The 254673-nt window shown below is 40.6% G+C and overlaps 7 protein-coding genes across 14 annotated transcripts; 1 reads left to right on the forward strand and 6 right to left on the reverse strand.

Annotated features, from left to right (window-relative positions):
* Positions 1-30319: 30319 nt before the first annotated feature.
* Positions 30320-71617, reverse strand: uacab (uveal autoantigen with coiled-coil domains and ankyrin repeats b). Its single transcript, XM_047580447.1, is given in 20 exon segments — positions 30320-32518; positions 32521-32554; positions 33259-33324; positions 33562-33714; positions 34333-37032; positions 37674-37723; positions 37816-37846; positions 37957-38049; positions 38450-38482; positions 38952-39059; positions 39170-39226; positions 39572-39609; positions 40440-40621; positions 41253-41359; positions 41655-41725; positions 42554-42611; positions 44876-44940; positions 46430-46518; positions 50596-50726; positions 71420-71617. Coding segments are annotated over 20 exon segments (4290 nt in total). The 5' UTR covers positions 71468-71617; the 3' UTR covers positions 30320-32342.
* A 3098-nt stretch (positions 71618-74715) lies between these two features.
* On the reverse strand, positions 74716-88849 carry LOC125005725 (mortality factor 4-like protein 1). Its single transcript, XM_047581266.1, has 12 exons — positions 88666-88849; positions 88189-88235; positions 88023-88090; positions 87395-87481; positions 87193-87273; positions 86296-86321; positions 84910-84998; positions 84190-84291; positions 82365-82453; positions 81384-81556; positions 77306-77390; positions 74716-75263 (listed from the first exon to the last, which is right to left on the reverse strand). Exons 1-12 carry the CDS (start codon positions 88703-88705, stop codon positions 75179-75181), a joined length of 972 nt encoding a protein of 323 aa, XP_047437222.1. The 5' UTR covers positions 88706-88849; the 3' UTR covers positions 74716-75178.
* A 715-nt stretch (positions 88850-89564) lies between these two features.
* On the forward strand, positions 89565-90614 carry LOC125005726 (high choriolytic enzyme 1-like). Its single transcript, XM_047581267.1, has one exon. It carries the CDS (start codon positions 89640-89642, stop codon positions 90423-90425), a length of 786 nt encoding a protein of 261 aa, XP_047437223.1. The 5' UTR covers positions 89565-89639; the 3' UTR covers positions 90426-90614.
* Positions 90615-99347: 8733 nt separating this feature from the next.
* Positions 99348-101127, reverse strand: rxfp3.3a1 (relaxin family peptide receptor 3.3a1). The gene has a single exon (XM_047580925.1). The coding sequence runs from the start codon at positions 101012-101014 to the stop codon at positions 100028-100030; it is 987 nt and encodes a 328-aa protein (XP_047436881.1). The 5' UTR covers positions 101015-101127; the 3' UTR covers positions 99348-100027.
* A 522-nt stretch (positions 101128-101649) lies between these two features.
* LOC125005264 (E3 SUMO-protein ligase PIAS1-like) lies at positions 101650-158480 on the reverse strand. 2 transcript variants are annotated; one of them, XM_047580460.1, is made up of 14 exons: positions 158460-158478; positions 135220-135300; positions 129599-130094; positions 114668-114752; positions 114420-114558; positions 114175-114309; positions 112488-112593; positions 111415-111488; positions 110924-111084; positions 110351-110487; positions 109803-110031; positions 109062-109201; positions 108680-108720; positions 101650-107387 (listed from the first exon to the last, which is right to left on the reverse strand). In XM_047580460.1, the coding sequence occupies exons 3-14, from the start codon at positions 130089-130091 to the stop codon at positions 107037-107039; spliced, it is 2091 nt and encodes a 696-aa protein (XP_047436416.1). In that variant the 5' UTR covers positions 130092-130094; positions 135220-135300; positions 158460-158478; the 3' UTR covers positions 101650-107036. The 2 variants fall into 2 exon arrangements, with proteins under 2 accessions (XP_047436416.1, XP_047436417.1); XM_047580461.1 differs by lacking the exon at positions 135220-135300 and having other exon boundaries at positions 158460-158480.
* A 7973-nt stretch (positions 158481-166453) lies between these two features.
* On the reverse strand, positions 166454-174479 carry LOC125004940 (SKI family transcriptional corepressor 1 homolog-B-like). Of its 6 annotated transcripts, XM_047579790.1 has the most exons (10): positions 174170-174479; positions 171383-173156; positions 170710-170800; positions 170566-170637; positions 170381-170443; positions 169477-169551; positions 169249-169323; positions 168555-168620; positions 167504-167600; positions 166454-166951 (listed from the first exon to the last, which is right to left on the reverse strand). In XM_047579790.1, coding segments are annotated over exons 2-10 (2304 nt in total). In that variant the 5' UTR covers positions 173147-173156; positions 174170-174479; the 3' UTR covers positions 166454-166950. The 6 variants fall into 6 exon arrangements, with proteins under 6 accessions (XP_047435746.1, XP_047435750.1, XP_047435747.1 ...); XM_047579794.1 differs by lacking the exon at positions 168555-168620 and having other exon boundaries at positions 167504-167597; XM_047579791.1 differs by having other exon boundaries at positions 166454-167597.
* Positions 174480-186385: 11906 nt separating this feature from the next.
* On the reverse strand, positions 186386-237329 carry map2k5 (mitogen-activated protein kinase kinase 5). 2 transcript variants are annotated; one of them, XM_047581280.1, is made up of 22 exons: positions 236940-237329; positions 236265-236313; positions 234742-234809; positions 230266-230335; positions 229397-229437; positions 227965-228032; positions 227829-227877; positions 225433-225497; positions 219503-219542; positions 219287-219355; positions 218957-219038; positions 218166-218227; positions 216370-216418; positions 216185-216258; positions 214746-214796; positions 214575-214646; positions 213342-213371; positions 206723-206749; positions 206340-206372; positions 200900-200961; positions 199924-199969; positions 186386-189151 (listed from the first exon to the last, which is right to left on the reverse strand). In XM_047581280.1, exons 1-22 carry the CDS (start codon positions 237069-237071, stop codon positions 189041-189043), a joined length of 1350 nt encoding a protein of 449 aa, XP_047437236.1. In that variant the 5' UTR covers positions 237072-237329; the 3' UTR covers positions 186386-189040. The 2 variants fall into 2 exon arrangements, with proteins under 2 accessions (XP_047437236.1, XP_047437237.1); XM_047581281.1 differs by lacking the exon at positions 206723-206749.
* Positions 237330-254673: the final 17344 nt, after the last annotated feature.

The following is a 254673-nucleotide window of genomic DNA, read 5'->3' on the forward strand; positions in this document are numbered from 1 at the left end:
GTCCACTGCTCCTCTCATCGCGTCCAATAAACGTGAAGCAGCAGAAGCTTTGGGATGAGCCTCATTTCTCTGCCTTTCTTCTTTTAACCTCGAGCTAGTCGGCGCGAGTTAGTGTCTTCTCACCCCGATGTGTTCATAATTCAAACGGCAGCGCTGCCTGTCGTCGCGATGCGCCATGTATTATTCAGCACGATACTTTCCCGCCTGCAAACAGGCAAACACAGCACTGTCATGGCGGCACTAAGGCAAACAGCAAACAATCAAAATGGAAGACATTAATTGCTTAATTAGGAGACAGAACAAACGGAAAGCTGACGATGAGGGAGCAGTGACTTTATATCGGCAGCTGTTTAAATTTGTCATCTTACAGGTGTAGTAGATCCACGTCAAAGTTGATGAATCTGCTTTATAGAGATTTTATTTCTTTAAAATAGTATCCATTAATACTTAACCAAATATCTATCTATCTATCTATCTATTGCAATATGTATGACAAAATATCAAGTTTTAGCTATGGAATATTAAGAAGGACCAAATAATTTCAGTATTGTGATCAAATGGGTTCTTAACTCAACACACTGATTAAAGCTGCCTTGTTGTTTAGACTTCTAGCTAAAATCAAACACGTAAAAAGCTTGTGTTTGATAACCTGGGTCAATACTGATGAGACAATCGCGGGCAGGGGGTTTGAGTTGAGCAAGCAGGACATGGCTTCTGCTCCCCGTTGATTAAAGGCCTTCTGTAATCCCAGGCAGACTTCAAGAGTCTCAGTGGACAAACACAAGAGAGTCATCACCAATTTTATCAGGAGCCCACTTCTCTCCACTGTGATCAATGAAACAACGATCAAAGAGAGCAGCAGGAGACGCTGTGCAGGAAGCTCCCAATGTTTTCCAGCAGAATTATAATGCAATTTCCCCACATTACCTTCAGTCTCACACAGCATAAACAAAAGACAGAAGAGCTGGTAACCCGCCGGTTCATACCCAGTCGTACGTGTGTGTCAGTCAAAGGGAGGGGATGTTCCACCTGACGCGGCTTCTCCGCCCACCTGACAAAGCGTTAATTCGGGGAGTGGTTGTTCCTTTGTTTCTGAGAGGAACTGAGCCACCAGGTGGCCACCGAACCCGTCTGCTAATATCTCGTCACGCAAGACACAACACAGCGCCGACGCATTGGAGCACACACACACACACACACACACACACACCCTAATGCTTTCACGTTGTTGCATATTCGGGCGAGCGACCAAAACACACACACACACACACACATGTGCCACACATGCAGTGACAAAAGCAAAAAGGAGGAGACGCTTGTTCTAGAAAGACACTGATTTATATTCCAAAGTGCTCATGTCAGATCCTGCCATGTAAAAAGGGTTTTATTACTAATAAATGACCGTACGATAAAAAAGAAAAGATTCCCTTCAAATCTGCCTGTGTTACGTGAATCTTTTATGCAGATGGAATTTCAAATGAGGTGGAGCTATCTTCAGAGACCTTGACTGTTTTTCCACAGCCCTCTATTAAAATTTATGCCACTGCTGATTTATAAATTTTATTAATAGCCTGCTGCTGAGGAAAGAGAAGCAAAAGTGATGAAACAGCTTCACTTCTGTCTTTCGTCTCCACAGCCCCTCTTCTTTCCCATCGCTGGTCCAGCAGGTCCCTCGTCACCCTCTCTCACTCTTTCATGCTCCCTCCCTCTGTTTCTCACACTCTCTCCTTCTCTTACTCCTCGGTGGCATCTCATAGTGATTTTATAATTGGGCTCTGCTCATTGTTATTCGAAACCCTGTAGAACCAATTAGTGGCAGACCTCCCGACCTTCAGTTGCTATGTAATGGTGGTAACTAAAGACTGTAAGTGAGGCAGCTGAGAGCAAAGGTCTGAATTTTCTCTAGTTCCAGATTAATAATTCTGTCAACACTATCACATGCAGACATTAAACAGAATTGCTAGTTTGAAGCTCCGTACTTTTTTTTTTTTTTTTAGAGCCTTCTCTTTTTTCTTCATCTTCTTCTTTTTTATTAATCTTTAAAGATGGCCTGGATACTCCCTCCCTGCTCTCTTGTCAGATAAATGTTAAGATAAAAGGATAATGAGACTTTGCAGGGAACCTGGCGTAGTCTGGGAGAGGTGGAAAGTGACCTCTGCCTACAAGTGTCTGGTCAGAAACTGAGTTGATTTCCAAAGAGAAAGCCGGGGATATAAGGAGGGGAGGTTTTTAATATTGTTAAGAAATCTTATTTATGTATCAAGGATACTGAGTTTTATTAAAACCAATAAAATCATCTGTCAGTGACAGGTTCTTTGGCTTTCAATGCCAGAGAGCTGCATGATGGTTTTTTAATTTACAGATTACACACAGACCAGAGTTATTATGAGATGTCTTAAGCTATGTGACTTCTCATTGCCATACAATGTCAACACAATGGCAGCACAACACTTTCTTAAAGCCCAATGTTAGTGCTCTTGATTTTTTAGACCATTGAGACAATTCAAAACCCAGAGGAGGTTATTTCAGATGTGACGTGAACTAGCTAGAAAAGTTAGATTGTAAATCAACAGTTTACTATCATTTATTTGTTATTTGTGTAAATTACTATAGTGATTACAGTACTTAAGGATGGACCAATACAAAACCCATGCTCTTATTTTATGTGCAGACATTTCATATACTGTGTACATTGTAATTAGGGGCTTTTTATTAAGGAAGTAACCTAAGGAAGCTGAGGTGAAGACTGCAGCAAATCATGGGACACTCAAGTGCAAGTGCAAAATGCAATGGGCCTGTGTTGACATGTACAACAACCAGAATAGTTTTACACCCATTTCAAAGTCATTAACATTTTTCATCCGAAATTCTCACAACTTCTTATGTTTTATAACTTGCTGAATAGTATTTTAGTTTGTTTGTTCCCCGATTCTTTTCCACAAAGAAGTTTTCTTGAATCAGTAATAATGAGGAGAAAATAAAAGCAGGGCCTTGAAGAGGAGAAAATGAGAAAGGCCGAGAGGTACAGCATGAAAATTCAACTTCACCTGAAGTTGTCCTTTGACATACAAAAGGAAATGTCGGCATCAGACAAAGACAACCTGCCACGGCCTATACTTGTCTGCCTGGGCTCCGGTCATGCTCCCAAGGAACACGAGATGAACTTCCTGTGGCCTTGTCAAAACTGAGTCACAGTCAGGATGAGAAAAGAAAGCTTTGTTGACCTACAACAGTAAATACTGACAAATGACATCAGACAGTCCACAGTCACAACAGATAACTCAGATAAAACAGTAGGCCGGGCCAGATGTCACCCAGTAACACTTACGGAGCACCTGACAGCACTCAGCATCAGAAAGAAATATCCAACATGCAGAAAGAAAGCCTCAGGAAACCCCTATAAATATATCAGCAAAGCAGCCGACTAACACTAGAGATGTAATGTTGACTTATTGATGGACACGTAGACAGATAGAAACCGACAGACTGAGAGGCAATACACAGAAAGAAGATGTACACCAGCCATTTAATTTTCTGTTTCTCTAAATGAATTGAACCTATAGTCTTGACTTTATTTTTGCTGGGAGTAAAGGTGTAAAATATTGACTGTAGCACAGATCTGTAGCACTTAAAACTGAATAGCTGCAGATCAATTAAAACAACAAAACACTTTGAGAACAAAGAAGACAGAGACAATTCATCCTGTATTGCCAACCTGTGTCTGTTGCTCAAATTAAAAGCTTCACAAGAGAACTATCCAGTTGATATAGGACTCATGGCCAGAACTTAGTCATTATCTAATATGCCCCCAGCTAGTAGCTACACTGCACAGACAGAGGTTTCAGAGGTGCTCTGATGCACACATTTTCCATCCATAGCCCTAGAGAAAGGATGTGATGAAAGTAAACACATTTGAAAGAAGCCGTTTCTCATTTTACATCTTTATCCAGGTATGGAAGTTTATCTGAAATAGTCTGACAAAGACAAGATCATCTAGAAAGAATAAACCATAAACCAACTGATCAGCAGGATTCAGGAGAGGCCAGCTCCGTATGTAGCTCTCCTTAGCCTTCTAGCTAATAGCTCTTCAAGCTCTTCCTTAAAGGAGACATTTTGGTTTATGCAGATGCATGAATATTGGAGCCTCCTGGCTGGTGGATGTAGTCTTTGCGGAGTGTTCATGTGCAACTTTGTGATCAATAAACTTGAATTTGTGGTTTAAGGTGATTTTTTTTTTAAATAAACAGATATGTCCATTTAACTTCCACCGTCTCCAATCCCACTGTGCTCTCGTAGTTCACAGTGGGCTCTGCCATCTTGTTCCCAGTCAAGTCACAGCCTCATCGTTAGTTCAGAACTAGTTGGGTTTTGTGATATCAGCCTTTGAAAAAATGATTCATTGCAAAATTTGTTTAAACTAAAAGCAGCACCACATCTCGAACAGACATATGGAGTCGAGTGGTATAAATGCTGTCCACAAGATGACACACACAACCTCAACAGTAAACAAATGCATGCTAAAGAAAAGCCAGGGTTCAATCTGAGATGTGAATTCTTATGAGAGGATTGCTAGAGAGCCTGAGGAGGTTTTGTTTTACTCCACGACATCGGATCCCGCATTAAAAAATATAAATAAATATTGAAATTATGAATTGAGTTTGGTGTGAAAATGGATAAGAGAGCTATGTTTTGGCCATATTGTCCAGCCCCTGCTTGAAGTCCAATGATACCAGAGGTTGCAGAATCCAGATAAACCTGTGTCCACATCTTGTTCACTGCCCGATTCATTTCCAAAACTTATGCCCATAAACCTGTTAAAATATAAGATATTAGAAAACGGACAATTATCTGATTCTTTTATGCAAGACAAAATATTTTTTTCTAAGTGTCCACATGTGTCCCTGTCTAACTTCTAAGTCCTAATTGACATTTCATGTTAAATTCAGCGCAACTTGTTGCTGACCAGACTGGTTCAAGAACCTGAATTTCACCGCCGTGTACGCAACACACTGCAGGAGAAACTGCACCTCGAGCCAGGTGGAAATGAAATGCTTTTATCGCCACCGGCGTAACACGTAATGATTGACATCAGAAAGCAAGGACTGCCATTTTCATACATCTCATTTTTAATAAGAATTGGTGAGGGCGGTTTGCCTGATTTTTCCCCCTCTATGATTGTGAATGTGCATGTTTCAGATATGAAGGGTGTGTGGGTGCAGATTTGTATACGTGAATGATTGAGTGGGTGCAGAACAGACAGACAGACGGCAAAACAACATCAAATATCTTATTTTCACTCGTGGGCTGCCAGACTGAAAACATAATGAAAAGCAGACAAACCCTGTTTTCAGTGCCTCTGTGTACAGACATCATGGGCTTGTGTAAGAGGAACTAATGACACAGATGAGAAAGCAGCCCTCTAGTTAGTCCCATTAGTTTTACTAATGATAAACTTTGAGACCTTTCACACAGTGGTCTACAATCCCTTTAGCTCATGTTGCTAAGGGCCATTTTTCTGTGCATAATGCTAACCCATTAAGGCTCTACTGCGCCCCTTAATCAGTAGTGGTTCCCTCTCTCGTGTAATAAACACTGGATTATTTAAGACTGATGCTCCCTCCTGCCAAATTGGCAGTTAACAAGCCAATTCAACCACAAATTCAAGTGGATTACTTGATTCATTGCATGAACGCATGCATGCATGAGCACAAACACAAATAAACATGCTCCCACGCATGTGCAGACTTCCCTTATTATCAAGACTGACTAATGAGTGCCAGATCATCACCACAGACCGAGCCGTGAAAGAGAAACCACTGCTCTTTACACGCAGCTTCAGGATGAATAGGCAAATGAATAATTGGCAATTAATAATATTGTGTTAACAGATCTAACAGCAGTTCAGGCACCATCTCGATCTAGAAACCAAAATATATTCCAAAGCATCTACAACCAAGACATCTTCCTAAATAGTTCACTTATGCGTTTACTGATATCAATCGTTACCACCCCATTGCCTTTGGCCTCGCTTTTATTGTAGTCCCATCTGTGACAGCGGTAGACATCAACAATTCCCTTTATATATATTGCAAAAAATACTGCTAGATTCCTCACATGGCAGTCTTGTTTACTCTCTTGTAACATCAGCCTGTTTCAGTGTCTTCTTTCATTTAAATCGCAGTGCTTGTGGAGATAGGGGAGGATGGATGAGCAATTTGTTGGCAGGATAGGAAATGAAGCTTCCTGCGTTTTATTGGGTTGCTGGTGGGATCACATGACACTGCAGGGGATGTGTGGCTTGTGGAAAGACAGAGTAAACGGTTCTGATTACTTCAGCTGGCTCTGCCTCAGACTCAGATGTTTACTGTATGTGAACAAGAGGGCTTTCAGTTTTCCAATGAGTGAAGTAAACTTAAAGTAACATGTAATCCGTTTATATGAATGTTGAGGTTGTGTGATCAGTTAACCCTTTAACATTAGGTTGGATCATATATGGGAAAGCAGTAGCTTTTTGAACCAATCAGAGCTCTGAACATGAAACGCGTTTAAGTAAATGCTGCATGAGATGTGTAATTTTCTTCTGATTTCATTGATAAAAGTCATTATAGGATTCACAGAGGATAAAAATAGATTTTTCAAAACAAAAAAACTATTCATCTTATTTTTTTGACTGTGTGCCACCTTTGATTACTCAAGAACAATACCACTTAGAGTGATTCTGACTTCTGTGATGGAAACTTTGAGTATGTCCTTAATAGGCTTTTTGGCTGTTTAGATGCAAATATCTCATTTTCAACTGACCCAGATTCAGGACTTTGTACTGGGGGTAGGGATACTTCCAGCTCTAAACTAGTTTTGCTTTTCTAGCCTTGCGCTTTGCTCGTAACTACATTTTGGTCCAGACAAACCAACAAACAGCGATGAGAGAAAATGAGAGAGAGCGGCACGGTCAAAGTTCTGCAAACAAGGCCTTTTATTTTTCCTTCAAGAACCAGCAGACTAGCACACTGCCCGATGACAGCGACAGCAAAACAATGCCGATACATTCTGGCTGTTAAACGGTACTCTGTGCACAGACAGCAGGGTTGGTTAAATGTAGCTAGTCTTTAGCGGTGGTATCTCTCACACATTTTCCAACAACTACACAGTTGCTTGTGAAGGGCTTGGCTAGTAATGCAGCGTAAAGTACTTCCACACAGCAGACGTGCTCAAGTTTATGGTAACATCACTCTTATTGCGCATTAAAAAAACAACAAGGCAAAGTATCACTCTCTTCAACCTCAAAAAGTTTTCCTGAAAGCCTTTGAAACTGTCAAAACATTGAGGAAGACGTTTTGGAGAGCGTGACATTGTTGTGACCTTAACTTTGACATTGCTGTTATCTTACTGTGATGCAGAGACACCAATGACACACAGATTTTGACGGGAAATCGCACTGTTGCAATGAAGGCTGGTGGAGGGATGTAGTGAAATGACGCGGCAGAGGGAAGTGGGGAAAAAAGAAAAAGGGGGAAGCAGATATACTTCTGATAACTAAAAGGTCAGGAAAGAAGGAAGGGGGTTAGAGAGATGATGGGACTTACCGCTGCTGCCGAGAGGGAAAAGTTGACGGAGGCAAAAAGAGAAATGAGAAAAGGGAAGTAGGGAGATGAGAAAAAAGTATGTGTGAAACGCAAGATGAAGTAGTCATTATGTTGGGTATTGGTTGAGGCATCATGTGGTTGTGGTGAATACACATGGGCATGTGTCCAGCCGAGTGGAAAGCAGGTTGTGAAAGACAAATATGCTGACCCAAACCCATGATGTTCCGCAAAACTTCAGAGCGGTTTCATGTTTTACAGAAAGAAAAACATAAAAAAGTAAGGGCAGAAAACTCAAGCTGACTAAGCTGGGCATGAACCGTTCCCCTTTTTGTTTTAGAAAAAAAAAAAAGTAAATGTGAACACGCTGTAACATGCTTTGAGTGTGTGTATTTGTGTCAAAAAGTACACAGCTAAAAAAGATTAGCTTTTAAATGCTGGAGTCAGTGTTGATCTTGGTGTTGCACAGTTTAAAGTGAGCATATGTTAAATTACGATGCTCAAATGCATCAATATAACATTGACTGGATAGACATGACAACTCATTGTCTTAGGGTTTTCCACCAAACCCCTTAAACCACTAAGCAGATGGCGATCCACAAAATTATTTCCCTCGCAAGAGAGAAAGCAGTGAAATTGGCCTCCGCCATCATGCGACAGGAATATTAAACCCTCCAAACGGCACCAACTTAATTACTTTCACATTGTGGGGTGTGATGTTTGCGTCGGTAAATCTTAACTCTTATTTCCGTTTCTTTACGCAGCACCTGCCCTCTGAGGAGTCTGGAGTGCAACCCCTCCTTCAAGTCTGAAACATGGTTCATAAGCCCCCCCCCCCCCTCCATGACCACTTCTGCAGACCACCATAAATCCTTAACGACAAACTCTATAAACTTCTCTGGGCCTGAATATTTATGGATGCCTGTGGTTCCCCAGAGTGCCATTTCCTGTCTGAGGCTCAACACACAGAAACTTCTCTGAAGCAGCTCTGGGCTGTTACAACTCTCAGGCGCGGTGGTCTGCACGGCTTGGGCTATAAACAAAATGGCCCCCTGCAGTAAAAGAGAAGTAACATATCAGAGTTTATACAAATCCCTAACACGAGCATGAACCAGCCTCACTAGCTGCCTGCGGCCCAGACGCCTGTTGCTCAGGCCATGCAGGCTTCCTGATTTTAATCAAACTTAAGTCTTTTAATCAAACAAAGAGCTGACAGGTAGTAAAAATAACTTCCAGCTGTGTTTTCTCATCATCACTTCTCACTTGGGAGTTGAACTTCCTATATGGTTAAGTGGCAATGCAGCCATTTATACAGAATTTCTAAGTAGGAACCTCCCAATTATCTCTACAGTTCAAACAGTAAATTACCCTTAATGCGCCTCTAGCCTTTTAAATGTGAACCTCTCGGTAGTATGTGACCTTAAAGTTTACAACATGATGAACACTCGCATGGGGAAAAGATTAGTTGCACATACTGTTGCCAATGCTTAATGCAAACTTTGTAATTGTTGCTGTAACTTTAGTCATGATGAAATACTAACGCCGCAATAATCAGCACGCTTGCTGTGATGTTCATAAGTCACTGGGTTTATTTCTTCTCACAAAACTAGGCCGCAGAAGTTTTGCAAGTAATATGCACAACACCTATTGCTTTTAGATTTTAGCCTAAAACTTTCCTATGGAGCCAAAATAAAATACATATATCTATTGGAATATTACAAAAAGGAAAATAGTTGCTGCCTCAACAACCTATTTAACTGCAATAAATTACTATTTATTGGCTAGAGTTCTTTCAATGGACACACCAATATCAGTATCAGGTATTGAGCCTGGACTGGACTAATGGAATAAACACAAGGACTCAGCCATAAATAGACTATATTCCTTTCTTTATTGTGGTTAGAATTGGATGTGTAACCTTAGGATGACCTTGTGTTGCATTGACTTGCACTGGACAAGTTCTCGAGTCTATACTGTATGACCATTTCAAGTGTGTATGACTATTTGATTGTGTGATTTTTAAACAAAGACAAATAAATGAATGAATGCATGTTTATATATTTAACAACAAGACAGCGACATCCTGCAGCTCCAGGAAGAGAACTGAACAATGCCACTGAGCAGCTGGAGGAGGAGTTTCAAAAGAGGAAGACAAGAAAATGACAAGAAAAAACTAAGGAAAAGAGAGAACTCTTTTCAAAGAGTGGGACAGGAAGAGCAAAGAAGAACAAACAAATAGTGGAAAGGAACAAACTTGAACGGAAGAATAAAAAAGGTAAGAGCTAGAGCAAGGGAGTACTGCAGGAGGTGTGGACAGAAGTGACAGAGTTGATCAGAAAACTAAAGGAGGAGAAGAAAGAACCGAAGAGGGAGAAGACTAAACTCCATGAATTAAAAAAAAAACTCCAGAAGAGAATTAAAATAGGATGACAAGACAGAGACAGAAAACCTAGAGGATACATATAAAGAACTGGAAAACAATGAATTGGAGGGAGAGAAGAAAGAAGAATCGGTTGGAAGCTGGACGCACAAGAAGAACAAGTCTAACAACAGCGAAGTGGAAGATGCAGCTACATGTTGGACATCATTCCTAAATGTCCCTCCATTCACTCTACTCTTCTGCATTTCCTCTATATCTCACAGCCTGTTTTCCTCCATCATCTCTCCAGCCCATTACCCTACAACCACCCAACCTTTCCTTACACCCACTCAAAAAAATCATTAAGTCATATTTCATATATTTTCTCTAGGATAATTCATAATTACCATCAGACGACATTAATGGTGCCTAAGAACGGCTCAGCCTGTTAGTGTGTAATCGCTTTACAAGGATTATCATGACTATTTCCTCCTGCAATCAAGATACGGGAGATAAATGTGTAAAGGAGGATAAATTAGAATAGATTTATTTAACCCAGTACAAAAGTGTCGTGACAATATGGGTAATTTAAGTTAGCATATGCGCCAAATGATGTGAAGCTTTTGTCCTGAACATACTTTTTAAACAACAAGTAGTTTTAATCAGCCCTATTTGTAGAAGACTTTTATCCATATTTTTGTTTAGATGAGAATACAAGTGAGTCTGGAACGCCTCTGTAGCTGTGTTTCCATTACAGTTTTACACAAAATGAAAGCAATATTTCTAAAATTTCAATAAAGTATACGTGTTTCCATTGAAAAGTGTTTTGCAAATGAGCTGCAACTTTATTAATGTTTAATCTTGCGACATTCCATAATTCTCTTAAATTCTAGTCTCGCGAGACTAGCATTTCATTTGATTGTTCATTTGATGTCAAGATGAACATCTCACCAGCTCTGGTGACAGGGAATTGCAAAAGAAAAAGTGTTTCCATTGCACTTTTGTGATAAACTTTTATGTCGATACATCTGAAAAACCACCTCATGAGAACGTAAAAATGTTTTAGTGATATCTGAGAAGTTTTTTTTGAAGCGTAGGCATTTCTGTTGCCAGATTTTTTATTACGATATTTGGGTTATGCTCATTTCTAGGGGTAATGGAAACGCAGCATCTGTCACTTCATTTTGGAGATGGTAAAGGTATACAATCCTTTTATGTTTCAAACCAGAAATGGAGCAGTTTATCCAGACTGCAGAATTACCCCATAATGTGGTTTTAATAAAAAAAACAAAAATGAAAAAAATAAATAATTATTTGATTTTTGGTGGGGAGAATTATTTGCTGGTTATATCACTCAGCCTTAACCAGTGCCCGTGTACTTTTCAAGAATTACCTCTTCTTTGCAGCATTATGATACTAACTGCTTGTAATAATGTGCTCCAGGGCCTCAGAGACCTTCAGTGCCTTTGGATAATTTTCAGCGCAGGAAGCAGAAACCTTGCCACACCTCATGAAACTTTGACACGAGGCAGAACCTCCACTGAATTTTTATTGCGTTTCGTCATGTGTTTGTGAAGGTGTTAACATAAGGGAGTGTAGTGGAGTGGCTCATGCTACTGTCCAACTTCTACTATAAAACAGAAAAACCTGACCTTGGTGAAAAAGCTGAATAGTTTATAAGTCTCCAAGCACCCCACCGCAGCAGTTATGTTCCACTTTTGCTTTTTCTAATAACTTTCTAATAACAGCGATTCCCCCCTTTTCCCTCGGATTCATAAGTAATGCATCTTTAAAGAGAAAGCACTATTCATGGAGGTCTGCCAGCACCAAGCTGAAGGAAAAACCTGCCAGTAATTTCCCCCTGGAGTTGGTGGAAGTATTAAGCCAATCTGATGGGGCTGAAAATGAATGGTAGAGTTTGAGAGGAGGGTGGAAGATGCAGGTGGCTGGGGCGCATGTGTACGGGAGAGGAGTGTTAATGTGTTGACATGATTACAATAACAATCAACCAGATGCTGACAATACATTTGTTGAGTGAACCTTTTTTTTTTTTCTCATTTAAAATCTTGTGGTGAGCAGCCAAGAGTTCATCAACGGGCTGTGTGTCAGTGGGCAATTAGGAAGGCCCACTTCACTGAGCACGTGGTTTCCACTCATGAATCCATCCACAGCAGTAAAATGCTATTTTTGAGCTCTGGCCCACTGTAACATTAACCTTGTAACACTAACATCAAAGTTCACAGAGTGTGAAAGGTTTGATTGTCCATTACAAGCTCCCGTGGCTGTATTCATTGCGTTTGGACTGACAGCGCTGACAGGCACAGAAGGAAATGATTTCAAGAGGGAGTAGTATAATGTTATCACACACTTAGAAAAACATCTCAGTGAAATATATACCGTGCATTTCAGTCGGCCAAGTCACGTGGACAAGCTTATGTGAATGCTGAATATTTAGGGATCACTTGGAGCAGAGATTTGGAGAGCGACAGCTATAACTTCCCCTGGAAATCTGCATTAAATGTAGAGCTCAATTGCATCTTTCATGGCATTGAGATGGGGAAAAATGCTTCTTTAATGGAATTAATATTATGCCACATTTTGAAACTGTAAAATAAATGTTTGGAAAGGTTGGAATATAAAAAAAAACAATTGGTGTGCAAATATGTAAATCCTTCAAAGTTTTACAATAGTGTTTCGTCTTTTACCAAAACTCATTTCAACGTTTTTATGAACAGATCCACAACAGTTTTCAGATCACCACTTACAAGATCTAACACCTGGAAATATCCAAAAGGCGTATTAAAAAAGACAAATGGACTTGTGGAGTTATGAAAAGACGTTTCACCACCGAGAACCTTCACAGACAAAACCTGGAAAACTAATACACCATGAGAACAGTGGCAGATGTAAAAGTCTGACTATATAACCTGCAGTTATGGAGAAGGAAGATATGTTACAGTTTCAAAACATCATGTATGCTGTCAATACTTAAATCTCGCAGAACCTTTTTTTTTTCCTGGATTTCAAACTTTTCAAATATTCTTTTGCACTTTTCAAACAAGCCATGATCAAACTGTGACACACCATGCCAAAGGCCTGAAATTTTCTCATGCTGGGCCACTGGTGAAGGCCCCAGTAATTGTCAGTGTGTGTCCTGATGCCAGTCGGCCAAGCAAGTCTGATTGGTTGTTTAGAAAATTGGTGGACAAGAAGAAAAACAAAAAAGCTGAATGAAACAACTGCACAAGTATCACATATCCTCTTCTTGACATAACATTAAGTTTATCAACTCCCTAAAACTACTCACTAATTTCACATCCCTTTACAAAGTCAATGAACCTTCTTATTAAACATAGCATGCAGAAAGAAAAAAAAACAGCCATGTTCAGTAACTACAATAAAAAAAAAAAAAAAAAAAAGAGTAAGCAGAGAAACTGACTTTTTGTTTATGCCAACTCCTACCTGAAGATGAAGACGTTCATGTTGTCATGGCCTCCACAGATAAGTCTTCTAAATTGTGAGCTGACTTCCGCTAACTGCTGCTAACTAGTTTGCTACTAACTGTCGCTAACTCTATGACTTGTTGCTAACGGCCGCTAACTCCCGCTAGCTGCTGCCAACTGCCGCTAGCTGCTGCTAACTCCCGCTAGCTTGTTGCCGACTGCCGCTAGCTGCTGCTAACTACCGCCGACTCCCGCTAGCTTACTGCTAACTGCGGCTTAACCTGGGCTTAACTGAATCCATGATGCGACTGCTTACCCTTAACTTTTTTTCGACTTTACCACTGTCGTACTACACGGACATAGCAACTAGCAAATATATTTATGTTTTTAATAAGAAACTAGCTCGTAGCCTTTCTTTCAGTGGAACAAAATTATTTATTTCTACCGTTGGAGTAATACCTCATTTCACCACACGAACTGAGAGGGAGCCATCGTTACAATCCTAGAGGGCGCTGTTTCTCTTTACGTTGCTGTGATATATTAAAATAATAATAAACCAATTCACAATTAATAGATAGAGATCAGAGAAAAATATTATTTATTATAATGGACAGAGGCAAATGGATTAGCAGGTGCAAAAAGAAGAGGGTTAAAGTAAACAAACAGGACCAATGATGCAGTGCACTGATAAATGAGCCCACATTTAATGACTGCCTGTTATTATATCAACCTTGTATCATCTAAGTGTAAAGAAGTTTCTGTCACTTTTACTTTTAAAACAAACAAACAAACAATTACTGAGATGCCACCTATTAGTAACATAATACACAAATGTAGCTGAACATATTAAAGTGAATAAGTATTGTAAACCACATTTCCCCCTTTGAAAATCCAACATTATGATACCAGAACAGACGCAGGAGACAACATAGTTTCAGTGGATAATATTTCCTCCTCCCACTCTTTTTTTTAAATATTCCATAATTAGTTTAGCATTAAACAGTTTCTATTTTGCAAACTATAATTACTAAAAATTAACTATTCAGAAATGTGTACATGTTATCAAACCGATAGCCTACGCCTGCGGTAAAAAGCTATTTTCTGATTTGGTTTTTTGATATTTTATTTTATAAACTTTTCTCACAGAGCAACTAAACCAGTTGCCCATTACATCAATAAACAGGCATCAAATGAAGGAGCTCATTTAAAATACAGTTCAGTCACAATCAACTATTTTCAGAACAAAGCGCAGAAGAGATCAAACATCGCAGGAGTTTATTAGCATCCAGAGTATCTCTGCTAACAACCAGAGGATAAATAATTTATAGCTTTTACCCGACTGCTGCCTGGCTATGAACACGAATGCAAAACAACTTGGCTGATCTGGAGCAGAGAGCTGTTTACAAACTATGGGAGAAAGAAAACAAATTTGTAAGAGCACAGAGACAATTTTAGGCATCCCATAATCTGCCATGGCGAGAGAAAGACTGCACATCATTAACACAATTTCTAAAATCTTGTGCTGAGAAGACTGCATCATGGCCATCTCCAAGGGCTCCATCATCACACACTGTTTACTTCCATCTTTGTCGACATATGGAGGGCTCTAGTCCTCGAGGCCCCGCACTGAGTATTTTTCACATCCATCTGAGCAGATGTTGTGGGACAGGAAGCTGAGGAATTGTGAGATGATTTCAGGAACATTATTCCCCCTCTTTGCCAAGACTGAAGCAATTCTGTTGTTGGTGAATCATCTGTGACACTAAATTCTGTAAATATTATTCTCAACAATGTGGACCTGTCATTCAGCCGGCTTACACTAAAGACGCTAAGAATCAGCACTGTGGTCAATAAACATAACAGGTGGTTCTATATGTCTGCTCTCGAGACAAAGACCATCTTTAGTGTGTGTGTGTGTGTGTGTGTGGTCTTGAACTTTGACCCCCACCTCCGTCCGGTGGCCTGTGTTGGAGTGATGTATTACAGACAGCTGATTTCAGTGTTTTTATTTTTTCCCCACCCCCGGTCTCCTGTCCAGACTCGCTGCTTTCACAAAATGAGGAATTGATTAGACGAGAGATCGGTCACGTGATGTTTTCATCGATCTGCACACGTCGCACGTCTGCAAAACAGCCGTTCTGATTAAAAGTAGTGGTGCATGTAAACATCAGATCGGACTGGATCACCTCACGTGTAAACAGTTGACCTGAGGCCTTCGATCAAAATGAGAAAAAAAAAGTCTCGGCTTATGTTTAGACCAATATCTAGTCTAGAATATGCCTTAAAATGGAAATCTTGAGTCTGTGGAGGTCATCAGAAGAACGCTGCAAGGCAAGTGTTGATGTCAAGAAGCCACGAAGGCAACAGTGAAGGTCTGATTAAAGGATGAGATGTTATTATAAATTCACAAAGAAGCATCTAATCAACTAAATTTACACTTTCTTAAAACGTCGACCGCAGCGTTATCAAAATATTTCCCTGGATCTCTGGAGAACGCAAAGGTGGCGTGACCCGTTGAGCCGCAGCGGCCGCATTAATGGGAAGTGCATCTCGACGAAATTAACAGGAACGGTTGTTTACATTTAGATTTTTGGCGGCAACTGTGGCTTTTATCAGAAAACAGGTTGAGAGCAGTGAAACTGAACCAGAATAGTGAAGTTGAACCAAAACAATGAGGCGAAAGATGCTGAGATGTGCAATGGTGCAGAGAGGAACTCTCTGTGGGTTTGCAGTTACCAGCGACTTCCACATTTGTACAGTCATGTGATCCCTCGCTAACATGAAAATATTGATTGTAGCTCCTTTAATAAGAGAAGTAGAGTTGTAATCAAATAAAGGCGTTTAAAAATAGACCAAGTAACTGTGGCAGCAATTATCTGCAGAAGACTTGAAACACGGGGCTGTAACTTCAGCAGTTAAGATTAAAACACAAACGGAGGATTAAAGAGGCTGAGGAACAATGGAGGTGAAAACAAAGCGCTAATCTAATTAAGATCTCAATCACTCAATTAGATTGGAACAGGAGAAACAAATGGCGAGTAAATTCTTTCATCATAACAACTGGTTTAATTGCTCCAAGACGGAGCACTGACATCTGGCATGTCCCCTCCAGACTGCAGAGGGTGTGCGTAAGAAGAGCGCGCACACACACACACACACACACACACACACACACACACACACACACACACACACACACACACACACACACACACACACACACACACACACACACACACACACACACACACACAGAGAGAGCAAGAGGGAGTGTTTGGTGCAACAACATGAAGGGACTGGAAGGGCGGGAGTTCAACGATGAGTATGCTTCCACTGAGCCTTGACTGTGTTTATGAGCGTGAAGCTGCCCGAGTGTAATGGAGCAGCAGCCTGGTTTATGCATCCACACTTCACCCACATGGTCCGAGGAGAGAGGGGCTGAGTCAACGGGATCGCGGGGCCGCTTTAGTCACGAGAGCACGGCGCTCAGACAGAGAACGAGGTCACTTGCTCTTCGAGAAAGACAAGACGAGGTTTAAGGCGGCACACAAACATGCGGCCCGGGTTGTCGATTGGCCGCCCTGAGAGAGCGCATGCGAGGCTGCAGGAACCGCAGCGGTGGCCTGAGGTGCCGTGCAAAAAAACAAAGAAACTCAAAGGGAACAGCCACGGTTTCTCAGTACTCGGCTGCACTATGTCTTGTTGTGAGCCTGTCTAACCACTTCCTCATGCTGCAGGCAGAGAGGTCAGGGTTCAGTCAGGTCCTCCGACAGCCACAGAAGGCTGCAAGAACAGGAGCTCTAAAAACGAGTTTCATTTCATTTTCCCTCTTCAGCTACTACCCGTTTTTTTTTTTTTTTTTTTTTTTAAGAATCTACCCACAAAGCGTTTCCTTCCTGTATCCAGAAATCTTATTTTTCACAGATTTTTTCTATGGAGGAGCCTCAATGCATGTGACTATCATCCTCACACACTGATCTCGAAAAATTATTTGGAATAAATTTGAAACGACCCAAATCAGTCACGGGATTTTGAAACGGAGTTAACGCAAGAAGCAAGATATGCAACGATGATGCAAACAAGGGTTTTTGTGGTACTGATCTTCATGCACACATAAAAGACAGCACCTTCTCCGAGGGGAGTGGCACCGGTTACCAAGTCAGTCCACATTTCACCTAAGTCAGGACGGAACAGATGGAGATATGCTGCCCTCTGCCGGTTAAAGATGATACTGCAGCTGTAACACAACAAAAAAAAAAAATCACCATCAAAACCTGACATTTGCTCATACATTCACCTAAAATACAACATATGTTCAGCAAAACTATATGCATGGATTCATTTTAACGCTAAATACCATTTCCAATTACAAACAAAACAAAACTGATCTTCATTTCAACCATCAACAGCAGTTCTCTTCTTATAACGTCACCAATGATACATATTATACTAATATATTATAAGTCAGTCATGTTTGATTCCAACGTTTGAGCCTGGACACACATTTTGTATTGTTCGTATCCTTCAGAACATTTTATAAATAAATGTAATGTAAAATGTTTCACACTGCGTGGGCTGTTTTCTTGGGGCCTGTACTGCACGAAGGGTCACACTGTACTGTTCCTTTGACCTTCTACGTTGAATTCATGAGCGTATCCAGAGAGGATTAAGTATTTATTTCTGCATTTTAATATTGTTGCACTGAATGCGTGCGATCAGTATTTAAACAGGTCAAAGTTCACATAAAGTACAGTTCCTGACAATTCCTCCCACAAGTGTTCAGCAAATACACTTCGAGACGGTAAATGGTGTAATAAATTCACAACGTGCTGCACGTGTGTCGATCTTAAACAATAATTAATTGTTATTCTGGACAAGCATTTTGTTTAGCAAAAGGTATAAGACATTTTCTCCCGGTGGTTCATTCTGTTTTCTCTCTGTTTTGACCACAGGTGTCAAACATATGGTCCTCGGGCCATATGCGGGCCGCCAGAGGGTCTGCTCTGGGCCGCGGGATGAATTTGCAAAGTGAAAAAATTACATTGAAGACATTAACTGCAAATTTTTCAATAAAAGTAACTACTTTTCCTACGTTTCACACAATTTTAGTAAGAGCTGTGGACACAACACAACGTTGAGACATACAGAAATTGCACTTGTTTTTCTTAAGAAACATGTGGTTGTTCGTAAAAGATTTTGTAATAGTGCAGTTCATAAAATGTAAACGCTTTCATAATGTACTTCTTTGTGTTAAAACGAAGGGAAACATTTGAAGTTGTCATTATTTGAAGTTCTGGCCCCCTTGAGATCATATTGTTCTGTACGTGGCCCCTGAACTAACATGAGTTTGAGCTTTAAACAGTCATTAGATACACCAGGGAAAAAAATAATACCTCGTAATATGACAGTCCTGCACTAAATAGTATTTACTTTATGTTGAAACAGTGTGAGAATGGTGCCAATTCGACTGTATGATCATTATGGAGGATGAAGTTTGTTAAACTTAAACTAGCTCACCGACTTAAATAGGTGCCGATATTACAGAAACATGTCTCAGCACAACACAACCCAACGGCACGACAAAACTCAGCCTCCAAATTGAAAACTGTTGAATCAACAGCTCTCGGTTATTTTAAACAAATTCTGAATACCATAACCGGCGTGGCGTATTCATCATCATACGTGCCAAGCAAACAACTGCCGTCATGATCATGTTTAAAAACACCAAAGCTAAAAGGGAACGGTCTAATTCCACGGACGTCTAATCACGAAGTAACCCCTGTCAATCCATTTGACTAATACTCCCCACTAAATCTAATACATGCGTGTTTATAAACAAGCAAACCCAACAGAAAGTATTGTTTCAGCTGACAAAACACGACGGCTTTCAGGGAATTCGAAGTAATTACCGACATGCTGAAGTCATTAAATCTTAAGCTGATGGTGACGATCAAATCAAACGGCTCTGACAGCAACAACCAAAACAACACGAAGCAGATGCAGCGCGGTGGAGAAAAGGCTGCGGAGGGTGGATGCTGGAAGTTGTTCCGTCGCTGAAGCGCCAGATGTTTACATTTGATCTTCTAGCGAGCAGCGGTTCACAAACCCGGAGGGAACATGTCGGTATTAATAGGTCAGAACGGGGTGTGTGATATATACAACTCAGCTAAGTGGGTCGGGGATGTGGTTGCGGGGATGCGCTGGTGGGTCAGCGGGCAGGCCCGGAGGTGTATTTGCACATTTCTGGCAAGGGAGTCCGCCGGACGGCTTTGCCCTCGAAGGTCGGCTTCAATATTTGTTGTGCGGATGATTTATAAATATTTCCCTTTGGTCTCACCAAGGGCGAGATATCTTGCCAAGGGAAAGCGCTCCGCGATACGAGAGCCATGAAAGTCAGATCTGTGAGATGCCTGCATGCTAAAACACACAATCTACGGCAGAAACTCTTCCGTCACACCTCTCTGTGAGAATAAACACCCAGATCAGGTAAAACGGGAGAAAAATCCCGCTGGGTGTCGAACTCAAACACTCACTGTGAATATGCATCAAAGACGCGGGAAAAAGAGCAAACGCTTTAATGTCCTGTGATGAAAGCGGGCACTGTACGGCAAATTGTGGACGCTATATTTCAACTCACCTTGTCCTAAGTGAGTTTAAAAAAAAAAGAAAGAAAAAAGGGCAGCAGTTAAATGAGGACACTTCAGAGGGACGGCTCGTTACACGTTAGAGTCGGTGATTAAAGGAAAATGCCATGAGACATCACATCAGCCAATTAGGATTTCATCATTTATTTATTTTTTGTTGCAGAAAGGCAACAAGAGGAAAGAGCAGATAAAACTCCAAACTGTAAGTGGAACTTTCACGAATTGTGATGTTTTCATAAGAGATACAGGAGGCTGTAACTTAATATATTGTTATTTGTTGTTCTATATGTATGTGTATATATATGTGTGTGTGTGTATGTGTATACATGCATATACACACACAGACATGAATCAAACATATTTTTGTGAAGGGATAAATGATAAACTCCCCTGGTAAGAGGCAGTTGCACAGCCACCCTACTATAAAAAACAAAACAAACCAGAACATTTGAATCTGTGTATTATTTGAAGCTTAATATTGAAAAATTATGATAATAATGTATATTTATAAATAACACTAACACTAAGACCTCTGAGTTTCATAGCAGTGTTGTTCTCATGACTTCGCTCACAGGCCAAGCATTTTGTGCGAACTACGAGCTCACAACAAGCTCCCTTTGAAGGCATCAAAACACACACTGGTTCTACATGTTTTATGATACTTTAACCCTTTAACCTGGAAGATGATTTGCGTAGCCTGGAGATAGAACCTCTACTCACCTCAGCTGGAGCTGCTCACACAGGTGTTTGAGCTGAAAAGACAAAGGAAAAGAAAAAAAAAACACAGGTGTCTGAACTCCTTTTAAAGATACTGGGAGATACCAAGTGTTTAATTGAAGAGGGGGGTATCATGTATTCAAATACCAAATGGGACATAATACATGATGAATATTATCTATCTATCTATCTATCTATCTATCTATCTATCTATCTATCTATCTATCTATCTATCTATCTATCTATCTATCTATCTATCTATCTATCTATCTATGTCAGTTCTTGTGTGTGAACCTGAACTCCCACCCCAGTCATTCGAAACTGAACTGAACACACTTGGATGAAGAGATGACATGGCTTCAAGGAAACTTTAACAAATCCAGATTTGTTTTTCTATATACAATGACCTGGGTGACTGAGAATCAGCTTTAATTAAATACGAGGTGGAAAAAGTACTCCAATCTTTTTACCAAAGTACTTAAAATATCAAGTAAAGCACTAACACTACACATGGCTTCTCACAAAAGCAATTAAACACAAATCACGTGCATTTTTAACCTCTTATCTGCTGTAAAAGTACAATTAATGGTGGTATGTTTCCAAAATCTAACTTGATAAAGTTATTATGTTAGTTGTTTATTTCTTATGAAGAATTTGTTTATACATAATTTACATGTAGTATTTGGTTGGATCAGTTTGTCTTTGTTTAAATATGTCACCTGGAAGTTCTTCTTCTTCTTCTTTTTTTTTAATGTAAATCCAAATTTATTCAGGAACAAGTAGCGTGGCATAAAGTATTTTACTGCGTGTACTTTCCAGGCTGAAAATCATCACAGAACTTTTACTACCGTGGATAAAGTCTGCACCGACGCAGACTTATTATTAACACATTTGGATTTTTAACCCGACTCCAGTCAGCGCTAACAATAAAAACATAAATCCTTCATTTTCAACCTTTCCAGCAGATGCTCCAAACATTTCTTTGGCAAAGGTCTACCCTGAAGAGTTTTTAATTCAGAGCACGCTAAAGATTACCAAATGTGTGGGGGAAAGGAAAGAAATGAATGCAGATGTCTCTGTTTTATAGCCTGTTTACATCTTGTGAACTCCTGGCCAAAGAAAAGAGTCGCCTTTTATGTGTCTAATTAGATGGTGTGACAATATTGCCTTGTGTAACTCGTTGGGCTCTTAACCGCCAGCCCTGCGCTGTAAAGCTGATCTGAAGTCAGGCCGAGTTAATATCTACGATCCGGCATGACAATAACTCAGCAACCGAAAACCGCAAAGACGTTTTTTGAGTGTTTGACCCTTTGACCCGCTCGCTACTGAATCCCCGCTCTGTTGAGGAAATGAACCCCCTGAACCACTATATCATCATCAACCCACTACAAAGCAGCAGCACTAAAAGTTAATTCATGTCGGGCAAGAGGCAGCAAATTAGGCAAAGAGCTGGATGCTCTGAATTAGTCTCAGTCTGGTCAGTAGTGAAAGGAAAACAATTCGTTTCTGTTGCTCAGTCAGTTTCGAGAACAGGGGGTGGACTTTCATTTAGCTCTGTTCATCAAGCTGTAGTCTTTATGCTAACCTGTAGTGTCATTTTATTTATTTATTTTTTGAATGCCTGGTTTCTCTGTCCTATCCAGTGCACCCCTGGCTCTAATATGCATTAATTCACCGAACAATCATTGTATCATCAATTATATTTAAACAGGAGGCGCCATCCAACAAGAGCAACACTTTAGCGACAGTGTAGCTAGCAACGCTCAGCCGCTTTGTAACTTCTGTCGCTCATAGTGTGAATAACTCTCCACGAGAAAACCAAAAGTCTGATTCCCAAGATGAAGAATTTATTTTAAAATAAAAACAAACTAATACTTATAACTGTCTATTGTTTAGTATATAACTGGCTCAAAGCAAAAATTAGCTTAATTTAGTTGAGCATACATAATAATTTATAATAAAAGCAAAGAGAAGCTTAGTGATTAAATATGTATCTACTAGTACATCTAACGCATCTAATTAACATCTTATTTAGCAGTGTCCTTATCAAATATCTACATTGCACGGTTTACAAGCTGCTGTCGGACCGACTTCATTTTCCAGAGTAAAGTATCTTCACAAAATCGATCTGTTTAGTGACATGGGGGTTTGTTTCTACTTCTTCTGGCATTTTTTTTTAACAGCTTTGACACTAGCCACCTGCCACTACAACAGAAGAAGAACAAGGTTTTGGTTTATATCAGACCTAAAACAAATACAAAAGATGACACATGAAAAAATCCGGATTGGATCAAATCGCAGCAAAAAGTTGTTGAAGGCGTTTAATTTTTTATTTATGTTTCATTTTATTTATTTAAAAAGACACTGCACATTAATTATTAGCAAATGTGCCAATCTGCAGTACTTTTAATAAGATGTTTTAAGAATCATTATCATAAAAAAAGTGAAATTTATCATTCACCACTAAAAAACTAGACATTAGCCATTAGGCTGATTCAAAGTTGAAACAAATACTGCAATGACATAAACATTAGTGATGTACAGATCGATAATGAAATATCGATACTTCCGATACCAGGTCTTTATGCCCTAAAATCGATTCTCAAATCAAAACCAATAAATCTATACTTTCCATACTTCAGTCATTCGAGGTAACGTGGGAACACAGTGGAAAGTAACTTAACTACCGAGTTGTGGCAACACAACAACACAACAAACCTTTAGGCCATAACGTGAACCAGTTTTCGTTTCATCTCGTTCTCAGGACACATTTTCTCAGTTCATTTTATAGCCTACATGTGAAACACCTCAGGTTAAACCACAACAAAACACAATACACATTTACCCGCAGTATCGGTATCGGATTGGTATCACTGATACCAACCGGAATTTTACTCAGTATTGTATCGAACATCACTAATAAACAGAGCAATAAACAACAACACGCAGACTGTAAGGCAGATACAGCTAGTGACGTTCACATATTTGGTTATTCTGAAGCCAGTCCTTCAGGTGGAGATTTAATGTAGTGTAAGAGGTTCCGTTTCTTGTATGAATATCAATGTCAGTATTGGGTTCCATGTAGAAGACATAACCCAAACTCATTCCAATTTTCTATCAATATGCCTCAAACTTGAGTAACGTGACGGTTGCGCCATTTAGGTGTAACAGGCCTTCGTGTCAGTGGTCTGTTTCTGGCTAAGCCGGGTTCCCAATCTGAACGCCAACCCTAGATACCACAACTGAAAACAGAGCAGCGTCCCCAACGCCAACATCAAATCAGCGTCAGTCCTCCAGACTCGCAGCTTTTCATCCCGTCCTCATCACGGAATCAAACGCAGCCTTTTCCGACCGCACTAACAAGCTCAAGCTAACACCCCCAGGCCTTAGCCAGTGTCTTTATGACGACCGAAAGCAGCCGGAGGTGGCCCCAGCCATGTTTCCGAGCACCGCGCAACCCCAAAAGCCTGATCCCATTAAGCCACATACACTGTCTCGTGTGTTGCACCGCGAGCAGACATGCAAAACTGGGCCGATTTTCCGTTTGAGAGCGAGAGATTATTGTAAAAGAAGCGGTGGGAAGGATGACAGTCAGAAGGGAGAGGCGGTCTGGGCCCCCATCTGTTTCTTGCTAAGTCAATGAAGGGAGGAAGAAAAGCTGAGCAGATACACTGAGCATTAGTGGTTAACCAACTACTAATGAGGGAAAAAGAAAAACATTGAACTCAGATGAAACCGTTTAGCATGCAGGGGTGTATGGTATCCTTCCTGGGTTTCAGGGAAACATGGCCAACACTCACGTAAGCCTCATGTGTAATAAGCAAAGGGATAAAAAGAAGAGGAGGCAGGGCTTGTTTCTAATCCATCCGCGTGTGTGTTTTAACTCATGTAGCCCATACATGTGTTAAAACACACCTTTGATACAAAAAAAAAAGAAAAAAACTCCAAGGCTCTTGGCTTTGGTGCAGCTTTGGCGTGTAAAGTGTGATCCTTTTGCCAGAGTTTGGGTTTTGCTGGTTTTCATTCCTCTGATCGCCTCTCTCTTCCCTGATCTACCCCCCCCTCTCCACCCTCCCTCCCCCCTCCCCCCTCAAAGCCCTGGAATAAATCCTGGGAAATGAGAGGGCCTCCTGCCCCCTCGCTGCTACTCATTCCCAGGTGTGCAAATCCCAGGTCAACCCAGGATCAGACCGTTACACCGCCAACGCGTTCGTAGGAAGAACAATAAACGACGGTGGATCACGAGTGCGCTGGGACGTGATGTGAGCAGCGAGAGAGAGAGAGAGAGGTGAGAAAGAAAAATAAATAAATAAATAAATAAGATGAAATAAAAGAAAGGGATGGAGCACAGGCGGAGGGACGAGCGGGGCTGGGTTTTTTTTGGGGGGGAATGTGAGCCATGCTGAAACCATTCGGCTCAAATCAGCACCATGTGTCCTCCAGAGCCTTATTATCCCATAAATGAACTTTATTGAGGCAACAAAGTGCTTTGGAGCTCTGCAAAAACATTAAAGGGGCCTCGCCTGTCTCGGCCTGGAGCCAGGAGGAGTCCAGTTCCTCAGGGGACTAATGAAAAAAGTGGGCCTCCCCCCTCGGCCTCGCGTTCGCTGCCCTCGGTGCAGCCTCGACAAGCACCGTCTGGTCGGTACTGTCTGAGTAATGGCCTATTAGTGACAGAGAAATAGTTAGCAATTACACCAGGGAGACAAATACGACACAGACCCCTCGACTGACCTGACCTGTGGAATTAACCGGGAAGGAAGGATGAGAGACAAAAGGCGAAACAGCAGGAAGGAAGGGAGGAAGGAAGGAAGGGAGGAAGGAAGGAGAAGGAGGAGGAGGAAAGGTAAGGAGATGATAGGACAGACGGAGCCCCGGGGGAACTTCAGGAGCCCAACGAGCTTCGGTTTCATTCGGTGTGTCTAATTTGATTGCTTGCAGATTCTGGAGGGGAATTCACACCACTGAAGAGTTTCCACTCGTAGAAGTAGTTTTTGCTCTTTTCCGCCATATTGGATGATATGCTCCACTTCTCTTTCTTTCTTTTTCTTCTTTTTTTTAAGTTAGCATTATTTTAGATTCAGGCTTTGTAAATGCTGACTTTTTCCCACATAGAGTGTTTTTTTTAAGGTGACTGCAAAGATCCCTCAGATCCTTGAGGTCAGTCAACACAGATTTCAGCAAGACTACTCATTTAAGATTAAAAATAAATAAATAAATGATTGTCTCCTCCAACTACTGTCATAAATTTGTTCATAATGCTAGTACTGTACATATTTTGATTACACTGTTTTCTATTTTATGTTAGTAGAAAACACTTTACAAAAAACTGTATTTTAATCTAATCTTATTGGTTTTAATCCTCCTATTGTTTAATGTCTCTAAATATATGATTAACTTTATTTTATTTTATTTTTTTGCTTTACTTAATGACTTTTCCTAATTTAATGATGCCCCCGACATAAAATATGTTATTATACTATTATACAGTGATAAGAGGTAATAGTTTTTCATTTCAAATATTATAGATAATAAGAATATTTACTTAAAAAGGATATAAAGCAACTTAAACATATTTCTTTCCGATTTAAGGTCAAAAAGTGATATTTTATGGTGATCTGTGTGGAGTATTTAATTTAAAGACATATCTAGGTAGTCGACATGTGTCTGACACATAAACTTAAAAGCGGATATATATTTTTGTTTATTGTAAGGTTTAAATTGCTGGGGTTAAATTAACTCCAAAAATAAAAAAGTGGTACTAAATTTGAAGGTAATAGGAGACTTAAAGAGTGTTTTTATGTGCAACTAAGCTGCTGTGACCAAGTAATTTCCCTCATGCGTCATTAAAGTCTATCTATGTCTAAGTCTATCAATCACAGCTGTCACCATCACGATGTCACAAAGCCTCAAACAACTAAAACAAAACTCACCGGGAATATGGACACGTGATCATACACTATGTCAGCCTCACATTAACTACACAAAATGACAGAAACCATTGTTGGAAGAATTGTGTTTAAGTTTGTTGTTTTAGTTTTAGGCCCATCCACTAACATGGAGGGGGGCGGAGCTTATAAATTATACTGCATCCAGTCACCAGGGGGAGCTCTACGTGGTTTATCTTCCCTTTAGAGGAGCTCGTCCACTTTTCTACAGTTTATGGTATAAACTGCCTGCACAGTCAGTGAGGTGGGGGCTGCCTGACACATTTCAGCATGTGCACATGAGCCCAACTACGCTGAGATCTGCTTAACCCGCCGAGCAGCTGCCCACGTTGTCTCTTCGTCCAGGCTTTAGATATATTTATTATTTCTTTAAACCGTGCCCTCATCAGGCATTTTGAGAAAAGTTGTGCAGCATAAATTAACAGGAAACTAAATGATTTTACACAGGGTGACCAGACGTCCTCTTTTTCCCAAACTTGCCTGGTTCTATTAGAGCCTCAAACATGTTTACATCAAATTTGCATTGTGTTTCTGTGTGTGTGTGTGTGTGTGTGTGTGTGTGTGTGTGTGTGTGTGTCCTGCCTGAAGGGTCCTCTCATTCCTCTCATCTGGTGGTCACCCTGTTTTACAGAAACTCTGAGTCAGGTGGTTTAAGAGTTCTTGTTTACTCTGCGCTTAAAGCAGAACCCCTTAATTCATTCATCAAAGTCTAGTGAAGACACTTAAGTTTGTTAATGAAAACAATCTGAAGGTTTTTTTGGTTATAAAGAACCAAACCTCAGAGTTCCCGCTCCTCATCCACCCGCTCCGAGGCCAACGGCTTCTGGCGTAACAAAAAACAAAACAAAAAAACAAACCAACCTGTGGGTAAATGGTGCAGAGCTCAAACTGAAAATGACCGCACAGGTGCTGAAAGCGTGTAACGCGAGCAGGAGTCACAACAGAAAAGTTATCGCGCTTCCTGCCAGACTCAAGATGCGTCCTCTTAAAAGTTTCTGCAGGGCTCACGAGGAACAACAGCTCCTCCGGGGAGGAGAAAACGAGCGGCCGCTGAGGTGCAAGAAAGGGGGGCTGCTGTGCGAGATAACAAAAACGTTCGTGACAGCTCGAAAAAGGGACCGCGAGCGGAGGACGTGGGCGTGTATTTGATGTGTATATAACCACCCGCCCGGCTCCTCAGCCAGCTCACCGCTGATGAGGCGTGCAGTGGACGGCCGGGGCTCCTTCCAACATAAATAATGCCTCTGATCCTGCCTCGGGATGACGAATTTTTATAAAGAGGGGAGTCTTTGCGGTGGGGAAAAAGGGTTACAACGGTTAACCGAGCGGGCCACAAGTGGATGTATGGGACTGATTAGGACCCTGGAAATGAGATTAAAGAGGAGATCTAGCAGCAGATTGAATTGTATTTGCCATAATTGCTGAGAACAGCTTATTCAGTGCAGACCGCAAGAAAGGAGACTCGTAAAAAACCGAGGAAGAGGAGGAGGAGGAGCGGAGAGGACGCGGGGCTGCCACTTGAAACCGGAGAGCTGTTTTTCAAAGAAATCAAACCCAGGATAGGCCTTGTATCAATTAGAGGTGTGTGTGTGAACAGAGGATGGGATAACAGATGGATTAGGCCTCGCTCATAAACAGCGCTCGAAGGTGGTGTCAGTCTTTTTCCACTCAACATGAGTAATCTTGATTATTTTTCAAAAGGCCAATTCAATCACACCGTGTTTTATAAAAGAAAAGAAAAGAAAAAAGAAATTCCAGTGTTCCCAGTGTGTGTGCGCGCCACAAATTTATCTGGAGTGAGATAACTGATCCAGCCCTGACCTCGGCTGAAAAGAGCTTTAATGAAAAATAAATCTCGTGAAGACAGAGAGAGAGAGAGAGAGAAAAAAAAGACAACAGACAAATCAAGAAAGGCGCAGGCTTAAAGATAAAAGTGAGAGCCGTGCGCCAAAGAGCTACTCGCTCTCATTCCTGGGTTGATTGTACTTAAAGTGAAACCACATGAGCTGAGCTGCTTCCACGAGGGAAGTAAAGACAGTTTGGAGATAAAAGCACATACACACACATATTTTTACACACACACACACACACACACATATGTATAAGCTACTTCAGCACTTAAAGCTGCTAAAATGTGGCGTTTCAGCTGTAGTTCAGCTGCTCCATCAGACGACGCATGGCTCGTTTGATCGGACCTGATTGACAGGAACCCACGGTGCCACGTTTCTGCAGCGTTTCCAGCGACCACATCTAACGAGCTTAAAGGCAAAGAAAACACAAACCTCTCATGTAAAATAACCACAGCTGTTTCTGACTCCTGGGTTTATGTAGAGCCCCATTACTCGTATTAAAAACAGGTTTTCAGGACCTTTAATCTGCCAAGAGGCTAAAGTCGTGCTAAATGCTAATTAGCGGCCGTTAGCATGTGAAGAAGCGATAAATCGTCGAACGGTGTCACCTTCGTCGTGGCTGTGAGAAGAGACCAAATGCCCCCCTCTTGTGGTATTCGCAAAATATCATAATAGTTGTTTTGTTATAATATTGTCTTAAGTGTCTTAGTCACTTTATTCACTTTATATTTAGGAAAATAAAATATTCTTGAGGGCTTCACCCATTTATTATGTCTTTACATGACTTACATTCATTTACCCAGTTCTTAGCCTCAGCTCCCTCTAGTAGATGGAAAGTTGAAAAGCAGCGACACTTGAAACCAAATAGTAATTAGCAAATGTTAAATTGTTGTTGTTGCCTTATAATTAGTTTTAGTTTTCATGAAAATAAGACCAAAGGTTCATTCTTGAGGCGTAAACAGCCTCCCAGGCCAAGTTCATGAGACATGTTTGCTGATGGTTTCAGAAAAAGTTAAAAGTTTATTGGAACTTTTTATTATTTTTTTTTTATTTTATTTTGAGCAATTACCAACACAAATGACCTGCCTATTGTAGCATCTGATAATGCAGTTACTTTCAACAGAAGACATGCAGGTTCAGTATTTAAATTCATTCACTTATGGTAGAAAAAAGGTTAATATAATTTAGTTTTCTTCATATAATATATATAAATCCATTTCTAATACTGCATATCTGAGGGAAATGTTGGTATTCCCAAAAGCCTCATCCATCCATTGTGACTTTGCAAGGAACCAAGTGGACTGTATATTTGTTTTACACAGTATAATATATATATATGATTATGTAACTTAAATATCCTTTATGTCTGTTTCTATGTGGTGAAGCTACTGGATACAGAATTTCCCTCGGCATAAATAAAGTACTTAAATATCCATCTTCCTAAATTACTTTATTCGTCGACCATGCAATTTTTGTCCTCCAGGGTGAAAAATTACCGGGTCTGTTTTATTATTTATAAAGCTTAAAACTAAACGTATCCACTAATTTTGTGTTTAATATTTTTATCCAACTTCTCCTCAACTAATTACTATACACTGTACACTCGTTTTCCGAACCCACAGGCAGTGGATCACATTTATATCAAATTATGTGATTCAGCACTTTAGCAACAGTTTATAATTAGCACAAAACAAAGTAAACCTGAAGATAAATAAATAAAAATTATTAAAAATATTAAATTAAAAATAAAAGAAAAAACACACACACTGCAAAGAATGTAGTTTTCTATGTTAGGCACTTTTATTGATTTTGTATGACTGATTAACAAACACCAATATTGTTGTCAAAGAAAACATCCAGTTCAAACAGACCAGTTTTTAACAGTAGAGATTTAACCGATTTATTTCAGTTTATAGTCTTTTAATACACGGTAAAGAGAAATATCTCCCCAAAATAATTAGTGTTATAATACGTGACAAATCTGTCTGTTGGTGTAAATAGAGTTTTTGGCCAAAGTATAAAAACAGAAAGTGAAAGTTTTATTTTTTTAGTGTGTTAGTTGAGAGACAGTAACGATAGTTGCGCTACAAGCAGGGCTGGTTTGTCCTCATAAATAAAGAGATCCGTTTCCATTCTTACTCTAATGGCATCCTACAGTAAACTACACGTTACCCTGAAAACGTTTTGTGCCGTTCTACTTCCAGACCTGCTGAATATAAGTCACACTGTAGTACAGTAATTAAAGTAGTACAAAGCTATGAAAAATATATCAGTGTAAAGGCACGAGAGACTCGCTCAACAATCACAACACCACTACACTACACCGTCAGGGGTCACAAACAGCCGGCTCAGGGGTACGCAGCCCTTGCTCTGAGAAAGCTGCAAACGTCACCGCCGCACTCGATTAGGTTCGCATCTTAAAAGCGGGTTTGGTTTGGATGTAGCAACGCAAAGCGACGCACATTAGAGGATACAGCTCAGACGAATCGGTTTTACGTTTCATATTCTCTGTGAGCGTCTGAGTGCAAGTGCGCAGGCTATTGCAGCTTCCGAAAACAAGAAATGCCTACCCCTGGGCCACAAACATTATTACAATTTCTATCAACTTGGCCTGCCAAGTCTCACCACTAGAGGACACTCTGGTATCAACAAAAAAAGAGGATGTGCCACTGCACACTGTGGGACACAGCAAGAGAGATCCACTCCACAAACCCCCACCACTCAAATCCAGGATGATCAAGAACATTAAGGAAACCAGACGGCGTGAGACACACACATAACTCTCCCGAATCAACCCCCAAACTTTTTTTTGCCACCTAGAAACACGGTGGGTAGTTTTCAGATTTGGATCTTTGGTTTCTGACTAGTTTGGACCTCCAGAAGATGACTTTCAAAGGAAGCAGCTGAAGGGTCACACCTGACATGAACGAGGTTGAAGGACAAGTTCACTTCTTCTTTTTTAAACTACGAAGAACACACGTGTACTGGCTGTCGAGTTACCGGTCGCTGTAATCTTTGCTTCTGTTCATGCTGGATGTGAAGAGATCTCTATCTAAAGATCTTCCACTGTACGAGCTGTGTGTTTGGGTAAAATTCACTGTCTTTCCTGAAGTTCGACAAGAAAACAATAGAAGAAAACTTTTACCGTCAAATAAAAATAAATGATTGTTATTCATGATGAAGCTCATCAGAAAAGTGTTTTAACTCTTATTGATTGTGTGACAGAGATAGTGTAGGATTATCACGTCTTCTCTGACTACTTTAAGCTCACGTTGACAGGTTTTAGATTCACTGCCCGTCTGATAATAAAAAAAAATAAAAGTTTAGCTTTTTTTTGGAGAAACCTTTGCCTCATCATCCAGCTACAAACTGGGCCCTATCTTTAATACATGAGCATTTATAATATTCATCAATTCACATTAGTTACTTTCAGATTATTTTAAAATTAAGAGACGACAATGTGTACTGTGTTTTTTTGTCACACTGACGACGACGCATGAGCAGAAGGAAGAATTATAGCGTCCGATAACTGCTTTAATGTACACCTGAGTTTAAGCACCGTGAACTCGTCCTCTGAAACAAACATTGCTGTTAAATGTGAAAACATTCATGCATGAACGCCGACTGTCAACGGTGGGAATGTGAAAAGTGGTCTTTATGTTCATGTCAGGTGTGTAATCCCACGTTTCAAATAACTCCCACATCGCTGAATACAAACGGGTTTAAAAGCTTCACAGCACACACGCGTCTCCCGATTCATAAAAAACTGTTAGCGGATTAGTCGTTTTTCACTGGTTATATTCACGTAGGCCTGAACGCTGCTGCGTCGACGCTTTGACGAACGCGCCCGCGGGGGCCTCGGCAGGAGCGCACTCTGCAGCAGGGGGGCGTGAGAAACGGTGAATCAAGAGTCAGCAGGTAGCGTCGCGTTCGAAAAGGCTTTAACACACAAACTCCTGCCTCATCCGGATGATCTGTAGTAAGGCGGCTTGAACGTCCTCATCCATGTGGCCCTGGGAGAGAAACAGCCAGACAGTCAGAAAACGGGCTTCAGGTATTTTTTATTTTCTCCTTCTCATTAGAGATATTTTAGCTCCTGACGGTGGTTCTAACTTTTACTCATCAGCTGCACCGTTTATTCACGCTCCCTGTGGCGCTTACTGAATTTTGCATTTCCGCTCTCAGTTCACGAGCAGAAGCTGACCCAATCAGTTGTCTTTAAAAGCCACTGAAGAGCGATTACATGAATTATATTCTGTAAAGGTGGCCAAGCTGCTCCAGGTGCCAGTTCAACAGGCATGATTTCATGATCACACGTCGTTTATCGTTGCCACGGACCGTATGAAACTACCACTTGGAAACATGCATGAAGTCAGGTTTTTTAGTGAACTCTGGGGACGGCCGAGGATTGATGCACTCGGTTTGGATTTTTATCAGCTTTAATCAAATTAACTGCAGTCTAGCTTTTATTCAGTCTAGTGCGCTTTAATGAAATCATCTCAGTTCCAACATTCACATTTAGGAACATTTTTATCTGTTCAATTATTCTTCCTGAATCTCTGCTTTTCAGATACAATCACTGGATCCCCGAGGGTCCAACCTCCGCCTGAACAATAAAACCTCGATGATTTTAATTAGGACCATTTGTGCCGTGATTTGCGGCGGACGACGTGCAGAGTTTGAGGGAGAAAATCAGAGATTAATGAGAGGAAGTTACCTGTGCTGCACTGAGGAGATGAGTCCGATAAATTGAAACCACCTCTCTGTGTTGCCTCTCAGCATCCTTAAAGAGCAGAAGAGACGCGACAATTAAGAGTTTTCATACATTAAGCTTTAATTATAGGTATTAACATAAATGTACCATTCAGCCCTAAATGTCGCCGCTAAATTTGAAGACAGGTTTTTGGCTCCTACAGTTTGTTTTCAAAGACGGAAAGGCTTTTACAAAACCTGAAGCACCCATGCATTTACATAATCTCCTGTGATACATATTTTCAGTATGTGATGTACGTCCACTCACAGCCAGCTGTTGCTGTAGACTCTTGATCTGAGCTTGGAGTGTGTCGATGTGCTGCGTCTGCCTCTTATTGGGGGCGTTGCTTGTGTACGCCAGCTGGGACAGACCATTCAGGGCCTGCTTCAATCGCTCAACGTCCGTCAGCAACTCTGTGATCTAACGCACACACACACATAGGTACATGCATGTTAATGTTCATTTTCATTATTTTATCAACAACTATTTTATACATTTTTTCTAAAGATCAATTTTTATTATATATATATATATATATATATAAAAAAAAATGCTTTCTTTTAATTGATTTATTTGTAACACACAAGAGACGCTTCATACACATCTGGAACCTTGGCCACGTCCTTAATTTGTCATAATTGCAGCGTAAATAATTCTGCTAACGCAGAGACCTGAGATGAAAACTAATCCAGTGTGAATCAGCATCTCTCTGATTTCTTGTCACTTAAGAATTGTGAAGGATGTGCTATAAACCGCTGAACTATTTACCTGTTTAGACCACGGATAAAATCATTACATCAACTATTTTTTTTGGGACACAAAAAGTTTGTACATGAGGCCCCTGTTCATTTGAAGTCCACCTTCCTTAAAAAAATCATGGGATATCGCGACACTAGACTTAACAAGGCTTAAAGCTGATTTGCAAAAAACACATTTCAATGGAAACACATACAAAGCGCAATATAAAAAAAAATCATAAATATCACATTTATTTTGCGTGTGTGGAAATGCAGCTACTGACTGTGTAAATGTTTCTACCTTCTTGTCTTTGGCCTCAGTCTGCTGAGCCGACGTCTGAATCCTCCTCTGGAGGTCACCGATGGTGCTGAGGGACTCGTCGTACCTCTCTTTCAGCTCTCTGATTTCTCCTTCTATGGCCCGTCCCTTGTCCTGGACGGCTTCCATCTCGGCCCTGGCCCGGCTCTCGCCCTCCTTCGCCTGCGCTGCCTCCTGATGGGCCTCCTCGCACTCCTCCGCTAAGCTCAGTAGCTTGTTGCTCAGGTTGGCGGCCTCCTCCTCCAGCTGCTGCTTCTCCTTCTTCAGCTGGTTCATTTGGTCTTCCTTGGAGCGGATCTCCTCCAGAGCCTGAGTGGCTTGAAGGAGCTCAGACTGCAGAGCGCACACATCTTCAGCCCTCTGGGCATTGTTCTCCTCCTCTTCGCGGAGAGCCATTTGAAGCTTAGTGACTTCAGCCTCCAGGGCCTCCTTGGCTACGACGTGTTGCTGCAGCAGAGAAGACCGATCCCCGCGGAGCTCCTGAAGTTCTTTCTGTAAGGCACCGACCCTCTTGGCTTCCTCCTGCTGAGCCTCCCTGGCTTTCTTGCAATCAGTCTGGGCTTGCTGCGTGGCATCATGGAGGGCCTTCAGCTCTGCGTCGTACGTCGCTATCCGGGTCAACTCCGATTTCAGACGCTCCTGGAGGTGCTGGATTTGAGAGTTGCAGAGGACATTCTGTTCTTGAAGTTCATCTTTCTGAAGCGTTACCTCTTTGTACTGCTGCTCTAAACTGACCAAGGCCTGGGCCAGTTCCTCGTATTTAGCCTTGAACTCTTCCTCCTCGTCTTTGTGCTTCTCGCTGGTAACCATGGCAGTGTCGAGTCTCTGCTGAACAGACTCCATCTCAACTTTTAGTTTCTCTTCCTCCTGTCTCTGGCTCTCTCTAGCAGACCTTTCTTCGTTATACTTTTCTTCCATTTCTGATAGTTTCAGGGTCAGTTCTTTCACCTGGACACTGTAGGAAGTTTCTTTCTCCTCGGCCGCTGTCAGCGGGACAAACTTAGACTGAATAGCCTCCTGTATGGTGTCAAGTTCTTTCTTCTGGGCCTCCAGCTCCTGGGTAAGTTTTACAGCTTCCTCCTGAGCCAGCACATGCATTGCTGACGCTTCGTTTGCTCTATTCTCTGCCTCGACCACTGCAGCGTTCAACTTGTCTGTGATCGCTCTGTGATCTTTCACACTTATGTACTCGTTTCTCATCTCCAACAGAACTTGTTCCATTTTCTCTTTCAACTTCTCGTTTCCTTCTTTCACTTTCTTCAATTCTTCCCCACTTTCCTTTTCCCTGGTCTCCAACTTCGACATCTCGGCTTTAACACTTTCTAAGGTGGAACTCAACTCCATCCTCACTTGCTCATGCTGCTGTCTGGGAACATACTGTCCCTCCAAGCTCTGCTTCAGAGTCTGGCTCTGTGCCGTCAGCTGTACACACTCCTCATCTATGTCTTCACATTTCTTCTGTAAAACTTCAACTTGCTTCATCAGGTCCTCGTTCTGAGCCCTCAGAGCGTCCACTTCGCTCTGCTGGCTTTCCCTGGCGCTGTGGAGGCTGCCGATATTCTCCTGCAGCGCGGCTCTCTCGGTTTGAAGCTGCTGGACTTGAGCCTCTGCTTTTCCGTGATGTTCACTGGCTTCCACCAGTTTGTCCTCGAGCTCCTCCAGAGCGGCCGCCATGTCCCTCCGTAATTCCTCGTGGTCCTTTATGAGCATGAAGTCGCTCTCGATCCTGCTGCTGAGCTCATTCAGCTGGTCTCGTAGTATATCTCTTTCCTCCTCAGTCTCCTCGACCTCACGAATCAGAGCCTGGCTTTTGGCCGTCACATCCACCAGCCTCCTCTTCAGTGAAGCGTTCTGTTCTTCGACTTCCCGAATCCTCTGCTGCTCCTCAGCAGATCCTCCCTGGGACGACGGACTATCCAGCCTCCGATGGAGCTCGGCCACCTCCTCCAGGACGCGGTCGTAGTCTTCCCTCAGCTCCGCGAGCTGCCGTTCCTTCTCATCGACGGCGTTGGACAGCAGGTTTTTCATGTTGTCAAACTTCTCAGCCGGCACCGTGTTGCCATGTTTCGTCTGGGCCTCTTTCAGCTGGGTTTCCATTTCAACAAGCGTTTCTGCGAGTTCGTCTCGTTCTGCAGTGCGAAGTCCCAGCTCTTGGCTCAGCCGTTCGGTCTCCGTCGCTAGCTGACTCTCGCTGCTCTTATACTCCTCCAAGGCTTTCTCGCTCAGTTTGAGGTGGTTACGAACACGACCCACTTCAGCTGAAGCGCCTTCATACTTGGCCTTGACATCCAGGAGCTGGGCACGCAGATCTTCTGCCGCCTGGCCTCCCAAGTGTTCCTTGACAGCAACGACATGCGCTTGCAGCTGTTTGACCTTACACTCAGAATCCAGCATCCTCTTCTGGACGTCGCCCAAGGCGTCTTCGAGTTCCTGAATCTGCTGGTCGGCCTGTTTCTGGATGGCGTCTCGGCTCTGAACCAGGTCTTGGCACTCTCGATTTTTGCGGTTCAGGGCAGTTTGAAGCCGCGTCGTCTCCTCCTCCGCCGCCTGCTGTCTTCTCTTCACTGCCTCGAGCTCACGTCGAAGTGCATCCACTTCACCGGAGACGTCCCAGGCGACTGAGGGCTGACTCGTCTCTAGTGGTTTGGACAGTGAGCGGGACATGGCAGGATTCTGCAGCATCTGTAGAGAAGGATTGTTATAATTAGTCATATTCAAAGAAAACCAGACACCTTATTTGAGAATGCGGAATATTTGTAAATTGTGTTTCAATCACAACATCGTTTTATGAGGTGCAACTACTACTACCGATGGATGTTAACCCTTTAAAGCCAGTATTTGAATTACTGTAACTCACGGTGGTTTGATCTATTGACAAAATTTAAAGTGTGGCTGAACACTGGGAAGTTGTGCTTTTGTCTAGAAGACCTTGGTGACATCTCAAGGGTATAACTAACTTTGTTTTTACCAACAAATTCTACAAACAACTCTCTCGTTCGGGGGCTCCCTGGTCTTACGTCGCTCACCAACCTGCAGCCAACAGCAGTGGTGCATCATAATTACTATAATGGCAGCTGTTTTTTTTATTTCTCTTCACAGTGTTCAGCCACACTTTGAATTTTGTCCATTGGTGGGTTACGGTAATTCAAATACCACAAGCTTTTTTAATGCTGAGGTGGATGTTCAGGACTTAAAGGCTTAAAGGTCATAGTAAAGTTTAATCTGCAGTCCTCTTAGATACAAAGTACAATTTTTTTTTTGCCATTTTTGACATTTGCCAACCGTCTGGAACTACTCCAAAGAAGAAGAAAGAACAAACTGACCTGTTCAGAATCCAGGCTGTGAGCTTGTTTTACCAAAACATTTTCTTTACCTGCAAGAAACAAGTCCACACACATTACACTCACACAAACTCATAATCCTAATGGTGAAACTTTATTATTTTTCAAACTATAGGAGGATTACCTTTGATAACAGACTGCCCAGAGTACTCGCCCTGTAAATACACAGATTCATTACAAATGACTGCCTTTATACACTTAAAATATAATGTTATGTTTCTGTGAGGCTTTCAGCTTCAAAACAGAAATGCATTCAGTCACTAACCATAGTACTCCTGAGCTGAACCTTGACAGTCTCGGGGCCTCGGGCTCCTTCCTCTTTTTCTTTGGCACTGAGCAACACCTTCAGCTGCTCCTTCTGATTCATTAAAGAGCAAATCAAAGGCAGGAGTGTTTCAGACATTTTCACATAATTGAGAGGCTGATTAAACGATGGCACACAAAATATTTGGTTTACAAACTTGGACATAAGGTGCTTTCTTATTCATTCAGTGCAAGGTTTTGTGTTTTTATCAAACAAGTTTCAATTAAGAGTATAAAAGGTGCCTAGTGAGAAGCAAAAGTCTCCTACAGAGTGCTGCAAATACTCCTCCAGGCTCTAGCCAATGTTTTGTGACATCTACAGTCTCAATGGGAGAGTAGTTCAAAAAAACATCTCACTTATTTGTACATTTATGAGATTTCTTCATAAATAATTTAAGGATTAAAGCTTGTGGTAAAACTGTGAATCAGTTGCACCATGTGCGAGTTTCACCTACCTCTTTCTGAGTGTCTTCCTTGGCCATCTTCTCCTGCAGACAAAAACAGCATCGCATATTGAGTCAATTGATGGATTAATAATTGACAATATGATGCTAAAATTCATTTAGATTGAATTTCCTCGCTCTCTGGGGAATGAACATTGTCGTGGCAGCTAATAGTGAGGAATCTGTTATGCTCGCTGTATGTAGCATTTCGTAGTCATCAATCTGTTACATAAGCAATCAGTATTAAAAGCCTGCTCTGCCTCCTCTGAAAGGAACACCTGTGGTTGGGAATTTATTATACATTTCCTAAATCCCATATTGCCTTTTATTATCAGAGCATAAGCCCACACTAAGATATTAAACCATAACACCGTGACTCGGCTTAGCGTCTATTATTATATTTCATGCTGTGGACAAAAAAAAACAAAAAACAAAAAAAAAAAAACAAGCCACATACTTGGAGGGCTTCACCGTTTTCTAGCTCTTGCTGTGGCATGTTTTAACCTGGGCTTACCTGTGAGAGCTGCTGCTGCAGCATGTTGACCTTATCTACTAGGGCTCTCTGCTCCTGGTGGTATTTCCTGAGACCTTCCTGAAGCGTCTCGTTCTGCCTTTCCAGATCCTAGAACACACATAAAAACAAACACTAATCAAACGGTGTTTGCTTTTAAGGACTTGAGGGTGAATGTATGTTTGTGTGAGAACGTGAGGCCAAAGTTGTACAGCACTCACATGTATGATCTGATCTCTTCTGTTTACTTCAGCTGCCTCTGATCTCTCCATTGAATGCTGAGGATAAGACAGCATGATTTTTTTTTCTTTTTGTTTGTTTTTTACAGCCATCTATTTAACATAAACATCTGAGAGGAAATCATGGGAAACAATTCTCCTTTCTAATCACTAGGTGGCAGTCGTGTACAACTGAGCAGCAGCATCTAGACTGAAATATGAAAAGCATGTGCTAAACAACACTAGAGATAATAACCTGGACCTTGAGTGGAAACAAAATGTCTACAAAAAAATGTAATTAAACTACAATAGATGGTCTCAAACATGTTTATTAGTGCAGAGATTAACACATATTATATTGTGATATTCATTACAGGAGAGCTAAACTGACAGATGTGGGATTACCTGTCGCTTCCACTGTTCAATCTTCGCAGCCTCTTTTTCTGTAACAAAATGACGGCAGAAAGTTGAGATTACATTCTGACTTTTTATCAAAAAAACTGACAAGAGCTGAAAAGGACTGTTTCTCACATTTTCACTGATAATATAATTCAACGTTCTAGAGCAAATGTTGGAAATGGAAAGCAAACAACACAGATAATTAAAATACCAACATTTTCTTGTAGATTGTTTCCATCTTTCATCTTTCATCTTTCAAGGTGACGATCAAGATTTGGATTTTTAACCTCCTGAGACCCAAGCAGTTGTTTGGAATGCATTTTAATGTCTTAATAAGATTAAGGTATATGGGATTAGTAGGACCTAAGAAGTTTAAAAAAAAAAAGCATTATCTTTGAACTGGAAGTAGGTGGGGGAAAAATGATGTGGACACAGGGATTATTTCACTGTATGTTACAATAAAGTCACCAATGTGTAGCAAAATATAAAACTGTTTATTTTAATGCAAAAGCAGAAATAAAACGATGAAATCCCAACGTCCTCATACGAGTACTTGTGAATTTGTTAAATTTGCATGTCATATCAAGCTAGAAAAGTTAATAAGCACAAGTCAACAAGTGTACTGACCCTTCGACTAAAGTGTCTCCTTATGAGGACAACAGGTCTAAATGAAGCAGAATAAGAAGCTGCCACAAACCTAAAAAGTAATGTCCCCATATGAGGACGCCAGGTCTCAGGAGGTTAAATACAGGTTTTCAAGTCAATTCCCAGAGTGTCACATCAGTTTGAGTTTTAAATCTGCTTACACTTCTTTATAGGGTTAGGACTAATATTTAAGCAGTGATAATAGACTCATAAGTTTTTTTCCTCTGACCTCTTGTGGCTTTGTCGATGTAGCTTTTGACCATCGCAACGAGCCCCTGATTCTTGCTGAGGCGAGCGTAGTAATACGCGTCGTGACCCGAGCTGTCCACTGCCTTCACATCAGCGCCATTCTTCAGCAACACGTCCACCGCGTCCTTACAGCCGTACTCGCAGCCCAGGATCACAGCTGTCCTGAGGGAGCCAACGGAGACGGTCAATGAGCAAGAACATGTACAAGAGCTGTGTCAGTGAATATAAACGAAACATGGGGAAATACATTAAACCTGGCCTTTGTTTCACTACTGATGAATAATTCACTGCTCTGTGGTAGATGAACTACAGTTGTTTGCTACCACATCTATCGGTTTGTTACTTTTTAACAAATTGTTTGGTCAGTCAGGCAAAACTGAAACGAACCCCAAAATAATAATAAAAAACATTAGACCATGACACTCCCACTTTTAAAGGTTTAAAACATATGCAGTCAATCAACAAATGATCCAGTTTTTCCACAGACCAGAAGATTTTATATTTGAAAATAAACAAAATATTTTCTGCCATTTTCTCATTTTTCTCGTCTGTCTAACTCTGCTTTTGTTCAAAGGTCTGAACAGTTCCCCATTTCAAGGCAAGTAGGGTAACAGAGCTTTCAGGAAGAGATTTCAAATAAATAAATACTGTTCTTGACCCTTTCTCAAAGTCGGCCAATCCTAAGAGATGCTACTTGTTGCAGATGTGTGTTCAAAGCAGCTTGTTTGTCCAATTATTGAGTTTATTATTATGTATGACTGTCGATCCTTTTTTAAGAAAAACAGTCTCTTACTTGTTTTGTTTGTCTCGGACGGTTATATCGGCCCCTCGCTCCAGCAGAAGCTGACAGATGTTTGGGTGACACATCTGCGTTGCTAGCACCAGAGGTGTCCTGCCGTCCTGAGGAACAAAAACGAGAACACACACAAAAATACTCAGATTGTTTCACAAAGTCACACAAAATATAAACAGTCTAAATAACAATGTGTCCATAGTAACCCCCAAGGTTTCTAGATGTACACCTCTCATTGTAGTGGACTAGCTCGATGTTTAGTGGTCAAACCGACCTTACATGCACATAATGACAACTAGTGACAAGGTAATAACATTTAAAGAGCAAGCAGGCGTGGGGGGAAAATGGCTCAGCAATTTTCAGCGAAATTTGTGTGAAATGAAGTGCATTATCAGTCCTCACAAAGTCACTGGCATTCACAGAGGCTCCGCTGTCACAGAGAAGTTTTACGCTGGAGGCGCAGCCCGCCATTACTGGAAAGAGAAAACGCAAGAGACATCTTCAATCATTTCGTCCCATTTACCACAGACACAAACCCGTCTGCACTCAGTCTGAGTTTAAATGTTGAGACAGGTGTGGTTCGCCGAACATCTTTACAAAGACAACAGTCGGGATCACACTGAAACCTCTGTACGTATGCAACATTAACATTTATGTGAGCATGTGGACAGAAGTAAGAATGAAGAATTAGAGTAAGAATGAGGACATAGATGACTATCAAGTGGGTACTAGAGAAATGATCTAGAGTAGAGATAGTAACAGAGTACGGTCACCAGCTACAGTAGAGTAGAATACAGCCAGTTCTGAAAGAGGGCAGACAGTCCTAGCAGATCAGTAGAGTAGAATAACTGAGTAGAGTAACTGAGTAAAGTACAATAACTGAGTAGAGTAGATTACAGTAGAATAACTGAGAAGAGTAACTGAGCAGAGGAGAGCAGAGTAGAGTAGAGTAACTGAGTGGAGCATAGTAGAGTAACTCAGTAGCGTAGAATAACTGAGCAGAGTAGAGTAACTGAGTAGAGTAATTGAGTAGAGTAGTAGAGTAAGAGTTCAGTAACAAAGTAGAGTACAGTTGGGTAATTGAGTAAAGTAACTGGGTAGCGTAAATGAGTACAGGAACTAAGAAGAGTAACAGAGTGGAGTAACTTAGTCGAGTAGAGTAACTTAGTAGAGTAAATTAGTAGAGTAACTTAGTAGAGTAAATTAGTAGAGTAACTTAGTAGAGTAAATTAGGAGAGTAGAGTGGAGTAACTTAGTAGAGTAAATTAGTAGAGTAGAGTAACTTAGTAAAGTAGTCTTACCTGCATCATGTAGAGCGGTTCTTCCTTGTAGGTCCATGTTTCCAACTGGACAGTTGTGCTATAAATTCACAAAGACACGATTAAACGGTGAATAAATCTGCGTATTCAAAAAAAAACTGAAAAAATATGAAACAATCAATGGAAATCAGTAATTTTATAACCACATCAACGTCACTTAGAACATAATTAACAGATATCATGTCAAGTACTGGATGTTGATTGAATGAGTTTGTGCCAATACAACAACATGACACATATGACCAGGAGCCTGGACGTGATGAGAGTAGCTAGAAAAACTATAATCAACTAGATGCGCCGTAATAAAGTGGAGATTATATTCAAGTATTCCAACGAGAAAGATTGAAGCTCAGATTCTCCTACGTCTCTAAAAAGAAAAAAGTCCCCATAAATATTATTTATTTCCATTCCACAGCCTGACAGTGCGACCTGAGATGCAGCAGCAGGCAGGTTCATTTTAGGCTAAGCGGCGCGGTGCTGATCTAACTATGACATCTGTACAACTGGTCGGACTCCGGGCGACTGCACCACTGCAGGGACGGGGTTCTGTTATGAAAGGGGTGAGGGACTCGGTGCTAACAGGGGCACGATGTTGCCGGGTAGACTTGCAAGCGAGCTCTGCCTCCCCACTATAAAAACCCATCTCTCTCTAGCAACAAGGGCCAAAAATTGGTAGCATGCTCAAATGACACGGAGAGGAGGGGAGGGGTTAGGGGCAGCAATGGAGGCCGACGGCAGAGCGTGGACGGGGGATATCCTACACCTTGAAGGTTCGGGCTGACGGAGGGAGATAGTGGAGGCGGTGGGTGTTGGCGTCCGGCTGCTATGTCCGATGTGATGACGGCACTAAGAATGGACGGCAGGTTTGCCGGAGGATAGCCTTGTCAACACCGCTGACAACCCCCTGCCAACAGCCACGACCTCCATTAGATCATTGCCATGCGAGAGATGGGGGCGGGTAGGGGAGGGGCTACAACACTACGAGAGCACAATATTGCAGCGATAGCCCCCTTCATTGTAAACACATAAATCCTCCAGTGGGGCACAGTGACTCAACAGGGCCTACTGTTGACCGATATGGAGAGGGCTCAGAGGCAGTAATTATTTAAGGGGGCTGCAAGGGAAACTGCTCCGAGTGTCAGACTGGCCAGCAACAAGGAAACAAGTAGCTCTATGGAGCAGACATACAAAAACAGATGTGCACACCGACATAAAAGTAGTTTTACCTGGGAGTCTCGAGAAACTTGTTATAACTCTGTTTGGAAATAGTTAATATCACACTGCAACCACCCATATTATGCGTTTTGTTTTATTCGCTGCCTCCTCACAGCTAAGAATCACAGAGGCTGTGTTATGAATCAAAGTCTGGACGGCTGTTAGGGCGCAAAGTCAAGAGGCAGATCCGCCCGCTGAAAAACAGCAAGCTCAGCCCAACCAATCGGAAGAATTTGATGCGCTGGATTTTGTGGGGCTAATTCACAAGGCGGTTTGTAAATTCTCTGCCGGGATTAATGGTGCGTTCCATTCACCTCGGAGGGCGGACTTTGGCTCTGGGAATGACGTCACACCTGAGTTATTGGCATTCCAGCTACAGAAGTCAGATAACTAGTTGGCCGTGTCCATGATTGCGCTCGCCTTATCTCAATATAACTCGGTGGAAACTTTGCGTGTTCAATTTTCAAATTTTTGGAGTGTAGAGTGAAATTAAAGTTTTTTTAAAAGATTCTTTATATTAACCGATATTATTGCTACAATGTTAAACTAAGTTTAAGCTTCCACAACTTGTAAATGGAACAGATAACTTGAACCAACTCATGGTTTTTTTCTAGAATTAATTACAGTGATAAAATCTAGGCAGACAATTTTTAATTGTTTCATTTAGATGTAGAAGAAAATACACTATTAATCACAGTTTGCCACAATGGTTTTACCAGGGTATAGTTTGAAGCCACTGTTACCGCGACATGGGCTTGTAGTTCCCATATAACACATGAAAAACTTAAATTAAACAGAATCTCAACTTACGTATGTGGAAAAATATTGTCTGTACGACCGAATTAGTGCCACAAAAACTAAACAGAAGTGCTAATAAATGGAATATTACATGAGCTTCTAATTACTGTTTACACACGGGGCGGCCATCTTTGTTACTCAACTCACGGACCACACTACACTCTCATTACGTCATGTTTGATTTTTAAAAATACATATTTTTATAGTGAATAGTTAGTTTGAATCACATGACATCCCCACATAATACTAACCACAGTCAAATAGTGTCAGAGGAAAACAACTGTGCTTTACCTGTAGGAGTTTCTGAACACACAGAGAATGTCCATGTCTTGAAGCCAGATGAAGAGCACTTTTTCCTGAAGGAAACACACGCCACAATTAGAAAACGTAAATTACATTCACAATCTATGATTTGTGTGCACTATTAGAGCCACGGACAATAACATGCAATTATTTATGCTGCACCTTTAGTTTAAGCTGCATTGGGTGTGTGCTGGATTTTGACTCTAATGAGTCAATTATTCGCTCAAAGCTGCAGCAAATGAATCTGAATCACCTGAATGGATGGTCTGTGCAATACGCAAATCCATTACAATATAGAACTGAACAAAACAAGAATAACCTTTTCCACACTTGGATGTATGTCTCCCTCAATTACTCTACATGCAGGAATCGACCCAGGCTCATATAATGTGAATGCAATTAAGACCTGGAAGTTTTATGTATTGAATTTATGTAGCTATTTTAGGCAAACTGTCAATTTAATTGATTCGTCTGGATTTAACTCATAAAATGATCATGTGGAATTTGGTTGAAATGGTTGCAGACTTTATAGGCATTCTCAGTCTAAAAAAAAAAAACACTTACTAAAATCTTTACAAGGATTTTATTATGCTATGCTTTAAAAAAAAAAAAACATTATATCAATGTAGTTGATATATTCAGAGTGAGTGAAATAAGTGTAACATAAGTAACTATTATAAAATGTGTAACAGAATCAAGTTGGGGCATGTAGTTCAGACAAAGAGGCATTATATCTCTTATAAATATGAAAACACAACCAAGCCTATATATTATATTAAAAAAAGGGGGAAATAGAGGGAGAAATAATAGATGCAACAGATGGACAACAATATGCACATATCAGTGAAAATGTAGCAGCTCACAGAGCTGGAGGGAGTTCGTTTGGCCACATTACCAAACATTTCACTATGACAGGAACTCCCTGACTTGCTGGAGAAATTATGTGAATACAAATGCAAATGATTATCGTGTTTCTTGGGACTTTCGTGTTATTAAAACTTATTGGAAGGGAATACACAATACAATACAAGACCTGCCTCTGGAAAGTAAAATATTGTTTTTTGGACTCGTGCCCGAAGGACGTCCAGAGAGAGACGGATACTTGTTTGGTTTTTTGTTAGTGGTGAGCATAAAGGCCCTCACGAACAAAAAAAATGGCTTTCACAGGAGAGTCTGACTTTGAATCAGACAAGGTCTGACTTGAGTCTGAATGTGGTGGACATCACAATGGACATTCACTGGAGTATGAAAGGTGAGGTGGACTACAAGAGAGACTTGTTTATTTCACGTTGGAGAAAATGGATGAAATACATAATACGCACGCAGGCCAGACTTTAAGTCCTTTGTAAACTTTAGATAATACAGAGTGTGAGTATGACAACATCTTATCCCTATATGTAAATGTTCTTGATGTTTTTTTTCTTTATTAAATGAAATAGACTGATAACTGAAATAGATGTTAAATGGGTTAAAAAGTAAATTTAAAATAAATAAATAATAACTATTTTGTTTCTGCTTTGATCCAGACTAAACTAAACTCACCAGTGGCGTCGCTTGCGGTGACATCAGCATTGTGTCCCAGGAGGAGACTGAGACAGTCGACGCGTCCCCGCGTTGCAGCCAAATGAAACCTGGGAAACAAGAGACACGTAGAAATGTTAAGAGACGTCGAGGCAGGAAAAGAGCACACAGCGTGAGACAGGAGGACATGGCAAGAGCAGGCTGCGCAGAGTTGAGAAGGGCAAGTGAAAAAGTGATAGGGTGTAAAGAGAAGGGGGGAGAGGGTGAAACTTAAGGACAAGAGACCGGGACTGCAAACGGACGCCTGGCTCCTCGCTATCAGCAAGATCAGCATTCCTGAAGCAAATAACAAGAAACCTCAGGGTTTGTGAGGACTCCATGGCAACCACGAGCTACACAGCAATCCTCCTGTATCGGCTGCGGGCACAAATGATCGAAAACCACAGATAACCGGCAGAAAATAGCTCTACCGTCGGCCATATTAAAGCCGTGGGAAGATTATGTTGATCTTATTAATAAATAAGTAAAGTGGCCACATTATTCACCAGGATATCTGTTAACACAGCTCATTCCTAAACTTTGAAACAGCAGCGGAAATTCTGAAACTCAACTTTTAAGCTGATGTAGAGGAATTACACAAAACATGACGCTCTCTCTCTCTCTTAATTGCCACAAGTATTTCCCTGTTAATTGCCTCTCTAGTTAAGAAGTTTCCGCCGAGTATTTGCCAGCCAATTTTTAAATCATCACTTTTGACTGGAAACATTCCTGATTTAACCCGCGGCAGCACCGCCGCTACTAACCATGAACATCTGTGAGGCGCTTGCGTGTAAACTAATCTCGGTCTGCCACCCATCGAGTCACATGAACCTGTTTATACACTAACCCCGAGGTATCTGCCAAGGAGACAGCTAGGCTGTCACCTCAACGCTGGCGCGGGTATTAAAAGCCGTGTTGATGGCCAGGAGATGGTGGCTCTGGGGGAGAAGCGGAGGGTCCTGACCTCTTCGGGGGGCAAACGGCAGGCACGGGGCAAAGGAGAGCTATCCGCGGTGGAGGGATATGAGTCACGTGACTCGCCAAGTTCATGAGGCACAGCACGTCTCCATGAGGTGACTCGAGAAACGCTTCTGCATTCTGCATCCGAGTCAAACTGCATCAAACTGCAACTTGAGCCACAGCAATCCTTTCCCTCTTGGCAGTGATGGAAAATTAATGACAAACAAATACCAACAGACCCGTGAATCTGTTGGAGATGTAAGTTCGCAAAAGTAGTCCCTCATCAAAGAGTTATCAGAGATGAAAAAAACAGCAAAAATGTTGTCAATGCCTCCATTAAGGCGTCCGCAGCTTAGTCTTACGGAGAGCTCGGTAAAATGGTTAGAGATGAATGTTGGGGGGACTAATGGGTCCGGCTGTAAGAGAGCACATTCAGCTATGTCATTTCATCTTTACACCTGCTCCCTAGGCAGCTTTCAGGTTTACGGTCTACAGGATATGGCTTGCTATTTTTAAAGGAGTGAAAAGGGAAGAGTAAACCGGAGTGTACGCTGGTATATGAACCGCATGATATATAGTGTCTCTGAGGACACAACAGTCAAAACACAGTAGCTGCAGATCTTAAAATACCTCTTTGTTCTAACACAGATTAGTATTTATGCTGCGTGACAGCTCGACACAAGTGTGCACCATGTCGACCACCCTCACATTTTACACTTAAACTGGCTTCTATTTACAACTAGAAAAGCGCTTGAATAGTTTTCCTTAATTACTTCTGTAAAGCTGCAGTCCCTGTTGTTATTTGTTTTATTTGCTTAGAATTCAGTTCTGCAGTTTCTTTATTCATATAATAAGCTCAAATGTCTTCAACAATAAACTAATTTGTTGTTCAACTGTACTTTTTTCGTGTCTTGAATCTCTTCTACACCAAAGAGGTAAAAAATAGCTTTGCTCCTTGAATTCCTGCCTACCACCAGCCCATGAATGCACCTGTAGACCACCACTTTGAGACTAGTTTTAGCATAATGTTGACTGGGGTAGACTATCTATCTGTGGTTGTTGATTTTTGTGCAGTTGCAGTATGGATGACCACTGTTAAAGAACTGCGGCTAGAGGAAGACTGAAGGAGTTCTTCTTTTTGTTTTTATGCATGCAGTCCACTTAACTAAAAGCCTAATTGAGCTTTTAATTTAAGCCACAGCCTCTTCTCCGTCTGTCATAAGATTAGACTCAACATGACACGGGTTCGACTGTGAAACTCTCAGCGTGGTATTGTTATTCTTAAAGGACACTCAGGCACAAAAACTCATTGCTGCTAATCATAATAAACAGTGTGCGCACAGCCAAAAGGCTCACTGCTTCTCCAGTAATGCGCCGTCATATGGACATCGCTTCCTGCAATCTCTTCCTTGTCATCCAGCTATCATGAGTGCGCAGACTGAGCAGGACTGATGGGTGGCCCATCCCCGCTCACTGTGATCAAGCTAATACCGCGGCAGAGATGTAATCTGTTTACTCAGCTGGAAGCGGCGATAGCACAGTCAGAGCTGAGTTCATGAGCTGAATACAGCGGAGCTAATCCAGGGCACGCCAAATGATATATTGGGGGTAACACTTTGTAATTAGTTACCCAACAGGGCTCCATGATTACACGGATTCACCATTCGGCATTCCTCTGTCCTCAGACTCTGGCAAAGTCTAGAGTGCCATAGACACATGTTGTTCATGTGTGGCCCACTGAACTATAAGCAGACTTGCTGAGTCGCATGTGGTCCACTTTTGTTTTGGATATACTTGGCAGAAAGCATGACCTCTTTTACCTAAATATTCAGCGAGGTTGATTTTATACTTTACATACTCGGGTCTGCCTGTACTGCAGAGGAAAACCAGTTCAGATGAGCCCGACTGTGTTTGGATACGACAATCACGCAAAATTTAATTCAAATTCTGTCATCTTATTACGAGACCAGATATTTATCAGGTTGTGTGTATAGTTCTATTTATTCACATGCATGCATATACACAATCACTGCTTTACGCGTCGGTGCCGCAAGGGAATCTCACACACCGCTGAAAATACTCTGCATCTTCACTTCTGGGATCTGGCACTCCACAGTTATATGGTTTAACAAGGCCTTTGTCATCATAATAAGCGTGAAGCACAGGCCAGAGACCAGCGACTTCTTCATATAACTGGGACTAAACTGAGAGCGGCGGGCTTCCCAAAATGCTGGTGTTAGAATCCGGATAAATTTAGGAAGAAAACAAAGTACCTGACTGCTTCTGTTAACGGCTCACTGTGTTATTTTCCAAGGTCTGCCCATTAAGATCACTGATAGGAACAAAGTAAAGAAATATCTGCAGTATTGGATGGTCAAAATGCAACATCAGAGACTTTCATGTACATATTTCATGACTGACCTACTTTCCTCACCTTCCACTTCTTCCCATTCAAACTCGTCTTTAAATAAAACCAAGTGAAGGGTGCAAATCCAGCTGTTTGCAAAGCAAAACCCCAGAAACCCTCAGGTTCCCACTCAGAAATCCTACCGCATAAAAACATGGCGCTCCGGGACGTGACTTGATCCTGATAATGACCTGCAGCTGGGCTTAAATTTATTATTGGTGTTTCGAGCACCACTGTGTATCTGATCTGAATTTGCTGGGAGCCATTTCCTGTGAGGACTACATAAACAACCTCTGGCCAATGTGGTCAAGTCTTCAGCGGCCACAAACATTCTTTAAACCAACTCCCACACTGACCTCCAGTCAGATGGACATTTAAAGGGATTTAAAGGGAGAATAAAAATGGAGATATGTGCAAATACTACGACTTTCATTTGACCGGAAAGCTTTTGGTTCATGCGAGGATAGCTGGCACTGGGAGGTGAAATTATTTTTGTGTAGGAGTGGCATAACTGTAAAGGAATTCCAATCTACGGGCGTTTTATTTGGGAGATGGAGCGAGGAATGTGATGTGGTGGAGAGACAGCTCCAATGTTTGGAGTCTGTGATACTGGATGGTCACGATAAAGAATCTCTTTCAGGTCTGACAAATATACAGTCTGTACATGTTGGATTAAGTATACATCTTCCTTCTCTTATCTACAAAACGCGCTGCAGAACATGTCAACATACTGGGCATAATGTGTCTGTAAATGTAGGTGCTTTTGTCCGTGTTCACTTACGCCGAGCGTCCTTCCACGTCGAGCTTAGTGGGGATGATGCCCTTCTTGCCGAGCACAGCAGCCACCTTGTCCACCTCGCCACGCTCCACCGCCTTCATCAGCCGGTCGTCATACTTGTTCCAGTCTGTGTTCTGTTGATGACATTAATATAAGACAAATACTTTAAAGTGATAAGTGATAACTACATTTTGGCTCCCAGCTCTTGTATAGGGCTAATGAATTAAACTGTGGCAACCGGATATGAAGAAGAATGCTCATCTCTGACACAAAAACAATAATAAACATAATGGCAGTGACCGTCAATAATAATAGACCAGAATACAAGTTCATGCAGAATGTGCCAAGAATGTGCTGTACTGCAGTTGCACCATGAGTGATGGCTACAAAGCATGGGAGCAGACTATTCTTGAGGCTTCTGAGAGGCTTGTTTAACTCTATGTGCTCAACACTGGAGAACAAAATGAAACGAACACAGTGAAGCATAACTGATCACAAAGCATGCAATTTGAATGCACGTGACAACAACAAACTGTAATATTAAATGCTTGCAATTAATAACACACTTCATTTTTTACAACACGTACATAATGATGTAGCTGTGAAGCAGTTAATGAGACACCAACTGGATCCATCAATATTAATTCCCCCAACACCTCGGGGACAATTCCTCCACCGCATTGTGAAACCATAGGTACAAGAGAAAGGAACAGAACAGCAAAAGCAACTTTTGATGACAAAATTAAGGAATACCTACAAAGTGCATAGAGGTGCATTTCAGCCAGCGGCTCATCTTGGGTGAGTGGAGCTGGTCCTTGCACCGTGCTACTGAAAACGTTGCCAGTGTTCCGGTTTACAGAGGCAAAAAAAAAAAGGAGAAAAACACGACGTATAAAAAAAAACCCTCTCAGTATCCCAGTGCACTCAACCAGTGAGTGCAACAAAAAAAATGGGTGAGAGGACAAAAGGAAGAGAGTCTGTAATGCAATGGAGGTCCTGTTATGGAAGGCTCAGCCCCGGGAGTCTTCCTCTTTTGAGGCAGAGAAGTTCATTTGGCAGGATTTTCTAAGCATGCCTTTGTTGCTCGAGAACTCTGCCTGCAAGTTCATCACTGCACAGCAGTTTGGTTGAGGGGGATAAGGAGGAGTAGGAGAGGAGAAAGGAATGGAGGTGGAGAAGCAGTAGGGCCAGCCCTGCCAGCCCTGGGACCTGCCCTGGCCGGCAACTGCAACTCCTCCTCTGGAGGAAAGTCAGCTCAGCCTGGCTTCCTTTTTGCCTCCCCCGAGTGCCGCTCCCTCTATTCCTTTAGCCTTAAAAACCTTCTCCTCCACTCAGGCTTCTTTCGCTTTGATAATCTTCTTATTTTCAGGGCCGTCTTCCGTATGTTAAAAGCTGAAAGCTACTTGCTTATCTACTACTAACTAAAGACCTTCTCTGTTTGCTGCTTCGTCTCTGTCAGTGGTCTCCAGCTTCTTCACCCCACCAAATGGCAAGGTCAGTCAGGCTCAGTGGGGTAAATATGTGAGCTCTCCCGGGTTTAAAATATCACCCCCTCCCTGGTAAACAGCAGCGGTGCAGACAGCACTGTAGACTGGTTACCTCTTTATTTTTTGACCCTCCAACCTTTCTGTAGTGACTGATAGGAAGACAGGGGCTAAGAATACATTCTGGACATGCCTGCACCATGAGTAATGGCTTTGGTGTCTATCAGCACTGCCAGCATGAAACAAGGCCAGCCAGAAAGACTTTGCTTACATTGCCACCCCCCCCACACTCCCCACTATGCTCCCTGCTTGCCTCCATCTGAGAATATTAATGTCAGAAGGGGATTATGGTTTGCACATTTGAAGTGGTCTTGGCACTGACCCTCAAAGGACACCACGGGGCCAAAATTTGCTGTTAACCGATCCGTCTAAAAAGCACGGTGTGGCTCCAAAGCCCCCTGATCCATGCTGCACGGCAGCAAGGTTAGACATCAGACTTTTGCAGACCCACCAAAAAACTATAACTATACTGCAACTTCTTTTACGCCCAAAAGGTAACACTCGAAAAACACGCATTTCTTTTATCGGGTAAAACAGCATAAGAAACATATGTGGTGAGCAACCTAAGGAGAGGATAAAGAGGTACAAGGGGACCCGTTTAATTTACACACAGCATCAGCTTCTCATGGGCTAGTGTTACAGCCCGCTGCCAGACTGGCGTTAACAGAGCAACACCGATATCCACAAACATGCAGAAAGACCTCCTCCACATGACATGTCATGTCATCTGAAGAAGTAGGTGTCAACTTACGAAAGCTGCTCACCCCAGCATGGAGACAAAGACGCCAAAATGGCACCTAGCCATGACATACATCAGCCACGTAAATATCTCACATGGGCGTGTTGGTGTGCTGCTGCGTGTATTTGTTTGGGAATCTGTTTATGTACTAGTTAATAATAGGGCTGTTAGCGAGCAAGAGTTGCTACTGCAGTAGCAAGGCGAATGGTTGATGCAGACACGATCCAGTATCACGCTAAGTTTTTAAAATATAACTTCATGATCCTTTATGTCATGACACCAGAAAGGTTATAAACTCTGTGAGGGCGATACGGTTGCAGAGAAAGGATCAAGATATGATTCACACTCAAATGAGCTAAACTTAAATTACCTCATTGCACGTCACCCTTTAAGACCTTGAAAGATGACGATAACAACACATGACAATATCTAGTTGCATGCGAAGACGTCAACATCATGTGAACGTATGGAGACAACGATGACAGAATAAGGAAATTTATTATAAATAACTGAGCTTAGTAGATTTCAATCTGACGTGCGCGTAAGAAAAGAAAATCAGCTTCATAATTTAGCTGCAAAATGCATATACTTTGTTTTTACATTGAAATTTTCACCAAATATCAACACTTTGATTTATCTTTGCAGGTTTAATGGTATACAAGAAAATTAACACAACAAAGTTTGGAGCAATTACGTGAGTTTGTGAGGAACATACGTGCTATTGCAGGTACATTACCTAAAGCTTCTATTTTAAGACGAGAGACCATAACATCACCTGACTGTGGAGAAGACAAGTTAGGTCAAGTTATTCTAGGGGCCTGGTAATACTTCATCTGGAAACTCAGAGCACACTTCAGGTGTTCCATCACTTTCTGTAACTCTTTTATAACACCTCTGCTTCCTGCCTCCCTCAGTCCCCAGTCAGACTAATGCGTCTCTAATGTCCGCACAGATGAAATCACCAGCAGGAAATATCTAACTGGTCATCTGATAACAGTGTGAAGCTGGGACCAAATCATAAAGCCATAAGCCAACGTGTGAAGTGATAGTAGTGTCCCAACTCCAGACTACAGTTATTGATGTGGTTTCATATGATAATGACTTTGGGCTCTTTGCATCTGCAAAGAGCCAGACGTTACGTCATGAAATCTAAACCTATGGCACGTTACGAGCCAAATGTATGGGCACTTGGAAGTGCAGACCTCTCAAAGTTCTTTTTAGTGCTTTAATCTAGGGAGGTTCAGATTTTCTTGTTTCAGGAGTGAACTGAGTGAACTCACTGAATCTATTCACAGAATAATTTGGAGATCAAAGATCCATCGCTAGAAAAACAAAAATCGCAAGTTCTTGTTACACACTGAGTATTCCCAAGTAGCCAATACGAAGCTTCAGGAAATCAGATGTTGCTTTCCCGTACTTGGTTTCCATGTTGACATTTCAAGTTATTTGAACGAGTGTAGAAATGTCAAGAAAAACCACACGAGCCCCGCTGCCTTTGTTTTATCTTTGTTTTAGATGTACTCTGCCTATACGCATAGGATCTTTGGCTACAATATCTATCCCCATTAGCCGGAGAGGAAGAGTTTACCTACTCCCATCAGACCTTTAGGGGAAGCTCAACCTTTAGGCGCTAAAGATCTCCAGCAAATCCAGAACAGCCTGTATTCCATGTTTGCAGCATTTGGCATAATGATGGAATAGTTTCTCATTGAGAAGTAGCAAAATCTGGGAGTACTCGGGTCCTAACACCACCTGACACTATCACTGCTCACCAAGAAACATTTAGATAAAAAATAAACATCTGTTTTAAATCAATTTGTTTTAATAAGTTAATTTAGTCAGTTTGTGTCCTGCTGAGCTAGTCATACAAAGGAAACTGATTGAATACTATTCTGCTTAGCATTTTGTAAGGATTATGGTTTGTCCACCTACACATTTATATAAATAATCCTGTTTAGTTTAACTGTACCATCAACTTCTTTTGACAATCACTAAATAGACTCAACTGACTTCAATTTAAAGGTACTTCAGAGATGATGACCAACCCTACTTTCAATACCAAGCACGAAACCATTGCTTCTCGTTTAAGTACAAGCCCACACATGACACCGACCATCTCTTTCTATCTTTATCTTTTATCCCCGGAGATACCTGTTTGAAACATTAAGATGCAGCTGCACGCTGTGTGGATACCTCAGTGACAATTTGATTTATTGGTGGAATATGCCACGGCAGTTACAAGCCAAAACTCCAGCTGCATCAGCGTTAGGAAGAGCCTTAAGAGCAAGCTCAGACACCAGCAACTGTGCCACAGAGTTTCCCAGAAATTTTGTGAGTCACAGCTGATACCAAAGAAAGTAAACAATTCAAAGAAATGCACGATGCTAAGTATCTAACAGGCACAATGTTATAACTCACTGGGTAACGGATAGCAACCATTAAAGTGTTTTTTTGTTTGTCTTTTTTTTAAACATGAATGGCCTCTGTTGCGGATAGATACTCTCTCTCTCCTTCCATCACCTCCTCACAATCAACAGCTTTTGTGGGGCTGCTGTTTGCAGTAGCAGTTTTTTTTTAAACACATCCCATTAATGTGACCGCAGACCTGTGCATGAAGTGATGAACAGTGCAACTGTCTGGGCATGTAGACAGAAACTGAAACCCCGCAGGGACAGAAAGGGTTGAGGAGAGAAATACAGGGAATGTTTGAGATAGCAAAACAGACGGTGTGGAAAGGTGTGACAAGGTGGGGTGTGATTGTGACAAGATATAGCATGCTTACTGTCAATCTGTCACTATGGAACAGGTAAGTTGATGCTAGAGAGTGAAAGTCCCCGCTGGATTTGGTCGAGGACCCACTGATATTTCAGGCCAGGTGTCTGGAGGAAAGAGGAGGTCTGTTTTTGGTATGTACATGAAGCACTTTCATATCTGGGTGGCAACTAAAGAGAGGATCGCTCTTCTTGAATGGGAGGCGTAACAAAAGACAAACACACCCCCTGGTGGTGAACTGAAAAAATAACAGCTGCAAACGACCATGTTCGTACGCAGGAACACACACAAGGGAGAGTTTGAACAATAATCACATTCAATGTTGATTCTGCCCACAGCACAAACCCATTTCTCTTTGCATTATCAGTATTCGAGCAAACTGTAGTAGATGATCTCTGAGCAAACACAACTACAGTATAATGCAAATGCACAATATTGGTTAGGGTGTCATGTGCAGTGCTTTAAATGGAAATGAATGCTAATGAAACCCTTATTCACCTGCTGATGTGCACAACGGGTGATCGGCATCTGCAAATAATTACAGATCATACTGTGCATTGCTACAGTGAGTGACACACAGTAAATGTATATATACACAAACTAAGAACCTATGCATCACAACGCTCAATGTGCAGTCTTCCTCAAGGCTGTATGAACAATTCCAACCTATTTAAACTGGCTTTGGTGAGTGATGCAGTGGATGCATCAAGTCTGCAATGGAGGACTCGACACGTAGCAGCTCATGATGTTACACTTTTGAGAGAACAAAAAAGTGAACACTGTGTAAGTAAAGACAGAGAGAGGCGAGTGACATGCAGTGCCCTCCTGGGTAGTGTAGTCTAAGTACCATTATTAATCCACAGGAGAGGGTACAATCCACTTGTGGGAAGCCCAGTGTGAAGGGAAAAGTCCAGGTACATCAGACATTGCATTACACAATACTGTGTACCAGACCAGACCAGACTGGCCCGGTTAAAGCACTGACAATAGCACAATATCTATGGGAAAAGTTGACTTGACGACAATGCAGCATTAAATTCCAAATTAATATTGATCACTTGATTAGTGCCTATAATCCTACCAGCACAATACTTTTCATTTGGTAATATTCCACAATTAACGTGGAAAGCATCAGACTATAAATTAACCACTGATTTAAACTGAGTTATAGAGTGCAAATTTACCATGTACTAACTAATTAAATATTATATAAATACTAATTAAATATAATTATTCAATTCAATTTTAGTCTTTCAGTCGCTTTGTAAGATTTATAATGTGTTTAGTTGCAACTATCAGAGAAGAAGACTTCAAGTTACGGAAAGCTCACAGTACAATCAGTTCTAAGAAAACTACAGATAAACTATACAATGATTAAAACTGTCTTGGTCACTCTGCCTTTAAAACTGATAACTGATAACAAAGGTCTGTTTTATGAGCCTGAGCAAAACACAATAAAACCACATGGTACAGCGGGTTCATAACGATCCTCTAAAGATATCTGCACTTGTGTCGCCCATAGACCCAAAATGGAGACCAGTCCATCCAGCTGTTAGGTCACAGCCTTTTTAGACGACTTATGACCCAGAGGGCAAAGCTTTTCCTTGCTAGTTTCCTGTACTTCCGACAACCTGCTGCCAGGGCAGGAGATCGGCTTTCCAGTTGCCAAATCCGCATGAACCTTGCCCTGCCAACTTCCCCAGTTAAGATGGTCTCCACAGGATCTCAAAAGAAAAGGAAGGACCTGACATACTTTTGTAAGACTGTCCTACAATGTGCAAAAGGTGAAAATTATTTTCTAGGAACTGTAGATTTATAATGTACCGCTAATGCAAGAATGCGTCTTGCAGACCTTTCTCACCAATACTCACTCAATATTTCTGCGTGAAGCAAACAGAACATAAAGATACTGCAAAGACAATATGCGTCAGCTGTGAGAATTCACCCACATCATTGTAATATGTGGGTTGTAATATATTCAGCTCTTCTTGCTGTCACCGGTCTCTATTGGAAAATAAAATATCCCTGATGATGTCTCAAAGGCAACATAGTAATGTTGGCAACATTGACAGGCATTCAACCTGCTAAACATCAACAAGCTGATATTGTCACATTAAGAACTGTTTCATGGAGCCACTATTTTGACTGTAAGCTCTCAGTCTATTTATGCAACTTCAACATTTTCTTTCTAAACGTTTTGTCTAAATATAGTAGTACAAATCACTGGATATTTTTTTGAATATCCTTTGGCAATTATAAAACAAATGAAAATACCCTGAATTTATTCTTATTACTGTTAAGTAATCAGCAATACAGCTTTTGAATTAGGTTAAAATGCCAGTTTGCTGTAAAATGTCAGCACTGAGCAGTGTAGGACTTTTTAATTGCCATCATCGAACTAACCGTTCCCCGGAGCAGTGGAATTAAAAACATTCAGGTTTATGGGATTTAGCTTGTAGATGGCTGCTTGGTAAGCTTGATATTGTTCCAGCTGGTCTGATGAATACAGGGCTGACTCCCAGCCGTGAGGCTACGAATTTCCCATCAGTTCTGAAATGAAACACTTAAGGTCACTAATGCAGAAACACTGCGGTAAATTAGTGAGGTAGTTTTTAAAGATTATAAAAAGACACAAATAAAACGTACATTCTCAGGCCCTCCAGGGTGCGCACACAAAACAGAAAAACTGTTATGCCTACCATTGATGTTCTTACAATGTGACAATGCCACTTTTGTGTTATTTGGCTGAAGGGAGCATTGTGAAGAATGAAGGCTGTTGTTTGGATCTTTTGCAGGAAGAAGCAGCGGAGTGTTTTGCCTATATTTGCGTACGTGTGGAACATTTAGGGCATGTTGGTACCTGGGCACAAATACTGGTGCTGTCGATGCATGTTTGGCCACGTTCACTTCACAAGTCAACACACACAGAAGAGGAATGTGAGTGAAAGAACTGTCGAATGGACTAGGCTTAGTAAAACACACTGAAACTATGCAATAATACAGCAACAGTTTGCTATGTGGTCACAAATCACTTAAAGGCTAAAAAGGGTTATAAAATTACCACAGACACTATAATATGCAACGAGCTAACCACACCGAAGGATGAGTAAACATATTCTACACAATCATATATGCACTGTCTCGTATGTAGATCTCTGAGGGGCACGAAAACACTGTTTTGTATCTGAAATCCTAAATGTATGTTAAAGAAATAAACATCTTCTGCTGTTAAGAAAACATTTTAAACAGACGGTTGAAGATAACAATCAGGTAGCTAAAGAACCGGTTTGGACTTGTTGCTGCCTAATGCTCCAGTTATTCTTAACTATGAGCTACTACTATGAGCAGGTCTTCCAGGAAAAGTCACCTTCAACATCCCAAATACATGGCATGCTAGTGATTCTCGTCAAAACTCCCTAAAGACAGCTAAAGGTGGCCACCATCACCAGATAACGGTTATGATAATAAAGAAAGACTAATAGCTGTGCTAACCCATGGAATAATTTGGTTTTTCTTCTCACAAAATGTAAAAGCAATCTGATTTGTTTAAGACCAAAACGGGTCTAACGCTCTAAACTTTTACCAAAAGTAAGAAAACACAGCAGTATAATGACGATGGGCAATTTGTGTTCTTCCTTTTTGCGAGCAGCAGGTGATAGTAAAATTAAGCCGCTAATTTTAATAGATAAAGCTCAATTATTCATAACTTGACGAGACACAGCTTGCAATTTTGCAAGCAGTGGTTAACTAAATTTTGTAAGGATTATAAAGACAGAGAGGTTTATTAAATGTTATTTAAATGTCCAGTGAAAAAATTTAGTTCATAGGCTGCACTGAAGCAGTAACTTCCTATACCAAGACACAATATGGCTCCATTACCTTTCTCACACTGTGTTTAAGTTTGATAACAAATGGTGGCATTGTAAATTTTGCAAAAAAAGAAAAAGAAAATGTTTAAAAGCAGCCCGAATGTGTGTCTAACTTCACATTTTTGACAAAGCCGAGACACTAATCTGCAGAGAGAACAGCTTGATGAGGCTTAGTCTGAGCCATTGCACAGCAGTTTGCCCCTCATCAGCAAAATCTTTACACTGCTGTTGCTCAGCATGACTGACTGTATGTGCATGTATGTATGTCTGTGTGTGTATCTTTGTGTGTATGGGCTGCTGTCAGCTGAAGCCCACCCAAAGTCTGTTAATAAACTCTGCCTCCTCCCCCCACAATGGTAATCTCTCTATCACTGCCCCAACACACACTAACAGTTCATACTGAACATACGGTACCCCAAAGTCAGACCTGATAAAAAAACAAAGATACATATGCACCTAACCACCACAAACACCTAAACAGTGTCACAGAACAAGCTCTCTGGTCTGTGCAGCCTGGAAACACTGACGGGTAACACTGCCCCACGGCTGCTCCCATGGAGCCAGGCGGTAATCCTAAAAACACAGACTGAGGCCGTCCTATCTACCGCAAAATTGTCATAACATCCAACCTATAATAAACTGATCCCGTCTGACCTCCTATGGTCAACGCACCGATCTGCCACAACATTATGATGGGTGGAGTAAATCATATTGGCCATCTTGTGACAGTACAATATTTTTGCTTGGAAACTTTTGGACCTGACATTTGTGTGGATGTTACTTAGACATGTACCACCCACCTAGACCAGAACTAGGCACCCTCGCCCCATAGCAATGACACTCTTTCATGGCAACAGTAATCCCCAGCAGGATGAAGCCTGACACACAACAACCGTTTAGGAACAACTCAAAAAACATGAAATGACAAGGTGTTGACCTGACCACCAAATTCACTACATCCCAAAATAAGAGGTTAAGGTTAAAAGAGTTTGGGATCTACAAGAGCCTCATCCACAAAGGCCCCTCCCCTCAACCTGTGGGATCCGAAGGCCTCCTCTGGGTCAGTCCAGACCGAGATCCAATATGCACTAAGACGCACTAAGATCGCATATGAGAGAACCACATTCGGAGGTGGTCTGGGTCGCATGTGTCCAATCCTTTGGTATTGTGAACGCATTGCGTCCTGAATCGCATTAAGAACCACCTATACTCAACAGAGGTCCTCCTGCGTCAGTGTAGTTTCATTCTCATTCATTCAGAAATAAAAACACACACAACCGCCATTATGAATGATCTCCTGAAAGGGAAAAAGCACTGTAAGTGTAATGAGAGCCTTTTCAAAACATACTGCCCTTGAAACTCATAACTAACTAAATAATAAATGAATCTAAGTAAGTATTTACAAATGAAAGAATTTAATATGAGTCCATGGCTGTGATACTGTGTTAATTATTGATGTGGTCATGATGGTAGCTTAGAAGCCGCGCGTGGTTAAGTCACATATTTTCTCATTTACTGGCATCTCTGTTTACGTTTACTGCTGGAGATTACAGTGTGTACAGATACTACCAGGGCTGGAGTTAGAATCTGAGTTTTGTCCATCTAAGTTTATTTGCAGTAGTTTGGTTTCCATTTACCTGAAGTGTTTTTAATAGTGTAATTGTAACTGTAGTGGCTTCTTCAAGTACTGTCATGCAGTTTAAAAGCAATGCAGTTATTAAACTTCTGTTGTTACACAAATACAGAGCGACTGCTCTCGAAAGGCATCTCATCTGAAAAACAACATAAAGTAAGAGAACACTGCAGTTTTCCAGCTCTACAGTTCACTGTTATGGATGAATGGGAAAATGCTATTGAATTACAAAATTGGGCGCTGTGAGATGTTTTGTATTCATGTGTGACAGCAGTCTTTGCCCCATTGTATAGCATGAACATCTCTCTGACAGAGCAGCAGGCAGACCAGTAATTTAGTCTGACAGCTGCTTGTCAGAAGGTTTGAACAGGCCCCGTAGCCCGACCAAGGATTAACTCACATGAAACATTCAGCCATACCAACTCAACCCCCAGGAGCAAACAAAATGCACACTTTGAAAATGAGGGAATGAGGGAGGGAGGGAGGGAGGGAGGGAGGGAGGGAGGAAAAGAGGATTTTACCAAATCTCACCCCTACCAGCAGAGGAGTAAGAACGCCTGCTGGGTGTCTCCAAGTTGGAGCCACAACTTGCTCAAGGAGCTCCTACTTGATAAGTAGGTGCTCAGGGCCTTAAAGGCTGCGTGAGAACGATTCCTCCAAGGTTTAGGGGCTTGCAAAACAAGTTTCCGGGGAGGCGTAATGTTTATAATTAGAAATAAACAAACTTCCCAATCTTTCTCCAACATTACAGTTTTAAAAAATGGCTTCGGCAGATATTTCACTCACATTTCTCTGATCACTCAAAAGAAGCCTTAGAGCACAGGCAAAACAGACCAACAGTCTAATAACTATCGTCAACAACGGCTGACGAGGAGGTCACGTCACGTCGCCTGAGTCAGGGCTGAACACAGCACAAAGAGTACAACGTAAATTCTCCGCAAGGGTGAAATTAAATAACTCTTACAGAAGGAAGGTTTAACTAGAGCCAACGGTGCATGCCACACTGGACCACTGACACTTACTGACAACCTGACACTGCGTTTCCATTACCCCTAGAAATGTGCTAAATCCAAATACTTTAATAAAATATCACTAATCATGTGACCAGGTCATTTGAAGTCCATTTCCTCAAAGTGTAGTAGAATTATGGGATATTGCGAGACGAGACTTTACAAGAGTTACAGCTCATTTGCAAAACACCTTTCAATGAAAACGTGTACGTGATTGTACCTTATGAAAATTTAGCGAAAAACAGTAATGGAAACGCAGCTAGTGACAGATCATTAACTTGGTGTGTCTCAGACCTTAAATGTAGTACAAATCTGTCAATACTATAATTGTAATTGTGGCAGACAAGTTACAATGTCCATAATTGTTTCTGCATCACAGTTCCTTGTGCAACCATTTTATCCACTTGCAGGTAGAGGGTATTTGACAATCTTTGCAGCTGTACTTCGGAAAAAAGAAAGCCATTCACACTTCTAAAGTTGAAATTACAGCAGGAGACCATTACCAAACTCTCCAAAGAGCTGCAGTGACCACAGGTCTAAGCCTCAGCATGTGGTAGCAGGCAGGTGGGAGATGGAACATAGGTCTTCAGATGGTTTCAATTCTGCTGACACAAGAGAACCAAGAGAGACATGCGCAAGTAGTGGTCCGATTTTATAAATTAAGATTTACCAATTTTAGTTCTCTTGGGATTCAATTAAAACAACAAAATAATATTTATTCTGGTAGATCCTGGCAGACAAATAAGAATATGCAAATTGTGCACCATTATGACTAACCACTCGATTCTTCGCTGCTGGATGTACTTATCATCTTAGACACACTCCATTTCTCCCATTGTGATTTTAAATGAATATTCTAGGCGCTATATTTGGATTTTTTTTTTTTTTAATTATTTCTTATTAATCAAAGGATGCATTCAAAAAAGCCATATAGCTCACTGCCTTGTTACAGCCCCTTACATGGTTTATGAAGTTGATTATAGGTTTGCTAACAGTTGTTATAGCAGTAGGACTATGAAAGTGTGCGACAGTTAAATGGAATCACCATTCCTTGTAAAGCTATCAAAACCCAACTTCTTAAACTTCAGCAGAACTTTTCCAGATTTCTTTCAGTATAATAAAACCAAGTTGCAGTCTAAAAAAAATAACAATACATAAAAATATGTCTGTCATTGTTGTGAATACGTATTGTTAAGCCCATGGAAGCCACCAGTCTGAACTTGACTTCATAAAGAATTGGTCAGTGCCTGATGTGGAAAAAAGTTAAACTTCCAGCTCATCTCAGGACTTTCACCAGTATCAAACTTTTAACCACAGAGTCATCACTAAAAAAAAGCAGATAGTGATCACTGTGATTCGCCTCGAGCCATCATGACTCTCCACTCCCACCACCGCCCTCCTTTCATTCAAACTATTTTGAAATCAGGGTTGTTTCAGATTCCCAGCAACACATTCCAGCTACATCCTGCGCCTCCATCCTACAATACTATGCCATCATCAATACCTTCCAGCCCTGCTCTATGTTTTGTGAAATAACAGTGCATAAGGGTGAAGTCGACTCTTATATTTCACCCTTTAAATGTAAATCCCCGGGGAGAGGAGACAGAAGTAAACTGGGTGTGGTCAACAACACAAAGAAGCAAAATAATAAGCAGACAAGCAGCAAACTTCACTTAAAAATGAAAGGGAGTCCAAAATCCTGAAAATATAGATAAAATAATGGCCAATATCAAGGCAGAAATAATGAAACATCACATGCAAATGAGGACTAAGCACCAAAAAGACTAGCCTTAATTTGTCATGCAGATAACCTTGCTCCCGTTAAAGCTGTGAATCCCACATGGTTCTTAAAGTCTTAATATAATAATAGTTCAAGAACCAGGCTGGCTGTACGAGCAAGATGCCAAGTACCAGAATAAATGCTTCCTCCTTCATTTTACCCCTTTCATTTTACAGTGCTACTGTGTGTTTGCCTGAAGGAAGCTTCTCATTAGGTGAGTGCTCACCCCATGAGGAGCGTGATGAAGGCCTTCCAAGAAAACAGCTTTGATGATCAGCCATCAAAACTGGCAAGCGTGAGCCTCACTTTATATCTCGGAGAAATATTCTACGCACATGCCTGTTCAAAGTGAGGCATCAGACCAAAACAACAATAACCATAAGCTTTTGAAATAAGTACAGCTCAGCACTGTAAAATTAACTGCCGACAAAACCACAATGAGTGTTAATTTACCAAAGCCAGCAATGACGTGGACACACAGTTAAAGGCGGGAGAATGCGAGGTTAATCACGTGACTTACAAAACACACTTCCCTGCCCCTGTGATTAACATTTATTTTCTTCAGTCAGTCAAACACTCATCAGCCATAACATTAAACATACTCCCAGGTGAAGTGAATAACACTGACTGGACAACTGGGTAACAGCATGGAAGCAAGGAAGAAAAAGTGGTGAACCAGCAACAAGCTCATCACGGGATTCAATGACTCAGAATGCCAACCCAACAAACGTTGTTCAAATTGCTGGAAAAGTTGCTGGAAAAGTGCAACACAGTTTGTTTTGTACAGGGCTGAGTAGTCAAAGACGTGTCAGGGTGACCAAAAAGACTCCTGTCCACTATTGAAAGCACTTTGGTCCACGGAGCTATGGAAGAGGGTGATCTGGTATTCATATTTTGCTTATTTGAGTAACATATGGCACCAGGATGCAGTTTTGCTTTGTCTGCAACAATGTTCAGGTGGTGGTACCTATCAAAGTTCCATAAACATAAATGCTACGACCAAGGTTTTCCAGATGAGTCTCATTCACTTGACCGGTTGGTGTTTTCAATATTGTGGCTGATCGGTTTATGATTGTGAAAATCAGGAAACCTTCCTCTACTGAGAAAAGTTGGAACGAGAAATCTTCTTAACAATTTACCTAAATATTAATGAAACATAATTGTGATAATAGATAATTCAGTCAACCACATATATTCTATGCAACAGTCTGGCAAGTGGGACTTTTAGGCTTTCCTGTTTTGACACTAATTTGAGTTCTATTGTTCCATCATTTTTAAGAGACAATTATGATGACATCTAGAATGGCCAGTTTGGCCACTTTAATGACTACTACAATTCAAGTGGACGTCTTTTCATGAGCTGATGAATGACTGAATGTCATAAAAAACACATTTTGTATTGTGTCCATTTATGCACTGAAAAGCAGCCTGAATCAAGACAGAATCTAAAACCAGGGCCGTTGAGGCGTTGTCTCACCTTCTGCAACTTCTCTAAGCAAAATTTCTTTTGTCACTAGTTACATGAGAGCTCCTGTAAAGGACACTGCCCCTGACTTGGACAATGGTTTAAAGGACACACCCTGTTCAGATGCCCTTTAGCAAGACATTAAACTCAATTACTCAGCAATGATGCTGGTCAGCAGCGTAGATCTCCAATAACACCAATTCTTTTTTGGGTGTTCCACCTCCTGGGGGGATGTAACAGACATGACTAACAAACTGCGTGTTGGTGCAAGTCAAACGTGAGGTGCAAACCCCATCTACGCAGGAGAAAAACTACAAGCACTAACACAAAAAAAGGCCTTACTCTGTAAGGAGTTCACTGCTATGAACTCCAAAACATCTTCGATGATTAAGCCACATGCCAATGGTTCAAACAGGGTGTGGCACTGAATGAATTTAATTTAAGCCTACTCCAACTTCTACTACACACAAACATGTTACTCACAAGTGTAGTGACTCTCCAAACTTTGACCGTAAGTATCTGTAGCACATTCGCAAAACTTCTGACACAAAATAATCAATCACCAACAGTAATGTTGCAGTGAATCTATTAAAGGTCTGACATTATGGGAAGATCATCGTTTGTGGCTTGGGTAATGAACTGGACACAAAATCCTAAGTCATGGTCTAAGTAATATTTCAATCAATCAAGTTTTTTTTACCCACAAACTGTTTAGACAAACTGTTGGGTCTTCTAATTTCTCGTCTGGTGTAGCCAAACTGATTCCTACCTTGTGATGGTTATCAAGAACCAGTTCAATTGATTGCTATCATTAGCCTTCATGATGCAATTCCCTTTCTCGATTCTTTTCGTGCCGAATCTTAATGTCGAAGCACGTCATTAACATCACGTGACCCTCACGTGACGACAAGGAAGATACAATGGTGGAAAGACTGAAATGGTCGAAAATGTAGCTTCACTTCACCAGAAAGGCCTATAACAGCGCAACATGCAGGTTATGCAGCACTACAAGTTCAAGCAAGGGCGGCAACACTACAAACATGCTGAAGCATTTGTCATCGACGCACGGCACTAAATACAGAGAGTGCCATGTGCTCAACAATCTCCAGTCAACAAGTGCAGCTGCTGCTAGCAGAGCATCAGTAGTGAGTATCCGATGACCAATTTCCTGTTTGTTTGCTTAGACAAGCTCTTATCTGTTTAGAAACTCAATAAAATTTCTATTGCTTACACCAACACCTACTTTTCCTAAACCAAAAATTTACAGGAGGAACTCGATAACGTGAGCTCACAATGGCATCCGTATTAATAAAATCTTATCAATGCCCATCCCTATCCCTACCAGAATATCAGTCTGGTACAATGCTATTTGGGCCATGTGTCTACCGATACCGATAATAAAAACACCTCTTTTTGTAATGGAGTACTCCTCCATTTAGTTGTAAACAAATTCAATTCCATGGTGCTCAGATAATGTGGATGGCTGCAGTGCTGTTACTCTTCTCTTCATTGCAACATAAGGCCCTGCCAAATGATTTGATTATCAAAATTATTTGACACAGGCAGATTTTGCATTGTGGTTTTTTCTCCGTTACCTTTTGTGGCCAGAACAGTCTAGCAAAACAACAAACACCATCCATCACATAATGTACTTACTGCAGCAAAATCTACAGTTTAAAATAGTGTTTGTCTGTCTTCTCGTAGATGACAGTTCAATTACTTGGCCCCAGCTGTAACATGGCAGCCAGATCCAATCACAGTCAATCTAACGAAACTGCCAGCGTCAAACTGTAGTCACTGGCAGCTCTGTTCTTTTTCCCTTTCACTCAAATTAAAACCAGGTCACTTTCTAAACCTTCAATAGAATTGATCTGGATGCACATCACAAATGACACAATCGTAGCAAATCAAAAATCCACAGGGAATTGATATGCAGCATTTAGGGATGTTCAGTTCCAACGAGAGCAGCGCTTTTGGAAGCTGGAACTTGAGCATGAGAAAAATATTGTGACACAGGTCCTAGCAAAGCCGCAGACCACGGTTTTAATTCTCTAATTATGATCTGGCATGAGAAACACTTCATTTCATAGATGCTTCACAATTGATGATTGACAGGTCTTCTTCACTGAGGCAATAATATGAACCAGTTCATTTGCGCAACAGAAACGTTTTAGTGAATTTCCCTTACTGACAGTACAGTTTGTTTGCAGTGACAACAAGCATTGGCTATGTTGACAGCATAGAGTAATTTAAAAATGAACCAGTGTGTCCAGTTCTTCTACTTATTTTCTTTCCTTGTTACTGTCAATTCAACCATAGTTTTCTGCTCCAATCTCTGGCGAGGGTAAAATATTTTCAACATATTTGCATTCAAAACTTGGGATGGCAGCCAACTAAGGCATTTCAGGAATCGTGTTCCAACCAGTTTCAGATGTTTGGAACCTAATCTTGCTGAGGACATTCTTATCTTGACATTTTCTTTTGTTTCATTTTATATATTATAATATTGGTTTTTGTGTTGGCAAAGGATTGTGTGCAAATTTTATTCTCCCCACAAAGCCAACATGCCTGGCACAGTTAATGCCAAACTAAGAATAGTTAAAATTCAATTTTAACTTCATCCAGCAGCTCACTACGACTGCTCGATGAAGAGCTGCAGGTGACAAGAAAAACCTCTGATTTCTCAGGGAGGTAACGAACACCTGAACAAATCATAACCAATAAAACAAATCACGGTCGCTCACAGAATAATGGAAAAAGCTAAATATTTGACCGGTGTCCTGATTACAATGACAATCATTTGTTTTCTTGTGACTGTAAAATTCATTAGTAATTAACAAATGAATGAAAACAAACATCAGCTCTAGACAGACTTTTAGTCTCTCAAATGTGAAAAAACAAAACAAAAACAAAACAAAAAAAAAACACGCCAATGTTCATCATGAGGAATCTTGGAATGAATCACTCTTAAGCGAAGAACAGACTTCCACACAAAAGAAAACAGAAACCGGAGTCCTGCCTGGTTCAAACTTGAGCCAAAACAACAGACTTCATCCTGCCTTTAATCCACAGCTGGTATGAAGGGAATGCCTTGGCATTTTGAATCACGGGCACTATGTTTTCAAGCTGACTTAAACAGTTTGGTAGCATAGTTAGCATTCCCTAAATGAACTAAGTTCTAGCCTATAAGCACCTCAAATAAGAGAAAGTACTGCTTGAAAACCACGTCTGAAGGTCTGAAGGTCTAAAGAGGACACTTGGTTCTTGACTCCCTGAAATCTAACGAGAGCAGATAGAAGTGTTAATAAACTGACACTATGTTAGGAGTAAAACATGGTAGAGAGTCCTCGACTGATGTGTTTTCTTTGGCCAAAGTACTGCCACAGTTGTCCGCATACTAAAAGCAAGTTTCCTTTGAATTCCCTCTTGCCTCTCCCACTCGAAAAATGCTGATGTATTTCTTAATTACACCACACCTCACCAGGAAAAGGTTTTGTCAGTTTGAAAACAGTGCGTACTATCGTGTGTGAAGCCTGCATCTAGTATAATACGTCTCAAAGCTGTTCACCTGACGCCTTTTTGAGTTGAGAGAGTGGCTGATTTATGTTTCACATCAAAGGTTTCAAGATGAAACTGGAACAGGCAGCGTTGATATAATATGGAGTGAATGATACCTTTCCTTTATCTTTGGCAGCACATATGTATCAACTTAGGTACATGTCTTTATTATTTTTTATGTAAATGAGTTTAAACCATCAGTGGTGTCAGTGTACTACCATCTTTCTGGGGTTTTTTTTTCTTTTTTTTTTTCCCGTGTTTGTATTCACAGAGGAATGCAATGAGAACGTTACCAATCCATCAAGCGGACCTGAACAAATGTCACGTCTGTTTCCTCAACACAGGATACATCAAGCTTTTCCTGGGCTTGCTTTTAAACCCACAGTACAGTAAATGCTGCAGAGAAATGAGCAGGCTTTTCTGCTTGATCCGTAAAGGGGTGTCTCTGCTTCGACAATTCAGATACAATACCGTGACAATCCTGAAAGGTTTCTTTTCTCTCTAAAAAAAAACCACCAACAAAACAAAATAAAAAGGCCAGAGAGTTTACCACACACGGCTCCTCTGGCTTAGTGCCTTTCTCATGGTAATTGCTGAGAACAGAAAACAGAGGTCAGTGCCAAACACTCGCTGCATGGTGAACTGTGCACCATTGCAATAACTGTCTATTAAGCAAAGTTCACAGACCGTGGATGGATTGTGAAGAATCATTTCTACCTTATTACCCTCTGATAATGTTACTCAATTAGAGGAGAAGACCTGATGGATATTCTAAGACTAATTTTACACTGATTCTCATTAGTACCCCTGGCATGTGGAGTGTAACATTCCTGAAGTTGTATCCTTGGTGCTATGGAGCCCTGATGTCTAACTGCGACAAACTATACTATGAAAACAGGAGGTTTGCATAACATAATTTAATGTAAACCTTATGTATTCAGTGTCGGATTGCATTTAGGTTAGAATATACACCAAGATCTAGGAGATACCATGACATTAAATATGTCGTTCCTTAAGATTTCAATGTCTAGTTTTTGATTAAGGAAAAGACTTGTTGATCATATTTTGTCATCATGTCTGAAGCTGTAATTTGTGCTGAATTGATTAGCTGGACTCAATGAGTGGCAGGTTGTTTTAGTAATCTTTCAACCTAAAAAAAAAAGCAAGAAATGTTGTAGTTTCTGCTCCTTGAGTGGCAGCTGCTACTTTTCAATTGTGAATATAAAAATGACGCATATGTTCATGTTTTGAAATGACGGTAATAAAACACAAACAAGTAATCTGAAGAAATCTTGGCTTTTGGGGAAATTTGAACTGATATTTTTCATTTCAGCTTGTTTTAGACAAAAGAAGGTATAAAAAAAATAGCAGATTCATCCTGAATTAAAAGCTAATTAGTGTTGGTCTTTGTTTGATAGCTGGTTCTATTACTGAACGTACCCTTACTGATCTGAACAGAGGGGACAAACAACACTTTTCGGTAAAGACAATGTTGCAGTTGCAAAACACCCACTTGCCAAAACATTAGGTACAACGCATTGTTCACAAGGTCCTCCTTTATGACTGTTACAATGTTCAGTTTATGTCAAAACAGCAGCAGAAAGGCGGTGGATAAACGTGTATGGTCATTTTGGAGGATGTAGTTTGTGGTGCTGTTAAACTGGACTGAACTAAAGGCAAATGTGTCTATCTGTTATTTAAAACTGCGTTGTAAAAAATAACAAAAGCATGTGTAAGTACATCACAATATAATTAAACAGCACTTTTTATGTTTTGCTTATTGATTTATTGAATCAATTTATCTATAGGATTTATTTGTTTATTTATTTATTGGACTTTTTACTACGGATTTTATTGATCTTAGTGAGCACAGATTTTGTAATCGATTATTATCTGAATCCGAAACATAATAAACTGGTGAGTGTGTCCATATTTCTCATATTTCACAGTTGCTGTTGTCACATTTTGAGGGCTCATTCATTCCCAGTGTCCTGAGAAGACACAAAGGCAACACGAAGCTTTCGTAAGGCCAGAGAAAGAGCCCAGCACGATAACAACCAGGAAAAGCGTTCACTTTAGTGCATTGATTTTTTGGTGGTTTCATCTCGACCACAGGCTGCTGCTGCTGCTGTAGATTTAGGCCAGGCTACAAAAAAACGTGACTGTGATTAAACAGTGTCAGGCCACATCCTCCACTTGCGCGGAGGTGCAGGTGTCTGAACTGGCTGGTGGTGTGTTTTTTTTTTTCTCCCCCAACCAGCCCCACATCCACCGTGGGAACAGGACCGCGGTTAACGTGGTCACTGAGAGGGGGGAGGTCAGAGTCTAAAAAACAATTACCACCGCTAATAAAAAAAAACAGGAGTTAGCATCCACCTCCAACAACAGGGCTAGCTGGTGTAGCGGTAAGAAACGAGAATATTAGCAAAACTATGAAAACAAGTCAAATCCACTTACTGTGATGGTAACTTCGTGCTTTTTCAATCGATACTTGAGGCTCTTCATCTTGAAACTCGTATGCTCCTCGTGTTAAAAGTTGTCTGGATAAGTTCATAAGAAGTGCAAACACTTTCCAGAAAGTTAAGTCAGTTTGTGTTTGCTCCCTTTTTCCTCCCACAGCGAGTTTCACCTGACGCCTAACCGCAAAGTATCAGCCGTTTGATTGACACTGCCGGGAGCCAATCAGATTGGACTCTGCTCGGGCTGGTTGCTGTGTGAACCAATCAGCGCTCAGATGGGGGGCGGGACTTCCGTGTTTAGGACCTTTGGGAGAAGTTGGAGGAGTCCTAGGACAAGACAGGAAAACCCGGCATGAAGTTAGGCTTACCTGGAGGCCAAATAAATGTGAACATATACATTTAATATATTAAAAAAAAAAACACCTGTTACCTGTTATTTACAAGAAATATCCTAATTTGAAATACCAAAGCTTGTATTATTGTGAAGTCTATCTTAATTAATGCCAATTTGTTATAACAAACATCATGCAAATTGAGTTATTGTAACTTTTTTACTCTTTCTTTTTTTTTATTATTGTAGTCAAGCATTATGACAAAAACATGTAGACTTACTTCATTTATAAATATATTTTAGCCTGACACTTCAGGCACCTGTTGTAGTTGCATAAAATTATTAGTATCCATAGGACAATTAAAAAATAAAAATAAAAAACAGTTGAAGTGACAAAAAGGTTAGAAAAGAAAAAAAAGGTTATGTTGTGGCACAATGGAACATGTTTAAAATTTCAGAACATTTACATTTTCTGTTTTTACTATAAGTTTTATCTCAGTGAAGCAACAGAGGGATGTTGAATTTCCACAGACGGGTAAAAATTAATCAGTCTGCTACCTCCGATAGTATAATTATTGTTTAATTTACAAAATGTGAGCAAACAAAAGACAAATCTAAGTCACGTGAATAATTGGTATTACTACTAGGTAAATATAAACATAAATTAATCAAACTGATCTGCAAATTCCTGGGTAAGTATGACTAACATGACAGTTCATTAGGAGCACTAGCGAAAATGAACGATCCAGCATTAAATCTTATCTTCATGAAGGTTATGGTATTCAGCATTTGTTTAAAATAACTGAAAGAACTGTTGATTCAACTGTGCTTTCACTTTAGACGCTGAGCTCTGTAGTACTAATTGAACTGTATTGTGTATACCGACAATTATTTCAATTAATTGGACAAACCCATTTTAATCAGTGAGCTAGGCCGAATACCAGAAACCCATTTGTGTTTAATTCAATAGTTTAATAGCATCACAAACTGCATCCTCCTAAAGGACTGTACAGTTAAATTAACGCATTTCTTACGTGCAGGATTGTTGTATTTCAGTGTTTCACTTTATTTTCGCTCATGCACCTAATAAACACTCCAGTGTGTATGCATTAAAACAACAGGTGGCATTTTGGGAGAATCCATCAGCAGGAGGAGAAAATGCTGCCCTCGTGTGACCAGTCTTTGATTATGTGGCTCTGCCAACACCATAGTACTAAAGAAATCAGTTGATCAGAGAATGAAAACACAGGTAAATACTCTAAAAATACAGTGACATGGCGTCAAGTTCACCACTACCGCCTGTTATCAGTCGTAATATGTAAAAACTTAACACCTGAATCAATAAAACATGAATATAATACACAATGTTTGGCCTCCTGTTGCCTTTACTGTCTCCCTTCTCCTACTTTGAAGAACTGTTTAACTAACAGTTTCCTGGCCGCCCGTCTTTGTCTCCAATGGCAACACTGTTGCCACGGAGACATGTTGCTACTCCATCCGTCTGGCTAAAGACGCAGCACCCCGGCGGTTCATGTGGGGCTGCAAATGGCATGCTCTGCAGACCAATGATCATTCATTATCATTTTCTTATCACACCACAGCGCGCTTGTTCACATTTTAAGAGATTCAGCATGTAAATAGATCAAATTTAGCTCGAGATTTATGTTGCAGAAGCATGTTCCCTGTCCACAACATACACCTGCATTCGTACGCCTAGGGATAGGTGTTATTTTTATGAAAATATATATAAAATACTAATGTTAAAGTGGAACAGATGGTACATTTCATTATCATCCAGCTAGTATGAGATTAAATTTTAAGTCAATATTAGGAGGGACTGAAAGTCCAAAACCTAGTCCAGGGACAAAGGAAATCTAGTAAAAAAAACAGTCATACAAAACCATAATTTATATATTTAATTATAATTTATTTAAAAAAAATAAGAGAAATGTGCTTTTGTTTTTTAAAATTTCTGCCTGGGACACAAATTCCATACTTTATATATTATTAATCAACAGCATAGCTGGACATGGGAGTAAAACCTACAGAGCCACCAACACTTTTATTTCTTAGTTTGTGCAGCTGCTTTCCTGGAACACTTGCAGGCTCCAGATAGATGTGCCTTCACAGTACATAATCACTGTTTAAGTGTTGCACAGTCTGAAACAATTGCACTTTTCATTTTCTGTTCACTGCATATCAGAGAGAAGCCATGTGATTTGTAATCCATTTACTTATAGTGAGGGGTTGCTGTTCAGACCATTACTACACATATATATGTGTGTGTTTGTGTGTAGAATGTCATTTAGTGTGATTTATTTATCAAAAGGATCTAAAATCAGATGGAAACCATTTAAAAGCTTAAATCATGGCAGTAAGTCGGCCTCTATCTTTATAACATTATACATAGTGACCTTCCAAATAATGACTAACATGGCTCTAAAGGAATCTAAACCATACATGCTAAGATTTCTACTGCCGACTATAATTTATTTATTTTTTAAATAATTCATTCATAATCATTTATTCATATTTATCTTGGGGTATGCTCCTTGACGTGTTGTCATGTGGCGTTAAAGCTCACCACCAGCGGCGCCTGTCTCGGTCTTTGGAGTGAAAGTCTTAAAAAGGTTAAAGTTTTATGGTTGTGGCCGTTCTGGGCGTTTCACATTGGGAGCATTAATATTGAATCTTAAATTGATAACTTCACGTGGCGCTTTCATATTTGCTTGAACTCAACACATGTCTATGAAAGATGGATGTCTTTCCTCCCTGTCTTGTCAGATGAATATAATATCGTATTCACCGGTCTTTGATGTCTAATGTGCTCAAGGACAGTGGGGAGTAGCTGTGAGCCTGCTCCTCCGTCATTTCACATTCGACGTCCTGCGAAATGCATCTTGATAGAAAAGTTATGAAACCAAATAAGCAAATGGAATATAAACAGGAAAACACAGTGCAGCGATTGTGTAGAAAACTTTTTTTTTCTTTTTTTTTTCTTTACAAACTGATACAAATACACAAGATACAGATACAAAAAAAACCTTTAACAGAGTGCTGACCTTGTGGTCCTAATAAATACAGACATGCATCAGTAACAGATCTACCTGCTGGAATGCACAAAAACACCAAAGAGCTGCTTGTGAAAAATGGAACAACAGATATTTTTTTTCTTGTGTCTTTAAAAAAACAAACAATGGGTATAAAAATGGAAAGGGAGAGGAAAAAATGAATGATGAAAAATGAAAATACAGCAAAAGGGTTTGTTTTTTTTCTTCCCAAAAGTGACAAGCTCCTGAGACCTTTGTGGAGAAAAGTGTATCAATTCAAGTGAAAAATCTTCCAAGTCTGCACTCAAGAGGTTAGTAATGGTTATTTTACTGGTGGTCTGATGTGCCTCACTAGAGCACTATGTACGGAGAGCTCTCACACAGCTTTGCGGTGGTACTCAGGGGGTGCAACCTCGTAGTCACTGGCACTGAAGAGGGTGGACGAATTCTTTACCAGATACCTGCAGGAAAGATACAACCCAATGTCATTACGGAGGAAAACAGAAAACAAATTTCTCCCTCTGGAGCCGTCAAGGTCAGCCTATCTATTTCAAATATCTAAAAGACATTCACTCGCCAGCTCATTGGGCAAACTTTTGATAAAAGACAAAAAAAAAAGTGTTTTAATATAACAGTGTTGCACTAATGTTTATCTTTATGAGTGTTCGGTCTTTGTTGAAACAGTGTTGTTAAACTGTGTTATTTAGCCTAGTTCTAAATCACAGGTCTTCAACAGGGCGTCCGTGGAGCTACTGCATGAAGGGGTCACAAAATCTTTGGTTGATTGGCCATTCTTTATATATTTTTTTATATTTATTTTGCCCACATACATTTATATTTCTTTAAATACACATTAACATGAATCCAATATATTTTAGTAAAGGATAAATGGAGGCAGAAGATGTTATCGTTCAGTCACCACCCTACTGTTTTTCTTGTTTGAAATAATATATATATATCTGTGTGTGTGTGTTTGAACCTGCGTATATTTGAATAACTTAAAATTGAAAGCAAAATTATATTCATAAATAGCACAAGGCCGAGTTTAATATAGCACACATATAGTAGGTAGGGGATCCCTACTTGCCGGCTGAATCCATCAGTTCAGGGGAAAAACACTGAAAGCCCTAAATGGATACAATCCAATAGTCGTACAAACCACAGCCGACAAAAGTAACACACAGTTGCATCAACAGCTCTCTCAGTAGTTTTAAATAAATGCTGAATGCCATTAGCTTCTTGAAGCCACAGTTTAGTTCAGAACCGTTATATAATGGTGCATTTGTGTTCGCCTGTGCACCTAATCAACAAGAAAGTGAGCGTATACAAAACGACATGCTACCAGAAACTGTCGGCCTCCGTCTTGTCAAATTAAACTCCCGACTTATCCATGTGGACATGAAATAAGACATGTCTCGGGAAAAAAAAAAAAAAAAGCAGAAGCTCTTCATGGGAAATTCTGAATCCATTTGCAGGACTGACACAAAGTAACTCACCGAGGACCGGGCAGCTCGTTTTTTTAAAATTTTTTTTTAGTTTAAACCAAAATAAACCTTTGGAAGATGATAGAAGGTACTATACTATGTCAGCCTGTCCTCAGTGTTTTCTTTAGTAATTGTACAAGTTTTCTAAGGAATGACCCAAAGAAAATGTTTTCAGCTTGCTTTTACAGTGCCTGCACAAGTGCATTGACTATTGTTGTGCATCCGGTTCACTGGCAATACAAAGGTGGAAAAACGCTGCCAACGCGTAGCGAGCAAAAAGTGTTCAAAAATCATTTTAACAGCCTGGTGCTCTAGCTGAAAAGACATCAGTTCTGTACGAAAAAAACAAAAAAAAACACTCCTTTTACTTTGCTCAAAATGACTGTATTTTCTTTTTCAATGTGTTTCTGACATTGCCTTAACTAGGTCTGTTCTCTCTCTGGGAACAAAACATATACTTTTACAGAATTCAATGTCACTATTCAACCACCTGGAAAACCCCCTCTTTCAGCAGAGAAGGTGGACTGAGACGCCACTCATCACGCACTTATAACACAGACGTAACATCTCTCCCCAGGATATTTCAACCCATTAACACGTTAAGTCCTGGGAGTTTCCATTAATGGATTGTTAGAGAATCAGTTATCGTTAAAAAGGTAACACATCCTTCACATGTGAGTTCAGTAAATGTGTTTTTCGGATAGTGACGGCTTCACGACTTCATGATCCCTCATAATTCATCAAACATGCCACACATGAATTATCTGTGAAACCATTTTAAAAATGCATCCTAACCAAAGCTCGCTCTATCCGTCATGATATGCGTCACCGCGTTCGCGGAGTTTCAGCAACAATATCTTCCAGAGCAGAAAATCGATTTCATGGCTTATGTTTTGAGGATTTGCAACAAGCCTGGCTGCACTAATCTGAATGTGGATGTAACATGACATTTGAGAATTGGGCAAAAGTGACATAGAGTCTCTGGTGATGCGGTGGGAGGGGGGCGGGGTGGAACTTACTTGAGGAAATCTTGGAGGTAACTGAGCAGCAAAGCCAGGCTCTTCTCATCGAGTGGAGTGTAGGCCAGCATGGCTCCAATACGAACTGTTGGAGGACGACAACACATGTGAGGAGAAATGCGGAGGGAGGCTGCAGGCTGAAGGAGATTAAGTGTGGTTTATATCAATTCTGCGTCAATGTGAAGATGAGCCGTGAGAGGATGAGATAAAAATAAAAAATAAAAATTGATAGGCTGATGATTTTTAACCATAAATTACTGCAGGATTTCATACCATGTTATTGAAGCCCAGTGGTGCACTGAGGACGATACTTGTTCACCACAAGGACAAAACATTACAGAAAAAAAGCAATTATGGGGGTTATGGGGTTGAGCTCTGTGAGCGAAGCACAGACTTCAGACAATGGGCTCAACAAAGCAGAGCCAGGTCTTGAGATCCAGACCCTGAAGGACGTGCAAACTTTAGTCAGAGAAAACAGATGATATGAAAGAGGAAGTCATCAGTGTAAAATTTGAGCAGGGGAGGTGGAATCAGACACCAAAAATTATCTGGCCATTATTGGGTCATTAGAGACACACTATACTACTACTCAGGTGAGTATCTGGTTGTCAACAGACCTTAGTTACGGGAGTTTCAGGTGTGCCCCGCCCAGTGACAGATGTTACTAATAAAAACCTAAACTCCTCATTTAAAACTGAAGAAGCCGCTTGGCTCAGGCAGCCGCCATTGATTTGGCTTTGTTTTTAGTTATAATATCCAAGTTCATAACACTTTAGAAAGAGTCACATTGCAGATGTTAGAAGAGGCAATACATATAATGTTGCCAGTAATGAGCTGCACTGTAGACAGGGCAGCAGATGAAACCTGAGTGATGTTGGTTTACGAGGCAAATTAGCCATTAACAGGTTGTTTTTGCTATGGATGTATGAAAAAGTCTAAAATTCCTTCTGATTCTCTAAATAGTTAATCACACATTATCTCACACAAATCATCTTTGCCAGAAATGTTCATCTTTTTCTAAAGCAAAGCGCTTCCTTGGCTAATTAGGCAATTGGAAAACCTGCCAAATCAAGGCAGGTAACAACAACAACAACAACACATAAATCTTGTTTATTTTGGCAATAAGTAGAAAGAGATAACGTCCTCAGTAAAAAAAAAAAGTCGAATGACAAGTCTCAGCATAATTTTATAACGTCTGCAACTTTAATGGCTTTTGTCACTGGATAAACTGATGACACAAAGATTAATGATTACTACTGAGCCTATTTGGAAGCAGTTGCATCTAAAAGAAAGTACTCACTGATGCTCTGCACTTGTTCCTTAAGCCTCAAGTCACCACGGCGAGTCAGTGTTTTAAAATCCAGGGTGATAATTACAGAGCAGGGGAGTTCAGCTCATCTGACCGCATCAACACACACACACGCATACTGTTCGAATGATTCATTTTCTTAATTATTCATGGAATAGAAAAAAAAAATTAATTGCATTTTAATAGAGAACTGTCTGGGACGTTCAGCTCAAATGACCGTTATTTATCCTCTGGCTGTGTTCGGATGTTCAGACCTTCATGTACTTTAGAAGACAGGTGGCACTTCAATTACCACTGAAAACCCAGGTGAGTCATGTTAGTATCTAAATAAAAGTGACGCCAATTCATGACTTCACCGGAACAATAACATCAAAAGAAATGAAGACACTGACCTGGTGATAATTGCGGGGTTTTATGTACGCATGCATTATTTATGCTGCTTAAAATATGGTGTCGCACATTGCTAAAGGATGGGAGATTGCAGGATACTGTGCAGAGCCTTTGTAGTATGAAAGCTCATATGAACAAGGTTTGTAGCCAACAGACTCTTTAAATAGTAGCTGAGTGAAGACTAAATGTAAAGAGCTGCATCATAAAATCAGCAGAAAAATAAATAAAAACTGGTCTAATATACACACAACCTAACTAGGGAAGTCCTGATTGGGAAATTGATTCATGCATTATTTAAATAATCAGGTTGGATCAGTATCGGGCTTCAGCCAAGGCCGATCTTCTGTAGTTATTCATTGTAGGTGTTTGAGGTCTGCAAAACCTCCTCTTCTTCTTCTGTTTTAAGGCCGTTAGCTAGCGCCTACTCCCACAAGATGAAGAGGAACCAAAATCACAGAACTAAACATGCCTGCTGCGTGGAAGTACTTTGAAAAATTAGGCCACGCAGTCAGAAGGAAATTTGTAAATTATGTAATGTGAATGTTTAGTGAGGTGGTAGTAGGAGAAAAGTATACCAACTTTATTCGCCACAAAAACAACAGAACGGGGAAAACAAACTACCTTCTCCTAGTTACACTAGCTTTGACAGCCCTATTTATAAGAAGCGTCTTTATGTAGCTCCAGGGGATGAAATTTAGTTTATTTAAGATCGGAAAGGGATACTGAATATTAAAAGATCGTTATCGATAGGGACATCGCTGAATATATCTGATACGTCTAGACTTAAGTTATGAACACAACAAACTGACTTCAAGGAACTAGTTTTAACGATGGGCAACTTAGATATTACCAGCGTCTGGGCCAAAAAAAAAAGTTTCACTTGACCACAAAGACTACGACTAATGGCCACCAGGCACATACGCTCCACAAATGCATGAAAGGAAATAACTCTACCGGCAAATTGGAACAGCTACTTTTATCTGGGAGCCTAGGAAGATTTATTAAAAGCAAAATCACTTTCTATTTGTCGTTTTGATTACTTCCATTTGTCTTCTTGTCCTGTGGTTGCAGTAGAACAGCCAATCCAAGTGATCCATCTCTGGCCGACTCATTCTGCCACAGATTCAACTTTTTAAAATTGTGCAGGACGCTACACTTCACTGACTGCATTTTCAAGTGAGACGAGTTGAAGAATTAACTCACAGACATTATATATTGCACCTTCACTCACCGGCCACTTCATTAGGTACACCTTTACGCCTTTTTGTCTTCAGAACTGCCTTAATTCTTCGTGGCATAATTTCAACAAGGTGTTGGAAACATTCCTCAGAGACTTTGGTCCATATTGACATGATCGCATCACACAGTTGCTGCAGACTTGTCGGCGATCATCTTGAACCAGTCTGCCCATTCTCCTCTGACCTCTCAGATCAACAAGGTCTTTAAGTCCACACAGCTGCCACTCACTGGATATTTTCTCTTTACCTGGTTGTGCGTGACAGTTGTGCATGAAAATCCCAGTAGATCAGTAGTTTCTGAAATACTCAGACAAGCACCAACAAAGCCACTTAAATGCCATTTCTTCCCTCATTCTGATGCTCGGTTTGAACTTCAGTAAGGTGTCTTGATCGCCTCTACATGCCTAAATGCACTGATTTGCAGCCATGTGATTGGCTGGTGAGCTATTTGTGTTAACAAGCAATTGACCAGGTGTACCTAATAAAATGGCAAGTGAGTATATATTTACCGACATAAAAATCTGGGCCTATATGTTCGGTCAAACAGCGTTCTGAGTTAAATAAAACCAATACTGCCAACTTTGAATTTAAGATTTGCTTAAGCCACACTGCGCCGTGATTAGCACATTCTTATTACAATACAGTGATTCATTGGGTAAATGCGCTTAATGGTAGAAGGTAATTTCACGCAAGATCTCATCCCTGGTAAGACGGTGGATGGTTGGTGATGTTTTCCATCTATAAAATTGTGATGTTTTAAATTAAATTAAAATTGTGGTTACATAAAAAGAAGTTTTCTGCCTCTGCTGTGGGACTCACCTCGGACACAAAGCTAAATCTGAAGTTCTACTAGGACATGCAACAAGGAAAACAAGATGATTATTTCAGTGGGTTTCTGGGAACAGTGATGCATCTGTTTGGTCTCACAGCAGTCAGCCTTCTGCATAACATTTCTCTCAAAAAGACACAGAAGAACTGAGAAAATTGCAAAACTTTCCAAGTGTATAAAATGAAACAGAAAGACTTTTTGAACAGACGGGTTTTTTGGGGGGTTTCTATGCACGTTTCTATGACAGCTATGCATTGAAAACGATGGTTCAGCGGTCACTGTGGGAGGTGTGTTTGTTTCAAAGGTCCTTACCGAACAGACGCAGCAAATGAGGCGCTCCGTACACCTGGGACATCGGCACGTCTGGGTGTTCAGCCAGGATCTCCGCATACTGCGGCCTCTCAAACTTGTAAAGCAGCTGAGTGCCCAGCATAACGTTGAAGTACTCTCGAATGCCCGCTACCACTTCGTTCACTGCATACTCCCTAAGTGAACAGAAAAAGCAAAAGAAAGAAAAATACTTTTTTTTTTCTGCGATGCGGTACAATCAATTAACTCTGTGGCACTGACGCTAAGAAGCAGTATGGAAGTAATCACATGGTGATAAAAGAGTCTGGCCCAGATTTTTCAGATGTAAAAAATGTAAAAGTAAAATATTTATCTGATTATCTTAGAAAGTGCATAAATGTATCAGCTTTACCACGGAACTAAGACCATTACTGGGTTTAATAAAACCAACGTGTAGTCTAAAGGTCAAGCGAAATACTTCTAAAGAATACTTATTCTTCTTATTCTTAGGAAAACGATGTGCGGTGTATGATTTGCTACAAAAAGATTTCTGCGGCGCTTGTAATAAATGGAGCAACCTTATTTTAAAGTGGTCCAGAAGTGGTCTTGACCTTTCTGCTATTTCTTTTACTTCTCCATACACCTCGGGAGCAGGTGAAGTCGAGCCAGAAGTACAGATTTTTCTTCAAATATCGTATTCAAAGAAAATACTAAATAGACTAAAACACAGACAAATGGTCAGTTATGGCCATTTAATTCCAACATAGGTCGACTATGTGAGTAATTATAATTGGAACTGTATTAAATGTAAGTGCATCATGTGAGAAAATACTCCCCTTTCTGTGTAAACTGCACAAAGTTTGCTGCATTTTCCCAGAAGAAGGTTAGATAATAAAGGGGGAAACAGAGCCAGAAAATGAGACACATGCAGCGATGCAGAACGTCGTTATCACATGGCACAGGGGCATCTCTACTTTTACACCATTTAAACACGTTTGTTCTTACTTATTGTCCGAGTTTCCTTTTGATTTCTTGTAGTTTGCATAGTCCTCCAAGACGGTCTCTATATTTTTCTTAGCAGGCAGATGAAATAACTGGAAACACAGAAGAAAAATTGTTGAATTTATCCAAGATGTTCAGTCAATGACACGTTTTCAAACATAGCTCTCATTTCATTTTTGATTGGGTGTCGACTTCTGCCATAACTGCCAACAAACTACTACAATCAGCCACAGCATTATGACCACCTGGTCATAGTCCCTGGTTGTCATCATGGTATCTGTTAGTCGGTGGCATAAATCAGGCAGGAAGTGGAAATGTTGCTCTCAAAGAAGGAAAAACGTACAAGTGGAACAATCTGAGTGATTTGGACCGGGGCCATTTTCTGACGGCTTGATGACTGGGAGAGAGCGCCTGGGTCACGGGTGAGTACCCATCCTAAGTGGCCCAAAAGAAGGGAAAGTGGTGAAGCGGCCACAGGGCCATGAGCATCCAAGACTGTGATTGTTCTCAAATGGTTGCTGCATAAAAATGGCCAGGTTAATTTCTGGGTTGTGCGGTGGCAGCATGGAGGGGGGTGACTCCAGGACGCTGGAACTCACTGTAAAGCCTTCTAGAGGTGTTTTCAGGCCAAACTTAATGAAACAACAGCGCCCACTTGAGAACCCCAATGATGTGCCGCATACTGCCGTTGACTAGGCCAGGTATCTGGTGTCTTCTAGATGGTTGGTAGCTGTTAGCTGACTGCTAACCTGCTAAACATCTGATCCTGTGTATTAATGAACGCTTTAAGAGGTCATGTTATGTTGTTAATTTCTCTGGCTGGTGGGTTTAATGTAGGAATGGGCGATAATTTATTGTACACAATTTACGGCCGAAAACTATCCCCACGATGAGAATTCGCCACCTCGCGATAAATGTGATAAACGCAAGATTGGTGATGAAGACATGCACAACCGTAGCCCACCTACGAGGCTAAACGAGGCTCCTCATCAATAATATGGAACTGGTTTAAGGATAGCACAAGGTGAATGTGGAACAAACTTGTCCCATGTGCAAGGTTAGCAAAAAAAGATCATAGCTAAGGATAGCAACACAACAATTAGTAAATGAGGACGACAAGATGTCCCAGACAGTCCCTGTTCTGGATGACCTATCCCCTGGCTAAAGCTGTCCCCAAAAATGTCCCTGTTTTATGAATGAGGAAAAAAAAAAAGTATTGCACACAGTCTACAAATATTATGGTAGCCAGTTGTGCTGCTATTGACATCACAGACAGTCAGCAGTTTAAATATGAATAAATAAGTCAAAATTAATGAAACCACAATTGTCTGTCATTTTATTTTATCCTGCCTCACCTTTCAACCTTTATTAACCTTTCATTCTTTTTTTTTTTTTTTCCGAGCTGTAAATGTTCCCGGAAACTTGTCACCTTACAGTAAAAAAAGCCATTTCATATGAGAAGCAAAGCAAACAATAGACAAACAGATCCGAAGGGATTTGGCCTGTTGCTGTTTTCACATTTCAGACTTGCTTGATTAATTCACTACAGTTTTCTCCACAACTTCATACTTAAACCTATAGTTAAGCAGCAAAGAACATGGACTGGAATTATATATATTTTTTTAAATCATGATTTTTATGGTTATAACCAGAATGGCAAAATATATCGTGATATAATTTTTAGCTCATATTGCTCATCCCTAGATAAAGGAGTTATTCATGTATGTCATTCCTGCATCATATTGATTTTTAAAAACACCAGAAAGTTCATAAACCATTTTTATGAAGCCAAATGTGTGAACTCGGCTGAGGTGTTGTGTTTCCCCACCTGTTTCTGTCTGGTGATTAGGTCCCAGTCATCCACCAGCCAGGGCTTTAGCTCCTCTGGGATCTTCACCTTCACCTCTACACGGTTGGTGAACATTTCCTCCTGAGCACAAACAAAAACACACATATTTTTTTATAGGTTTCACCAGCACAGACCGTTTCAAATTACTGTGTCTTTCACAGACAGAAGCAAAAACAGGAAAACTTTTACACCAAGGCTTATACTGCAGAGACTTAGAGATGTGAATTGGATTAGAGCACTAACAGTACAGATAGCTGGCCACAATCAAAGTCTACCTGAAAACATCTTTTGTGTGAAGGTCATAATTAGCTCTACTTTTAGTGACATGGTGCCTGCATTTCCTACAGTTTCTTTCTGTCTGGAAATGACACCGTTCTATTCACCTGGCCGACACTTTGGACACACTGTACAAACACCCTGTGGTGAAAGAGCTCCAGCAGTCAGCTTCTGTCACCCACGGGGGGACAATGGTCACATGCATAGAACAATAACAGTGTCCTCAATCAGTGCTTCATTTTCTATTCTACTCACGACTCAGGAAGTAAGCTCATTTGGCAGTGTAATCATTTGTTGATTCACAACAACATCCTGGCTTATTAAATCTTTCCACAGCTTTCCACAAAAAAAACAAAAAACAAAATGCTGCTGTTCGTTTTCACCTGAAGCTCCACAGCTACACCTATAAGTGATGATACCTACACTCTCCACTGTGGGATCAACCCGAGCCCTCTTCTTCCGTGGTCCCTGGGGCGTTTCTCCGCTGCTGGTGCCTTCACCCGGCCCTGGGGCTAAACGAGACACCGAACAGAGCGTGTAAATGGTGCAGGAATGAAGGTTGTGATAATAATAATAATATAAAAAAAAAAGTCAATTTGAGAGATGTGTAACAGCCTCCCTAAATGGGACAGTGCTTTTAGACATAATGAATCAGTAGGTAAACGACTTGTTATGTATCTAATTTTTATTTTTTTTTTAGGTGCCAAAAAGGAGTTCAGCCTGTGGTACCGAGTGTTAACAGTATTTAAGCTGGTAAATGTTCACACATACATACGAAGGCTAAGATGCACTAGCTTTACTATTGTGTGCAGAGGACCACAAGAAAAAACTAAAAATGCAGCACCTATTAATGTATGTTTAACTTACTGATTATATTAGATCTGTTACTGTTTACTGACTGTACCAACTAATCTAATGTAACCAGAATACTGGGATTATTTATAGTATGTCTATTATATGTCTGTTTATGTGTCGTTGTATGTTAAGGACATCTGGCCAATATCTTCTGTCTGTTATTTGTGGGAAACTGGGCCCCCTATGACAATGACAAGAGTGTTTATCATGTAAAAGGCGATGTGAAATAAACTAAACTATACAACGTGTATGCAATAATATCCATAGCATGGAACACATTTCACATTGTGTACAGTCTCAAATATTACATTTTTAAATACATTTCTGAAGTGAACTAAACGTTGTCACAAAAAAACCCAACTAAACTTGAAATGCATGGCCACAATGCTCAAAATAACGTATTCAGTACTAAATAATAACGCAAACAAGTGTGAGGCACTATGGCCAAAAAACAATATATAGATAAACTGTGTTTGCCACGATTCTGGATTTAATCATTTAAAAACAAAACCCTTCCCACCCAAACAAATTCATTATGTTTCAAAAATAATTTTGTTTATTAAAACTATAGTATAAGGGATACGTAATATCCAGTAATAACAAACAGGAAGAACAAAAAGACAGCACTGACAAGGGTGTCAGTGTTCAGCCCTTGTTAAAATATCCACAAATATCACAAAGCTGCCATAGCAGTGAAGTAACATGACTTCTCTCTTTCAGTATTATTTCATCATCTTCAGCTTGTTGTTTACAAGCAAAACTCAGATGCGACGGGACCGACAGTCCACACATTACTAGAAGAAGAACTGGCTTGAACTGGTCTAATTATTCTGACATATCACTGAACCTTAATGCAGATATGATGGGACATCTAAATTAGACCAAGCACATTTTAATATTGGGGTCTTATTAAATGTAGGTATGTATTAACATAAGTGCAAATATCTCACTTACTCTTCTGCTTTGCCTTTTTCACTTTCCTATAACATATAAACACAGACACACAAAAAAAGAAACATTATGAGTGAAATGATCATAATAAACTTGTCACTAGATATAAAACAGACAGTTAAAGCTGCAACCAGCTGTCAACGCAATGTTCACACTTGGAGACTTAATAAAACTGACACAGCTAATTCTAATGAAACTATGTATGAGCATCTCAACAGAGAAGACCTGCCAGCCTCAAAATTACAAGACAGCTGCACCAATAAAGTGAGTTTTATCTGATTGTGGGATCGCGGTCAGTGCATGGGAGTTGTCATTACGTCCTCATCTGTTGTATCTCTGACAAGAACTCAATAAAGGCTGTATGAAGCCAGTGCTAATGACAGTGACACTGTCCAGTTTATGTGCAAGTTGTAAGCACATTGTTTCTACTCATATAGACCTTTAACATTAACTATGAACAAGAATCGTTTAATAAGTGTAAGAAACCATGCAGATAAATAATACAGGCAAAGAAAATCAACATAAGTCACTGAAATGAATCACACTCAACACAATGTGTTATAATTAATGGCAGAAAATAGGATACAGCATCTTAATTAGGACACAAATATTAACTTTTGTGATAATTACTATCATTACGTAAACACTTGAAACGGCTTCTTCTTTCAGAGATGTCATTTTAAAATATGTCATTATGAGAAAACCTTTGAATAAAAGTTTCAAAAGACTACTCAATATATTATTAAGGAACAATTAATCAATTATAGGCTGCAGAACTAGTTGTTAGCTGAAGAATTACATTTAGCACTTGCTCGCATTTGCTAATTCATTTAACTTCTTGTCAGATCAGTATTATGTCAAGTGGATTTCTAGAGTTGGAAAAACATGCCGCATACTTACAAATCAACATTTTTCTGCTGCACAGCAGCAATCTTCTTGCTTGGTGCTAAACCCCTCATCTTTCCCTCAACATAATGGTCCCTGTGAAAGGATTAAAAAAAAAAAAGTGAGGATCATATGTCGCCACGTTTCAATTCATAAAAACGGCAAAAGAAGAAAGGGCAGTCCTTCATTATCGCTGTGCACTCAGAGGGAAACTTACTGATTGGCCTTCTGAAGCTCTTTTTGTTTCGCAAGGTTGCTGTCCACATATTTGAGAACTCTGCTTTCAGGAACCCATTCATCCCAGCTGCAAGAGGAAGAAAAATATTTCAGACCTTGAAACTCGATCACATATTGGTCACAGAGAGAAAACACTTCTGTGGCAGAGAAACTTGAGAAAACATGTGCAAGTTGACAAAACTAGAGCAAGCAAATTAAGAAAAGAGACAAATGCAACACAGTGGTTGCATGCGATCAAAAAGTGTTTCCAGAGGAGCACAAGGACTGGTGAACCAGGCTGGGATGAGCTAATCGCTGACATTTGGTACTCATCAGTGATGCTGGAAATGAGCTGTAACATGAGGTTTGTATGTTATTCTTTTTTAAAATCTTGAATGCATCACTCCTTAAAAGCCTTTTGCTCATCGCCGACTAATTAAAACATCACATAACTGCATTAATAATGTTGTAATGTTGGTTCTGACTGACTTTTTTCACTTTTTGTATTTGGAGCACATGTGTTGTCAATCTGATCAAGATTTTTTCATAATTTGCATGTGTTTTGTCTAAGTAGCATGCTTTTTCTTAAACTCCTTTACATCAGACAGTATCCAAACCATGCTACTCACTTTTTGTTCCATCCGCTGTAATGAATGAAGTATTTAATCTGCTTATCCTTTATGTTGATCTTGACACACTGGAAAACAAATAAAAAAAAAAGGTCCTGCATCAGCTGAATTTTTGTTTTGCAGCTACTTAAAACTAATAACACAAACACACAGTACTGAGACCAACCTTTGCCTCATAGAGCAATGGCCCATGAAAGCACAGGACTCTTTCACCTGCAAGGAGGGAAAACCAACGTGAGAAAAACACGCCAAAATACACAGAATAAATACAACAGGTTCTCGTGTAATACCTCGACAGACTACCACAAAGCTCAGAAGATAGATTTTAAACAGATACATATTGAACAGAGAGCACAGTTAGTCATTTTGTGCCAGTTTAGCACATGCTAACACAGAGCATAAACAACAAGCGAGCTAACGTTAGCATAGCAGTCACGTTAGCTATGCACCTTAAACTCGCTTTTTAACTTTAACATAAAACCACCTTTAGTTTCAGCATGTTTTATTTAAGTATGCAACATATATAGGTAGTAATAAAAGCGCTGGTACCTCCCTAGAGACCACTAATGTCGAGCTACAACAATAACAACAACAACAAACCCGCCCCCTTCCATCTGCGACCGCGTTATTCTTCGGTACATACCTTCTTGAAATTTAGGTTTAGGGTCCTGTTTTGGCGCCATTCACAGACTCAGCTGGACGGATCTCTGAATGATCAAATTCGTGCATTGCCAGAGTCCATTTCTTCCAGACACAAACACCTCCGACATTGGAGCCAAAGCTGAGAGGAAGCCGAGAAATGGCCTGAGTGCTGCGGGTCACATGACCACCACGGTGCGTTCAAGTGCTCCTCCCGAAACTCGGGGAAAAAAACAACATTTCGCAAATCTGCGCTACACTTAATATGGCCAAAAGTATTCGCTCTCCTGCCTTTATGCGCATATGGACTTCTTTATCCATAGGGTTAAATATGATATTGGTCCACCCTTTGCGGCTATAACAGTTTTCCACAAGGTTTAGGAGTGTGTTTATGGGAACTGTTGACCATTTTTGTGAGGTCAGACACTTTCTATCTATCAGTTAGATAGATAGATAGATAGATAGATAGATAGATAGATAGATAGATAGATAGATAGATAGATAGATAGATAGATAGATAGATAGATAGATAGATAGATAGATAAGTCCGGTATTGAATACAATAAATTACAATTACTGAGGTAATAAAATACAATAGAATAAGACGGGATGTACAGTACAAAGCTGGAATTCTTAAAAATAGAACGATACACATTATTATGCTGCTTATATGAAGGTTCCTTTGGCCATATAATGTGTAAAGTTTAAAAAGTCTTGATCAGTGAAGCTCTAATCATCCATTTAAAGACCAGAGACAACACGCCATGTTGAAACAGTGGGTTTGTCCATGGAGTCCTCCCTTCAGTGGTGTATTTAGGCTTAGCAGTGTGGACCCCAGCCCATAATCCTCCTGTAGACACACCTGCAGAGGAGAGTATAAAGACTCTGGCCTGAACTGAGTCAGACATCAAGCTTCAAGGAGTCTCTCCACAGAAAGCTGTTCACAGAAGCTCCACAGCCTCCACACTGACCCTGAAGATGACTCCCTCTACCAGCCTGCTACTGCTGCTCCTGCTCGGCCTCTCTCAGGCACAGCCTCTCCAGGAGGAAGGAGACCAAGAAGAAGTCCCAAACACTGTGGACATCACCACTGGGATTCTGACCTCCAACAATAACACAGATGAGATCCTCCTGGAAGGAGACCTGCTGGCTCCCAGAACCAGAAACGCCATGACGTGTTGGGCCCAAAGCTGCCTGTGGAAGAAAGGCTCCAATGGCTTGGTGACGATCCCCTACACTGTGAGCCGTGAGTTCAGCGGCTCTGAGAGGCAGACGATCGAATATGCCTTGAGGTCCTTCCACAGCAGCACCTGCATCCGCTTCGTCCCCTATCAGAACCAGTACGACTTCATCAGCATTGAGAACAAAGGAGGATGCTTCTCAGCTCTGGGCAAACAGGGGGGCAGACAGGTGCTCTCTCTCAACAGGCAGGGCTGCCTCCTCCACGGCATCATCCAGCACGAGACCAACCACGCTCTGGGCTTCCAGCACGAGCAGACCAGGAGTGACCGCGACTACTATGTCAGGATCAACTGGCAGAACATCAACCCGCAGATGGCCTACAACTTCCACAAACAGGCCACCAACAACCTCAACACTCCCTACGACTACTCCTCCATCATGCACTATGGAAGAACAGCCTTCTCCATCCAGTACGGAAGGGACTCCATCACCCCCATCCCCAACCCCAACGTCCAGATTGGACAGAGGCAGGGGATGTCCTACTGGGACATCCAGAGGGTCAACCTGCTCTATCGTTGCTAAATATAGTGTTGATGAAATTCAAATCAATCACACTTTTTCAGATTTTAATCAGATCCTACAAAAAAAAGTGGATATGATAATGTAGATCATAGATAATTCTTCTTCTTCACTTGGTTCAGATGTTCAGATCACACAACAATTAGAACTCCATATCTAAAACATATTTAATAAATCTAATGCAACAGATGATATCTGTCTGTTTGTGTTTCTTTCACTGTGTACCCGTGAACATTTTACTTTTACACACCTTGGAACAAACATGAAATCACTGAACAAGGTGACTCAAAATAAACATGAGATGACACTACAACCATTATCTTATATGACACATAACTAGGGGTGTATACCGAGTACCGGTATTGTTTGGTACCAGTCAAACGATACTGTTACCGGTACTTTTTGAACACCAGGACGAGAGGGTTGTTTGGAAGAATTTGTTGGTAAAAACAAAGTTAGTTACACCCTTGAGATGTCCCAGTCTTCACTCTAATTCATCCCAAATGTGTTCTTTTAGGTTGAAGTCGGTACTCTGTGCAGGCCAGTCAAGTTCTTCCTCACCAAATTCCCTCATCCATGTTTTTATGGACCTTTCCATCAAACTTTACACTTGGCACTGTGCAGTCAGACAAGTACCGTCCTCCTGGTAACCACAAAACCCAGACTGGTCCATCAAATTGCCAGATGGAGAAGTGTGATTCGTCACTCCAGAGAACATCTCCACTGTTCTAGTGTCCGGTCGCAGAATACTTTACACCACTGCATCCGACGCTTTGCATTACACTTGGGGATATATGGCTGCTTATCCATGGAAACCCATTTCATGAAGCTCTATGTGCACTGTTCTTAAGCTAATCTGAAGATCATATGAAGTTTGGAGGTCTGTAGCGACTGTCTCTGCAGAAAGTTGGCGACCTTTGCACACTATGAGCCTCAGCATCCGCTGTCATTTTACGTGGCCTGACACTTCATGCTCAAGTTGCTGTCATTCCCAGTTGTTCCACTTTGTTATAATACCACTGACCGTTGACTGTGGAATATTTAGTAGCAAGGACATTTCACGACTTGACTTGTTACACATGTGGCATCCTATCACAGTACCATGCTGGAATTCACTGAGCTCCTGACAGTGACTTATTCTTTAATAAATGTTTGTAGAAGCAGTCTGCCATGCTTAGGTGATTTTATTCATCTGCAAGATCACGGAAGTGATTGGAGCATCTGAATCCAGTTATTTGGATGGGTAAGGCAATGCTTTTGGCAATATAGTGTTTTTTTTATCCCTATTTCAATTTAACACAAAATAACACAAACAAATAAATGTCTATTCAACATTTTTATTTCATCAATAGTATTTTTATTGAGGTACATGAAAGGTAACAAAACTAAATACTGAGGTCAGTTGTGGCACAATAGAAAACAATAGGATAAATAATAAATCTTACAGGATCAATAAACTAAGGAATCTCAAATAAACTCACACAATCATAAGAAAGAATAAGAACAGCAGTGCAGTGGGTATTAATAAATATATGTGTACAATTATTGCACATGATGAAAAGATGTTGCAGATAAGAAGGCTATTGCACATGAAACAGAGTTCTTGCACGTTGAACAACCCAGACACAGTCACACACACACAAACACCGCCGTAGTTATTGTACGGCGGTGTTTGTGTGTGTGTGACTGTGTCTGGGAAGACGTTGTTTCTGAGTCTGTCAGTTCTTGACCTGAAGCCGCTCGGCCTTTGTTTTCCTGAGGGGAGGGTGCGTAAGCTGTCCGTGAGCGAGGTGGGAAGAGTCTTTAATGATGCCAGCTGCCCTTTTCCTGCATCTGCTATCTTAGATATCGTCCTCCACTGCAGGAAAGCTGCAGCCGATGTGCAGACTACACTACACGTTGCAAAGGCTCTCTGTCTGCAACCAGTCAGTTTCCGTACTTTGAACACAGTGACACATGATGTGATGTCTACCACACATCTGTAGAAATATACAAGGACTGCAGTAGCCAGAATAACCAGACCAGCCTTCTCCATCACCTGGACATCAACATCATCTGGTACTACTGAGCCAAGCTTAAATCCTAAACATAAACATTTTCCCTGAATAGTAAATAGTTTTGTGGAAAGTACTTTTTCCAAATATTGAAAAAAAAAAACATACGTCATTGATTGTGTAACTTGTGGAGAAGAAACAAACTCTCTTCTCTTCAGTGTCTCCCATCAATCCCCTATCTCCACTTGGTTATTCATGGGGGGTTCCTCAGAGGTCTCTATCAGCCACCTGCTACCTTAATATGCTGCTCTACCACCAGAGTCTAGACTTCGTCGGGGTTTCCTGTCCATATCTTCTTTGATAGTCGAGGGCTAAGCTCCACGGTGCCGTCCCTCATTGGAGTCTTGTGATTTCACTTTACTGATCTGAATCTCTCAAAGCTTCAAACATCCTTTAATCTGCATTTTAACACCTTAGGCTAAACTGGCTCGACAGGCAGCTTCGTCTCAATTTATCTAATTCCTAATTAGCTCCTATTAGCCACTAACCAGCAGGTGCTCCTGCATTGATTATGTCTTCGTACTGATTCACATGATGTCTTTAACACGAAGCTGTGCATGTAAGATCACCCACTTCCAGTCACTTTAAACTCTCAGTGATGGTGACTAAAGACGGATCCTATTATTTGTGGATTCACTACGTCTGTGTTTCTCGACCTTTTACGGACAGCAATGCAAGATCTTTTAGGTCACAAATTTCTCACGAGCCCTGAGCTCAGTAATTTGCTACATTCTCATGTGAATGGGACCGCAACATACTTTAGTGTCATATTTTTAATAGCACTGACAGACGGAAATGCATCCAGTGGTCATTTATCAATATATCGGTTTCAAACACATCAAACAAAGATTTGTGACTCTCAGTCCTACATGAGACCCAAGTACTATTCAGCCGTAGGATTATGACCACTAAACCTCCTAAACAGGGAGTATATGTTAGAAATAGGAATTTTGTGTGGCAGAACAAATTAAACTTCTATTGTATAGGAATATATGTTGGTGGGATATATTAGGCAGCAAGTGGACATTTTTTGACTAAATGGACAAGTGGAAGGATTTGAGCGACTTTGACAGGGGCCAAATGGTGATAGCTAGACAACTGGGTAAGAGCATCTCCTGCAGCTCTTGTGGGATGTTTCTCGTCTGAGTGTTTATCAAAAGTGGCCCAAGGAAAGAAAAGTGCTACACAAGTGACCAAGTCAGAGCTTTTTTTATGCAAAACAGAAGCAAAGGGTGGCCTGTGGAGTCCAATTTAACAGACTAGAACCACTGCAGCTCAAATTGCTAAAGAAGTTCATGCTGGTTGTGATGGAAAAGTGTACGAAAAGTGTACCTTTTCCAGTAACTGCTTGTGTATGATTATAGAAATAGCTAGAAAGTAGTTGAATATATAATATGAAGTAGCTCCATGGTAAATATACAGTATCTGTGAACAATCTCACTTATCCAGGCCACGGTTGCATAAACTGCTCCAAATAGATAAATAAATAATAAAAAATAAAAAAAATAAAATCACACGAGGGTCCTTAGAGAACCACTAATCTGAGAGAGAGAGAAAAAACAAACAGAGCCACATCAGATTAATCTTCTAATTGCAGTTTAGTATCTGGCTGTCATATAAAAAAAAACTCCCCACCAGTCATTTATAATCGGTTTCTGTCTAAGTTTGTGGCTTAGGAGGAGTTCTCTTCCCCTTATTGCTGTTTATAATCACAAGATAGCATTGAATTTAAGCATTTAAACATTTATTTAACATGCAGTATTTTTTCATTTATGGGTCATCTTGCAAGCTCCTTGTTCAACTCTGGGTTCATCAGGATTTATCTGTATACTTCCAGGCTGTGTTATTAACATGCATCCTTGGTTATACAATCACATATGCCTATCTGCAAGTATGTGCGTTCACACCTGGATTAAGATGCACCCCAGGCCTTCACAGGAGATCCAATCTCAGTCTGTTTTTCAGATAACTTATTTTCTACGTGACTGCAGAAGTGTCTTCCTCCTGGGCATGGAGCACAGCTGAATATTAAAATCTATTCAAAGGGTTTGTTTAAGGCCAATATTTAGGCACTTGCACTTAACCCGCTCGTAAATGAAGTTTTAAAGGCAAGTCTAGATCCCAAATATCCCATGTATACCAAATAAGTTGGGCTGAATGTTGATGAAATTTACATAAAATGAAACTCAAGTCTCAAGACGTGATTCAGAAAAAGACTTCGGGAACAAACAGGGTGTTTTCTTGATTGGAGAAAGTGAGTGCGAAAGAATTTAAATCACTTATCAAAGAAGAAAATTGTGTGTTGGAGTATTTCTTCCTCTGTAAACATTGATTTAAAGAGAGAGAGAGAGAAGGGGATCGGGCTGCTACTGTGAAAAGGAAATGATGATTTTAAAAGCTTTAGGGTCATTTTTAGGGGATATTGTACTTTTCACACCATTATCTAAGAGCTACAGTAGCTTTTCAGTTAAAGATTAGACATCAAAAAGAGCAGGGTTTGTCTGGCAGCTAGATAGTGAGGCTTTAAAATGCAGTGTTCATCATCCTTTAAATCCATCCGTAAAGGATTCTGGTGTCAAAGATATCAAAGAATGCAAACAAGATGCTTATTTACTGTCAGCAATTAATAAAATAATTATAAAGATCCTGGTCTGGGGCGCAGCACAAACTGAAGAGAAATACAAATAAGAAGCTCTAACAGTGTGAGACCAGATATACGTCTGTAACTTCAGCGAATATTACCAATCTGTTTCTTACATTAATTGTGTTCAATTTACTTCCTCTTATTTTATTTACTCCATCTGAGCTGACCTGATTAGTTCTTAGAAATCAGTTTGTTTGTTTGTTTGTTTTTTCCACCCCAAAATGTCAACGCTATGTCAAGTTCTCCACGTGGCGTTGACCTTTACAAGACCTGCAGGACTTCAGCCTGATTAAAGCAAAGGATGAAAATACTACAGTAGAAAATTGAACGAGCAGACACACAGCCTCCCCTGCCTTGTCTTTTTAGTTTAGATAGATAATTTTTCTGACAATACATCGGCCTTCGAACACTCCATTAAGAGCCCAAGATCATGCATTAATTCAACGGTTAAACACACGAGGCACAGCATGACCAAATATTAAAATAAAAGTAGTCCTCTATTAAATTAAATTAAATTAAATTAAATTAAATTAAATTAAATTAAATTAAATTAAATTAAATTAAATTAAATTAAATTTTATCATGTTTCAAGGCACTTTTCAAAATCTGTCCTGAAACCTCCAGAGCAGCAGGAAGGCATGTGTGACAAGAAAAAACTCCCTTTTAAAAGGAAGAAACCTTGAGCAGAACTCATATGAAGGGACCCATCTGCACAGGACCGAACAGGAAGAGAAAAAAAAATGCTTTCTGTGTCTGATATAATATTATTATTTGGAGAGTTTTAGTCCAGTGGTTCCCAAACTGGTGTCAGATCTGACTATGAAATATTAGAAGATATGTCTGCAGATATGGGATGTTGGATAAATTGTGGAGTACACAGTATACAGTAAGACTAAAGAGACTAAAAGAAACCGAATAAATGGATGATACACCCTGCTAATTCCATTCGTATAGTAATTTATCTTTGTAATATGCTGGGTTAATCACCACTCTCTTGCAGCAAAGAGCCAAGTGAAAACAAATGATGACAGTAAATTTTACACGATGCACCCAATCCAGCCAGTTGACTTTGTTACTTCAGTTGCATTCAGTTCGGACACTATACTCACCAACAGGGAGATAAATCTAAGATCTGACAACCACACTGAAACAATTAATTCACCCTTCACTCACCCTGACATTCAGTCTCTAAATAAATAAATAAATAAAGGGTCAAAAGCTCCAGAACAAGCTCCCATTGATGTTACAACGAAGAGGCATAGGTGTATCTAGCCCATCCCCAAACTTTGTTCCAGCACTACTAAAAATAAGATATCATTTTAATATAATAATAATATATATATTTTTAATATAGTGCAGGGTCACAATCAGCCACTGCCCAAAGTTTATATTGGAGCTGTTTTTAAGCTTTTGGTAGGCATATTTGTTGATGTTAAAGCCAACGTTAGGGTGACCAGGCATCCTCTTTTTCATGGACATGTCCTCTTTTCCACCTAAAAATGTGTCAAACTCGAGCTTTGAAACTATTTTGTTTGTTTACTTGGCTAAGAAGGACCGTGGGCCAAAGAAAGTCAAGCAGCACCTATAGCTATGACGTCCATTGAGAAGGAGGTGATTGAGAAAGTCAAGCAGCAAGTGACAGTGTGTTCAGTCCAAAAGCAGAGGCAAAGGATACAATGGCACTTTGGAGGGGCGCTCCTAAAGCCACTAAAATCGGCCCCGGCAAGAGGTTTACAAAAAAATCAACGGTTTGTCATTTAAAAAAAATAAATAAATAAATAAGAAGAAGAAGAAGAAGAAGAAGAAGAAGAAGAAGAAGAAGAAGAAGCATTTAACTATATCTTTCACAGGTGTGTAGAATCAAAATAATCGAGCCAGAGACATCTGTGTGGCAATTAGTAGAACAGTAGAAGTTTAATTTGTTCTGGCGCACAAAATTATTATATAATTACACATGCTGTGGTTAAAGAAGCAGATTTAGAAGATTTTGAAATTGCTCCCAGATTAGATTTGATTTTTAATAAAAAAAAAACACAAACAACTCTTTCAAAATCAGTAACTTAGATGAGCTTTGTGTTTATTCTTGTGTTAAATTCCATTAAGTGAATCCACATCAGTGTAATAGTACAACGTTATAATTCTGTGCTTTTTCAATTGAAGTGCTATTAAAGCAGAGCCGATGCTGTGTTATGAAAGTAAGATATAAAAGTAAATTTACGATGAGGAAACAAACCATTGATGGCGACACTCTGATATTATTGGCTCAGGGGAAGGAAAGAATCTGTCAAATTTACCAGCTGTCATTGTTGCTGCTGACTCTATTATTTCTCCCCACTGCCACTCTCTGGAGACCAGATTAGGTAAATCGCATGCGAATGTCCGGGTCGCTCAGAGGTCCGTACTTCATGCGTGTGAAATGTGGCCCTTGTGCACCTGTGGGCCGGCCCAGCTCTCAGCTCAGAGATGACACAAACACAAAGCGGTGCATCCGTCAGAGGAGACGCCGCCACTGATCTACTTTTACTTCCTGGGGACTCACATCAACCTCACTCACACTCGCCTAAACCTGACCTTAAACTGTTAAACACATTTATACACACACACACACACACACACACACACACACACAGACATACAATGACTAATACTTAAATTCACACTTAATGCTCTGAATTTGACTGGTGTGAGAAGGTGAATTATTCATCTGAGGAAAGTGTCAAAGCCAGCGGCTGATTAAATGTCTTGAATAATGATAAAAGCTCAGAAAACACACACACAAAGCCAATTTACATAACGGTGTCTTCCACAAAAGCATAGAAGGGGGGAAAACAGTGTGTAATTTCAAGGTTTCACACCTTCCTCTCCTCATTTTGTGCGACTTGGAATTAATTTATTCAAAAAATGGAAAAAGAAGACTAACACCCTATCGAAGCATTATTCGTCATTATTGGGTAACAAAGCATGTGCAATATTATTGCATGAAATACAGAATTATCCAGTGGGATAAGTGCATTGAAGAATGAATGAATGAATGAAGAAAGGCAGCAGTGATTCATGTGATGACTTCAGATGGAAGCTGGTGAGTTTTTATTTCTTCTTAGCAGAGATTTGTTGAATTCGAGCTTTATTTGAGGGAATATTGACTGCAGAAAAACATCAGTCAGTTATTAGATTTGTGTGAGAAGACTTTTGGGAAAGTAAGCTCAGTGAAGAGTAGAAAATGTTAGAAACTGGTCCCCCTGCGTTCTGCTCAGTTTAACATCTTAACATTTTCTATTCCGTTCAGCTCTATCCACGGGGCATCACTCGTCGTATAAAAGCAGAGCCTTGTTTGTGATACGGACGCTTAGCCTGGGTTCACATGAGACTTGGGTGCACGTGCACTTCTGCTTCACCTTTCATTCAGCAAGGCCGACACGCATGTGTACGGGCTGTGCATGCAGCCACTGTGCCCTGGTGGGTTACACTGGGAAGATTTCAGTGCCGAGCACCAAAATCCATTATGAAGTCTGTTTGTCACGCGTCACTGAAAGTTTAATCCATCAGCTTCAGTCTGCACGTCATTCAACAGTTAGACTCCTCGGAGGCAGACGCATCTCTGCTTTTATTATTCACTCACTTGCCAGTTCATTAGGTACACGAGTGGGAAAAAAAGGTGCTCTCTCATATAACAGTCCTGTACTAAAGTATAGTTAAATGAAGGTTATGGTGCAAAAATTAAGTGAATGAGCTGTTTATTCGACTATGTTTTCATGTTGGAGACTGTGGTTGGTTGGGACACAGGTTCTTACAGTTTTAGAAATCCCATTTAATTCAGTTCAACAGTACATAAACTGCAACCTCCAAAAAGATCATACAGTTAAATTAACACTGAACATTGGGTCTGTGGTAATGTTAAACTGGAATTACTTAAATACAAAAATGTTCCTGTTATTAAGCCTAGCCCACTGACTAAATAAAATAAACATATGTCAGTACAACACAATACAGTCACAATAGCACAACAAACCACAGCCTCCTAAACCAAAAACAAATAACCTTCTTAAAGATACCATGATGTGCGGGACTTTAGAATAACTTCGTTTTCACTGATGTACCCAATGAACTGGCAGGTGAGTGTTGTATTAACTCTTATTCAGTTCAGCCAATCACAACCTGTTAACACCTGCAAATCTGAGCTTTTTTGGGACGAACCGTTTTTATTCATGAAGACAACAGACTCATGTGGCAACTTCAATTTATTTTATTTTTTTATTGTTACGCGACGTAGATACAGCTCTTTATTTTTACAGCAATAGCATTCGATTCATTATGGTGTCTTTGTTTTTTTCTTACGTCCTAATAACTGACTTTGACACTCCGGAGACAATAACCTGTTTTCGAAACATGATTTCCAACATTCCTCGCTTCAGAAAATGATGATATGAATTCCTATGATTACACGTATCGTACACTGGTTATTTTATTTCGTATGAAAGTCACAGACTGATGTAGAAAGCGTTTAGCCACGGTTCACCAGTTCAGTAATAACGCGAGCACACCAACGGTCAATGTCGTGCGCAATTACGCACGGGCTGTGGAACAGAAATGCCTCACATAAAACATGCCTCACATAAGCTGTGCCACGTTCATCTCATGTGTAACACGTTTACATTAAGTTTCTACTTGTGTGCGCCCTAAACAGTCGATGGTTGTAGCATAAGGGAAATTAGCGACGTTACACCGATGAAAGTGAGACATTTTTTTTTACGTGCAGAATCTAGTGACCATGTTGCTTGTCTGTCTTTCTGAAAGATCTCCTCTCTGGATGGTTTTATGTCGTTTCGTGCGTCTTGGTTGTTTTTTTTTTTTTTTTTTTGTCCATGTATTTCGCGCTCTGACACAAAATTGTCCAAGTTCTACAAACACTATCCTCTGTGTATCAGACCTCTCAGTTTGTCCCTGAACTCTTTCCTCATGAGGCAGTAAATGATTGGGTTCAGGCAGCTGTTAGTGTGCGCCAGACACACGGTCAGCGGGAACACGTATGTGTGGACAATGTAATAAGCTCTGTCCCAGTTCGCAGCGTTCAGTTTGACCAACACGCTCCAAAAGGTGATGGCGTGGTTTGGCATCCAGCAAAGGAAGAATGACAATACGACGATGGTGACAGATTTTGTGACTTGGGATCTCCGTTTGGGGTTGCTGGTTTTCATACTCCGGTTGTGGATGAAACGCAACAGCATTATGTAGCTGAAGGACACGATGGACATTGGCAGGACGAACCCCACAGTTATTTTCTGTATGTGATAAACTGCTAACCAATACTGGCCACCGGGAAACCTCAGCAAACAGAGCTTTTCTCCGGTTACGTTGGTGACAGTTGAGAAAATCGACGTCGGCGCAGTCGCTAGAGTTGCCAGTGTCCAAATGATTGCGCAGATCCATTTGGCGGAACATGACTTCTGGACAGTTCTGTTCTTCAGAGCAGAGGCGACTGACCAGTAGCGGGTCACGCTCATGGCAGTGAGGAAAAACACGCTGGCGTACATGTTCATGACTGTGACAGAAAGGATGATTTTGCACATGGCGTCTCCAAACGGCCAGCTGAAGTCAAGCGCCGTGTCCACGGCCCAGAAGGGCAGAGTAAGGACAAACTGCAGGTCCGTCACGGCCAAGTTGAGCACAAAGAAGTTCACCCTGGACTTCCTCCTCTCTTGTTTGACCCTAATGAAGAAGAGGACAAGTAGGTTTCCAATCAGACCCGCAGCGCAGACAACAGAATAAACGAGACAAATGAGAAATCTCAGTATCGGGCTCCCATCGGCTGTCACGTCGATGTCTTCCAGGTTGCTGAAGAAGTCCTGCTCCATCAGTGACCTGTTCACACAAACGCTCTCGTTTTCTTCATTCATGGTGTCAGCAGCTCGCAGACTCTTCACAATAACCCGGGTGCCAGCGTACTCTTTATATTGGAGCAAGATAAAAAATCCTTCATGTCCAAACGCAGCAGGGTCTCACCGCGCAATCCCATCCCAACTCTTCTGTGTGTCAACACCCCTCCCTCCTGTCACCTCCCCTCCTCTCTTCACCAGTACGCAAAAATGATCTGGCATCATTGCGCTGAAGAAAGAAAAAACGCTTTACCCTCCGCCCCTCATTCATTTACGCCCTGGGTAGGGTTGAGGTGTTGATTGGCGCAAATCATGTCTGATGCTCACATCAGTCTTGCGCGCAACGGAAGCTCGTCGGGTCGCGCGTCTTCCCCTACCACTTTTGATCCAAAAATAAACATGTAATCAATAATTTCGCAATTACTCCATAATTAACACGTTTCGTATCAAGCCTCGCCTGTGTCGCACACTGGAACACAGTAGCCGGCGTCAACAAAGAGAGCGTGGATGACTTTGTGTCACAGCAAAGGAAAAAGTTGTTCAAAGCGACTCTCTGCTGCCCCCCAGTGATCAGTTAAAAGTCTAACAGGATGAAACTGCATCGTCTTGCTGAGACGCGGCACTTCTTTTAAAACAAGAGGAAACACACAGGGAAGTAGCAGAATGCATTTTATTACATCTAAACTTTTCTACATAAACAGGTAACATTCAATCAGTAAACAATTTCTTCCAATGCAGGTAATAAATATTTTCTCACTTGGTATATTTGTACAAACTGACATGGGTCTACTGTACACTGTCTTCTCCTTCCCCTCCTCCAAAAGCCTTTTTGTTTTTTTATTATTAAAAATTATTATTTTTTTCTCAGATTGGAGCCGTGGAACAGAACCTGTGAATGTTTTTAAGGCAGTGAGTGCAGATGTCGACTCGAGTCTGACTTTGAGATTTGTTTCAGTTGTGTGAGACTCCTTATTGGCCACAGTCTTTGTTTTTTTTTTGTTTGTTTCTTTTTTTTAATAATAGTACAGCTTTCATTTTCTAGAAAATATATAAATTATTTTATTCTCTCGCTCTGAACTGACACACAAAAAGCATACAAACAGACATGAAACACCCACGTTTGGAGCTGAACTTTCAGTTTTCAGGGTTCCACAAAAGACGTAATATACATATTGTTGATTTTCTTTCCCTTTTATATAGGATTATGGCAACCAAAGAGTTGAGCTGCTTGTTGAAGGTTGCCCATTGTTAAGAGTGGCCTTAATCCATTCACTGTAGTTGTTTGCAGTGTTTACACCTTTGTAAAAAAAACGCAGAAGGACCGAAGTGACTGCAGCCCTGTGCTTATTCTTCCCTGCATGCAACATGACATTTTCTATCAAATAAACCATTTGCTGGATTAAAACAAAGAAAAACTCAACTCGAGAACAACATTTGCCCCCAATCAAACCACAGGAGGGAGCAGTGGACGTTTGACCGAGGTTAGGAGGATGTGGCTTGTTTTTTTTTTTGTTTGTTTTTGTTGTTGTTGTTGTTTTTTTTGGTAATCCCACGTAGACCCCTGTATATTAGAGCACTTCAACAGAAACACATTCAACATGGTCTGCTTACTCACTTCATCGTAGTCTTCTGCGTGACAAGCGTGAGGACAAAAGTTTCAAATAAATTAAATTGTGATCAGATTCATTCAGTTACTGTGACCGTCTCTATCAAGTATCCAAATACTGGTGATTAATATTCAAACCAACATAACAGAGAGTAAAGGATCAACATCTTCCCCTGCACAGCAAGACGGCAGACACTTCGTAAAAAAGAGGTACAAACACATTCCTGTTGCTCAGCGTTAACAAATGATCAACTCTGAGTTTGTGTGATGAGGTTAACGCTGTTAAAGAATCATGTGTCTGCAAAATATTGAAATTGAGCCTGAGAAAAGCAGACTCTGTGGTCACGAGTTTGTAAATAATCCAATGGGTTATTTGATTTGGTTTAAGATGAAGGATGATTCGCTCGACTGGAAAAGAGTAATAGATTTTTTTTTCTTCCTTTGGACAGAACTAAAAGAGCAGCCTTCAGCCTACAACTCTTCATTTGATTTGATGAGACTCTTGGATAGCAGAACTTTTCTAGACAGACATACAAAACTGTTCTGCAAAATAAAAGTGATATTTCTGACATTTCGATTAAGTACGCTTTGTACGTGCATTTTGAATGATCTCTCCTAAAGTCTCGTCTTGACATATCCCATAATTCTCTAAAATTCTCGTCATGCGAGACTTCACTGTGAGGAAGATGGACTTCAAAACGAACTGGTCACATGACCCCATGTGTCACCTCCAGTGATGTCAGTGACGGGGAACTGTAGAAAAAGGTGTTTCCGATGCACTTTTGCGATAAAGTTTTATATCGATAAGTCTGAAAAAACAAAAACCACCACATGACAGCGTAAAAATATTTTAGTGATATTTGAGAGGTTTTTTGAAATGTTTCCATTACCACATTTTTATTGCGATATTAAGATTTTGCGCATTTCTAGGTTTGTTTTTACAAGTTAGCATGTAAATCCCTTGTATTAATGTGATTTTATATACATTCTTATGTATTAGGTATTTTTTTCTTCTTTGGTGTTTACTTTCTGTTTTTTTTTTCTTAATTAACAAGTAACAGAATATTTGAATTCAGTAGGCTACTTTTAATTTTTTGCCTTCCTTTTCCCTGTGCGTGCTTTGGCTACTGTGCTGTCTGGTCGTCTATTTAAATAGCTATTAATGTTTTTATTTAAAGTTTTATGACATGGCAAAGTTTCCCACTGATGGGATAAATTAAAAGATTATGTGATCGTATGTGGTTCACACATAATTGGAGCCTTTAAGAATCTTTGCAGGCCTGTGAGCAGATCTGTGAGTCTGTGCTGGGGAAAAACACCGGGATGCTAACACGCTGGTGTTCAGCAGGTCTAGTTTAGCAATGAAGCATGCAAATATTTACACCTGATTAGTTCTGCAAATATCTGGACAGAAAGTTTCAGTCACATTTGGACGACGTGGCTATGATTCACCCTCAGGGAACCACGTCCACCGTGTGCAATAAATTTCAATTTAAAGATTAGAAAGCAGGGTCGTGTATCTGACAGCAGGTAATTATTAAAGTGTACTGTCAATTATGCGCGTATGTTGAATAGAAATAATTCACTTATATGCTGGGTATTTGGGAAGCAGTGCCACAGTGGCTTTATGTGTAATATTTTTTTACATAAAATACTGAATAAATAATTAACGACAGAAATCGTTAAGGCTTTAAAGACAAGAGGGGCAGATGAAAGTGTCATTTTTCGTGAACTGAGTCACAGTGTCGCCTTTCTTGTTTTCTCACAGGTCTCCTCTTCATTGTGGTTTTATGCACATGTGCGTGTGTCCTTGGGGAGGTTCGAGTGTCCGCGTTAATTTTCAGAGTAACCAATTTGTAGTATTGAAAGCTGGTCTTGATAAAAAAAAACAACCTGATATTATAATCAGTGCTGCTCTTTTTCCATGTAATTTTACCCCCAGTTAATAAGGCGGCATTCAAATTAAAATACGACTCAAAATATGAAAAACTCTAAAGTAACTTGATCATCTTCCAATGTGACCAACAGGAACTCACAACATCCCGAACTCATCCTTCAGGGTAAACCACTGTGACTCATGCACGTTTTACTCAAGCGTGCGCTTTTGTGCCCTTATTATAAAGTGTCCGCTCCGGTTTTCAATGCAACGGTTTCCATGACGATTAGCCAAACTCCGAGAGGTCGCGCTGCTGCTTGCAAAAAGAATAACAAAAAAAAAAAAAAAAAAAAAACGCACATTAAATAAAATCAACTCCCAACAGCTCCCCGAGTGAGAGTGACTCACACTCGCAGTCGTGGACACCTAAACAATTTGTAAAAATATAATATATATAGAATTAAGAATACAAAATAAATAAAATACTGCACAACACAGGAAATACACGAGACTTGTTCAGCAAATGAACACGAGTCGGTTTCGAGAGGCGGGCTTGGTTCCCAGGAGAAGAACGGGAAGTAAAGTTGAAAATGTGAAAAGCATAGAGAGAGTAGAGAGAGAGTAGAGAGGGCTGGGAGGAGGGGTGGGTGGGGTTATTCAGGGTCGTCTACCGTCTCCCACTTAGTTGTCGAGGAACGGGATAGGGGATGCGAGATGACGGGGGTTCCTGTCAGAAGTAATTATCTCATCCTGGTGGGGATAATTAAGCTCTGAAGTGAGCTGTCTGTCCCTGACATCTGGAAGTGGTGCACTGAAGAGAGACTGATAACAGGGGACGCTGGGAAAGTTTCAAGGACGTAAACGTGGAGCCAGGGTGGGGGGAGGGGGGGTCGGGCAGGAGGGCTGACTGAGCAGGCAGGAAGGGGGACCAGGTCGACTGCGTCTCACCAGCAATGTGACTAGATCGCAACAGGGATCTGTTAGTAAAAGCAAAGACCACAAGTCTTAAAAAATTGTACAATACATTCATGGGCGAACCCCTCCTCCTCATCCTGAAACATGGCTTTGACACGTCTACGTCACAAAGACTATCTCTTTTTTTTTTTTTTTTTTTAGTTCCAGACAGGCCGTGTATTTTTAAATCATCTGGCTCCGTGCCCGGTCTAAGCTGGCACGCCGAGGTGGCCTTTTTAACCGTGGCACTAAATCGCCTGCTTACACTATCCTATGCTTTACAGCGAGCGCTGTCTCCCAAAGAAAACTCCCTAGATGGTGAAACGTATCCATCGCGGGTCAAATTCTCAAATTTTCTGAACGCTATTAGAGAGAGAGAGAGAGGGTGGGGGGTGACCATTTAAGACATTAATACGAGGTTTCCCAACACACGCGCGTCGACAGGCACTAGTTGCTTGAACTTGGTCGCGTGTTACGGATGCCTGCGACTTTTTAAAAGGTCCGAGACGCCGCTACAAAAACCGCTCGACCTTCACTGTGATTCCTTCTTAACAGTCGACTGCGAAGACAAAACACAAAGGGACAGAGTTTAAGTGAATAACCACCACGCGCTGTGGCCCAAAGATGCAACTCTGACTGTTGTGTTCATTTTTCATAGGTACCGTATGATATTTTTTGGCATTGTGCAAAGAAAAAGAAAACAAAAGAAATAAAATAAAAGCTAAACTTCCTGCTCAAAATTGGCAGGTAGAAATAGTCTCATTCTAAAAGCTGTATATCGGCACAGTCACGGAGGAGCCTGAAATCAGAGAGCGAAAACAAAAAAAAAAACAGAGGAGGTCAAAGGAAACTGTTTAAATATTATATATAATTTAAAAGCATAATAAAACTGAACTGTAAATCGAAAACTTCTCGTCACTGGAATGAGAAATAAAGCGAGAGAAAAGGAGAAAAGGGGGTTAGGGAGACCTGAAGTTTTGTGGAAAAGGAACACTTAACCAGGAGAGATAAATATAACCACATGGCAACAGGCATATGTATAAGCTTGTGTGACAGGGAAAAAAAAAATAAAAATAAACAAAAGTCTCAGTCCTTCACTTACAAACAGCGACTGAAGCAGATCACCAGACTGAAAATGTCCCAGTTTGACATAGAAAAGTAAAAGAAGAAAATATATTTTGTTCTCTGTACACGGTGCCACTCCTCGTTTTTTTTTTTGTATAAAAAAACGTTCCTCCTTTGTGTCTTTGCTCAGGTAGCATCTCTGCCCTTTTTGTGCCAGGTCGGTACCAGTATAGCAGTAATGTGGGTTCACATGCCGGGCAGGTTTCTGATCTGAAGTCAGTTTACCAACGCAAAGTCCACAGCTGCCCCCCCCCCTGCGCTCGGTGAGGTCAGCCTGGTGAAGGGAACCCTCAGCATCCGTCGCCCGCTCGCATCATTAGTGCTCTCCTTGAGGCAGTCTCGTTATTCTGACTCTAGAAACATTTTGGTGACTTGGGGCCAGTCTGGTTTCTGGATCAGAACCTTACCCTGCAGTCAGTTTGTGATTGGGTTCGTTACTGGTTAGTAGTTGGGCCCAAAGTGTCGTCCCGTCTCCCCTTGGGTCAGTCCAACGATATGACGTCGGGTATCCCGCCGTAAATCGCCGCCACCGCCGCTTCCGCGCTGCTCCGGCTCGCCACCACCCCGGGGTGCGCGTGCGCCGAGTGCGAGGACGAGTGCGTGGAGTGGGAGTCGCGGAGGCTGCTGGACGACACCAGGCTGCTGCTGCTGCCCGAGTTGCTCGCCCCGTTGGCCGGCGCGGTCAGCGAGGTGGCCGAGGACGCCCCCGACTGGTCGAGAAACAGCTGGGAGGCGGAGGAGGGGGCGCTGTAGGGCAGGAAGCGGTTGAGGAGCAGCTCGTGGTCTTCCGAGGCCGAGGCCGCCGCCGCTGCCGCCATGACCATGTTGTAATGCTGAAGTGTGGAAGAAGAGTGCGGAGAGCGTCAACGTGCAGAAAGTGAATTTCGTAAACATGACATCTACAACTCCGCAGCGCATGGGTTCAGTTCGCTCTTCTCTTTGTAACAAATGAATAAATTCATCGAGTTGCAATCACCCAATTAGTAGATAAAAGTGATGCAAAACACAAAGTAGCACTTCATTAAAAATCTGCTGGAGTGCAGCTGGAAAACATGTACCACCCTGGCAACCACCGACTATAGAAAGATGGACGAACCCTCCATGAAGTCGCCCATTGGTTTTCTAAACGGTGGCTTTGAAGCTTAATGTGGAGGCACCGGCAGACGCCATGTTGGCAGTGGCTGACTCCACTTAACACAGCCCGAAATCAAAAAATTAAAAGTGGGAGCAGGAGTGGACGGGTGATTCCCACAAAGACGTCAGCAGCCCGTGACTGCATCTTATAGTGGTTTTACATGGGGAAAGTAGACACAGAGACTAAAACTGTTCTCTGTACCAGGCTGTAAACATGTTTATTTCTGTTGTAAACTTTGAGGTGTATCAGAGCCATTGTCAACTGCAGTTGCTGACACTTGTGAGTTGGCTTTTCATTTTTCAACCCTGGAGTTCGCTCCTTTGTGTTAACATGGTTGATTGAGTAATGAATATGTATGTCATCTGTAGAGACATGAAATATGGCCCCAGAACCTACCCGGCTAATGACTGCATCAAAGACAACAGTATAATAAGTTTTAGAAAAACTATTCTGTGTATTAAACTCATAACTCGGGTGCTATCCATGCGTAGGACCTTTTTTTAGTTGTTTTGTTGTTTTGTCGTGTCTGAACTCTGCGTGAGGGATCTTCCATCGTTTTTGTTCTTACTGCAACAAGGAAGCTTCTTTTGAGCGAATACTCAGCGTCAGCGGCTTGTCTCCGTTACCGGCACCTGTCTCGACTGGTTTACATCATACCTCCACCACCATGGAGTTTGTCCAGCTTAAACACTTTGGATCGCACCCTTCACCCGTTTGACTCGCTTTCCCTTTGATCTCGTTTCTACTTACTTTCATTGCACCGTATATTTTATTCTTATGATGTTATATGACTTGCTGTGTTTTGTTTTGTTTTTTTTTGAGGTGACCTGACTCTGAAAGGCGCCCACGAATAAAAAGTGTTATAATCATTATTTCATATTACCACAAGTTTTTCTTTGTTTTTTTTTTTCAAATCACAAAAAGCACATTTTAGAGTCAACGCTCGTGTGGTGCCTGTTCCCAATTAGTGCACTGCCCTGATGGACGTACCTGATGATTGTCGCCTTGAAGGAAAGAGAAGAAGTTCAACTCTGAAAATGAAAATCAACAAAAGTCAGTTTTGTGTTTTAAGGTTAATAAAAGCCAGAGGCAAATTATAATGAGGTTAGTCCTATTAAAAAAAAAGAAAAAAAGAAAAGAAAGGCATTTTACCTTTTAAAAACAGCCCAGTTCATTTCTCCGAAAATCTTTAACTTATTGAACTTTTCGTTTTACCCATTAAAAAAGTCTCTGTAGTTTCTCAACACCTACGTGGCTTCGTCACATTCTGCTTTACGTGCTTGTTCGGACTTAACGAATACTATAACTAACTATAAAAACACACCAGGTGAAATTTTAACACCTGGTCACACACAGACGTGTGCGTCGTTACCTGACAGGTCGTTGGGCGCGTGGTAATAGGGTCTGTAGTCTTGGATGAGTGGTGGTACTGGAGGGATGTAGCTGGTGTCCATCGCTGGCATGCTCGGAGTGCGGCTCACAGGAGAGGCCTGATGGTGCAGGTTCAGCACCCTGAAGGCAGAGATAAAGCGGAGAGGTAAGGCAGCCGCTTTGATTCTAATTAGACTTTTATTTCATGTCACATCTAGCGGCAGAGTCGCAGGCGTTCCGTCTCCTCCACTGAACTCGAAACACAAACCTCCGAACAATAACTCACAGGATTCATTAAAGTCAAATGAAGCAGCGCTTGATTAATTTTAATTTATCAGAAAATGCAGCTATTACAGTTTCAGGGAATCTGGATTCAAATCTACACAACGCTGAACATAAACTAATCCTTTTCCTTATGTGTATCTGGGATAATGACCGGCCGAACCCTAATCCCGTCCTCACGAAGTTCATGAGATTAATCTTTTTTTCTTTTTTCTTTTCGAGCGTCAAACCTCTCGTCGGGCACAAATGTTTCTCGGTCAGCACACTTCACTACATCCTGTGAACGCTGATGTGAAATGTCAAAAGATACTTGCGTGTTCGAGTGCAAAAACCCATGCATCATTTAACATCTTCATACACACACAACCAGGCAGAGGAGCAGCCAGGACAGAGCCTCCGTTTCACGTTTAATGAAATCCAAACTGTGCCGAGGTAAAAGTTCCTGGGCTGTGAGTCTCACCCTTTGTTGATGACGGGTGGTGAGGTCGGGGACATGGAAGGACATGCCCGTTTGACTGGAGGAGGCAGCGGGGGAGGTGGCGGAGAATCCTGTCCTTCGTCGTCGGAGGAGCTGTCCAGTGTCAAGTCGATCACTTCCACTTTCTTGCCGTCGCCGCCGCCGCCGCCGCCGCCGTGGCTGGACGACGAGGAGCTCCGCTGGTCTGAGCCTGCAGACGTCCGACAGGATCCTGCAGAACGGCACAGACGATTCGTGTTGACGTGTTTCAGACCGCAAACAAAATATACACATTCCCATGCTCTTATTTGAGACAGAGTACATTTGTTTCTATGGAGACAGGCAGTTTACACAGAGGCATTATGACTGATGCTTCGCCAAATTAAAACTGACAATGCATAAACAAAGGAGGAGGTGAATTAAATACACACCCTGCCTTTTCCTTAGCATCTCTTTAATCCTAATTATATTATTCCCAGTCCGTATGTAAACCCACCCACCCACCCACCCACCCTACCTCCCACACCCCCTACCTCCCACACCCGCCTCACCATCCAGCCCGTTGTTGTAGGAAGCAGAGGAGACCTCCTGCACTTCCTTCTTAGACCTCATGGGGGCCCAGCTGCCATCCTCCGAAAACTGGATCTCATCACAGTCCATGCAGCTGTTCAAAATCTCCACGAAAAGCCTGACAGCAAACACACACATACACATGTAGTCATTTAAAAATAATAATAATAATAAAGCAATAAAAAAGCATGGTGGAAAATACCTTTCTTTTTAAATTAAGTGAATGAAAACGAGAAAGGTTAAGATAAATAAGGTCTTTTGACAATGATGAAGTGTTTGAATCACATTTTGGACACATTTCTGACCCACTCACATTTTCTGCCACGCATGATGCTCATGAGGAGAGATTTTTCCTCAAAAGGCCACACATGAAGAGATGTCATGTGAACCTCCGTGATTTTGAGATGAGTGAATGGGAAACTAGTGCAGCTTTATTCCCTTTAGAAACAGACCGAATCTTTGCCAAACGGCTGCCACTTATTGTTCGCGTTAAGTCTGAACATTCTCCGCTTTGTTTCCTAAACGTGCCGAAAGCGGTTTTCGGGCCGACCTACCCGTCGATGATGAGGTGCTCGTACGGAGCCTTCTTGTCGCAGACGGGACAAACCCAGGTGGGCTTCTTCTCGTTCATCTGGATGTAGAGTGTGGCGTCGAAGCATTGCAGGTGGGAGCATGTCAGCGCCCGGCACGGGATCATCAGCCGCATCTTCCCCAGCTGCACAGTGAGCACACGCATGTAGTCAGGGCACGGAGAGGACACGCAGCGGGGATGGAGGACATATATATATATATATATATACACACACACACACACAAACACTGTGTATACGCCAAACCCTCATGGAAAAGACACATGATAGGGGCTGAGAGGACAAGGCGGTGACAGGTGGATCGTGTGCACAACCGAGATTTAAACGCATAAAGGCATGCTGAGTCACATACGGGGAGGAGGAAAAAGAGAAAAGCACGGCTGAGCATGTTTTGGCATGACTGAATCTCTGCACACTGTCTTAAAACCACAAAGTTCCTTAGGGAGCATGTTTACCGGGCAGAGAAGCGACACTCGGAGGCTGGTCGTGGCGATTTCGCTGTCTGGGTCTGCTGTTAGCTTCTCTTTGACTGCAAAACAGAGGTAAAAACACAAATATATTTAAATGTATTCAATATTCACTGTATTCATGAGATTCTCTCGCCGCCTGGCAGTTACTGATTGGATGGATAAAAGCAAAAAAAAACAACACACATTTCGCAACAGAATCACGAAATGCACACAATATATTGCAAAAAAAAATAACATAATGGCTCAATGATATCGGAGCTGAATTGATAAAGGAGCAGACACTGATAAGCAGCTGTTGTTTCCTCTCCATATGAAATCTGGTTAACGTCTGTACACATCACTGCATCAGGCTCATTCAAGTTATTGTTTAGGTCAGGGGTCTTTTTCAGGCCAAGGACCCCAAACTGATGGAGACGTGAACCTACTATATGTGTATTTTATTAAACTCAGCCTAGTGCTGTTCAAAAGTATTTAAAAATATCCCTTATCTTTTCACTAAAATATGTTGCATTCATGTTAATGTGTATTTAAAGAAATTTAAATTTGTGGGGGGAAATCAAACGAAGGTCTTTCCTTCCTGCTGCTGTCAGGCTCCACAATGAAGGAGCAATGATATATGTGCAGTATCGTTTCTCCTCAAGGTTCAACACTCTCACCATTCACTACTTAGTCTGTACTGTGTACAAACCTGTGCAATACCCAATAATCATTATGTTTGCAATTCAGTACTTTTTGTATGTATACCAATACTTGCATATTTTTTATTCTTATCTATTTTTATCTTTAACACAGTCCACTCTTCATTCCTTTTACTTTTCTGTCCCTATGTATGCTGTTGCAAACTGCAGCTTACACAAAAAATGTGTAATCAACCAAAGATTTTGTGACCCCTTGCAGTACCTCTGTGGACCACTAGGGGTTGCAGACCTGCTGTTGAAGACCTATGGTTTAGGTGGAATAACATGAAGCCAGAGATGTGGTTCCAACAAATTAAATTAATGAAGGTCAGATTATTAAGGGCCCTTTCAATGCAGCATATTAGACAGAAGTTTCCTTACTGAGTGCTCTGGAGTGGTCTGGGTTCCTGATGCCTTTTGCCCGTAGTCTCTGTAACAGCACGGTGGACGACTGCTGCTTCACCAAGTACACTGCCATGGAGTAACTCTGTGGACACACAAAGAGATGATTTCACCTCCAACACAAAGATATTTTCCAGTCAAAGTCTTTCAGATGACTTGCTATGTGAATGTACAGAAACAGAGGAACAACTTTGACAATGTCTTCCTCTGTTGGTTTTACTGCCCTCTATTGGTCGTCAGCAGAACAGCATCCTGCTCCACCCACCTCTATATATAGTAATTTAACTAATGAGATTATATTTCACTGTGGCTGAGAAAGCTCAACGCACTGCAGCTTAAGAAAAGAAAGTCCACACAGAGAAAACACAAGCATATTCAGATAACGTCCTCATCGCAGAAATGCAGCAACACAAATTGTTCCCAAAGGACATCAAAAAGTGATGAGCCGTTTCTTGTTGTTCATAGCTTTCTGACAATTTGTGTGTTTTTTTTTAATTTTTTGTTTGACATCCTGATTATATGATTCTTTTCTCTTACTATTAGCCTGCCAAGTCAAATAATCTGACAAAATACACAGTTTGCATTAATATGTTTGCTTTAATAATAACTAAAAAATGAATTCAGATTTTTTTGGAACCATTTCTGGAAACAGTTTTTGTTGTAGTTTGCACTGCTCACATTGTGTCTCCGTATTCAGTTGTATCAAAGGTATTTGCAGCTAATGAGTTGCAAAACTTACGACGACTTTTCCCCAATGTCCTTGTGTTTTGTCTATTTTTATGTGTTTTGTTAAGTTGAGCTCTCTTGGCCACTGTGATTTTAACCCAAAACAAACAAACTGGTTTCATTAAAGCCCTTCAGCCAGCATCGTTTTTTCAAGAATGAGATTTCTCTGAAGTTGTGGTTTGTTCCATAGTTGAATATAAAAGTTATTAGTTTGTGGTTTGTGCTTTGATGCTTCCAGTTTGGTATTTGGTTGCTGCTGCCATTGATGAATGATCAAAAAGGTTCTTTAAAACTGAGGATGTATAATGAAATTGGCTGATTAACTGGTGTTATATTGTGTAATTAGGATTGGTTGTATATATATTTAAAGGATAATGGTTGACTCACAAACCTGACATGACATCCGCCTTTTTTCATGTATCGGACGAACGTGGCGTCAACACAACACAATCTCTGGCCTTATTAACAGTACATTTAACAGCAAGCGAGACCAGCAATTAACAAATTACTAAGCAAAATGTCAAAAATGTCTACAACAGAGATCGACTGATATAATCAGCCTGGCTGATACGTGCCGATTTTTATGAGCTGATATTGGGAACCGATACTGTTTTTTCTCAGTGTCTCAAGTCTCAATTTAAGCAAAAACATTTATTGAACTCAAAGAATATTAAACGCTCTTATGCATACAAAATAAACGGGTAAAAAGAGGGAGAGCACAAGCATTTTCCAGCTCCCAGCTGCATGCACTCTGTCGGTGGGGGAGGGGCAATGTATGGGCTGCACAGGGCTGCCTTAGGATGCATCTGTCTGTAAATCTTGCTGGGGGGGAAAAAAAATGTAAACGGGAAAAAAATGTAAAATTGGTAAACGCAACCACTGATACCAGTAAAAAAAAAATAACTTATGAACTGAGTAGTTCTCGGGGTTTGGTTCTTACCCTTCCGATCTCAGCGGTCCACGACACCACGATAGTATTGGGGACTGTGGTGGACAATCTGACCAGTGAGGTAATGTTGATGGGCCGGCTGGGCCGCTTGGGCTCGACGCCGTTTTTGGTTGGAGGAAGGTAACCCTTGAAAATATAAGTGGATATTAGAGCAACATCAAGCTTCAAAGTGGACGAGGCCAGCGGAGGAACACAGGGGAGATGTTCTGCTGGGTGACTGATTTAGAACTTCTCACCGGCAGATTGCATGGCTTCCCGTTGACTTTCACACACAGATTGGGAGGGAAATGGTCTTCCTGAGGACAGCTCGTCTCCGACAGGCAAAACCGCAGCTGAACTTGAACCGAGAAGTCACATTTGGTCCCCGAGATGTCCCTTTGAGGACAGAAACAGATTTATCACCACACATCTGCCGAAGCCGCTCATAAATTATTCATGGTCATTTCTGTTGCATCCTGCACCGACAGAGCCGTGTTAATCTTACATGGAGCTGCTGATCTGCTGGACTTGTTGTGGCGTTAATGCAAAAGCAAAACACGTCTCCTGAAACCGCTGGCTGTTGTCTGATGCTGCAGAGAGGGAAGACAGAGAGGGGACAGAGAGAAAGGTTCAATCACTGGGAGGACAACAACAAAAAAAAAAAAAACACACGTGTGACAAAAGAAATCAGAAAAACCAACCACTACAAATGAAACCAATCAGCACAACGTACATTTTATTGCTGAAAACCCGTCATTCAATTTAATACATAATGAAGATATGTGAGTACAGCAGAGATTTCCTTCATAAACAAAAGCAAACTGAGCCCTTGTAAGGCCGACACGACTCGCTAAAGAACACCTGGACCTCACACCTACATAAAGATGAAGGAGAAAATGCGTGTGCTCTATTTATAGGCCCACCCACAGGTGCTGGAAATAACTGGTGCTACTAACCCAACCTCCGTTAAAGAGACAGCAAAGTCAAGAAAGTTTCAGGATTTGTGTAGGAGGTTAGCATGAAATCTAAGTGCGATTTAAAGGAACGGTTTCAACTCTTCAACTCTTATGCTTAAGTATATTCCTGAGGGTAAAGGGGTGGAAATCTTCTCCGCTAAAGGCGTTAAGCTTCTCTTGGCACATAAACTCGAACCGAGGCAAGTCTGACTCCGTCCAGAGATAAAAAAAACTATTTTTACAGCCATCGTTAATCTCACTCGCTAACATGTAGTATCTTGTTTGTTTGATCTGAAACGTCAAAAAAATCGATTCGTTTGGGATGGAAATACTTCTAGATGAATGACAGTTCGTGCATTTTTAAAGAAATATCACACAGTTTGAGCTGTTTAAATTATAACCAGCCTCTGCTTTGACTTTTCCTAAACTTGGCAAGATGAAAAACCAGGAGAAGACTGTTTTGTTTCTGAAGTATTATTGAGAATATATACCGATCAAGTATAACATTACGACTACCTAACTAATACTGTGTACGTCTCCCTTGTGAAATAGTTGTGACACAACAGAGAATGGACACGGGCCTTCTGGATGTCCTGTTTTGTCTGGCAACAGGATGTTGCTGGGGGGCGACTATTTTTCATGTTTTTTAGGTTGTTCCTGTTTTGAAAAAAAAAAAAAAAGGACAAGGAGAAGGTGTGTGACTGTGTCAGGGTGATACCGTTGAGAACAGCAGACCCTTCAAGTCCTGTAAGTTTAGAGGTGAAGCCTCCACAGGTCTGACTTGTTTGCCCAGCACATCGCACAAATGCTCAATTTGAGTGAGATCCGGGGGGATTTGGAGACAAAGTCAACACCTTGAACTCCTTGTGGTCATCCAACCGCTCCTGAACCGTATTTGCTTTGAGGCAGAGGGTATTATGCTGCTGAAACAGGATCGTGTGCATGGTCTCCAACAATACCAAGGCAGGCACTAAGTGTCAAAATAACATCCACATGAATAGCAGGACCCAGACTCCCACCAAAACACTGGCCAAAGCATCACGCTGCCTCTTCCACCTTGCCTTTATGGTCTATACTGCATCCTATTCCTTAGGCAAGGCACACAAAGATGCTTCTAGGATCAAATTTGAGGACGAATTGTCCTCTTGCTGCCTAATACTCACCGATCAGCCACAACATTAAAACCGGTGACAGGTGAAGTAGGTAACATTGAGCATCTTATGATTGTACTAGGAAACTTTTGGACCTGACATTCATTCATGTGGATGATACTTATACATGTACCACCCACCTAGACCAGACCAGACACCCCCACCCCATAGCAATGACACACAAAAAACAGTTGATGAACAACTCAAAAAAACATGAAGAACAGTACAAGGTGTTGACCTGGCCTCCAAATTCACTAGATCCCAAACTGGGATGATCCACAGAGGCCCCTCCCCTTAACCCATAGGACCCAAAGGCCCCCCACTAACAGCATCCAATGTCTCATGTCCATTCTCTGATGAGTCACGACTGGGCACAAGGGAGACCTACACAATATTAGGAAGGAGGTCATATCAGTGTATCCCACACCCTGATAAAGAGCTACTCAGTGTTCTCTTCACCTGTCCGTGGTCGTAATGTTATGGCTGACCAGTGTAAATAATAAGTGTGTAACAAAAAATTTTGAGAGGAAGGACAGGAAGTGAAGCCTGCTAAAACGTAACTTCACCTCACTTTAACTATTGATATAATAACGGAGTGATATTTAACGGCTGAATCTCAGGGGAAATATTATTTAGCCCGAAGGCTGTATAAGTGAGGGGGGAGGGCGAGATCATAAATCGTGACTTTAATTACTTACAATAATGTTGCCCTGTCATTTAGTGGCAGCTTTAGACCCCGGCAGAGGATCCGTGTGATTTCTTCCCATGTACGGAGGCTGAGAGGGGCGACGTCTACGGCTCCCGAGGATGATTACTGGACCAATCGCGTTCTTCCTCCCATCAGCCTTTCAAACAGCCATTAATTTCCCCCCAATAATGACCCGTCTTACCACCCACATGGTATATAATCTGTAAGCTGTGTGTTTATTGTACGTCTCCGTTCCGGCATCTTTTCAGCGGCAGCCTGAGCACCGCAGAACAAAATCCTACACTCACTTTCGAACAACAGTCTTCCTCCTCTCCGGGCACACAGGTTATAAATAGAAAGTGCTCTCTCACTCTGTCCTCTCCTATCACTCTATAACTCACTCTCTTTCTCTGGCAGTGGATTTGTTTCTGCTGGTTCACTGTGTGTGTGGTTAAGGGAGATATGAGAAGGGTTGAAATGAGCTTGGATTGATGTCTTCCTCTCTGTTCGTAGCCCCGCGCACTTAAATTTTTTACCACGACCACACACACACACACGACACGTTTTACACAGTGGCTTCTTTAACTCTAGCGATTTTAAGATGCGAACGCATGTTGTTTGAAGTCAACTTTAGCTTGTTTAATTTGTTCTTGAACACACAAGACGTCGGGAGCGTTTCCACGTCCCCTTCACCCGGACAGCGCCGCCATGTTCTTATCAGGTCGCTGTTCGTTACACGACGACATTTAAAGAAACAGTTGAAAAGTTGAGGCAGACGAGAAGGTTAGATCTCATTTCAATACGTGTCAGTTAAATACTAATCTACAGTCGGTATCCATTTGAAAAAAAAAAAAAAAAGGGAGAAGCGGATAGTTGCTGTTTCACAAGTTTTTATATTTCTGGTAATCATATCTAAAATGAATGCACTGTTTTCCTGTAAAGACCTATTGGGCAACAAAGGTCGCTGTCCAGCAAAAGTTAAGTAGCGCGTCACTTTAACTCATACAGAACTGAGCTGCGAATCTTGACTGAGACGGGGGAATAAAATTAACAACGTTATGAGCAGAAGTGTAATTACTGCCAAGAACATCTCTGGAGCTGCATGCAATCTTGTTTTTGCTCAATGACGCTTATTAGAATATGAACATTAATAAGACACGGGGACATTAATTTTTTAGATGCAAGCGCAATCACAGTAAATACATACGAGGATCTATCTATCTATCTATCTATCTATCTATCTATCTATCTATCTATCTATCTATCTATCTATCTATCTATCTATCTTTTATGCTGGATTGTTCTTTGCCATTTGAAATGTATGTGAGGCAGATGGTGGGAACACTGACAGATGGGTAAATTACCTCCAATGGCTTGATGTTTACACCGAGGAGGAAATTAACCAAAGACGACTATAAATATACACTCTGCTGCCATTTCTTTGTGTAACGGCATACAGATATTTGTGCACCCCGACAAAATAATCTCAAGCTGCAGCCCTAGTTCGTCGTGCACGTGTTGTCGCTGATAAAGGTCACACACTGGTACAAATGAGGCACGCGAAATAGTAGACAACTGTTATTATAAGGACGATCGTCTTTGTGGGTGTTTCAGCAAATATGTGACTGGATTAATGTATTTGAGAAGGAGGTAGCAAAGGACATGACTGACGTGTTCACTTTGGTTTTTAGGCCAGAAACCAAATACAGGAAGAAGGTTGTGTGTTTTGGACTGGTGTGTTTATTTGTGACAGAAAGATCAGTATTCAGTTTAACAAAGAGCTGCGAAAGTGTTGGCATTTGCTCACAGTCTTAGTAATGTTCTGGAAAGTGCAGCAGCAGAGACCTGAACGCACTTTGAGAAAACAACTTGAAAATACATATTGAAGATGACGGACTGCAGATGAAAAGCTAGCTAGCGGCTATGCGAGGCCTTTAGCTCAGACTTGCAGAGCACCGCTAGTACTTAATGTTTTCACCACAAACAAACCGCCCAACAGTTTATTTAGCACCAGACCATGACCACATCCTCTAAATGGCCTCGATTGTTTTGGTGAGGGTGATTGCTGTGTTCACATAGGTCATAACAAAGTGAACCAAAGAGTCAAACACAATATGGTTCATTTCAAGCTGATTCAATGCTCCAAATGTGAAATCAACCTTAAAAATAAAAAAGTCTCCAAAATGAATAAACCTAGTACTCATAACCAGAGAACCGAGTTACACAACTTTATCCTGCATATTTACGTTGAAAGTCATTTTATAGTGGAGGCTGCATTTAGACAGGGTCATGAGAAAGGTCCATGTGAATGTACATTTTCTGCTATTTTAGATCTCACAACTGGGAACATTTGTTAAGGTCTGAGTTCACGAGTTGTGACATGTTTGCTGCCGTTTCAATAAATTACTAAAGTGAAGTGAGAGTAAATACAAATATATAACTTCAGTTGTTTGCACTACCTGGTTGTTAGCTTGCTAACTGTTAGCCTTGGTGGTTTACAGCTGCCAGTCTGCAGTCGTCTTACAAATTAGTCATACAGTTTTGTTTAAGCCAGGGGTCTTCAACGTTTTTCAGGCCAAGGAACCCCACACTGATGGAGGGATTAAGTAGGGACCAACTATACGTGTTCTATATTAAACTCGGTCTAGTGCTGTTTATAAATATACATTATTATCATCATTTTGCATTCGATAGAAGCTATTCGAATAATACATTGGTTTTATTTGCAGTAGGGTGTTTGAGTGGGAAATAAAAAAAAAATATACATAAAAATGTCAAATCAACCACAGATTTTCCTCGCAGTACCTCCGCGGATCCCCTAGGGGGACCTATGCTTTAAGCGACTTCACATTACAAGTTGAATTAGAGTTCAGCATAAGTCGTGTTACGTATGTTCTGAAGATACTGGCATACTGGATGGATGTATTTTCTATATTTTCTCCTACACCTACACCTATAGCTCGTTTGATTGTAGCTTGCAATGCACACTCCTCTATAAGAATCCTCTGTAAAGTATGAAAAGCCTAAAAATACTGACCGAGGAGAAAATACAGCAAGCGAAAACCTGGAAGTCCTGGGCTGGCTTCTGGCTTGAAGAGGAGACGAGCGAACCTCACATCAGAGAATGTGCTCAGCTCTATAGCCTGGCTTCTGCACAACAAAGCCCAGCTGGAGTTTATTAACTTGTTAGTGGCTTTGCTACTTTTTGTCTGTTTGGTACACCGCAGGCACACACACACACAAAGATAGACACACATATGTGCCCAAACACAATCATACAGCAAACTCCACAGGCAGAACAAAGACAAAAATCCTTTCAGTGTCACTCTAACACAAAACTAAAATGCTAGAAGAACCTGGATGATACGCCTACACTCACACACGACAACACAACTAAAAAACTTTTCCAGAATTGTAACCCCCCCCCCCCACCCCGCTCAAATAACAGTCGTTTTACAACATTTTATTAGCTCCATAAGGGTGTTATATGGAGTTACATATTGACAGGGCTCATTTAGGCATTCCCATATGTCCACAGGTTCCTGTTTTCTTTCCCAATCTATAAGAATTTCTCTTTATAGCTTGGTTTTTTTTTTGTGCAGCGTGAGCCACAACCCAGTCAGTGCATTGTAAAAACACGGCGTTATGGCAAACATATGGCTGCGTTGCTTGTGTTTGCCATCGTTTAAATTGGGAAACCCACACATGTTTAAAGATGCGAGGGTTTGGTTCTGTCTAATCATGCGACTGGTGGAGAAGATGATGCATCGACTCGGGACACAGAAGAAAATAATGTCGGTTTAATAGGTTTCCGAGAGATGGAAGCCATTTTGTGTAGCGTGTTTATAGCCGAGTGCCGTCAGGGCTCCGTTTGTTGACGTTCGTTTGCTGTGAGAAGCCCGAGTTGTTTACAGTGAGATAAAGATTTTGCTCGGGATCATGCGAGGGTCAGAGTACGAGCTGGTAAACCCCAGGTTGTGTTTTGATCTTAAGCGCAGAGTTCGGTTTCTTTACTGTAGAGGTTTGGGAACATCGCTGCCATAACATGCGGCATGTAGCTGATAATGGGTGTGATATTGTATCTTTACTGATTTCCTGCTGAGGAGACGCGTATTTGCTCACAAGTAGAAGGGTAAAAAGTTGCCCAGCTACTTGTAGATAAGATAATTTTTTTTTGATGACCTCTAGGAATTCTTCACTGACTTCACACTTATCACTTCAAAAGTGACTGTAAATTTGTTTACGACAGGGTAACGACCGTGAGTTATGTCGCTTCGTAGATATTTTACAATCCTTCAAAGAATAACTTGTTCTGAAACAATGAAAGTCTGTGGTTTAAAGTCGCATTTATGCTTCTGCCTGCGTCATGCAGATACAACATGGCTCTGTAACGACAGCCTCCTTTAAACAAAGGCCTGTTTTTGCCGGTTTGGTTTGGTTTATTAACTTTCTTTACTTTGATTGCTTCCCTGATGCTGATTCTGTCCACCAACCTTTATCAAAATGAAAACAGACATTCCACAAATATAAAAAAAATAGAGAACTGGAAAAAAACATAAAAAATCTGAACGCCTCAAGGCCACAGCCACAATACAGCACTTAATAATACTTATCTGCACAGATTACAGGCTTGATCAGCCTCACTGGCAACGGCACCAACTAAAAACTGCATTGGAGGGAAAAGGGAGAACATGTGCCAGGCTCTAATGAAAATAGTTTTTGTGGGATTCAATATATTTTAACCATCTCACAGGGAAACCCGGGGTTTCATCTGGCGCTACGCGGGGAAAGGAACGCTTTGTGAACAATGTGCTTTATATTTGCTGGTGTGATTCATACATTGGCTCTGTAATAGTTTTCGGAGGTAAAAGAATGACTGCAGCCTCCAGGGTTTGTGAAATGTGCTGTCACGAATGAATTTGGAAATACTGGAAACACTGTAGTGTTAAAAAAAATAAATAATAATAATAAATCAACCCCTGTTTTTATTGAAATTAATAATTATCCTGGCACTCATTGTGTCACAGCTCACAGTTGTGTAAAACACATATAAAGCGGCCTAATGTGTGCGTTGAAAAAGCAGCTCACAGCCGGATGAATGCACAAACAAATGAAGGGACAAAAGATGTCGTGTTTCTCCTGGCTACACATGAAGATTACGAACATCAAAAAAACATCAGAAATACGTTCAGTCACTGGAACGTACGAACGGTTAAAACTGTCTTTCGATTTATTTGATCATTTTGTGGCTCCTCGAGAGGCGCCAGAGCTGAATAATACCCAGCTATAATCAACGTGATATATGGAGTAGAGCTGCTTATGCAAATAACTCCATTAATGTTACTAATGAAGAGAATAATCAGAACTAAAGACACATTTTTTATCATCTTAAGAGTCATCAAAATAATTACGGATTTATAGGAAGCTACATATTAAAAAAAAAAAGGCTTATCAGTAGATGAATCAGTCTAATCAAATCATCCCCACCTCAGTGTCCACGATCACCGATCCTAGAAATTTATATTTTTAACAAATTGTTTGCTGAGTGTTGCATATTCTTTATATATTTGGTAAATTCTTTCAAATTTGATACTGTCTTTTATTGTTTCTTGTGTATATCTTCGTACCTAATTCTGCGCTACTGTGACACGGTCATTTTTCCAATATTTCCAGTGGGATAAATAAATGCTGTCTTATCTACAAAGAGGTAACTACTTGGTGCACACACCAATCAGGCATAACATTATGACCACCTTTCTAATATTGTGTATTGTGCCTCCAAAACAGTTGTGATTCATGAGAGAGTGGACACGGGCCTAGCAACAGGATGTTGTTAGATAGTTGTTGTTGTGTCTCATGGGTTGAGGGGAGGGGTCTCTGTGGATCAGTTTGGGATCTAGTGAATTTGGAGGTCAGGTCTAAACTTTTTTGAGTTGTTCATAAATAGTTTTTTGTGTGTCCTGCTGGGGATGGCTGCTGTCATTGCTATGGGGCGGGGGTGTTTGGTCTGGTCTAGATGGGCGCTACATGTTTAAGTAACATCCACATGAATGCCAGTCCAATAACTTCCCAACCGGACACTGTATGGTCACAAGATGATGTGTTAATCACTTCTCCTGACAGTGGTTTTAATGTTGTGGCTGATCTGTCAGTCATTCGGCATAGATTCAGTTAACCATCAGCTGATCTACGCTTCAATCCTCTTTATCTATGAAGACGTTCTTGGGTAATGACTTAAAGAGGCCAGCTGAGCAGTGCTGCCAAATTTTTATTTTGTGGGTAAAAACAGAGTTGGACGAGTGAACGAAATTTAAGCTGGTCTGGGATTATTTTGGTATTTTTTTCCCAATTACTTTCTAATGCTGGTTTGAAACAAATCCAATGAGCATTTACTCTTTCCAAGTCAGTGCGTGCATGCGTGTGTGTGTGCGTGTGCACTGCTTTTATGCTACTTTCTGAAGCCGTGTTGTTGCTGTGCTCGGTTTCTTCAGTTCGTTCCTGGATGATTTCTGTGCTTAGACCGCATTGATTTTATGACTGACTAGAATAGTGTAAGCAATCAAAACATAATATTCTGTGTGCTTTTGGTTCTGGAAACCTTCAGCTATATCTGACAGGGCTGCAGCTGAGGTGGTTCGAGCATCTGGTGAGGATTCCTCCATGGGGGGGTCGGGGCGGGAGGGCTTCCCCTTGAAGTCGACTGGGCAAAGCCAGCAGGAACGAGACCTCGGGGTAGACCACAGAATTCGCTGGAGGTATTGCATAATTCAAATGTGCTCAGAGAGCCTTGGGTTTCCTCATGAGGAACTCAAAAAAAGAAAGAAAAAAGAAAGAGCAGACTTCAGACAGGTGTTCGCAGTATATACCTTGTGTTACTTTTTTCTAATGAAGGGTAACGTCAATTAGACGCATCTCTTCCTACAGATGTTTCACTATAAAAAATCTGAAGACCTGACTGCTTCTGAACCAATGAAGTCTATATTCACGCTTCTGTAACACAAGTGGCTACTAGCATTTCAGCGTTTCCCGTTAACTGCACAAAAAATGGCTGGAAATTGATGTAAGAAGTTAATGTGTTCAATGCAAATGGCCACTGGGTCTTTGAGAATACACCAAAGGCAAACATGACTGTGATCTTCTGCCGGGAGGGAGTGTGAAACGCTGATAGTTTCCCAAGTTTCGGCGTACAAGAATAAAATCTTTGAAAGACGGGATGTTTGAAAGTGGGCAATTTTTATTGATCAATTTTTACTCCATTGCAATCCTCTCATATATAACGAACCATTATGCTAGGAAAATACTCATCAAATGGGCTCGCATCCTTTTCCTGAAGATATGGTGATTAAATCATGTATAATGCATGGGGCACCACAATGGTGCCCATAATGAGTACAGAGGCATGGTTCTCTGTGGAGGACGGACAATGACGGAGATGAGACCCCGAGTGTAACCAGTGAGGTCGCCATGGTAATGGAGGAGAAGCTGGTGCAGCCCAGACTATTGACCGGTTCAGGCTGTCGGGAGTTAAACAGAGAGGGCCGACTAACCTTTATTCCCAAGACTGATAAGACCCAGGAGAGAGTACAAAACGACACGGGAGGAAAAGGGGGGAGGGAGGAATGACAGGGGGGGGGGAGATAATAACCACATTTACATGCACACGAGAAACCCGGTTAATGTGAGAAATCAAACAAGCGCATTGGTTCCTCAGCTGCTGTAAGACGGTCGTACAAGCAGCTGATCGGTGGCCGTCTCCAACATGTATGTGTGAACCAGAACCGTCACGTTTTAATCTTATTAGCGGTGCCGTAAACTCTGCTTCAGCTTGAGGAGTTTTTTTAGCGTTTGGTCTGGTTACTTCAGAGCCAGGGTGGACCTCTGAAGGCGGAGAGGGCATGCTTTCCCATATCTTACATTTATTTTTAAAATTGCCCACATAACTTAACTCGCTGTGATGTGATTTGCGTTGGAAATACGTATAACTCAAACCCGGCTGCATACTTCAGAAAGCAGCCGAGAAGGTTTCAGACAAATCAAGAACCGCTGCTCATTAAATTACAGACACTAAAACCTACGGACACATCAAGTGCATGAAAATAAATGACGGCCATAAGGAATAATAAAAAAAAAGAAAGTTGCAAAAAGAAAGAGGAACGGCCGACATGAGTGGAATACAAGTCCAGTAGAGAGGAGGGGGGCATTTATGGGGAAGAGTCAAAGAGCAGAGCTGCTCCTATTGCAGCTTAAATAAATACCTAAAAATAGTTTGCATCTGCTGCAGGATCTGCAGGAGATGATTTCATTACTGAATCTTTCATAGTTTTTTTTTTTATATATATATTTAGTTTGGGACAAACAGAAAAAAAAACCTCATGTCCGCTTCCCAGCTTTCTGTTTAACGTCTGATAAAACCTAAATATATTCAGTTTACTTTAACGCACGCTTCAAGAAAATAAACGCATCACATTTAAGAAACAGAAGCCATTAAATGTTTAACTTTCATCAGCTATCAAAACGGGTGCCATTGTTGTGGTCAATTATTCTGGTGATTCTTAGTAATTTAATGATCAGCCATAACATTAAAACCACCTTCTTTGTGCCTGACTGAACGGATGGTGGACATTGGCAGTGGGGGCATTTAGGTCCCATGGGTTAGTTGGGGGGGCCTTTGTTGATCAAGTTTGTCCCAGCTCATCCCGTAGACATCATTTGAGTTTGGAGGCCGGGTTAACACCTTGGGATATTTTTCAAGTGTTTTGAGCCGTTGCTAATCGGTTCTTGTGGTGTGGCAGACCGCACTGTCCCACTGGGGACGGCTACTGCTGCCAGGGAGTATCGTTACACAGACACATGTCAAAGCAGGGCTTCCTAACAGATCATTTGCAAAATAGAAGATCAATGTAATTCACTTGTTTTTTTTGTCAACGGTTTTAATGTTGTGGCTGATCAGTGTGCATAAATGCCGACATCAGTTTGACGTCACTAATTGTTTGGTGCGTAAGATGCATTATCTTTTTATTTCACCCTGCATTATAAAGTTACTGTCTGTGGCGCATTATTGGTTTCTTTAATGCTACTACAATGACAGACGGAACAAAACAAATGCAGATCGGCTCTGAATTTCAGAAATGACCTGCAGTTCTGGGAAGACAGTCGACTCAGATTTATTTATTCTAATTTTAGATACAAGGAAGGAACAATCGTTCCTTTCACCGCCCTGTACAAGAGGTCTGTGATGCACAGGGTAAAATAACCCAGTTTGAATCTCGGTTAAGCGCATACGTGGCCAACAAATCAGCTTTGCCCAGGGAAGAAAAAAGAAAAAGAAGAAGAAGACGACAATCTGGGAAACCAGGAGAGCAAGCTAACAAGTGGGGGAAGGGAGTCAGGAAAAAAAAGGAGGGAGTGAGGGAGAAGGGGGGCGGGAGGTGAGGCAACAACAATGGGGGCAGAGGAAGGACTGAGCAGTAATCAGCAGATCAGAGAGAAGTATGTGAAAAATCAGTGAGCGAGGAGAGCAGTCGCAAAGCAAGAGAAGCAAGAGCTAAAAAAAAAAAAAAAAATCACCCTGTTTGCCAATTTATCAAGAGGTTTAATTTCGGTGTTATTATCAGGACAAAGAGGGTCATCACCTCTTTCCTTTTCCTAAAGGAAAATTCAAATCTTCAGCTCCATGTCATGACGCGCACCATCTTCCTCTGGGTTTTTTCCTCCCATCACTCATTCTATTCTCTCCCTCTGCCTCTCCGAGAACAATACGGTCAACATGCATTATTTATTGGAAAGTGCGTGGAAGTACTGTATGTGCAGAATGTGTGTGCGGGAAAGATGTGAACGTGCGACTCGGATTCAAATGAGGTTCAGGGCGTGTTCCTGCGGGCACAGGTGCACGGGTGCCGGTGCGATTGCATGCAAATCCTGACAGAGGACAACCCTCGGAGACGGGAGACGGGAGGGGGACGGAGAGAGAAAGGAGAAGAAGTTAAGCCGGAGAGAAATGGTACGCAGTCGGGGAGGGGAAGAGGAGAGAGATGTGTGTGATGACGGGGCTGCAGGCGCTGTGTTTGTACATGCATTTGCAGGCAAGTTAATCACGAGATGGTCTCCTACTCCATTAAAATGCTAATGTGGTAAAAACGTAGACATTTCCACATATTTGCAATATATCCCACAGCCCCGAAGAGAGAGACATAACACAGTGACAAATCTAACCAAGACAAAGGCAAAACTAAAAGTCTGTTAGGTTGTGAATTAAAGGGGAGACATGACGTTATGTTTAAACACTTGGCCTCATGAAGGAAGACGAGAGAAGATATTTAGACTCACAAATGGACTATTTTCTGTTGTTTTTTTTACATAAATTATTTGAGAGTTGGTCCGTGTGCCATTCAGTGGTGGGCTGTAAGATTCTCAAACAGGATTTGTCAGTATTTGAATCACATTTGTTTGCAGCGCGACTGTCACTTAAACCCAGTCACCCACACCCACACAATCCTGATGAGGAGATTAGACGCATTTTACACCTCATCATTCTCAATTACAAGTGTAAACTGTCTTATGTGCAAAATCTGCTAAACGAGAGGCGGGCTGACAACAGTTATGTTTCGTAATTAGTTTTTGTTCAGGCAGTTACACAGTTCTGGCGTAACGCTACAACCGATCAATGAATAACGCGGATTATTATCTCGTTATCATGAGGTGGCACGTTAGGAAGCAAGTAAATAGTTTGAGTTTAGAGTTGATATGGGCCTGAGCCAACACTGGGGTGAGCCATCTACACTGCGCCTTTTGTTTTATTTCCACTTCCTGTTTCACTTGTAACAATGGCAACTGAAACTCTCGTCGAACTTTTGCTCAACACGAGTCATAGAAATGTCTCATTTATCTCCAACTTACTGATCCTTTACGGATCCAAAACAACCAATTCAAAAAATGAAGAGGTACGGTGCTAGGTCTGCACAGGCTCTGCGTTGTCGCCGTAGCCTCTGCGTCAACTTAACACAGAAGTATAAACCGCCTATAAGGCACCATGATGCAGGAACACCCCATTGCTGTTGCCATGATCTGAAACCATGTGAAGCTGGTGATCAAAGTAACATCCACATACAAGACCCAGGTCTCCTAGAAGAACATTACCACAATATCATCAACGCTATTCTTTTCACCAGTAGTCGTTTTAATGTTGTGGCAGTTCAGTGCAAGACATGAAAGAGTTCGAGCAGAGCTGTTTGATGATCTGTTTTCTCAGCAGTGCCACAAAGCAACAGCTCAGCTAAATAAATAAAGTACTGCCAGCATATGTTGCTGATGGTCTACGCACAGTTATTCATTAAGAGCCGTTAAGACTGGCTTCACGGCGAGAAGAATGTATTTAATAAAATACGGCATCAGTTCAATTGTGACGCAGCGTCGCTCAGGCCGCCCAAACAAATAGGAGCACAGCGGTCCACACGCAACGATATGAATATCTAATGAGGGCCATGATCCATCTGTGATGTGTCCGGGAATCCAATTTCCTCATTGATGGAGACGAACAAATATTATCACTATTAAGTAAGAAAATCAGAGAAGGCAAATTCTTCAGCATTTACTTTTTCTCTTTTTTTTTTTTTTTTTTTTGGATGAAGGACGGATTCCACAACCGATTAATATTTTTCACTTGAACTCTCATGAGAAATGGTGTAACTTGGTGTAATGCTGTAACTTTTCCGTGCCCTGTCAACACATTAGCAGGCAGCGCAACACCAGCACTGGCAGGGAGCCTTCTCATACAGCGGAAGACAGCGCATATGTCACTGTTTTCATCGCCTGCTGCCACAATCATTGCGGGCATAATAAACCGGTATAAATATCCACAACCTTGCACATATCCTACCACTAAGGTATAGTGAGGACATTTACTTAGGTTCCCTGGTCTGAATGTAACAGATGCTGCAGGTTCTATAGTATTTCAACCACTAGGTCCAGTGTTTCCAAATGTAGAGTAGAATAAAGAAGAACCATGTTATTTTTTTACAAGTTAATCAGGCCAAAAAACAAATATTATGATCGACCTACATTGATATAACAGAGTTAAGAAATTATGTAATTCTGTTAATTTTTAACCAAATTTATTGTCTGCACTAGTTTTGTCCACTTCAATCAGTGAGCACAAGGTGTGAACACACAATTCACAGACAAAAAAAACAAGAGAAAACAATGTCAAGTTGTGTTCCTGTGACCTTGAAGACACAAAAAACACAAACATTTTCTTATCCACTTTTGGTCACTACCAACATATGACTGACGTACGTGTCTCTTTTGTTGCAATTCAACACCTTTTGTACATACGCCAATACTTGTACATTGTTTATTCTACTCTTTCTTTTTAGCTTTTATTTTATTATTTATCTTTTACACAGTCTATTCTTTATTCTTGTTACTTTTCTGCCCTTATGTATGCTGTTACAAACATTGTGGGACAAATAATTGTAGGTTTTTCTATTCTATTCTGTTCTATTTGGTTTGCTTAGTTACTTTTGCTTAGTGCTTAGTGAACAGGTAGCGTACCAGAAGGTTTATCCATGGTTGACCCAAACCCGGAACCAGAACACCTAAACTAAAACAAAGCTTTTAATCCAGTGCACCACGCCTCCCCTTACCTAGACTGGTGGGCTTGATGAGCTCGTCCAGCATGTCGTAAAACGGCAGCCTCTGAAGCTTGACGTCTGGGTGGACCGGGTGCAGCGTGGCCGAGGAGGGCAGGTGGTGCGTCAGCCCGGTCAGCTCGTGCTTCCCGGGGCCGAGCAGCGAGAGCGGCAGTAAGGCAGCAGGCGACGGGGCTCCGCCGTGGCCGGCGTGGCCCTCGTACGCCAGCTGTGTCAATCCAGCGGGCAGAGCCGCGCCCCCTCCTCCGACCACTCCGGCTGAGGCGGGGTGGTGCGCCCCGGACATGGCCAGCTCTGAGTGGGACACCATCTTGGCCGGGAAGCGTCGTCGGTAGAGCTCTTTGATCTTCATGTGCACGGCGGGGCTGCAGCCGGCCTTCAGCAGATGCAGCGCCTTGCTCAGCAGCTCGTGCTTGCGTCCGTGCTTGTTGCGTCCAGCGTAGCCCAGCAGCACCTGCAGCTCCGACACCCGCAGGCTCATCACCATTTGCTGCGACGGGGAGAAGAAGGGGTAAAGAGAGAAAAACTTTAGAGTTTTGGCGCCAGCGATCGCGACTGATACACAGCGGTGCAAACACCACTCTGAGAGTCAAACAAATGCCAATTAAAGCAAATGACTGAGCGTATTTCTAATTTAACACAACTTTTACAAAAGGTGCAGCTACACAGGTAGAATTCGAAAAGAGGAGAGCAGTTGCCCCTTACTGAAGGTCAGAACTATTGATGTCTTGGCAGGTTTAAAAAATTCTTGTAATATATAAACCATTGTGCAGTGCTCTAGCTCCTAATGATGCTCTTGAACCCGTTACTCAACCTGGACTTCCTGGATTATAATTCCTCTCACAGGTACCCGAGGCAACTCAACCCCTCACATTTTATTTTATTAATGCAGCTATGTTTCAGTCTCTCAGAAGCTCAGGAGCAATATTTTGTGTTTCTCCGCCAGTCTTCACTTCAACCGTCACCTTCACAGTTATTAAACGTGCGAGACTGTTTATCAAAGTAGTAGAAAGGTTTCTCTGCGGGGTGTTACCTGAGTGAAGAGCTGAGAAATTCGGGAGAATATCTGAATCAAGCCCCTGTCAGCTGAGGTGACTGAAAAATAATTAGCGATGAAACCCTGCAGCTGGGAACCTTTGGAGGCGCTCCAGCCGAGGTAGATTGTGTTGAGCTGAGACATATTCGGAGAAGATTTGTTTGTTCGTACATACAGAGGACGAAGCCGGGGCAGCGGTTACTCGCTAATCATCATGAACCTGGCCGATGCAGCCCTGAGCACAGTGAGTTATGGACATTAAGCAACACTTAAGGGCGATGGCTGCACTCAACTAATTCCCATAGAAATGGTTGTTGTTGTGAAATAGTGAAGAGGGCGAATCACTTCCAGTGAAGATACGGGACGGAAACATGGACCAGATTTGTCATTACTGTTGTTGCAGTAAAAAAAAAAGACTCAAATATATACATTTTGTGCTCGGTTACAGCACCACCATGCAGCACAGTGACTTTGTATGTAAATTACCCACAGCCCACAAAGCTATAGATCTATGAGATGTCCAGAGACTGCGAACTGCTTTGCATAAATGTAGCGTTGTTCTCATTTCCTCTTGGAACACCGTGGGATTCCCCTGTGAGAAGAAAACCAGTTCCGATCTTACTGCGCAAGGCGACGTTTGACTTTTTTTATTTTCATATGTGGTCAGTGACGAAAATACAAACACGGACTGAATTTCAAATGCATAATCAGATGATTTGCATTTGTAATTATGCGTTTATCCGGAGTGACGCGTAGGTGCTGCCTCAACACCATCGAGGGTGAGCTGATAGTTTGCCTTCAGAAATACAGCATTTCATCGCAATGTGGTTCATACAATAAAGCTTTTCTGTTGACTGCTTAATTTCCATCTCTGCCCGAATACTACGGGAAAACTCACTCAAGTTATTCTTCAGTGTAATGAGAAAACAAAAAAACAGACAAAACTGCAAAAACCAGAAAATACCACAAAAAAACATGATTTCTCCTTCTGTTATCACCTAGAAACAGTCCTCAGTGTTTCAGTCCTCAGCCGTGACTAGGGGTGGGTTTAAAAAAATCAATTTCTCCATTCAAAACGATCTTGATTTGACGGATCCGATATTGATTTAGATTGATTTTTTTAAACACGTGCCATTTCCTGCATCCTCACGTTAGAAATGTCGAAGGATTAGTTCGAGCCTGAAAGCTGATTGATTTATGACGACAGAGAAGAGCTGCACAAAAGCAGCGGCGTGTGCAAAATGTGTCAACCGAGGGCAAAATATTGGAGCGACGCCACAAATCTCGGGAACCGACGACAGCGTCAGTTCTGTGAAAACCGGATTCATAAGTTAGAAAATATAGAAACTCACGTATCTCTAAATGAATTGATATTTAATTGAACCACGTGAATCAAATCCATTCAGGAAATCTCTCTTGATCTGACCTCGCCCTAGTAGCGATATAGTGATGTAGACAACAAATCGAAGGCAGTCACGTTACATCATATATGGAAATGGTTTGGTTTATCGGTGTCCAACATGGATCAGACCGTCACGCTGTGTACATATGTAAAAGCTTAATGTAGCAGCACCTCCATACAACTGAATTCATGCAGCTCCAAAGCTCTGAAATGAAAGGCAGCAAACTACATCCTCATCTTCAAGTGTCTCCGCATATGACAAGACGAGGCTCCGGTGGAAGGGAAAGACACGGTTCTACCCATTCACTCCGCCTGGGTCGAAAACAATCAGTAAGAATCCGTGAGGTGAAACTATTTATACAACAAGAGTCAAGAGAAGATAGAGGTGCAGCTATGGTAGGTGTTGTTTTACTCAACAGAACCATGAAGCCTGTCATGAAGTCTGTGGCTGTTCAATTTATCGACTAAGACAGTAACAGGGATGGTGCGTTTTTCTTAGAGGGGGAAGAATAAAAAAGTGCATGGTTGAAAAGTCACACGCTGATGACAAAGAGCACACTTGTTGCTGAACAAAAACTCCAAATGCAACCTGTTTGTTGACATATTTTCACTATGCATGTTTTTTTGTTTTTTTTTCGTATTTCACATTGGCAACCATGTTAAGTGCGCCCCTTTTCATTGTTCTTGTTCCTCTGCACTGGATATCACCCAAGCCATGTAGTTTCAATAAAGAATCCTGGGTCCACGCAGACAGGAAAAAAAAAAATATTAAAAGATTAAAATTGTGAATCGCCCGTAACGATGAAAAAATAATCAGCGAGTTATGTTTTTGAGATTTACTGCCTCGAGCAAGCTCGACTTCCTTGAATGAAAACTGATGAGGTGCTGCCTTTCCAAACAGTCATCCGTCATTTCTGCCTCGGTGTATTGCATATGCAAACTTAGAAAAAAAAAAGAAGAAACATAAACCAAGACTTTGTTTTTGTAAAAAAAAAAAAAGAAAAAAAAAAAGGAAGAGTCATACACGCTCTTTATCTAAAATTCAAAACACTAGCCGCTATCACAAGCATCCACAGAGGACCAGGTGGGTCATATTAATTACAGAAAGACCCGGAAAAAAGCTGGCTGTAACTGCGTGACACGAGCTGGAAAAATGGGACGTGCACTGCATTCGCTCATTGCAGAGCAAACCTCTTTATTTCTATCAAACACACACACACACACACACACACACACACACACACACACACACACACACACACCTACAGACGTACAGACTAAGAGCGGCTTGGACGGACTTCCTCCCTTCATCTCCTTTAATGACAGAGCAGGGATAAAAGAGCACAGACGCACACAAACAAACGCCCCTCAAATGATAAAGCACACAGGACGGTTGGTGCCCAGTGTGTCAGTTTCCCTTAAGCTAATCAATTATATATAAACACATGCACCCACAGCAGCGATTATTTTTACGTACAGGAAGTGCATGCAGCAGTGTCCCCACGAAGGATTAAACGCCTTCAAGATTTTATTTTAGCTCGCTACAACGAGGCCTGATCCTCTTGGGTTACTCTGGGTTTTGCATTTAATTGACATTTAAAATGACTTATACGTCTGCTGTAGGCTATTTTTTTTTGCGGCCTAACCACACTCAGAAAAACAAACGCAAGTAGATGCAAATTCAGAGCAGATTTGATGTAATTAAGAATCCTTCTTACTGAACAAAGACCCCAATCGGCCTAAAGTCTCAAATGTGGTTCAGCGGAAGGAGAAAACGTGAAATATAAGGTTTTTTAATATCAAAAACAAAGAACTACACCTTGCACGACAGCTTCTGTTTGGCTTCTTCTAACATAGAAAGACAAAGCTGAAGCGTACACAACTCTGCTTTGAGTATTATCTAAATGTAATTGTATTTTTAGCATAAGTGGACCAGGTGTGAAAGAAACTTCTCACCCTGGACCCGACCACAACAGTTTACTGTATTATTATAACATGCATACAGAGCTGTCAAGAGTTGGGAACGGAACTGAAACCCCCAAAAGTGTTGCAGTTTACAGTAAAAACCTGTTCCACTTTTGCACAACCAGCTTTCAGTGCCTGCAAGTGCAAGAAAACCAATCTCTGTTTCAAATAACAGCAACGACACATTATGTGAAGTCAGGCAAGAAAAAAACAAACCATTGTTTATCCTGCTCTGTAACATCTTGATTTAGTTGAGATCTTTTTTTTTCAGTATTTTTATGACAATGTTGTAGAATAAAATAAATATAGGATAAAAAAATGAAATATGAGCCTCCTGAATACATTTTGTATATAAAAACAACAGGCATGATGAGAAGAAAATAAATCTGTAACATGTTTTTTGTTTTGTTTTTTTAAATTTTCCTTCCTCCAGTGTAGCCTACGTGCAGACTGCAACAGCTGTGTTTGGTCGTAAATACATTTCCTCGTCCTCTTCTCTCAGTCGCTGGACAAGCACAGAAAATTCACCGTCCTCCTGCTTCTTACGCACAAATTGTTGCAGCATTTTCATCAAAAAAGTAACTTGTGTCCAACATTTATTAATGTTGACTCCAACATGAGCCGCTCATGTACAGTCGCCATAGTTTGAAGCACACAAAGACTCTGAGCTGGCCAGCATCTACTAAGACCACTAGTTGCCATGCCAACCGCTCCATAAAATGTCCTCTTGGACAGTGAAAGCTGTATAAAATGAACAAATAAACAAGTACAGTGTATAATCTAACATTTCCTTGAAACTGGTGAAGGTGGAGCAGAGTGAAGCTTCTAAACAGTGTGGTGTGTTTTGAGGGGCGGGGCTTAGCTGGAGGCAAAACATCTCAAACATGCTAGCCTGTAAATGCCGGTTAGCATATACCAACGATGATGTTTTGGCAAGAATGGACGAGGAAAACGCATATTTTAGAGAATATGCTAATACATTCATAAAACTTCAGGTTAGTGTTTTTGCTTTTTTGGTTTTGGCACCCAAAAATACAGCAAGACGACATTTCTGGGGTTGTTCGCCTCGAGCTTCCCTCTGTTTTGCCTCCAGCTGATGTTGCGACATCACAGTGACGTAGCCTTCGAAGGGGTCTATTAATTAAGCGAAAACTCAAGTGAGTCGGGAAGTTGGATATATCAATGACCTGACCGCATTTCCGCCTAACTCACTCTGGACTCGCGTGGATCCACTCTCTGACCGTACTGCGCCGACTCTGGCTCCAAACTCGCAAGATGGCGCCACCCGTATCCCTGGGAAAATAGCGTCAGTTTGGCCAATGCAAGGAAGTTCATATTTATACAGTCTATGGTGTAAAAAAAAAAGCCAAAGGGGATTATTGTTGTTACTTTACATTTTACAAATACAGAACCATAATCATATAAAAATAGAATCTAAAGACAGCCTCAACTTTAATACATTAATAATACTAATACGTTAGATTCAAATGTGGGAAAAACACTTTCTTTAATAAACTAATAAATTGGTTTGAGACACGTAAACATGCCAGTAATTTACTTAAAATGCCTGCATGCTCAAAAATCATAGTTATTCTTTTTACTCTTACAACCCAACAAATAGTAACACAGACTATTTTGGCTTAAAAATAGCTGGAAGCCCAAACTTTCCCCATCAACAAAGTCACTGTGGTGGATATTTGGTCGTGGCAAAGGTCTACCGGCCTGATCAAATTGTTGCGGTAGGATTTATGTGGTGTTTGACAGAAGAGTAACAATGATGTAGTCATACGTGTCATCGAAGCGCAGCGGAGTCAAATATGTTCATAACAAATTGTCTGTGGTTGTGGGACTACCCAATGCAGATGCAGACACCCCATAAAGAAATCCCAATAGCATAAAAATACACTGAAGCAACAATCTGATTATCATATAGATTAATGTCTGTGACTCAACTGATCTATCTTTAAAGTTTGTGTTATGGGATGCCCCAGTTTAAGGGGTTGTTCAGTGCCTGCCGGAGAAAAAAAAAAAGGCCCGTTTTGCACAACCTGGCCTCCAACCAAGCTTCACGCCGCTCGAAGCGACAGAGCAGAGGCTGCTGTTTACAGACCAAACACTGCATCTTGTGTACAGCTGCCACATATGCATAACCATGCACCCTCGCACACACACACACACACACTCGCAGTTGTGGTTCTACCATTTGAGAGGACATTAGATTGATTTGCATTCATTTTCTGGAGACATACCCAAACCATAATCACCACTGTCCAAACCGTAACCATACACCAAGCCTACACCAAGTCATCACCCTTAAATGATTCAGGAGGACTTTTTGTCCCCAAAATAAAGTCTGACGATGTGACTGTGTAAACAGATTTTCGCTCTCCAGCATGTATATTTAATACAAGTGCACATGCACAGGTATACGACAGAGATCTGCCCTTTGCGACAGAGTACACACTGTAAAAGCAAAGAAACGGCAGCCCATATGTGAATGTAATCCCGATGCCTTCTGTCTGAACCACGCTGCAGTTGTAAAAACACATTACTCAAACACGAACGGCTCCTACAGCAGGAAGCTCGATCACAGGTGCGGCAGCTGTGCGTCAATGGATTTTCAAGATTTGCAAATATTATTTCAACAGAACCATATTTTGGATCATATTAATATTATTAGACTTGGACGGCAGCTTATTGGTTGGACCCCGCGGGTATCCTGCTGCAGACACAAATGACCAGTCCCATGAAATATGCATGTAGGGGACAAGAGGGGAGGGGGGGACGTGAAGAAATGATGACACCAGGCTGCCTACCATTACACACACACAGGCACGCCGAGCTATAAAACAAACACACAAACCTGAGACGCCAACACACACACTTCCAGCAGGCTGCAGATGTGTAACATTCCTCTGGTTGCGAAAAAAAAAAAAAAAGCACACAAAAAAACAAATGGAGGAGAGAAAACTGTGGCGAAGGAGGCGTTGGAGGAGAGATAGATGGACGGTTTCCAGCTCTCATCGTCTCATTTTGTCCCTTCCTTCCTCCGTCAATCAATCTCCTCCCCGGGACAGGTGGCCTCCATCAAACACCTCCATGCTCCCGGTCAACAACATCTGAATGACATGTGGCTCCAAGCATTGTTTACGAAATGATTTATTTGACAAGGCAGACTCCCATCCAAAAAAAAAAAAAAAAATTGCCACAAAATTTATAAATCTACTGCATCAGTTTGTGGCTCTAAACAGGAGGAGGGCTCTGTTCCTCCAACACAAACAAACCTGTCAGAGTTTGTTGCGGCAAAAGATGATGAATGACTCAAAAACCCGAGGAGGGAATAAAATACGTTTTGTTCGCTGCCTTCAATAAGTTGAAAGTCTAATTTTCTGATAATCGTTCCCCGAAGACATTCATTCGCTGGTTCAAATAAAAAGTGACAGACATTGTTTCCCATCACGTTAGACAAAGAAAAGCTGCACATCTTTACATTTGAGAAGGTGGAGTCGGCAAACGCTAGGTGGTTTTGCCTGAATATGACTCAGAATAGTTTCTGATAAGAATTATTTTGACAGCCCATGAATTAATTGACTAATCCTTTGAGCTCTAGCCCACATAGCTCAAAAGCAGGAAATTGGGAAGAGCCATAAACAAGGCATTATCTCCCAAATGACGCTGCGCTTTATAAACAAGGCCGATGAGATAAGAAGCGGGTTTAGGGGCTGATCAAATATTAGTCGAATACGTGGCAAACGTTCCTTACACGTCTCTTCTGAAGACATAACAGCAGAAACGTATTAAACATGCAAAAGGTATTACCTAAAAGCTGTTTAAGCATTTATCACAAAAGTCAGCATCACACCACCACGGCTGATTCGTCTGCACTAAAAAGCCAGGCTGAAACAAAGCGTGTTTGTGAGAGAATGTGCTCCATTGTATTGTTTTACTGAAACAACTTGACATGTAGGTGCAAAGTGAAGCGGCAACAAAGGACACGACACAAAGAGACCAGCTAGTGGTAACAGCGGAGTTCTTCCACACACACAGCACCGCGGAGTTTTCTGTCTTAAATTTTCCGTGACGTGTCATTTTGCAGAAAAAATATACAGTGCGAAGTATGTTTAAATGTCCTCTTTAATGTCCCTGTAAGAACAGAAAAAAAACAATCATGTGACGGACACATGACATCAAAAACTGAAACCCACAAAAACCCAGGATGATGAAACGCTTTTTGGAAAGTAAACCAGAAAACAGCAGCAGTTCACTGACAGTCACCAGATATAAATACGAGAACAGAGAGAAAGAGGGACGCCATGGAAACCGTCCGCGAGGTCAAATAAGAAGACAGCTAGGATTAGATTTAAACAATAACACACCAGCTTTTGGGAGTGTTATTTCTGGACGAATCCGTGGATGAAATGTTTGGATGGAGAAGGTTCATGGGGAGAAGAATTCCACTCAAACTGAGCTGAGGCCATGTTCAGACCTGGTACCAACATGTGTCTAGATTGATCCGATCACAAGTGCTTAAAAAAAAAAAGGTGTAAACACTCAATGTGCGCTGATGGACCACCTACCCAACTAAAGATGAAAGCACCGGAAGTGATGTCTGTTCATTAGTAGAGAGTCAACTAATAATAAATTGAACCATTTAATAGGGATGGGAAAACGATATTGATAGGGTAATATTTTACGATATTTTTTCTTCTGATACAATATAGATTTTGAATGTCTTAACATCAATTTTTAAAAGACAAAGACATGTTTTTGGCCCTATCTTGAACAACTTCTACACCTCCACCACCACTTTTTTTGCGCAATAAATTGGAAATAGATCATTTGAATTAAATTTGTTTTTTGACTCAGTTTGTCCAATGAATTATCACTATCATCTATCATATAAACAACTTGTATTTTAAGTAGAATATTGCAATATATCACAATATCATAATATCACAATAATGTATCGTATCGTATCGTGACTTAAGTATCGCGATATATATCGTATTGTGAAGTTCTTGCCAATAACCACCCCCACCATCTAACATCTCTTGTCCTTTCCAACCAACCACATAATAAAAAATCCAAACAAGAATTAACAGATGAAATCTTTTAAAAATGAATCTAACTGTGTGTATGGACATCACTCCTAACTGATTAAATCTATTCATTTATGGTTCCCAATGTCGTGACTTGATTTGATATCAGTTAATTTAGAAATATTTCAGTTTCAAAACAATGTGCAGCTCTTCTCTGTCGTCGCACTTTATAAATCCAATCAGCTTTCAGGTCTTGCGGTGCTCCCAGGGTTACAGCTTCTGTCATGTTTTGAAACTCCCTGAGCCGGGGATTAACCTCCTTCAACGGTTTTGCAAGATTTTATGATAAAAACCCCTGTCTGGAGATCACATCAGGATTTCAAACAAAGAGGATGCAGAAAACGGTGTGTATTTAATATTTGTGTGATCTATATCGGATCTATAAAATCTAAATAAATTTAAATGACAATTTTTTTTCTTTTTTTAAATACATGTTCTTATATGGACGCTTGCAGGTTTTGCGTTATATTCCTAGCTTTTAAGAAGATGTCGGAGTGTAAATAAATTAATGAATAATACCTTCAGGTGTGCACTTCAACTAAGAAACACCTCCGAGCTCATTATGCTGGGAGAATTTTGTTGTGGTAGGTAGCGATCTATTTATTTGATACAGCAGCTGTAGCTGGGGTGGCTTGAGACACATGTGGAGAGTCAATTTAATCCCAGGCGTGAACATATGCACTTGAAGCTAAATACTTCTGATCGTGCAGGACATGCATCGATACAAGGTCAGAACAGGCTCTAAATGAACACTAAAGCAGGAAGGATCTGGGTTGTCAAAGTCTGGGGCTGTTTTTTTTTTTTTATAGTGGTGAAGGTGAACTTGCATTTATTGATTAAATCTTAAACTCTTAAATATACAGAGGACGTTCAGATGTGAAGAAGTGACCCCAAAAATGATTGGAGCGACAGAAGTGGCTCTTCATCCGAAGCATGCAGGCATCAGAATGAATAACTGAACTCAAAGAGACGGAGAAAGACATTTAGTCCAAGTATCCTGTTGTTTTGGCATTTCAGTGTTGAACAAGAGCTTCACAAAGTGCCTGAAAATATGTAGTCTGGCACTGCTACAGTTCACTGAGATACTTTTCTTAATGTTAACCATACAAAGTATACAGATGGACGGGTAAGTAGAGCTCCCCCTGGTGACTGGCTGCAGTATAGATCATAAGCCCCACCCCCTCCATGTTAGCGATTAGGACTTAGGCCGAACTAAAACACTAAAATACATGTCTTTCTGTCGTTTTTGGTTGTCAATATAATGTTGATGCATGTTTAATCATTTTTTTGAATGAGTTTCATTTTAGTAGATTATTTGTTACATAATGGTGACTACCAGTTGCCATGCCAACCGCTCTGTTAAGTGGTAAAAAGATGAGATGGCCATGAATGAATTAGTATTTTCTAGAAGTATATAATGATATCTTCAGTCTAAGTTAATGCAACGCATTCCCAGTTAAACGGAATAAAAAGAATAGAAATTATTCATTGTGTTTTGATAAAATTGGCCATTTGTGATGTTTGAGACAATGAGTTTCTGAGCGTACAATAGTGACAATGGCTCTAATGCAAAAGTAAAACTGCACACAAAGGACTGAATATCCTCCTTCAGCACAGTCGTTCTTTTAATTTGAATACCGTCACCGGACAGCCTGCGATCAGATATCAAAATATTTTACTACATACATTACTGTGAATGGGACAGAGACGTGGGATATGTACTCAGGGCTTTTGCAAATTAAATTCAAGAGTTTTTAAATCCCTTTCCCTTTTTTTTTTTTTTGTAGGAAGCTGAATTCAGAGCGTTTTAAGACTTCCTGCAGATTCTTGTCAGGCTGGAGAGCAGTGTGCAGGGTAATAATTTGCTGTGTCCAGAGCTGGTGAGAATGACGGATGGAGCTATGATGGGGGATGGGGAAGAGAGAGAGAGAGAGAGCAGCTGAGGCTCCAAACCGAATGAAATTCTCCACAGCGCCAGTAAAAAAACGAGAACACGAGAGGGAAGGAGGGAGGAAAAGAGAGGATGGGAGGAGGGTGGCAAGACTGGAGGTGGCAGCTTAGATGGACACATGAGCTGAGAAGATCCACATTACTGCACTCGACAAGATGCTAATACCGTGCCCCTGAAAATGCATTTAAGGAGGTTTGATTAGGAGAAAATGGAGAAGATAAACACGATTACTATTTACGGCTAACTCAGACACAAATGTCATGTGAAGTCACCATAAATCCAGTTTCTGCTGTGTGTTTAGTATGCACACTGCTGTGATTGTAGATAAGATGCCCAGAAGCCTCATCCGCTACTGCTATGGAAATTAATCAGAGGAATAAGTCCGAGCTTTGTCCAATCAGCTTTGTCATGGCAGAGACAAAACATATCGCTGTAGTTGCCAAAATCCTCCTCAAGTGGATCCAGAATTTAAAACTAAACTGTCTTGAAGTGTTTGTTTACTCCAACCATTATTTTCCAAATTAACTGCTTGGAAAATGCTTCACATTTGTTACAATGTGATAAACTATAATGATGAAAGAATTACTTGCAGTTCCTCACACTATAAAAGCTGGAAGCAGTGCATTGTTTAGCTAACCCCTGCCCTCGTGTCTACTCGAGTTTTCTTTGGTAATCGTTAACTAGTCTGAAGTTGTGCGTCCGCGGGCTTGTCCCCTCAGAGCTGCTCCAAAGATGATTCAGCTGGGACAGTTTCGTGTCCGTTCAAGCATTGTGAGCGCTCTAGAAGTCAGTCATCTAATACCGTCTGTGCAAAAAATTAACATGACTTCTGCTGCCAGGACACCTGAAATAACACCTCAGATTTCTTAAGTCGACTGCGTTAATATTTTAAACAGAGCCCCGAAATGATTATTTTTTTTTTTTGAACAAAGTAACATACTGAATCAGTTGATATCAAAACACACCTAAATATGCACATTGTGCTGAAACATGCATAGATAGACAGATATAAATGTGAAAGTTCGCAGGTGCAGCAGCAATGTACAGGCACTTGACAGCATATATACTATATGGCACAAAAAACACAATATACTATATACACAACATACACAATATGTTGTGTATAAACTATATATTTATATAGTTTTTGTTTTATCCCCCCGCAAGATTTACAGACAGGTGCATCCACAGGCAGCCCTGTGCTGCTGGAAACGCTGAGGACCTGTGCAGCCCATACATTACCCCTCCCCCACCAGTAGAGTGAGTGCAGCTGGAGTACACCTAAAAATGGTTTTCTTTGGTTATTTTAATTTTTTTTTTTGTAAAACAGTTACCAAACAATGATGTATTTACTCACTCAGCACCAACAAATTACAGTCTTTAACCGCAGCATTAACTTCTACTGTTGTTGTTAAGTAGTTTGGTAGCTGACATTTATTTCCCTCTCTGGCAAACTAATAGTGTAGGTTGTCAATCAACCACTATCCACGGTTTAGACTGGATTGGCTCTGACCGTAGTAGTTCCTTTGAGTTCAATAAATGTTTATGATTTTGTTTAAATTGAGACTAACATTTGTTACCATTGTGTCATTTTTATCATGTAAATTGAGGGAGAAAAACATAAAATATCGGCTCAGAAAAATCTGAATTGTTATCGGCCTTAAAAAATCCATATCAGATGATCTGTATTTACAAGAATTATAAAATAATTAATAGTAGTAGCATCCGTCACATAGAGATGCAGATACAAGTCAACTCTTACGTGCTCCGTCGCTCCTTCTCCTTCACACTGACTGCAGTGAAGCCATAATGAAAGGAAACAGGCAGCACGGAGGCCTGTTTGATGAGGACAGACAGGTTGGAACTGGCCGGTGGCCGAGCCTCCCTGAATGGGCCGTTTTATCAGTCGGGAGAAACACCGGCCTCCGAAACTGGAGGCTGGCTGGCAACAAGCTCTAGCTTCTGAGAAACTCCCAATCACTACAGGTTACCAGCAGCTCCACGAACTCTCCATTCTATTATGACTCATTTCCAAGTGCCGTCTTTTCTTTTACCGTCTATCACGAACGCATTCCCCTTCACCCCGTCTTCTGACACCTACATTTTAATTACCGTGTTCTTTTACTGAAACTTTACAGCCTACAGGCTATTCTTCTTCTTTACTTTAATGAGCAATAATAAATCACCTTGAGATATTCTATAGGCAAGTGTAGAGACAGGCTGAACAGCTGTCCGACACTATTTTGAAGGAAAAAAAAAAAAGAGGGGGGTGACATCGGGTGAAGGACGCCTCTGCTTGCTGCCTCTAAACGAACAAGCCAGGTGGGAATAGCATATGTTATTAAATGATCAAACCGCACGACTCCGCAGTTTCCAGCATAGTTCTCAAATTTGATTTGCCTTTTGGCCCCAATCGATATCAGAGGCGGAGAGATTAATTTAAATGTGGTCACTGCCCAGTTTTTGTGAAAGATGAAAATTCATGCTGGTTAATTATTTGACTTTCGGAGCAACAATAGCGTCACAGTGGTGCCGTGGGTGCATGTTCTCCCTGTGCCTGTCTGGCTTCCTCCCACAGTCCAAAAACACGCACACCGGGTTAACTGGTCATTTAAATTGGCCATATGTGTGGATCTCTCTGTGTTAGCCCTGCCATTATAGCAACTTTTCTAGGATGTCTTTCACTCAGTGATAGCTGGGTTAGCCTCCAGCCTCCAGCCCCCCCACGACCCTCTGCAGGATAAGCAGTTACAGATGATGAATGGACGGACCGAAAGTTAATTATTTAGTCAAATAACGAGAAGCACCGTTAAATAACAATAAAACACAGTAAAATGACACAAAACCATCCTTCCCTCCTTTTTTTTGTTTTTTTAGCTCTACCTCACCTGAAAACATCGGCTAGCCTAAACAATCCACCGGCTCTGCAGATCCGCAAATTATAACTTCACATGTATCTGCACCAGAATTGCAATTAACGAGCACCTGTTGCTATGAAATGTTCGATAACGCTGAAAAATGATCGTAGAAATATGTGCTTACTCCTTTAATCGCCTACATTTGTATCAGTTTGACAGAAAGTTTTTTTCTAATTCAGTGGGTGTTTTTCTCACATCAGTAATAATATGTTTTTGTCGTTTTTACCATCCAACAAAGTTCCCTGTTTAAATGCACGCTCACACGTTTTGGCAGGTTCCTTCTTCAGTAATAACGATAACATTAATAAAGACTTGGTCGTATTCAGTGTCGAGTAAATCATTTAAATGTGTCAGTGAGCCACCACATGATATACCAGCACCCTCAAAATCTAATAGAGCCATCATGACTTTTAGATAATTTTTATGTAATCTCAACTTTAATCTCACACCATGAGCAGATAGAAAGTACAACAGATGCAAACAGGAAATTCAATTCACACCAAATATTTCACAGTTGCCATGCAAAGTACTTCAGTGCACACATGCAGAGGGCAGCCACAGTGACGATGCATGCATGCCGCAGATGTGCAGCACAAAGAGTTAGCATGCGAGAGGAGGAATATGGCACACACACACACACACACAAAGCATTAGGAGCAGCGCACAACATGGGAGATCATTAACCACGCAGTGATCAGCATGTGGTGGCCAAATGGCTGGTGTATGAGCGCTAAACCTCGAATGCACAGTTCAGTCACGTGGCCGTCATGTGTGTGTGAATGAAACTGGTAAGAAGCTGGAAGCTCTGCCAGCTCAAAACCTTCTCATAACAGCAACAAATCAAAGATTAAACGATGTTTGATAATGATCATTTGCTCCATTTAAGATTAAGAAAAGTCTAGTTGGGAGATTGGAAGGCGCGGATTATCTAGTAGACCAATTTAGGCATTTTCTTTTTTCATCGCCTGAGGTGACACCATAAATATTTTTCTCCCCACATGACGACACCGAGCAGTAATGCGGTAAAGCCGCACCTTGACGTTGAATCTAACTTGTAGCCTTTAGCAATAACCTGATTTTACACTTCAGACCTTCAGAAAACATTGGCAGTCATCTCATAAAACATCCATCACCGTGGAGGGAAACATGCAGATGGATTTCAGGGCTCGAAACGTGATCAATCACACAAAAAACAAACACTCCGACTGTAACTCTGCAAGACAATGTCTGGGGGAATAAGAGCTGCCGGCTAATATACAGACGCACTAAGTGACACGGGCGAAACTCAGCAGAAGCCTAATCAGTATAATTTGGATAAAAGCATATTCAGCTCATTAATCTATAGATGTTGTTAGAAACGTTAGAATTGTGTTGCAAACCTGAGTTAGATTAGAGATGTCTCGACTGGTATCGGGAGACTGGTATCAAGCCCAATCTTTTGCATTTATTTATTTATTTCAGGTCTGTCATGAACCAAACCCAGTTCACTGCAGTGTCAAAACCTCTTCTTCTTGTCTGCTGCTCCTGACAGAAATTTGTAAAATGTTCAGCGTGGATGGAAGTGGTAGCGGGAGGCTGTCATTCAGTCCCATCCACTTTAAAGAAAATCAGAAAACTGAACTGAACTAAAATCTCTCAGAATCACAGTTTCAACCAGGAACCAATTATCAGAGTTAATGCAGGGCAGCACTTGTGCTCAATGCTCTGCGCAAGGACGACATCGTGGCTTTACACGAAGCCCTGGGGACCTTTTCATGGCAGACATTTTGACCTGTCACAGTAGGAAACGCACAGCGTTTTCCCATTAAGGGAGGTTCTGCTTTTGTGCAGGGCTGTCCTGGTTTATTAGAAGAGTCACTTGCAGTGGAAATTATTATCATTTCTTAACTATAACTTGAGTTAGCACAAAACTACTCTTGTGTTGTGGAACTTTATTCCACTGCTTATGGGAATGTCTGATATGTTTAATGTCCAAGTCCTTGTGCTTAGAATTTAACCGAGGAGCTTTTTACAAGCACAGAAACAATACACATGTCGGGAGTTTGGACTTTTCAAGTCAGGAGAGCTACTACACTAGATGAGTGTGGATGCTCCTACAACGAGGATGTGGACGAAGGAGCTTTCTGAAAACAATTTGCAAATACTGTGGGACATATCTTTATTTCTCATTTAATAATTTTATATCTTTTGAATTTTATCTATTAATAAAATGAATCCAATTAATCCAATTTATTGGATTAATTAAACACAGACACAAACCCCAATTAATCCAGTTTATTGGATTAATTAGGGGATTAATTTGATTAATTATTGGATTAATTGGGTTGGATTAATTATTACGTTTATCTGAACTGAAACCGGTGCAAGTGTATGTGATGTGGGTCTGTGAAATGTTGCATGTTTGGAAAAATGTTTGGAAATTCGACAAAATGAATGAGGGGGGAAACTAGTCATACTGTCTATGGTGAGAGTTTCTGAGCCAAATCAGACTATAAATGCTTTGTCTCAATGGTCTGTGTTACAAATTGATGCGCGAGAGAAAATCAATTAAGAGTAAACTGAAGCGCTCGCATGTCTGCTCTGCTCTCTCCTCAGCCTGCGTTCGGTTAAATCATGTTTAAATGTCAATATGATTCGATAAAATTTCCATCCGCAACAAAGCCTCTCTCTTCATCAAAGAGCCGAGTCACAAACAAAGGTCAGCTAACCACTCCTGACACGTTCAGATCACCTGCCAACGTCGCTTTAACCCGCGTGAACTACCTAAACCCTGTTTAGAAACGCTAGTTTCCTGTTTCCTCCGGATGCATCGCCGGTCGTTAAAGCCAGGCCAGGCCGAGGCAGGAGCTTTTCCACGGCAGATATCGTTTCCATTTAAGCTCCGTGTTTGCTAGCAGGGCTTAAAAAAAAAAAAAAAAATCGCTGCACTTTACTTGGTTTTTCGGATGTGAACAGTAATGCAGTTCTTCTGAGCCCCCGGAGACTGAGGAGATGGTGAGGCTAATAATGTTGTGCCAAGCAGTTTCTGCAAAGGTTCTGCAGGATGTATGTGTGTTTTTTGTGTGTGCGGGTGTGTGGAGGTTGTGTAGGCGGATGGAGGGTTGGGGTGTGGGAGGTGTGTTGGGGGGGTGGAGGGGAGGGGGGGTTGCAAACTACCTGGCCATTATATAAAGCTCCCACTCTCAGCTAGAGGGCTCTGTACTGAGTGCCAGCACCCTCCCCATCCCACCCCTCACCCCCCCATCTTTGTCCTCCCATCCCCCCACCTCTTAGCCTTCCAGCTCCTCTGACTCAGGCTTAACTCTGAAATACCTCCGCCTGTTGTTTTCCCTCCCTCCTGCCTCTGTAGTATCAAAACCACTGCGCCCACTGAGGGATCAAACAAAAGACGGAATATGGGACAAAAAATACGGATGAGGCTATTTCTTCCCCCGGTGGGGTCGGTTCGAGCAGCCCGGCTGGACCGAGTTGAGAGAGACTTGTCTTTTACTCATTAGCACGTTAAATGTGGTGCCACCGCACCTGAGGTTACCGGGGTCTAGTCCCAGCTTGCCACGGGCAGATAGCGAATCTAAAAGCAGTTCCCCTCAGCGCTGAATGGCACAAGTTGTGACGGCGAGGATGTTTGTGATCCGCTGCCAGATCGGTGCAGGTACACGCTGCTGGTAGCAACCCAACAATTTCACTGCTGTGAAGGCAGATAAAGACAGCTGGCTGGAAAAAAAAAAAAATAAAAAATAAAAATCTGACAAAGAAATGTGATGGAGAAGTGGTACCAACGGTTGAGCGGGAGCAGAACACCCCTTTGATTACCGCTGACGGAGAACGACAACAAGAAAACGGGAAAGGAGCGGAAGCCGCGAGGCCGAGAACAAAGACGTTAAATGGCAAAATCCCAAACGCGCGGCTCCGGAGAGCAAACGAAGAAGAAGAAGAAGAGCAGAGAGGCTCAAAGGAGTTGCACTCGCCCTCCTCTGCACCCTCCTAATCCTGCCGAGTTGGCAGAGGTCGCGAGGCATCAAGATGAAGGGGAAGCGGCAGAGATTGCAGCCCGCGCGGCAAACGTGTTGCCGGTGGAGTCTGAGGCACAGATTACTTTTTACCATTAGAGCAGCCTCTCTCATGCTGGGCTGCAATTGCATTACCTCCCGGTCCAGTCCTGAGCTTCATTCAGAGGACGGAGGCCGCCTTGATGGGAGCACCAGGCTGGTTTGTGCTGAATGAAACCTCCCAATTCAATTTCTACTCTGCCCTGGGTACAAAGCAACATAGTGCAGAAAGGGGCCATTTAATGCATCTTCCTTTTTCCTTCAGCTGAACAAAAAACAAACAAACAAAAAAAAGACTGGGAGGTGATACATCAAAGCACAACTTTTAGTTTACATGATGACTAAAAACGCATCAGACCCGACCTTTTTAATTTAACAGGCTCATTTTATAAAAACAAAATATTTGAATCTACATATCGTCACTTGATAACGAGGCGTGTCACGAGATCCCAGTGCCTCAGACACGACACGTCTTCATGCAACGGTTCTACCAGCTTCCAACTCTAAAGGTCAGTTTTATACACAATAAACAGAACCACGTGCAGCTTGTACACAATAAATCTGAATGTTGCAATTAGATCATTGAGCCATTACACCGTTATCTTCGTAGCACGTGTTTTTTTACTGACTAAACCCCTTAACCAGCCCTTATATCACTCAGAATTATGGCTGCAACAAAGACATTTTGTGATATTTTTTATATCTATGCCTTATTCTGAGTATCTTTTGTTAACAACTAAATAATAAGTTTCCTGTTTTTCTTTCATTCAAACACAATTGTAATAATCACACATTTTAAACTTACTACTATTCAACAAAAGTTCAGATTCATTGTAATTAGGAAACTTGTGTATTTTATTCTGTCATTATTTAGTGAGTGTTATGATGCCACTGCATTGACTGTTGTGTTGAGCTGGTGTTTGTCTGCTTATTGTTGCTAATCACTTCGAGAGCAAAGTCAGTGGAAATGTACAGTTTTATGAGCAGAAGAAAATTGATTACAACCTGCACACACACACGAGAAACCAGCGTTGTCGCGGTGTTAGTGCATTGTGGCTGTGGTGCAGTGCAGTGGGTGGTTTCAGTTTGTGTAAGCAGTCAACCTACTTGGGGCCTGCCTCGCTAATTCGAAGACTTTTGATGTCGTTAGTCATTTTGAAATCTTCTGCATCTATAAATCAATATCAGAGACGTACTGTTAACACACACAGCTGGTCATTTCCCACACATGTGTGTGTTCACTGCGTAATACACACACTCAAGTGAAGTGGATGTTTGTAGAATCAACCACAGGTCAGACGTAAACCATTAGATCACTGCAACGTTTTCTTTCAGCTCAAATCGTGCGTTTTCTTACATGTGGCTGCTCACAGGGAGCTACTTCCTGAAGAATGAGGAGCGTTCTGTGAATCTGCGTCTTAAGCCGCGTTCCCTCGGGTAACAGGTCACCGAAGAGGCAACGGAGCGCGCTCTGGTCTTTTATTAGCCTTTAACCCTTCAAGCTTACGGCTCAGGACTCGAGAGAAACACCTTGACCAGCTCACTGGGACGGAAAGGCTGCAGGTGTCACGACGTGACATTAAACAAGAGGAAGCTGCTTGTCACCACAGATGAACACCCGGGCACATGCACAGTCCAAGAGGGTTTCTTTTCAACTGAGGAGATTTTAAATGGAGCCTTATTTCTCCTTCAATGTAGAATAACTTGACATTGAAGTAGGTTCCTTTTACCTGCAGGAAGGCTGCAGACATCTGGACAAACCTCCACAATTTAGACTTAAAATAAAACATCAAGTTTAATCAGGAAAGCAGATTAGAGTCTTGGAGGAACTCTCCAAGAAAACAGGATTTGTGCAGGAAGGTCCAAAATAGTTTTAAAAAGAATTACTTCCATGTGTGTAACCTGTGGTGTAGCGATCAAACGCTAACGGGCGACATGACGTCTCACACCCTGCACCGAGGTAAAACGCAGGAAAACTCAACAAGTATGAGTCACAAATTGCAAAGGAGACGGTTTAGGTAACTCTGCACACAAGCTGCACGAAGCTGCGGGTGGAGAAATGTATTAACTTCAAGGAGACGGTTTAACAGGCACATCAGCCTGCAGCAGGATAGAATAATGAGGATTTTTTTTTTTATTTATTTGTCTCTTTTTTATTCACAGCGAAATCCTCCCTAATTTTCCAATTTTCCCAAAAAAACAACTAATGCTGTCAGGAGGGTGGCCAGAGAAAACACCTGTCCCTCTCCATTCCAGCTGGAGACGCGCTCTCGAGCTCTGAACTGCCGCCTGCCCGCGTCCATCTCCAATGTGACACGTTTCCACGGCAACAGGACCGTGCAACAAAATCACCACAGGAGTTAAGAAAGGCTCCGTCTCAGCGAAGCCACACAAAAAAAGTCGATGGCTGCAGACGACGTGCGCTCTCGCCCAGACAAAATACCCGACAATAACGGAGCTCGGTTTGACTGGGCAGAACATGCAGAACGCATTCGACCTGTCGGCGGAAGTGACAAAGCCGGCCTCGCTGACTTCATAAGGCTTTTCCCGAAAAGGACAATAAACCCTCTCCAACAGTTTGCTCCAGCTGGTTCGATGCTAAACACCTCTGACATCTCTGTAGCAAACGAGACGTGCAACATCTGTATCATGTTTCGCACCGTGGGCTTTGCACCATCTGCTCTTGCACCGGCAAAGCGCCTTAACTCAAACCATCAGATTTTCACATTTCCAGGACCTTGGTGCCTGCTCTGAAAAGCTTCCTGCCATTAGAGAACGCATCTACATCTAGACGCGCACATCGCAACTGTAAATGCAGTTTCCACGTGAGCGCCGACTCCTCCGTAAACTACACATTAACTGCAGCTATAATGACAATGACAATAACAGAAATAGGCAGGTGTTCAAAGGATGTAAGGGAGCAGAGAAGAGGCCTGTATCATTAGGGATTAACCTAGCCACAGGCTCTACAAATAGACTGTCTCCACCTATAAGCCTCCAGCGCACAGACAGTTATTTGTATTGCCAGGCTGCAGCAGCAGCAGCTCCAGAAAAGAGAGGAGACAGTTCAAAGAAGCTGAGGCGGGTGAGGACTCCTGTGAAACAAAATGCAATGCAACAGGACACGTTTGGGGGGCCTGGCAACATCAAAGGCGCACACAAGCACGGATATTCTCTGCGTCATAGCATTATGCACCAATTCACTGTATTAAGCATGATGATGTACAGTATATAAGGCGGGCATTATGATCATCATTATGACCACCTTCCTAATATTAAGTAGGTCTTCCTCCAAAATGGTTGTGACTCATCAGAGACTGGATATCGGTCTTCTGAGGGTGTCCTGTGGTGTCTGGTAACAGGATGTTTTTAGTGGGGGGTCATTCGGTCCTAATAATTGAGGGGAGGGGCCTCTGTGGATCAGACTTGTTTCAGTGCATCGCAGAGTTGTTCCTAAACCATTTTTGTGTGTGCGTGTCAGGCTGCATCCTGCTGCCATCAAGGAGCGTCATTGCTATGATGGAGGGTCTGGTCTGGTCTAGGTGGGCGGTACATACCTGAATTGTCACAAGATGATCAAAGTTATTTGCTTGACATGTCAGTGGGTTTAATGTTGTGGCTGATCGGCGTGTACACCAACAAGCCACAGTTTGACGGCCTAATGCTGGGTTCACATTGTGAGCGACAAAAGCTACAACTCGGCCAGCGTGTCGTCAAAGCGTTCACTGGCATTATCCAACGTCGCTTGGCGAAACAAACCTTTATGATTGTTTGACAGTATGAAAGCAGAAAATAATGTGCTGTTGGTTCTTTGCTGAGGCCTGGGCAAGCTAAGCCATTATTACTGGATCCTTATTTCTGAGGACTTCATTAGACGGGGTAAGAAGAGAGTAAACATGGGAGGACTTTAACCTAAAATCATGTACCTGCTCAACAAAGTGAGCTACTGGAGTAACGGATATCACCTTTACAACCAAAGCCCCTTTTACACGGCGCGAAAATCCCGCGTTGCCGCGGGTCATCGCAGGTCTTTTCAGCAGCTTGAAAGGGTTAACCCAGCGTTTGCTTCCCGGGTCAAATGAGCCTTTAAGTGACCTGGGAATTAAGCGGCTCAGCTCCGCTCGGCTGCAGCGTGAAACGCGTCCCTCGTCGTCCTGCTAAATTACCAGCTGACGTTGATGTACCTGAGTAAAGTCTTGGTCCATTCCTGTGAGATCCGTCTTCCGCTTGACCTCCCCGAGACCGATCTCTGAAGGGCAGAGATTTTTTTTCCATTTTTTTTTTTTTCAATCAAACAAATCAAATGTGTAGCTACACGATCCTTAATGGAAGCGTGAATTAGCCCTACGTCATGCTCAGGAAATTCTAATGGGTGCCTAAATGTGTAAAGATGACGTTGTTGACACAATAACGTATGAGGGGGAAGGAAAAAAAAAACTGGCGTTCATCTTTCATGGCAGGAGGTCAGACCTGCGACTGCTGACAGTCTGAAAGCCCATTAGCGCCCACCACGCCGGGTCGATCCTGGTCAGAGAATCCCGCAGCAACGCGCTATTTTCACCGTGAAAGTGGTGCAAGGCTGAGAGAAAGGATCTGATTCTTTGAGGTCCAACCATCAAAGCTCAGGTCTTTACACCTGCCCATTTAATCTCCACCCAACACAAGATTATACAATGTATAACAGGCTCCATTATGTAACGTTATACAGTGAATCGGTGGGTGGTCATAATGTTTTGTCTTGCTGGTGTATAACAGAAGTGATAGGTTTCAAGCACAACTTTGAGAAAAGTGTACTGCATATTTTAAACAAACAGAGCATGTGTGAGGTCTGAACCGCTTCAGAGACGTCACCTTGAAGGTTAGGAAAATGTGACGGAAGACGTTCTTCACCATTCACTGACATTTTAAAGGCCAAACCAAAAGGAAAAAAAAAAAGAAAGAGAAAAAGCAGAGCGGTTTGTGTCACAGCTGAATCCAATAGTTGACTCTGATCAGAAACCCTTCACTTATTTTGTGGATTTAACTTTGGTTTTCTTGGCTTTTAAAATAAATTTGTGAGGTAGATCTTTCTTGGTCTGGGAAGGGATTTGACAACCCTATTTCCTACCAGCTAATATATAAAAAAAATCTAGTGTCTAAAATAGAAAATAATCATCAACTTAGTCAATACGGAAAATAATAATTCACTGCAAGTTCAAAGCAAGTAAGTGTATGGAGAAGAAAAATTATAAAGATGTATATATTCAGTTAATTAATAAACCAAAACATGATGCATGTGGACAGGTAAGAGACATTTATAATAAAATAAAGGGTAATATCTTACAGTTCAGGTGTGAAACTGCAATAAAACTCTGATGTGCGAGAGTCACGGAGCCTCATTCCTTTTATTTAATATTCTCCTGTACCATTGGATTTATTCACACTGGACAAAAGGAGGGGATCGTTCTCATTACGGCAACTTTAAAACATAAACGTGTCTGTTTTTATGAGCAGTAATCCATCGTTGACACATTACTGTTAGTGGTGTAAAAGTGAATCACGGGACAGTCCTCAGTAATATAAAAGCTGGAGCTGACGGTGGAAATGACCAGAATGATGCCCCGAAACATTTCTGCTTACGTCCACAAAATGCAACGAACCAAACGATTAGATGAGTTTCGTCGATGCTGCCAAGTGTGTCAACCACTTCCTGAAAATAAGTCGACAAGCTTCTTAAAATATCCTAATCCAGAAATCTAAAAATACACCAATCAGCCAGAACATTAAAAACACTGACAGGAGAAGAAAATAACTTTGACCATCTTGTGATAATTCAGTGTTATACTGAACCTTTTGGACCTGACGATCATGTGGATGTTACTTAGACATGTACCACCCACCTAGACTGGACCAGGCACCCACACCCCACACTCCTTGATGGCAGCAGACACACATATAACAAAGCTTCAAGAACAACTCAAATTCAGTAGATCCCAAACAAGTATCTTCAGGATGATCCACAGAGGCCCTTACCCTCAACCGAGAGGACCCAAAGACCTCCATTGACTATAGACACCACAGGACACCCTCGGAGGACCCATGTCCATTCTCTGATGAGTCCAGTCTGGAGGCATAAGGAAGACCTAACACAATATTAGGAAGGTGGTCATAATGTTATGCCTGATTAGTGTAGTCTGTATGTTCAAGCTGAATTCCTCAACCCAAACCAGTCAGGTTTGTTCAACTATGTGTGCGTGAAAAGCTGTCGTCTCCTTCAAATGCATAACCTACAGTCCAAAGACAAGTACAGTTGAAGGAAACCATAGCAGCCGTTTAATAATCAGTTCTTTTTCCTCCAAGTAAATATGCAGAATCTAAGTATTTTAAGAATTAGACATTTTTCAATATCTCTCTGAGCTCTCAATTTATGCACCGACAGGATTAGATGTCAGACATCAGTTAACGATTTTAATTTTAAAGAACGTGAACTTCACTGAAGAGAGGAAAAGAACCTAAAGATACACTGAGCCAGACTTCGGTCTTATTTACAGTTGTGCTAAAATGATGGTGGGTGTAACGTGAATCATCGCAAACTGTGAGCTCACTCTGTTTTTACAGCCCTGATCGGTATCTTGTAGTTCATGTCTATGTCGTGTGTTAAAGTGTGCGCACCTTCTCTTCAGCTATGTGGACACCGAGGCTCTGTAAATGTGAGATGTGCTGAAAAATTGATACTTGAAATGTGAAAGCGGCAAATTATTTGTTTGGGACTCTGAAAGAATTGTAATCACTTCAACTATTGTCAAGAAAAATGTGCATCCATGGTAAAAAATCGATCACCTACCCAACCGTGTGGAAACAAACTAATGAAGCGACCATCAAACCCTCAATCGAACCTTCGAACCCTTTCTAGGTTGTTTAATGAAAAAGCTTTATGAAGAAAACACTGAGGAACATGCACAAGAACGTTTCAATCTTTGTTCACGTTTGTTCTTCAAAGGAACGGACACACCAATCCAACATCACAGAACAAAAGCCGAATGAAAAGTCACCTCATGTTTGTTGTCTGTGCCTGAATCAAGTTCGACTTGAGTCACAAACCGTCATACAGAGCTGACCTCAACAGGTTCATGCTGGTCAGCTGGTCCACAGGTTATTTATTTTAGATGATTTCATTCTGAAACTGTGTATTTTAAAGTTCAGATTAGATAAAGATGTAAAATGAAGGAAGTCCTGTCTGCCGCCTTTGAATTTCATCATATTGGTTACTTCGGGTTTTTCTTGTCTTGCGCTGGTGCTCTAAGCTGAACAGTCAGAGATTCTCACAACTTGTTCCCTGTGCTAAATCTACAGTCAGTGCGTTCACATGCAGCTTAATCGAGCCATGCTCGAAATCGACTTTCTGAAAGCAGTCCTTGCCCCAGTTTACATGCACTGAATAACTGTCGGGAACGTGTCCCCCTCCTCCACACTAGGTGGCGATATGTGTATTTTCAGTGGGTTAATACGTCCCCCTTCCCGGTTGATCTAATACATCATATAATAAACAACTGGAGTCGTTCATGCACCAGAGCAGCAATTCAAACAACAAGATGGATAATAGCACAGGTTTTTTAATTATGTACTTAATTTGCGCACGACTTCTGGTGCACATAACATTTCTTGGATGTTTTTGTTCTGGGGACACAGTCCAGTGCAGCAGCTGTGGAGCATGCACACACATGTTGTCCAGTAAAAGTCTGATTTAGGCAGAGAAAATCGATTCCCAATCGCATTATCTGGGTGTCATAATCAGATGAGGAGAACTCCGATTGTAGTCTGAGTAACGTGTTTACATGCACTTAAGTTGTCCAGTTAAAATTGGATTAAGGCAATAATTTGCTTTTTTACATGCATGTAAACGTACTGAGGAAAAACAGACAGACACCGGACAATGGTACAACCGTGAGCTTGGTGTGTCACGGTGATGCAGACGAACTACTGACATCCACAGAAGTGTCGATCGCCTCCTGACTGGTCTCAACTAACAAATCAAAGCTTCAGTCAGTTCTCCAGTGGTTTAATTGAAATATTTTTTTAAAGAATGCACTCAGGAAGTCATACAAGAATGTTTCAATCTATGCTCACATGCTTCTTTAAGAGAATTCGTATGGGAGCAAAACAACCTTAGGAAATTTGCCATTTCTCAGGTCCTCATCTTAATGTCTTATTTCACAGGACAAGAGGCTCCTCAGTAGTTATGTTGAACTCAGGTTAGAGACATTTTCTGTCAGAAGAAAAAGTCCGATACAACATCTCAGCAGCACGTCGGCAAAAATCTAACAAATGCACTCACATGGGACAGAAACAGAGAGTCAGACCAGAAAGTAAAAATCAAAGTCAACTTGCAACTAGATTCAGACTTTCATTTTTTCTTTTGCCTCAAATGTCAGTTCTGAAAACAACAACAACGCTTTGTGGGTTTTTTATCCACAGGAACTCAGGTTAGAGACAAATCAGGAAATCACTGACACTGTAAGTCACTGCTCGACGAACACAGTACATGTTTAAATTTTGAACAAAGCCCCTGAGTTTACAGATCTTCCTGTAGCAACTTCTACCACGGAAGAATACGTTACTAAAATAAATGTGTCCATAATACTCATCAGCCTTTATCAACATCAAACAAATCACATCTTCACGATTATCACATTGTTTATTATTCAGTTGATCTATCATCCATTAAAAGAATAATGACAAATGCTCATCCCACCTTGGTAGAGTTCAAATGTATAAATGTATTTCGTTGTTCTTCTTATACGGTCTCAACTGAAACAAACTGTTACTGAGTTATTGACTGGCAATTAATGCCAGTTAATTAATTCCTATGTCCAAATACAAAAGTCTCAGTTTCAAGAGTTTATGCTTTTCTGATCCCACGTCGAATACTGATTTGAAAAACACAATTTCTGCATGACTTGGTGACTTGTGACGTGGTTTTCTGACCTTTTAAAACTAAATATTCATCAATAAAATGTTTTCCTTCTAAATTGACAATAAACATAAACTCACCTGCCAGTTTATTAGGTACACTAGTACATTTTAATGTAAGAGTCCTTCACTAAATCTCCCTCCGTGACTGTTATATGCTAATAAGAAAGGTGGTAATTCAACTGCATGATCCTTTTTGGAGGGATGCAGTTTACGGTGCTGTTAAAATGTATCAATTCCCGGTTGGTGTTATTTATCACAGCGCTTTGAATAAAATGAGGTTGGCAAAATAAGAAACATGTGACAACACAGCACAACGATGCACTTCAATAGTCCTAAAAACCACTGCCGCCAAAACGAAAACGCTTACAAAGGCAGGATTTAATGCAGAGCGTTAAACTGTACGAGTTTTCACTGGTGTATCTAATGAAGTGGCGAATGAGTTTGACTGCAGGCTGCAACCCCACCTCAAAGTGCTTTTTGCTTAGATCATGAGAACGAGAAATAGAAGTAAGCAAACGTTTCAGTTTTAGAAAGAGAAATAAACTAATTTTAACTGTGAATGTATATAATGAGGCCACATCTGCCTCTTCAATAGAGGCAGGGGTGTGTTCATTAGAGTGTGAGTGGATGAACAGCAGCTGGCTCAAAGCACCACGTATAGATCCACGGATATCTGGCAGGCACACAGGGGAAAAGGCTAAAAATAGCCCGAGACTCTGATCAATAACCGGCAGATCTGATCCAAATGTTCTTTGCAAAGCTATAATAAAACAAACCCAGGTGCGTCAAGGTGCTCCTCTGGCGGCTGCAGGTGTTTTAGGTGAACTGGCAGCCTGGATATGAGGCTGGTATAACGGGAAACCTGGAGCCGGCGCACCGTTACATTAAGGTGTGTTTTATTCTATCAACAGGTACGGACAGTAGTCTGCTGAACAGCTATCGTTACTCCACCTGCAGACTCTTCACGCCAGTCTCTGCTCGGACAAGATGTGCGATGAAATGTCAAGTTTGTAATTGTTAATAAGAATATTCAAGTCAGTGCGGCGCGTTTTCAAACATAAACCAACAGTCTGGACCAAGCCGCCTCAGTCAGGAGGCTTAAAACACACCAAGGTTATTATTGTTATTTTTATTTTTTTTTTGTAAACATCCTCTGAGAAGTCGAGCAGAGACAGTCCTCATGCAACAGAAATAAAACCACTGCTTTCACGTTTAAACGAGCCACATATGATGGTGGTGAAGTGAATGCCGCCCTGCCAGCAGGTCCGTTCAAACCAGCGCGTCTCAATATCAACATAAACATGCTGCTGCGAGCTTCGGCGCCCGCGGATTTCAATAAACTTCCGGTTGTGTTTGGCCGTTAAACGCCGAATCTGACCGGATCTCGGCCCCTCGGGGCTTACGCCGACAAACAACTGTGTGACTCGACAATCAAACGCTTCGCAACCGAGTAAATTTATAATGATTTCAGGCTGCGCCTTACCTTCAGTTCCGCACTCTCCGCCATCTTGTATTTCTGTGCGCAGGCGTGGTGAGGTGGTGTCACATGACTGGGACGCGCAGAGCGCTGCGTGAACGCGCACACAGGGACGGCGGTGCATTCAGGAACAGAAACGAAGAGGGGAAAAGAATGTTGTGGAAAAAAGAAAAGAAAAGAAAAGAAAAGAAAAGAAAAGAAAAGAAAAGAAAAGAAAAGAAAAGAAAAGAAAAGAAAAGAAAAGAAAAGAAAAGAAAAGAAAAGAAAAGAAAAGAAAAGAAAAGAAAAGAAAAGAAAAGAGTTACTCTGAATTACAAATTCCCTCAAACTTTTAATTTTATTTACGTTTTTTAACATTTTGTAAGCAAACACACTTCTTTCTTGTCTGCATCTGTCAGTTTGGTGCTATTATTTCTCTTATGAACCTCTTTGAATACTTTACGGCAGAAATCGGTTCCACTCATCCATTACTTTTTTTGTAACCGCTGTCATTGGGCGAGAAGCGGGGTACACCCTGGACGCTAACACAGAGAGACCATCCATACTCACACCTCAACAACTCACACATGGCCAGTTTATCCATTCCCAAACTACCCACTTACCCCTCCATTTGATCGCTGTTAATTCATAATATATGAGCATGTTAGATTGTTTTCCAGCATTAGTAGAAAATGTATTTCTGGTGCAGCTTCACCTACTTCCAGGTATGCAGGAGAGGAAAAAAATATATAAGGAGGTCACACTCGAACAAGTTTATGAGACTCACACGTTTTGGCTCGTGGCTTTTATCAGGTCATCCCAGTTTCCAGCATTAATCATATCTGACATTTAAAGATTTCACATAAAAAAGAAAAATTATAGATGTAGAAAAAAAAGAGATATGTTATAAGGACAAAGAAATATCCAGTGTAGCAGATGTAGAGTCAGACTCTATAAGTTATTCATCTCTGAGTTTAATCAATGGTGTAATAACTTGAATTTTTTTTCTATTAAAAAGTTATAAGAGGGAGGACGCCACCTGATGAATGTGTCTTATTGCTCACAGCGAAGACCTTTTGAGCTCTTGGGTTGGAGCATTTTAAGTATCAAAGAGTTTCTTTGACGAATGAAGGTCCAGGACTCACAGGATGGATTTTACTCATATGTACATTATTACCCCCTATCCAAGATGCTTGGAGTCCAGATGTAAGATGGCTAATTATTCAGTATTTTTACTCAATGTGGGGCGGGTCATCTCTGATAATAACACCCAAACCATCTGATTTCATCCATCTGAAATGTCTACATACACCACATATCCCGTTTTCCATCGTAAAATCTGTACCACACCTCAACATGCTTGGCTCCTATTTCCTGAACCAGTGGTAACATGAAGACACATCTGCTTCAGATCAGTCTGTAATGTGGGTTCAATCATTATCCAGCCTGTGATCAGCCTCCTGCCAGTCTGAAATACGTATCCTGAAGATCAGAATAAGTTTGACAAATTGTAACGTTCGCTTTGTCACAATGGATGAGGCCAACGTGAATGATGCACAAATGTAGATGGTTTGTCTTTGACTCGAATGAATGAAATCATCTGCAGCTTTACGCCACAGTGAATCTGTGCTGCTCGGAGAAATGGAGTTTCTCGGTAACATAGACACAGACATGGAATGCACACGGATCAGCCACAACATTATGACCACTGACAGGAGAAACAAATGAATAACACAGACCGTCTTGTGACAATCCAATGTTCTGCTGGGAAACCTTTACATGTAGCACCCACCAAGACCAGACCAGGTACCCCCACCCCAGAGCAATGACACTCCTCGATGGCAGCAGCCATCCCCAGCAGGATGCAGCCTGACACAGACACACACACAAAATGGTTTAGGAACAATTATAAAAAAAAGAAAAAACATAAAAAAATCAGCACAAAGTGTTGACCTGTACGATAATATCACTCTCTGTACGATCGATAATTCCAAAAAAATCACATAATGTACGATAATTCGACCCATTCAATGCCTGGCTCTTAGCAAACACAGATTTGTGAGCGTATTTAAAGGTAAAACTGCATCATAAGCTATACTACATGGTCTGTGGTAATGCTTTGTCTAGCAGATGGTTGCATATGTACAATAATCTTCCTCAAAATACAATCATTTTAAGCTTCTGGTATGATAATTTGTCATTTTCACTTCTGGCAACGCTGTCCCAAACTGATCAAGTGTCTGTGGGATCATTCACAGAGACCCATCGGACCCCAAAGACCGCCACTAAGAACATGGACAAGACGCCCTCAGAAAGTCCATGTCCATTCACTGATGAGTAACAACTGTTTTGGAGACACGAGGGAGACCTACACAGTATTAGGAAGGTGGTCATAATGTTATGCCTGATCTGTGTACGCTGTAATATAAATTAATCTGAAATCGACACATGTTCATAGATTCTAATTTAATAAACGTTATAATACTCTGGTTTTAAATATTAAAACATTCAATCTGGAGTATTTATAGAACATTGTTAACAAAAAGCAACATATAAAGGGAGACAACCTGAAGCCAGACCTTCAACAGCTTCATTTCTGATTAAAAATCAGCGTTTAGTTAACATTTCTTTGATAAACATATATATTATGGGCTGATATCACATGAGATGCTGTGTGATAAGTGTAAGTAATGAGACACGTTGCACGTTCATTCCTCTGGTCTTATCGTTAAGCCAGAGCTTACACAACATATAACATGAGTTGAGTCGACAGGCAGGAGAATAAACAGGTTTCACATCTAAAGTCTGAGTTCTTAAAGCGAAATTAGAGTCAACACTTGTTTCAAAGCTGCTGAACTCGTCCCCCCGATCTTTGACCTTTGTTGCAGATCGAAAAAGGCTTTTCAGTAGGGCTAGAAACATTCGGCGGGAGTTTTATTTTCTTGACGGGATCATATTTTCATTTCACCTAATACCAGCCGGCTCCAGCGTTCCCTGAACTTTAATTATTAATGTTTACCTTCTGTAAAATCTTACAAGAACTGGTTCTGAGTGGAGAGTGTGGAGTCTCTCGGTTAGTCACGATGTGCTCGACTTCAGAGCTGATCTCGTACACCTGTTTTATTCTCATACAAGCAGAGACAGTTCTGATGTTCAGCTCCACGAAGACAAATATTTCAGAAATGTTTGTGGTTTGCTAAAAAAAAAAAAAAAAAAAAAAAAAAAAATACAAATACACAACGAGAGTTCAAATTCAGGAATTATTCTGAATCCAAACATAAGTGAGCAATGATGGTAAGTATGTTTATTCAAAAAAGGAAGCAGTTTTCAGCTACTTCATTCATTATTATACTTATTTTTGGAGCAGATTGTCTTAATTGACAACTTTACTTACTTTCCAAATCAAACACTCTTGTAAGATCCTGTGTAATTAGATGAAGATGTGATGGGAATTATATGATTCTGCCATTTCTATTGGTACAACAGCTAAAATAAACGCAGTCTTGTAATTTATTTTATGTATATATTTATTCCACTTTGTTTATTTACAATTTACTTAATTTTGAATTGAGATTTTCCACTTTCCCACTTGTTGCCTGCTCCCTTAATTTCCCCCGTGGGGACAAATAAAGTTTTCTGAATGTGAATCTGTCCTTTAGTCCTGCATAATGTCTCTATAATGCCGCACGCTTTGAAAGCACCATAAGCCACAGACTCCAAAATGACCATAAATGCAACAGATCTCTGAGACAAGACTCATTGTTATGGCCTTTATATATATATTCAGTAATTCATTCATGTTCTGTAATGTCCTCTGGAGGGTACTAATGAGCATGTCTCTGGATGGTACCCAGAGAGAACCCACACAGACTCAGGGAGAACATGCAAAGTCCACACAGAAGGGACCCAGACCGACCCAGACCGACCCAGACCGACCCAGACTGACCCAGACCTTCATTTAGTCTGGATTTTTTAAAGGATTCAAAATGAGCACAAAAACACACAACAGAAACAAGAACGAGAGAAACTAATTAGTGCAAAGTGACAAGGACAAAGAAAATGATCATTAAAAGGCAAAAAAAAAAAAAAAAAAAAAAAACACACACACAAAAACACACAAAATAACTAGAAGAGATGGAAAATGATTGTTAAACAAAAACAACAAACCAGAAAGTGAAGCATAATGACTACCGTAGATTGAGCCAACAAACAAGTGGGCAAATGTTCCCACCCGACACAAAGAGATAAATTAAAGAAAGGATGAGTAACAGTCAAGTCAAGCACAGTTAAAAGTTGTCTGTGTGGGTGGTACAAATGTGTTGTTCATAAAGGCTACTATTTACACATCAACACATAAAAAGCTGAACTTAAAGTCTTTTGTCACAATATACCAATAATTTATAAAACGATAAAAAAATAAGTCCACTCAGAACGAGGGAGACTTTTATTTTTGACACTTTTATTATATGTTTCTAAACACAACTTATATATTATATATGTATATTTTGAGTACTTTAACTTGACCTTAAATACAGTCTCTAAATACTCTTTCTACACCAGCAGTGGGTCAGTATTCTGATGACCGACCTTTTCTTTACTTTTATAATTAATTCATACAATGAGGGAGTTATTTATTTGTTATTTATTGATTTATTTTTTGAAAACAAAATCCATTTATTTTTTCTATCCAACATGTATTAGGGACTGATAGTAATGATATGTCTGTAATGATATGGTATATTCTAAATATTTATATGATAAAATGAAGGAAAGTCAATGTTCTTTTGTTAAACCAAGACTTCACCAGATTAAGAGCACTGAGGACAATAATAATCTGACGGCTCTTTGGCAAATATAACACTTCATATTTGTGCCTAGATCTGTTTAAATGTAATTTGTTTCCTAAAATTTTTAAATATCATCTTTCAGTATCATTCTGACCCTTAAACTAAATGCTAAGACCTTTACTGGATTATTTTAAACAATCTGTAAAATCAGACTTTACAGCGATAAATGAAGCACTGTCCTTGTTCGTTGCTTTTGTTCCCTTAAATTAAGACTCGGACATTTGTATTTTTGGCAAATTTTGTAATATATGAGACTCCATTAAATATCAGAAGTCTGGATCAGGAAATTTCGGTCAAATCTTTTACATTTTAAAAACTAAAATAGTGAAACTTCAATGCAACTGAACATCTTTAAAATCTGACTAAATAATTCAAATCTGAAAACTGAACATTTAAACTAAGCTTTCTGTTGTGATTTTAATTCCTCTGTCTTCTCTCTACAAAAAAGAAAAAGAAAAAGAAGGCCCGGTCCTGGTGAAGCCAGTAGGTGGCGCCCTATGATTTCAAATGAGACTGAATCTACTATGACGTGAACTCTCAGCTGCAGATCCTCCTCTGTAGTTTATTTGCTCTAATGCAATCACTGCTTCCTCTAAAGGGTTTATATTATCTACACTGAACAAAAAAGAAATCACTATTACACAGAACACATTAGGCTTTATGGCCAAATCTATTATCAGAAAATGATCGTTCCCTCGGGGTCCATACAAAGAAACTATTGACAAACTAGTTCTGCTGCTTGTTTCATGGAGGAGAATCACAGAGGTTTCATTATATCTTTATGTATCGCTGCCATCTGCTGTATTGTTCCGGCCGGTGATGGGACAGGTGTCCACTGGCCACACGTGTTTATACAAGAAAATAATTAATCCGAGGGACAGACTGTAAATACTGAGAGACAACTGTCATCCAACAGGAGGATAAAACCTTATTCTTCCTTTAGATGATGTTGATATTAAAGCGGATGGATTCAGTCCAAGACCATGTAACAGTAAGAGTGAGATATGGATTAAAATAAACAGAAATTTATGATTAGATATTATTATATCAATACACAGCATATACAGTATAAAAAATTGCATGTATCATAATCAAATATGTAAAAGAAAACAGTTTTATTTACATGTGTCCATCTTTTATATAGATATAGATTTTAAAATATGGGATTTTTCACTCCATTTTATTTATATTATTCCACAGCTCCATTTTAAATATGATTATGAATGTGCAGTCCAATAAATATGATCCGTTTATAAATACGACGGTTGATTAGAGGTTAAATTACTCAAATATGTATCTGTGATAATTATCCAAGGATTTTAAGAAAATATCTCACATCACTCGAGATTAAAAGTGCTTTTAGTTTTGATGTTATCACTAAACTATGTTAATAATTCTCTAATCTTAGTTGTACATGTAGTTATTCCACAACTGCAGCTGTTTAAATGTAAAACAAATAATAATGGAAAGCCTCATGAGTTTTAGAAAATATAAATCGATTGTTAAGAGATGTTTTTCTGACTTGTCATCATGGCTGTATTCTTGAACGAGCACAGGAAGTAACTGAGATATGCAACAACCACAGAAAGATACAGAACAGCCACAAAAAGACAAAAGACAACAATCGAGAGACATAAAACAACCACAAAAAATATGTAAAAATACTACAAGGAGACACGAAACCACCAAAACAAGATGTAAACTAACCACACTAAGATGTTAACAACTGCAAGGTAATGTAAAATGATCACAAAAAACAAGACACAAAAAAGACACAAGATAACAGGAGACACAACAACAGAAACAGAAAACAACCAAAAAAAAAATGCAAAAAACTAAAAAGAGACTTAATATGATTGCAAAAAAAACACCACAAAGAGACACAAAAACTACTGAAAAAGAAAGAAAATAACCAAAAAAGACACAAGACAGACGGGAAAGAGACGTCAAACAACCACAAAAACATGCAAAAACACTACAAGACACGCATCAACCAAAAGGAAACAGAACACACCACACAAAGACACAAGTCAACATGAGAGAGAAGGAAAACATCCTCAAAAATATGTAAAAAAAAATACGACAGGAAGACACGAAACAACCAAGGCGTGATGTAAACTAACCACACTAAGATATGAACAACTACAAAGTAATGTAAAATGATCACGAAACACGCCACAAAGACAAACAAACCTACCGAAATAAAAGAAAATAACCAACGGAGACACAAGACAGACGAGAAAGAGACGTAAAACAACCACAAAAACATGCAAAAATACTGCAAGACATGAATCAAAGAAACAGAACAAACAAAATAACCAAGAAAAGACACAAGGCGACAGCGGAGAAACAACAATAAAACAACCCTGAAATGAAAGCTTGTACAAGAAAACACAAAAAAGAAGATGCAAAATGTCCTCAAAGACATGTAAAATAACAACACAAAGATGCAAAACTACTAGAAAGAAAATCACAATGAGCACAAAGACACCAGAGACAACAGAAAGGACACTCAACAGCCTCAAAGACACGTAATAATACTACAAAACTACCACAATAACACAGACCAAGAAACGAAACAGTAACACACACACACACACACTCTGCTGTGTGTTGTTTGCAGCCTCTTTGCGTCCATTGTCACATAATCCAGCCGCGCCAGTCATCAGATATCAGCCTTCACCGGGTTTTGTTGTAATTTACAGAGGACTAAATAAACTCAGCCGATCATTTCCAATCACTGTACTCGGGCTCCGTTCAGCTCCGCGGGCCTCGTTAGCATTCAGAGGGAACAGGGCTTTGCCTCGGAGGGCAATTACGTCGGCAGAAAATTAACATTCATTGTGTGTCAGTGACATTATGTGAGTATCTGTCTCAGTATGAAGCATCCAGGGACCGAGAGCCGTGTAATCAATATCTATTAGTCGTCCCATCAGAAGAATTAGATTTCACTATTAGATCAGCCTGCTCCCCTGACTCCACGTCAAACATTATAAGTTGACTGGACATGTCATGCGCTGATGTAGCCGCCTAATGAAAGAGATCATGTTGAACTCAAATACAATAAGAGGAAACATGATCCGCTCTCGCCGGGAGTCGTTCTGCGCGGAGGCCAGCAGGTGTCAGGCTCAGCCCAGCGAAAGAAACAATTAAATAAAACTCTGGAGCAGGAAGTGGCTTTCATGTTTTTATTAATATTGACATGGGTACATACATGAATGGGAAAATTATGAGTAAACCGTGTCAGGGACATTTCGGTGTGTGTATTTGTGTTTAATTCAGCAACTGAGAAGAGGTGAACATGGTGTGAATGGCAGTTATACACATAGTTCATTCATTGTCTTTTTCATATAAAAAGACCGTTAGATGACAGAAAAAAGTTTTGGTTTTGTCTGCTGTGACTCACAGATGTGTTTAATGACAAAATTAAAACAAAGAAACAAACAAAAAACAAAACAAAAAGAGAACCAGAGAAAACAATGAGATCAGATTTGTGTCAAAGTCTGAACTGTACAAACCTGAAGAGCTGTTGAAGTAAGTGCTCGTAACAACGTGCTCTGTTTAAAACATCCTCGTGGGTTTTTTCTTCTTCTTTCTTTTTTTTTTGTGATAACAGAATTTGGATTCGGAGTGTTGCCCATTTAAAGTGCTTCATGACGTGTCACAAATGATCTAAACGACAAATCAAATGAGGAAATAAATAACAAACATCATGTAAAAACTCAACGTATTCAAACAAGCAACAAAATCTAAATAGTGAGAAACTTAATATCACAATTATACAAGCCATTGCACATTGTCACATGATATATATATATATATATATGTATATAGAGTTGGTTTTTCTTTTCAGAGTAGCTAAAGAGCAGAGAGCTTTGATTCAATGGGACTCCTTGGTTTGAGCAGCTTCAGATCCTGTGATTCACAACGTAATGATCTTCTTTAACACAAGAGTTCTTTAATTTTTATTTATTCATTTTTTTTCAGAGGAGGAGGAGACGTCAGTGCCAAAACCTTCAAGTCTCCAAGTTGAGTCAAGTGCTAAAATCAGTAGTGTATCTGTACAGCAGGTTGGAAGTCCGGGGGGGTACAAACATGTGAGACATCTCGAGGCGGATCTGTGTGTGTGTGTGTGTGTTTTTTTTCTTTTTTAAATGTTAATTTTTCATTTATTTCTTTTTTTGGCTGTGCTGTGGGGTCAGGTGTGCGAGGCGGGCCGCGTACTAGGGAGGCAGCAGCGGGGGTTTGAAGGTGCAGGCTCCGGTGCACTGACGAGGGGTGAGCATCTTGCAGGAGAAATGGTGAAGGGCGTCGTGAGCTTCTGGGGAGGAACGAGCCCAACAGTGAGAACATGCAAACAAATCCACAAAGCATTCACAAAAACCCTGCTGGAACTGATCGAGTTATTTCCCCCTAATGTGAGGGTCCACGTGCACATTGTTCCTTCTGTCCAAATCATGGATCTTTTCTTAACGTGGTTTCACTGTAAACAGTCCACCTATGTGAAGAGGATTGAGTTACGTTGAAATGGAGCATTTTTCAATTTTTTTGCAAAAATTCGAAATTAATTTGCATTTTCATTCATTAGAGGAAACGGTTGGTGGAGCTAATTCTCCAGCCGGTGCTGCTGCTGCTGCAGAAGAAGAAGAAGAAGAGGAGGAGGATGCCACGAGATGATGTAATTGGAAAACAATGCACACAATATTTCTTTTTTTGTTGTTGTTGTTGTTTTGATCTTTAGCTTCCACATGCTTCACAAACTGTGTATTCACAGAGTCTGCTTTGACTCATCTTGGTGACACTGATAGTATTCTGCAATATTTTGTTTTTAGTTATTTTTCGTTGATTTTCTTTATTTCCACTCCAATTTGCGGAAAACATGAGCATGGAAAAGCAGTGATCGGTGACAAAGTGTTAAAATTAAATTGTTCTTTGAAAGATAGCCGTTTGAACACTTCTGATTAGCTTTGATTGCAATGTACAAAGCATCAAATTTGTGGATTTTTTTGTGTGTTTTTTATCGCTTACACTGAAAACGCCTTAAGAAAGAATCTCTTTGCAGTTAGTGTGAACAGGAGGAACAAATAAAGGGTTTATCCCCAAAAAAAGTGTGACTCTGCCTTCTGATCACTGTGAATATGACTCACTGATCACAGTAGACGTTTAATTAAAAAAATAAATGAATAAATAAAAAAGTAGCACTTGCATATTCATGTATTTCGTAGGCAAAAGAAGTACATGTATTCGTGTTTCTTCTTGGACCAGATAAAATTACCTTTTAGCTTCTGCTGTATTGCATAACGAGCCTTTCTCTCTTGGTCCAACTCGCTGCACAAAGTGTCTATCGAAAAAAATGAAATCAATAAAAAAAAAATAATATAAATGGTCATAAAGGATTAGAAAAGAAAGGAAAACGTGAGCTGCTGCATATAGCATCCGAGGCGGAGGAGTGTAATGGACGCCGTTTGCCCCTATGGTATTTAGAGTGACCCCTCTGTGTACTTGAACCCTGTATTTAAACTACTGTAACATTAAACCAATCCTTTAGCGGGTGGCATTAGTTGCTGTCTACTGCATGTAACTGATACAGCACTATATAATGGTCTGTCTCTTCAATTTTCCAGAGCATGATTTAGGAGAAAATAACCTTTGCAAACAAAACAGTGTGGTTTCGGTTTCACCTTTTGATATCTAATAATTTTCCTCAACTGCAGGAGGAAAAAAAATGTGGAGTTTACAGGAAAAGGCCTGCACACAGATCGCCAATATTTCAATATGCAAGTGTCACTTTTCATCCCTCTTTTAGTTTGGAGGCTAGTTGGTTGAGATGGATTGATCTGGCCTATGTTATATAAACTTTTTTTTTTTGTGGCTCAGTGTTTTCCCTCATAAACTTAAAGAGCATTGATCTACATCTTCTTTACAGTCAGAGTGTACGGAGGCGCAGAGAGAGACAGGGAGAGACCAACCTCGAACAATCTGCAGCTGCTGGACCATTTCCTCTCTGTAGGACAGCTCACGCTTCATTTGATCCTGAAAATTATCTGAAGAGTACCAAAGGCCACATCAGATGGAAACGCTCTGACATTGCGGGGATAAAATTAAAGACACGTGTCTGGACTCAAAGGACAAATTAACTCCCGTCTCGTCCTGGATTAAACAAGTCATTTGTCTGCGACTCTTTGTCTTTGTCCCACCTTTTAAATGCTGAAACTCCCTCTCCAGCTTCTTCCTCAGCTCCACTTGCTCCACAAGCTGCTTCTGCAATTCCTCTGCAAATAACCATTAATATGAGCACAAATGAGCGAGTTTTCTCCTCAAGAAATCACATAAAAAAAGAAGAAAAAAAACACCTTTCATCCTTCAAACTCTACCCTCATCACGGCCGTTTGAATCCACTTACTATGATATATTCTGAATTTCTGCACATTAACATTTATGTAACCCAGTAAACCGACTTCAGGTGCGTTTACATCTTTGATAACAACCAGTTCACTGCTTTTCCTTTCGCTCGCTGCCACAGTAATTGCCATGCGTTGCCTGGAGCTGGAGACGATAATAATGGAGTCCCAGGGTTTTTCCAAGCGTTGTAAAATAATTAGCTGGCGTGCCTCGGGGTTATGGCTCTGTTCGTTAAAATATTAATAGCCTCTAAACGATTTCCTCTTACAATAATAAGTCAAAACTCCCACGTCTCGTGATTAAGTGGTTAACAACTATGGAAACACTTTAGGCCTAGAAAATGTAAATTCACATTTAGATTTTATTTTTGGCACGCCATCTTTAGCGGGCCGTGGGCATTTAGCTCCATTTTTAAATGAGGTGGAATTTAACATTTAATATTCATTTAATAAATATATATATGTTAATAAAAAACCCAGCATAAAATGTGTTGAATGAATGAATGAATGAATGAATAATTCAACCTAATTGGTAGGATTTAAAATCGCAAATAACAGTCTTAATTAAATGTGGTGGCCAAGCGCGGTCGGTATATGCGCCGAGATTAAAATCAAAACACAAAGAATTACTCTTAATTCACAACGCCTGCTTCACCCTTTCTCCATTTTATTTCATTTTGAGTTTTAGAAAGCCTCTTACCTTTCGCCATGTTCTCCAGATCTCTTTCGTGCACACTTATGTCGATGCGTAAAGCTCCATCGGCTGCGAAATAAAATGACAAAACACAATATTTAACCAACAATTAAGTCATTAAAATTACCGTAATAGCATTCTGGGGGAAATACGGTAAAGAAGATAAAATAATATAATAGATCATTAAAAACCTTGTTTGTCCTTGTGCTCCTGGTAAGACGACGCGGTGCGTTGGTTGTGTATTTCAGACGCGTGATGGAAACCTAAACACAAACATGTTCAGTATAAAGAGGCGCTACTTTGCATTAATAACACATGATCGGTCCAATAATTACCGTTGGGTCTGCGGGGGCTGCTCGATTGTTTGGACCCGAACGGCGAAGGCTCGTTCAGAATCACGTGGCCGTCCTTTTCACGAGTGTACACCTGTAAAATGAGGCAGACCCTCGTGTTTAATGACGGACATCAATTGTATGTCGTCCGCTGCGGTTCTTCGCCTAATTGAGGCCCTTTTCTTTATTTCTTCGAGAACCAGGAGCCCCGCAATTTGTGGTGGAGATGGTGAACTGATCCCTAGACGAGACCGGAGTTCTGCATTGTTGTGGTAAAATGTATAATTAGGCGAACAAACAGATTTTTTTTAAATTGGAATGAATACAAAAAAAAAAAAAAAGCAGAGTAAATTGTAGTTTCATTAGCTTGATTGAAAATTGGAAAAACATGCGATTCATGTTTTAAAGTGAGTTGGCTCCACACTGATCATTTTTGGGGGAAATTGCTTCTTAAGTGATTTTAGTGGGCCTTGCTGCCTTGCTCATTGCCACTTTACGCAAGCAGTTCACTCTATTATTCACTCTAATTATTTCTAATATTTATGTCATATAACAGTTTTTTTAAAACATCTGGATTACATTTTTATCTCCTCTATAATCCCATATTTCTACTGCTGTAACAATTCAACTCCCTCCTCCGTGGGTATCACTTTAGCATCATTTGATCTAATCTTACTTCTCGAAGAGGAGAGCCATTACGCATGTGCCTGTCCTCGTCTGATGACCCGCTTTGAACGGAGTCCTCCGGTGATGCTGTCGGTGCCCCCGGGCTGCAGGCGTCAGGCTGCTCCGGGTTATCCTCAGCACCCGAGGAGACGCGGTCGTGCACGGGGGAGTCGCGGTGGTCCCCTCCCGGCGAGATCCGGATGGGTTCATCTTCGTCTTGCCCCCGGTTGGACTCCACATCCACGTCCGGGTCGTCGTCGTCGTCGTCCACCACGCTCTCCCTGTCCGGTGATATCGACCTGTAACTCGAGCTCTCGCTGATAAAATCCGGGGACAGGTAGCCAGGGCGCACGCTGTAGCTGTCCCGGTTGCCGTAGAGTTTGGCGATGGTCTCTGCGTCTTTGACAACGGGTCTGAAGGCCGAAATGTAGCTCACTTTCCTTTGGGAGGTCTCGTCCCCGGACTTGTCCTCGTCGTTCCTGTTGGAGGAGGACTGGGAGCTGGGGCAGCGCTCTCCACCGTCCTGCTGATGGTGAGGGTGGTGGTTTGTGTCTTTGGGTGCGTTTGCGCCTCTGTCGCTTTGGTCCGATAAGTCTGGTTCGCCCTGCCGGACGCCTGGCAGCTCTAGAGGAGGCTTGGGTGGAGACCCCGGGTAGGGCGGCATAGGCAGGCCTCCAGCTGTAGGCCAAAACATAGGGAAAGCCGGATAGAGAGTGTCCTTTGCACCAGGCCAGAAGACACCAGAGACGTTGGTTTTGTTCGCGTCAGGGACCCCGTCGCTCTTTTTCTGACACAGGCCGTAACTGGGGAAGCCATAGGGGTGGTGAGGGAACAGAGGTGGGGGGATTTTCTGAAGCATGCCAAAGCTCTTGCTAGGCACTGGGATGACTGGATAGCTCCGCGCACCACTCGCCAAACTTAGGTTATTATTCCCCTGCTCATCGTCGCACCGTAAAGTTTTGTGAGGGATCTCAGGGGAGCGGGTCTGAGCCTGACTGGACGAGGTCTGTGATTTCATCGACGAGGACATTCCCGACCCAGTCATGGGCAGAGTCCTCTTTCTGCTCCCGCCGTTGAACATGGCCTTTACATCCTCCCACGCGTGGTTAATATCATCAGCTGGTTTTTTCTCTGTCAGTTTCAGGTGGCGTCTCCACGAATTGAAGTTCGCCGCATCCGGCTGCAGATATTTGGACTCTGGGGTGCGATGGGAGTGGAAAATGAATTTATTTGGAGAGAAATACATGTTGCAAAAGGTGCACTTGATGCACTTCGCTCTGGAGCTGTTGTATCTGGCGGGAATGAAGCTGCCTCTGCAGCCCCAGGCGCATTCGTGAGACACATCAAATGCGAAATTTTCTGGTAGCTTTGGGGGGCTGTGAGCTCCCAGGAAGGACTTACAGAGCCTCTCGGCCTCCCGTTTGGTGATCATGCCGCAGCGCCTGGAGGAGATGGGCATGGCCCCAGCGCGCCGCAGGAGCTCCAGCTGGACGGGCGTGCACTGCACACAGGTGATGCCCAAGGCGACCCGGCGGTTGTGTATCTCGTTGTAGCTGTAGTTTTTCAGCAGGGTGTTAGAAATCTGCGCCAGGCACAGTCTCTCCCTACCGTCTATGACCAGAGATACGATGGGCACCCCGTACAGAGAGGTCTCACTCACTTGGTTTGGTTTGAGTGAGCTGGGGCCGGAAAAGCTTTGTGCGTCCCGCTTTAAACTCGGGGAAGAGTTGGCTTCTCGTCCCGCGTCTCGAGGCTGTCCGGGCATCGACTCCATCCCTGGAAGCCTGGAAATCAAGGAGGAAACTTGAGTTAAGCAGAGGCCCGAATGAAAAAGAACACACACACACAAATGTTTGTACTGAAATAACCTCATATTATTTAGTTTGTAAATAAAAAAAAAAAAAAAGAAGAAGATGCAGACAAAAACATAAAAACACTGATATTTAAATGTTAAATAAACACGATATGTGGGACATATAAATTGTATTTACAATATGCCATACATTTAATACCAATAATACTGTTATGTAATTATTAATAACATTTTATTAAAATTAAATGAGAATTGGTGGGTAATTGATAAAATACCTAATTATATCATTTATTAATTATTATTACTATTATTAACATTATCCGGGGGCTTTTGAAAAATAAAAAGTGAAATTATTCAGACGTGTGGCTTATTATTTCTGGGTATCTCCGCGTATTTGGCCTCCTCTCTGAGGTTATGCGGGTTCCATCCGCGGAGGTGGATCTGCTGCTCCTCTTATCTTCACAATCGGCTCACTACTTACGGGCCAACTACTTAAGAGCCCCCTAAGATCCTTATACGCGGATCAGGACAGAAGGAAAATTCAGCCTGAGCTGCGCCAATGCGCTTAGCCGAGAGGAAAAGAACAGCTATAAGCTGCTTTCCTGGTAATTACACGGATCCAAGCGTGCGTCCTGGCATTGTTAATAAAAGACTAGCCCTATATATAATTAAAGCTTCTGCGCAGGTTATCCTCTGCCAACTTGCTCGAAATTAGGTTGAAGCAGGCCTTTTTTCACGTCCACCTGCGCATACTTACTTTTTTTTTTTTTGTGCCTCCCGTCACTGTCATTGAAAGAGGCCGCTGAAATACGTGCAAACAGCCCGCAGCTAGTTTGATTAAACATCCAAATGAACGATACCGACTGATCAGAGCGACTAATAAACCAATAGTCGATATCTTAATTAAAAGAATATTTAAAAATAACTAAATTCTCACAGTTTTTAAGGTGAATTGTTGATTTAAAAAAAAAAAAAAAAACATACCTTTGTCTCTTGAAAAAACAGCACACTCCAGCGGGGTTCAGGATGGGGAAATAATAAACAATATGAATAAAAATAGATTAAAAAAAAAAATCAGGCGAGTCCAGAGAGGGAAGCTGGTTATATAAAAAAAACCCAAACCGAAAGAAGCAGGTGGTGTAAAAGTAGAAAACGGAGTTATTTCAGTTTATTTCAGTGCAGGCAGCAGCGCACAGGACCTCCATCCTGTTGGAGCCCGGGGAGGTGAATGCCGAGTAGACAGGAAGCACATGGCACCTCTCTCTCCCTCTCGCCCTCCCTCTCTCCCCCACCCCTCACCCCTCTCATGCTGATGTGTAATAGCTCTCTCTCCCTCCCTCTTTCTTCCTCTGTCTCACTACACACCAGCTTCCAGTCTTGATATCTCACAGGTTTGCAGCTCAGACACAAACATGTACAGAAAGTAAATAAATGACACACAATGAGGTTCCTGCTGAACCCCAAAACGGGAAACACGTTGACTTATAATTACTACTTATAATTATGTGCAATTATGGCTTGAAACATCTGCAAAAAGATGCTGGAGTAAAATTCAAATGTCTCTAACTGTGACCACCCCTGAACCAGTCAAAGACCCTCTAGTGGACCCCGGACCACATATTGGGGATCATGGCTAGTCTGGCTGATTGGTCACCGCGTGCTTTAAGGGTCAGCTCAGGGGTAACCACGCACATCTTGGTTGTTACTCTTATAATTTCCACCACAGCTGCATGGAGCGAAGCGGCGAACGCGGTGGCACTTCGGAGTGGAGCAGGAATGACAAAAGGCCCGGGCTCATTTATCAAGTTACTCGACCATCTGTCGACGCAAATCAATCCGAGGCCTCGGTGGTGAAAGAGGAGCAAGAAAGAAAGGAAGGAGCGAAGGACTGGGGGGATAAAAATGTGAAAGACGTTTGGAAAAAATATGGTTTGTGATCAGATTCTTTGGCATCAAAATATAGAGTGAATCTGGGATGATGATGATGAGTATGATGAAGCCTCAGGCCACACTGAGGGAGATCAGCCACACCTTTAAACAGGAACCCCATGTTCTCTCACTAAGTTTACCTGCACCACTGACCACTTTAAAGTTAAACATGATAACAGATATCGAGCCAGTTTATTTATCAGTCAAGATTGTTCATAAAATCAAATAAACTCCTTCTTATGACTGGGGCGTGTCTACAACTACACAGATAAATAAGCACATCTAGTACCAGAAAGAATAATTCCCCATTAAATACATATGTGATCCACAATTACTAAACCTACACATGATAATGCCCATTCTCACGTTTATTTCACTTTATGAACAGTTTAGAGAGTAAAAATAGAAATATATATTCAGAGACATGAGTGGATACAGACGTTAGGACCGTATTTTATATTTAGAGCATCCATGACTGTCATTTATGTTGTCACATCTAAAGTAAAGGTGCCCTGTCGGAGTTCAAATGATATTTTTAGTCTAGACGAAATACGAAACACCACCGTAGTGGTGCAGCTACGCTCTGACTTCTCGAATCTGCTTCACTGAGTCAGTAAAATAATTAACAATTCTGATAAAGGTCTATGACAGAAACTCCATCAAGCCTGAAAGTTTGCTGCATAATGTGTTTCTTAAAGACAACACACGCTGGAGGAGGGGGGGCAGTCTTTGTTTGTCTTTCCGTGGGAAAAGGACAAACAGGGACAATAAACACTCCTCTGCCCCGAGTGTGAACTAATCCTCCGCTGAAAATAGTCTCTTTAGTGTTCAGTGGCCATATTTAAACATCGACCATTCGGCCGCTTGCCAGTTCATTAGGTACACTAGTGAATGCAGTCTAATATAACAGCACCGAGCCGTTGATTCAACTGTGTTTTCATTGGAGGCTGTGGCTCGTAGCACTGTTGAATTGTCCTGTGTTGTGCTGACATGTGTCTATTATTTTGACCCCATTTTAGTCAGTGGACTAGGCTGACAGCAACAAAATGATCTTACATCATCAGCAACTGTCATTAAAGGGGACTTTAGTCCAGGACTGCTATATTGGAAAGCATTCTTAAGCAGTGTACCTAATAAACTGGCAGGTAAATGTTTATTAATAGGATGTTTTTAAAGATCTTTAAGATCACCAGAAAGTTTTGAGAAGTGAACTGAACATCTTTTTAGTCCTTTCATGGACTAGGAGATGACCAGTATAAAAAGAATTGGTTAATTATTGAGTGTATTTGTTGTGGGCGGAGCTTCAAGGGACCCAAGGAATAACAAGACCCCAGAAAGTCTCAGTCCGGCTCTGGTTTCACAGTGAAACCAGTAAATATTACATCAACTAACAAACATCCGTCACAGACAAAGCTCAAAAAGAACCAAAACAAACGCTCAAGTAGGTTTTTTTGGACAGTTTGTAACAGGAGGATGACTACCACCCTCTCTCCGTGTATAAAGTGTGCGTGAAGAGTGAGAGGTGAGTGTGTGTGAAGTATCATCAGGACCGTGTGCAGCCCGAGCTCGCCAGTTTTACCTCCCTGCAATATTGATGCCGAACCCGATCCTGAGCGCATCCTCTCCTCTTTCAGCATCAAGAGGCTTCCCCCTGCAGCCCCCGCCAATAATTACAATTTTATACTGTAATTATTCCTCTCCTTTTAATTATTTAGACCGCCGACTTCAATGCAGCCATTGTCGCTGCTTATTCCGGGGCGAAACGTGAGCTGACGTGGCCGCGGCAGCAGCGAGGAGTTTTTAATTAGACATTTCAGCGGTAATTTTAGGCGAGCTCTTTATTATTACTGTTGGATACAAATTACCCGGCCTCATTGATATGCGCTCGATTGTTTAAACAAACCTTTCACCTGAAATATTAATGCGCTTCGGGTTTAAGTCATTACAGGAGCCCCGGACGGTTCACCAGGTGAACTCAGACCTGATGGATTATTTAACGCGAGAGATGAGACTTTTTAAATAACGTTTGATTTCCACTTATTTTGCGTTTTTGTGCAAGACTGGAAACTTCAACACAAGTTGGGAAACCGTGTCCTGTATAGTTAACTTTGGGAAATATTCTAACCTTTAAAATAATAATAATAATAATAAAATTAAATAAAAAAATCTTTATCAGTTTCCACTTGTAAGCTTTTAAGTGAACGTGTGGAGACAAGATGCTTTACTTTAGCTCAGAAATTAGGCTATTCTTTCATTATGCATATTTTATTTAAGTTATTTTTTTAATTTAAGTTCAAAAACAGAATAATAGATCTTCTCTATGGATAATTTGCTGTCTCATAAACATAAAAATCAGCACATATGTGACTGTAATCTGCAATAAAAGGAGAATTTGTGACAGATGCTTCTTCTTTATACTTTCATCTCATTGCCACATGACAGCTGCAAACCTCCAATTTAATGTCATATCACCTACTGCATATAGCTAACATTATAACATCCGCTGCAAATGAGACTTTTAGCTGCAAAAATAACCTTCCTCACTGCAAAACCAGGGGAAGTGTGCGTCTTTTTCCCGTATCCTATCATTGATTCGCCTTTGCTGCTCATATTTTCCCGTTTCGCCTTATTGGCACAGCACTTGAATTTTGTCATATGATGTAAAAAAGATAAATCAGGCCCGGCTCAATCAGGACAGGTTTAATAACAGCAGCAATTGAGGCCAAATGTTTTATAATTAACAGTTGTATCAGCACCCTATAAAACCATGACCCCTATAAATCCCATTTTAGAGACCAATCAATCCTCCTCTTGGACTAAAGGGCCTATTGATCCCTCGCTGCTGTGCTCACTTAAACGCTTTCTCTGTATCCATTTTATTTATTATTTTTTTTGTTTGTTTCCAGTGAAAAGAGCATTTCGATTGCACTTTTTTATTGGAGGAAAGATTCCGCCGAGAGGAACGCCATGGCTCGAAAATTAAACGGTGACATTTTAATTACAGGACATTGATAAAGGGATCTGGGTAATGGCTGTGTACAGGGCGGCCGTTCATTGTCCCGCCTGGTGCGCTAATCAAGTCGGACTGCTGTGGAAAAGAAGAAGAAGAAAAAAAAAAAAAAAGGTCATCGGCCGATACAAAGAGGAGACGCGAGCTCGGTGGGAATTTGGGAATATGAAGGTCCCGGATTGGCAGAAATGAAGACGCATCTCCAAACAAAGCGCGGTCAATATCCCGGAGAGAGAGGCCCGTAGATGAGATCACGCAGCATCCAAATATTCATTCCAGACATATTATCACTATAGGTCACACGAATCACAGCCATAGATCACCCGATGCTATAATTTACATGTCACAGAAAGCGTCTGTGACAGGCTGAGCTGCTTCGACGCTGCTGGACTGACTGATCCAGCCCGGGCTCCCTGCAGGCTGCAGTTCAGTTAAATCAACACATGTGACACATGTTAATAGTCAAGTTATCATGTCAGAATAATAAGTTAATAAAACACCGGGACTAGACTCTATTTGAAAATTGCAAACACATTAATACCTGTTGTGATTCCTCTGAACTCGGAGCGCATTTTCAAGTCTTTCAACACAATCACATCGATTTCATTTAGTTTGTTGAAATAAGCAACAGCAAATGTGATTTTTTTTTAGCACCAAATTGTAATCTTGACCGCTCAAACTCAAATAATCATGATTAAGAGTCATGATTAACTTTCAATTGTTAGTAGTCTACCCAGGGCAGGGCTGGATCAACCTGGTTAGCGTCCCAGGGGCAAAAAGCCAATGTGCCCCCCACCCCCACCCCGATTTAAAAAAACATGTTCAGAGTTTGCAAAAGTTCGCTTGTTTGAAAAAAATTTTATGATCATCTTGACTGAAAATTCAGTCCTTAAGTCCTTAAAGCCTGCTCTGACTTAACAGCAGAAATAAATATTTTTACAGCCCAGTACAACAACTTGCTTTTGGCTCTTTAGCTATTTTCCCCATTCATAACAACTGAACAGGGGGTTTGATTTTTACATAACTCAGCATAAAGAACAGTAACTATCTTCTACGTTGGTGACACTTGCCTGCTTCAGCACACTTACATCTCATCTCTTTGGCCATTTCCAAATAATTGGAGAGTTTAACCAACCAATCTCAGTTTTGAGGGTTCATCTAGAACAAGCTTAGATCAGCCAGGAGAGAAAAACAAAAACCTTTAACCCACAACTGAATTGAAGTTTGCCCACTAGGTCTGTGGTTATCATTTGAAATGATCACATTTGAAGATTAAAAACTTCACAAATTCTTTGATTCTTTAGATCCTTTATCAGGGGGTAGATCTCTCCCTGATGCCTTGTGAGACAATGCTGGCTTTTTCTTTTACTACTCTTTTTCTTGTATTGTGATTTTCCACAATGAGCAGTAACCGGTATCAGACTCACCCTATGTCCGAAATCGCTCACTCACTCCCTAACCCCTACTCCCTACGAGGGCATAGAATTTGATCACTAAGGTTTTGGACACCACTACAAAATGGCGATTTCGGACATAGCCACAGTGTGCAAGACTTCATCAGTGGTTATTTAAGGAGCATTTAACATTTCATTAGATGAATGGTTCACAGAATCTTAGGAACTCTGGCGACTTTTTATCAATCAACTCAGTGAGGTTCACATCTCAGGTTTTAGAAGTCCCTACTATTGGACGAATGTTGATTAAATTTGGCAAAAACATTCCTCACCTGCTCATGATGCTCAAGCTATACTTCACTTTACTTTAAGTTCTGTTTAACTGCTATTGCTACGTCAAAATAAAAGTACGCTAAACATTTTACTCACTGAAAAACCATAACAAAGACACAGCAAGCACCGACGTTTGTATTTTGTTCTGACTTGGATCGGCAATACTTTTAATAATGTTAAGAATATTTAATGGTTTTTCCTTGGGAAAGCAATTAGACTTTGCTGCTTCTTTGTAAAGTATTTCAATGGTGTGCAGACATCTGAGACGGTCCCTTTAGAATGAACTACCATAAAGTGTCTTTCACTGCCGGCATGTAGCGGATACTTCAGGACAACTTTCTCATTGATTGGCCAGCAGGTGTCCAAGGCTGTTTTTTTTTTCAATAGCAAATGATTCCCCGTATCTCCGCAGACGCTTTGCTGTGCTCAATAGAGTCGTGTCGGCACTAATCATCCTTTAATGAATTTTCTCCAACATGAAACACTTCACTGGGACATTGGTAGAATGAGGTGCATACAATATAGAGGAAAGTCTCCTTCCTACTGGAGATTCTCTTCACAAAGAAAGAGAAACTGAATTACAAGGACGAACGACATGCCGCCTCATAGCGACTATTTGTTGTGTTACTTCCCTTGGTGTCCCTCAGAAGAATGACTGATGCTTACATTAGAGCATAATAGGGGTCACATAGCATGTAAATTATCTGTCACTGCCAGAGAATCGAAGAAGGTAACCTCAATCACAAGATCTCTTTGCTGTAAACAGATTTTATACAATGGTCAAAAAAGCAAGAATATCTGAATAATCGTATAATATCAAAGTATAAACGACTTTGAAATCAAACCGTCCTTCTGCTTTCTGGGACTCCTTTCAAGTAGTTGATAATGCATACAATACCACACAATACTGACTGACAGCATGCTGCTTAGGAGTGTATCAGGACCCTGAAAAGCCTTTATGGTTCTGCTATGTTAAACTGTTACACACAGCTACATAATGATTAAATCAGACTGCCTGTCAATAGATGTGCAGCTACATTCAGACAAAAACTTGCATAAATAGAATCGCACAAGGTCTCTAAAAGAAGAACAAAGTGCGATTTAAAGTAAGTAACACAATACACCTGTGAAGGCTGCGAAGGCTGCATCTGTATGGAAGCCCGGGAAGGACACGGAGGAATATGACATGTTTATTTAATTTTATGGCAGCAGCAATATTTTGCTCTTGACATTTTTATCTTGACTTTTATCTCAACTTTTTTTTATTTATTTTTTTTATTTGAAGATCGTCGCTGCTTGATGATCGCGATGAAAGACGCGTTTAATTGTTGGGGGGAAAAAAACAACAGTTATTAAATAGAATCTTGTAAATTAATCACTGGTTGTCTTTCACATTAAAAAGATGAGCTGAAGAGCTGGTAAAAGGTGAAGATGTCTAACCTGAAATCCAGAAATTATCACAGCTTTTATTTTTCGCATGAATATATGGACTGATAGCTCTTTTAAGACCCCGGAAAGCAGATTTAATTAATCGTTATTTGCGTAGTGAATGCCAAACTGAAAGGTTTTGCCTGTTGTTGTCTTCAGGCTGCTCTTTATGGAAGAAATAACTTCTACTCAATGGTGGAAACACTCTGAAACTAGATAAAACTGGATTAATTACTTATCTTCAAGAAATGATTGTACATGTCCCTGTGCTGGATGCATGCACTGACTTCCCAAGACAGAGAAGGTGTAGATCTAAATGATCTGAGAATGATTCTGGTTTATTACTGTGGCGCCTGAGGATTATTTTTCACATTGTCCACCTCAATTGTAGAAATTTCAGAAAGTAAACAATGTATTTAAAAATGTATGTTGGTGCGACCACTGTAAAGTAGCCTAGGACTCCTTGCCTGTTAACCTGATCACATTGATCGCATTACGTTTTTTGTCTCTGTGTCTTGTTTTCCATTTGATTTAGTATCAATTTCCAGGAAATAAATATAGCTGACTTCCATATACCCAGATGGTAAACCCCAAATCAGCAAACTGGAGGCTCCATGGAAGCCAATTTATGTGTTTGAACACATAGAAGCACCTCTTGTTGTTTGTGTTTTCTTTCAACAATTTAATCTCATATTTATCTCAGATCATTTTTGTTTGATTTAGTTATGCTAGCTATTGTAATAACTGTATCGTAGTGTATTATGTTTAAAGTTGAAGTGTGAATACTTGGACGCGCGTGACGTCACAGCAAGCGAAGTCTCCATGGTTACGGCCACTGAGTGGCAAAAAGTGACAGTTGAACATGGAGATTAGCAGCACTAGTTGGAATTACAGGCTTTAATAGCGTCTAAATTGTAAAAGTTGGTGAAGAGCTGAAGAGTGAAGAAACAACTGGAATACAGCCACCAAAACCTGGTGTTGTGGTTCACGTTTAGTATCACGTAATGTTAATTCATGCTGTATTTTTTTTGATGAAGTCATGACCTAAGTCACGTCCTGGAGAGCTGTCAGATACGTCTGTCGATGTTGTTGTTTTGCTATAGTTACGCCCGACAGTAACTACTTCAGTTCCAACAATCAATAACAATAAAACACTAAAGAGAATATTTGCGATCACTCCTCGTCATCCTTTTAACGTCCGGTCGGACGCTACAGTATTGTATGGCTAACGTTACCTAAATCTCTTAGCGTTAGCATCTTTTATTTAGCTACATTTATCATAATGAAATAACCTAAAACTAACTGAAACTGAGGCCAGTCCACTTTTCCAAACCCATACTAGTTCGTATGGATCATTGCAGAGCAAAAATGTCCTTAAATTGATCTGCTAATCCATATTTTTTCCTTTTCCTCTTTTTATTAACTGATACATTTCACTGTTTTTGCCACTCAGGGGGCGTGGCCCCAGGCGGCAGTGACGTCAGGGCACAACCTTCATCTCGGTGAGGACTAATGGAAATCAGTAATAAATAAATAAAAAATCCTAAAGGTATGACACCAGTCTGAATCAAATAATTACCAGCAATGGGGGCTAGTTGAGACCTCAACTCATATAGCGTACAGCATAAAAGCTACAGCCGATGGCCTCCTGGTGTACAGTCCTGCACCTGTTTGAAAGGAAACGCCTCTTCACATCTGCAGGTGGCAGTAGTCTGTATTGTAAACCAGTCGTTGTACAGAGCCATCCTCTCCTGAAACATGTTGATCTAATTTTATTCACTATAAATGATCACAGCGTTCAGATTAAATAAAGAAGTATAGGAACCTTGTGTGTGCCCTCTGATGTTTTATTTACTTTTGTTGCTGCAGTTTCTCTAACTGGATTGGCCGCTTAAGTTTCCGAGTCAACCAACCGCCAACTCAGCGTGATAAATCGACTGAAAACTTGCAACAAACCAGGACACCAAGACCATAAAATGACCATCTGTCAGCTAAGCCATCCATTAGAGCCACAAAAGCCTCAAAAATTAGACACACCTAGAATGTTTGTTTCATTGGTATCATAAAAATATCTTAAGGTAGAAAAACCAAAGCAACAGCGCCAGCAGCAAAACAACTTTCTCTGTAATACGAGTGGTTTCACAGGAAAACAATTTCCTACCTTCAGTGTAGTCTACAGGGGCTCATAGTTGTTCAGTCGTGATGTCAACTGCATCTTCGCCATGAGAGTCCTTTTAGTAAAAAAGGGGATGAATGTTAATGGGTTAAGCATGAAGCATGAAGCATTATCCTTATATGTGTAAGCGTGTCTGGCTCTGACTAAAATTCAACATGTCTAGAAGCTAACATTTGACCTGTTAATGGCCCCAGATAAAATCACAGGAATCTGACTATGAAGGTATGTACAAAGTTCTATCGAAAAGCCTGCAATAGTTTTCAGAACTGTAGCTTTGCACTTTCCACTTGTGTGCTGCACTTTTCATCGATTTGTCCATACATTCGATACTGTGGACCATGGGGTCTTATGTCAGAGGCTGTAACATTTAGGCCTGTCAGACCAAGCTGTTTGCTGGTTCTCAAATTATCTCTCCAACTGTAAGCAATTTGTGCGACTCAGTAGTTTCTCCTCCAGTTTTCTCAACGTTATTAAGGGCGCGCCACAAGGTTCTGTCTTAGGACCCACTCTCTTCACTATTTACGTTAACAGTACAGGTCAGAATGTAAATACGTCTGTTCTTCTTTATGCCGATGACACTATTATTTATTGTTGTGCGACCACTGTCGCCCTTGTATTTGAGTATCTGCAGTCAATGTCCAACAACATTCAGTCATATCTTTTACATCTCAGATTAGTGTTGAACGCTGACAAAACCAAGGTTATGTCGTTTCCTGGTAAAAAGAAGGTACCAGAATGTCTTCCTTGCATTGCAACTGCACAAGGCAACCCTATTGAGCTTCTCACAAATAGTTAGGATTCACAATTGATGGGGAAAAAAAAGATAAAAATGAGATTTACCTGTATAAATAAAGGTTTAATAATGAATAATAATAAAAGAATATTCCATTCTCAATATATCTACCAATAGAATCCCTGGGATTCATCCTCAGAGGAATATGAACATTTGCTCCAAGTGTCTCTGCAGTTCATAGAGAAGCTGTTACGATATTTCAGTCTGAGTGAGGAAATATAGATGTTTGCACAAAAAGACAAAACTACTAATCATGCAGTCACATAAAACTCCAATCTCTCTGCATAAAAAAAATACCACAGACAGAACACTCATTAGATTACACCGATGCAAGCTCTCAGCTGCATTTGTGCAGTGTTTTTTCCACAGTAGCCTTCGATTTCACAGCATTTTCTGGACAAATTAAGACTGGCCACATTCATCGGTCTTCATTTCTAAAGATTCTTAACATTTAAAGACCTTAATGAATGTGTTTTCTATGTATTGTATTTAATTATTTCCTGACCCATGTTTGTAATTGTGGAATTTATGAAAAATACTTTTTATTTTGCATAATAAACATCATTCATCCAGAGGCTCAGCAGAAAAAACATCAGGATTAGTGAAATCAAAGTTATTTTTCTTTTTACTTTCACTCACTTAATGAACTCTTATTGACTGAGCGTAGGCATAAGCACTTTTTGTTTCGGCAGTAATGAAGTTCAACCTCAGGAGCTGAAGGTTCGAGTCATTCACGTCCCGTCGTGTGCGTTGAATTATAATAGATCGCTCTTATCCAAGTGTTTTAAGTTGTGGAAAAAGAAAATGCGGGATGTCCTTGAGTCTTTAAGAGGAAAAAAAACACAACAAAACAAACAATGCCATTTGAACACAATCGTTCTCTTGGCTGTATTTGTGCACTTTGAACTGCTTTTCACAGGTTAAAGCACAAATTAAAAACCCAGAAAAAGCAGATTTTAATTGAAGGTTGACTGAGATTAATTATGAAATGCAAATTATAACTGAACTTAGCATGGCAAGGTGCTTACCAGTTCGGGTCATTCTAAAGCACGACGTGTAAATGTCAGTGTCATAATGAAGGAAGCGTCATTTTTCTATATACTTAAGGCCATGTGAGGAGTCTGGGTCAAATCCTAGACGCTTCTTAAAAGATCAAACTCATACTCAGTCTAATAGAGTAGTGCTGCAAGACCTGCGAGGATTACAATGATCCGCTTTTGCTCCGACTGGACTGTATCATCAGTTGGGAGACTGCAGTTTTTTTGCGCCAATGAATTTTGCCGACTTTTCAAACACAAACCATTTACCTCAATGGCTACGTTTACATGGACACTGGTGAAGTAGTTGGAATAATAGCCCAATTGGATAAAAAAATAAATAAAAAAATCTCTCTAAACTCTCAAAATCCATTCAGGAAAATACTCTGAACTCATGTTCCATCAAGTGTCTAAATAGAAAGCAGCAAATAAATTGAAGTTTGGTTAAAAATGTTATATTCCCAGCAGATTTGGGCCATTTGGTACATTCAGGACAACTTCTCTAGTTAAGAAATGGAAGAAAGCTACCACAATCCAGGGTCTATACACCGACCAGGCATAACATTATGACCACCTTCCTAATGTTGTATAGGTCACCCTTGTGCCTCCAAAACAGTTGTGATTCATCAGAGAGTTAGGGTTAGAGGTTGGACATGTTTCTTCTGAGGGTGTCCTTTGGTGTCTGACAACAGGATGTTGTTAGTGGGGGTCTTGGAGTCCTATGTGTTGAAGGGAGGGGCAACTTGTCATCTCCATGTTTCACACGATCTCTATACGTCCAGGGGGAGCCTTTTGTGCTATGAAAGACAAACAGGTGCTTCTTCTAGATCAACAACATAACGTAAAACAATGGTGAGGAGAAAGAGCCTGAAAGTTAAAAGTGAAAATATGAACAGAAATACTCAATAAACGCAGAGTAACAAAAAAAACCTTATTACCATACCCCGAAACCGGTGAGACTTCCTCGTTGGGTCTCCATGAAAGCACATCAATTTGTTTTCCTTTCAAAATAAAATTCACCATCCGGACTGAGAAAGAAACACAGACTGTTAGGGGACAAATGTTAAACGAACAACAAAATCTCAAACTTAGTGAAACTGTTCGGTTTAAATACATTTTATTTATTATAGTTGGAATATGTGCCAACATAGATAATTACAGAAAAGGCCACAGTCAGTCATTAATACCACAGCACTTATAATTCTGCTGAATCTCATCATTGACATAAAACACCGAACACAAAAAATAAAAAAAAAATAACAGGGCAAAAAAACAAATATGCGATCTCTGCTGTGAGCAGGCTGAAAAGTAAAAAAATAATAAATATTTCCACTTTTATTGCAGATATATGTTACTGCCAAATCCTTTTTTTAAAAAAAAGGTTTCTGAGCTTGTAGAATATATCTGTTTGGAAACATGAATTCTTTCTATTTGGTTTCATTTGAGTTTCTGGAATACATTAAGTTATGAAACAAACAACAATGCAGCACAATTGCTTCCCACTAACGTAGCAGTTTTAACAGGCTGCAGAGTAGTTTCTAGCTTCCGAGTGGCATTTTGCACAAGTAGATGTATGTACATAAAAGTAAAAGGTTGCAGGTTTTTAATAATAGTAATAATGGCACTAGTGATATGTGTTTTAGTGGGAGGGACCATGAAATACAGTGCAGGGCCTCTGGTGGCTCTGAAATGAGCTGCCTGCCTTAATTACACAGACTGAATTACACAGAAATAATAACAACTTTGTAATAAGCAATGTTTGTTACAACATTCTAAGATTCAAATAACTATTAAAACAAACTATTACTAAGGTGGTCTGGGAAGCAGTATTTAGCTCTGAGACAAAACAGTAGAAGGTGTTGTGTGAAGTTTCCCTTTCAGATTTCAACCTCATATTTACCACTAAATTTGATTTTACACCGGTGAGAAATCATGTTAATTACATTCGTTTTTAAATGTTTTTAAATTTCTGGAGTGGCTAAATTAGCTTCAGCTAATATTCCACACGTTGCAACATGAGACAAAGTTGATTTATTGTAATTCAGTCATAGTAATACAGTTACTTTTTTTTCATAATTTTAAAATATGTCTGAGAAAATCTGTCATTCTCTAAATGCCTTTACTTTAGCTTCATTAAGTAACCTGGGTGTTAGCTTGTACTGTTAGCCACACTTATGTAGCTGTGGTGTTTTTTACACTTCCTTATGTTTTAACGTTAAAACATTATGTGTGCGCGACTTCCTATGTCGTAACTACAATCTCACTCGTTCTGAAAACAACGAAGGAAAATGACACACCGACATCTAGACCCTCATCACCTTTCTAAAACAATTAAAACCTCACTATAACCAAAGGATAAACCCATGTTGGACAGGATACTGAAGGATATTAAACCAGTGCTTTGAACCTTTTTTTAATGTTACATTTGTATCTGCTGATTCTCTGTGTGTATATGTCACACAACTGTAGGCTACCATAGCTGTGAATTTTTGGAAGTAAGGGCATTTAATTGCACTTAAGCGCTGCACCATTTCATCAGCTGCACGTAAAGACCTCGTCAAAGCAATTCATTTTAGTCACTTAGCCCATTCCGTTTGCCTCGGCCGAGAGAAATCCATATAATTCACTCATTTGCTTTTTCTTTGGTGTTGAGCGCGCTGCATTGACGTTTTTTTTCTTCTACAGTAAATAACTGATCTCATTAGGCAATCCAAGGAAAGTATTATTCCTGAATAAAATAATAATTAAAAACATAAAATGTGTTCTTTTGTAAGAGGTTATGCTTTTAACTGTCTACGTTTTTTCTTATTCTACACAGTTTTTACAAATAAAACCCCAACACATATATCATTAACGAAAGTCTACATCTGCATCCCTCCCTAACCTAACAGATTATGAAGTGGCTTTCATGTACAGCATGTCTGTGCAAAGGGAAATAAAAGATGTGCAAATGAGTTATAAACTGCTTTGAAAACCAGAAATGAACCTTGGCTCTTCCTGATGAGTTTGAACCACACACCGTTTCCTTGGTCGGCTCCAGAGTCAAGAAAAGATCCCTTCCACATTTCCTCTATAACACTGCAGCGCTGCTTCAGACTCTCTGGTGCTGCAGTTCCTCCCCAACGCTTAGGAAAACCTAGATGCAGAGGATTCAGCCCAGGAGCTAAAAATAAGTACATTTATGGGGATATCTTGCCGTTACAGAGACAACAGAAGTTTCTTGAGGTAATAAATTATACCACTGGAAAAACAGGCACACAGATGGGCAGTTACTCACAGGCAAAAACCTTAACATTCAGTAGAGGGCCGTCCACAGTAAAGCACAAGACGGTTATTTGAGATACCACCATCGGAGCAGAGGACAACTCTGTCAGCGTATTGCAGTCTGATGCTTTGAAGGTGTTTATTGTCCCTTTCTTTCTTTCTTTCTTTCTTTCTTCAGCTTATGGCATTTTGGGATTCTCCCCAAAATGATGCGCGCATGGAAACCCACGCCAGAAAGATGTTTCTTTTTTTTTTTTGGCTGCAGCGATTAATATTCAGTCCAAAGGATGCGACCTCCTCAACGTCACAGCGCATAAGAGCTGTTAAATAACTCACACAAAGAAGGTAACAGCTAGTGATTTTTGTCCATGTACGTTAAGTTATTTGTACAGTGCACTTGGACGTACTTGACCCCCGACGCCTCTGACAGGTGTTCTAGGATCTAGGAACGTCGTGGTCCGCGGTCTGGTTGGACAGGAGACAGGAGGACATCACATGCGTCCCTGAGCCTGCTGTGATCTTCTCTCCTCCAGACAGCGGCAAACCCACATCGACACCACTTCAGCGTTTCCATCGTTGTACTGTATGATGAAGGAGTGATCCTATTATGATAAAAAAAGAAGGAAAGATTTAGAAAACAATTAAATGTTAAGAGGAATATGTCTTCAGGACAAAAATCTGTAAAATTCAAAAAAGTTACTTGATGAATAAATAAAGACTGGTCATGATGAATGTTGAATGCAACAGAAGGAAATGGCTATTAAATTACGTTTTATTAATACGTCATAATTTCTTTTCTCAGACTTTTGTTTTAGCCTTGAGCTACTTAGCCATTCCCACCTTGAAGTCTTTCCATCACAAATTGCACATTTCACCTTCCATTTGAAATTATGTCTCATATTTCAAATACCGCAATAAATAAATGACCAACCTCATTCCACGTACATGACCTTCACAACAACTCTCACGTGTGGCTGTAAAACCACAATTAATGAGCTTTTTCGAATTCTAATGGCCATTAAAAACGTTACACCCATTCTGCATTATTATTTTTTATTATCAAACAGATTGGAGCCTCAAACATTGTTGCACCGTTATGAGAAGTGTATGGTTGAGCTCTATAATTATTCTAAACTGGGATTCACGACGTAATGATAAAACACAAATAAACTCAACAGCAACACCATTAAACCCTCTTTAATATTAACGTCCAACAGATTTGATTTTAAACGCAGAACAATTAACTAATGGCTTGTCAGGGGATTTTTAAGAAATATCTTTTCAGTTTAGTGAGCTATGTAAGTCGTAAAAGGTTGTGAAATGTAGTAAAATGTGTTCGAGAAAAACATCTTAATATGAGGACAGGAAATGCTTCTGAACATGATGGTGCTGTCTTTGTATTTTTATGGGTTGTGCCAATAAATGAGCTCTAGAAAAGCCACAGAAATCGGACGTGCCTGGTGACCAGTAGTGTATTATGCTTGTTAAATGCTAGCGGTGGTCACTTGTTACCGCTGCTGCAGGACTGAGACAGAGATGTCACATGTGATCTCTCACTGACAACGGCCACCCGTCTCCGGCCTCATCTGGCCCAGACCAGAGCCGGGGGTCAACGAGGTCAAAGTGGGGTCGGAGGTGAGAGGGGAGGGAGGTTGCAAGTGAAACAAATCAACTTGCGTGAACCATGAATTTTATGTGAGGTGTCTAGATGTCCAATTAGATAAACAGCGCTCTGCCCGGTCGCCTTAAATGAAGTTGTCAACACTGATTTTGGAAATGCGCGTCCGTAACAAGAAGCTGTCACTCTTGTTCGCCGTTGGCAGGACTTCACTTCGAAGTAAAAAGATCAATCACAGCAGAAAGACAACGAGACTACTTCATAAATTATCTTAGCAGATTCATCAGGCCACATTAGCCCAGAGCAGATATGACAATATTGGCATGTAGGTGAGAAACAGCACCGCAGAACAGTGGTTTTGAATTTCATTTTGCAGGTAAGAATAGAGTCGGGAAGGTGAACACATCTCGGCCGCTTGGGGATTATTTTGGTGTTTCTTTAATGCTGATTGGGCCTTTCTGGGTGGAGTTTAACGCATGTCCTTCCTGTGTCTGCGTGAGTTTTCTCCAGGTACTCTGTGTTAATCCCACCTCCAAAGACATGCTGGGTAGGTTAATTGGTGACTCTAAATTGACCCTAGGTGTGGGTCATTAAAGGGCCATATTTAAAAAAAAAAAAAAAAAACTTCACATACATGGACCCAAACTTTAGAAAAATATACAACAAACTCCAACAGCAAATTATCTTGTTTGAAGTATTTTGTTCCCTCTCACATTGTGACAGATAAACATGCTAAAGTTGGAACATTTGGGAAATTAAACTAAAATACAATCAGGTTTTAAATACTAAGGTTCCCACAAACACTAAATTATGGGATGCGGCTTATCAAAGCATTTTATGTTGTGTGAATAGAAAATACTGGCAGATATAAAACTATTATGTTAAATTTGAAAAATAAAGATTATAGCTTGTGCATCCAAGTGTCTAATACACTCTGAGATAACACACTCTGAAATTCATTCTCATTCACTATTTGTTATATATATATATATATATATATATATATATATAACTTTTCTAATTATGTTCTTGAAGATTCAGAGTAAAAACAAGGATATTAACACAACTATGACATTACTTGTTTGACTCAAACAGAGGCAGAAAGTGAATCCAAGGTGAGCTGAATTGTTGTCAGCTGTTTCTTCTGGGGCTGTTAAATACCCCCCAGCAACACCCAAACTGGTGCAGACAATGTAAGATTAGTAACAAAGTAGGACATGGTGGTAATGATGGTCCACTTTTTTCCTCCTGAGATCCTTCTTGTCTATTTGTGGTTACAGAGGAAAATATGTAACGCTCAAAATAATGTTTAGAAATATGAAAGCAGATTCCTTCACAAGATTTACAGAGCGAAGTTCGTTTCACTTCTAGTGTTCCTATGCTCACCACAGTGTTTTTGTATTTTAAAAGAAAGTGGCAACATTTTGCAGTGTGCTCTAATCCTGCACAAACTACAGAGATTGTTAAGGACTGGGGGGGAGCCCCATCAATCCTGTTGTCCTTCTAATGGGCAGCTGGGGTTAACACAGTCTGAGGTTAATTACTCTCATATCAATGTGTGTGTGTGTGTGTGTGTGTGTGTGTGTGTGTGTGTGTGTGTGTGTGTGTGTGTGTGTGTGTGTGTTTGTCAGTATGAGACGGGTGGAGTGGACGCTCCTGGGTGCCCCAATGTGCTGAATACCCATCTCATCAATCATTCCTCCTTGCTTCGGTAGAGAGGGAGTGATACCAGAATAAAAAAGGAAGTCCTGAGTGATGTTTTTAAAATCAAGCCCTTCTACCTCTGCTCCAAGAAATTAACCCTGACCGGCCAGAGGCATCTGCTGGAATTTGACCTGGATGAAGGTGCTTATCATAACGCACTCACAAAGCATACGTGCACAAATGCCAAGACGCTATGGAAACACTAACTAAACTCTAAGACAGTCTGAAGCTACTACGTCCCCTCTGCTGAACAATGGGCAACCTGCAGGATGAGTTGGAACCAGGAAGCACTTTCCATGACATCATCTCTGTATTCATCCCACCAACAAATGTTCTACACTTGCTAGAAGACATGTTTAGGTTTAAACATGAGTCAGACAGACAAAATACAAAGAGACACAAGAATGTCCAGAAAAAGTAAAACGATGAAGAATTAGGAAACAAAGATGAGTATTAGATATCTATCAGTACGTTTACATGCACGTGAAAAACAAATTATTGCCTTAATCCGACTTTAACTGGACAACTTAAGTGCATGTTAACACGTTACTCTGACTAAAATCGAAGTTCTCCTTATCCGATTAAGACACCCAGATAATGCGTTTGGAAATGCAGTCTTTCCGGCATGTATACACCTTAATCAGACTTTAACTGGACAACGCTTGTGTGCATTCTCCACAAACACAGCGCTGGTGTATGACCCAGGACCAGTAACATCCAGGAAAGATGGTCGCAGAAGAAGAAGAAGAAGGTAAACAGAGAAGGTAGAAGAACCACCTGAGGGTTAGCACACATCTTATCTGCAAAAAGTAGCGCAGAGATTACGCATGAGATTTAAAAAGCTGTACTATTACCCATCTGGTTGTTCTTTGAAATGCTGTTCTGCCACATGAACGACTCTACAACACTAGGATCAGCTGCTCTAAATTTTAAATTTTAAGGGTATTCCATTAGACAATACATTATCAGCCATAACATTACGACCATCTGCAAATTTCAAAATCGGAATCAATTAGCAATGTATGCAATAAGAGAATGTAAGAATAAGTAGGTTATTAGAATAAGAATATACACATCAATGCAAAAAAATATATATATTGTAAAATTTATTGCAGAGGTTGCACTTGTGCCACCAAAGCAATTCTGACACATTAATGCTTTAGACCACTAGACCTCTGAAAGCGTGCTGTGGTTGCCAGCACAGAGACGTTAGCAACAGATTCCTCAAATCCTGTGAGGTGGGAAGAAGATTGACTGGATTGAGATACGTGGAATATGAAGAATCTCAGCATATCAGTGTTTGTACCAATGTAAAGGGTGAAATAAACTCATTGTGTTTCTTGTATTTCTTGTACTTTTATATTCCACCTGCACCAATAACAAAAAAGAACACTGAAGAACTGTTAAAAATAACTTCAAACTGTTCTAGACTTGAGCTACTCATACATACCTGTTCACACATAAGTGATTTTAAGTGTAACATGTACAAACCCTGCACGTCTCTTTCTCACTGTATCGCACACATAATCATCTAAGAATCAAATTAACTGCAACTTAAATTAAGTATGAGACCTGTAATGGAAGTGTTGTGAATACTGAGTGAGTAACTACTCCTTAGCTAGGTCATTGAAGGTGTTTGACTTTCTGCTGTAGCAGTGCGTGGACAGAGGTGAGATTGGAGGGGTGGACTCATTTAAAAGTTACATTAATCACCGTCTGGCCATATCAAACGGGGATAATCACCTGCAACTGTTCCGCTCAAATAGAAATAGCCTAAACCCATGGGAAATTCTACCTAACTCTTTAATTGTTTGAAGCCTTTGAAGGGTCTGTTTAATCTAAGATTAATTTATGCGATTTTAAATAACTCTATGTATGATTAATACGCTCAGAAGAAATTAAAAGGAGTTTGAGGCAATTATAACAAGAGAGTGGTCATCACCTCATTAGAATAGTGTTGGAAGAAACATGGTGTGCGTGTCAGTGTGAGTGGATGTGTGTGTGAGACACAGAGAAGGGTGAAGAGGTAGATAGAATAACTAGGTCTTTACAGATTTGCATGCTAATCACTAGCTCCCCCCGGAAACTGTCTGGCATTGGTTGGTGTGTGTAGAAGTGTGTGAACTCTGTCCAGTACTAATGGAAAGGGAAAGTAGGGAAACTTCTCTTAGAAGAGGTCCAGTGCTATTTACCCTCTAAACTTAAAAATCCACATGTCTAATTGCACTTTAAAACTGTTCTGTTTAGCCACCAAACTGGAAAGAAGAAGGAAACAAGACAGTAAAACTACAAGAGGAATAAGAGCGGTGTGTTCAAGCAAACAGTGGCCAAGATGAGTCCAGTTCTAAACACATGTGGGAATGATCCTTCTGAAAACAGGAAAAAAATGAATATGTGGAGAAAAGTAACTAATGAGAAATAAACAACTTCCTCGAGAGCCAGTATCAGACAGAGTTGGTACCAAGGAACTTCTGGAAAACCAATTGATTGCTGTCTAGCAATGACACTCCTTGATGGCAGCAGCCATCCCCAGCAGGTGTAGTCTGACACAGACACACACAGTTTTAGTTTAGGAACAACTAATAAGAGGAACATGAAAAACAGCACAAGGTGTTGACCTGACGTCCAAATTTCCTAAATCCCAAACTGATCAAATGTCTGTGTGATGCACTGGAACAAGCCTCAACCACAGTTGTGGCTCATCGGTGTATAGATGTATGTGCAGTTATTTAGTGCATTTCTATATCTATACTGCCTTGTACACAGGCTTTTAGAAAATTAAACCAAGAGAACGTCATGCAGGGGTTCTATTAACTATTTTCTTGCATTAAAATCAAGCTGAAAAACTGGTGAAATGACACAAAGCTTGATCTGCTGTTTGGCAAAAAGCAAACCAAACAAATAACGCTAAATAAACATCTTCTGTTATTGTAAGACATTTAAAAATACAAATTAACTACAGATGAATGAACAGAAAATTTATAGATTTATAAAATTGCAACTCAAAAGCACCGTGGATCTTAAGAGTCAGTGGTTATGACTGCTGACCTGGTTTTATACGTACATAAACGAATCAATAAATACTAAACAAACACCGTTTATGATACCGACATTGAGAGCGGCAAAACCTTGATGCTGCTCAGTTTCTATTCTTGTGTGTGTTTGTGTAAGTCAAAACTAGCTTTAGGGACAGTCAGAGACAAGAGGGGGGTTCCTTTGTGAGAAACCGAGGGGCTCATCTGGTGTCTCTGGGGTTGAAAGGGGGCTATGAAATTTGTGTGTGCGTGTCTACGCGCCCATGAATAGAAAAGCAGAATAAGAGGGCGGGCTTTGACAAGGGTGCTAAAAGGCTGTGTGAAGGCTGCTGGCTGGGGAACGAGGGATGATGTGGGTGAAAGGGGGGGAGGGAGAAATGAAACGTCCGTCAAATCACAATCAAACAATATAAGGATGTGGGGGGTCATCGTCCTTATTTTCCTTCACCCACGCACGCTCATGCAAATACAAGCAAAGAAACACACAAAGAATTGCTTCATTAGTTTTTGGTTAAACAAATTAACAAAGTCCGTCTTTCTTGCCCCAAAGCTAAAAAAAAAAAAAAACGCCTTGCATAGAAGGAGAAAGACGGCCTCTTTAGAACCAAAAGCAAGAAACCTCAGACAGGACAGGTCACCACCAAATACCTGCAGCCAGCGTCTTGGAAGCAGGCCAGTGGAAAGTCTCCTCAACCGACCGACGTCATTAGCTTATGATGACAGGATAGAGTGTCCACAATGAAAGATGCATTAGTATCTCAGAGAGAAAAAAACAACTCACTTTCCTCTCTGATGGCTCATCATGTGATTCTTCACAAAAAAAACCAAAAACAAAGATCTGTTACCGATACAACCGAAGCACCGAGCTTGATACATCGAGACGGAGCTCGGATAATTTCTCTTGATTAGTGCCTGCCAACATGACGGGGCTCAGATGAAGTCAACAATGCCATTGGTTCCGCATGACCTTTTGTTTTGGTAAGACATCAAATTACAAGCTACTGATTTACTTCTTAGATAAAGCGAATCAATATAAAGTCACAGGAACAGCGCAGCACTGTGAATGTTCTAAAGCCATAAACTAAATATTTTCCATTCGTGTCCATTCACTGTGGGATGTTTCTGGAGAATACTGTCTGTGCGAGACAAGGACGAAGGACATGGGTCTTCAGAGCAGCATCTGTCTGTTCGTGTAATGAAAATACAGCCTTCAACCCATTTACCAGGTCCACAAAATATTTTGTGGGTAAACACGAATATCTTTAGTGGTCTGTTTGAGAAAAAGGAAACTACACAGTATTCAGAAAATGATGTCATTCTTGGTGTAACAAGTGGGAATCCAGGTGATTTTTTTCCTTTATAAAACCTTCTGCATCTTTTAAATTAATTAAAAGGACAATTTAATGAAGCTTCTGTTATTTCGAGCAGAACTGAGCTGTTAACAGATTTTCCACATGTGCACAGTAGCAGTAGCAGTGATATAAGTATAAATATACAAAGTGTGCATAAAAGTCAAGGACATTGTCTGTCTCCTCTAGTTGTGCTGTGTCACTCTGAATGTCCCTACAGGTCATCAGTGAAGGTGCAACTTATCATATCATAATATTAAAGTTACTGTTCTATCACAGGTCAGTTAGCTAGTATAATAACAGAATATAAGAGGCATCTTTAATACGGTATCAAACCCAAGAATTAACTTTTCCCTTCACTTATGGACCTTTGTTGTGGGCAAATTATAACAATATCCAACCGAGTAAAGAAAAGCATCCAGTACACAGCTGTAACATTCTGCATCAAGCTTCAGGGACGGAGCTCATCGCGAGCAGCCGTGCATTCAAACAGCAACCTTTTAAAGAACATCTAATAGGCTTAAAATCCCTGTGACAATAAAGACGTCAATAAAAGCTATACCGGTGATTAGAGAAACCACATGCTGAAACCTGATGAGCGAACTAGAGCCGCTATGTAAGTTTGTACGCTCATAAAACAACGTTATTTGCTCAATGCCCACACTATTGTGTGATTTCCCAGCATTACCTTCCAGGAAAAAGGAGTTGTGCAGATAAAAAAAAAAGTGAGAGCGAATGGTGGCACTTTATGAGTGGCAGAGTGGGAGACGCGGAAGGGGGAGCATTTACATACAGATAGAATAGGTAAAGAGTTTTAATGTACTCAGGAGGCTGGGGGAACGGAGAGGTGGCTGAGAGGTGGGAAGGAAAGAGGGAATGAGGAAGAGGAAAGACAATCAGCCGGCTGGTGCCACAAAGGCAGGCATCCATGACCTTACATCTCAGTCCATCACCGCAGAGGAAGAAATGAAAAGCCTACAGGAGGACAAAATATAGGTAAAGACGAGCGGGGTGGAGGGAAAAAGGGAGTCAAAAATAGAAAGACAGAACTGTGAAAATTTGAAACAGAGCACAGGGATCACAATGAATATGAAATAAGTGGGGCAGAGTTGAAATACTGAGGAGGAAAGGGAAACACAGAGACGAACAGAGATGGAAATGCCACCGCGTGAGCTACGACAACCAGAAAGAAGGAAAAACAGCGCGCCGTTAAAAAGAGGACTCTTGCTGTAGTGATAAAAGGAACGTTAAAACTGATACTTTACAACAAATAAAGAAAAAAAAAAGAAAAAAACAGCACATAAAAACTTCAAACACTGTGGGCTAGAGGAAATAATCCTGTTAAAACTAAGCAACAAATATAATTTCTTGCTGTCAAGGTTGAGGCTGTTTTTAAGGGAAATACGTCGGAGAGGACGGAGCCATTTACAGTTTATCAGCTCATGTGCACAGTAAAGAATCCAGACAGAACCGCTGCGCTTTGGTTAGTCATCCAACAACTACTGTTACCTCACCACATAAAGTACTAACACAATAAAAAAGAGAAAAAAAAACAACAACTAAAACCTGGCTCTACTTACTGAAATGCTCCGTCTAATGAATGATGAATTATCTTTTAAACTCCCTGGTACTCACCCAAACACACTGTGTGTCAAATCAGATTTTTATTTTGGCAATTATTAAAAATCTTGATGTGTTAACCTTGTAAACAATGTAGAAAATACAACTCACCCATAAAAACATTCAAAAACAAACAAAACAAGGTGCATTTAAGTCTTCCAACCAGCAGCTAAGATCATTCCAGTAGTTTTTTTTTCCAACAAACTTTTGATTAAATGACCTGGTCTCTGATATTTGGCATAAATTTTATCCTTGCATGTTTTGAGGAGAAAAAGCTACTGCTGGGGAACAAAGAAAGTAGAAAAAAAGCTCTCGAATAATTATTTTTTTTCCTTGTTGCATAAATACAAAAGCCGACTAGAAGGTGAGGGGAGTGGGTGTTCAGCCAGACTAAGAGACACAAACTAAAAACAATAGAGGGGAATGACAATTATAGAGAAACTGAATAAAAACAAAGAAAGCTGTGTCCAAATGAAGGGTTTAAGCACCACATCACAAACGCGACAAGCTGAACTTCCTCTTTGTCCGGAGGCACGAAGTCTTTGTCCGGGCAACATTTCCCTTTTCCTCCCTCCTTTCTGGTGTGAGACTGAGAACATGCAATCTGTTAGCAGCGCTGCATTTACACCCTCCAGCTCACTGTCCCCCCCACAACGCACACCTCCTCCCCCCCTCATCTCCCTGCGGACTTAACTGTCGCTGTCCTTGGTCCTAACACCGAAACCCGAGTGTGCTGCAACTCTTAAAAGGCAGTTTGTGCAAACTGCCTGGCCTTGTGCGCTAATGCTAGGACTGAGAAAATCATCAGGTCCGCTCCAGGAGGAAAGGCTCGGCTCGTGCGCCTGTCAGACACACACTAGAAAGAGCTGGAAGTTGGCAAAGTCCCTTCCCTTAATTATAAAACTACCTCGGCAGGCATTTGAAAATGAATTAACCCGCTGCTGCTGTTAGCTCACTGACGAAACCAAATTACAGCTGCCTCACTGTGGACCAGTCAGCAGGCAGAGAAAAACCAACACAATCATGAAGTGTATCGTATGTAGCACATTGCTGCAGGTAAAGACACACTGCCTTATTTTTTAGACTATGTTTTTCTTTAGTTTAAGTTTTTAGTAGCACGGCACATCGGTGGGATATTTCTCACTTTCCTAACACTCATCAAGAAACAAGTCCTTAATTGTGCTTAAAATAAACCATTTACAAGGTCTTTAGATTTAAAATGTAGATCTCAAAGAAATGCACCTGAGTGTTTTTATTTTTTGTTGCTGGAAATGTGATTTTTAAGTTGAGAAAAGATTTTTTGTACAATGAGTTTCTGTTTGTGGATTCTGTTATTAAAACTGATGCTAATTCAAAACTTAGCCGATTTATAAACACAGATTCACAAACACCATTTTTTTTTATGCCTAATCTTTAGGGTTTGAATAGTCATTGTGGAATTGGCTACGCCTCATCCTGACCCCTTTTAATATGAGTTCTATTGGAATTGGATGGGATGACGGACTGCGCGAGTTCCTATTCAATAAGAAATTTCGACATTTTAGCGCAACAATATAAACTGCACCCTTTCAATGCTCAAAGACGTCGCTCCATACACACTTAAATATAATTTCTTTTTGTTAGTAGGTCAACTTCTATCAGGCTCCAAAATTTAATTTTGTAAATCAGAATTATTTGACTCTTCTACAGCAGCTATGTCTGATTCATTCAGGATGTCTCCAATGCAGTGAATTGAGAATTATTCCTGAAGTAGGTCTCAGTCCGACCTCAAGGTCTCTGGCTGACTTCTCTCTGACATCTTTCATGAGTAGCAAAAAGTTCATTACTTATGTTTCCATGCAGCAATACCAACTCGGCGAGTCCTTGACCCGAGACACCTCAATCATTGTAAAAATACAATTAGATATTCCAAAAACTACAGCTATAATAAAATGATGCTTTAATTGAACTTGCATTAGAAAGCATGAATATGATCACCTTCTATACACAGTTACTCAAAACTTCCTTGATCCTTGGAACGGTTTAATGGAAAGCTTGGTTAAACTTACCATGAGGTTATTAGGTGCAGGTCTCTCTTTGGGGTGCCGCCGCATACTGAGAAAAAAAAAACATATATACAAAGAGTTTATAACTGGCAACTATTCAAACCGTGGTTTTAAGTGTGCGAGAGAGGGTTTTATTTTGCAGTTTTGTGTACAATGTTCTTTTATGAGCGAATCACCAAGTGGAAGCTTGAGACAGAACCTCTTATGCCACAGAAACTGAGAGAGACGACACCATGTACGCATGTATTTCACCTATTAGTGGATTTATGTGCGTGTCTCTGAGCCTCCATCCTCCATCCGTAATGTTTCTACATATGTGATCCATCACAACGACCCAAGTTGGGGACTATCTGCAGCTACTCATGTGGTGTCACAATGGAAAGGGCCACGATCATCTAAAAATAGCCTGCGAGAGGGTTAGTGCAAGGCTCCGCACCACGGCAGGCCAGAGCACCTGTACCTCAGTCGGGTCCTGAGAGAGAGATGCCCTGTTTGAGTAAACACAGCAGCCACGGGGGATAAACAACAGCTGCCGGAGTCAGGTAGTGAGTGCTGAACTCACAAATACACACAGCACTCGTATGTGGTTTGGGTGTGTATGGAGATGTAAAGGTTACGAGGGGCTAATGACTCAGAAGCAAACTCAGGGTAAACACTGTATTTGTCCTGGTGCATTAGGTGAATTAGTCATTCACTATAAAAAAAGAACAGCAGTGAATATCATAGCCAGTAGTGAGTTTAACCACAACGCATTAATGCTGGAAGGCAAGTGCACTTTAATCCCAGTGCATACAATAATACCTTTAATACATCAATAATAATTGGGCTACAAGCCAAATGCAGCTCCTGATAAGTGGAGTTGTTGCGTCTGGTTTTGTGGAGCCAGAAATCCACGGCAAAGTCAACAGCTCCTGAAAACATTTTGGTGTCTGTCTCTCCAGGAACAAACCATTTAAAGCAGCAACAGCTCCTGACTCACCACTGAGTGATGAAGTGAACGAACTTCTCACTGAACTGGCTCACAGGAAGAACCGGGGGATCCTGCAAAGAGCAACAACGCAAGTTAAATGCAAGTAACATTTTAATCTGGGATGAAGAAAATTCAATGCACTGAGTGAAGATGACGTCAATGAAAATGATTTAATGATTTAAACAGGGATTTATTTACCCTGAATGATTATACTCTGTCTTATATGATCTGCAAAATTCAAAAACTAGTTCACATAATTAAGAACATTTTTGAAAAACCTCCTAAAATAAACAAATATAAGACAAAATGTTCTGTCACATTCTTGGCGACATCTTTGTGTACACATTTCATTTTGACTGCGTGACATAAAAGTGTGAGAAAAATAACATTTTCGGACGTAACCAGATCCAAACCTGCTGATGAGGAACTAATGACGGTCATCAGTAAATTAGTCTGGAGGTTTGGTGACCAAAGAATGAGACAGAAATTTAAGACTCAAGACTGTCCTTCTGCAACCCACATGATCATTATGTGTCATAAACACATGGAGTACGCTGGCTGCCATGGCGATCTGTATTGTATCGTGTTGCATTAGTGAACAAAAAAGACCAAAAGATCCATTATTAGTAGTATTATTAGTGTTAGCTATTAGTGTGACATGGTGCAAACTTTCCAATCATTGATCTTGCAATGTCTGGCTTAATCAACTGTGGTACACAAAGTAAAATAATATCGTAATTTAAGATAAATGAACCCGACCAACTTGTCACTGCAAACTTTTATCTAAAGTTTCTAAATACTTTGGTGCATATATATAAACATTATAGCAAACTGAGCACATTTAAGTGCAACCTTTATTGCCATTACTCATGCAATAAATGAGTAAAGAGCCTTGATTCAGTGAAGATCAAAGTTAAGTACTAAGTACTTGTATAAAACTGTAGCGTCTGACCCTATAATCACACCGTAATACTCTTTACCCACTGTTTTAACAATAGCACTGGGTGACACTGTAAAATTTTGATGTGTCTTTAACATTTCTTCTTGGGTCAACCAATAAAAAATAAAAAAATCCTGTGATTTAAAAGGTGAAAGTGCAGATGTAATTATCTTCTTCATACAAGTTATTGTAATTAAGTTTAATATGGATCGAAAACTTGACTCGTGTCTTTCTTTGAAAAATTACCCATTTTATAAAAAAGAGCAAAATCAAAAGCTAGAAAAAACAAAACAAAAGAGCATGAGTAGTTTATATGCCACGGAGCTCTCAGTTCATCCTGCTCACACAATCCACCAAAGGTCATTGAAATGTCTTTGCATGCGAACAATGCAGCTACGTTCTCTGCCTCTGGTTGCATGATGTAAGTTCGCTGGAAAATACAAGTAGTCGTCAATGCTTGGTTATTGTAATGGCTCCCTTTGTTACTGTGGCTTTTAATTTCCTTACTCTGAGGAATGATTTGAATTCAGGTTTGCTGTGTTCCAATTCATTTTAAATTAGTTTTTGCTGTGTTGCTCTAGGAAAGAGCCACATGCTTAATATGAACATGGTCACTGAAGGGGCTGTATGGACTGTTTTGCTAAAATGTTTCTTTTTTTTTGCTTTATTTTTTATCTTTCTAAAGTGAAATGGGAACTTGAGGAAGTAAGTTTACTTTATCTTTTAATTTATTTTGTCACATCTGTCCAGCATTGAAAACGGTCCATTTTCAAAAACATAAGCCTGATCGTACACTGTGGTTCCAACTGCGAGGACCAAGGTGCACTTTAGTTAACAAGGAATTAAAACTGAATTAATATGAAAGGTGCATTAAATGTGATGCTTCCTACATGGAAGTTTCATTTCTTGCTGAACTAAATGTAAACATTGCTACCAGATGGTAGTAATGATGTGTGAGTGTGCGTGTACCTGCGTGTCAGACTGGCTACGTGTCGTCAGTGTATGTTTTATGAACCGTATCATGTAGAACAGCGCTGCCTGATTGACCCTCTATTACCGGCCCTCACCTCATTACGCCATCTATTTCCCTACTATTACTCTGCTTCTTTCCCTTCCTTTGACTTGTCACTAAAGTTGTCAATACTAATGAAAAATGAATTAATATATGTCACACAGAATATTGCATCCTAAGAAAACAGCATGTTTGAATCAGATAAACGAACATTGATATTAAAATGTTAATCAGCAGGCAAACAGTAGGTTTAAATTAAGGTCTAAAATATGCATAGTAGTGACATGCACTGATATAAACAAACACATCAATAAAGAACTCAGATAGGTGCAAAAATCATAAAGCCCGTCTGTGTCCGCAGCCGTGCATTTATTCAAATGCAAAGAATTAAACCTCTTTACATGTGAAGCCCTGCTGCGCCATTAAAAACACCTCTGGGCAGCGTTCCCCCATTCCTTAATGCTCTGATCGACAGGCTCCCGCAAAGCATGATGCATGAACCCATTTAAATTAACAAAGGAATGGGTTCCTTCTAATCTCACTGCACTTCACAGTTCCGCCGCCGCTCGGATGAGCAATATATCATAGCACATACACAAACACGCATGCACAAACAAATGCCCTTGAGCAACGCACGCCACAAGCCTCAGTGTACACTTCAGTTAGGGGGGAGTCGCACAATATCAAGGTGTACACACACACACAACACGCAAGATCTATTAGGCGCACTCTGCTCAAAGTGGTGTGCAGGCTAAATCTGCTACAAAATCTCTACCTGCACTTTCCCCACATATCTGCATGCACATGCACCTTTCTGCAGATACAAACACGCACATTAATGCATGTATTCATGTCTCCAACTGAGAGGAACACCGTCGCCGCTTTGATGTGGCAGCGGGCGATGGCACAAAAGACCAGCAGGCTGATGAAAGTGGCTAGTCTCCCTGAATTATTCCTCTGGTTGTCAACGCGCTCCACTATGAGACAGAACACACACTACGAGGGTACAAGGGTACGGGTAAATATACATGTCATTGCCATGAAGCAATTATTAGGCAAAATTAGATCAGTAATTACAGGCTTGAAAATAAAGTGGGAGTTCTTTATTAGTAGAGCCACTTGCTATTCAACAAACAGAGGAGAGAGGCACATTAATGAAGGAGGACAGCGGACAGATGGTAGGAACAACTGCAGAGAACTTCTCATTTAAGATTCTGGCTGAGCTTGTTTCTCTATCACGTACCAACACCAACTAAGAACCGAAGAAATACACCAAACTGTTAAATACACGTGCAAAAACTGAAACGGAAGGGAGGTAAATTAAATACAAATTAAACACACACGAGTTCCCAAATAAGCACAACTGCTTAGCCTCAAAAAAACTCAGGTGTTGAGTCAAACATCGTATCAACTATTGTTAATTTTCGTAAAAGCAAACGATTAAAAACAGAATATGAAAAAAAAACGTCTCAAAGGGTTTTATTGAAACTAGAGTCTACGTTCTATAGACTCTATCATCTACAGGCTCAACACAATCAAACCCTAGAGAATCAAGTTAAACTGCGGCACTACAATACAGTACTTTTTAATTGTGCCACAAAATGTGTTTCGTATAACTTTGAAGAGCCATTGAAATGCAGACCTATGCGGTAAGCTGCCACTTGTTACCGCTTTTTCTTCCTCTTTATTACGTGTTATCTATACTGATAGTAGAACTTTCAAGGCCACACTCTCTTTGCTGCGTTGAATTATTTCAAAACCATTGTCAGACCGATGTTCAGACATCTTCGACTCTTTAGACTCAGATGAAAGTCATAATATAGACTGTCTGTCCGTTAAACTCAACGCATACCTCATTGTAAGTGATTCAAAAAGATTAAAAAAAAAAAGAAAGAAAGAAAAAGAAGCAGACAGCCACACCTCGGCGCCACCATATTCAGACCTCTAGCTACAATAATATAAATGATCCACTCGCAAGAGCATATTACTCATTTAGCCATTACAGGGACTTTCAAATCCCCCGTGGATAAGTCACACACAACATCACGGGATCACAGCCACAGGAATTAAAACATATTTGGATCATGTCTGCGCTACATACTAATGAGCAATAGCTTCGGTGTCAAATATAATTCCTCACACCTGCTGTATATTAACTACTCCATGAGACGCGCGGCATAGCCCCAAACGCTAACGTGAATGTGCTTCTTTACAATAGTAAAGTCCCCAACATTAACATTTACTCTAAGCAGCTGCTTCTTTCCAGAAAGATCGTATCCTCTTGTCTCTTCAGAGCTCTGCGTTAGCTGGGACGGTGAGGCAGTGCTGCCTCGCCAGGGACGACAGAGAAGGTTCTCTCGCCTCGAGGGGAGACGGCAAAGGGCACGGGAAAAATAGTTTGAGTGATGGCTGCGTCTAGCTGAGTAATGAACAGTTCAGCTCAGGTCAATCCATTACAACCAAAAGCATTTAATTATTAATTACGGCCAATCTATAGGCAGTTAAGGACAAGTGACACTGTATGTTTAATGTGCGATATGGCTGGTGATGTGTGTGTGTGTGTGTGTGTGTGTGTGTGTGTGTGTGTTTAGGTTGAGGCATTTTTTGTTATTTGTGTACGTCAGCAAAGAACTCAGGGGAAAGGTTTGTAGTTGATCCTACGGTGAAAATGTAGGTATGTGTGTGTGACGCATTCATGAGCAGAACAGTGAGTCAATACACAATGAAATAATAGGAAACTGTTTGCACTGTGTGGTGTTTTTAAATGATCTAAACTGATGAACTGAGTGTTTGGAAAAAGAGACAAAAGAATTTACGAGGAAAACTCAAATTACAGAACGTTATAAATGCCAGATTTTACTGAATTCCAACTTCTTCTTACGCTGCTGTAATGCACCACTTGTCTTTTTATTATTTATAATGAGATTTGTGACTAAAATCAATGGAAAGTGGCACAGAATGAATGCACAATATAACTATCCTATCTGAGTGTAGAACATGAACTTTTTGTCAATAGCTCGCTCACCTCTTGTTGTAAGTATCTTATCATTTTGCTTTTGTACTTATAAATATATAGCTTATAAGTCACATCTTTCATGAAAAGACAGATATTAATTAGTACGTCTTTTTAGATTTATGCTTGTGTGTTAGACTTCTTAAAAAAAAAAACAACCAAACAAAAACAGTCAGTGCAGTAACCGAGCAGTCTTGTTTAAACGCAATTGTGTACGCTTTTGTAGTGGCTGTGTGTACATAGAATTCAGAGCTGTGTTTTGTGTTTTGTGTGTGTGTGTGTGTGTCAGTCATGGCGGGTCCCACCTCTACAGTAATGTGCATGTGAATATGAGTATTGCCTGAGGCAGTGGCGTAGGGTGAAGGGTTGAGTGAATGGGGAGCAAAGCCGCCTGAGTGGCTTGCTTCATTAGGAAACAAAATATAAGCTTTCCGGGCCATTAGGACTGACTTTAGATGCAAAAGCACATAAGACGACGACTCACCTCATCAACGATGCACTGCAGTAACTGGAGAGGCTGGAAGAGGCAAAGGGAGATGAAGAAAAAGAAACGAAAAAAAAAAAAACATGTCAGCGTACATGGAATTTCTTGGCAATCTGGAAAATCAATAGTGTGATAAAAAGTATTAATCAACTGAAGCGAGCTCAGGCAAAGCCACACTTTCTGAATGTTTTCATTATCCCATTATGGCACCTAATGTAATACCAGCAGTTTAACCACGATCTAATATTTTGTTGCAAAAAAAAAAAAAAAAAAAAAAAGCAATTTGAGTGTTTCATCAAATGAGAGAGTCAACCAAGAGAGGCAGACTGTAGAGTGGGAGACCTCTAGCTTCGTTCTTCTTATTCCATGGCAATAAGGCTTACCATTAAAGATCCTTGGCTTTTCTGAATCTGTAGGGCAAGGCAGAGAAAAATAAAGAGACGAGGCAATATGTAATTAGCGTGTCATAATCAAGACGATGCACTTGGACACATTATGATCACTAGGAGAAAATTATTGCTTCCCTGTTGGCAATTTGTGAGTACGTGTGTTAACACCGTTCGCATAATGAAAACACACAAATGTTAATGGTCCTGCTTTCATTTGTTGAGAATGGGGGTAAAAGACCCACTAATGCAGTGCTTTATTCCTGCCCTCCAGGTTATGAAGATGAGCCGGGACACAGACTAACGGTGCAGGAGAAGATTTGTGATGTGGTGTGCTCGGTGTGTCTGGTTCACAGGTGCAACAGTCACATTTAACAGTTCAGGATGTCATGAGCTTTTTCTTTGGACAGCGTAGAAAGGGTGAGGTTAAAACAACACCAAACAACTGGTGACAGAAATCAGAGCAATCAAAACGGATACAACTCATTTATCTCTTAACTACAGTCTACAACAAAGGGTCACCTTTGGTTGATTAGACTTTTTTTCATGTATTTTATATAATTTTCCCCCACAAATTTAAATTTCTTTAAATACACATTAACCTGAATCCAACATATTTTAGTGAAGGGATAAATGGAGGCAGAAGACATTATCTTTCAGTCAGCACTTCCCTCATTCTCATTACACACAGAGCAGTTGAGACCTGTCAATCAAAGCCTCCTGTACACGGTAGGCCCCGCCCCCATCGCTGCTGAGCCAATCACGAGGCCGCATATTATATCTGAGTCTGTGAAGTAGTTGGATAGCTTAATATTGAATGTAAAATGATGATAATTATGTATATCTACATTATATTTACTCAGTCTTTCCATCAGTTTGGGGAAAAATGTGGAAGAACCCTGGTCGACAATTCTACCACAATTAAAACCGTGTTTAGAAACTTGATCTAGAAAACAAACTTTTCATTTGAAACATCGTGGCAAACACCACCTTCGTCTTAAAATGTATGACAGCGCAGTCCAAGCACAGAAGGCATTTAGTTTTTCCCCCATTTAAACCCCCCCAGGGTAGAATTCATCAGGACAACCCTTTTTAATTCCTAAAAACTTAAACTCCATCACACGGACTAAACGATACAAGGCTCAAAACCTCGGCTCAGCTAAATGTCTAATAATGTCTGGTAAATAAATTGCTAATTTTTCCGGGTCTTTTGACAGTGCATTTGAGCACTTATTGATTCACTCAATTAAATACAGGTTTTCACACTGTGTAAATACCAAGAGACCCCTAAACTGCCTCTATATCCAGTTTTGCCTGATTCAGACACATTAAAGGCAACTATGGAAAACTAATTTGTTCAGAAATAATTACTAGAACAAAATTGCGTGCTGCTTCAGGGGCTGAAATTGGATAGTGGGAGACTAACTTATTCAAACATAATTGAGTACTTATCCTTCCTGTACTGGGTAGCTTGACCGCACATAAAAGAAAAAAAAAAATAAATAATGCCTCCCTGTCTTTTCTGAAGCTCCCATCTCTGCATGCTGATTACGTGGCAGATATATCATCCACTGCTTAAAAGACAATATTAAAAGATTTTCAAACGAGTTATTGCCTGACACCTGAGCTAGTGAATGAGAGCATGTGTAACTCTGCGTCGAGTTGGGGAGCCATTCTTATCACAGCGAGCTCCGCGTGGGGAAAAGGAGAAAAAAAAATAAAAAGTCAAAAAAATCAATTTTAAGATGTCAAAAGATTTCTTTTCCTTTCAGGCAACTCAATAAACGCTCTAAAAAAAGATCAGATGCCTGTTTCTTTCAAAGATATTATATTTCTTCAAGGGTAAGGACTCAGGAAAAACTCAACAAGTTTCCCCTTTTGCCAAAACAGCAGCATCTATTTGAAAGGTTGACAAGAATATTTTGATTACGGGTAAATGCGGCACCGCAATATCACCATGGAGATATAACTGTGACGAGAGGGAAAATGGTAAGGTCCTTTCCTCTGTTCTCTTCTTTATCGTAGGTCAACAACAAGTAAACCGCTGCATTAGCTCGGGATGTGCTACCCTGGAATTAAAGACTGTTGCAGACTGAAATCACACAACAACTGCAGCTCTTCTTCGATCTCTTTCCAACTCGCATCCTTTCACCTTTAGACACGTGAATACCGCTGCGATTAAGTGGCACATTTATATCTGCAGCACCTGACTCAATCGAGTCAATAAACGGCAAAACAAAACGTGAGCTTTTGTAGACGCTCAAAACGCTTGTGTGACAATAATTAGCATGCTAATAAATAGATGTGGTGAGGGTTTTGTTTGTGTCATTTGTAAAGTAATCTAACGCCTGTGAAGTGAAGCCTAATCACTGGAGATAAAATGTTCATCCAGGAGGACATGTGATCAACTGAAGACTTCAGAGTGGTTGTAGGGAGCTGAAAGATTACACCAACCATTGTTTACAACGCATATACGGAACCCTGTAGACACGGCCATCATTTCTTTTCCATTTCACTTGAGAGGAAAAACAAAGCAAAAGAAATAAAGCGTCCATACTATTTGATGGATGCACTGGTGTGTAATGGAAGTTCCTCGAAAAACAAACACGCGAAAGACTGACGTGGTATTTCATCCTGAAATTCGTTCAAATTTGAAAGGAAAAAAAAAATGACAAAATGAAGAGAAACAAAGAGAAACAACCACAGAGCAAACAAAAATACAACAAATCAATCAGAAGCAATAGCGCTGGCGGCTGTATACACATCGCATCAGGTCTGGTGTCTTCAAAGACTTTCAGAGCGAGCCATGCAAAACTCCATTAACTCCTGACAAAGAATGCAAATGAATCCCGACATGTGGTGAAGTGGAATTAAAGAGACCATCTCTAATCATGACAAACACGAGGTGATGGTTCTGCTGTGCGTGCATACACACACACACACACACACACACACACACACACACACACACACACACACACACACACACACACACACACACACACAGGGCCGAGATAATGTGTCAAAAAAAATAAAAAATAAAAAAGGAGGAGGAAATCAAACAAATGAAAGCAACTGGAAACCACATGCACACACTTGATCAGGATTTAAAGGGTGAACTAAACTCCCCAAACACTTCGAAAATTGGCTTTTTTTAAGTGCAAATCATAAACACTCCAAAGCTGAATTCAACTTTAAGGACTCTCTCACCAGTCCAAAGTGAAAATTTTGACGCCATAAATTTTCTCCCAGTCGTTCTCTCTCTTCTTTTTTTTTATCTTCTCCAACTTCTGCCTCTGCCTGTACTAAAATGTTCTCTGTGAAGTGTAGCAGGGGGTTTTGCACAGACAGCTGTGCCAGCGTCTGCAAAAATGACAGCTTAGGCCCGAGGACTTTGGCTGGCTGCGCCTGACGAGCTGGATCCAAGCACTCTCGCCACACTGCTCTGCTACAGCCTGCAGGTGAACTGTCTGCAGTACCATATGGAGTTAGGGGAAAATTAACACCAGGATGAGGAAAACTGCATAGCAGCTACAAACTGAGAGGTGTCTCTGATATTTTGTCTACTCCGTCCACAGCAATGAGGGCGGATTAAGTTACCAGTCAGTGCGTTTACATGCAGAGCTTAATCGAGCTATGCTCAAAATTCGACCTTCTGACTACAGCCCTTGTCCCAGTTTACATGCAGCGCAAGAAAATCGAATAACCGATGGGAACATGCTCCTCCTCCACACTAGGTGGCGATACGTGTCTTTTCAGCGGGATAATACGGCTCGGTTTCTGGTTGACCTATTGCGTCACATAATAAACAAGAGTCGTTCTTGCAGCGGACTGGAATTTCAAACACAAACCATAGGGATACTAGTAAATTTTTTAATCTCCTACGTTAATGGTCGTGCTACTTCTGGTGCAGATAAGATGCACGATATCCCTCAGACGGTTCTTCTACAGGCTCTGTTTACCTTCTACTTCTTCTGCGACCGGCTTTCTTGGACGTTTTTGTTCCGGGGTCACACGCTGACGCAGCGGTTGTGGAGCATGTGCACACGCATTATCCATTTGAAAACTGCGATACACCGTATACATGCCGGAGAAAACCGAATTCCAATCGCATTATCTGGGTGTCTCAATCGGATAATGAGAATTTTAACCGGAGTAACGTGTTTACATGCACTTAAGTTCTCCTGTTATAGTCCGATTAAAGCAATAATTCACTGACTGATGCACTCGCAAAGATGGTGGAACAGCAAACTAAAATCAGAGACTTAAAAAAATGTAAGAACTCCATGAGAAGCATAACCAGCTACAGAGTAGAGTAGAGCTACTGTGCATCATGGTTGTCATGTTTCAAGGATAGAAGCACGCAACTAGGTGCTGAATTGTGACTTAAAACAACCTGTTATACGCTAACAGACCACATTTAGAACTTAAGACCTTAAAGTAGAAACTAATCAACATTATATATGCTGGGATATTTTATAAAAAGTCACAGAAGACATTAATTTACCAAATGTGTTCCCCATCTCCTAGGAATCCCCAGGCAGATGGTGCACCGGTTACGGCACACTCTGCTTCTTTCTTCATTTGACTGATGGATCGGTCCAAGTGTTGTGTACATTAAACCCGAAGTCACTGTCGGGACAAGTGCCCGTGATTCATGTAGAAATGTAGAAATGAAACATCCTAACTTTTCTATTATATAAAGTTTTCAATTGTATTGTTTACACAATCGTCTTTTTAAGAGCAACCTCATTCAAGCTGAAATCTGCTCCTTTACATTTCGTGAAGGCAGACTGCCATGAGGTAACCTGAGGTAACCAGATTCAGATTGCTCAGCCAGGGATTACAGAGATAAACCCATCTTAAAGGGCTAATTAAGACTTGATGGGATTGGGAAGGCTCTTCTGTGGTCGGCAATTACATTTGAAGAGGATTCTAGCTTAGTGTAGAGAGGGGGCAAAATGAACTCAAATGGTAGATTTGCAGATTTAAAGTTCTCATCTATATCAAGATGAGAGGAAATACATTGTTTCAAACTGCCAGATATGTTATTTTTATTTAAGAGGTTGATGACGTATAATAAATGTCTCTTGTTGAAGAAAACTACCTTTAGATGACTATAAGAAACTTAATAAAATTACTAAAAAAAGTTTTGTATCTGATGGGATCTATAATGTGATCAATTCTTATTCTAAAAAATTGATTAAAAAGCTACTTAATACATAAAAGGAAACCAGACATTAGGGACGTCCCAATGAAGTTTTTTGCCACTGATCCAATACCAATCTTCAGTCTGAGTTCCAAGCCAACCTTAAATTAAAAGTGTCCTCTAAAGGATTTTCTTGTCTTTCTCATTCTCCTAGATCATCTGTGTACAGTGCAACTGTAGAGTAAATGTGGCTAATATTAAGCTAAGCTTCCTTGGCTCCAGAAAACCTCTGTTCAGAGTTTGTTGTTGTTTTGGTGCAGACTTTGACTGGGTGAACTTTGTGTATCCCTTTTAGTTTTTCCAATTTTTATTATTATTTTTTTTTTTTTTGGTTGGGGTTGTTTGGTTATTCTTTTACAACCTTGAAGTAGTTGTTGTCACCTTATTTGTTTATTTTTTTACTTAAATTTTTTGGCAGCTGTGACGCTAATCAAAGGACATCAAACAAAGAGGACTGAGATGCTTTGGCGCTACGGGGAAGTGATTTTGATTTATGCCAAACCTGAAATAAACAACTACAAAAGTCATTGAATGTGGCAAAGCTGTAAGACAAATTTTTTTTGGGAGGATGTTAAATAGCAATAGAAACAATTATTTTGAAAAGCCTCCCAATGGATCCTGTACTTTTTGTTCTAGGACTTTACCCAAAAGGTCACAAATACAATAAAAGTGGACGAATATTAATAGATATGCGTCTTTAACACACCAAAAGATCCTTTGCAATGTTTTGTAAGGAGACCAGCAGATCAAGTGTTACATACTGGGAGAAGCAAAGCAAATGCTGTAACTTCTCTTTTGGAGAGAGTGACATACATACGAAAAGGAAGGAAGGATATGTTTGAAAAGATATGGGAACCATCTAATGTGTTTGTTAAAAGTATCGATCCAGCAAATGACGAGGAATTAGCATTCAGTTATGTAAACCTCATAACAGGGTCAATGAGGTCAATATCCATAATTGTAATAGGTCATTAAAGTGTGCACAAATGTTTATGGCTAAGACAGTTGTGATGTGTATTGTTTGTTTGTAATTTTTGGTTTTGTTTACAACACTTGTACCACAGTAAGTGCCTTTGTTATGAAGCACAGGTCTACATGCTTGAAATAATTGTGTGTATATTTACAAGTGTACATGCATGTAAATAAGAAAAATGTCAGTAAATATATTGTTTTAAGAGTAAATACAAAACCAGGCCTGGGTAAAGTCTGAAACTGATCCAATCTTTGAAAAATGCCCCAATACCAATCTACTGATACCTACAATCCTACCAGATATACTACCTTTAGATGGTTTATCTATTGTTACCGTAAAAAAATATAATTTTAAAAACAGTGTTTTATATGGAAATCAACCGCAATAAATCTTAAATACAAACAAATACAAATGCAACATTAAAAAATGCTTACCTGTGGATAGGGGAACATGCCAAGCGCCAACTGTGTGGAGCATAAAACAGCAATTAGTTATTCAGGATTTCAAGATATTATGAAACGGCTAAAGAAGTAAACGGAAAAGTGTGTGTGACTTGATAACACGATGCACTCCATTAACATAAAACAAGGTTCTTACACTTTTGAACTTCACAAACACATTGTGTGTGGGACTGAATTGCATTAGATTAATAGCGGTGTCTGATAAGGTATCCACCCATTATATATGATCATCTACGCATATGTAACATATGCCAGTCTACCAGTGTACCACAACCAGTGTCTTAATGGCACAAAGTAAAAATGAAGGAAAATGGTGCTGAAGCCACCAGAGTGTGGACAACTTAAGACTTTCAGTCTTTGAGGTGAGCTTAGTGCCCACCTGCTGATAACACTTCCTCATCAAACAACACCAGCTATTAGTTAATAACCCCTCCACAATTACCACCTGCAGGGAAAAAAACAGAGGGATAAAGAGGAGGAGGACAGGATTGTGGGGTGTGTAATGTGTGTATGTGTGTTATTTTCCCCGGGGTGTTGGGTGACAGCTCTCCCTGAGACTTGGCAATTCACTTGGGGTGGGCAGTTTTCATCTTGGTCAAGGGCAGCTTATTGGCAACATTACGTTATTAAAACGTCAAAACGCTCACCTCCTCCCTTCAACATAAATAGACCAACTAGTAGGTTAAAAGATCGATCCAGGTTGAGCGAGACTGCAACCCAATTCATTTAGCTTAATGCACGTAGGTACAGCTACAAACAAAGAGGCCAGAGCCAGAGGGTCCGCTGATATTCAACTCCATCTTTATCACACAGAGATTATATCAATAACTTTGACACGGCTCCATCACAGCGAGCTCGTCCATTATTGTTATAATTGCAACGGTATTAAACGTTATTGACAAACAACGGTGGAGCCCAAATCATTTGTTCTGCCGCAGAGGGAGAGTCGGAGACAGAAACAAATGGAGAATCAATAGCGTCAGTGGGAGGACAGAAGACAGAGGACAGAGCAAAAAAAAAAAAAAAAAAAAAATACTGACTAAAATGTTATTTGAAAACAGAGGGCGTCAGTCAAACACTCCCTCGGTGCTACACACAGACATGAGCAGAGACACCGACACAGGTGGAGAGACACGCTCACGCTAGAATTATTGTCTTCTGCATACACATCCCACAATCCTCTCTGTGTATTTTAAATCTTTATACCTCCATGAAAGAGATGCCCACGCTCCAGACGTCTGCATGGATCCCATACTGTTCCCCTGATATCCTTTCCGGCTGTGGAGCAAATGAAATGAACTCAACTCACATTTTCACAAAATTGTCAGTAGAAAATTACATCTTGTACTGTACGTCTAAATGTGAAGGGTCACTCACCGCCATGTATGCATTAGTTCCCACGTATGTTTTGGCAATAGAATTCACCAACTGCAAATAAAGTTAACAGTCTGTAAGCAAACACTGAGGGTGCAAATCGATTTACTTTATTATCGTACATTAGAAAAATAAAGAGTTGCGCCTACATTAACATTAGCTAAATCTACTGACTTGTCTGCTTGATATTTTAAGCAGCACTCATCCCTCGCACGAGGGAACAGGCATAAAGCAAAGAGACATCTAGTGAATTTGTGTGTGTCTGTGTGTGTGTGTCGGCGTGTACAATGGCACATGTCATCAATGACAGGACTGTGATAATGAGTGCCTGTTCCCTTATGGCTGTTTTTTTTTTTTTTTTTTTTTTTTTTTTGAGCGTGCCCTACAAAATGTGAAAGAGCACATGAGCCGGAGAGAGACAAACAGAAAAATACAGTTAGAAGGACAGAGGACGAGTCACCGCCGCATGTGTTACACTGTGAGGATGCAAAATTCACCTTGGAGTTGCCAAAGAAGAAGTGGAGGTTGAAAATGAATAACAATTTAACACAGAAGGGACCCTGTTTGTGTGAGTGTGTGTTTAACAGGGAGACAGACTCCTCATGGGTGGCGTTTTGGGAAACGGTGAAGGTCGGTCCCCGATGATTACATTACAAAACACACACATGCTCTCTAGCTCTCTCTCTCTGTCACACACACACACACACATACACACAATGACTCGGCTATTGTCTGCCACCCACGCTTTCCCCTCAATCTACTGAATACATATCAATGAGGCCTGGCGTTGTGTGTGTGTGTGTGGGTCATAATTATAACAAGTGATTTCTTTAGGAGGCTGCAGAACAATGGAGGTGGAGGTGGAGGGGGGGTTAATGTGAGAGGAAGACCCATGGGACGACACTGATGTCTTGAGTTGGGAATGAATGCGGTGATTGACAAGCTGACCATATGCACACAGATCTGTGCACACGCCGCTTGAATAAGACTGTGGTCACGCAGCTACGCGCCCGATCAGGCCTAACATTAAGACCACCGACAGGAGAAGCAAATGGCGATGGCCGTCTTGTGACAATACAATTTTCTGCTGGGAAATTCATTCATGTGGATGTTACTTAGACATGTACCCCCTCACCCCAAAGCAATGACAAGGGCACAACCACAAAAACTGTTTAGGAAAAACCAGCACAAGGTGTTGACCTGGCCTCCAAATTCACTACATCCCAAACTGATCAATTGTCTGTAGGATGATCCATAGAGGACCCTCCCCTAAAGAAGGTCCATGTCCATTCTCTGATGAGCCATAACAGTTTTGGAGGCAACAATGGAGACAATTACACAATATTAGGAGGGTGGTCATAATGTTATACCTGATCGGTGCATGTTTTTCCTCCTTCCATTCTCTCTCACTCTCACACACACACACAAACAAATCAGTGTACCTGTGTGCTGACACCAAAGTCACAGAGCTTGACTTGTCCTCGGGTGTTCACCAGCATATTGGAAGGCTTGACATCTGTGGAGACAAACGGCTTGATAGAACTGCAACATCAGCACTCCGCAGCTTGTCTTTATCAACTCTGCTCTTTTTTTAATAACAAAGAGCCTGTGCAGCTACCTTACTCACCTCTGTGAAGTATCTTCAGGCTCCACAGATAAGTCAGGCCTTTCACTACCTAGAGACACAAGCAAGTGAAAAAAAAAAAAAAAAATTAATTTGAACACCCAGCTGAAGACTTAATTAACAGGATTAATGTGAAGTGCTTATCGTTTGGTTTCGGCTTAAAAACAGATCAGTCCTACTTGAACATCAACACCCTTGACCTTAATATGGAATTTATACAAAGGAGACTTTAGGCAAAACGGTTACGGCTCAGTACTGAAAGAAGTGCTGAGAGTTTTATCCTGGTAATACCATGTCCACGAAGATCTCCTAAAGAAGGTCGCTCTTAAGTGCGTTTCAAATGCTTCATTTATTCTTACTCATCTAAATGATGTCATCAATCCACATTATCTGGTTGTCTTGATCAGATAAGGAGAACTCTCTATTTTAGTTGGAGCAACATGTTTACATGCACTTAAGTTGTCCAGTTAAAGTCGGATTAAGGCAGTAATTTGTTTTTTTTCACATGCATTTAAACGCACTGACTCATAGCGAACTATAAAGTTGGGGACTATGAAGTAGTATAATAAGAACAAGAACGTGTCTTTGTCTGCAAGAGAACATAATTGAGGCCTGGGCGAGATGCCCTGCAGTTTTTATAAGACAATTCTCTGGACCATGAATCCATCGGCAGCACAGGGTTCAGGGAATCACTCAACATTGTACAGGGAAGAGGGAAAATGTGCCTCAGGCAGAGGAACTCAGCTCTCTGCAAATCTTGATGAAAGTAAAAATGATTTTAAATGTGACTATGAAACTCTGATGACAAAGGTTGAGCTAATTTCTGCATTAAAGCTCTGAACTTGCCAGGTAAATTATCTCCAGCTATGGTTAGTCCCTATAATAACTAAAATAATAGGACTACATACACAAGTAATCAAGGAGTTAAACATTAAGGGTGGATTCAGGCACTAAGACGCAGCTTAGTACTAATAGAAATACAGTGAGCTGGTAGGGCACCTAGTTAATAAGTAGTAAGTATTACTCATTTCAGATATGTAAACTTGCTTTTTGGTGATGGGATTTGAGAGATGATTCTAGCCTCAAGGCTCCTGTCATCAAACCCTGATGCACAACAACCTCTGAGATAAATTAGGAAAACACAAAAGCACTCTGAAGTCCTGCTGCTTTGAAAGGTTGTGGTGTGAGCGCAACAACTGGAGTGTGCAGCTTCACTTGCACCCTCTTGGGTGCTTTTCCTTCTGTGATAATTAACAACTGTGACAGTGGAAAGGAGGGAAAGCTGTGAATTAGAATTAACACTGACTAAATAGCTGTCATTGTTTGATTAAGGACAAAGTTAAAGGAGACAGACAGGAAAAAGGAGGTGGAGACAGGAGAAGGGTAATGAGTGTGGAAAAGAGACACGCATTAATCAACATCAAGGCCATTTTGATCAAAACAGGAGTTTTAACTGAGGGTGGAGAATGGGAGAGAAGGGGAGAGAGAGGGGAGGATAGGAAGAAAACAACACTCGCTGTATCTATCGTTTCACCAAATGAGGACTAATTGAAAAATTCACACGTTTCCCTGTTTTATTTCATTAATAAATTGTGTGAATCTCTTTTGCCTCAGGCCTGTTCTGTATGCAACAAACAGATAACAGGTCACACTAAAAACTGTGGCTGCCAGGCAGCAACAATGATACTTAAACGTCCCTCAAAACACTCGGATATTGATGAAGATATATCACGATGATCTGACGCCTTTAACTCAAATAAAAACAACAGGGAATTTTCGAGTGCATCGTGAAAACTTACTGCGACTGCGATCCTCCCCAACACGTGCTCGGGTATTCTTTTGTAGACGTCCAGGGATCCACCTGCATAAAAGCAAATTGTTCATTAACTGAGGCAGCTAAAAAAATAAATCTAAAATTTACATTTCCCACACGACATTGGCACCGTCACCAAGAAGAAACTGTTGAACCAAACGAATGTTTATAAGTAAAAGTAGAGCATTCCTGTAGACAGACACAAAACTCAGTGACACTAAACACATCAAAATGCATATATTACATTTATTTTTGGATGTTACCAGAATAGACATCGATTGCTCTAGTGAACTATAACGTTATTCACTATTATAGTTCAACCTAGTGGCACCTGCTTTGTGCAAATATAATTCAAGGTTTCGTTTTCTTCTTACTTTAATTGCTTACTTTCAAACGACTGATCAAAGAAAAGTTTCATGAAATAACAGAGTGCCGAGAGGTTAGACAGTCTTTGCTGACAAGCTGGCAAATGTGTGAAACAGGGGAATCGCAGCATTAACACACACTTTTAAAAAAAAAAAAAAAAAAAAAAAAAAAAACAGAAAGTCCCCAATCTCACACAGATACAAATACGCCGACAAATGCACTTAAGTCGAGATTTATCACGCCCTTGTAGCTTTTAGCACACAGACATCTTAAGCAGCTCGCAGACATTCGCCTGATCTGCAGAAGTGTAAATGGACGCACAGCAGAGAGACACAAAGTCTCTTCTACACAACTGTAGCTAGCAAAAAAACAAACAAAAAAAACAGTTGCTTAAGTCACAGACAAACTCACCGTCCATAAATTCTGTGCAAATAGATATCCTGTTCTCTACAAAAAAGGCACTGAAGAAAGTGATGATGTAGGGTGAATCACACTGAAAACAAGAGCAGAAACAAGTGATTATTAAAGAACACGCACAATAAATGTGCAACAATAGTTAAATTACTAATGAATACACAAACACTATACTGGAAGATGGGAACGTGTCCATATTTCACTGATTGATTTTAAGACTAGAAGCAAGAAATGTCTTTTAACGAGGTAAAATTGTGGGTAATTAATAGATAGTGTGGTAGGACAGCAACATTCAGTGGAGAAAAGAGGAAATCTGTCAAAACTAACCTTGTACAGAATCTCTAATTCTGACATGATCTGCTTCTGTAGTTCCACTGTAATATCCAGGGGAATGACCTGTAATCAAACACCAGAAGAAAAAAATAAAAAGGTTCAGCTTTTACCAAACCCGACACGTTTGTTGTTAGGTTGATGTTTCGACGGGGCGGATTTGATGAAAGTATCATGTACCGCGGCTCTCATGTAAATGGAGGGAATTCTCACCTTGACAGCTAACACCCGCTTCCCAAGAACATGGTACGCTCTACAGGGACGAAACAAAAGATAACGTGAAATAAAAGACATTTTTACTCATTGCTTGGACAAATCAGAACAAATATGTAACTGTGGCTTTTGTAGAAGTTTTAACCACAATTATAAGTCGGTATTTAGACATTTTATTTCAATTCCTGATTTTGAGTTTCTGCCGCAAAGTATTACACTTTCATTGATGTCACTGAATGCAAGTTAATTACATAATATCATAATAATGCCAACATTATGATGCGATTATTAAAAAGATACTATTCAGTGATCCCAAGCTGTATGTGAGTGATGCTACAGTTTGTATTATGCTTGTGTGATAATGTATCGCAAAGGGAGTGATAAAACCGTTTTCATTGGCTAACAATAAAACCTACACAAGTCTCACCGAGTCTCTGAGCAGCAGTCTAAATTAACATGACAAAATGTTTCTGTCTTTCCTCTTAAAGGTCAGGGATCACCACCCAAACCCAGATGCAGTCAGACCTATCTCTAGTTTCTCCAGACAGAGTTTTGAGTTGCAAGTAACGCAGCAGGTACAGACCGTCCCCGTAATGATTTAATTATCAAACTCCTTAATGGCAAAGCTTTAGTTACAGCCCTCGAAAGGTTAGTTTACGGCACCGGTGACGATACCTCAGGACCTCTCAACATACAATCCTCAAGGACGAATTCTGCCCAACAGCTGTCAGGTGACGGGGACGGGATCGGTTCATGGGAACGTCACAGAGGCTAATAAATGTGATACCTGGCTACTCACCTGTCTGTGGGTCGTCTACAGAGAACGTGTATGGTGCAAAGTGTGATTAATGTGTCCTAAGATTGGAGTATCACGTAGCTCTTCGGCCAGATACCTCTAAACTGGCCCAAGGCTTTAATTAATGACACCTATTAGTACCATGTTAGGTATTTACCAACAGTTAAAACAATCATTGGTCTCTGACTATAGCTCTGGTGATACTGCCTCCTGAACCAATAATCAGGAATAGTCTAATAAATAACAATTAATCCACTGAACTGTATATGGTTAGATCTTACTTTCACCAGATCTTTTATTCTTACAATAGGTAACCTGGAAGCTTGGCCTATGTTCCCCTACCCACAAAATTATGAAATAGGGAAATTTCAGTCTGGAGTTGATCCACTCTCGATCCACTCTTGAGGTGGTGTTTATGTTCTCTACACTATAGCAAATTGGTCTTTGTTACATGTTCTTCCTTCTTATTTACCTTCTCTTTTAACATGTAAACAAAGACGTCTCAATCTCCACTCAATGGGCATTTTGCACTTAGTTTTTCCAAAAATAAGAACAAAATTGGGAAAGAAAACATTTAGGTTTTCAAGCGTTTTATTTATGTATGTTCTTATGTGACTAATTTATGTGTTGTTTGTTTCTATCTTTAAATTCTGTAACTGTGTTGCTGCTACCTTGATCAGGTTTCCCTTGTAACAGAGATCCCCCATCTCAATGGGACTAACCTATTAAAGGCTAAATAAATAAATATGTGATGATGCACAGCAGAGTAACAACAACGTACTCATACACGTCATGTGAAAGCTCTTGAGTTGATTTTCTTTACAACAAAATGGCTGCTCTCAGAATAGGAAGAGGATTCCTCTAAAAGATCATGAAGATAAATTAAAGGCCGAACAGTTAAGAGCAAATTGCCAAGAAGCACATGTCACAAATTCCGTTTGTCTGACTGTTTGTTGACAATTGGACAGTTGAGAGTTTTGGGATTTCAAGTGTCAAGTGTGACGACCTTGTTTTCATTTTGATGCCTCAGTTTTCCTTTAAGCTACAATCAATATCGGTTAAGCATGACTGGTGCCTCTTAATTAAGACGTGGATGTTAATTGAGACAAGATCGCAGGGGTAGACATGTTAATACTGACTGGGCAGGCTGCGTAAGTAAGGCAGCCAGGAAAAGAGATTAAACCAAGTCTAAACAACTCCAGTTCTCAGTGACAATTCTAGATGGAAATAATTAAATACAAAACCCGTTTTAAAAAATTAATGTGTTTAAGGGTGTGTTTTAGGGGTTGCAGTGCAACTACTGCATGCTTAAAGCTTTATTCTAAGACTGTCCTTGACTACCTCAGGGACGAGCATCCCTATATGACTTACAGTGACAGGCTTGTGACAGCGGGGGACATGGGGACAAGGTTACATAGCCACCCCCCGCCACTTCCCCCTGATCTGACCCCAGTAAACGTGCCCCATTGCCTGGATCTTATTTACACTCCAGCTTGCTCTGTAATAAAAGCTCCATCATGCAGTATTCATAGTGCCTCTCTCTATGTCTCTGAAGTTGGGGCTGTGGGTTAGCGAGACTGGCCTCCGGGATCAGGGCTAACGTGGTAAGTTTACACTGCCACGTGGATGACGGGCTGCCTTTCTGTCTCCCCGACTCTCTCACCTTATACTGACTATTACTGGTGTCCTATGTTACACAGTCAGACAGAAACCTAAACACAGACCTTCACAGACAGACGTGCACGGACGCACAAACATGTACGGCTCTAAAATATCAACTACACTCAAATTAAAACCGACTCATTTCTGAATACTTCAATATTAGACAGCAGGACTCTCTGTGTCTGAGACCTAAATTACATAAATTAACTTTGTTTTGTTTGCTGTTCGGATTCAAACTGCTCAGGTTTCATAGAGGACGTCCTATCGTATTCAGTCACCGTCTGGTAAATTAATTGGATTGGATTAGGTTAGATTCAACTTTAAGTGCAAAAAGCAGTAAATGCATGTAGTGTAAATAGTGTGGTTTATAAGATGTATGGCACAGGTTGCTTTTTGTAGCACATGGACAATATTTATAGATGAAAACCTATTCATGGAACACTTCCAGGAAAGGAAAGTTAGGAGTACACAAGTTAAGAGATGCAGATGCACATGTCGGTGCTGCCACCTACCATGAATGACAGTAAAAACTGTTGTGCACTGTGTAAACGTCTACCAGGAAATGTTGTTATAGTAGCAGAGCTGTTTTTAAATGCTTGGTGTCTATATGAGAGTCAATGTGTGATCATTATTGTATTTCACATATAAATGAAAAAACTGGAGCATTGAATTACGGTCAATATAAAAAAACAAAAAACAAAAAAAAAAACATGAATCACATTTAAAAAAATAAAACATAATTTATACTAATTGTCTGAAGAAATGTTTGTTAAAATAAAATGTTATGTTATCCTTTTAGATGGGATACAGGGATGGGAACAGCCAGTATAACACACACACACACAAAAAAAAAAACTCTCAACATGCTACAGTGAGTTTAACTTGTTTTAGACACAATCTCAAAATCTGACAGCCATTAAGCAAAGAGGTTTGGTCCTTCAATATACAATCTGATCAATGAGGTGAAAAACAGAATCAATGGAGAAAATGGGCCGAGAGTCCAAAGAAATAGCCGTGGGTGTCTAAGTGGATGTCACCGCAGTCACAGCCAGGCAAATGTGCTTGTTTTAATTGCGCTGCAGGATCCATGAGTCACGAAAATGGCTTGTGTGTCCTTGTGATTGTATTTATAAGCCACGGAGTCCGTTAGATCGGTGGACAAGATGGACCTCTGAGAGAGTGTGTAATAAAAAACAAAGGCCGACAGTGATGGATGGCTAGGTCAGCGTGTGGCTATGGAAAGCTGAGGTGTTGGTAACATCCAATTGAGTCTAAATGGCTCTGGGTCATAAATGGGCTAAGAGGTTAAAAGGTGGGGAGCCTTTTGTGGCGCTATCCACACATGATAAGCCCATTATAACCAGGACTAAAGATGGTGAAGACCAGAGAGAATTAGTTTCTAAGCAAACATGAAACCTGTTAATTCCTTCAGTCAGTAAATATTCTGCACGCACATTCATTTCCTTTTTTCAATGCAGGATAATTTCTCATCGGTATCTGTGATCCTTGACCAAAAGACAAGGTAGAAGGTAACGCATATCAGAAAAAAACATCTGTACTCATTCACTCCTATGCAAGTGCACACACTGGCAGTGTTTGACATTCAATGCATCAGGATATTCTAAGGCCTCTCCAATCATCTCTCCAAGCTACAATACTTTGCTTTATTGTATAATCTTTAGATTTCTTTTAAGCCCCTTTCACACTGGAACTGCAGTCCTTACATTTTCCAGAGGGGTTGCACTTACAAAACTAACATTGTAAGTATGAATACATGTTAATGTGGAAGTAATGGACAGTATCTGACAGTGAATGCATGTATAAAAATCATAGTAATACGCTTTTAATGTAGACAGACTAGTTTTGATTTAATATCATTTTGTGTTAAAAAGTGTGGATTTACTCGCATGCACTATACATACACCTAGTCAGACTTCTTCTCTCTTCTCTGCTTTGTAGTAAAAGTAACTTTTAATCAGCACTGATTAACTCCAACATCGTCATTGCTTGAAGTGCACAAAGTCAATACAACTGACTAGACGCCAACTAGTGTCTCAGTGGTGTAATTACAGAAAGATGCAGACACACAAGTGCACGTGTATTAATACCAACACTGGCGTAACCTGCAACCCTTTTTTTGTATAAATCAAGCTTTAGTTGGACTCACAAAATCTGTTTCTTAGCAAGTCAAAATGTCCAGGCTGAAAGAAGAAGTGTTGTATGAAGGTGGGACTCATGTGTTCAGTGATGCACTCCAAGGGATTCATATTCAAGCTGTTGTAAAGTCTATCTGAGCTACTGTTTTGACCCAATTACTGTGACCTAAAAAAGTACACATGAATTGATGTTTTTAAATTAAATAAAGTAAATTTAAAAGGTCATGTAAATTAAAATGGGCAAGAAATAGCACAGTCTTTAACACCAAAACCACACAAACAACCAGGGTGATTTTTTTTTTAACGTATATTTTCTTCATCTTCTCCATTCAACCATAAAAATTTCAGCACCAATGCATATTGATTTTTTTTACTGGGCTAAATTGACTGAAAAGTTGTTGATCTTGCAATATTGGCCGTCCCCGGTGCAGTGTAACCACTCCTGGTGCCAAACTGATGAACAATCGTATTCTCCTACAACTACGAGCACTTGGCAAGTAATGAAACAATCTCAAAATCATAAAACAGTAAAAGGTGTTTGGAAAGAAAAGGAATGAAAATATAAAATAGGATAGTCTTGTGGATTTGCTAGATATAAAAAAATATATATATTTATATATATCCCGGGTTTGCAGGGGCACATCACTCTGTCAAGCCAAGGTTAGTCTGAGCAGTGATCAATACTTCAATCTCAATAAAACAGCTCAATAGCTGAGGATTGATGGGAAGACGAACGCACAAGTTGGGGGACAGAAAGATAGAGGGAGCAACACAAATGCCAACCTTGTCATAACGTTAGAAGCTCAGTAATACATTTGTCTAGCCAGAAAGGATGGAGCTCTTCATGGTGGCAGGTAATGTGCTGTACTACAGACCGATTAAGTCAATTGCTGTCATACCTTGCAGCCCCAAATCAATATCATATATGTTTGCAACCTTCAAACCAGAATAAATAAGTGAAAGGAGGAGACACAAACCAGCCTGATAGATGTCACACCAAACACTGAGAGATAAATGGACACGTGAGGAAAGAGAGGGAGCGCGGTGAAGAATGGACAACCCTTCACAGAACCTACTGCCGATTAATGTGCGTCATTTTGTCATAAAAGCTGAGCGGAAAAATCCAAAAGTCACCGAGTCTTAAACCTAGCAACTTACTGAGACATCCTTTTTAAAAAATATTTGCATCGTATAGCTGCTTCAGCCACATATTTTAGCTGGTGTCTTTTCAGCGTCATATTCAACATTGTGCGTTGGCCTTGTAATGTCGGCCACGGAAAAACAAGGTCTCAGCACCAGAGTCAACAAACACTTACCTGTAAACTGTGCCTCCGTTTCCATGGCCAAGTTGTTCTTGATAGTGGATATCTTGGGCATTTATCTGAATGGAAAAAAACAAACAAACAAACAAGTGTATAATAATGGGACCTGCGCAACTACTGGAGTACATGTTTAGCTAAACAGGTGAGAGAGAGTGTGCACAGTGTTACTGGAGGCCATAAACACAACAAGCACTCAGGTCACTCCAAGTTCAGTGACATAAGGAGAGAAAACAGGGGAACAGATGGAGGAGAGGAGAGGAGAGGAGAGGAGAGGAGAGGTGAGGAGAGGAGAGGAGGGGATCAATACAACATTTACTGTCCAATTTATAAAAGGACATTGTGTTGGGGTGAACAGAGGAGTGACTGATGTAGAGTTTAATGATGATTTGTTTGCTGTCATTGTCCTAGCCTACTTTGATAAAACAAAAGTGTCAGGCTTGTCTGTGCACAAGTTTCCTTGTGAAAATCTTTCTGCTAAGAAAAAGAAATCCCTCTAAACAGAGCGATTAAACAATCTCATAGTTATGATATAGGTAGAACACGTGTACTGTAAATGTATAAGGGCTGTCGGTTCACCGGTATTAACAATAATCATGGTATTAAAAAATTTTAATACCGCGTTAAAAATGCGCATTTGATAATATCGTGTAAATCTTGGCTAAACTTCGCCATTGCATCATTTTTTAATCTGCGCTCGCTGCGGTTCCTCTCATTTAATACTATTTATCGGTGCACTTCCACTCCTGACCAGAGAATAACATTGTGATACATTGATGGAAGGGTGGCGCTGTTGAGCTCCTGCCAACTCAGGTCCTGGGAGGTGAAGAAGACGAGCAGCGAGTGAGAAGATGCAGATGGAGCATGTTGGGCAGTAGCACACAGACAAACGAAAATTAAAAAGAGTTGGGAAAACTACTATCTTTTTACCAAGGTCGATTCATACCGCGGTATATGTTACATGACTGAATATTTTGCACTAAATGTATTTGTATTTGAAGTCATAGGTCCAAGGCCTAGTAATGATCCGTGTCTTTCTTCAAATATTTCAGAGTGCTTCAATTACTTTTTTTTATTAAAAGAAGCCAGATAGATGTTCAGTAATTTTTTGTACATAAATATGAAGCGCAATAACCACGGTCATTCATTTTTCAAAATTAATTTGTGATAGTGTTTATTTTGCGCATGCATGCATGTGCAAACATTTAAGTTAATGTACTGCAAAACTAACATTTTGGCCCAAGACTTTCACCCCGAGTCAATGTTGGCCCTCCATTGATCCAGTGCTATTTGAACAGTGTGTGTTTTACTTCTGTTTTCTTCTGTTCTACTGTGATTTTGAGACAATTCAACTCCCAAAAGAGAGAATTGGGACATAAATAAAGTTAAAGATGCATTTCCTGGATTTTGCCATTATTATTTACATATTTGTTGATATCGTGATAATATTGTAAACGTAGCCCTAAAATGTATCTCAAGTGACGTAGGGAATTATTAGAAAATCAAGCTTTTAGAAAATCACACACTTTGAGAAAGAAAGCAAACTGAGCCAACGTGGAATATTCTTATTCTTACACTATCTTCATTTTGGACAGTCATCATGTACTAAAACAGCTGATATGTTTTGAGAAAATGATTGGGAATAATATTCCAACAAGCAAAAATAAATATCTAAATTGTATTCGGCCCACCGGTTTTACATTAATTCTTTACCCTAATACAAAACCTGAAAACTCAAACTATTTACAATACTTAGTGTTTTTTTCTGATATAAATTATACATACAAAATACAACACACATTTTAAGAACATGCGCTGATATTTGGACACACCGAATGGTCAGAATTAACACAGTGCAGTGAATATTTATTTCAGTGAATAATGCCTGGGCCCATGGTGCTCTGTGTGGCGCTAACTGAGGCTCCAGGCTAACGGTGCTCTGACAAAAAGCCAGTTTATCTGGACAGACGCCCGTCTGTACACGATATGACGATATGAATGAGGCTCTGCCAAAACTAATTTCGTACAGACAGAAGGAAACAGATGTCACAACATAGACACAAAAAAACGCCCCAATACTGAACCTCTATTGATTTGATAACAAAGTGAGAGGAGTGAGGAGAATGAGAAGAAGTGGCTGGAGAGATGGAGAGGGAGGGAGCGGACAGCTCTATTAGTTCACCGTGTTACAGCAGAAACCTGAGAGGTTGCCGGCTTAATTGTCTTCCTGACATGTACGCTACTGTGAGGAGAAGAAGAATAAAGAGGGAGAGTGTTTATCCTAGGAACCAGGTTGTTCTCGGTGTGGCACACTGAACCCACACTCTGCATGACATAACCACCAGTCTCACTATAGGCGTTAGGGGTCAAATTCTGCTTAAATCCAGGCTTACCTGCCCATTTGTCAAGATCCTCTTCAACTCAGCAGATGATTTCTTTAAGCTTGGGGAAAAGAACACAAATATTGAGCCGGTGATGCTGATATTCCCGGGCGGTGCATCGTGCTACTCGTGCCCCCGGAGCACTCACCTGTTGTTGGCTATGGAGTCTGGGACAGAATGAGTGCAGTCATTGGTTGGGCTAGGCCTCGTATTAACCTGGAGGTGGGCGTGCATACAAATGTGAAAGGACACACAAATACGCAGTTAATGGTCAAGGCCAAAAGACAGGCAGACAGACAGAGATAGACAGGCATATGGCCAGACCCCCTGATGATGGACAACAACAAAACACAGGCTCTCACTTTAGCTCGCAGGGATAATTGGCTTGTGTAAAAGAAGGAGGCATATAAAGGAGGAAGGAAGAAGTGTCCAGATAGGGAGGGGGGGGGGGGTGATGGACAGAGAGAGAAAAAAAATTTGGATGAATACAACAATATGGCCTAAAACCAGAGAAAGTGAGGCAAAAAAATGGGTTGGCAAAGACTTTAAAGTTTATAATACTAATGCCTCACTTGGGACATTGTGCTTCATATCTATTAATCTGCATTAATGTTTACTCTGAAGACCTCCAAACTCAACCCAGATACCGAGCACAAAAGACGAGACCCTGTAAAGAGGATGCTAAAAATAACTCATTAATTGAGGTCAAGAGGTCGATGTGTTGGGTCCACTAAAGCACAGGGATTGTCTCTTTAATTAGTGCCCAGGAAAACCTAATTTAAATGGCACACAAGGCTCCTCTCAGCCAATTACTTTTATATTAACTCTGGAGAAAAAAGAGGGGAAAGATTACCAAAGGAGTAAAGGTTTTGGGAGAACATCATCTTCTCAAAACAGACCCCCTGACCTTAAACAAAACTGACACAGTTCAGTAGCCGTTACCAAAGCTCCTCTGAGGATACATTAAATAAAGCACTTTCAGTATTTCGCTGAGGGGGTGTGGGGGTGAGGGTGTGGGGGGATTATATCATTGAGATGCAGATGGATATGGTATGGATCATCTGGAGAGTCGGAGGAGGTGTCAAGTCATTTAACCCATGGTAATTAGCAATGAGTTTCAATAGGAACATATGCCTAACATAAAATGGGAAGGTCTGTGGAAGGCCATTTGGGGGCTTGTAATGACAATTTCATGGTTGAACAATGACATCTTCTTAGTGGCCGATTCAGGTTTTGCTCTAACCAAGGCTGATACTGGTCCTATCATAGAGAATGAGAGGATCATAATAGTCTAGAGGGGGATAGAGATTTCAGCATGACTATCCCAGCATGAGAAACAAGAACACAGGTAAAGATTGAGAAGGAGAGAGACGAGCGCCTCGGCCCCAGCCACATATTCCCATACATAAACATGGACGAGGGGAAGCAAGAGAATGAGTGAAAGAGAAGGAGAGCCTTGACTTCAATTGACATTTCAATAAGTGGAACACAGCGTTACCAATCCATTTGACTCAACTTCCCACCCTCGCCTCCCCTCCTTCTCTGTGTAAGGCAGCCGAAACAATTATTGAGATAGGTACCTTCAGGCCATGTATGTTCCGGATCCCTGGAGTCTTGCCGGCTGAAACAGTAATTGACTAGATTGTAGAACACATCACTGGGCCATTTACAAATGTGTTGGAAAAAGGAATCAGTTCTTTTTAAAGAAAAGAAGAAGAAGAAGAAAAAAAAAGATGAAATGAAATGAGGGTTACTCTGAAATTAGTTGTGGACGAGAGAGTGATTGAGATGTTGGGCTCTTGAGACAGTTAGTGGTAGGTAGGAAGTAAAAACAATCACAGAGTTAGAGACAAGAGAAGCAGATACACACACACATATATATATATATATATATATATATATGTACACACACTGAAAGACAGAAGCCTGATATAGAGTAAAAGAAACAATGAAATGTTTCATCACTTTGTCCTTGGGGCTTGTTAGTTACGTATATGACTTTGAGTTGTGAGAAAAGTATATGAAGACAAAGGAAAAATACACACTGAAGAAGCGCTCATGGTTAAAAAAAAAAAAAACTGTTTAGGGAAAAACTTCACCATGCTCGAGATGGAGGCAAGGCTTAGCCTGAGCACATGCTAACACTTTCAATGTCCTTGGAGCGAGAGAAATGTAGATTCATAAATGACTGTCAGAACAACAAAAGAATGAGCCACTGAATTTTAATATTGTCCAGAGGCTCTATTGTTACTCCTGGCCATCGAGCGCTTCCATTGTCGAGTGATGGTCCCCAAAATTTCCATGTAGCGGCTTTTGAGTACAAAACTGTGGATATTTTTTTTCTTCCTTACTTTCAGGTTTTGCTTGTGATTAATTGTCAACACATTAATTACAAAGATGTATTGAGCCTTTCAGCGTTACCAATTAATGATAATATGTCACTCTGTACCTCGTGGAAAAATCTGCAGAGGGTCTGGCAGCAGTCCATTCATGCGTTGTTCATTCATTGTGTTGCAGTACTAAAGGACAAAAAACAAACAAAAATAAAAATAAAACACAAATAGTTTAAGAGTGACGGCGATTTAAAGTCATTATTACAAATACTGCTACTTAAATATGGTTAAGAAGGATTAAAAAAAAAAAGCGGTTACACACGAAATAAAAAACTAGAATTTCTGTTTAATTATTCACTACACTGAAGAATTTAGGAATACTACGCAAACAAAACAAAAATGTTTATTTTACTGGCGTCACAATTAATCCACAGTGTTCTGAAAAATGTGAGCATGCTGTGCTGAAATCTGTTGCCGATGAGGACCAATGCCCTGTGGGCTTGTTCTGAAGGAGTGTAGCATTAACCCTTTTCTCCTCCAGGTCAACAGCTCACCAAACACTCATATCCTACAGGACTAACACGTACACACACACACACACACACACACACACACACACTCTGGAGACGCTTGCCAAGGCAATGCAGTAATTGATGTTTCAGTTAACCAAACCATCTGTTAAACTGTGAGTGTGTGTGCACTTGTCAGAGTCGGTGCATTCGTTTACGTCCTCCACTTTCTGAGACTTTCAAAAACACACATAAAGGTCTTACTGATGACACACTTTAAAAGAAGTGTACGCACGCCGTACACGTGTTCATTTACAATCCAGCGTGAACTATCAAGTCATCACAGCAATATGTAAATTTGCTCTCTCATTGTGGGGGAGGGAGGGAGGGGAGGGGAGGACGATGGGATGGCTTGGATGGGAATGGATCAGAATGGCTACCCAAGTGGCACAGCTGTTATTAAAAGGCCTATTTATCACTGTCAGATCCCCTTCTCGCTCCTAGGCCTCTGCATTCGCCCTCCAGCATTCTCACTAGGCCACAGCTGAACAATGGGCCTAATACCCAAAAACGTGTTGTGTGGGGTGAAGGTGGGAGGAGGGGGTAGGAGGGGTCGGGCTTCACGTACCTTTAATTTTCCGCTCAGCTAGCTTATTGATTAAGGCTGCAATTACCACCTAATCTGTAGTAGGTGTGTTATTAAAAGACATTCTCCATTGTTGGCCAATAACTAAACAGTGTCTGATCCCAAATACCATCGCTCAGCCTTAAGGGACAAGAGAGAGCTGAGAGTGGCTCTCATCATCATTAGCAGACTAAGGGGAAAATGGGAGTAAGAATGGTGGAATAAGAGCCACTACCTCCAGGGGGAGCCGAGTGAGGAGAGGATGAGGTCACATGAGTTTTTTCTGTTTTTTTTTTTTTTTTTAGCAGCTGACATAGCCGCTCTTTAACTTTGAACACGGGCGTCTGTCTTTCAAGGTGTCGAACAATGATTAGAGATGCCTGGAAGTCTAGTGGGTCTCGCAGGAGCATGTAGCAATCAATGTTCTCGGTGATGGGGGATACTTTTCACAATAAATGCCCTCTGCAGACTGATGTTAATTAAGTGCTGAATTTGAGCCTTAATTTTGCTCAATCGGGAGCGTGAACTATTCTTTAGGCAACGTTAAAGTATTTCACATAAGAAAACCTTTGCGGCGAACGCATACTTAAAAGGCTGATTATAAATTTATTATCGCGGATACACAAACACACGCACCACACAAAGAAGCCGTGACAGACGGAATGAATTATTCCACCTTTCATCGAACATGCGGTTTTTCCTTAATTCCTATTAATTTCACATAATGGCTGTCTGCTCACCTGGAATTAATAACACTGAAGCAAAAATCCACTGGGGTCTCTACGGAGGCTAAATGGCAACCACAGCAAACAACCACAACGAGGGGGAAAAAAAATAAATCTCCAAATACGAATGCAAATATCTGCTGAAATGCATATAACCCCCGCATAAGACATTTAAAGTACTCGACCAGCGTAAATTATATTCTTGTGACTCCAGTATTTTCCAGGTGATCAGCAGCTTTTTGTACACTTGGCAGTCCCATGAGCAGAAAGCCATTACAAGAGTCCTGGATTTGTTTGCCAAAAATTCCATGAACAAATGGGTTTTGAAATCTGTGAGCGAAGCAGCGCAGTGTTGTGGATACTAAATATTTTGTGCTGGGTATAGTGAGGTGCAGGGCAGGGCGGGGCGGGGGGATAAATTTACATGCACTTCAGACATGTCACATCATCAGAATAAAGAACTCAGTGTCCGGACATTAAACTACTGACTGCTGTGGTAGAAATCAGGACACACGTAGAAAATAATCAGTAATTCAAGTTTTTATATTACAAAAGAGAGCAGTAATATTAGTTAACAGGGTAGATTATCATGCACACACAAACCTACTATTCATAAATTCACAGGTAATAATAATAATATGCTTCCAGAGAGTGTCCAGGAGATGTTTCAGGTCAGAATGAGTCAATATCAGCTAAAAGGGACTTGCATTATGAACAAAGGGGCACTCATGAATTTCCTTGGAACCTTTGGAAAATATTATGCGCATGTGTTTCTGGTTCACAATAAGCTAAAGCTTCAGCGGTCAGTTCGGTCAGAGTACATATATATATAATTATTGTATTGTATTATATTGGTTTGTCCTACTGACCGAAATAAATAAATTATAAAAATAAATTATTTAAATATAAACAATCGATGTCCAAAAATATGGACACAAATGACACCATTGAAAAACAAACAAGCATATTTATGACTATTGCTGACATTTAGCATCGTCATATAAGTACCACTGTCCCTACTGTGAACTTTTCAGCGTAGGCTGTGTGAAATAATAGCAGCGATATCAAAAAAGCAAGGATGGGAGTTTCTCGAAACTTTACATAATCACTGCAACTCTCTCAAAAGCCGCTCCCATTCTTACAGGACAAACTGCGAAGCAAAGCAGAACGACAGAAGAATCTCAGCTGGATTTGTGTAAAAGAAATCTGGCTGAGGTCAACGTCTTTTCCATCTCTGTTTCACAACACTCCTCGGCACAACATCTGTCTCTTTTTGCTTAATCACCCTGCTACCCTATGCTACTTAATGATTAAAAGGCAACCACAAGTGAATGCATGATAAAAACGGACAAAAAAACAGGCAGAGTAAATTGTGCCTGTGGCTCTAGCAGCATCATTGTGAGCTGATGGGGGGTAAAAGACATCCAGAGATGAAAGTAGATTTTGAACAATTCTGCGGCCCAGGGGGGCTGTTCTTTAATGAGGCAAAACTTTAAGTACTGAATAATAAATAATAAAAATTGACAGTTCATTTAGCTTTCAGTGTACCTCATACAGAAACCCATTACACGCCATTACTCTTACTGTCCGTGGCATGAACAGTAAGTATGGTGGAATATGAAAATGTACTGCACGAGATGGAGGAGCTGATTGGTGGGAGGTGCCTGCAACTTCATGTGTGTGTGTGGATGTGTGTAGCTTATAAATTACCAATTCATCAGCATCTAACCCTCTTTTCAGATTATTTTCTACCAAACAAGGGGACTCCATGTAACGCAATATAGTTTTAATTTATAACTTTAACCTGGGGAGGTCATTTTGAACACAACTAAATGCGGTTTCTGTCACAATTGTAAATGACTGATGTGAGGAAAATCTGCAACGTGCGAAAATGCTGTTCAATATGAAAGTGAAAATAAAACTTGGGAAATGTAAACAAATACTGAGGTGTGCCTATATTTTCTTTGGCCTTCTCTCCTTCCTCAGCCATGACTGTTAACTTCGCAGTAATTTCCAAACTGACACCTATGCTCATACCGCAAGAACAACACAGTCAGTATTTTGAGATTAACAGTTTATTAATCTCCAAGCGGTTTGTTTTTATATCTTGAAATATCTTCATGTCAGCTATAAGTGTTAACACTCAAACACACAGTTTAAGATATAAGGATGTGTGTCTCTTAAAAAGAATGATCAAAGCAAAATGGCCGGGGACCAAGTTGAACGAAATGGTTCTTGTGGTTCCTACCACCTAATTCACCATGGTGATGATGTCAGGTTATCCCAGACAGAGCGGCCCCATCGCTGATGATGTTTTCTTTCCAAAAACAGAGCAGTGACGACAGGAAGAGCAAGTTCCATCCAAACACTGAGATTACTTTTTATGTTCTGCTTGTTTCACTAGTTTGGAGTGGTGGCTATACTAGAGGGTTACCTAGGCAACCAAAGTCTAGGACCTCCACTGGAGATCAGCTGTCAGCTAAACGTCGATAGACAACAACTGAATCACGTTATATCTGGACAGGACTTTAGTCTTTAAACAATTTTTACTGTTGTAGGTGAATCCTCAATAAAACGAAATTAAACTGAAATTAAATTAAATTAAGGAGCAGCTACACTTTAACAATGCAACCAAAAAAAATATAATTGTTCAATTCATGAGAATTCATGTTTGCCATAACAAACAAGTCTTAATGAAGAAGAGATTTAATAATATTTAATGTATGTACTTACATATGACAACATGGCTTTGAGTTCTTCATCACTTCTTACAGTGATTCTGTCTCCCACCTCATCTTCATCTAAGAAAAACACAGAAGCATCTTAACATTTGGATTGCAAAAAGAACATAAACTGCAGTGAACGATACATGCAACATGTAAAGTAACACATTAAACACTGCATGCAATAAACAGTATACGACAATTATACTTTCACACTTAGTTGTTTTCACAGTACTGTTCACAAGTAATGTTAAATATAAAACATCATGTTATGTGTTAAACTCATACAGAATGTTATGTTATTTTAAGTAGCATAAAGCAGTTTGTAAAAATAGTATTTTTCATTTTATTTTCATACGCATCTATAGGCAGTATGTACTCGAATGACTTCTGCTTCTTCCTGAGCTCTACCTCCAACAAGCAAACAACAACACCACCAAAATCTTAATTTGAATGCAAAGGTCATAATCAGTCCAATTTTAACAGTTTATATTGAAAAGACAAAGCTAAACCAAGGCAACTGGACTCGTTTGTTTTTTGAAGATGTTTCACCATCATCCAAGTAGCTTCTTAAGTTCTACATAACTAATGGGGAGTTAGGATTTTTATTCTGAACATGTGTGGGTGTTGCGTACCTTAAACTCACATTATCAGGGTCAGTCTGTTAAGCCACCTGCTATTCGGATCCAGATTAACCCGAGTGCTGTGCTGTTCAGAACAAGTAGTTCTGTAACACCCCATTAATGACCAGAAAGTCCACTCTCATGATGTGAGAAACTTGTTTGTTGATGTTGAGACTGAGTTACAAGTGCGTAAATCCCCCCTCCCATGCTCAGAGAGGAGTGAGCTTTCCAGTTTTCATCTTCTCTTTCAAACCATTCTTCTTCTCTAGATAAAATAAGTATGTTGTTGTCCTGAAAAGAGTGCCCCCTGACCTCAGGAGTAGATTGACTGCTCAGTCCTGACCTGTTGAACTGGCTCTTCAGTGTCATACCACACAGTTATAATGTGGATGTTTTATTGTCTGGGCATCGCTCACCACACTGAACTACATAGACGACATTGATCTGCTTTTGCCTGGGTGTTTTTCTTTGAGAGGAACAAAACCAAGCTGAATCTGAACCACATCCTCTATTTACAGTTTGGTATCGGTGTGACCCTAGTCCCTTGGATGAGTACTGAACCAACCACAAGTCCTGATGGTATTGTTTTAGTATTGTCTTTTGATGTACCATGACCTGAATGACTGAGAACCTTTACAGATGTACAATGTTAAGTTTATGTTTAAACAGGAAAGGGGATAGTGGTAATTCAACTGTACAACTGTTTAGAAATATGTTATTTGTGATCCTGTTAAATTGTATGAAATTGAACACAATGCCAGTGAAAACACATTTGAATCAACAGTTCTTTAAGATGTTGTTGTACAAAGTAGTTGTTGCCCGTTGTTGAGAAATACTGTACAAGGAGCAGAGAAGGTTCACAGTTCCTGTTTGAGCATAAATGTAACACACAGGGGAAAGAGGAACTTACATTCAAAGGCTGTGACAGTGGCTTCAGGCATGACATCCCTGATCGCAACCTGCAGTGTTTGGATTCAGAATGAATTACAACAGCGGCAACAACACAGTGTAGTGTAAAGCTATCGACAGACGAGAGCCAGGTCTGATAAGAAAGTCAAATATTAGAAAGTGTTACACTCAGACGATGTTGTGTCTGAAATTCTGAATGAATGAATGAATGAATGAATTTTATATTGAACATTTCCAACGTGTATACAAATATGTAGCCATTCGTACATACAAAAGGGAGAAATAATGATTAGAAACCATGAAACAAAAACGAAAATAAAAGAAAACATCAACAGAAACACAACCCTGTTTGAAAAAGGAGTAGGAATAAGTTAGCGCTTTTTTAAATTATCACCTCTTTTTAATTATTCCTCAGTTTGTATCATAATTTATTCTATATACACATTCATATAAATATATAGGTATACCTGCTACATAAATATACCACATGCTAAATAATTGTAACATAACAACCAACACTATTTTATTTATATCCCTCCCAGTTAACAAACTTCCTCATTTGTTTAGACATAGTTTTTTGTACCTCTTTTTAGACAGATTTAAACTTTAATTGGACAGCACAGTTGTGTTTTCACCAGAGACACTTCGCTAGCTGTGTAGCTTGTACAAGACTCACCAGCAAGTCATTGAAGTTCAGGAGGGACGGGTAGTCCACGGCCGAGTCCATGTCACCAGTCGGGGTTTTGATACGGATCACTATCGCCTCGCTGTCCATTGCGAAGAGCGTTTTTAAACTGAGTATGAGCATAAAGAGCGAAAGTTAAGCCTCACAACACTCGGCTGCCTGTCGAAGCTAACGACACATGCTAGCATCCTGCTCAGTCCGGACGCCGGGTTTTAAACGACTTAAAAAGGTTCAACGCTGAGCTCAGACCGATGACACATTATAATCACACGAAAGCTTTAGTCTGAACCGTAAACGTGTATTCGCCTGCTCTCCGAAACAAAGTTTTACACTGTGTTGTGTGAGATGTTTAGCTATGCGGCTAGCACTCAGGAAGTCACAACAGCGTTTCCGAATCAACATCCGGTCACGGCATTTCAAAGTAAACGAAAGGAAAACCGTCCAATTCTGAACTGGAGGAAATAAATAAATAAATTAATAAATAAATAGATTATGATATCAACATGCATACAAAATTTTATTTAAAACGTAAAATCATCATCCTGGTGTAAGTCTGTGCTTCTGCTTTGACTCAACTTAAATCGGTTTAGGAATCATAATTCAATTCTAAATCAATCGTGATTCAATAATCATGGCAGGATAGTTAAACTTGGCAAGGTTTTCATTGAACATGACTTTTCTCTGACCAAAACCTTTCAAAACATACATTTTAAAATTACTAAATGTTTTATTTTACTTGTTGGAGTGTGAATACTTTGAAACATTTAAACTAATTCTTTAATTGTTGATATTTTTCGCTCCTCTGAAAACTAAAATGTTACCACAGTTGTAACGTGTTTGGCTTAAAAAGCCTTAGTAGGAAAAGTGCCCGAAGGCAACACAGGGCACAGGGCAAAACTATGTGCTTACAACTCAGCCTTCCGTGCTGAAGAGGAATTATTTAAGGCTTCAACAAAAGAGACAGTTGCCACCTTGGACTGCCTTGTTTTGCATGGCACTGCTGGGAGATCAAGTCTGATAGGAGCGTAAAATACTGCAAATACTGGCTTTCTGAAGACTATAATAGGCATATAATATTCTTTTGAAAGCTGAACTTAGATCACTATTTGGAGCGTGTATGAATGGTCCCTCACTCAAACAGCTGTTGAGATGAAAAGGACCACAGCTTTTCAAATAAGTATTCAAAGAGTTTTGTGCCTCTTTCACGTGACATTAGCGCAGCATTAGTATTTAAAGGTTTCCACTCTGCGTCAGTCATGAGTGTATAATTAAGTGTAAAACAAAGGGGCACTTAAAACTGTGGTTGATTGCGGCCGCTCTGTCCACTCTCTGGTTGCAGGCCCAAAAGCAAGACATTTATTCTTGGGCAAAGTGAGGTCTGTTCATTTACAGCACGCTGCTCACAGACCTGATACAAAGACATGTTGAAAATGCTTCTGTGCGGTTATAAGACCTTGTTAAAGCTTGCATTGTGTCTCCGTGGGTCAGATTTGGCCAGACACATGGCCCTTGGAAACAATATCAATGGTGTGTGTGCTGTGACAGCCATGGTTTTAAGTGGCCGCTAAAACAATCATCTCCACCCCTGCTTGACCGCAGGATGAACCAGTTGTTGCCATCCCATTTAGGAGACAAGGGAAGCATTCAAAGGGATGTGTATGTACTGTATCTGCTTGTCTGTGTTTAGTCAATTGCCTCAGAAACACACACACACAACCACACCTGCTGTCCACACACAGAGGTTACAAGTTCATAGCATCGACCCCCTCTGAACTTAACTCATCACTTACACCAGTACCAACAGCTGGGTTAAAGACCCATTGATTTCTATGTAATGCCTGAAATTATTACCGTGCCTAATTGTTACAGGAGTGTAAAGGGGAAAACAAAACAGGGCTATCAAGTGTTCTGATTAATGCCTCCACCAGCACTGCCCTCTGATGAAAAGCAGAGGATCTATATGGCACTTTGTCAAACATATTCTCCCAGGACGTGACGTTAGGTCCTTCTGCTTCAGGGGCAACTAGGATGAAGGCCAGTCAGCAATCCACATTATCAGAAATCAAACTCCTGACTTAGCTGGGAGGAGAGAGTGGAAAGGGAAGGCCAGCATTCACTGTCTGGTAATTAAAAGCCATTTTATCAGACCTCCTCTCTTGGCCCATACCTCTTTTCTTGTTATTGACAAGCTGCTTAGCGCAAAGTGAGCTCAGTTTGACTCTAAATATATGAGGCACACTTATTTAACTTTCTCAGCAAAGAGGGAAAAGCAAGTAAACAAGACAGCAGCAAAATTGTGCAGGTGGATTGCCCATTACTTCCACTAAAGTTTTATTTTAATCAATGGTTGTTCGTTGTTTGCAACAAATGCAAACCCCTCCTCCACTTCTTCTGTTGATGATTATTATTTCATTAGTCTGTGTCAAATGTATTGGTTGGCATGTTGTGTTTATTGATTAATGGGCCAAAGTCAGCACTGTCTTCTTTCACTGTAATGCTGATATAGAAGATCTTGAAATGCTATTTGTCTGCTCGTTAAGCATCGATCGCTGTTGCGCATATTGACCGGCACTTGGTAGCTTTCTATCTACCGCGCCCCTTAACATTAATAGTAATTATTCAAAGTAAAAAAAGGCTTTTGCAAGCTGGAGGTCTTATTTACCTTGATGGATCCAAGAGCATAAAAGAAGCGAGTTCAACAATCTGTCCAGGGCCACGTCCCAGCTCAGGTGTCCAGATGCAAAGCCTCCAGCTGAAATAGAGATGCGTCTCCTCAGCCTTGAAGCCTGAAGCCCGTTGTTTATTGATGCTGCCAGAGTACCTGCTCAGATCGATACCATCTCCCTCAGATGGGCCTTCAACGCGCACACTCCAAATTGAGGTCAGGATATGTAGAGGGTTATGGCACTTCAGCAGATGTGAATTTGCCCGAACGGCTGTGATCATTTGTTACATCTTCCTTTAAAGTTCATCTCCAAGTTGACCTGTGATGAAGCATGGGGAGTTTGCGAGTCACCCGTGTAAGAGTTATGAGGAAACGCACCGATACACGGACAAGTCGATTGGAAAGAAATGGATTGTGTGACTACCTCTCAGGTCTGGGAGCGGCACGCTTTCCCTGCTATTTCCAGTGTTTCAAATTCACCTCAGAGGTCCCCTTTATGGCTGCATGTTGTTTCTGTTGTTTCCAATAAAGAGGAAATATTGGTGCCTTCCTGACCTGCTCATAGGGGCCATAGAAAAATTTATGGGGTATGTCTCCTCCATTGAGGCTGGTTTTGAACCGAGCTTGACATAAATAACACATCACCGGCTCATCTGAGCTCTATTGGCTTTCCCCTCATCCTGTGGTCAAGTGGCTCTATTGAATAAAAACCAGAAACCACAATAATACGTAAGGCCATAAAATATGTAACATTATTTGGTCATGAACATGAATTACACATCTGAGAATTTCAGCTCAGGAATCTGACTTTAGTTGACCTTATCGTTCTCTTAATGTCACTTTTCTTTGTATTTTTATTATTTCACAGATATAAAACTCTCTTTTAAATCCAGTGGCGCCACAGCCTGCACACTTTTGCTTCTTCACTCAAACATATGCGAAGTCTGCAAAAATAAATAAATAAATAAATTAAACATTATTATTTTTCTTGGACCTATTTTGGGATAAATTAATGAATATGTTTTGGGTTTTCTCCAGTGGGTTTAATACTGACACTGTGTAATAGAGTGGCATATGGGAATCTGAGATCATGTGCACAAATTTGGCACAAAGTACAGGCTCCAAAAATGTACAACTAAAGCTAATTAACAGATGCTGATAGAGAACATTTTTTGTAAATACCAGAATACAAATATGTTCTGTTGCAAGTAAAGTCCTGTATTATTATGCATAAGTAAAAGCGTTTGAGTATTGAACTCAGTGTTATTCTATTTATCAATCAATGTTTTTTTGTTTTTTTTTATTAGATCCTCACTGGATTTGAAATTGCATATTTGATCTGCAAAAAAATCATCTTCTATAGCTGCTATATAAATGCAGTGGTGTCATTATTAACATATACCGAAGCCAAAATTGGCAAAATGAACAACACGGCACCACATTACTCAGGGGAAAGTAATGTAAATAAACAGTAACTAAAAACATTTAGAACAGAAAAGTAACCGCAACACAACTGTAACTGTATATTCATGTGCGTGCGCATGTGCGTGACCGAGGCCAGGATGCGTGACCTCCCTCTAACCACACATTGCTTTGGCGCGGAGTGTCAGGTGGCCTGTTTGTCATCTGAAATATTCATCAAACAGATCAACGGAAAGTCTGGCTGGCTTTTCAACTGAAAACTGCACGTCAATAATTGATAGAGGATGAGGTAAATGACTTAGTGAGTGCTTGAGGGGTCCTTCTCGTTCTGTAAGTGATGCCGCTGACCTTTGGTGTGTGAAAGAACTCATCATGGTCAGAGCTCGTGTGTCATACAAAGTCCAACACAATGAACTGGCCAGTGAAAGTAACGATGGAAAATAATACCATAATGAAAGAAAGACATAACTTGATTGTGTGGTACTTCAGTACAGCTCGGTATGATGTTTTTTGTGCCGTTATTTTAAAGGTATCTGTAACTTATCATTACAAACAGTCACTTCCTTACAGATACAAGGACAATCACTAACCTGACCTCTGACCTCCCTTATGGACACAAAAATTGTTATAATAAAGATCAGTAACATTTGCACAGAGTTATTGCATTCGGTGTGTGTAATGGATAACAAATTATTTACAGGTAGTGGTTAATCACGTAAGCCATGATCACACATATACACTTGGTTTAACTCATGACAGACATCCTACCTGATACTCCAGTGAGTCAGTGGAAAGTTGTGATGGGGTTGGTCCTTCCTGTCAGATGAGATCCTCCCGACTGCCACCACATTCAAAATCTTTATCCTCCTGCCTCTTGTCTGACCTTCGGCTGGCGACAACCGATAGTGGCTGAACAGCATTTTTACGGTTCAAATTCCCCCTGTAGCATCTGCACAACAGAGTGTAATTAAGCTTTACCTCCAGCACCAAGTGAAGGACGGGGTTCAGATGCTGGTGTAATACTGGCGAGTTATCTGAAATACTGGGTTACAACCACATATAAAGTTCACCAGTTATGTGTGTACTGCAAAGTAAAAACACAGGGGCAATAACAAAAAAAAAAAGAACAAATTTTTCACATAGATGGATCCAGAAGCCAAATCAGTTTTTTGTCTTCTGGCACATCCTTTCGTAGCAGAAGAGTAAATTATTCCATCAGTCATTCAGACAATTAATTTATCAGTCATCTTGAATTTCTACTACTTTGTAATATTGGGTTATTTTTTATATAACCAAGACAGATTACTTTTTTAAATAATTGTATTAAATTTTAAGCCGTTATGTATAACTTAAGGTAAAATTAAACAGACTGTCCCATGTGGTCTCGTGAGAAAGATCTCTGTTATAATTTCCTTTAGCGTCACTTGGCTAAATTATGATCACAACACCACTTGTGTGTGTATCCAAAAGCTGGTTGGCGATGAAAACAAATTTGACTTCTAGTAAAAAAAGACAAGGTGCAGATACACCCAGCAAACAGACGAACGGCAGACTGCGACGTTGCTTCAAGAGGCCTGTGTCTGCAACAAAATCTTCCACATACACCCACCGCAGAGACTACATCCGATGTCCAGGTGGAACATATGTTCTGTGCGGGATGAAATAACTCTTCATACCAGGAGCCAGGTGGCAGCGATCTATATTTATCGTTCCAAAAGGGAAACATTGAGCTACTATAGATAGGAAGCTTAGAAGAGCTACACACGGTCGTACAGGGCTGGCGTATTTGTGTATTTAAATGTTTAGATGAGAAGGAGATGAAAATCCTTCTGTGAACCCTAGCTGAACTCTGTCGTCTTGTTTACTTCCGTTTTTTTTTTTTTTTTTTTTTGTTCTCTCTCATGCACTGGATCTCTAAACCGAACAGCCAATCAGAGGGATTTCTCAGCTGATTGAACATGCTGAACCGACTGAAAAGTTGCTGACAGCGGTCCGACTTGTGCCAACAATGCGGGACACACAACAAAAAATTAGGCCACCAGACCCTCACCGATGGCCCGACACCAACACAAATGGCCGACCGCTGCTTCGGTGCATCACAACCCTCACGCAACACCTACTAATTATTCGCAATTTCGGATGCAGACGACTTCGAGGCATGAGGATCGTGTCTACGGAAAACAGCTGAGCTGACAATTTCAATGACTCGAGGTGTTTTCAATAAATGACTCGGATACATCTGATTATATGCACGGAGCTAAAGCTCTTTACAGATTTCAATAAATCTTCCCCAAAAAATTACAAATATGTGTTTATTTGGGTTTTAATGATCTGAACTGTGCCTCTCTTTTTTAACCATTTATTACTGTGCGAAATTGTGAGTAGTGAATTCCAAAAAAAATGAATAATAAAATCTAATCTACTGAAGGCCTTTAATGCTGATCTAGTTACAAATAAGGGGAGAATAGAAGCAGTACCTAGGTAAGAAAATAATATATTTTTTAAGCATTTTTAGATAATACCAATAACATTGAACAAGCTTGACCTTGAACTAAACAAAAATGTCTGACTGCATGTTTTATATTTTTTAGCCGACAATACAAAATTTTGTGGGTTTTAATGAGTACCGAAAAAAAAAGAAAACTCATAGAAGTATTGAGATATTTAAAATCTGAGAGAGGGTCTTTCAGATTATCAAGGATATGTCCAAAATTTGCTTTTTGCGGGAGTGTTTATCAGCCTCTAGTACGACTATCATTGTTGGGTTAAATCCGTGTCTGTTGGCGTGCGTGTATGTGTGTGTGTGTGTTTGTGTGTGCATGCGTGCGTACACACTGCCTCATTGTGGGAAATAACAAAGCCCTGGAAATACAACCTCCAGGGGTCTTACCTGGATGTGGAGGCCCCCACTTTTTCATTAAAAATTGCAATCGTGCAGCTGAGGCTCCATTACACCACAATGTGACAGAACGATACAAGGGCAAACATATGCGACCTGGATCCAACCTTCAAATATGCCCCAATAGATAGATCTTTTGCTCTTCTCTATTTTAAACCAAGTTTGAATGCAAATTGATGCAGACCGTCTCCAAAGAATATGTGTGGCGCATTGTTGTTGGCCTTGCTGCTGTGCTGTTTTCACAAGCTTCCCTTGTTTAAGTATTGAAATATCTGGGTATCAGAATTTACAAGCCAGTCCAAGAGGATATATATGGGGTTTTTATTTTACTTAAAAAAAAATAAAATAAATAAAAAGCGTTCCTGTTGAAAAAAAAAATAAAAAATTAAAATTGCATCGTAAAAATAACACTTTCTGATTTAATCAATTGTATTTTTATCTGTAATGGCAGATAATGACATTTGTCAGAATTTGCTGCGGCCCATGTTGTAAACTTTTAAGCGGACTATTCCCTGGACTGTCATTATGATTTTGTCGGGCATGTGAGAGCAACAGCGGTATTGAAGTGAGGTAATTGAAGTGTCCGAGACCGACCTGCTCTGGAGAGATTTGAGAGCAAAGTCGCAATGTAATTACAGGTCATAAGTTGAACCACAGCAGGCGCAGGCAGAGCTGAACCTGTCATCCACCCTGACGTGCACTCTGACACACACATACAGACACGCGGGCAGACACGGCTTTTCCTAAGGATCTCATATTATTACCTTGTATGACCGTCCGCAAAGTAAATTGTGAGTGTTTTCACCGTAAACGCACTGCATATTCGCCCAGGGCCGAACGGTTTTATACCAGGAATTCAGAATAAATCACTGAGAGCTGTCTGCGAGTCTGTCCATATAATACTACCCCCCAGTGGTAAAACAAGAAACTACTAAGGCAGAGAGTCTAATGAGGTCAAATTGAAAGAGAGATTTTATTAAGGACTTTGATCTGAGTCAATTTAAATTTTTTTTTAACACATTTATAATAAAATGGTTTTATATACTGTACATATACATTTGAGTTTGCATTTCATGGTGCATAGATATATATAAAAGATACATAACACAATTGATTGTGACAGAGTTGTCTGTTTGTAATTGATTAGAACGGATCCTATACTTGCCGTAAGTGGTTCGGGTTGAGCCCGGCGTAGCACTGCAACCTCCCCCCGCCCCCAGTCGAGTCATTTGTTATCACCTCATGGCTGCACTGTGCAATTGGCCGAGCTCCTCCGGGGTGAAGGGTCAGGCCTTTAAAAGGGAATTACTTCACTGACACAATAAGAGATGACATTTTATTTGACATCTTACCACCACTTCACTCCCCTCCTACATGCAGGCCTGCCCTGCATCCTAACTGCTCCCCGGGGAGCCCTGGATCTGTGTGGGATCTGTGTGTGTCTGAAGGTTTGCGGGTGCATCCTTGTCCTTTCCTGCGTGATTCTGGGTCTGAAGAAACTGCGGCCAACTTGTAATTATGCAAAATCAAATGTTGAAATGAAACACACGTGTATCTGTGTGTGCTCTGTTGAAATATCTGTTTTGTACCTGTGTACCTAGTGCTCATAATGCACTCTGTTGTGTGCACTTGTGTGTATTTACTGCATTCCTGTCAGGCGCATTTAGAAAGAATAGACCCCAGATGTTACTTAGGATTCAAGCAAAGTCCTTAGGCCTCTGTTTGTGTGTGTGTGTGTGTGTGTGTGTATGTGTCATTTTCTGTGTTTGTGGGAAAGTGTGAGACAGAAGAGTGAGCGAGTTGAATGATTGACACCAGACACGTGCGACGCACCCAGGGGGATCGGTAGAGGCCTTGCAGCCAGTCTGGCAGGTCATTATCAGTGTGTCACACAGCAGCATGACGGCTACTTCCTCTGAGACAAAATACACAACACACACCAACTCCTTCCCCGAGTCATTGAGGAATGCCTATCCAAGCCAATCAATTGAGCGATCAATTGGGGACCAACTGGCAATCCCCTGCAATCAATACGCCCCTTGTTGCATGGCTCTAGAAATGCCACAATGGCTGTGGCACTTAATTAAGTTGTTAATTGCTGTGTTAAGCTTTCTCAGGTACCCTCCCTAGACGGTAATTGAGAGTGGCTGGACAATTCGGCTATCGGCAGCACTTTGCTAAATTTAATCACAAATCCAAGTAATGGCAAAGGCTGTAACACAAGCAGCCGAACAACAGAGATAGTGTCAGTTTACCTGGAGGAGAGGCGGCGTTGCAGTCGGACTTCTGGATAGTATCTGGATAGTAGTTAAAATGCAGCACACGGTTTGTGTTTAGCATGCTGTTTAATGCACCATGTAGACACCTGAGTGATATAACGCAGCTGTGACAACGTGCTCTGTTCAGCAGGTGATGAGGTGATCCCCCTGCCTCCCAGGTTACTTTTGATATTGTTAAACCCAACTAAGAGTTTTATTTAACTTCAAAATAGTAGCCATGAGCTGTGCATTTACTACTAGAATGTATGTACAGTAGTGTTGTGGGGACAAAACACTGAACTGTGTCTCTACGTCTAAAGCTATTCTTCTTTTAACAAATGACAGTTAGAGGAGTGGGACTGTAGAAACTGTGTGCAGGTGGATTGGATAAGCAGCATTTTCCCCTCAACATCCAAACACGTATTACACTCTGCCCATCACAGTGGATAGTTTACAATGAAAAGAATAAGAACAAGAGAACAGAATCATTAATTTTCAGTATTAATAGTTAAGAAAACAATATAAAAAAAAAAAAACTACTGGCAACAAAATTAGACTTCACGGCGCCTGTGTCTGGGTCCAAAAGTTGCACTTGAACACACCGCAAAGGCCACAACCAGACAGACAGTGTGTAAATACATTACAGGTTAAAAGTTTTAGAACAGCATCCTCTGGTATAGTTGCTCAGGGCTTCATCCTCCTACAGCAAGATAATGACCCAAAACTTTAGTCCAAGCTCTACCAGAACTACCTCAGGATAAAAACAAGTTGGAAAGCTTGAAAACATGAAGTGAATCACGGCCCAGTCTCTAGACTTTAACCCCATGGAGCTGGTTTGTGGTGAACTTCTGCAACAAAATTGGTTTTTAACTTCACTGCTTTTCGTTTATTTGGTTTATGCTTTCATTTCACAGTAAAATGAGACATTAAACTACATTTCAATAAGAAACTTCTAAAACTTTTACCGGTAGTGTATACTGTATAAGAAAATGAATCAGCTAAGTAAGATAGGAAGAGCTATGACCCATTGTACACCAGTTGAATCATGCTGATCAGTTGATCTACAGTTTGTTTATTCTGTACGATCATGTTGTTGAGAAGATATTTCTGTACACGAATGTTCTGATTTATGCAAAAGGAGAAAAGCCTTCTGTGTATCGTTAGAACTTTGTCATTTTCTGTTTTCCGTCTCGTACGCTGGTTCTCTAACCTGATAAACCAGTCAGTGTGATTCGTTTTCAAGATGCCGGTCACAAGTGGTGACATTGCAGGACACACAAGAAAAACACCTTCTTAAACCTTCTTAAAACAATGAGAAAACAAGTTCTTCCTCTCAAAAATTCTTTACTTCATAGTTTAACATGCTTCCCCTTAACAGGTGAACAGCTTGGATGTTCTGCATTTTTATATAAAACAGGAAAACAAGGTTAAAGACTTAAAATCCGGTAGATGTCACCTAATAAACTCTCTGATCAGGACAATCAAACGGATTTGTCCTTTACAGTCCATAAGTAGTTTCAGATAAAAACACAACATCGTCCTCCACAAGAAATTAAAACACTAGAGCCAGACTCCTGTTTGAAACAATCAGCATTTAAGTGTTTTATGTATTCTTTAAAACATCAGGTCTAATTAAATAAAATATTGACGTTTTATGACAAAATCAAACACTCGACCTCCCACACAGACGTGGCCTTTTATCCTTTACTCCACAACACTATGCTCGGTCTGAGGGGGGCGATTACCAGAACTGCCTCCAACCACGGTGGGGTTACAAGGGAGCTAGACCACTGCTGAGTGGCACTTTTATGGTGCTTTTATCCCACCGTCTCGCCGCTTTCCGTAAGCCTAATCCCATTACTTTCAACACTCAAATGGAATAGAGGATGGAATAGTGTCCTCCATTTTAAGAAACGACTCCGAACACAGCGGGCGTCCGCATTCTTATCCTGCTTCGCCGGGAAATTAGAAACGGCGCAGGCAGGAGCCGAAAGCGTATCAAATCATCATTATCAAATCGGGAGCTTTCACCTCGCGCGCAAACGTTTTCGCTGTAGCACATCCACTCCACAGGCTTCCTGAGAGACCTGGAAGTGCCGCGCCGCTCTTCGGATATTTGTCAAGAAGTGCCGGGGTGCGGGGGGGGGGGGGGGGGGGAGCGGGAAAAAGTGGAAGCGCGGGTGAGACAATGAGAAACAACCACTGCTGCTCTAGGCTCTGTGAACAGGCTTGCCATTGATTAAAACAGCAAGGTGTGCAATAAAGCGCGAGGCAAAGTGTTGCCTTCCATATGGACCCTCGGACCCTTAGGCTCTGGCCACCAATTGGGCCTTTCTGTCTGCCGCTGTTCCCCTTTTCTCCTTTCTGCTTCCCCCTTCTAGCTCCCTCAGTCCCCAGATGGTAAAAACAATTTTCCAGCCCTCTGTCTCTCTCCTTTGCTGCCCGCCACTCTGCAACCACAAAGGGCCCTGGCCGTGATTCAACCGTTTACTCCAGTAATTAACAGCACCCATACCACAACAATTACAGTCACTAGGCTACTACACACACACACGCGCGCGCGCGGGCACTCACGCACAAACACACACAGCGTTAACAGTGTCACAGTGTGAATTAGAAGGAAAGGTAATAGCCAGAAGCTGTAAAAATAAAATTAAAACAGTATTAACAAAAAGGTGAAATCAACATGCCGACTCTACAGCAATGATTACCTCATAATTAGACGAGACAAAGCGCTCTCCCTATCTAGTGGCAAAACACTGTAATTACTGCCGTGACAGAAAATCAAAGGCTACTTTGTAAGCAGCAGGAAAAATTAACATTTCAGGCCCCGAAGCTGTATGTCCTGATTAGAAACATATTAAATCAATGCATTGCTAACTGCCGGACATAAATACATCCCCTCCTGAAGGGGCCTATAATTGCGAAAGCAAATTCAATTGCTGTGGGTTTCAATTTCACAGGGACGCGGCATTAATTGTAATGGCAGCATTATGTATAGTCCTTTTGTCGGGAGATGATGCACTTAAAGCTGCGCTTTTCTCAAACATGTTTTGGAGTGAACATCAAAGCGTGTTTTACATGAATTGTTGGGAGGCTCCTGATCTAATGCGCCTCTCAGAATGCGGCAAAGCACGAAGCAACAACATTTTTTTTGTCACGTTATTCAATAATTTCCGCTATGGGCTATTGGAAAAATGAAGCACATTGATCTTTATCAAATTTAAGCAAAAGGTCATATTTTATATGTGTTTATCGTCTTTTCCTCAGCGTTGCTCTGTCCTTTCTGTCACTTCCACTACATGAGGCCATGAAGGATGAACCACAATTGGTTGAATTAAGGCTGAATAAAAACAAGAAACTATTTATATGCAAGCTGTCATCTACAAAAACTAAATTAATAATAATCCCAGTCAAAGCCAGTTTCAGCATTTAAATAATAGTACGTAAACTTTAGTGATGCTTTGCTGAAGTGTCCTTGAGCAAAATAATGAACCCAGAGTTGTTTGAAATGTGTGCACCCTTGCTAGTAGATGTGTCACTGTGACTGTATAGCACGTTCAGTACCAATGAGCAAAAAGGTGCTATATAAATACAATACCATTTAATTTCACACGTTAGTAAGCAGAGAGGCTTGTGTCTTGTTAATCAGCTCATACTTAATTTCATTTTAAAGTACAGCAAACATTTCACCCCATCTAATATCTAGGGCTGCGAGTTGGTCACGTGACTCCTCAAAAGCCACTTGGGTTGTGACCCAACTAGTTCGTGCTCCTGTTTAAATTGATAAAAGCTGCCAGTGGGAAAGCCAGCTGATCCCTTGCATCTTTAACACGCCCACAATAGGCATTTTGGGAATACGACTAATTACTTCACATCTGTATTTATTTGATCCAAGTGGAATTCTCCCGTCTGCCACCAGTGCCGAGCTACGCCAGCTTGGACTAACAGTGATTTATCTAAGTGACACTTCTGGCGCGCGTTCACATCCAAGCAGAGCCAAAATCAATAGGGGAAACATGGGGATGACGGGGAGGAGGAACTTTTTCCTCAGCAAAACTGTCATGCATAAAATTCCGCAGCATAAATAAAGCATGTGCTTGCAGGTTTGCTGAATCGGATAGCGGGGGGGAAATAAGATCCAAGCTGTTTGTTAATGGCAGCTTAAAGAAAGGATTCCACAACTGCAGCATGTTTTAGTAACTTTAATTCACAGCTCTTGGTGTGACATGCAGCAGCTGAGGTGAAGCTTCACGCAACAGCATGTTCTGGTGACCTCTGTTGTACACCGAGTGAACTGCAAGCATCCTGTCTTGGAGTGACGGTGTCCTGAAGTGAAGCTGCGTCTACACTCACTCGCCAATGCATACGAAGTACACAAGTGAAAGTAATGTGATGCACTAAATCTTAGCTTCATGTAGGTTATGGTATTCAGCATTTAAATACCTTAAATAACTTTAAGGATGTGGTTTGTAGCACTATTAAACTGTATTGTGTTGCACCAACAGCGTTTTCTATTATTTTCAGAGTGGTATTTTAGTCAGGGGTTGCTGAATTCTGGGAGAAGGTGACTGAAACTACATTATATCAGTGCTGACAGGGGTACAATTTCTAATGGATCCTGTAGTTCATCTTTTAAATGATGACTCTCAGTTGTCTCCTACTAAAAAAAAAACAAACAAAAAAAACATGTAAAATCAGATTGACTTGACTTAAAAAAAGACTATAGCCCAGCAATGGAGACCCCTTCATGACACTTCCAGGAGGAAATTTCGTATTTGGAACTGTCTTCAGCAAGAGTAAACAAGGCAAAGTCAAAAACAATCCAAATATGGAAGAATTTCATATGTAGCTTAACTGATTTTTGCAGTGATAAGTGCATCCTTTGAGAATATGGAATGCTACTTGGTCGGTTGAAATGGTGGATTGGGATGGGATCGGTTGGGATGGGATGGGATGGGATGGGATGGGGAAGTGGTTCATTTAAAATTGTAATTCTCCAAGTTGTGACATTTTTTGTGTGTTGAGTTTTAATAAAAACTGAATGAGAAAAAAAGAATGTCAGTCAGCTAGGCTAAATAACAGAAAGGCTTTAGTGTTTAACTCACTACAGTTAAACATCACTACAAACTGCATCCTGCAGAATAATCCTACAATTGAAACACTACCTTTGAGACGCTGTTTCAACGTAAACTAAACATTAAAACAGTCGTGAAGGGGATTTAATGCTGCACTGTTACATTAGAATGCATTCATTTTCGCTTGACGACCTGATCAACTACCAAGTGAGTGTATTTCAGAATTTATAGGACATGCAAGGCACCAAATAATTCCAAGAAACCACATTTAAGAAAAGCTTCAAATCACAAATTCATACACACAGGAGATTGCATTTTCAACGTAGCTTCGACGTTCATTTTCAGGTTGAATATTAAAATCTAAAGGCCACTAGCAGCTCCTAGAGGTCACAAACTTCTCTCTGGACATGACCGACAACATACTGACTAATGATGTATTGTTCAACCCTTGGAGTTAGGAGAGAGGGGCAAATCAGAAAACGTGAGTTCAAAAATGCGTCCAGCGTGTTGTGAAGCAATATCAGTAGTATCGCATTAAGGTACATATACCGAGAGCGATGCCACACTAAAACAGAAAGTACTGTCCGACTCGCTTGACGAGGTACTTTCTCCCCAATGAGCCCTCGGGTATCGTGAAACATCTCAGCGTGAGGCTCCGCAGCCTTTGTACGCTGATTCCCTCCAGAAAACAAACAAACTGAAGCCTCACTAAATAAATAAATAATCTCTATTTTCACAACCTCAGGGCTTAAAGGTGACGGCTGCTCCTCGCAAAGCATTCATACAACTATATAGTTAATTTAAAACGAATGCACATCATAGCGTCGATTATTTAAACACAACTCGGGAAAAAAAACAGGACTTTAACTTCTTAATTATTCTTGTTCACACTGCATTTCCCATGAACACTGTTGCCTTAAGTGCAAATAAAGCCTCCCATCTGTTAGTAATTACAACTACATAATTTCAGTCATTGTGGCTAATCATTCTGACTGCACATTCGATTAAAACTAGTGCAGCAATGGTGCAAGTTTCAGTTTCTGTGTTAAACCTTTTGTGGCACAAAGACACTGGGAAAAAAAAAATGTAGCAGGTCTAGATGCATTGGATTGTAGAAATGTAGAAATGCTATTGTAGGCCAACTGGCTCAATATCAAATCCATTATAGCCCATATTGTGTAAAATTATACCCCTTTCCTATTAGCTGGTGTGGTGCTTTATATTTGCCAAAAATCCAAATTAAATGATGTTTGACGCTAGAAATTTTAAACCTCATGTCATCAAGCCTCTGCTCTCATCATGTCTTATATCCCCGTGGTGTCCATTGAATAGGACAAACAGGCGGCATAGCAGGCTACTCCAATAAAAGAAGTTGAGAAACGTCATGTAGCACCAGTTTACTGGATCTCTATGTAAGATAACGACATTATGAACCCCGGGGCAATGGTGAAAGCTAATGATGGGAGGATGATGGTAACGCAGTGTTGCCATAGAAGCCAATTTCCAGTGGCTTGCCAGATGTTAAACATCTAAATGTGCACTGATCGGTGACAGGATGGCCCAGAGAGATTTCTTCACTTGCCCAAAAGAAAACAAGGTTTGACTACTACCAGTTTAACGGCAACTGAGCGAAGCATAAATGATTTCAATTAATTACATATGTAAAAACATCTAGCCTCAATTAATTCAGTTAGCCTGGAACATGATTCCGCTGGCAAGGGGTAGATTAGAGGGTGTAATTAAGAGGAAATTCATCTCAACACACAAACACAGTCATGTTTATATCACTTCAGAGGGCACCACACTGACATGCATTCATTTGGTGGAGATTTGACCCAAACTTTACACAACTACACCATGAAAATCTGACAACATTCTGCCCTCAGACCAGTTCAGTGTTCACACACAAGCGTTATGTGTATTCAAATGTGATTAACATTATTATTTAACCTATTACTATTACTATTATACATTTCATATATTAATGTAAGGTTACTGCAAGTGGTTCAGCTACGAATAAAATAAAAAGAATAATTGACCATAGCAAATTAATGTATGGTAATGTAATAATGTAATGTAAATTGAATATATTTGAACTTTGGGTTAGCACACTTTGTTTTTCCACTATTTTTTAGACTACCAAATCAACAACAAACAACAACGGCAGTAGCATAACTAGGCTAGCTAGTAAGGCTAGCTAAGTACGTAGCTAGACAATCAACAAAATAATGACAAAATTCGTGCAATATTATAAGAGGTGTCCTGCCACGGGGAAAAATAACACAATCTCAGCCACTTATCACTAAAGCAAAAGAAGAATTTGTGTGGCCAGCTGAACTCACGATGGGCAGTTTCAACTTACTGTAAGTTACTTCTAACTAAGTTACAGAGGCAGACATGTCAGAAAAGAATTAGTAGAGTGCGCTAAGTCACAATAAAATCCAGGTCCATGTTGGTTCTGAAAAAACATAACACAAAAGTAGGCAGTTTACCTTATTTATCTGGTCCAAAATAAATACCGTATTTCCTCTAATAGTGGCCGGTATTCAATTAATAGCCGGGTCTCTTGTAATGGCCGGGGGGCGTGGTTTAATTATAGATGTAGTAACACACAGGTACCACAGAAGGCAGTAGCTACATTTGAAGCGCCACATGAACCCAGATTTTAAATGAAACAGTCAAAACAACAGAAAGCTTTAGCAGCATGGCGCAAATAGATGAGTAAGCTGTGAAACACTGTAATATTGAGTTTTTTTTGTTTTGTTTTGTTTTAAATGGTCAGTTTGCCCAATACAGTAAATGGACCCTGTTTATTTTTCAGTTCAAACTGATATAATGGTGTAATTTATTCTTTGTTTCAGAGCATTTATTAATCATGCCGGGCTGCTTTTGCATGTATGGTGTACCTGCTGAAGTGAAATAAATAAATAAATAAATAAAAATAGCAGAATAAATAGTAGGAAAACTTTGAGCAGATTAAAGGCGAATTAGAAATAAAGGCCTCCCTCCAATAAAGTCCTGTCTCCAATAATGGTGGTGTTCTGTGTGGCTGAGTAAATAAGGCCCCGACCACTATTAGAAGAAATATGGTAATTAGTAACAGGAAGAAGAATGAAATGTATTTTCTTGTGTCCATGTCAATACAGGAACAATAATATTCAATAAAAGATAAACTAAAGTTCATGTACAAAAACAAACCAGCTCAAAGGTTGATTTTGAAATGTGGGAACATATATAAATATATATATATCCATGTATCTTATAAACAGACAAGCAAAATAATTACTGATAAACATATTCCATTTTGATTAACGTCTGATTGGATATGTGCATGTTTGTGGCATATAAAGTGTTTTGAAATGTGTTTTCCAGTGCAGGTAGCTGGATTAAATACTCACTGTGT

This window comes from Mugil cephalus, chromosome 3, assembly GCF_022458985.1.
Source record: "Mugil cephalus isolate CIBA_MC_2020 chromosome 3, CIBA_Mcephalus_1.1, whole genome shotgun sequence".
In the NCBI taxonomy this organism is placed as follows: domain Eukaryota; kingdom Metazoa; phylum Chordata; class Actinopteri; order Mugiliformes; family Mugilidae; genus Mugil; species Mugil cephalus.

Coding starts and splice junctions, on each gene's coding strand:
- LOC125005725 (XM_047581266.1), bottom strand. CDS start 88,705: ATGGCGCCAAAACAGGACCCTAAACCTAAATTTCAAGAAG. Junction 86,322..87,192: donor CAGCAGAAAAATGTTGATTT/GTAAGTATGCGG, acceptor TATATGTTATAG/GAAAGTGAAAAAGGCAAAGC. Junction 77,391..81,383: donor TCATTTGCTGCGTCTGTTCG/GTAAGGACCTTT, acceptor GTCCTCCAACAG/TTCGTATTGGAGCCATGCTG.
- LOC125005726 (XM_047581267.1), top strand. CDS start 89,640: ATGACTCCCTCTACCAGCCTGCTACTGCTGCTCCTGCTCGGCCTCTCT.
- rxfp3.3a1 (XM_047580925.1), bottom strand. CDS start 101,014: ATGAATGAAGAAAACGAGAGCGTTTGTGTGAACAGGTCACTGATGGAG.
- LOC125005264 (XM_047580461.1), bottom strand. CDS start 130,091: ATGGTGATGAGCCTGCGGGTGTCGGAGCTGCAGGTGCTGCTGGGCTAC. Junction 111,489..112,487: donor AGACCACTCCAGAGCACTCA/GTAAGGAAACTT, acceptor TCTGTTTTGCAG/TCAAAGAGAAGCTAACAGCA. Junction 109,202..109,802: donor CCACCCGTCATCAACAAAGG/GTGAGACTCACA, acceptor CTCTGCCTTCAG/GGTGCTGAACCTGCACCATC.
- LOC125004940 (XM_047579790.1), bottom strand. CDS start 173,146: ATGGAGTCGATGCCCGGACAGCCTCGAGACGCGGGACGAGAAGCCAAC. Junction 170,801..171,382: donor ATGGCTCTCCTCTTCGAGAA/GTAAGATTAGAT, acceptor CTCATTTTACAG/GTGTACACTCGTGAAAAGGA. Junction 167,601..168,554: donor AATACAGCAGAAGCTAAAAG/GTAATTTTATCT, acceptor GTTCCTCCCCAG/AAGCTCACGACGCCCTTCAC.
- map2k5 (XM_047581280.1), bottom strand. CDS start 237,071: ATGCTCATACTCAGTTTAAAAACGCTCTTCGCAATGGACAGCGAGGCG. Junction 228,033..229,396: donor GGAACATACATGGCCTGAAG/GTACCTATCTCA, acceptor GCCCACCTCCAG/GTTAATACGAGGCCTAGCCC. Junction 219,543..225,432: donor AACGGAGGCACAGTTTACAG/GTAAGTGTTTGT, acceptor TCGTCCCTGTAG/AGCGTACCATGTTCTTGGGA.